This window comes from Lutzomyia longipalpis, chromosome 4 (assembly GCF_024334085.1).
Source record: "Lutzomyia longipalpis isolate SR_M1_2022 chromosome 4, ASM2433408v1".
Classification (NCBI taxonomy): domain Eukaryota; kingdom Metazoa; phylum Arthropoda; class Insecta; order Diptera; family Psychodidae; genus Lutzomyia; species Lutzomyia longipalpis.
This window is the reverse complement of record NC_074710.1, coordinates 13,301,800-13,568,242: the sequence shown is the minus strand read 5'-3', so window position 1 is coordinate 13,568,242 and position 266,443 is coordinate 13,301,800. Positions and strand designations below refer to the sequence as shown.

General features: G+C 35.8%; 34 protein-coding genes across 55 annotated transcripts; 20 read left to right on the top strand and 14 right to left on the bottom strand.

Moving 5' to 3' along the window:
* Positions 1-1,175: 1,175 nt before the first annotated feature.
* LOC129796508 (putative oligosaccharyltransferase complex subunit CG9662) lies at positions 1,176-1,821 on the bottom strand. Its single transcript, XM_055838514.1, has 2 exons — positions 1,680-1,821; positions 1,176-1,614 (listed from the first exon to the last, which is right to left on the bottom strand). Exons 1-2 carry the CDS (start codon positions 1,819-1,821, stop codon positions 1,304-1,306), a joined length of 453 nt encoding a protein of 150 aa, XP_055694489.1. The 3' UTR covers positions 1,176-1,303.
* Positions 1,822-1,963: 142 nt separating this feature from the next.
* On the top strand, positions 1,964-3,901 carry LOC129796485 (caspase-8). The gene is made up of 2 exons (XM_055838469.1): positions 1,964-2,355; positions 2,421-3,901. Exons 1-2 carry the CDS (start codon positions 2,233-2,235, stop codon positions 3,798-3,800), a joined length of 1,503 nt encoding a protein of 500 aa, XP_055694444.1. The 5' UTR covers positions 1,964-2,232; the 3' UTR covers positions 3,801-3,901.
* On the bottom strand, positions 3,817-4,466 carry LOC129796509 (UPF0547 protein C16orf87 homolog). Its single transcript, XM_055838515.1, has 2 exons — positions 4,042-4,466; positions 3,817-3,967 (listed from the first exon to the last, which is right to left on the bottom strand). Exons 1-2 carry the CDS (start codon positions 4,380-4,382, stop codon positions 3,883-3,885), a joined length of 426 nt encoding a protein of 141 aa, XP_055694490.1. The 5' UTR covers positions 4,383-4,466; the 3' UTR covers positions 3,817-3,882.
* A 136-nt stretch (positions 4,467-4,602) lies between these two features.
* LOC129796504 (B9 domain-containing protein 1) lies at positions 4,603-5,286 on the top strand. Its single transcript, XM_055838508.1, has 2 exons — positions 4,603-4,884; positions 4,953-5,286. Exons 1-2 carry the CDS (start codon positions 4,638-4,640, stop codon positions 5,279-5,281), a joined length of 576 nt encoding a protein of 191 aa, XP_055694483.1. The 5' UTR covers positions 4,603-4,637; the 3' UTR covers positions 5,282-5,286.
* A 170-nt stretch (positions 5,287-5,456) lies between these two features.
* LOC129794528 (uncharacterized) lies at positions 5,457-6,830 on the top strand. Its single transcript, XM_055835280.1, has 2 exons — positions 5,457-5,544; positions 6,039-6,830. Exons 1-2 carry the CDS (start codon positions 5,503-5,505, stop codon positions 6,828-6,830), a joined length of 834 nt encoding a protein of 277 aa, XP_055691255.1. The 5' UTR covers positions 5,457-5,502.
* Positions 6,831-7,982: 1,152 nt separating this feature from the next.
* On the top strand, positions 7,983-11,569 carry LOC129796506 (uncharacterized). The gene is made up of 2 exons (XM_055838511.1): positions 7,983-8,110; positions 8,176-11,569. The coding sequence occupies exons 1-2, from the start codon at positions 8,078-8,080 to the stop codon at positions 8,674-8,676; spliced, it is 534 nt and encodes a 177-aa protein (XP_055694486.1). The 5' UTR covers positions 7,983-8,077; the 3' UTR covers positions 8,677-11,569.
* Positions 11,570-11,847: 278 nt separating this feature from the next.
* On the bottom strand, positions 11,848-16,329 carry LOC129796486 (phosphatidylinositol 3-kinase regulatory subunit gamma). Its single transcript, XM_055838470.1, has 3 exons — positions 15,987-16,329; positions 14,305-15,364; positions 11,848-12,410 (listed from the first exon to the last, which is right to left on the bottom strand). Exons 2-3 carry the CDS (start codon positions 15,291-15,293, stop codon positions 11,933-11,935), a joined length of 1,467 nt encoding a protein of 488 aa, XP_055694445.1. The 5' UTR covers positions 15,294-15,364; positions 15,987-16,329; the 3' UTR covers positions 11,848-11,932.
* LOC129796470 (histone-lysine N-methyltransferase, H3 lysine-79 specific) lies at positions 16,180-22,918 on the top strand. Its single transcript, XM_055838427.1, has 5 exons — positions 16,180-16,391; positions 16,496-17,520; positions 17,705-19,614; positions 21,211-22,055; positions 22,124-22,918. The coding sequence occupies exons 1-5, from the start codon at positions 16,370-16,372 to the stop codon at positions 22,726-22,728; spliced, it is 4,407 nt and encodes a 1,468-aa protein (XP_055694402.1). The 5' UTR covers positions 16,180-16,369; the 3' UTR covers positions 22,729-22,918.
* A 1,352-nt stretch (positions 22,919-24,270) lies between these two features.
* LOC129794526 (protein D3-like) lies at positions 24,271-24,879 on the top strand. The gene has a single exon (XM_055835279.1). It carries the CDS (start codon positions 24,271-24,273, stop codon positions 24,877-24,879), a length of 609 nt encoding a protein of 202 aa, XP_055691254.1.
* Positions 24,880-27,220: 2,341 nt separating this feature from the next.
* Positions 27,221-39,349, bottom strand: LOC129796473 (protein charlatan). 4 transcript variants are annotated; one of them, XM_055838435.1, is made up of 6 exons: positions 39,168-39,349; positions 30,894-31,140; positions 29,643-30,814; positions 29,245-29,388; positions 28,769-28,981; positions 27,221-28,338 (listed from the first exon to the last, which is right to left on the bottom strand). In XM_055838435.1, the coding sequence occupies exons 2-6, from the start codon at positions 31,080-31,082 to the stop codon at positions 27,462-27,464; spliced, it is 2,595 nt and encodes an 864-aa protein (XP_055694410.1). In that variant the 5' UTR covers positions 31,083-31,140; positions 39,168-39,349; the 3' UTR covers positions 27,221-27,461. The 4 variants fall into 4 exon arrangements, with proteins under 4 accessions (XP_055694410.1, XP_055694411.1, XP_055694409.1 ...); XM_055838436.1 differs by lacking the exon at positions 39,168-39,349 and adding an exon at positions 38,399-38,955; XM_055838434.1 differs by lacking the exon at positions 39,168-39,349 and adding an exon at positions 36,014-36,252.
* Positions 32,089-32,862, top strand: LOC129796505 (calcium and integrin-binding protein 1-like). Its single transcript, XM_055838509.1, has 2 exons — positions 32,089-32,317; positions 32,386-32,862. Exons 1-2 carry the CDS (start codon positions 32,129-32,131, stop codon positions 32,752-32,754), a joined length of 558 nt encoding a protein of 185 aa, XP_055694484.1. The 5' UTR covers positions 32,089-32,128; the 3' UTR covers positions 32,755-32,862.
* Positions 39,350-39,538: 189 nt separating the features above from the next.
* Positions 39,539-47,210, bottom strand: LOC129796471 (transcription factor SPT20 homolog). 3 transcript variants are annotated; one of them, XM_055838429.1, is made up of 6 exons: positions 46,967-47,210; positions 46,393-46,708; positions 43,353-44,645; positions 41,856-43,284; positions 41,252-41,566; positions 39,539-39,993 (listed from the first exon to the last, which is right to left on the bottom strand). In XM_055838429.1, exons 2-6 carry the CDS (start codon positions 46,693-46,695, stop codon positions 39,794-39,796), a joined length of 3,540 nt encoding a protein of 1,179 aa, XP_055694404.1. In that variant the 5' UTR covers positions 46,696-46,708; positions 46,967-47,210; the 3' UTR covers positions 39,539-39,793. The 3 variants fall into 3 exon arrangements, with proteins under 3 accessions (XP_055694404.1, XP_055694405.1, XP_055694406.1); XM_055838430.1 differs by having other exon boundaries at positions 41,252-41,506; XM_055838431.1 differs by lacking the exon at positions 41,252-41,566.
* A 1,795-nt stretch (positions 47,211-49,005) lies between these two features.
* LOC129796497 (galactosylgalactosylxylosylprotein 3-beta-glucuronosyltransferase I) lies at positions 49,006-50,522 on the top strand. The gene is made up of 2 exons (XM_055838487.1): positions 49,006-49,312; positions 49,560-50,522. Exons 1-2 carry the CDS (start codon positions 49,104-49,106, stop codon positions 50,278-50,280), a joined length of 930 nt encoding a protein of 309 aa, XP_055694462.1. The 5' UTR covers positions 49,006-49,103; the 3' UTR covers positions 50,281-50,522.
* Positions 50,523-53,795: 3,273 nt separating this feature from the next.
* Positions 53,796-54,500, bottom strand: LOC129794525 (anionic trypsin-2-like). The gene has a single exon (XM_055835278.1). It carries the CDS (start codon positions 54,498-54,500, stop codon positions 53,796-53,798), a length of 705 nt encoding a protein of 234 aa, XP_055691253.1.
* A 2,242-nt stretch (positions 54,501-56,742) lies between these two features.
* On the bottom strand, positions 56,743-59,448 carry LOC129796491 (phosphatidylserine synthase). Its single transcript, XM_055838480.1, has 3 exons — positions 58,839-59,448; positions 58,453-58,711; positions 56,743-58,037 (listed from the first exon to the last, which is right to left on the bottom strand). Exons 1-3 carry the CDS (start codon positions 58,982-58,984, stop codon positions 57,153-57,155), a joined length of 1,290 nt encoding a protein of 429 aa, XP_055694455.1. The 5' UTR covers positions 58,985-59,448; the 3' UTR covers positions 56,743-57,152.
* LOC129796498 (transcription termination factor 3, mitochondrial) lies at positions 59,442-60,693 on the top strand. The gene is made up of 2 exons (XM_055838488.1): positions 59,442-60,242; positions 60,307-60,693. The coding sequence occupies exons 1-2, from the start codon at positions 59,531-59,533 to the stop codon at positions 60,582-60,584; spliced, it is 990 nt and encodes a 329-aa protein (XP_055694463.1). The 5' UTR covers positions 59,442-59,530; the 3' UTR covers positions 60,585-60,693.
* On the bottom strand, positions 60,624-62,547 carry LOC129796502 (trypsin-1-like). The gene is made up of 2 exons (XM_055838506.1): positions 61,341-62,547; positions 60,624-61,274 (listed from the first exon to the last, which is right to left on the bottom strand). The coding sequence occupies exons 1-2, from the start codon at positions 61,508-61,510 to the stop codon at positions 60,731-60,733; spliced, it is 714 nt and encodes a 237-aa protein (XP_055694481.1). The 5' UTR covers positions 61,511-62,547; the 3' UTR covers positions 60,624-60,730.
* Positions 61,876-63,782, top strand: LOC129796501 (vitellin-degrading protease-like). Its single transcript, XM_055838505.1, has 2 exons — positions 61,876-63,007; positions 63,112-63,782. The coding sequence occupies exons 1-2, from the start codon at positions 62,838-62,840 to the stop codon at positions 63,662-63,664; spliced, it is 723 nt and encodes a 240-aa protein (XP_055694480.1). The 5' UTR covers positions 61,876-62,837; the 3' UTR covers positions 63,665-63,782.
* A 1,826-nt stretch (positions 63,783-65,608) lies between these two features.
* Positions 65,609-113,853, bottom strand: LOC129796488 (prolactin-releasing peptide receptor-like). 2 transcript variants are annotated; one of them, XM_055838473.1, is made up of 5 exons: positions 113,312-113,337; positions 98,770-98,804; positions 87,836-88,653; positions 86,674-87,482; positions 65,609-66,029 (listed from the first exon to the last, which is right to left on the bottom strand). In XM_055838473.1, the coding sequence occupies exons 3-4, from the start codon at positions 88,476-88,478 to the stop codon at positions 86,689-86,691; spliced, it is 1,437 nt and encodes a 478-aa protein (XP_055694448.1). In that variant the 5' UTR covers positions 88,479-88,653; positions 98,770-98,804; positions 113,312-113,337; the 3' UTR covers positions 65,609-66,029; positions 86,674-86,688. The 2 variants fall into 2 exon arrangements, with proteins under 2 accessions (XP_055694448.1, XP_055694447.1); XM_055838472.1 differs by lacking the exon at positions 98,770-98,804 and having other exon boundaries at positions 113,312-113,853.
* Positions 113,854-122,658: 8,805 nt separating this feature from the next.
* Positions 122,659-124,376, top strand: LOC129796515 (acyl-CoA-binding protein-like). The gene is made up of 3 exons (XM_055838522.1): positions 122,659-122,700; positions 123,022-123,136; positions 123,241-124,376. Exons 1-3 carry the CDS (start codon positions 122,686-122,688, stop codon positions 123,372-123,374), a joined length of 264 nt encoding a protein of 87 aa, XP_055694497.1. The 5' UTR covers positions 122,659-122,685; the 3' UTR covers positions 123,375-124,376.
* Positions 124,377-131,530: 7,154 nt separating this feature from the next.
* Positions 131,531-161,205, top strand: LOC129796489 (prolactin-releasing peptide receptor-like). 5 transcript variants are annotated; one of them, XR_008751224.1, is made up of 5 exons: positions 131,531-131,732; positions 139,000-139,706; positions 140,866-142,089; positions 160,424-160,541; positions 160,993-161,205. XR_008751224.1 is itself a non-coding variant. In XM_055838474.1 (4 exons), the coding sequence occupies exons 2-3, from the start codon at positions 139,482-139,484 to the stop codon at positions 142,060-142,062; spliced, it is 1,422 nt and encodes a 473-aa protein (XP_055694449.1). In that variant the 5' UTR covers positions 131,531-131,732; positions 139,000-139,481; the 3' UTR covers positions 142,063-142,089; positions 160,424-161,205. The 5 variants fall into 5 exon arrangements, 4 of the variants coding, with proteins under 4 accessions (XP_055694449.1, XP_055694452.1, XP_055694453.1 ...); XM_055838474.1 differs by having other exon boundaries at positions 160,424-161,205; XM_055838477.1 differs by having other exon boundaries at positions 131,531-131,751; positions 160,424-161,205.
* Positions 161,206-174,902: 13,697 nt separating this feature from the next.
* Positions 174,903-182,203, top strand: LOC129796484 (uncharacterized). 2 transcript variants are annotated; one of them, XM_055838466.1, is made up of 5 exons: positions 174,903-175,430; positions 179,089-179,288; positions 180,301-181,337; positions 181,407-181,556; positions 181,625-182,203. In XM_055838466.1, the coding sequence occupies exons 2-5, from the start codon at positions 179,140-179,142 to the stop codon at positions 181,888-181,890; spliced, it is 1,602 nt and encodes a 533-aa protein (XP_055694441.1). In that variant the 5' UTR covers positions 174,903-175,430; positions 179,089-179,139; the 3' UTR covers positions 181,891-182,203. The 2 variants fall into 2 exon arrangements, with proteins under 2 accessions (XP_055694441.1, XP_055694443.1); XM_055838468.1 differs by having other exon boundaries at positions 174,905-175,430; positions 179,092-179,288.
* Positions 182,204-182,380: 177 nt separating this feature from the next.
* On the top strand, positions 182,381-185,428 carry LOC129796474 (A disintegrin and metalloproteinase with thrombospondin motifs adt-1-like). Its single transcript, XM_055838438.1, has 2 exons — positions 182,381-182,598; positions 182,659-185,428. The coding sequence occupies exons 1-2, from the start codon at positions 182,453-182,455 to the stop codon at positions 184,886-184,888; spliced, it is 2,376 nt and encodes a 791-aa protein (XP_055694413.1). The 5' UTR covers positions 182,381-182,452; the 3' UTR covers positions 184,889-185,428.
* A 643-nt stretch (positions 185,429-186,071) lies between these two features.
* LOC129796475 (sorting nexin-14-like) lies at positions 186,072-188,988 on the bottom strand. 2 transcript variants are annotated; one of them, XM_055838440.1, is made up of 5 exons: positions 188,738-188,988; positions 188,547-188,667; positions 187,230-188,459; positions 186,724-187,027; positions 186,072-186,592 (listed from the first exon to the last, which is right to left on the bottom strand). In XM_055838440.1, exons 1-5 carry the CDS (start codon positions 188,845-188,847, stop codon positions 186,210-186,212), a joined length of 2,148 nt encoding a protein of 715 aa, XP_055694415.1. In that variant the 5' UTR covers positions 188,848-188,988; the 3' UTR covers positions 186,072-186,209. The 2 variants fall into 2 exon arrangements, with proteins under 2 accessions (XP_055694415.1, XP_055694416.1); XM_055838441.1 differs by having other exon boundaries at positions 186,072-186,637; positions 188,738-188,966.
* A 135-nt stretch (positions 188,989-189,123) lies between these two features.
* On the bottom strand, positions 189,124-193,109 carry LOC129796481 (equilibrative nucleoside transporter 4). The gene is made up of 4 exons (XM_055838454.1): positions 192,718-193,109; positions 192,322-192,553; positions 192,105-192,259; positions 189,124-191,478 (listed from the first exon to the last, which is right to left on the bottom strand). The coding sequence occupies exons 2-4, from the start codon at positions 192,522-192,524 to the stop codon at positions 189,983-189,985; spliced, it is 1,854 nt and encodes a 617-aa protein (XP_055694429.1). The 5' UTR covers positions 192,525-192,553; positions 192,718-193,109; the 3' UTR covers positions 189,124-189,982.
* Positions 193,110-194,856: 1,747 nt separating this feature from the next.
* Positions 194,857-198,434, top strand: LOC129796496 (WW domain-binding protein 2). The gene is made up of 5 exons (XM_055838486.1): positions 194,857-195,157; positions 195,438-195,612; positions 196,894-197,641; positions 197,701-197,789; positions 198,005-198,434. Exons 1-5 carry the CDS (start codon positions 195,102-195,104, stop codon positions 198,047-198,049), a joined length of 1,113 nt encoding a protein of 370 aa, XP_055694461.1. The 5' UTR covers positions 194,857-195,101; the 3' UTR covers positions 198,050-198,434.
* Positions 198,435-199,546: 1,112 nt separating this feature from the next.
* Positions 199,547-202,242, top strand: LOC129796493 (BSD domain-containing protein 1-A-like). Its single transcript, XM_055838482.1, has 5 exons — positions 199,547-199,737; positions 199,947-200,010; positions 200,095-200,199; positions 200,709-200,766; positions 200,857-202,242. The coding sequence occupies exons 1-5, from the start codon at positions 199,721-199,723 to the stop codon at positions 201,849-201,851; spliced, it is 1,239 nt and encodes a 412-aa protein (XP_055694457.1). The 5' UTR covers positions 199,547-199,720; the 3' UTR covers positions 201,852-202,242.
* An 882-nt stretch (positions 202,243-203,124) lies between these two features.
* LOC129796483 (vesicular inhibitory amino acid transporter) lies at positions 203,125-209,029 on the top strand. Of its 7 annotated transcripts, none has more exons than XM_055838463.1 (4): positions 203,152-203,180; positions 203,640-204,378; positions 206,185-206,576; positions 206,665-209,029. In XM_055838463.1, the coding sequence occupies exons 2-4, from the start codon at positions 204,174-204,176 to the stop codon at positions 207,745-207,747; spliced, it is 1,680 nt and encodes a 559-aa protein (XP_055694438.1). In that variant the 5' UTR covers positions 203,152-203,180; positions 203,640-204,173; the 3' UTR covers positions 207,748-209,029. The 7 variants fall into 7 exon arrangements, with proteins under 7 accessions (XP_055694436.1, XP_055694438.1, XP_055694437.1 ...); XM_055838462.1 differs by having other exon boundaries at positions 203,155-203,314; XM_055838460.1 differs by having other exon boundaries at positions 203,172-203,572; positions 203,801-204,378.
* A 422-nt stretch (positions 209,030-209,451) lies between these two features.
* Positions 209,452-244,939, top strand: LOC129796468 (focal adhesion kinase 1). 4 transcript variants are annotated; one of them, XR_008751223.1, is made up of 17 exons: positions 227,649-230,317; positions 231,491-231,738; positions 232,114-232,655; positions 233,389-234,027; positions 234,107-234,188; positions 234,311-234,568; positions 234,654-234,932; positions 235,015-235,147; positions 235,643-235,775; positions 235,838-236,184; positions 236,493-236,623; positions 236,694-238,411; positions 238,701-238,805; positions 239,030-239,490; positions 239,570-239,680; positions 239,827-240,544; positions 242,837-244,939. XR_008751223.1 is itself a non-coding variant. In XM_055838425.1 (16 exons), exons 2-16 carry the CDS (start codon positions 231,687-231,689, stop codon positions 240,413-240,415), a joined length of 5,580 nt encoding a protein of 1,859 aa, XP_055694400.1. In that variant the 5' UTR covers positions 209,452-209,576; positions 231,491-231,686; the 3' UTR covers positions 240,416-241,026. The 4 variants fall into 4 exon arrangements, 3 of the variants coding, with proteins under 3 accessions (XP_055694400.1, XP_055694399.1, XP_055694398.1); XM_055838425.1 differs by lacking the exons at positions 227,649-230,317; positions 242,837-244,939 and adding an exon at positions 209,452-209,576 and having other exon boundaries at positions 239,827-241,026; XM_055838424.1 differs by lacking the exons at positions 227,649-230,317; positions 242,837-244,939 and adding an exon at positions 218,864-219,080 and having other exon boundaries at positions 239,827-241,026.
* Positions 244,940-245,586: 647 nt separating this feature from the next.
* On the top strand, positions 245,587-248,757 carry LOC129796479 (leucine-rich repeat-containing protein 15-like). The gene is made up of 2 exons (XM_055838451.1): positions 245,587-245,672; positions 245,959-248,757. The coding sequence occupies exons 1-2, from the start codon at positions 245,629-245,631 to the stop codon at positions 247,907-247,909; spliced, it is 1,995 nt and encodes a 664-aa protein (XP_055694426.1). The 5' UTR covers positions 245,587-245,628; the 3' UTR covers positions 247,910-248,757.
* Positions 248,758-248,932: 175 nt separating this feature from the next.
* On the bottom strand, positions 248,933-250,612 carry LOC129796487 (splicing factor ESS-2 homolog). Its single transcript, XM_055838471.1, has 2 exons — positions 250,410-250,612; positions 248,933-250,330 (listed from the first exon to the last, which is right to left on the bottom strand). Exons 1-2 carry the CDS (start codon positions 250,545-250,547, stop codon positions 249,005-249,007), a joined length of 1,464 nt encoding a protein of 487 aa, XP_055694446.1. The 5' UTR covers positions 250,548-250,612; the 3' UTR covers positions 248,933-249,004.
* A 1,011-nt stretch (positions 250,613-251,623) lies between these two features.
* On the bottom strand, positions 251,624-252,534 carry LOC129796467 (uncharacterized). The gene is made up of 2 exons (XM_055838422.1): positions 252,376-252,534; positions 251,624-252,241 (listed from the first exon to the last, which is right to left on the bottom strand). Exons 1-2 carry the CDS (start codon positions 252,440-252,442, stop codon positions 251,760-251,762), a joined length of 549 nt encoding a protein of 182 aa, XP_055694397.1. The 5' UTR covers positions 252,443-252,534; the 3' UTR covers positions 251,624-251,759.
* Positions 252,535-254,287: 1,753 nt separating this feature from the next.
* Positions 254,288-259,947, bottom strand: LOC129794524 (xanthine dehydrogenase/oxidase-like). Its single transcript, XM_055835277.1, has 6 exons — positions 259,248-259,947; positions 258,674-259,113; positions 258,311-258,601; positions 257,461-257,733; positions 256,030-257,391; positions 254,288-255,087 (listed from the first exon to the last, which is right to left on the bottom strand). The coding sequence occupies exons 1-6, from the start codon at positions 259,945-259,947 to the stop codon at positions 254,428-254,430; spliced, it is 3,726 nt and encodes a 1,241-aa protein (XP_055691252.1). The 3' UTR covers positions 254,288-254,427.
* Positions 259,948-261,215: 1,268 nt separating this feature from the next.
* Positions 261,216-262,423, top strand: LOC129796466 (uncharacterized). Its single transcript, XM_055838421.1, has 3 exons — positions 261,216-261,364; positions 261,434-261,694; positions 262,002-262,423. The coding sequence occupies exons 1-3, from the start codon at positions 261,314-261,316 to the stop codon at positions 262,347-262,349; spliced, it is 660 nt and encodes a 219-aa protein (XP_055694396.1). The 5' UTR covers positions 261,216-261,313; the 3' UTR covers positions 262,350-262,423.
* Positions 262,424-266,443: the final 4,020 nt, after the last annotated feature.

Below are 266,443 nucleotides of genomic sequence, written 5' to 3'. Positions count from 1 at the left end.
GTTTGAAGTTTTCTATAGAAATGTGGGTGTAAAATTTCATTTTTTCGTATTTTCAAAATCCAAGATGGCCGCCGTCCGCCATTTTGAACTACCGTCAACCACTTGCCTTCCACCTAGAAGTCTGAAATTTTATTATGTTGTAGAGCTCTGTGAGACATTTTCATCGATAATTCATACTTCAAAATCCGACAGGCGGTTTACCAAATATGGCGGCCTAAAGCAAAAAGTGTTTTTTCAATATAACTCGAGAACCGCTTGACCGATTTTGACCATCTTGGTATCAAATGAAAGGTATTGAAAAGCCCTACAACTGTCTAGAACATTCCAAGTTCCAAAAATTGCTGCAAGAGGCGCTAAAATCAAAAACAAAAATTGCCTAACTTTAAGGGGCAATATCTCCGAACATCTGTTATAGATTTCCTTTAAATTTTGATATGTTGTAGCCTGACTCAATATCTTTCACCAGCCCGAAAATGAAGAAAATCTATGTCGCCGTTTAGAAGATATAGCCATTTGAAAAATTCTTGAATTTGAAAAGTTCTAAGAGCCATATCTCCTGTTCTGCTTATCCGATTTTGCTCATCTTAGTATCAAATTAAAGGTTTTGCAATACACTACAACTTTCTAGAACATCAGAAACCTCTAGAACCATTCCTTGAGTACAAAAAGTGCAAAAAATCGTTTTAGTAAAACATAAAACCTACATTTTGTGTTCTGGAGGTGACCTTGAAAAGTATCATGTTATATGCCAAATTTTAGCTTGTTTCAAGACCTTTCCAAAACTAGTCAAAAAATTTCTATAAGTGTTATAGAACCAGAGATATGACCATTTTTATGCATCAAATTACTGAATTTCACAAAAACAAATCAACTTTGCCTACTTATTCGCCCACTAATCGCATTACAACGCATAAACAAACTTCTACAAGTTGTGGGACACCAACTCTTATAACTGGACGCGTTATGATTGACTTTAGGTATCTATTTTCCCCATACTAATCAACTCTGTTCCTTATTCAAACTTTGCTCTTCAATGTGCTCGTTTTACTGCGAGAAAATTATTTTTATCTCGCAGATCTGATGAAAGCTATAAAAGCTCTTCTGGGGTCTTAGGGTGATAAGAAGTGTTATTGATAAGGATCTCTTACGAATGATAAAACTGAAGATTGTCCCACTCTGAGTTAATTCTAAGATCTACACTCACGTTTTATTGGACTTTTTAATAATTTTGACAATTTTTTTATATCAAACTTTTTGTCCTTCCTGATTGTGATAAAGTAGTTGGAGCGAGAGAGTCTCTTGTTTAGGGCTGAAGGTATCCAGGGAGTTTCATCCTCATAAAAATCCACGTCGTGAAAAACGATACGAGGATAAAGATGAATCCCATGGCCGTTAGAAGAATTCTATTCAGTTTTTGCTTCCCAGGTGTGTGCGTTTGGTCCATTATAATGAATCCTAGACCACCTATTGTGAAGAGGAAGCTACTTGCCAATCCCTCCATGATGTACTGCCCATTTACGCGATAGGCCATAAATGCCACCGGTCGGGTGTGCCCGTGTTCATCTGTTGTTGATCCCACACTCGGTGGCTCCACAATAACATCGTAGATTATTCCTTTAAAAAATTAAATGTATTTTTTGTTAATTAATTTTTAAAATATTGGGCAATAGGAATCTCACCTCCGGTAACCAAAAAGTACGAGAGGAGAACAAATGAGAAAACTGTGATGCTGCTGGGTTGCTGAAACCACGATGGTCGCTTGAGGCGCAAATTGGGAGTCTCTAGAACGAGAAAAGGAATCCTGTAGAGATTTTCCAGCATCGCAGGGATTCTTCTTGATCGTATTTGTAGGAAAACAACAGGATACGAGCCGGTGTGTTTTGGTGACGTGACGGGAAAACAAACACGGTTGGCAGCCCTGTACAAGTACCCTCGAAAAGGGAATCCATTTCACAGCTATTGCAAGTTATTCAGGGAACTTAAAAGAATTTTATGAAATAATTAAGATAGATTAAAAATTACAAAGAGAAATTCATTGGAAAATGTTACAGATAGTGTTATCAGGTAATATGAAACAGGAAGATATAAATGTTGTGATTTTTTGGGCAGGTGGTATTCAAAAGAAGCTCCTGAACGGTATAAACGCTATGCCTTTCCTATGATTCATATTTGTGAAGTATCTCGGGATTTTCAAATAAGAATAACTTTGTGATTTTGTGTGATATCGGAAGTATGTCAGTGTCCAAGGAATTAACCAGTGATGCCTTACCAAAGGCATCAGCTAATCTATCAATGGCTAAGATCTCCCTGGAAGATTTGGAGTTGCTGGAGAAAGATTTACTTTTCTACGAGAAGGTGCGTCACAGAGGCTTCCCGGAAGTGATTAGAATATAAAGAAATCATTTAATTGTTTTCTGCAGGTATCCGTTTGCTTCTTGCTGCTTCGTGGGCAAAGGGATCTCAATTTTCTTCTTGAAAAATTAATAACAGCCTTCAAAATTAATCGAATAGGAAGATTGGAGGATACAAAGATTATCACTCCATGGGCACGGAGTGATCCAGATTACAAATGGCGGGAGCATCTTGTGGAAGCACTAGCCATTGTCAAGAGCAATAAAGTGCTGAAGAAGTTGGGATTTGAGTTGAGTGATCTTCAAGAGACTTACCATCCACATATTGACGAGTTTTCGGTGCATGTTCATCCCATCCTCAAAATTCTGTACAGGATGTGTGAGAAAATGCCACGAAATGGAAGACAGAGGTTGATTCAACACATCCGAAATGATTGCCAAGACTTCATCAATGTAGGAGTGGATGCAGAAGATTTCTTGGAGATTTACTTCCTTAGTTGGATTCAATTGAAGATCATCTCAATTGGTGATAAGAGTGGCCTTGGAGCGCAAATTGATAAAGTTTTGGAATTTCTGAAAGTCAATGAAATGGATGAATTTTATGATAAACTCACGAAGTTTACTGCAACATCCCTTGATGCAACAGTTCAGGAGGGTAGTAGTCCTGTGCGACCGAAACAACCACCAAAGAGCAATGCAATGAAGAAGATTAACGAGGAGAATTACTTCCAAATGAATCCTGACGCTATGGGATACGTTGTCATTGTGAATGAGAAGAATTTCCATAGAGATCCTCTAAGGATTGTTGAGACATCCTTCCTTCAGCGTGATCTTGAGACACGACATGGCACAGAGAAGGATGTTGAAAGTCTCCGTGAGACATTTTCAGCTCTTGGATTCAGTGTGATTGTCAAGGATGATTTGACGAGTGATGAGATTTTAACAACATTGACAGAATACGTTGAGAAGACGGCCTCCAGATCCCTCTCATCCCTCATCATTGTGATGCTCTCTCATGGATTTGAGGGCAGTATCTATGGGTCCAATAGCATCCCTGTGGAAATTCGTAGAATCAAGGAAGCTCTGTACTGTGAGAAGTTGAAGGACATTCCGAAGATTCTCATTATTCAGGCGTGTCAGAACAATGATGCCTTCCTCAATGGAAAACTCACCATTGATGCTGCTCCCTCGGTTGATGCTGCAGCAAACCTCCTCGTGGCCTTCTCAACAGTTGAAGGATTCACTTCCATTCGTCACACAACTGAGGGTACATGGTTCATCCAGATTCTCTGTGCTAAAATCCGTCAATTGTACAAAAAGGAGCACTTTGGGGATATTCTTACGAAAGTAACATGCGAAGTAGCTGCCCAAATTGGTGATGGTGGACAGAAAATGATGCCAAAGTACGAATCAACACTGTTGAAGAACCTCTACTTCTTTCCACAGTGAAGGATTATGTGATTGATTGCCTTTTACTATCATTTTATTTGATAAGAAATGTTTATATATCTTCTCTTTTTAATTAAAATCACTATGGATTCCACACGACAGACCCGAGTTTTTGATTTATTTCCGCCAAAATGATCGATGCGACTTTCTGCTTCTCCTCTGATAGCCTACAAAGAATGATTAGAATTGATTATTTAATATTTTTTTTAACACAAAAAGAACTAATCAAAAGGATCCATACTCTGCAATTTTGCTGCCTCCAGTCTCTTCCTGAATTTTCTTTGTCCTCCCTCGGGGACCTCTGAGACGTGTCCCTGCCCTTGTGGACTTTCCATTTGACTCAATTGGATACTTTGCACTATTTTTCCTTTTATTCCGCTTCCGTTTATTCTCAAATTTGGACGGATCATAGAATTGGGGTTTCTCCCTCCGGACGCGCCCCGTTCGCCTCTTTGCCCCATCAACTTCGACCTTTTGGGAATTCTTTCGTGCTCGTGCATTGAAAAATGAATGTCCACATTTGCAACTTTTGCACGCAACAGCTACTTGGGATTTACACGCAGGGCAGGCTTTTTTGATCATGTTACTCTTGTGTTTCTGGGGATTTAGGGAATTTTATTATTCTCCGTCTTCCTTTTTGCACTAAAATATAAATACGACTGAAGTTTGTTGCAAAAGAAAAAAATCGGGGGGGGAAATCGCTTATTTCTCGCGTTGATTTTCTGCAGAAAGTCGATAAGTTGGTTACGATGGCAACCTTCCCGCGCAAACAAATCACGCGGGCTAGCAACCCGGAAGTAAATAAATCAAACACAGCGTTTTGGGTGGATTTTTCTAATGGATTTTGAAAAACATTTCCATCTGAGTATTTTTGGGCAATTGGAGAGTCTTTTTCTGCCTTTGGGATGCGATAGTAGGGCTGTGTATTGTCGCTATGAAATTCTAGCTGGTCCAGATTGGGAACTTGTTTCCGGTACCAAGACTGGCATAACACAGACATGTTCAGCATCAAGGCAGCGCTTCCAGGAGATTTCTCTCAATATGCCACTGGAATTTACGTACAAATCCACAAATCCCTTTGGTTGTGAGTTGAATAAAAAAAATCCTTGAATTATTGAGAGGAAATCCTTGATAATATTCTCTTCGTTCCAGGGCCACAGATTGTCGTGAGTTTGTGGGGAAGTAATTTGTGGGGCACAGAGGTGTGTCGTGGCTATGCTAGGCTACACATTCCCCTGCCAGAGAGGGATAAACGCCGAAGAATTGAAGCTCCCATCATTTCACCAAAACCCATGGATTTGTGGTCAAAGATCATTGGATGGTTCTCAGATTGGGTACCAGAATTGAGAGACCCATCCGTGCTAGCGCATGGAAATCGCACAAAGGGTATCCATACGGAATCCTATGGCCACCTCCGGGCATCCTTTGATATTCTAACACGAGGCAGTGAAGCCCTTCACTTGGAATGGCATTCCCATTGATCATACAAAAAAATCAACCAGCATATCGTCCACCGAATTCCTCAAACTCCATCCTCTTCTTATCATGCGTGTTGTCACCTTGCTTTGATTGCGTGGCCGTCAATCACTATCACCAATCTTGTTGGCTGCCTGATTTCCTTCCCGCACAATGACAAATTGCCACTGCAAATGGTCAGGAAGTACCTTCGCTCTCCCAGTTAGTTTTGCTCTGTGGCTGAGAAATGGCTGAAGTACTGCCCATTATACTTATCTTCCTGTTCTCAGTAAGTTTACTTTACTTTAACTGCATCCTCATTGGACTCATTATTTCTCGCTGTTAATAAAATAAAATTTTAAAAAATATATTTTTATGCATTATATTTAGTTTTGTGAGTCTTGTGATATTTCTTGTTCTTCTTGTTTTACAACGGATAAATAATGATGTTTCGAATCAATGTGATTACTTCTTCAGGATCTGAGATAACAAGGATTATTTTTTACTCATAAAATACATGTTTTGAAAGATTTCCGTTATCATCTTAAGACTTCAAAAAAAAAAATTCTTATGGAAAAACTTCCAAAAATTTCTTTGCAAATTGATTAAATTCCTTGCAAAAATTGCTTATCAAGACTCATTTTTTTTCTGCTCAAATATCCGTCATTTGAGATTGATTAATGCATCCCATCCATCATGCTACAAACCTCTATACCTCTATCTATCTATCCACATTTTAGAACCTTCTGTAAATGCATTTTAATAATAACCATGTCCTTGAAGGTGACTCTCGTGAGGAATTGGCACATGGGTGAGATTACCACATTTGAGACAAATTCCTGCGAAGAACGCCAAACGGAAGGTATCATCTGCTACAGTTGCAGCGTTGTTGGGGTTTGCGTGCTGATTGACCAGCAATGGCATACAATTCCCATTGAGGAGTGCGACACAGCAGGCGGGTACTTTTGCAATGTCGTTGCTGGAACGTGCTCAAATGCCTCCGGACCGTGCAATCCAGTGGGACATGAGAGGAACTTTGTCTGCACAGCAGCTGGGATCTTCCCTGATCCGTACGACTGCCAAATGTATCACATGTGCTACCGCAGTGGCAACAGCTTTGGTGCCATCAATGTGGAATGTGGTGGCAATAGTGCATTCTCCGTGATTACAGGTGATTGCTCCATCACCATTGACAATCACGTGTGCAGGGAGCATCAGTATAGGTGCGAGAATGTTGGTGATCGTGGTGCCTGGCCAGGAAATTCCAATATTTTCTACATTTGCAAGGCCGAAGTACTCGAAGATGGGCGACGTGTCCTCTATCCAGGACTCTATCGGTGTGGCCCATCGGAGCACTTTGTAAACAACGAATGCCGCCTGGGCAGCCCCGAAGGTCATCCCACACTACCGCCTAGCAACACCTGTGTCACCTCGGGGATCTTTATCGATCCCACAGATTGCACGTCGTACCTTCTGTGTGATCATGATCTAAATCTCCATGTGATTCATTGCCCCGAGGATTCATTCTTCAATCCTGAAATTCTTGCATGTGAACGAGGGAATTGCACCAACTAATGGGATTAGTGTGAAGGAAATTCACAATTAACATTTAATTCTATTCGTTTTTTTTTTAATTTGTAAAAAATATGATTCTGGTTGTGTCTGTAATAATAAAAAAAAAAAGATTTATTAATAATTTTGATTATGTTTCAATTAATTTATAGTTTTGCATAAATTTTAATGCCTTATTTATTGGTTCTATGAGTGGGGTGCGACTATGTAATACAGGGTGACCAAGAAATTAGGGCATGATTTTAACCGTGAATAACTTTTGATTGGATTGAGATTTCTGAAAATTTCTGTCACCAAAAGATGCGTAAACTTTTTGAGTTTATGCATCTTTTGGCGGCAAAAGCTTTCAGATATCTCAATCCAATCAAAAGTTATTCACGGTTAAAATCATGCCCTAATTTCTTGGCCACCCTGTATTATTGAGCAAATCCGCGTTTATTTAAAATGAAAAGTAGATAGGTACATATTCCAATCGAATCAAAAGTTATTAGCTGTTAAAATCATGACCTAATTTCCTGGACCACCTTTTATTTTCCAAAATTTTAATCCTTTCGCGTTTTCTTGGGTCATTCGTAAAACCAAACATGAAATATTTAATTTCCAAGAAATATATGAAATTCAGAAAGAAAAGGTCAAAGAAGTTTTGCCTGAAAAATGTCCTCTGAGAGCATTCATAGAATAAATATCGTGATAAAAGTGCGCATGTTTCAATGTTTTTATGTTTCACGTTGGACGCGAAAGGGTTAATTACATATTTTAATAATTTAAAAAAAACTGAATTAGCATAAAAGGATCCAAGGAAAGCGTTAAACGAATGTTTCATGCGGTCGCGAAAGGGTTAACTTACTAAATTAACTTTTTTTCTCTTGCATTTTTTGATTTTTTTATGGACCAATCCTTTTAGAACCCAGTAGATATATTTTTTGCGAATTTAAAAATAAAAATTCCAGACTTCTACTGAATTATTTTCTCTAGTTTTCTTTTTCTTTAAAATATTCTTTTAGAATAATTTTTCTAAAGAAAATATTGAGAGGAAATGAAATTTTATTGCGCGACTGTTTTTTTTCTTGGCTTGTAGGCGGTATTATCACTTACCTATTTATTATCAACTTGTAATCATCTTCTAATCAAGTCGGATGCCCAATAAATGACTGTGTGATAGCACCTTTCAATGGGGTACTAAAGGCATAGCCATTCTTGGCAGTTTTTCTGCAAATTTTGAGTGAGTTTGACGAAATTTTACAGAAAAAATGAATAAAATTTTCATTTTTATTGCTTTCCTGGTGAGTTTTCTACTTCTTCTCTTCATGGTTTATCTTCAAAGCGCTGATACATTGGATTCTTTTAGGGAATCCTCTCTGGAGAAGTGCTGGGACAGAGCAATTTTGCTTCTCTGCAGTCACGCGTTACATCAATTGCTCGGAATTTTGAGAGTGAAATCGAACGAATCCACCAGGATGTTGCGGGATTCACTGTGAGGTCCATCAATGAGGTTCTGGGGCAGGCCTATGATGCCGAGATGGTGTCCCCGGATGAGGTGATGATCTCCGCATGCAACCTCAACGTTGTCAACCTCCTACGGGGCGATATGAGGACCATTGATGACGCCATCATTGGACTAACTGTACGCACTGCAGAACTCAAAACCATCATCTTCCGTGCTGTTGACGGGAAATCCCTCCTTAATGCTCCCGAGGGGATCCGTGAGGAAGTCAATACGGCCATCGATGAAGCCCAAAATGAGTTGCAAGAGGAAATTTTGAGTGTTATTCGCCAGATCGCCACCTTCAAGGTTGACACCTACAACCTGATAAAGACTCATCGCAAATGTATCGCCAATGCCGTGTGATTGTGCATTGTGAAAATAACACAAAAAAGAACAAAATATAATAGAAAGAAAAAACTCCTTGCTTATCTTGCACGACGTTTTTCTCTTTTCTTGTATTATTTTCTTTTTTTTTTTTTACAAATTTCATCCATTATTACAAATATGTCCAAGAGTAACAATTTGTTTTTTTTTTGGGTGTGTTCTTATCATTTTTTTCCTTTTTGTAATTGTAATATCTCTATTCATTACTCAATAAAAAGTATATATATATATAATAATAATTATATAAAATAATTATTTTGATTACACAACATGCTTCATCTTCTCTTCTCACTTTTTCTCTCAGAGGACACGATAATTTTTTTTTGTTTTTCATTTTTTTAATTCATTGTAATTTATAGTTTTGTTGTTGTTGTTTTTTATACTTAATAAAGGTACACATTTCTATCATTTTATTATTATATAATTAATTTTCCATCAAAGCTCTCTCTCTATTCCCTTTTTTTCTCTCTCTTCAATGCTTTTTTCCAGCAGTTTGAATATTATAATTTTAAAACCAACATTATCACACCTAAAAAACTTATCAATCTGTCCATTGAATAACGAAGAATATTTTATAATTTAGTTAATGATTTTTCCTGATTATTTTTTTCTTATTAATTTTCACTTTTCAAATTAATCTTTTCAGCTTTCCTTTTTTTATTTTTTAGACTATTTAATGAGTATGAAAGTGTAATAAATTCGGTTAAAAAAAAATGTTTCGAAAGGATATTTCCTTCAATAAATAACAACAAAAATGATTTTAATTAAAAACAAATTCTACTCATTTAAGCCCTTTTAAAATGTTTACCAAAAACCGAATGTACGTAAAGAAAATCTCTTTAATTTTTTATTTATTTTAATTTACTAAAAAAACTTTTTTTGGGACATTCCTGTTCGCTTTTTACCTAACATTCTTATTTTTTCTAGTTCTGCCTTGTACTGTATAAGGTGTCTTTCAGTAATAGGCTTTACAGGCTTCTATTGAAGTATAAAGGACGTAAAAATGAAAAAACAACTTTTTTTCTCATTTGAAGTTCAAATAAATCTTCTAGGTGTGATAATGTCAGCAAGAAAACTTTGTGTGTCATTTTTTTTCCTTTTTTTAATATAAAAAAAAAACTTTTTTTTAAATTTATAAACATTTTTTCATGGATTTTTGCGAGTGAATTTGATAGAATATCTTTTTTCTTGAATAAATCAAATAAAACCAATATTAAGCGACGCAAGGCCTATCCATTCTTATGACATTGTTATTGTACTCCTTGCGAAGAAGTAATAAGTTACTTTCGAATTATTACCACACATGAGGGCCTTTTTACGGATAGAAGTGTATCAATTGGCGGATTGAAAGATTCGGATTGATTGTATTCGAACCGGTGATCTTTTGCATTCAAGCTTGAATGCTCTATCGATTGCACTCCTGCCTGACCCTCTTTTGAAACAATAAATAAAAGAAAAAACACAGTGGTGACGTCATTTTCAGCGATTTTAAACAAAATTCTTTATCGGCTTTTCTCAGAGCATTCTACAGTAGAAACTATAAAGTTTTTTTTTGACGATTTTTTATTCTTTTATTTTATGTGTGTCTTGATGGTTTTATTGAATAAAGAGTTTTCCCATACTAAAACGAATAAACTCCTTTGTTGTACAAAAATTGCGTAATTAAAGAAAGCTATAAAATTGATTATTTTTGTCAAATTATTCTTTTGGTCCCCTTGAATTGGATTTTGAGTGATTGGAGGATAATTTTTGTTTACAAACTATTATTTAATCAAGACACAAATAATTGAGAAAAAATTAAATTATAGAAAGTCTTTTGTGATTCTGAAAATCAAGGTGGAAGAAAAGTTTTTTTTAAACAATTCCCGAAGATGTTCTGAATTACTAAAAGCCACCATCATTGTGATTCCATTCTTAAATTGTTCAAATATAAGATTTGTATTTTAGATAAAAAAAATGAATAAAATTTCAATAAATAATTTATCGTTTCAAATCCATTCTCTCGCAAAAATAACCACCAAACTAGTGAAAATCTGTTTAAAAGTTACAAATTTAAAAGAAATAAAAAAGTTTTAAGAAAAAAAGAACGTTAATTAATTGACAAAAAACAAGACACATTTTTGTTGATCTTTGTAGTTATTAATCTCTCGTGATCACTGAAAAAATATCTAAAATGGCACGAAAATCTCTGCTCTATACTTTTTTCTTCCTTTTTTTTTTAAAAAACAATTCGTCCACAATTACTATATGTTTTCTTCATTTAGTTTTTGTTTTATATACCACAAAGATGGCAACAGAGAGTGCTCAAGCAATTTATCTTTTATAAATGATTTTGGTTTTCTCTTGATTTTTTATCATTTCTTTTTGAAATACACATATTTTCGCGAAATTTTTTATACCATAGTTAATATTTTTTTTTTTTGTTAACACACAACGTTATATTTTCCACATTTTATCTTACAAATATCATCTAAAATCCTAATATCATCTATTAATAGTTTTCCATTTTAATTGTTTAGGTTTTTTTTCCTTTTTGTTGTAATTTTTTACGGTCATCTACTATTTTGAAAATGTATATTTTATTTTTTTTTCGTTCCTATCGATTTATAAATGTTTTTTTTTTTCTTTATGTCCTATTTCACTATTTTCGCATGATTGACGGGATGGAGTTGACTGTGTGACGTGCTTTTTTTATTAGATTGTTATTCATTTTACTTTTTTTTTTCTCTTTAAAGGAATTGTAAATAAAAAAAAGAAGATCCTTTTAACAACTCAACTATACGAATAGTTTTTTTTTCTTTTCATCTCATATATAAATCATCTCTCTCTCTCTCTTTCTTTCTCTCTATAATTAAATTGTATAAAAAAGAAATCACATTATTCTTATATTTAATATATACTCAAATTATTTGTGGGAAGATTCTCTTTGATAGAAAGAAAAAAAAACACAAATTTTCTTCTTATTTTCTCCTCTTTTACTCTTTCTTTTCTTTAAAGAACGTTCACTTTTTTTTGTTTTCAAATTGCCTTTTTTTTACCATCCTTTCTTCTTGCGATTTATCTTCATCATTCACAATGTGGGAGAAAGGAAGAAATAAATTGAAGAAAAATACGCGACAGCATGGAAAAACAAGAAGGTGAAAAGAAAAATGTTTTTCTTATATATTGTATTTTTTTCAGCGGAGGAGGAGACACATACACACACGCACAGAGACACAAAAAAACAGTGAAATCACTAACACTCTCCACCACTGGCTTGTCGTTGATCATCTTTAATTGCTGCCGTCGTTGTTGGCACAATAACATTGGGCCCATAGACTGGGTACTTGAGTGTCGTCAGGAGGGAGTCATTGTGCTCCTCGAGTGAATTGTGAGCATAGTGAAGGACAAGAGCCTTCAATGTGCTGTAAACATTGTATGGCTCTGCAAATCCATACCCCCGGTCCGTTTGGTAGATGATACAGTGATTTGGGATGCCATTGTTGGAAATTGACAACGCATAGTGCCCAGCACTGCGCGGCCGTATGAGGAACGTACCCGTCTGCGTGCCCGTGAGAAGTTGCTCAGCATCCAAACGACTGCAATTGGGCAAGAACCACGTTGATTCGTCATAATGGGTCATTTGGATATTATTCAAATTTGCCCACGATCGTATGCCATCCTCCATTATCTGATTAATATGCTCATGCGTTAGACCATGCTGAAGGAGCCATCTGGAAAGAAGTAAATAAAACTCATTAGGTACCTATAATGTGACATTTCGCTCACAATGTGTCGTTCCTTCATCAGGCAATTGAAATTGTGGTGAAAATTGTCCAAGAACTTCATAATTAAATATACAAAGATATAAAAATTTATGGTTATAGTTTCTTATTAAGCAGAGTATGAATAAAACAATTTTATAAAAATACCTAGATTTTCTACAATCCTAGATTGTTTTCTAAAAGTTTCTATGTTATCAATAATATTCACTGCATAATGCTAAACTCAGCCCTAATGGAAGACTTATTTTTAGGGCACCCTTCCCACTTAAATCTCTTGTACTGCTACATAATATCCTTTAGTCAAGTAAAGAGTTAATTCTTTTGCTTGGTTTACTGCTATAAAATTCCGATAAACAATGAGTGAAATTCACTAGTCAGACAATATTAGGATTTCTTGACTCTTCTTAAGATTAAAAAAAAATAAATTCTCAGACATGTCTTAAGTTTTCTTAAGAAAAACTTTTTTTTTGTTATGAGAGCCTTATTTGCAACTTTAGAAAAACCTAAGATTTCTTAAATTTTCTTAAGCGAAACGTAAAATTTCGTCACTAATTTTGTGATATAAAACTTTTTTATGGAGTTTTGAGGCAGATACGACGAAAGTAGCGAAAAGTGACGATTTCTTAATGTTTTCTTTGACAAAAGTTACGAGTTCTTACAGATTTTTTCATTTTTTTTATTAATTTTCTTAAGGTCTCTTAATTTTTCTTAAGCGAAACGTAAAATAAGTTTTCTGTAGCAAAAGTTAAGAGTTCTTAAGATTTTTTAGGATCTCTAAAGATTTTTAAAATTTTTTTTTAAGGTTTCTTAAGCAATACGTAAGATTTCTTAAGTCGAAACGACAGCAAAATATAAAACGTATTTAGCCAAAAAAATGACCGAAAATTCGTCTACCTAATTTTTTCGATTTCTTAAGTTTTTTTAACCAAAAGTTAGGATTTCTTAAGTCATTTTTCGCAGATTTTTACAAATTCCGATACCCAAAGATAATCAGGAAAAACCTTCGAAAAATTGCATTTACCCCGATTCAGCCTGACTTAGGAAGTCTTCTTAAGTCTTAAGTTTTCTTTCACTTGATAAAACTTAAGAAATTCATAAGAAAACAAAAATTTCAAGACTGACTAAGGAATTTCACCCAACAATACCCAAAAAAAAAGATAAAACATCTTACGTGGTTATACATAAGCTCTAGTTGAATTGATGGTTATTTTTTGAACTTTAAATTACAATTTTATCTTACGATTTAAAGATATTTCTAAAGTCTTTTTACTACCTATCTTTTAATTTGAATATTCTATTATTTGTGTACATACATGAAACATGAAAAAATGCGTGCAAAAATTCTATCAGAACTACCTTTCCTCCATTGTAATTGTAACTTATAGTGTTTATCTTAAGATATTGAATAATATCCCTTTGAAAAGTTATTAAACAAAAAATAATCTATTTTTTGAATTTTTAAACAGTTTCCTTTAACAAAAAATCAGCAATTGAACCCAATATGTCCGGTAAGTGATTAGTCTTACAGACTATTTTTTTTTAAATTATAATTTATATTTATTTTCTCTTTATTTTTACCCATTTGGATCAGACGTGTGGGCCTTTTCTCATGACGTTAATACGCATGAAGGGGAAAAAGTTCAAAGCACGTGTAATTATCACAGACTTTACACGCGTAATTAGATAAAATTGGACAAATTAGCAAGTTCAATTTTTTTTTCGGAGGTTGCCTAAATAAATCGTGTGGTGTTTAAATGAATATAATTAATTAATAAATCAGGGGCAGCGGTGATGTTAATGAAGTTTAAAAAAAAATAAGGAAATTATGTAAGAGAATCCTTACCCATGGAGTTTCTCCTTCTGTCGCGACAAATTGAGCACCTCCGGCTTGAGGTAGTTGATATCGCGTTCGAATGCTTGGAATTCCTTGTTCTGCATCGCAATATCATTCTCGAGTTTCTCCTTGCTCTCATTGAGGGCACCAAGTCGCTGATTGAGAATGTCATAGTTTTCATTGAGACTCTTTATCTCATGCGGCTGCGCTTGGGTTTTCAGCTTTTCCTGCAACTTTATCTGATCCTCAAACATGGATATCGCCTCGTGGAATGCCTCAAGTGCTTGTCGCTTAAAATCTATCTCAATCTCCATCCGTTGGTACGAATCGTGCATATCATTGTATTTTTGTGACTTTTTCAGATACTTATCGTGCACCTCGAGAAATTGTTCCACCAATTTATTCACATCACTCTCATTTGCCACCCCCGTGGTGTCCTCCTCTTGATTATACCGCGATATTGGGTACTGCAACTTTATATCCAGCACATTGTTGTACTGCTTGAGAGACTCTTTGCGAAAGTAATTGACCAACTCCACCACAGATGAGAATGTATAGGGTTCCGTGAAGCCATATTTGCCATTACGGTGCCCAATTTTAATCAACTTATCACTACCATCTTTTCGTATGGTGAGCGTATACTCGCCCTTTTGACTCGATGCATCACGAATGAGGAACGACCCATCCGGCATATCCTTGAGGCGCTCCTTCACCTCATCACGCGTTATCTTCCCCCAGTACCATTCGGCATTCTGTAGGGCAACTGTGGCACCCGTGAAATCCCCACTGGGACCCTTTTCGCCCTTTTGCGGCACAGCTGGCGGCTCTGCGGGTACTGTCACGCCGTAGTAGTCATCGGTGGTGGTGGTGGGTGGTGGTGCGGGTGGTGGCACAGGAGCCGGAGGTACCGCTGTTAGGGTGGATCTGGAACCGAGCCGTGGTGGTAGGGCTGGTCTATCACAGCTCGTATTGTCCTTAAAAGGGTGCGATGGGTCCATACTTTTCACACCTTCGCCTACGGGACGACACTCTTACCGTCTCGAGTTCTTCCACGTCTGCCTCAGTGGATCTATAGTAAGAACAAAAAAAATAAAACATTAAGAAAAAAATAAATCCAAAATTTGATGCAAAATATCAACAAAAAACTCATTGATTTTGAGTTTGTTTCAGCGATTAGTATAAAAGTAGGAAATGAGCGTTCCCCCAACCCCGCAGAACGTCCCAAAGACCTCCCGATGTGGGCAGGAGTGACTAGGAATACCCCCTGTGGCCCCATCGCCCCATTTAGCAGGAAATAAATGAAGATTTTCAAGGATGGTCAAAAAAATTCTGCGATAAAGTGCTTTGTCCTTGAAGCAAAATTTTCTCTCTCAAATCGAGGTTTCCATTCGTGACTTCTTCTTTGTCTTTGCTCGGGTGAGTGCGAAAAAAAAGCCCAACCGCACCAAATGCCGGCACTATGGGGGCAATATACACCCCCGGGTCTCAGTGGAAAAGTCGCCAGGGGCATTTTTCGGGATATCCCCCATGGGTGGGAGGACGTTTGAGTGCAGGAAAAAGGGAAGAAATGGAAAGTTTTCTTGACAAATTGCTCTCAGCAAAACCGGTTAAGTCGGCTGCCATTGACGTTGTCGTCAAGTGAATTTTCACGCACTTTTCCCCCATTTAGATGGTTTTTCACACCAAATTACCATTTCCATCATGTTCTACAGCTCCTCCACGTCATTTTTGCACACTTTTCAGCACTTTTTCACAAGGATTTCAGCAGGAAAATTGCAAACATCCACTTTTTTCTCATCGAGCTACTTCGACTTTTGCCAACATCGGTCTACCTTCGTGAATGCGTCGGTCGTGCCGAATTTAGGCCATGTTTCACTTCATCTACCATCCGCATGGGGGCGATTGTGTTTCGTCTTTCTGCAAAAAGAAAAGAGACCAAAATAAAATTTTTCCTGCAAACACGAAGCCATTGAGAAGTAAAAATGAGCTTCTTTTTGCATAAAAGAGCCATGGAGTAGGAAATAAAAGTGCACGTTGGTGTTTATTGGGCTGCACACGGTACTTGTGGACGGAAATGCAGGACGTTAAGATGAAAGGTGAGGCAGGAAATGATGGGAAAATTGACAGCATTGTTTGTTTGTGTTTGGCACGATGGGATGCGTCCAATGAAGATTTTTTTACCTTTTATTGAATTTTTAAGGTGCAATAGGTGGACAGGAGTCACGAAAGATGCTGGCAGTGGGTGAAAAGAGTCTCGTGTTGCATTCACCAGCCGGTGGGGACCCCCTCGTGTACACGTGGCCCCTGCAAACGGGCACGGGATCGGATAAACATGATTCGGGCATTGACATTATCGAAACAATTCGATGGGTCTTTGAGGATCTTTCACAGTCACAGCTGGCGCATGAGAAGATAAAGTTTACAGAGGTGAAGACAACGTGTTATGATTCAATGACGAAACTCTGTGAGACGTACAATGAGACAATTGGCATGATAATTGGGCGTGAAAGGGAAATGGGAACATTTGAGCAGCGTCTGGGGAAGAATACAACCAAGGGGTTGTTGAAGCACATCCTCCAGCAGGTGTACAATGCCTCCGTGGATGATCCGGATAAGCTCAATCAGTACGAACCCTTCTCACCCGAGGTGTACGGGGAGACGTCATATGATCTCGTGTGCCAGATGATTGATCAAATTGACATTTCACCGGATGATGTGTTCATTGACTTGGGCTCCGGTGTGGGGCAAGTTGTACTCCAAATGGCCGCAGCGACACACACAAAAATCTGCTTGGGCATTGAACGTGCTGAATTCCCAACACGCTATGCCGAGAGTATGGATCACAACTTCAAATTGTGGATGAAGTGGTTTGGTAAGCGCTACGGGGAGTACAAACTCATCAAGGGGGACTTCCTAGCCGATGAGCATCGGGAAATGATCAATTCGGCCACAGTGGTGTTTGTCAATAACTTCGCTTTCGGGCCAAATGTCGATCATCAGCTTAAGGAGAGATTTGCCGATCTCAAAGATGGGGCACGTATTGTGTCATCCAAGAGCTTCTGCCCCATTAATTTTCGCATTACAGATCGCAATCTCTCCGACATTGGCACAATTATGCACGTAACAGAGATGTCGCCACTCCGTGGTAGTGTCTCCTGGACAGGAAAACCCGTCTCCTACTACCTGCACGTCATTGATCGTACAAAACTCGAGAAATACTTCCAGGTAAGTGTTTAAAAACCTCTAAAATGTTTATTTCTTTCACAATTTGTCATTAAATACATAAACTTTTCCTTCTTTGGATTAAATTGCTTAAAATCCCTTAAGATGAAATCAGCTTAAAAAAAGCAAAAATATGGTGATGATTTCAAGATAATATAGAATTTTTTTAATATTGCTGAACCCCCAGCGATTGAAGAATCAAAAGGCCACCGATGGGGACTATGGTTTCCCTACGGGTACAGCTGGGACACGTACAAGTGCCCGGGAGAAGGGGAAACGGAATTCATCGAAAGTCGTGTACGATTCATCATCGGATACAGACACTGAGGTAACGGGACCGACAACCCGTCGTGCATGGAGTGATTGGTGCAGCAATAAGGACAAGAGTAGCCAATCGGAGGAGGATAGTTACAATTCCAGCTCACGCGGACCACTGAAGAATACAAAGGTGCAGCAAACGAAGAAGAACAAGAAGATTGTGCGGAAGAAGAATGCCGGAAGTGGGGCATTGGATACGCAGGCAAAGAAGCGTGGACGTATCCGGAAGGGGAAGCAGAGGAAGAGCTTGAAAATTGTCGGATTGGATTTGTTGCACAGCAAAACACTGCTTAGTACATCGGCTGAGATGATGGGGAAGAAATTGCCACCAGCACCGGGATGTGTTGATCAGCAGTTGACGTCATTGACGGGAAATATGGAGCACACTGAGTTGGAGATCCCAACGGCACCGGGTGAGACACCGTATGCCCTGCAAATACTGCTGGATATGTTCCGGAATCAGTACATGCAGGCATTGGAGCAGATGCGTACACCGGCGTACAAGGAGAATATCACGGCGCAAATTGAGAGAGAACGTGAGAGGAATAAGAAGCTCCTGAATCGGGCAAATCAGCTGGAGAAGCAGATTCGGGTGTTAATTGATGACAGTGTGGCACTGCTGAAGGCACGTATGAAGGAATTGGGCATTAATACATCCAGCCAGAATGATTTGCTGTCGAAGGCCAAAGAGATCGTTGGGCGTCACAAGGAGCTCCAGGCAACGGCAACGCGGCTGCAAAATCAAGTGGGGAGCATTGAGATGGAACAGAAGATGCTGGTGCTGGGACGACTGAGGAAATTGGCGGAGAATTACTACAAAACCGACCAGATTAAGGATAGTGATCTCACGCGTGAGCTTAGCTATGATCTCGTCCTCAAGGAGATTGACAATACCTTTGCACAGCGCAAGAGGATCTACAGTCAAATGTCAGCAATGGAGGGTGAAATAAGGCGCCTGGAGAAGTCACTGAGGCATAGCAAGGAAATGATTCCAAATCAACCGCCAGTGTCGTCATCGTATGTGCCAAATGCCGATGTGGCGCAAATGTCTGCCAAATCCCACAGCCGCTCCCGTTCGAATAGGATGCGTATGCATGAGTGGCCAGATGTACCGGATGTGGGGAAGATTGATGAGAAGAATCCGGAAATTCTTGCACAGAAAATTCTCGCTACAGGCCGAAAGATCGAAGCAGGGAAGCTGGCAACGACGTCGTCGTCATCAAAGGCGCCCAAGCAGAAGGAGAAGCAGAAGAAGGTGAGTGTGGACAGTGAACTAATGCCGGCACCTGTTTATGCGACAAAACAACCTCCCGTGAGTCATGCTACACCACCACCACCACTACCGAAAGCAACTGCCATTCCCACGCTCAAAATGCACGAAAGCCCAAAAGTTGTGAACTTCGAGGATCGCCTCAAGAGTATCATAACGTCCGTACTGAATGAGGATCAGGAGTTGCGACGTTCGCAAATGGCACAACAGCAGCGTGATGTGAAGGTGCCATCATCATCAGCTCCACCCACCGCCACCATTATGCATCATCAGGAGCCACCGGAAATCCCACCGCCTGTTTCTCAGCACGAACATGTCCCAGTTGCGGATCTCATTCAGGAATCTGGGAAATTTACAGCACTCCAGGGGGCACAGATGAAGAAGACAGCAGCTGAATCATTCTCCACTGCCTATCAGGTGTATCTGAGTCAGCAGCAGCAGCATCAACAGCAACATCAGCAACAACATTCGCAGCTGCAGCAGCATGAGGTGGCCATGGAGATGCAAGGGTGAGTTGTAAAATAATTTTTCTTCTTTCGAATTTTCCTGGATAAGATTTTTTACAAATTCTAGCTTTGTGTGACTTTGTAGATTCTATTGTTATCCTAGATTCACACGAGATCGTGAAAATTAGGATATCTTGCAAAAAGGATGAGATTTTTCCGCAATTACATAACCTCTAAACTTTTTTGGCAGATTTTTTTGTCCGGGAGTTTTTTTTTGGTAAATTCCAGGAGTGAAATTGTGGAAAATGTGAATTTTTTTTAAAATATTTCTACAATGAAATCTTATTTGGCACTATTGTAGCTCCCGGAATATACAAAAAAATAGACATGATCCTTTCCAAGACAAAGGGGAACCCGGGGTAAAATGGTGAATTTTTGAGAGATAATTTTTCCTGAGTTCCGTGGAAATATTTGAGATTTCCCATGAGAACTATCTTATAGGAAATTTTCCGGGCTACAACTTTGTCTCAGACGATTTTTCTCTATTTCAATGGGAAAATGCTTTTTCAGACCATTTTCCAAACCCTTCCAAATTTGCCTGTTCCAAAAATCCTGGGGTAAAGTGGTTAATTGCGTTTTTTGTTCGCTAGTCTTAATTTAATGAAATTATTTTAGCAAGACACTAAAATATCTATTGAGAAAGAGAGATTTGCGTACGAATTTAAACCTTTTGTTAATAAAAGAAATACAAAAAATAAAAATAACGTTAAATTTAAGAAATTGTCTTTTTTATTTTTTTAGTTTATAAAAATTGATAATAGTCAGTGATCACACAAATCTAAATTGTACCTATGTAATAGTTATACTAATAAAGAAAAAAATATTTTTTTCAAAAATTTAAAAAGTTATCTTGAAAAAAACACAAAATTCACCATTTTGCCCCAGGGGGTATTTTTTACTATGAGGGTTCTACGGGAAAATTCGGATTTTTTTTTTTGGAAAATTCAGATTAGATTCGTGTTTAGCAATACAGTCGTGCTCTCGTGGTAGGACCGTCGTCAAAATGACTTCTCCGCGGTAAAACGGCTTCAGAATGAGGAATTTTGCCTTCGCAGTGGGACAATTAGTATCCTACCTTTCCAATAGTACTAATTGTCCCACTTCGAAGGCAAAATACTTCATTCTGAAGCCGTTTTACCGCGGAGAAGGCATTTTGACGACGGTCCTACCACGAGAGCACGACTGTACTTACTCTATCTAAAAATGCATTTGGATCAAAAATATTGCAGAGAATTTCGTCAAAACTGAATTTGTAGTTGAGAGGTCAGAGTAACTTTAAGGTTTGAAAAATTTGTTTTTCAAATAAGAGCCAAAATATTATGAATAATATTATGAAACTTTCTAGACTTAGGCAGGGGTATGAAGTTCAACTACTGACAAAATTAGACAGATTATCATTTTACCCCACTTACCCCTACATTAGAGGTCAAAATAGGTTTTTCCGGGAGTTGAATATCTCAAGAACGACAAGTCTGAAAATTTATACAAAAATAGTTCTGAGATTTAGGAAATGAATCCTCTTTGACTATCTAAAAACATTTAGAAGATTACAGAGGGATCTAGGGAATCTAATGGGGTTCTTTTGTGTTTTTCCGGTAGACGCTTCGATGAGCGCATGACACCCGAAGGATACTGCCAGCAAATGGATCCATCAAAGATGCGAAGTAATGCATTTTCACCGGGAATGCGATTACCGCCACAGCAGCACCGGGGACTTGTTTATCCACCATCAGCCATGCAGCCGGACTACACGCAAGTTTCACCGGCAAAAATTGCCCTGAGGCGACATCTCAATCAAGAGCGTACAGCCCAGCAATCACCGGTTAACCTGCATCGGGCCACAAAGACAATTGGGGATCTTGTGAATGGGGAAATTGAGAGGACACTTGAGATTTCCAATCAGTGCATCATTAATGCTGCTGTGAATATGAGTGGAATTTCGGAGCAGGAGCTAATGAAGGAGCGACAGTCACAGCCGAAGAAGGATTTCTCCTTTGGTGGGGGTACATCTGGGGCCGCTGCTGGGGGGCATCGTGAGCGTAAGCTAACCTACACTGCCGAATCGACGCAACCTCCTGAGCCACCACCAGCAGCTGGACATGCACCCCTTGAGGGTCTAGCGGCATCCCTGCAGGCGCGTGTAATTGCTTCGTTGCAGATTAAACAGGAGACAGAACAGCACCCACAGGCACCAGCGAGGGAGCTGCATGAGGTGCAACCGATGGATTTGCAGCCGATTCAGATAAAACAGGAGGATGTGAAGCAAGATTCCCCGTTGATCTTCTACCAAGGTTCCGGTGGGATGGTGTCCAGGAGTGTTGTAGACGTAGCACCACCCTATATTAATTGTGATCGTCAATCGGCATCGCTTGATTCCACAATTAGCCCCGATACAAACTACGGCGTCATGGATGAGAAGCAAAAGGGACGAAGGCAGGATGATGGTGAGTCCTTTGGGGATAATTTAACACTTTTGCTCATCTTATGAATGAATTTTCTTGTTTGTTTGTAGAATTTCTAGATGATGAGAGCCATTGGCAGGATAGGGTGCGATGTGGATTTGATAAATTGGTGGCATTTGCATCAATTGAATTGGATAAAACACGACGATCCATTGAGGAGGCATCCCTGCCATCAAGCAAGGATGGTTCACCGCACTATGGGACAGATGCAAAGACCCCACATCATGCTGCTAATTTGGCCACAATCAAAACATCATCAACTTCGTCACTTTCCGTGACAACCACCGAATCCGTAGCCACAACGTGTGACATCTCACCCAATTTCACGGAAGAAATGCTCCCGCATACACCAAGCCCAAGTCTAACACCACCACCGCAGGCAACAAGAACCCCATCGACGTCACTGCAGCAGCAGCAACAGCAGCAGCTCAATATTCCGCTAAAGTATCAGCGGCAATCACGCACGGAGAAGCACTACAAGAAGAAATTCCGCGAAAGGAAATGGGAATATGGCATTGAGGGTGACTGCCAGGATGACGCAGCGAGCTCATCGAAGCTACATAAAGCATCGAAATTTCGTCCAAAGGGAAAAGATTGGCATTGGGCTGCCGATGGGACTCCCGGAACGGCTCCTGGAAGTCATCCAGACACTTAAGAATTGCATCATAAAATATATTGAGAAGAAAGTTTAAATAATTCATGTCGTGATTGAGTTTAAATCAATTTTTAATAAGAAAAATAGTTGCGAAATTAGTCTCTGTGGCCGTACATTCATTAATCACCCTACTTATGTGTAACACTGCCGAAATGTAGCGAAAAACAATATAATAAAATTTTAACTTGAATTTTTTTTTGTTTTTGTGAATCGTGGGGTATAATGTTAAAAGATAAGAGAATTTGAACGCACCCTGTTAGAGAATTTCGTCATGGAAAAGCAAAGAATTCGATTTGTAAATGAAAATTTAATAGAATAACTTAAAATTTTGAACAATTTTCAAAAAAAAAAAGAACTTAAGCTGACTGATCAATTAGGTCGCGGAAATCGACTTTCAATGCTGCAAACTGCTCCTTTACTTCCGTCAGCTGCCGCTTCAACTTCTCCTTTTCTCGCTGGAGGAGGCAACTCTCCTCTTGAAGACGAGCATTGCTCTCCAGCAACTTATGGTTGGCGTTCACCATAGATATGTACTAAAATTGAAACAAATAATTCGGGGTGAAAAAGAAAAAAATCAAATTAAAAATTGATACCTCATCTAGCACAGCTTTATTGATCTTCTCCATCTTCTTGAGGTGTTGGTTTAATTCTTTGTTCAACTTCTTTGAGTCCATCCTTCCTCTTTTTTTTCCTCAAAATTTTCTTCCTCACAATTTTCAACTTCCTTTCCTCAGTGAATTGCTTTTATTTTATTTTTTCAAAATCAACAGTTACTTAGATTTTCAATTAAGATTTTCAAAAAAAAAACGAATATTTGTAAATTGCTTATCCAAATACAATAAAAATATTAAAAATCTTCTAAAATTCATATTCTGAGAGTTTATTAAGCTGAACTGACTAAATATTTGAGCTCTGAAAGAAGAGTTTGAGTTTGCTGAAGACCAATCTGTGTGAAGCAACTTGCAGGGATTCCTTCTCATGAGATTCATTCGACCCATTCGACCTATTTAGTGCAGCAATTAAATGAAAAATGATGTAAAAGAAGTCCTCGACGGTGAAGATGTTGATTCAAAATGACTCAACTGACCTTTTAGATGCCTTTAACATTTTCTCAAACTCTATTTCTTTGATTTTTTAATTTTTTTTGCTGAAAGAAAGATTTTCTGATACATTTTCCACAAAAAAAAACGTTTTTTTATTACATTCTTCCTCTTTATTTTCCTTTTATAGTGAAATTATAACATTTACACATTTTTTCATCTTTCCATTTTCTTTTTTTTTAATTGAATTATTACTCTATCAAATAATCGTTCTTTTTTTTACTGTGGCCATAGAGGAAATAAATTGGTAAACTGAAATATTTTTTCGCAGAAGAAAATCATCATCTTTTGTGAATCATTCGCAATCGTCGGAAAGGTATTCCTTTGCTTTTTTGTGGGCGAAAAACCCGCCTATCTACGCGTGCAAAGTGCCCTATCAGTATTACGAGTATTGGTATAAAAGCCCCATCGGGAGGTATGGATGGGGATAGTTTGTGGGAAAATGAAGAATCTTTCGGTTGTGCTTTTGTTCGCTTTTGTTGCCTTTGGAGGGGCTTTCTTGGGTCCTGACATTCCGGGTGTTTTTCGTGCAGCACGAATTGTACCCAATGTCATTCCCGTAGCACCCACGCGACAACTTGAGGTCATCTACGGGACCTTCAATCGCGTCTCACTGGGCGAGGAACTCAGCCCTGCTGCTGTGCGCAATTCCCCGAATGTAGTGAAGTGCATCCTGTGTGGCATTCGCCTCACTGGCTTCTACACCCTCGTCCTCATTGATCCCGATGCTCCACGTCCTGACAACCCCTTTGAGGCGAACTTCCTGCATCACATGGTTGTCAATGTGCCAGGACATCGCTTTGGGTTTGGGCTCCACATGGGTGAGACGGTGGCTGAGTACGTGGGTACGCAACAATCTCAGAGCACAGCCTTTCATCGCTACATCTTCCTACTCTACCAACAACCCACTGGACGGAGGCTCTTCAATGAGCCACGCATTAATGCCACTGAGACGGCACTACGACGCAACTTTGCCCTCGACACTTTTGTCTCCAAGTATGGCCTCCAGCTCGTTGCTGGGAACTTCTTCCAAGCCAATCCTGCTGCCTAAATAACTCATGCTTATTTCCCACAACACAATAAAGCTCAATTGCAATTAATTTTCTTCCTTCAATCATTAAATTTTATATCTTCGAAAAAATGAATTTTGCCAATATTAAATTATTACTTCGTTGTGCTCCTCTTGTTTGCCACCCACTATCATCGTTGCGAATCATACCAACAGGAATGTGCTTGCTTTCTACAACATTTTTATGTCTGTTTGATAAGATTTACTTCTCAGACATTTAATATCTTGTCAGTAAAGGAGTTTATTCACTCTGGTTTGCGATATAAAGTCAATTAAGGAAAGACAACAAATTCAAAGGATTTTGTCCTTCCTAATAAAAAAGCTGAAAAAAAGTTTCAATAAAAGGATAATAGAAGAAATAGTACAAGATTAAAAAAAACTTCCTTATTTGGTTAATTTGCAATTTTTGTTTACAAAAATTCCTCTTGAAACTAACCGTGAGAAACATCTGTGCAAATGTTTCATGCATTATGACGTAATTCTTTGCATTTTTAGGCAAATCTTTGGCGGTTTTTTCCAGCTGGACGATTTCTAAACCTTTTTTTTTTAATTTTCTACAACATGACGTGATTTTTAACCCTTTCGCATCTATGTAAAACATAGAAACATTAAAACATACGCTGTTTTGTATCACGCTATTTATTCTGTGGATGCTTTCAAAGTACAATTCTCAGTCAGAACTTCTTTTTTTTGTCTCTTTTGCGTGAATTTAATGCATTTTTAACTTGAAGAAATTCTTAAATTCATAAAAAAAGGTTTGGTAAATAAAATGTTTCATATTTAGGTCTGTGTATGACCGAAAGAACGCGAAAGGGTTAAAAGAGGATTGAAATCAATGAGGTCGATTCTGATAAAAAAAACATTCTATTCTCGTTTAATAAAATAAAAACAAAGATTGTTTCAGAAAACAGTTAAAAATATCTTTAACCCTTTCAGGTCCACGAATAAATTAGCGAACTAATTGAACTAAAAATAATTTATATGGGTTCCTTTGAGCTCAAAAGACATTTTTGGCAAAAAATCCCAAATAAAAAATTTTCGGTTTTTCGTCCTTCTTGATCCTGTGAGTCCTTGGGGATGTCCTTTTGTGGTCATAAAATGATCAGAGATTGTAAAGACATAGTCTTGTACTAATTTGGACTTAATATTCATAAAATAACTATACAAAATGAAACATTTTCAAAATCGAGCCTTTGGGTCAGCGTATGACCCTATGGACCTTAAAGGGTTAAAGGGACCTGAAAAAGTAATTTTGGTTCAAAAAGTCGATTAAAGAAATAAAATATCAAAATCTTTCAAGATTTTTCCCAAAATACCAAAAATCTTATAACTGACGTAAACAAAAGAAAAGATTTCTATCAGAATCTACCCTAATAAATATCATACTGAACTAATTTTGATTAAAAATTGTGGAAAGCATTTTCAAAAAGCAAAGAAAATTTAGAAAATGCTTATGTCTATAAATCATCAACTTCGACAATGATTAGACTAAAATCAGACAAAAAGTTTAGAAAAGAAAAATTTTGAAATTTTTAAGCACATTCCCGTATTGATTGCACAGGACGTATGTATGTAAATAAAATTCCCGAAATTTTTCATTAAGAAATAAATTCAATTAGAGCAAAAAAAAGAAAGTATTCGCATTTAAGGAAAGATTATACATTCACATTACATTGAGTTTTTTTTCCATCATTTCAAAATGCATTTTTGGGCCCTAAATATCCCCAAAAAATCTACCACAGTGATGTCTTATTAATTTGTTTTCAAAGAAAAAACGCTGTGTGTTTAAAAACTAAGTTTATATCATTATTTTTTTATGCTTGAAAGTGAGGATTTTTTTGCATTTTCTATTTACACTAAAAATGTCTTTTTTAGCAATGTCTTCTTATCATCCATCACACTTCTATGACAACTTTTTTTCTTCCTCTTTTCACTACAGAACATGGCTTTTTTTCTTACAAATTAATTATGTATATAATAATATATATTAAATTTATTTCCTACTGGTGAGTGTTGTGTGTGTCAAAGATTTCCTTTAATCATTGGATTTTTTTTCGTGATTTTCTGACTTTTGTTTTAAATAAGGGATGGTCACGTTATTTTGGAAACTCGGGGACTTTCAAGAGCGATTTTCAAGCCAATTTTTAAACCAAAATTTTGAAATCTGCTTGCACTCTTGTTAAATGGCCAAATACTGATAAGAATTCAGTATTTTTGATTTAGAAAATAAATTTTTGTGCTCAAAAAATTTATTTGAAATTCTCACATTTTGGCCATTTTGTTCCTGTAGAGTTTCCAAAATAACGTGACCATCCCTTAATTTATCTTTTTTTCTTGTTTTAATACTTTTTTTTCTTTATTTATAATTATATATCCTTTATAATATATTGATTTTTTATATATATTTTTATATAGTTACTATAAATCCTTTTTCTGGCAAAAAAATCATTCTTTCACATTTTCTTCTTCTGTTTAGAAGAACTTTAGCAACACACACAATTTATTTAAAATTAATCTCTTCTGTTTTTTTTTTCTGGTAAAATTGAAATTATTTAATTTCCACTTTAGGACTTAACACATTCGGCTCTCTCTGAGGCGGTACGTATAAGTCCTGTCTCTGTGGGTGTCAATGATGCTTCTGGGATGCGCTTTGTGCGCTTTAGAAGCTTAAATGTACGTCTTTTGTGGACAATTTGCTGATGAAGGAGAAGTTTGTAGCGCTTTGTGTAGGATTCATGGCAGGTGGGGCAGGCAAAGCGACGTTCACTGTGTCGCCACAGGGTGTGCAGGATGAGTGAGGCCTTCGAATGGAATGGCATCACGACAAACTTGTGGCGATAGATGCAAATTTGGCAGGTTTGACGACGCGACACTAAACGCGTGAGGTGCTTATCGCGTATCCTTGCCACATTCGTTGTATCTATCATTGTTTGCGGTATCTTCCGTGGCTTTTGCTGCTTCCTGTGCCTCTTCTCACACGCTGCCTCTTCGCGTTGTTGCACCTCCTTCTGCCGGCGCTCCTTCATGGCAGTCATGTATGCCGTATACATCCCCATAATCTCCTTCATCCACATTTTATCATCCCATTTGTCGCATTTATGAGGAAAACCATGATTTGTATTTTCCTTGTCATGGCATGAACTCCGTCGTCGGTTCTTTTTTGCTATCGCGGGAGGCGAATTACTCATTGCTCCTGAAAAGTCACCAATACCATATTTTGCTGTTACATCACGGGATTCCTCATTCCCGTCCCCATGTGACTCTTCACGTTTCATCTGCTGCTGCTGCTGCTGCTGCTGCTGCTGCACCATTATTTGCTCCATCAAACTACCAATGATGGCCAATGATGGTGGAACAATCAATTTATCTCCGCCCCCCGCATTATGAAAATCCTGGGCGACTGAAGCGGTATTTCGACTCAGAGCCGCCATCCGGAGTTGGCTGAACAGAAAGAAAATTGTAAAATGAAACTTTTATCATTCAATTTCCTCCTGGTTGAAGCTTCCTGAGAGAGCTTTTCTATTTTTATGAAGGAAAAATTACTCTGAAAGGATAAGTAATTTATGGAGAAGAGGAGGAAATGGAAGAAATGTTCTATTTGGTTTTATATACTTTGTTTTACTTTTTCTTTAGACAAAAAAAAAATTTTAAAAATTTTATTTTTAGCTATCCAATACACATTATTATTTTTAGTCGTTTTAATAGCCGAGAGATTCTAATTGTCATACCTCTTGCTGATACTTTTATCAATACAAGTGGCGCAGGTTCGATTCTCGTAGATTTTTAATTAAATTTCTTTTTTTTTCTTTCTATTTTTCTCTATAAAATCATTCTCAAGAAAAGAATAAATGTAAAAGAAAAAAAAGCTCACCGGGTATAATCTTCTGGATCACTTCCGTCGGCTTCCATGTACTGAAAGAGGCGCTCAGCGCCCTTCTTCTGATTCGTCGAATTGCTCGAACTTCTATTTGTGCTCCTCCACTGCTGTATGCCCAAATCTCCCAAATTCTGATTATTGTTGGAGCTGTAACTCGAACCCGTTGCCCCGGCGCAATTGTCCACATTTGAGTTGTGCGTCAAGGAGCTACGGGATGAGGGTCTTTTTTTAATAAAACTCAAACTTTTTCCTTATCCCACAAAACTCTTTAAAAGTCAGAGTATGAGAAAATGTTTGTTAAATTAAAATTTATAATGTACGTAAATAAAAACTCTCTCTACTCTGACATAAAAAAAATGCAAAAAAGGATAAAATATTACAAAACAAAAAAAAACCGAAAATGTGGAATCAACGTAAAAACAAAGGAAGCTGAAGACAAAACGAACACAGGGGCATACAAAAGTTCTCACCAAAATGCATGACCAGATGCTGTGGAATTTGTATTATTTGTTAATTGAGACGCTGTATTTTGTACGAAAGAGTTGCTAATCGATCTTAAAACTGTACAAGACGCACTTCCGCCTCCGGACCGCGCAGGTCTCGAGTCATGGGGACTAAAGAGGTCAACATCAGGCATACCATATTGGGTTAATTAGTCACAAATATCTTTCTTTTGTTTCATAAGGAAAATCTTTTGTTTTTTCTCATAAAATTTAAATTTTAGATAAGTTTTCCTTCCTTGATGATTAAAATGGAACTCAAAGCTAAAAAAATCTCTTTTCTCAGCTTTTTTTTGGCAATTTAAAAATCCAAATTGTGCCATTTTAACCACAAGAGAAGAATAAGAATAAAACTCAAAGTAACTTACTGAACTTCAGTCTGATGTGTCATAAATTGGGCTTGATCGTCTGCGAGGAAATTGCACTTGTTGCAGGCCTTTTTGTTGTGCACCTTGAACACATGCGTGGCTAGGCGCTCAGACCTGGCTGCCTTGTAGTCGCACATGATGCAAACGAAGGGTTTAGTGTGTGTATTGAGGTGCCTCTTGAGTCCCCAATTGTCCGCACCCGTCCACGGGCAGTAGCAGCAGACATACCTCTTGTCACCTTGCTTCTTCTTCACCCCTTGTGCAGCATTACTGCTCACTTTTTCCGTCTTCATCGTCATCTTCTTCTCCGGCACCTGACTCTCGGCAATGTGCATCTTCTCCGCGGGTGCATCTGCATCACCCGATGGATTTTGCGACAACATCTCCTGGGGATTTTGTCCATTAGTTGCAGCCTCAGTGGCACTAGATGCTGTTCGTGCACCAAGAAATTCACTTATATGCTGCTGTTGCTGACTCAGTGCACTCCCACCGCTGGCACCAGTTGCACTGATATATGTGGATTTTGTGGTAGTCGCATTTGAGCTACCCGATTGACTTTTTCGTGTCTTATTGATGTCATAATTGAGCTCCCTGTGCATTCGCAGGAAGTGCTTCTTCACATGATCCGCCCTGTTGAATTGCTTAAGGCATGCATAGCAATGGAAGGGCTTCTCATCTTTGTGGATATTCTCATGGCGCGTAAAGAGATCCCGCCGATCTGTGGAATAGGGGCACGATTGGCAATTGTAGCGCTTTGTCCCTGAGCCACTAGATGAACTACCACCACGCACTGATGTTGCATTTTGACCCTTCTGCCCGCTGCCACTACCCCCAGCAGCTCCATCATTTGCCCCATCGTGATTCTTGTGCTTCGACGATGATTTCTGCGTGCAATTGTATGCGGCATTCTTATTGGCATTCCACGGGAGGCACTCCTCCGCATTTCCTGGCCACCTCTCGTCATTCACCATGAATGAATTATTCCCATTGCGGGATGCCGATGAGGATGATGATTGGAAGTTGTGCGATATGGCACCCGGTGGGGGGAAACCATTCTGCATGAGGGCTGCCAATCCAAAAGCCGTTGTAATGTGATCCTCCGTCTTGAATGTATTATTTGTCTCCGATGCATTATTTTCGTATTCAATTGTTGTGAGAGTGCGATCTGCCATCTGAAAGAATCCACGAGATTTTGTGAAAATTCAATTTTTTACAATTTTCTCTTATTTTTCAAAGAAAAAATAAACTCACCAATGTTGTAAAAGATCTCTCCCCTTCCGGCAATGTGGGTCCTGTTGTGGCTACATGAGCCATAGGAGTACCAAGTGTATGAAGGCCATGTCCTGTTTCTTCTCCATACAACTTCCTTGTGATCTCCTTGAACATATCTTCATACGCTTCGACACCCGTCGTCTGGGTTGTGGGTATTAGCGTCGCCATTTGCACCACCCGCTGCCACTCCGTCTACTTCTAAGTGCCAACAATCCTCAGTGGTGTTCTGCAAAAATTAAACAGAAAAACAATCTATTGAGATACAATATTTACGGCAACTACCCTCAGTAACCTGATCCCTCAATCTCCACCTCTTAAAAGTAAAAAGAAGAAAGTTGTTTGTATTTTTGTGATTTTCTTAAAAGCAAAAAATATACAAAATTTTTGAAATTTTGTTGCTTTTTAATTTTGTTCTTTATCCTATCGACGCTGTTGGTGACCATCTTGAAAAAATTAGACATAGTAAATATTTAGTCTATTCAAAGCAACCTTGCACCTAAGCTCCACATTCCTACAAAACCTTACAAAAAAAACTTGAAATTGAAGTTATTTAAAAGAAATATTAAAGCTATTTGATTGGCTGAAAAGTTCATGTGAAGCATTCTCATTAGTTGGTGTACCTTCTTCAGTAGTGCAAATGTTGAGTAAAAGCAAACAAGGTAAAGGATAATTTAATTGAGCTTGCAGTAAAATTATGGAATTTAATTTTATTATTCTTTTTATTTTTCATTATTATATCAACTTAAACAACAAATTCTTTGCTTAAATTGCGTATTTTTTTTTATAAAGACTTAAAACAAATATTTGTTAAATCTGAAAGGATATTTTTGCAGCAAAATTAATTCTTAAAAATTAATCTGTATGAAATAAAACAAAAAAAATTATCAAGAACATTTAAAATAATTTTTTTTGTTAAAATAATTTATAAGCGGAAGTAAATTTTTTTTTTCTATTTATTCAGTTGATTTACTTTTGGATAAACACTACCCATAAATCCAAACACTGCCATTTAAATCAATCAGAGCACTTTCAATTATCTCTCCACTATCAATTCATTAAGTATCGCGAGGTTTGTTATCTAATCACCCACCGCGCAACCACTCAATTGCCAATATACTGATAATTTCCCAACGGACGGAAGGAAGAAGACAGACTTTCTCATTCTTTTCAGTCTTTGTGCATCAGGCAAGTAAGGAGGGTGATCAGCCGAAGAAATGGGTGGTAGTGCGAGTATCTTAACAAAGGAACAATTGGAGGAGTACGCAGAACTGACCTATTTAACCAAATACGAAATTCACTACATTTTTACAAGATTCCTCAAACTCGGACCAACGCAAATTGCAACGGATTTTCATTTCCGTTTCAACTCTCACTACGTCATGGAAGAATTTCCGCAGCTTAAGGTACCTATGAGGAATAGCAGGAGAAAAGTGCAAACCTTGAATGTATTTTTTGTTTAATCTTGGTGCAGTTTAATCCATTTCGAAAGGAAATCTTTCGGATTTTCTCCTCCCAAAAAGACGGACATTTCTCATTTGAGGACTTCCTGGACTTGTGCTCTGTTATGTCCGAAAATTGTCCACTTGAAGTGAAAGCCGCCTGGGCCTTTAGGATACTCGACTTCAATGGAGACAATGAAATCTCCCGGGATGACATTATCGTTCTCCTGGATCGTCTTACAGGCACTTCAAGACTAACTGAGGATGATAAAAATCAAATCTCTGACATTCTCCTGCACGAAATGGATCTCCAACACACGGGAAGTATGAGTCAATTGGAATTTCTACATGCCATGACAAAAATGCCCGAATTTGCGACTTCTTTCTCCTTTCGTCCATAGCCAAAGGGAGAAGAAAGACAGCTCATTGAGAATTTTATTTTATTTTACTTTATTTTATTGTGCAATTGATGATTCAAGTGGCAATATATTGAGAATTTTTCTATCTTATCACCCAGAGGTTGTCTTTAACAATTTTCCCGTGAAATAAGGTTGTTTGACAAGACGTTGCAATTTTGTCAGAAGATCGGGGCTAATGAAGTCAGACGTACAATACATGAAAAGTTCAATTATCATCAGGGACATCAGGAGCTACTTGGAAGATAGAAAAAATCCTTATAGAACTCGTTATTCCTTAATATTCCTTATTATATATGATTAAAAACAATATTATGTCGTCATTTTTTTTTTAGCATTTTTCGGGCAAAGGAGTTTATTCTTCGGTAATATAAAAACTTCATCATTCATGGAATAATTTTAACCCGCAGTTTTAGAGAAACAAAAAATGAATAGGTAATTAAAGAAAATCTCCGTTTTCCACTGAGATTAGGTATGTACATAGAAAAAAAAATCCAATAAAGATTTAAAAAAATGTCGCCCCAATTTGACATACATTTCCTTAACCCCGTAAGGATCATAAGGAATCTAGCAGGTGGAAAGACGTGAAAGAAATTTTTGTGACTTTCTTTAAGCTCAAATATGACGATTTTGGCCAAAAATCCGATTTTTTTTAATTCTTGGCTTTTCGTCCTTCTTGATCCTGTGAGTCCTTGGAGATATCCTTTTGTGTTTTCAAAATGTCCAAAGAACATAAAGACATAATCATGCATAGGTTTTGTCTCAAAAATAAAAATTAACAGGCTAAAATTAGGCATTTTTTAAAAACGAGATGGGACCTAAACGTACGGTCCTTAAGTAGTTAAACCTAAAACTAATTTGGTAAATATCCTTTATAGAGAACAAACCCTAATGTTATCTTCAAAGCATTAAAATACTTCAAATTGTAGTTCTGAATTGTTTTATTTCACCCTTTCTATCTCTTATTAATTCTTCTTAAAATTTTACACTGAACTACCTCTCCAGCAGTCCAACGCGAGAAATAAGTAAGACTTTAAGTCGTCGGCATATTAACCGACTGTTTAACCCCGCTCTTCACCCTCGTAACACCCGAAAAAAAATTCTCACCCTCTGCCTGCCCCCTTGTTCCGAAGAAACTGCGTGGAGTTGCTACACAGCGAAACGAATGTGTGGGAAACAAAGAGGTCGGAGGAAGAGAATGTGGGCGAATAGAGTGCTCGAGGGCAGAATGGCGCAACTTCGTATAGCACCCTCCATGCTTTTTGTCTCACCATATTGGCAGTGAGTTCGGGCCTGCCTAAGCCTCCCACACATGTGTGTTAACTTTTCGTCGGGTTGAAGGCAAAAAAAAAAAGACGCTAGCTGGCTAATTCGCTCTCTTGCTCCGTTGGTGCCTCTCTCACAGCGTTGGCGATTTTTGTGAGACGAGGAATCTCTCGTCCGTAATATGAGCCCGCCACCTCGCCCATCTTTCTCCCTTTTTTTCTGCTTTCCATGCCGCTGCGCTATATTCTTCCACCCAAAAGGGGTTCCTCACTCAAAATACCCTCAAATTCTGCGCCTCAAGTCTCTATAGTTGTGCTAATAAATAAAAACCTGACCTATAAGGCAGTGTCCTTTCTTGCGTCCTATTCAATTTTTATCCTTTATTTTTTTTGTGAAAGAATCTCATATTTGAGATAAAAATTTTTCACCTTTAACGCCTTGAACACTTTAAGGATCAAAAGGAGTCCCAGTGTGTCGCATGTGACATAAACAATTTTAGGGGACAAATAAGATATTTTTAATTAAAATCCGATTGATCTGAAATTTCAAGGATTTCTTGGTCGCTGAATAAGGTTCATTATCAGGATTCTCTGCTCTTTTCTGATTGATATGAAAAGTGTCTTGGACAGTAGAAGACAGCGATAGACGAAAGGTTAAATAAAGATTTATTTATTTATTTAATAATGATTAAATAACATAATAGGTAGCTTCGTTCCTTTGGTTGTCTGACCCGATGGGCATCATATGGGAGCTATGAGCAATTCCCCCAGTAACCTCTGACTCTAGGCCTCACAACTAAACTGTTCTGGTGCACGGTTGACCTAAGAGTATGTACTAAATTTTTAACTCACAACTCTACTCTCTCACCTCTCTAGCCTATCGGCTTTGCAACTCTCTTTTCTCTCTCTCTCCTGATCGTATGTACCTTATGTATTTTAATTAATTTAATACATGTTCTAGATCCTATTTATCCCATTCACTTGATAGAATTTACCATAATGAAATATTTTTAATTTTTATCAAATTCTACGTATTTTTAACATTTTTTCATCTTTCCCTGAAGTTGTAACTTTTTGACTCTCTTTGTACCACCCCCTGTTTGTACCTTCAACCCTGTTATTCTACCCTTACACCCCCTTTCCCCCCTCCCCTTCTAAGCCCAAGACCACCCGCATTATTCTAAGTAGGTGTAAGAAGCATCTCAAAGCGACCTCCCGGGTTGTAGTGAGAAACCCCTTCTTCCACCTTCTTTTTCTCTCCCACGGCCACCTCCTTGGCAACCCATCTCGCACACACCATCCCACTCACCCAGCACACCTCGCCTCTCTGTATGTGGTGGAGACAAGGCGGGCAGTGTGCGTTTCCTCGGAATGGATCGCTCACTCACAGTGTGTTTGGGAACAAAGGGAGGGTGCCTGACTGGTGCGATCGAGGGCCCGGATGGGTGTCTCTCGCCTTCTCGCTCCCGCACCCGTTTGTGGTGGAAATTATAAAGTGTGGGGTGTTGAATGCCTCGGCGTGGGTTTTTGTGTCTGGCTGTTTTGGGACGAAAAAGAGGGCGAAAAGAGAAACTCCAAGAATTTTTGGGTGTTTGATCATCGAGACTCCTTTTTTTCTTCTTCTTCTGCCCTCGCCTCTCCTCCCCTGTTTCTCCCATCCCATACGACCCACACCCAGTGAGGCAAAAAAGAATTTTTAGAAATAAAAAACCTTCGCTGCTTCCACCATCATGCGTATGTGTGGTGGTTGCATTCCGAGGCAGCAGGAAATAGGGGTGGAATTTTTCCACCAACGGATTTTCCATTCAAAGAAAAAAAAATATTATGTATGTGTAAGAATTTATGGCAAGTTGCGGGAGAAATGTGGGTGGACTTGTGAGAAGCTTGGAAATGGAGAAGAGACACCGCCACAGCTCGAGGAGGCCGGAGAGCAACCCACCGCCACCACCAAACCACCCACGCCAAAACTGGTTTCTCACCTTGTTCCACGGTCAAATGGGTCTGGTTGCCCAATTTTGCGCTGTCGCTCACCCAATTGCCCACCAAATCACTCACAATGGACCACCTGTACGCACTGCCACACAATCCACACAGCAAAGTGGTTGGAAAAGTCACAAAAACACCCGGGAAAAGTGATAATGCGGCGGAAAGCGATGCAACAGCAGGAAAACACAACCACATTCGCGCACGGTCACCAAAATACTGCGAGCGCGAGCGAGAGAGTGTGGATTTGAGATACTGCTGGATTCTCAAGTGATTCCCAAATGATTCCATGCTGATTCTCTCTGATTCTTAGACTTTTGCGGAATCAACCGCCATTTACGGGGATGTTTGAAATAGCTTTGCACTTTTTCTTTTAAATTAATTATTAAACTTACTAAACTTAATCTGAATACTTAATCCCCTTAATCCCAATAAATGTGTGCAAATTTCATTTTTGGCCGTAAAGTGGATGTTTACGGTGCTTACGTAATGTAATTTATAAAAACATGCATTTCAAAGAGATTTTTGTACAGATTTTTGCTAAAGCTCAATTGATATTTGATGCACGAAGTGTTTAGCAACCGAAGTATATGTTAAAAATGTAAAAATATTTTATGTGTGCACAAAAAGTACAAGTATAATGTTGAAAAGGTTGAAAACATAATTAAAATGAAATGTTTCATTATGGGGTGTGGGAAATCACTCTTAGACTCTTTTTCTTCAAAAAATATGTTATTAATGTTACTAATCGTCCTAATCGTATATGTACAGTACAGTGCTTGTAACTTGTTTAAGCTCCCTCTACCTTTATACAGTTTATACAGAATTTTTTCACGATCGGCCCAGGTGGTTTCGGAGACAAATGAATTTAGGAAATTTAGAAAAAATAGGAAATTTAGAAAAAAAAAAGAAATTTTCATTCAACTGCTTTAAAAATCAAAATAATTTGAACTTTCCGTTACGATTTGCGAGGGTTTTGCCTGCTTGGAATCACACATACAGTCTGCAGACACGCGGGCATAGGAAAACTGTGGGCGCTAAATTTTCATATATTTTTCCACCCACTTGTCTACCCACTGTGTGGTGGGTGGTAAGCCAGCCACGTTGCCGTGGGTATTTCTAACCAATTCTTTGGTCACTACAATATTGCTCCAATTTGTTGTAAATTGTTGAGTTATTTATGAAAATATAGTGCTAAAAATGTAGGTACCACCACTAGTTTAATTTTTTTATAATTTTAAGAACAATGATAAATTGTTCATTTAAGAAAAATTTGTAAAAGGTTAAAAGAGCTGGGCAAAAAGTTTTTACATGTTCTTATTCGAAACAAAAACTGGAAGACTTACTTCAGGAAACATGCAGAAATTATATTTTACTATCATTAAAACATTTTAATAAAAAAAATCGGAATTAATAAATAATACATAAAAGATCCCACAAGCTTCGTAAATTTATAACCTGATTTATAATAAATACAAAACATAATGTCCTAAAACTGGCGGCTTAAGCGTTAATTCTTTGGATTTATGTCTGATTTAATTGTTTAACCCAGGTTTGTACACTCAGGATTTTTTTTTTACTTTTGAGAACTTAAAATAGAAAAGGTTTTCATTGTCGCGAAATTTTAACAGACTTTGAAAGTAGGATTTTGGGAAAATTTTAAAGTTTCTGGGAATGAGTCATATTCTGCAGCAAAGAAATCCTTGAAATCGTTGGAATTTCAGAACAATTTTTTGAAATTTTAAAGATTTTTTGGTCGCAGAATAGGATCCAATGGGCCTTATTCAGCGACCAAGAAATCCTTGAAATTCGCTTTAAATCTTGAAATTTCAGTATAAAATTCAAAGATTTCAAGGTTTTCTTGGTCGCTGAATTAGGCCCAATATCTGAGAGTTAAATACTTTAGCGTAAAATGATGTATTTACGTATGTTTTTGCTCCCTTTTTGGCAATTTGAAAAAAAAATCTCATTTCTGAAATATCTTTTCAAAATTTACTAATTCAGGATTTTATTTAATTAAATAGATTATTAAGGAATAAAAGTTATCATTTTTTCTTCTTTATGTAGAGAGCGTTTAATCCATATGCCCTTTTGTGTCCTCCATGGTTATACAGAAAGATATAGAAATGATTGTACACTAAACGCATGGAAATTATTTATAAATCAGATTTAGTCGATTTAGTTAATTCGATTTTGATTAAAATTGATTTACAAAGACTTTTTAAATAAAATTTTTCCATTTTTTTGACAGGATGGCAATTTCTTCTTGTGAATACATCATAAATTATATTCTGTTAAAAAATAAATTAAAGTTTTCTTTTTATGAGAATTTGAAACATCAAGCATAAAAAATGCAAAAACCTTCAGAATTTTGAACTAACCATTTTGAGGTCAAACGAAACACTTTTTAACACAATATTTTCCATTTTTTTATTCCTAAAATTCTATGTTGGGTAATATTCCTTTTTTTTCAAATTAAAGCCCAGCCCTTAGAACGTCCTTGATTCACAGTTAATCATTGAAAATTCTCATTTTTCCATAGTTTGCTTCCTTCAAAACTAGCACATTGTGCAATTCAAAAGTCTTCACATAATTTATGGAGACGATATCAATCAATTTTCCGAGCGCACCATTTTAACTTTATAGATTTTACGTGCATTTTTCCATTCAAATTTTATACTTTACACGAATATGAATTTTCCATGTGAAAATTCCTTTTTATGCTTTTTTCATTGGAAAATCATAACTTTTCACATTTTCTCAACACTTTTCTTCACTGAAAAACTCAACTCAAAGGTCACCGATACAGCTGGAAAAGGCATGAAAATTGAATTTTTCTTCTTTTTTTTAATGGAAAATTCGGGAAATTTTTTTGAAAGAAAAAAAATCACATTTTCCTAATGATGGACGAAGGATAAATCCCACAGAAATGAAAAGCAAATATACTGAAGAAAAATGCGTGGGAAAATTTTAAGAGAAGTAAAAGAGAAGAGATTTGATAGAGGAAAAAAGATGTGTTGGAAAATTCATTTCTCTTCCGCCACGCAGAAAAAAATGGCCGTGGGTGTTGGGGTGCTCTCATAGTCAAGGAACAGGGGGTGACTTTGCCATCCCCTTTATGCTGTTGTTCTTCATTTTTCCCGTACTCACCATGCGACGTCCCGGCATAGTTGTGCAGCTGCATAGAACACAGGGGCACACGAGAAGAATTTTGGGTACACTTTGGGCATCCACAGATACCCCCAGGATGACCACCAGACGTTTCACGGGCTAACCACTCGCGGAGTGCACGATATCAAAACATTCGCCATTGTGGCGATGGGTGCCGTTTTCGATTTTCTTTGGGTATGAGTGATTCTGTGTGTTTGTGGCTCCGGCGCACGGGAAAGTGCGCAGTTGACGAGGTAGAAAATTTTCCGGTTTTATCGATTTTCCAAGAGGATGAGGCACCCGCGCTGACTCGCAACCCACCCCCTGCGCCACCGATGCAACTCACCCGTTGCAATTCAAAGGCCGGCGAGTCAACATTGAAAATTTCTCTTTATTTTCTCTTTCTCTCTCTCTCCCATCTCTCATTTTTCTCGCATACTCTCACACATACACACACACGCAGTTGCGGGTGGTACGACGGTGGCACCCTGTATGTGCGCACCACCTACGCATCCACCAGCTCAGGCATCCCCTCTTCCATCGCATCGTGTCCCCCACGTCGAGCGGCATCACTCCAGCAGCACAATCCTCATCTGACACGTGAAATGAGTTGCATCAGCTGAATATTATAAATTTGGGTAAATCTCCTCGAACGTTGGCTGCCCAGCTGCCTGGTCGTCGCTCTTTGGGACACCCTGCGCCACGGGGGACACCACCATCTGCTGCTGGTTCCCACCACCGGCATCGAATGCCGCAACCGTTGGCTGTTTGTGGAATTTAAGCTGCAAATTTTGTGCCGGCAGCACCAGTTGACCAGCATTGATGCCTAAAGAATTTAAATAAAGAAAAATCACAAACAGGAAAACAATTAATTAATTAGCTTCTAATTATTTAATTTTTTTTTTCATTTTTAAGGCTTCCTCTTCCATTAAAAAAATTTATATATTAAACAGAATTTTAATTTATAATTTCTAAAACGGATTAAACAGGAAAAAATGATTTTTAATGTGAAAATGAATATACAAAAACAAAACATTTATGAGTTAATATTAGTGTTAATTTTTAACCTTACAAACATCAATATTTAAAGGGGAATGGAATTCAATGAGATCTTTTTAAAATTTTTTTTGTACTAAAATGATAAAAGAAAATGTTTAAAGAATATATATTTTTTTAATTCTTTAATGTTGTATGAAGATTTGTCTCTTTTTTTTGCATTTTTGCAATTTTCTACAATACGTGCTATATTTAGTACAAATTCTAAAATAATTACATATCATTAAAAAGAAATTTAAAAAAAAATACAATTCTCGAGTAAAGAATTCCTTTTTATAAGGGTTCGAGGTTCCGACAAAATTCTTTTACCAAAGATCCTACAATAAAGGTCTATAAGATAATTTTTACAACGTTATCTATTTAAATGAAAACATATTTCTATTTTCTTTTAAGTTTTCCACAATAAGTACTAAAATTTAGAGCAAATATAAGAACAGATTAAATAATCTATTTTAAAGCAATACTATCATAAAAATTTAACCACATTTTAGAGAAAAAATTAATTTTACCTTCGTTCTATTAAAAAAGAAAGTTATTTTAGAACAGTATTGTACTAAAAATAAATAATTTTCTGAACTTTTTGAATATTTTATTGCAAGAAAAAAAAAATTAAAATAGAATTGAAATATCGATTTGCTAAATAAGGTTGTTCTGAATTTTTATCAATTATTAATTTTTATCATACATAAAGTATTCTTTATTCTTATAGTTTCCAGTTATTTTTAATCATGAAAGATTTCTGGTTTCTTTCTTTTTATATATAATGAATTCTGTTTAACTTTTAGTACAATATTTAGTACTAATTTCTTAAAATGTATTTGTTCTAAATCCAGTAAAAGTTCTAAATTTTATAATTTTATTATGTTTCTTTTGATGAAATTCAAATTTTTCCTTTAATTTATTTTAATATCGTTGGATTTCTGTACTATGCAAGATAGGTTTTAAGGGTTTTAAGTTGAAAATCGTCTCATTCAACCCCATACTCCCCTATAAACCCATTTAAAAAGAAGGAAAAAATGTTTACTTACTGGCTTGCTGGATGGCATTCGCATGTAGAGCATTAGAAGTTGTTGCAATTTTCTTCACGGAATTGAGTACCTGCTGCTTCTGCTGCGCTACTGTTGCTTGTTGCTCTGAGATAATGATTGGCTTCTGTTTGACTGTTGCCGTACCCGCCGGCGCCAGGGATAGTGGTACGCCGCTCTGCATGAGTGTACTAAATAGCTGAATTGATGGTGCGGCGGCATTCGTGACAGTCTGGCCGCTCGTACTTGCCGTTGCGGCTAAATTGGAACGCAGATTGGGGTGATTGATGCCCTTGAGGCCGGTGGTGACAACATGAGCTACACAATGTGACCCCACGAGGGATGATGATGATGACATTGACACCATAAATGAGGGAGAGACACATACACAGTAAGACCTTTTTTATGCTTTTTTTTTGAGTTTGTTTTTTTGCACAACATAATGAGGACAAAATACAAAATGTGGGATGGTGTGATGCTATTTTTGTGAACACAACTATTATGTGGAATTAATGTACATTGGACATGTGCAGGAGGAAGCATGCTAAAGAGATTTTCTTCTCATCTCTCTAAAGAAAAAAAGAGGGTAGTTTGTGTATTTACTCACCCACAGGTAGAGATAGCATGGAAGCCCCAGAATCGGTGGCGGAGTTTGTAAGGACGACCGTCTGTGTCCCAGATCCGGGAATACTGCTTAGTGTCCCAGAGTGCACCGTATTAACAAGGAGTCCCGTGGCTTGACTCGTGGATGTGGCAAAGGTTGTGCCAGCACCACCAATTGGCAGGGAGAGTGATTGTGCCAGCCCTGGGATTTGAATTTGGACATTCTGAAAGGTCCCCGGGATTGTGGCCATGGCATTCTGGAGGCTGGACAAACTTATCCCCTGCAAATTGAGCGTCGTAGTCGTCTGCTGTGGCAATGTGGATGGACTACTAACAAGCGGGGATGCCGTTGGTGGTGACTGGAGGCTCTGATGGAGATTCCGGGCAGTGAGTTGTATGTCCCCCGTTACAAATTGTTTCGGTTGTGCAAATGCCACAGTCGCGGGGATTTCCTGTGGTGTCGCCGGGGTTGTCAGGAGTCCCGTTAATTCCGTCACCGGAAAACTTAGTTTTGAGATTTTTTGCGGCCCATGATTCGGCTGTGGCTTCAGGCTGATTTTATTACATGAATTACTCGCAATTAGTAGCTGCTGCTGTGCCGGACGCTTGAGTGTTGCCCCACCGGCAATAGCTACAGCCGTTGGGGTTCTCTTCAAATCCAACTCTGACGTTGTAACCGTCAATGGTGGGGAGACAAGTTGACTAACAAGCGTCGATGGAATTGGATGCGCCTGGAGTTTAATGTGTTGCTGATGTAGTGAATTAATATCCTTCTCCACCTTCACGGGGGCCACCTTTGTGCCCGGCTGTTTGTGCTTCTCAGCACCATCAGGGGCCCCCGTTAGCTCCTTGTACGCCGGCGGTGATAGAAAACTATTCACATTTGAGATATTCATTGCGGCGGGAGCTGAATTGAGGAGATTTATTATTGTGGAGTTATTTGATGATTTACTCGGGCTCTGCCCGTACAATTCACCCCCAACTGTACCCTGTGACGCCTCTGATGAACTTATGAGATTCGTCACAATTGCATTAATTGTGGGATTTGCAAGGGTGGGCTTTGCTGCAATTGGCACCACCTGGTGTGTGCGCCCCTGCAGTGAAACCCCCATTTCACTGGGCAGAATATTCTGTCGTATTGGCAGGAAGTTCGAAACACCACCAGGTTGCTGGAATACCATTATTGAGCCAGATGGAGCTGCCGTTGGTAGTTGTTGTTGCGACACCTGTTGGGGTGTCATTACTGGTGCTGCTGGCAATTGTTGCGGTACCGGTGCTGGTTGCTCAGTTGCATTCCCACTTCCACCATCATTTGCATACGTTGCCGGTGGGAATTGTGTGATTGTCTGTTGTGGCTGCTGCTGCTGCTGCAGTTGTTGCTGTAGTTGCTGCTGCTGCTGCTGCTGCGGCTGCCGGTGGTTTATTGGAGTTTCCTTTAAATATTTAAATAATTTAAATTGAAGAAAAGGCACAAATAGTCAAAAATTCTAAAGAAATTTACCTGAACTCCCGCCGTGCATGTGACCCTTGGCGGTTGTCCGGGAACAAGATGCGTAATTTTGACACGCAACCTTCCTTCCTCTGTGATGATTTCCGAAAATTGTTGGATATATTTATTGGCATTGGCACGCGTACCAAGGGTGAATTGGCACGCTTCCCCATTGCGCACATCTTCACGGTAGTCCTTATCCACATACAACTCCCCCAAGTACTCATTATTGGCTGGACGTTGGAAGATTGAGAGCTTTATGTAGTACACTCGGCCACGTTGATTTGTCTCCATGTGATCCGTCTCCAGGATGTACTGCTCAATGAGTTGCGGCATGCAATCCTTGGTCTCCTTGGGGCGTTCGTAGGCGCGTGCGAATTTGTGCACATTGACCTCCGCCGGCGGTGTGAGTGGTGGAAAGCCGAGGTAGGGTGAGGGTACAGGTGGCTGTTGGACAGCACTACTCATCCCATCGGCTGTCTTCTTCTGCTGCTGATGCAACCGGAATGCCATGGAGTTGGTGAAGGAGCTTGAGCTGAGAGCATTGGCGGACGTTGTCGTACTTGGTGTAACTTTCATATGTCGCGACCTCTGCCGGAAGCGCGACATGTAGTCATAGAGATCCAACCCATAGTGATGGGTAAACTGATCGGTTTTCCGTTTACGATTAATCGATACCTGCGTGAACTTTTTCGTCTTGCGCCTAATATCCTTCGTATTGAACATTCGCCGTTGGTGCTGGCTATTGATCACATGTATCCCAATGGCGGGATTCGGATCGAGACACAGTGGTTCAGCTGTTGCCAACACAAGTTGACTCTCAAGTGCCAGCTTCTCCTCATGCGTCCACTGCCCCACACTTGTGAGGCTATTCACGTCAGCAATGAGGGTTTGATTGGTGGGCCGCAGGAGCACATGATATGTATCACATGTGTAGATGGGAAAGGATTGCCGGTAGTCGCGCACCTCGACGATCACACATCCAGAGTAGAAGAGATTAGGACACTTGGTTTGAAAGAGGTCGACAAGCACGAGGGGCAGTGTCTCATTGTCGATACACTCGAGGAGATCCTCCTCCTCATAAGGCCACCGTATTGTTTCCTGAATCTTTTCCTTGGGCGCTGCCAGGGCTTTCCGCGTCTGCGGATTGCAGTCCATCATGTGATTGGCCACATCGATCACCTCCACGTCCCCCTTGAATGCCAGCGAGTACCCCTTATTGCCCGGATAGAGATTCAATATCAACGTATTGAGGTTCTCCTTCGCGACTAGCTTGTCCAGCAAAAAGGATGTCTTCGCTCCGAGCTGTGTAAGCAAATGCAATTTACCCCAATATTACTACATGCTACAATAAAATCCTTTTTTTTTTAAATTAATTTCATACAATTCTGCGCAAAAAAAAACAAAGCTTTGCTAATTGATCATTTTAAACGAATTTTCTTGAATAAGATTGTTGTTTTTGAATTTCTGGTCAGAAATGATTTTTTTTAGATTCTACAGTTATTCTACTTAGTTTCTCATAAAATCATGGGTAATAGGATGTTTTGGAAAAAAAGGACGTTTTTTCCGCAATTATATAATCTCTTTACATTTACGTTACGTTAAATGGGGCTAGGAGACTTTCATCTCCTGTGCACTGCGGCCCATGTGGGCCTATTGTGCATCCCCTTGGTTAGTGTTGGATATTGAGGCGTTTAATAAATTTGACGACCTCAATTGGAGTAATGCTTTTTGGGAGAGGCAATTTGCAGGTGCCTGTGCCCAAATGCAGCCTCCTAGAGTGGACCAAGGCGTCACACTGGCAGAGTAGATGTTCGGCAGTTTCCACCTCGGAATTGCAGAATCTGCAGACGTCAGTGTCGGACCTGCCGAATTTTTTAAGCATGTAGTTCATAGGGCCGTGGCCCGTTGCGAACCATGCGTAGGTTCTAAGCAGCGGTTTGCTCAGATTTATAATTTCAGGGTGTTTTGGTAGGCACGTTCCGAAGAACTTTTTAGCCTGTTTCATCCCCTTAGTAGAATTCCAGTGGTTTGTTTTAAGAACGAATTTCGTCTGGGAATTTTTATAACAAATTCCTGGAGCGAAATTGTGGAAAAAGGTTAAAAGGTTATTCTGCTTCATCTCAAATCTCAGAAAATGCTTAATATTCTTTCCAGGTTATCCACCAATAGGGAAAAATAGGTATTTTCCAGGAGTTGAAAATTTCTAGAACCCGGCTCAAAAAAAAAAGTTTCATAATCACTTTTTGTGCATAAAAATTAACAAGGAAGAAACGAAAAAATATTAACGGTTCTAGGACCAGGTTTGAATGTGTTATTAAATAGGTAGTCATTTTTAACTATTCTTTAAACTGTTTCTGGTCTGACCTTAGATAATTTTACTTGAAAAGGAATTATTTTAAAGCGATTTTAAATTTACCTTCTTGTTTAAATCAAGTAGTTTTGTCATTAAATTCTTGTAGTTTTTATTTTTTTTTAATTTTAAGACATTTTAATGTTAAATCATTTTTAAATATTAGACAGAGAATTTAGGCGTTTTCTTTATTATTAATCCACGTGGCTGTTAACTATGTTTATGTTTTTTTTCGGTTTACAACCAAAAACATTCAAATCTAAAAAAATATTTGTTTTTTTTTTGTTAAGAGTAATTTAGGATCTGCTATTATTTGTCACACAATTGTATGCCGATATGAATAATTGTGGCTCAATTGAAACTTCAAATTTAAATTAGGAGAATTTAATGATTTCTACTAGATTTTGTTTTTAGGAAGAACTAATTCATGAAGCATTTTTAGAGATTCTTTACAGAATAAATCTTAAGAAGGAAAAAAACAAGAATCTGTTATGCAAATTATGACATAGAAATAATAATTTTGTTGATGTGACGCATGGCAGCAACATATTTTCAACAACATAATTTCCCATTAAATCTTCTCTGGGAAATCCCACGAATTTTTCTTTTAAATTTTCGCATTTCCCAATCCCTTGGCTTTCATAGAATTGGGAGATAGGGAGAGAAAGAAGAAAAAAAATGAATGAATGGTTAACTCACGTTGGTGTGCTGAAAGTCCACATCCTCTGCTGATAGTTCCATATAGAGCTCCCTCAGTTTGTCGAAAATGTGAAAATTGGAATTCTTATTGCCTGTATCAGTCCTCTGTTTTCTCTCTGGGGATTCATTCTTCAGCACTTTCTTCGACTTTTTCATCTTCTTCCGCGCCGGGCTACCGTGGAGCCTCTCCTGCCCGGACGGGGTGTCCGGCGACAGCTCCATGAGTGTGGTGACTCCGTTGAAGTTCACCGATACCGCGTCGGGGTATTTGAAGTTCTCGTGAGCAAGATTCTTCGACTCCATCCGTGGGTGGTGTCTACAACAAGGGCACGGGGGCACAGTCAGCGGAAGGTCACCAAATGGACCAAAATAGCGTTTGGGAGTTTTTTTTTCTTATTATTTGGAAAGAAAGTAGATCACGGAGATTTGTCAAAAGACACTCCGTAGGGAGTCCCTTTTTCACCACTTTCCTGCCCACCGCTGCCACGCCGCACCCCCCTAGCTACACACCACTGAACCCCAGGTGCCCCAAGGCCCCAAAGTGGTGGCAAGATGAGGCAGAAAAGGGACCTACCAAAAATTGTTTTAGTGCTCCGATGTTGACATTTCACACGGGAAAACTTTCTCTTCTCCAAATGTTCGTTGATGGGAAAATTGTTTGGCCTACAACAAAAACTGTCTCACTCACATTCACGGCAATTGACTACATTTAAAACCACCTTTTTTGTGTAATAATTTGGGAAATAAAATGAGAAAAATCGCAAGGGGATGTGTTTCAATTTCTCTCACAATTTTGTGACAACTTTGACAGTTTACACTGATAAAAATCATTTGAGAAGTTTAAAATTTTTCATTTGCATTTCTTGCATTTCCATACAATTAAGCCATATGGGAATTTGTTTTTTGATCCAAGAAAATATCAAGGAAATTTATAATAAAGCACAGCGTGATAAAAGTTTTTAGTAAATAGCATATATGTGCAAGAATTCATTGGTAAATGGTGGTAAAAGTTTTAGTAATATTGGTAACATTTTTGTAAAGATTGACGCGATTGACGTGACAACATACACTGTCAGTTTGATTTCTCGGCAATTTTATTCTTTGTGGTGCCACCTGGTTTTTTTTATACAGTGCTGACTTGATTGTATTGTTTTCCAGTAACGAGCTATATCAGTGAATAAAATAATTGATTTCTTAAAAATCAAGAAAAACAAACGGTCCTTGTTTCAAGAATTTCTTCTGAAACTTCAATGACGGGTCGTATTCTAGGATAGAGACACTTTTCAAAATCAAGATCAAGCCATGACTGTTGGTATTCTACCTTACGGCAAATTATTCAGGAAAGTAATCAAGATACTTGTCAGTTTCGTGATTTCAATGGCGCGCCATGGATGTTTTTTTATTTCTCGAGATAGTTAAGAAGTGTGAGTGCATAATTAAGGTAAATGAGCAGCAATCAGATGCCCTATGAGGATATGGAGATTTTGTTTGAGGATGAAAGTATAGTAAAAAGTGATTTATTGAGAAAATCGTGTATAACTGTAACATAACTTTAACCTTTAAAGGAGAAGCATTTCAATCGAAGAGAAGCGAGAGAAAATGATTCAAAAGGGGCGACGGGGAATGAATGTACGGAAAAATCAGCGAGTGTTTTGTTGATTTTGTGACAACTGGAGACAATTTTGGAAAAATCTTTGATTGCTATTCACCCGGGTACAAATCTGCGTGGAAGCATCTCACAGTTTTACTGAATAATAAAGGCCCTCCAAAAAGTCCAGAGATGAATGGAGCAAAGTAATTTTTATAAAAGAATAATTCGACGCTCCCGAAGATTATGAACCATACTCCTGTATAAAAGATAGGAATATGGTTCAAAAACTTCGGGCACGTCGAATTAATTAATTTTAAATTGATTAATTTTTTTTGTAATACATATTTCATAGAATTTCAAGGATTGGATTTATCAGATCAAACATGAACTAGACTGCAAGGATTTCTTGGACGCTGGTGTTGTTACTATTCTGAATCATTCTGATGTCTTGATTTTTTTTCTAGATTTTAAGGAACTCCTTATTGGGTACCCCAGGATTTGGCAAAGAAGATTTCAGCGTGTTGCGACACAGATCTAGGAATGTACGAAAGAAGAAATTAATAATGACACAGAAGTCCTTAGAGCTGGATAGTAGCGACAATGAATACATCCTAATGACCATTTTTTATATGATACTGAAAGAAACGTAACAAGTTTTCGTTAGATAAACCAACTAAAACGGTTAGTCCAGGTCTAGTCAGTAGACCTAGTTTTGCCAAATTAGTGAAAACTCGTGTTGTGAAGTCAGATTGAAGATTTATTAAGCTCCAAGCGGATTGCCCTGATGAAGAGGACATTCCCAGGCTTGTATGTCCTATGAATCGAAATCCATGTTGGCCTTGCAAGTATTCCAATAATTAACAGCAGCGTCTTGATTCAATGCTTGCATGTGAATGCGAAAATGCAAACCATATCTTTCATTCTAAAAATGCCGCAAGTGTAAAAGATTTAATTTTTTCAATATGCGTGCCACAGCGCCTCTGACGGCAAAATCAGTTTGCGGCTTCTTTGACACCTGTCACATTTTTTTTTGTTTATCCGCCAACTGTTTGTGTTTCGTGGATGGGAGTTTTCAACTAAATTTTTGTTCGTGATTTATTATGTGACTGCCCAAAGTAAAATGCTGGATTTTCGTCGAAAATACATCTTTACGTTGCTAGCCATAGCAACAGCTTTCTTCCTCCTTTATTCTTTCCTTAAAAATACCCTTAAATGTGATCCCGTGATTGCCACCTCTTCAGCTGAAGTATTTAGTTCAAGTGGCGGTAAAGTTATCTATGCTATAACACCGACCTATTACCGGCCTGTCCAGAAGGCTGAGCTCACCAGGTATGAAGTCATTCCCGGAAATCACAGTTAAAAATAGGGATAATTTAGATTATATAGGAAGTTTCGCGATATCTTTTGGTTTATTGGTGTCGTCAAACACAGAGTGTTACATTGCGAATGCAACATGCAACCACCATTAAGAATTTTCCTCTTTTCTCACGTCTTTTAACTCTTTTCTTAACCACATAACAACGAATATAGTAAAAAAAAGAATTATTATCTGAATTAATATTTTTGGTACTTTCAGAATTGCTCAAACGCTTATGCTTGTGCCATTTGTCCATTGGATCCTTATTGAGGATGCCGCTGAAACGTCAACACTTGTCCGTAATGTCCTCAATCGCACAGGATTGACTTCAAGGAGTACCCAATTGAATGCCAAAACCCCATCGAATTTCAAATTGGGTCGCAATGATCCAAACTGGAGTAAGCCACGTGGTGTAGAGCAACGAAATACTGCTCTTGCGTGGCTCCGGCAGCACTACCGGGATCATCCACGGCAACCAGGTGTTGTCTTCTTCATGGACGACGATAACATCTACAGCATTGAGCTATTTCATGAAATGCAAAAGATCTCCGATAGCCGTGTTGGGGTTTGGCCGGTTGGGCTTGTTGGTGGTCTAATGGTTGAGAAGCCCATCGTAGATGAAACTGGTACCCATGTGGTGGGCTTCAACAGTCTATGGCGCCCTGAAAGACAATTCCCCATTGATATGGCGGGCTTTGGAATTAGTTTGGATCTCATCTTGGACAATCCTGATGCTGCATTCAGCTATGACGTGGAACGGGGGTACCAGGAAACAGCAATCCTACGGCATGTAACAACAGTGGATAAACTACAGCCACTTGCCAATAAATGCCGCGACGTACTGGTGTGGCATACCCGCACAGAAGCCACAAAGCTCGATGGTGAGAAATATCTCAAGAAATCCGGTGCAAAACCATCAGATTTTGGAATGGAAGTGTGATCAATCGTGACATATTTTCTTCTATTCAACACTGCTGTGAGATTTCTTGAAAAAATAATCCTTATTGCCAGTCTACCCAGTTTCTTTTATAATGCAAAGGTGACAAAGAATGTGAAGTATTCTTGCAACCAAACTGATCTATTAGGAAAATCAAAGTTAACTGAAGTATTTAAAATTAGATTTACTATATGATTAATGTTGTATTGTAGATTACAAATAAAAAAAGGAATCAATGAAAAAAACATAAGTTTTTTTTATTACAAACATCTTGCCTATTTAGCATTTTCTTTCCTTCAACCTAAACCAAACCTTTTCTAAAATATAACATGGATGGAACAGTATAAAGCGAAAGAACGGCAAGTAAAACTTACGGGCTGTGATTCTTTCTTTGTCAGTGAAATGTGAAATTGACGGAAAATTGAGGATGGGCAAATTTTGAGGAAGGCTTTGTCGCGCACCGAATCACAGCCAACGCGCAGATAATTTGTGAGAAGCCTTAATAGTGGGCGTTGGCTGTGATTCGGTACGCGAGAAAGCCTTCCTCAAAATTTGCCCATCCTCAATTTTCCGTCAATTTCACATTTCACTGACAAAGAAAGAATCACAGCCCGTAAGTTTTACTTACCGTTCTTTCGCTTTATACTGTTCCATCCATGTTATATTTATTATTTATCTTTGCAGTTTATATATATTTTTCTTTGCATTTTTATATGTATATATATAATGTATATATCTATGCATTTATATATATATTATTTTATTTTATATGTGTATATAAAACGCCCCGCTTCGCGGGGCGTTGGACTTATGCAACTCAAGATATGACATGTAAACTTTAAAACGCGATATCTCCGGAACGGCTACATAGATTTTCTTCATTTTTGGCATGGTGATAGATACTATAGTCAACTATAATATATCAAAATATGAAGCAATTCTATAAAGCGGTGCTCGAGATATTCATCGAAAACACATTGAAAATTTTGTTTTCGATTTTAGCGCCACTTGCGGTCATTTTTTGAACTTGCGATGTTCCGAGCAGTTGTAGGGCTCGTTAATATCTTTCATTTGAGCCCGAGTTGATCAAAATCGGTCAAGCCGTTCTCGAGTTATGGCCGATTTTCGATGAAAAATTGTGGCGGCCATATTGGCTAAACGGCTTGGCCGATTTTCGAAAATGAGGTATCGTTGGAAAGGTATTGATAGCCCCTACAACATATCAAAATTTCAGATTTTTAGCTATTACAGGGGCTGAGATATAGCGAAAACAAAATTTTGAGGTTATTCAAAATGGCAGACGAAGGGGTGGGGGGGTGGATTTGACTTCATAATCGTATGTCTTCCACCCGATATATGAACTTTGCCGTTGACCGCAAGTCTCTATCTATTACCGTTCTCTTGCAATATAGCTTTATATTCCGGCCGGACGGACGGACGGACGGACGGACGGCCGGCCGGCCGGAAAGATTTTTGGCGCATACGTTTTTTGGAATGTGGGGACTCTCATTCGTGCTCATCCCGAGTTTGAGCCCGATCTGACGACTTTGCATTTTTGAGTGTACACAGAAGCTTTTCTTTTAAGAAAGAATCACAGCTAACTTCTTTTAAGAAAGAATCACAGCTAAAACGCATTTTCGTTGTTTCTTCCCACTTGAACTTTGTGCAATTGTTTCACGCTGTCACTGTCAAACAATACACAATATAACAAGGTGCAAGTGAGAAAAAACAAGGAAACGCGTTTATTAGAAAAACGTATGGTTTGGTCGTTATTGTCGTTTTATTTAAATTTTGAACTTTTAGATGACATTTCGATGGCTGTATTCCTCCTTCATAGGTACAGAAATAAAAAACACTTCAGTCAACCCAACCCCAATAAAAATTTTATTTAATCTTTAGTTAGTTGATCGAAAATCCTCTGTCTGGACTTACATAGGTGTGGTAATGCAAATTTATTTATGCTTCATTAATAAGATTTTCGAGAAACTTTCTAATGGTATTTGAGCATATTTCCAGTCCATATTGCTCACAGCACTCGTTAATAATTCCGCAGCAATCTGCTCCTTCTTTGAATATTAGCAAATTACAAATATCTTGTAAGAATATGGCACAAATATCAGTAGCTCCGCACTGTGCTGCTGCCATTTTGTAGCAATTTGCGATGACAAGAATTAGGATGATTGAGATAATTGCCTTCATTGTTGGTTCTTTCTTCACTGATACTTTGAACTGCATTACAAGCTCTTTTTAACACTTTTTTTCCATTACACATTTGCAAATATGATTGGTTGAAAAATTCTGCAATCGTGACTCCTTAAAGTATTATCTTCTCCCATTGTTCGGAAGCAATATAGACTTCCACGTTACAATCCATTAACTTTATAGCTCAGGAAAAAAAAACGATTTTCTTTTACAAACTCCAACAATATAGGAAAAAAGCGAAGAGTTATCAGAGCATTTTAAAATGCCTCTTGGAGATAACAAAAAAAAATACAATGATTAAGAACAAAAATCCATTTTGACACAAAATGGCAACCGTGGATCCGACAGATTATCCATGGAAATTCAGGAAGTTACAAGGACAATAAAAGAAAGTTTTCCAACCATTTTTTTTATACTTTATTAAATCAAGATCTTGTGCCAATACAAAGAAGCAATAACATTCTTAAAGGTCATTTAGAGAATTTTTGTTTTATGTTATTTCAGCTTATTAGGGCAATGGCAAATTTCCCAAACCAATTTCCGAGAGGATGACCATAGCTAGAGCTTGAAGTGCAGACTGGCAGCGACATGTATCCAAACTCTGGAGGCAGCATGTCCTGCTGGCTATGAGGCATGCTACTTCACTAATATCACTGCTTGAGAGAGCCGGGCACAGGATATCGAATATAACTTTAGTAGGACAATTGCTATCAGCCCCATCGCCTGTTACTTCCCCTTCCGCAGTTACAAAAGCCACCAATGCGATGAGAAGAATCAAAATGATGAGCTTCATATTTCTTTTAATTCCTGGAATCCTTTTTCTCGACCCTTTACAAATTTTTCTGAATCTTCTGTATGTTTTGATCACCACACCGACCAACACTGATGGTGTGATCAACTACATAGGTTGTTTTTATTGACATTCCCACGTTGATTAAATTTTGCAACTATCACCTAGTTTAATTTTATCAAACTTATTGTTCAGTACAAAAAAGACGTCAAACTTCATTAATTTTTATGTTGTATTGTGTTTTTTAGAGCGACAATATATTCCAGAAACGCCATTTTGAGAATTATGCAGACAATGCAACGAATTAAATGTTGTAGCAGTTAAAACCGAGTAAATGGAACGAAAGTCGGTAAGTTCCCTAAAATTCATGCTCAAGGTGAATAAACAACGAAGTTAATTTTCTGGTCATTTCGAGTTAAATCTCAATTAGTTTATCATGAAGAAAGGGTTCGTTGGGCTCATAAAAAATCAATCAAATGATCTTTAAATTTTTATTGATTTATTCTCAAAACTTACAAAATATTCATTACCAATTCTCAATTACTTGATAGAGCCAATCTCTGAATGTGGCAAGTCTCACGTGAACATTGATGAAGTTACTAATGCGTCGAGCGTGCAAGCCTACAGGTCGATTAGCTTCCATTAAGATTCCACCAAAGGTAAAGGCTGGTGGTAGATGATGTGAAGTCCTGATGGTACAAATTTCTTCTTGGTGCATTGGTGATCCAACTGTAGGTGCTTCAACTTCACACGCCATGTTTACCATTGATATTGTGTGAAAATTAATGTATCTCGTTGCGAGCCATCCAACGACATTGGTTGAGATACCTCCGGGAACGTCAACAACGGGGATGGGAACAGATTGGACACGATCATTGAAAGCAATCGTGTCGCGTGTTTGAATGAGTCCAATGTTGTTGCTTAGAGTCAAAGGATTGTAGGTCGGATGTGTAACAATTGCAGAAATGAAAATATTTGTCGAAGGAATTGGTTGTTCGGCGTCATGATGCCCAACAGTTATCATTGTGTTAGTTAGCAAACGACCAACGATGCAATTAGCCAGGGCCGTGACCCATCGTTCATTGAGGATTATTCCATTGCACAAGAATGCCATGGTACCAGTTGATGCTCTCACAATGGCCAAAAAGGGAAGATTCGATGTGCAGATGGACAATTCAGACCGTTCTGACAAGGACTTCTCATCTGATTGTACTGGATTGTTTGCCGTCATGGCTAATTTGAATGAAAAAATTTAATTTTTTTTTACAATTCAAATTACAACGATCTCAATCTTACTTACAGAAGGACAAAACTCCAGAAATTAAAAAGAGAAGGATGACACTTTGACGAAGCATTGTTGCAGCTAAAAGTAAGCTTGGAGACTGTTTCAACGCACGTACAACGCATCATCTTTTATACCAAATTTTTGACCTATATTTATAACATGAACGTTATCAAATTGAGAAAATATCTTTAAATCTAATAAAACAAATCATTCATTTTTGGCATAACTTTGCAAAGAACTTCTTAAACTTCATGTCTTGATAGTATCGTAATCATATCAATGCAAGAGGTCTGAAGCTGGCTTATAAAGGAAATGATTGGCGTTATCATTAATGGTAAATTTTACGTTAATCTCAACAAGAAAGTACAAGAAGAATCTTTTCATCTTGAGATTACTCATCCAATACCAGTATACTTAAGTAGCCATTTAAAGTTCGAGGTGCAATAAATAAAGAATTTAATTATCTTGCTGATTTTGAAGTACATACCTACATAACTTAATCAATTGACTTAAACCAAGATTAATTCGAATTTATTACAGGTTTGTTATCTATTTCAATGATTTCAACTGTTTCAATAATTTCTTGGAATGCGCAGATTAATTCGAGGATTTTTGGTGACGTTTTTGATAAACAAAATACAATTTGAAAAATTGCATCGTCTGGTTTTCAATGTTGTAACGATGTCCTCTTTATTCAGCTCTTTTCGACCAGCTTTTTATATACATACACTTACATGCCGGTGTGCTTTTTTTGTAAGGGCGCCAGATCTCAAAGGATCGCACACCGGGGTTTTTTGAGAGGAAAAGATCGCACAATTTGGGGAGGTTTTAAATTAAAAAAGAAAGTACAGAAGCCAACTTGGACCGACTGACCTCTGCCGCCGACAGGATATTATCATCCCCCCCGTAGCCAACACAGTCTACAAGACTCCGGCGAGGCGTACCGCTCCACAGATGATCTTGCGCGCCTATCGTACATCAAAATCACAAATTGAATTTGTAGATAATAAAATATATAGAATAGTGTGTAAAAATCAAATGTGTATTGAGAATAAAGAATAAAATTTAACTTAAACCTCACTTTAATTAATAAAAATGAAAATTATAAATTTGGACTTTAATTAATTTACTTTACACTGTTTATTTAATTTTAAAAAAGAAAAAATGATTTTATATAATTTTAATTGGAAGAAATTGACTTTACTTTAATTTTACACTTCAATATTCAATTTAAAAGAAAAAGGGATTTTAATTAACGCGGAGATGTTGAGATGTTGATGTTGCAGCTAGGAGAGCTTATTCCAGAAGACAGATGATTACTCACACAAGAATTGGCGATAGCCTCAAACCCCCACCACCGATCTTTCGATCTCTCTGCATTCGTCGTGAGAGAATTTTGGATATTTCTACTATCGCCTAAATATATACACCAGCCTAGCGCATGTACATGAAGATATGAATGTAACAATGTATGCAACGAAAAGTAATAGTTATACTTAGCGCCCTTTGCGATCATTTTCTGAACTTCTAATGATCTAAAAAATTGTAGAACTTTCTACATGATGTCTATTTGATTCAAATAGATGGATTTTCGATTCAAAATTGAGACATCCATATTGGCTAAAACCGGTTTAACTGATTTATAAGTATGAACTATCGTTGTAAAGTTAGCAAAGTTAGTGAAATACTCTACTATATATAAAAAAAAACTAAGAGCTGAGACTATTTAGGTGATACACAGAATTACAGCTAGTAGGACGCAATGAAACATTCGCATAAATGTTTCATACATTGAAACAGATAAAAAGCACGTGACGTCAATGTTTGCATTTCTTGAAAAAAATTTTCTTGACTTTTCCCAACTGATCTCAGTGGAAAATGGTAAGAATATTTTGCATCTTAGGAGCTTTAACGACTGAAGAAGATGATGCAGTGAGTGATGTTCGGAACAGCGGTCGAATAAAAAATCAGCGATGTCTTGTCACTAGTTGCAACGTTTCGGCAATTTTATTGTCATCATCAGGCTTTTAGCAGTATGACAAAGCTTCGTTAATGAAAAAACAATAATTGTACACCATTTGCGCCAAAACCACAACAATTAAAACATAAAGAGCAAAATCACAGTCTCTCACGATTTCTTATCACCTTTAAAACTTTTAAAATCGTTGAATTTCTAATTAAAAGATTATTTTTCTCCGTTTCCATTATACATTTATTTTTTAATATTCATTACAGCGTTTTGAGTAAAATATTTATTCTCACAGTGATTGGTATCACTCCCTCTTAACCAATTCCTATAAACTATATATAGTTAAAGTTGCCTTGAGAGAAGGAAGCGACAACTTTTTCTTTTGTCTTTTCGTAATGAATAAAATGGCGAAAATTCGGTGGTTGGCTAAAAGAGAGAGGAGAAATGCCATTTAACTTTATTTCTCTACCTACAATATAACTTTTTTTTTGCTACAATCGATGCGCGGGTATTTTGACTAAAGCGGATATGACTTGAATTCCTATGAGCGTGTCTCAGTGCTGTGTTGCGGTGTCTTTGGTTCATTTGGCCCCCATTTAAGCTGTATAGGAACAGAGCAGGGGGTCAATTTAGTCATCCTTCCGTAGTGAGGAGTTTTCGGTTTCGTGGATGCGCTTTCGCTGTCGTGATGTTTTGGTCTTTACGGGGGTAGCATCCGTGTCATGTTGGAAGTATTTATGCCACAGCATGTACCCATAGACAAAGACAACGGATACAAAGAGTTGTATGAGGAGCCAAGCAATTATATTTGTCGCTTGAGTACGCTCAAACAATTCCTTGCCATTCTTTATGCAGAGAATCGCTTCGGACACCATTATACCCCCATAAACCCAGCATTGTGTCCCCACGCGCTTGCACTGCGTATCCGTTATGTAGACATAGTATTGCCGTACTGAGGGTGCTGTGAACAGGCCAATAAGGATGAGACGTACAATGACTACGGGATGCGATGGTGGCATCTCAAAGATATGCTTGAGGAAGAATGTATTGAGTTCTGTGACCTGCCAGAAGATCACAAGCTGGCACACAGCCAAGAAGCGCATGTATGTACTCTTTGGATCGAGCCATCGTACAGCAGTCCAGCTTTCCGGAGTAAATTGCAACACAGCTCGTTTTATCTTACCCGTTGTGCTCGAAATGTGCTTTATGCTAATCCATCGATACTCACGCATTTCCAGCATTTTGCACAACTTCAAGCCACACCAAATACCTACACCATTGCATACGACTACATCGAGAATGAGAGCATCCCACCAGCATTCCACAAAATTGGGCAGGAGGTGTGCAAAGGCAATCTCCGTAATTTCCCACATTATTGAGATGGCCCACAGGATTCCCATGTGCCGAATGAGAATAGCCTTGAACATCCAACCGAGAAAATGAGCCAATGCAAAAACATCCACATGTGACCAAATGCGTTCAGCGGTGATGTCTGAGCAGTTAACTCCGTATTCCTGCAAAGGATGCATTACAATATTGTCTTTATCAAAGTTACAAACATAAGTGGAGAAAGACACTGAAGTAGGCTAAAGGAGCGAAAGAATAAAGGAAGATAATCGCTAAAAGTTTTACAAAATTAATTATTCGCGATTTATTTTTCCACGCAATGTTTGTTTACCTTTTCAATAAGGTTCAATGACTTTTTTTTTGCAATGACTAATGCATCATTCACACGTCCCAGACCTAGACCTGTAGCTTATCAAATCTTTCTCACGTGTTTGATGAGTACGAATATTTGATAAAGAATCAAAACAAATTGTGAGATAAAAAAAGAAATCCATTCAGATCTTTGTGCATGGAAAATGTCTTGTGAAGTTTAGAAGGATTTTCAGGACATTCAGGGATAATAAAAAAAAAACTGAAACTTACCTTGTCCATGTTAATGTGGAAATTCTTGAGCCCCGGATCTAGCCAGTAGAAGATGCCCATGATAGTCTTGTAGTTTTGGAACATAAGAAACTGCAGTCCGAGAAAGTAGAGTACCGACAGACCGAAGATAATCCTCCAGACAGCAGGATGTGGCCGGGTGAAGGGTCCATTGGGGAATGCAATTACGGAGACGGTGAGAAAGAAGAATATGACACATATAATCCCGGCCCAGATGTTCTCTTCGATGTTCGTCTCATTGCTGTTCCACCACGATTACATAATCCGGGAATGATAAAACAAATTAAATTAAGAGCACAGATTAGTTAGAGAGCCAAAGTTGAGGTTATGAAAACCCCCGGGGGAGCCCGGAAATCTACAAAACTCACCGTACAAATGCAAAATACATGGCACAGACAATGGAGACAGCAAGAAGGGTTATTGTGTGGGGTTTGTAGAAGAATTCCAGAGAGATATCGTCGACAGGACGCTCATTGACTGTCAGGAAGGCATCCGCATTCTCCTTCCGTCTCATTTTGATGTAATTTCACAACCTCTCAGCACACAGACACACAACAAACATTTGTCCCAAAGATCCAGCAGTTTCCTTGTTATGCAGAATCACTCCACCCGGCGGGCTGGGGCCAAGAAAATCCTGGGAAATTGCTTGTGGACTACAGAGAACTCCCGCTTTTGTGAAAAACTTGCACACAAATTCGCAGAGTTGGACTTTGGTCGACTATCGCGTGGTGGCGTTGACTATGCCATATAACCCATCTCTTTCACTCCTTTGTTAATTTATATTGCGCTGTCTCTTGCAAGACGAAGTCCTTTAGCGAAATTCACCGAATTTAGTCTAAATTTTCCCAAAATCTACTTCGCTCCTCCGAAGGTGGAATAGAATCCCATTCGTTGATATTTCGCTTTATGGTCACTTTTCACTTCGGGCACTTTCTGACCCTCGTTCTGACCACTTTTCCCGAACTTTGTCCACATTTACCATCCCTAACCTAATTGTTTTGTTTACAAACCTATAAAGTCTTCAAAACAGTCTTCATTTTTGCTGGAATTTCGTGAGAAAATGCGATTTAAAGTGATTCCTATTGCATTGTCACGCTGCACGGGGATATTTTTTCGTGGAATGTGCACAGAAATTGCACTGCCAAGACCGCAAAGTGACAATTCCCCTCTGAGAATCCCAGAGAGCTATGATGACATCGAGATTCCTCCCAATTTTCCACCCACGTTCAATTTTGCCAGCTACATCAATAAATCCCATAGCCTGCAGCAGCTTGTAAAGCTCGGTGTGGATCTGTATAGCATTGAAAGGCGAAAGGGGCTGCCACAGTATGTCTTAAGATTGGATTTTGAACGAGATATGAAGCCGGTCATTCAGTTCCTACACGATCAGGGACTCCCGCCAGACCGCCTGGGGTATTTCATCACAAAGAACCCACTGATATTCAAGGAGCACTGCGATGATATGCTCGTGAGGGTGAACTATTTGGAATCCAAGAGATTTACCAGGGAGCAGATTGTGAGGATTTTGGATAAGAATCCCTTTTGGTTGATGTTTTCCACGCAGAGAATCGATCGACGATTGGGATTCTTCCAGAAGACTTTCTCACTTTCCGGTAGTGAAGTAAGACATGTCACCTGTGCAGCCCCAAAGTTGATTACCTACGCCATGGAGCACGTGAGAAAGAGCACATTTTCAATACGGGAAGAAATGGGCTTTGAGGCGATGGAAATGAAGACACTCCTGCTGAAATTACCCAAAATTTGGATGATGAGTGAGTTTTTCTTCAACTTTTTGTCTGGAGGTTTTTTGCTCAATAAGATGATTTTATTTTTCAGATCACGACAGCTTGATGGGGCGCTTTCAGTACGTTCACAAGGATATGGAAATCTCACATGAGCAACTCTGTCAGGATCCACATATTCTCCTTTCGAGGGAACATCGCATTAGGCAACGACATGAATTCCTGAAATTCATCGGAAAGGCTCAGTATGATCCCAAAAAGGATCTCTACGTGTCCCTGAAGAATTTAGTCGTGGGAACAGATGAGGAGTTTGTCTTCAATATTGCAAAATCTTCTATGCCTACCTACAATGCTTTCCTGAGGACACTGTAGCCGGCCGTAAATGTAGAAATATATGCAAAAAAAAACATATTATGCTGAAGAATTTATTTATGTTGCAAGCTATTGCATAAACATTGAGAAAGATATATTTTTTTCAAAAGATTTACGAAGTTTAACTGCTTCGTTCTTTAGTGCTTCTATTTGCCAATGAAATCACGGATGGTGGAGATTTTTCTGTAAGCACAACCCTCACCGTAGCCACCAAATTCATATGTACTGATCCCAACGATCTGCCCATTCCAGACAAGTGGAGCACCAGATTCTCCTTGGCAGATATTGTTGGGATAATCAGCATTTGGGTCAATAGCACTGGCACAGATGAAATCATTGGACCACCGATCACCATGAAGCTCCTTGCACTTGGCATCATCGATCACTTTAATGTTGTAGTATTCTAAATCAGCCCAGTAGTAGCTAGTAGGAGGAGGATTTGTTGATCTACGGATTGTCGTGACAACTGCTCCCGCAGGAATTGTTACATCATCCTTTGCTACTTTAGCTGCTTTAAAGCCTTTGCCTCCGTCAATATTTCTATCGAGAGTGATGATTGTTTGCTCCTTGCTCATGTCCATGTAATCACGATCAGGATGGTGGACAATGCGATTGATGTAGTACATATCGCCGGAGTCATTGATTGGGGTATCAGTTGGACGAACTCTCACTTCCATACTTGAATAGCCACTGTTGGAAGAAAAAGAAAATTATTTTTCTAAAACAGCAACAAGAAAAAACTTCACCATAACTTACACTCCACATGAAGCGGGGATAAGTACTGTATTCTTGGAAAGAACTGTTCCAATGCAATTAATAGACATGGAACTTCCCACGGATATTTTATGGGGAAGCCTTTCTTCCTTGGCCAGGGATGATCCCGCCAGAGCCACGGCGAAGAGGACGATGACACGTAGAGACAACATTTCGATGCTGTGATCTTCTCTGTGTAGATCGTTGAAGTGTGCTTCCTTCAGGCCATCCAGATCTTCTTATATGCACTCCCAAAGAGCTAAATGGTTAATCATCACCCCTTCCTCCTTGCGGGTTTCATCAAATTTTTACGAATTGCGTATTTGCCGAATATTTTGCAGATGCTTCTAAGTTTACCAATTTGTATTGCGAAGCTTCATTAAAAATTTCCTGGAAGCTACTGTTTGGTCAAATGGCAAAGCGGGAGATTTGGAAATTCTTTACAAGCTTAAGAGGAAAAATATCACGTGTTTTTTTATTGGCACGTGCAATAGATTATCATATAAGCAGGAAAATGAATTAATTTGTGATGTTCATCAATGCATGAAAGTCAGATTCAGCAGATTTATTACAATATATTTAAGGTATTTTTTTTGCACATTTTGCAAACTCTTCCTGTTTTAGGAATAAGTTGAGATTGATTATCCAATTAAATTGTTCCTCTTACTTGAAATGCATTATATTATGCTTCACTAAGGGAGTTAAATAAAGGAAGGAGTTTTAGTCAATTTAATTCCATAATTGGCTGATATATCGAATAAATCTGAGCAAAACAGTCGTTTACTCATAAACAATTTTGTAGGAATAATGTACATACTTTCTGTGTAGAAAATAAAGCGTACAGCAAAGCAACAAATTCCCAATCATTCCACGCCCACAACATCAGGCATCATAATTTAGGAAGAATTTTCCTCGCGATCATGTGATTAAAATTCAATCTAATGATCAAGATTACTTCATAATATATCTTCGTACCTTTAATTATTCAACGATGTTCTAATAAGGAGAATGCAAAGAAGTCATAAATGGTTTTGTTAGCATAACACATGAGGAAGAAAAAAATGTTTAGAGAACAATGAGTGGAAAAATTCGTTTTTTTTTCTTTAAAGGCAAATAACACGATTAAGTGTTATTTGATCGAAATGATACAAATAATTCTTTCAATTATTTGTCAAATTGTGGAAAGAATTTCAAAATCTCTCGCTTCACCATCTGCCTAAATAGAGACTCCCCCAAAAATACCGAATATTCAAAGCGAGGCGATGATGCGAGGGAGTGTCTGCAGATGATCAAATATCCTCTGTGCGGGGGGTGACGATATTTGCGTGCGCATGATGAGGAATTGGTGACGAAGGAGTGATGAATGTTAGATGTGATGGTGACGCAGTAAATGGAAGATTTTGAAGGGTATAAGAAGATCTGGAGTAACCTGGTAAAAGCACACTTCAGTGATCCTTTCCGTGGAATCAACACACAGAGAAGATCTTTCGCAGCATCAAAATGATGTCTCTACGCTTTGTGGCCCTCGTTGTCGTGGCTCTAGCTGGATCCACTCTGGCTAAGGAGAAGACTTCGGCTCTTCCCATCAAGGTGACTCTCGGTCAGGGCAGCTACTGCAGTGGAACAACCATTTCCAGCACTCAAATTCTCATTCCAGCAACATGTGTAATGTGAGTATTACCTTTAAAATATTTTTTTAGAGATCATTTCCAGGATGACTTGCAACCTGACTCAGAGCTTGTCTCTCATATACTAAAATTAATTCATATTTCAGGTCTGGAATGGGCATGGATGTGAAGGTACGCCCTGAGGGGATTCCCATTAATGATTCCGGTGAAATGTACCGCATCAATCGCATCGTATACCATCCCGATCGTAACTACATGGATATGAGCAAGGAGTACGCCATTGTGACGGTGGACAGGAAAATTGACGGAGGCAAGGACTTCAAGGCTGCCAAATTGGCTAAAGATGATGTGACCATCCCAGAGGGAGAGACTGTCACCACTGTTCGTGTTTCAACTGAAATGCCCACAATCTCCTACTACTGGCAGGCTCTTGTGTATCAAGACTTGACTGTGGTCAATGATGCCAAGTGCAAGGAGCGCTTCCCTGATATGTGGTCTGATTCCTTCATCTGCGTCGGCCCTGCTAACCCAGATACCAGTGACCCCAATAATCAGTGCCAAGGAAATCAAGGTGCTCCTCTTGCGTGGAATGGGAAGATCGTTGCCGTGGCTAGTTGCGAGCTTTCCTGCTATGGTGATCTCTGCGCCTACAGGAAAATCTCTTCTTTTCAATCCTTTATTGATCAGAACAAGAACTAGAAGGGATATCTAGAAGAGCTAAATGGAACCTTATAATGGCTGACCCTGGCAATATATTTTTCTTCAAAAACCTATTTCATTTGTAATTTTGAATTCAATAAATTCTTTAGCAGCAAAATGAATATTTTTTGTCTTGATCTTAAAACTTTGCTCAGATGTTCTGAATTGTCTCAATGTTCCTTTTTATTGTTTTTGACCAATAATTAAACGAATAATATGCTCAAACCGATCAAACTTAGAATTTTTTGCACGAGATTAATATTTTAACTTGATTAAATCTAATTGTGGTTTTGAATTTATGTTTCAATAAAAAATACATACACGATAAAGCCATTATTACAAGTTAGTAATAAAAAATCCACAAAATAAAGTTGTCAAATCTGGATGAAATGTTTTCATTCATGTTATTAACTCTATCAACAATGTATCATGTATAGCTTCGGGTTGTCTTCCTAGGATTTTTTAAGCTCTTTGTCCTTTCGTGGCACAACCTACACAATCAATTGTGTTTGATTGGATGTGAATAGGAAAATTATGCTGTCATGTTGAACATAAATGACTTCAGGGGCAAAACTATGATATTGCACTGCACTTAGGGCATATATGAGTAATTGTTAGATGTATTTATGCATTAGATGTCTATCTACAGAAACAATTCAATTCGGAAAGATAATATTTTGTTGTCTAAAAATAAATGTTTTTCTTCCTATCTTCTGTATTTTAAAAAGACACAGAGACTAAATGAAATTATTTGTTACAACCTGACTCATTTTGCCCCACACTCTCCTAAAAAAATAATCTAAAAAAATTTCTTATATCTGCATCCTTGGGAGTGTTTGTTTTCGCTAGATATGAGAAGTTGCAGGAGATCACTAATATGCCACAATAATATTCGATTCTTTTGGGATATGTATAAAGAGAATTTCATCCGTAAATGTCTCTCTTTATGTTGCAAATCCTCCGTAAAGCTGAACAATATGGAATATTCTATGGATGACGAGGCGTCATGTGGAAATAATGCTTCCTATTTGCCCCCATTTAATTCTTTTACAATATGTTACCATACTCTTTTTTGCAGATTCATACGACAAATTTTATTTCATATTTCTCTCTTACAGCTTCATTTAATTCTTGTTTTTTTTGTTCCAAACTATTACATTTAATAGGTTGGTAGGTATCTATAAAAAACCTCTCTTATATTTAAACAAAGTTAAAATTAATTTAAAAATAAGCATTAAAAGATATTTTTTTTCTTTAATAAAAAAAGAAATATTTACAGAAATTCAACATTTTTTTTAAATATATTATTCTCCCTACAATATTTAGCTAATAATTTTGAGTATATTGTTCATTTTACTAGGAGTGATAGCGAGTGGAGAGGATATTGAAAATAAACGAATTTCGATAGAGGAAACTTTTTTAATGCATTTTCCCCCGGGGCTCATTCTGAAATTCCCAATTATTTGCAATATCCTCTCGAAAATTTACTTTACATTTCCTTTATTTACATTAGTCAGTTCAATAGAATTCTCATATAGTATTTTTGCAGATTTTTTCTGCACAATCTGCATTTGAATATATTTTTTGTGATCGAAGCGGAACAACATTTTTTGCAAAATTTGAAAAGGTATTGTAAAAATAAAAACTTCTTGATAAAATAAAGTTGTGCTGTGCATAATGTTTCTTTTAATGTATACACTTTGCTGCTTAAAAGTTTAGTTAAATTAAACTTGTGGTTTGTAGCACCTTATAGATAGAAAAATTGTCATTACATAATGGCATCACATGAAAGTCCCAAATATTGATTCAAAGTGATAATTGCAGAAAAGACGTACAGTCAGGTATTGGTTAACGTCGCATGGGATATACTCTTTCCGCTCATTATTATTAATGGGTGAGAAGAGTACATCCCATGTGACGTTAACCAATACCTGACTGTAATGCCGAGCACTAACTGTAAAGCGTTTTTTTTTCTTTAAAAATTTGGGTATTTTTTTTACGTAAAAAAATAAATTAAAAACTTTCTCAGAAATATCATCACTTCCGATTCTTTTTTCTAATAAATCTAATTGACAAAATCATTTCTCTGTCATTTTTGGGAAGTGAAGAATTTCATTTTGGGAGTATTTTTTCTTCTGCAAAGTGAATCCTCCAGTGTTTTTCATGTTACACTTAAGCACGCTATATTAATGACTTTCGTTGATATCTCCATCGAGGAGTGTTCATTATATACATACATAAATCTATAAATATATAGATATGATGAGGTGTATTGAGTTTTCTGTGAAAATTTCAATCTGCTGGGATTTCCTTATATCCACCCCATCAGCTTTTTTGGGTCCTCATGCCGCAAATGTATAGATACCTGAAATTGAGAAGATGCGGGTGAGTGAAAAAATAACCTTAATTGAATTGTAAAAAGGGAATAAATTTTCCAATGAAAATAACAAAAAGAGAACAAATGATGTGGCACATAAAAAAATGCTGGTGGTAACGAAAAATGTAAGAAAATATGCTCTCACATCAAAAAACAATGATCCACGTCCCACAAAAAATTACTGTTTCCAATGCCCTGGAGCATTATGAATATTTTTGTTAGATAATTTGCATATCTATTCATCCTTCCTTCGTATCACTGTCCGATTTTGACACCATTGCAGAGGATTTTCCATTATTTTTTTTTGTTTTTTCTCTTCTGTTGAGTTTTATCTCGGATCTCATTCAAAATTTCCATTCATAAAATTTTTTTAATGAGAAACATTGGATGTCATTCAGCTTTAGATGACTTTTCCGATATTTTCTCAAAGGTATAGCTTTTCGACGCTTTGTCTTTTAGGCAGGCAAAAAAAAATTATGTACACTCAAATGTATTATTGCAACTTAAGAATAATTTATTTGGACGAAATTTTTACCTAATGTGCATTTAATTTTATCAATTTTTTTAACCAAAATCTCTAACTTTTTTCAAAATAAAAATTCCTAATGCCATTTTTATGCATTCAAACTCAACATAAAAATTTTTCCGACTTTCAATAAATAAATTCGGGTTAATGGCCTTAAAGTGGACGGTATAAACTTTGTAAATGATAAGTGAAGTACCCCAAATCTTCTGAAAGCTCCAAAAGGATCCCACAAAAAAAAACTATTCTAGAGAAAATTTTCACTTTGGTATATTGCTATGCTATCAAAAACAAAATCTTTCCATATAGGATATGTAAAATATTCTTCTGGAACTATTCCAACTCTTCCAACAAAAATTGTTACATGTGAGTATGTAGTATTTCAGCAAAATTCGCTTTCCGGAAAGATAAAAGAGTTGTGTTCTTCCGTCAAGATGCTACAAAAATATTTAATCCCACCTTATGCAATCTCCATTGATTTTTCTCAACATTCACCGTGAAAAACATCCTGTTCAGTCCATGGGAAGAAGTTACGTTAATATAAGAGAAGGAAATCAAGACGGAATCGTCCACATCTCATGAGATTTGTGTCAGTTTTTCTTCTTCAGAATGTGTTAGCTACTTTCAAAGTGAATCGTGTGCTCAATCAAAGCTTTCTCTATACCATTCAGAAGCAAGGAAAAGGAAGATAAGTAAAAAGGGAGCTACTCAAAAGTCAGTATCAATCCCAAGAGCAACATATTCTCATGTGTTGTGTCTTATTTTCTCTAACTCACGCGCATATCTTATCTCTCCATGAATTCCCAACAACATAATATGGCTGGATGAAAGAAAAAGTCGAAAAGGTAAAGAGTAATAGAGAGAGAAATAAAATTGAGATAGGAAAATTGTAAGAGGAGCGTCTTTGAGGAACTTTTGAAGTGACAAAAGTATTTTATTGTTGATAAAAAAAAATGTCTCAAATTTTCTAAATTCTTGACAGTTGTGTAATTTTAAACTGGGTGTATAACAGAATTAATTAAGAAAACAAGAGAATTAAAAATTAATGTACATATATCCCAGAAAGATATTTTAACAATGAGGAGGCAAATAATCTGCTCAGACATGAGCAAATAAAAATGTACTGGTAAGCTGACCAAGCTTACGAGAGCTGTGTTTCTTTCAGTGTACCAATTTTGTGAGAGCAAACTAGAGCGTAAATTAATTTAAATACGCGCAAAGTCGGGAAAAGTTGAAAAGTCATCCCCCAAGAAATCTTTAAAACGCCATATCTCGGGAACGGCTCCATAGATTTTCAAGTTTGAGCTATCGTTGGAAAGGTCTTAACCTCAACTATAATATATTAAAATATGAAGTAAATCGATAATGGCATTTTCGAAAAATTCGAGTTCAAAATTTTCGAAAAATTTGATTTTGACTTTAGCGCCTCTCGCGGTCATTTTTCGAAGTTGCAATGTTCTAGATATTTGTAGGGCTTCACGAAACCTTTCATTTGCACTTAAGTTGATCAAAATCGGACTTGTAGAACCCGAGATATGACATGCCAACTTTGGAAGGCTATATCTCGAGAACGGAGACATAGATTTTCTTCATTTTTGGCATGGAGCTAGATAATATGGTCAGCTATAACATATCAAAAAATGAAGCAAATCGATAATGGCGTTTTCGAGATATTAATCGAAAACTTATCGAAATTTTTGTTTTTGATTTTTGGCCCCCTAGCGGTCACTTTTAAAACTTCTGATGTTCTAGAGAGTTGTAGGGTTTGTTGAGATCTTTCATTTGACCCCGGGTTGATCAAAATCGGTCAAGCCGTTTTCGAGTTATGGTCGATTTTCGATGAAAAATTGTGGCGGCCATATTGACTAAACGGCTTGACCGATTTTCGAAAATGAGGTATCGTTGGAAAGGTCTTGATAGCCCCTACAACATATCAAAATTTCAGATTTTTAGCTATTACAGGGCCTGAGATATAGCCAAAACAAAATTTTCAGGTTATTCAAAATGGCGGACGGGGGGGTGGGGGGTAAAATTTGACATCATAATCGGATGTCTTCCAGTCGATATTTAAACTTTGCCGTTTACCGCAAGTCTCTATCTATTACCGTTCTCTTGCAATTTAGGGTTATACTACGGACGGACGGCCGGCCGGCCGGCCGGCCGGAAAAAAATTTTTTTGGCGCATACGTTTTTTGGAATGTGGGGACCCTAATTCGTGCTCATACCAAGTTTGAGCCCGATCTGACGACTTTCGATTTTGCTCGGTACACAAAAGCTGTGTCTGAAAGAAACACAGCTAAAAACACAATTTTACCATGAAAATTTGTGAGAAAATTGCGAAATACCTTCCGTACGAGTGAAACAGTATCAGTGACATGCAAGTGAGAGTATCTCACTGAAATTGCACCTGCATCCGTCTCATGCAGATTTCTCATTCGTCCGCAAAGCTGGGAAAGAAGTTCCTAAGATATCTTTAGTAGGGCTCCGAAAAATCGAACTTTTCGATGCTTCGAAGTGTTGAGAAAAAATCGAAGCACTGCAAAAGAACTGCTTCGTTTTTAAAATGCTTCGATTTATTCGAATAATCGAAGCATTTTAAAAACGAAGCAGTTCTTTTGCAGTGCTTCGAATACGCTTCGATGCTTCGAATCACCGAAGCTTCGATGTTCAGACCGAAAGTCCGAGCCCTAATCTTTAGAAGGCCATAACTCGGGAACGGCTCCATAGATTTTCGATTTTGAGCTATCGTTGGAAAGGTCTTAACCTCAACTATAACATATTAAAATGTGAAGTAAGTCGATAATAGCGTTTTCGAAAAATTCGAGTTCGAAATTTTCGAAAATTTTGATTTTGACTTTAGCGCCTCTCGCGGTCATTTCTCGAAGTTGCAATGTTCTAGACATTTGTAGGGTTTCACGAAACCTTTCATTTACGCTTGAGTTGATCAAAATCGGACTTGTAGAACCCGAGATATGACATGCTAACTTTGGAAGGCTATATCTCGAGAACGGCGACATAGATTTTCTTCATTTTTGGCATGAAGCTAGATAATATAGTCAGCTACAACATATCAAAAAATGAAGCAAATCGATAATGGCGTTTTCGAGATATTCATCGAAAACTCATCGAAAATTTTGTTTTCGATTTTTGGCCCCCTAGCGGTCATTTTTGAAACTTCGTATGTTCTAGAGAGTTGTAGGGTTTGTTGAGAGCTTTCATTTGAGCCCAGGTTGATCAAAATCGGTCAAGCCGTTTTCGAGTTATGGTCGATTTTCGATGAAAAATTATGGCGGCCATATTGACTAAACGGCTTGACCGATTTTCGAAAATGAGGTATCGTTGGAAAGGTCTTGATGGCCTCTACAACATATAAAAATTTCAGATTTTTAGCTGTTACAGGGGCTGAGATATAGGCAAAACAAAATTTTGAGGTTATTCAAAATGGCGGACGGGGGGGTGGGGGGGTGGATTTGACTTCATAATCGGATTTCTTCAGGTCGATATTTAAACTTTGCCGTTTACCGCAAGTCTCTATCTATCACCGTTCTCTAGCAATTTAAGTTTATGATCCGGCCGGACGGCCGGACGGACGGACGGCCGGACGGCCGGCCGGAAAAAAAATTTTTTGGCGCATACGTTTTTTGGAATGTGGGGACCCTAATTCGTGCTCATCCCAAGTTTGAGCCCGATCTGACGACTTTCGATTTTGCTCGGTACACAAAAGCTGTGTCTGAAAGAAACACAGCTAAAATCTCTTTGTGCTCAGTGTGCGTAGTTATTTTATACAGATTGCGAATCACGGGAAAGATCTTTTCTCTTTATTTTCACGAATATTTTACTGTGACGTTTCGAAAGCTTGGATTCTCCTCTTCCTCAGGTAAAAATAAATAATTATGTAAAAAAATTCATCAAGATACTACCTATTTTCGTCGTTCCATTCTTCAAAACGTAAAAGCAAGCAAAAGTCTGTATGTTGAGTAATTTTTTGAAGTTGTTCTCGCACCATATTTTTGCCTGGTGGAGAAAAATATCCATGTTCTCGAAACGTCACAATAAAAAGACTCTGCAATGATAAAATAATGTGATTCGCATTCTTTGAAGTTATACGAAAACTTAATCTTTTCGTCCTTCAAATCAAATCCTCAATAGGCATTAAAGTTTTCTGAAAAACCTAAATCAATACGATTTCTATTCCCGTAGCCATTTTTCACACGATTTTTCATAATATTTATTCTAAACTATAGAATGTTTCTCAAAGTATTGTATTTCAAATCTCTATAAAACATTTTTCATGTTTTTCATTTTTCCGTGATAATTTACTCATAGATTGTTGTAGGTTGAATTTGAATGTAAATAAAAAGGTAAAAAATAAGAGGGAAAAGTATCGTATATCTCAAATTCTTTTTGTGTAGAGAAACAGAGAAGAATCCACGAGTTGGTTGGAGTTAATGGTGGAAAATGGATGGAAATGAAGGAAATTTTTAATATTACATTCCTCGTGAAAGACGTGAATTTTCTCCTTCCACATCCGAAAATTTTTTTCTCATATTAAAAATCGACGAAATCAATCTTTCTGTATGCGGGGTATTCAATATTTCAAAGTCATCGCATTGATACGTATGCCTCTGTGTGGCTTCATTTTCTTTGAATTTATATTCATACAATCGTCTTTGACATCAAGTATCAAAAATTATTTTTTCTTTAACTGTTTTTATAAATACTTTGAGCTTAAAAGACCCTCGATGACATTCAACATAGTTTTGCATGCTAAAAGTATTTTTTTACGCAGGGAAACTTGTAAATAAATTTGGGAGCAAAAATGTAGACGAATTCCCTTTCTCATATAGGAAGTTTTTAACAAAATTTAGGAAGTTAGGAAGTTTTATTTTATTTGCCTGGTGCTTCTTTTGTTTTTAAAAGGAAAATGGGAAAAGGTATACTAACTTTTCACTTGGTATTTGACTAATTTTTTTTTTTTTTGAGCACTTTATTCACAATCTGTATTTAACATATTAACTACAATACAATAAGCGAAATTTTGTGGCATAAGAACAAAAAGGGGGGCATGGGGAGAACAAATTCAGCAATTTGCCTCCATAAAAAACATTTTCAAAAGAAAAGATCTGTGTGGGTGGAGACCCTAGGTTTTTTGCGAGAACTCGAGCATTCGTCTTCGCTTTAGCCGTTTAATAGGCCGATGATGGAGCAAGCGCACAGCAAGTTGATTAGTATGTTCCTCCAATCTAGATTTGTGATGCTCAACAATTCTATCGATTTCCTGTTGCACAGTGGGAATGTCGAGATCCTGCCTGATGATATCATTAGGCACGTACCAGGGGGCATTTAGAATGCCCCTAAGAGTCTTGTTCTGAAATCTCTCGATGATCTCCACATTTGACCGAGAGGCTGCACCCCAGAATTGACAACCATACTGCCAAATGGGTCGGAGCATAGATTTGTATAGGAGAAGCTTGTTGTCCACCGAAAGCAAAGAATTTCGCCCCATCAGCCAATTCATCTTCCGCAGCTTCTGTCCAAGTTGTACTCTTTTAGCCATTATATGTTTTGCCCAAGTCAGACCTCGATCGAGGTGCATTCCGAGGTATCGTACGCAATCAGCAGAGGGGATTTGTTGGTTGTTAATGAACACCGGAGGACAGGTGTTAAAATTAAATCCACTTTTCACTGAGCAGCGCGGACCTCCGCGTGTCCGTCTGCTCTGAAATCTGATAACGATCTAACAAGTTTTTTCCTTGACACTTTGTCATAAATTCCAGTCTATTTTTTCCATTGACATTTTGGAACTTTCCAATGACCACCTCTGGAATTCTTCGAGCCTTCATATGGCGCCAAATTTGAATTTATTGAGACAATTTGCAATTATTTAACAACAGGCATCTTTTCTGAGGGCAAAGCAGATATGAGTAGATTTGGTCTCATTGACTCTAATCTTCCACGCTGAGAGCCAACTCTGAATTTGTACTAATGACCGCTGGAGTTTTGTATTGGCTAAAACTGGGCTAACATCAGTAGACAGCACAGCTGTATCGTCTGCGTACGTATGTAGCTATGGTGACACCACCTGTGTTTGGCATATCTGCGGTGAATAAGCTATAGAGCACAGGTCCAAGGATGCTTCCTTGAGGTACTCCCGAGAGTACAGGGCGCAACCCCGTGATTGCCACCTGCTGTCTCACATAGAATTGACGCTCCTGAAGATACGACATCAAGATGAGGCTGATCTGGCATGGAAACGCTCTCTTAATTTTGAACATAAGACCTGGATGCCAGACCTTATCAAAGGCCTGGCTAACGTCCAAGAAAACGGCGACACAAAACTTCCTGCCCTCCAGAGCATCACTTATAGGCTCCACAATCCTATGGATCTGCTCCGACGTTGAATGCCCCCTCCTGAACCCGAATTGATGATCCGGGATGAGACTCTGGGACTCAAGATATGGCGACATCCGCAGCAGCAGCAGCTTCTCAAACACCTTTGAAACCACCGGGAGGAGGCTTATCGGACGGTATGAGGAGTACTCTTCCGGCTTCTTGCCCGGCTTTGGGCACATTATTACCTCTGCCACCTTCCACTGCAGAGGAACATATTGCACTCTGATAACAGCGTTGAAAATCAACCGGAGCATCGAGATCCCAGCCAGCGGCAATTTCTTTAGGACATCGGCAGTAATAAGGTCGTAACCCGGAGCCTTTCTCGATTTCATACCCCGGATCACCTTCTTGATCTCGCCATTGGTAAAATTCCGCATGGGAAGATCCATTTGAAAAGGAGTGTCCAAATATTCCTCCACTACCCGTTCGTGCTCACGGGAGACAGGAGACGTCCATGGCGAGAAAACAGAAGAAAGATGATCTAGAAACACCGAAGCCTTTTCCTCATTACACCTTGCCCAGGAGCCATCCGGACCCCTAATCGGGGGAATCCTTACCTGAGGGCGTTTTATATAACGAGTAGCCCTCCATAGGTTTCGATCATCCGTCTGACTCGGAGACAGACGAGATAAGTACGATTGGATTCTTTCATTTTCGACTCGTCGAAGCAACTTCTTCAGCTCCGCACTGGCTCTGTTGAAGGCTGCCTTGTCCGCCGGACAGCGAGTCACTGACCAAACCCTTCTCAACCTGCGCCTCTCAGCAATCTTCTGCCGAACGCTGTGATGTAAATACTGCCTGACCGTCGTCTCCAAGCTTCCAGGGGTTGCACCCCATGCGGCCTGTTGTATAATTTCCGTAAAATTCTTTGTGGCATTCTCAATCTCCAGCCCGCACTTTAGGGATACATTCAGCCGTACGCCATCACTCACTGAAGCCTGGAAGAGCTCCCAGTCCGTTCGTCTACTATAGAGAGACGGTTGTTTGCTTTTAGGGGCAATCTTAGAGCACAGTGCGAGCACAACCGGCGTATGATCAGAGGACAAGTCGAAGGACGACGTCACTTTACACAGCTTCGGGTCAATACCTTTTGAGATGAACAAGTCAATGAGGTCAGGGATTTTTGCCGGGTCCGTTGGCCAGTAAGTAGGTTCGCCAGTTGAATGATAGTTCATGTTCAACGATTTCATTGACTTTAGAAGTTCAACTCCTTTTGTGGTCGTCAGTCGCGAACCCCAGGTTGAGTGCTTTGCATTCAGATCGCCCCCAACGATGAATTTATTGCCCAGAGTACTGAAGAATTGAGTATAATCAGCCTCCTTGTTATTGAATCTCGGTGGACAGTAGATTGATGAGATCCGCAAACTTCCCACGAAGTCGTGAAGTTCCAATGTTGTTGCTTGTATATTCTCAGTGGAGAATCCATTTAGCTCCACATGCCGGATGCTATCCTTGATCAGTATACCAGTGCCCCCATGACCCCTGCCACTGGGGTGATTCGTGTGATAAAATTGATATTTAGGGATACGTATAAAAGATTTTTCAGTAAAATGCGTTTCGCTTATTAACAATATGTCGACACAGTGCTCCGTCAAAAAGGCCTTCACCTCCTGAGCATGACTGCTCAGGCCGTTTGAGTTCCAGGATACTACCTTAAGCAACTCAACCATTATGAAATTACTTAAGTTTAGTGACCACAATTGTTATGAGCCTCATTACATCTGCCATTTGATTCATTAGTCCTTTCATCATGTTTTTCAGTTCCGCGAAGTCACTTGATCCGTGATCGGTACCCTGATCCTGAGAGCGTCCCTCAGAGGCAGCGCTCGCATAAGACACTGGTTGCTCCCGAACTCCGTTCAAATGAGGGAAATTTTGATCTAAATTTTCCAAATTCTCCGTGCCGGTTGTTCTTCGCTCTCTAAGCGTATTCAAATTAGAATAAAGTTTCCTATGTAATTCTCGGTAGACTGCGCATCCTTTGTAATTAGCTGGATGATTTTCTTTACAATTTACACATCTAACATGTTCGTCCTTTACCTTGCGAGGACAGTCTTTGGACAAATGCGAATCCAAGCACTTTACGCACCTAGGGGCCTTAGTGCAAAATGCTTTTGTATGCTGAAAGCTCTGACATCTCGAACATTGTACAATTTCTTTTTTACGACGTGGAGGTTCAAACGAGACGACACAATTTAACAATAATTTGATTCCATAGATCTCTTTGTTATTAGACTTCGGTTCAAGATCAACATAAAATATGGGCAGTGGCCGTTTTGTCGCATGGTGTTTAATATTCCAAAGGTTGGTTACTTTGTGCCCCAGGTCCAATAATGCAGATTTTAATTCATCCTCGTCAGTTGACTGGTGCATATTTTTTAACACCACACGGAAGCTTCTCTCAGATTTAAACTTATATGAATGCAACTCCGTACCTTTTTCTTTTAGAGCTTTTAAGATTGTTCGGTAAGTGTCAGCGGAATCAGCTTGAATTTTAACTTGATCATCCCTCAATGCTTTGACTGTGTGCTTATTGGGTGCCAAATCCTTAAGCAAATTGATCAATGGGGGAATGCGCCCAACTTTATGCACGAAAATTGGTGGCGGCTTGGGTTCGCGTCTTGGCTCACTTGACCCATTCGGTTGCGTCTGCTGCTCACTGTTGACAGGTTCACTCTCATTGGACTCTCCGGAAGTTGTAGCCTCCTCTTGCCGAGTAAAGGAAGAGAATTTGTTTTGGGTTGGAATTCCCAACCAGTAGTGTAGTTTGGTTTGCTTCAAAGGAGGTCGTCCTTTACAATTTTCGGGGCTCACCCTACCCCGTTTTGTAGTTTTGCGTGTGCTGAGAGTCCATTCATTGTTATCGTTGTTATGATTTTCATCATCTGTCAGGTCCATGAATGACGTGTCCAAAGAAGACATTCCAAACAAAAAGTTTTAGCAGCGAAACTTCGACCCAGAAGGCCACGGTAAGTGGATCCTCCAATGAAGGTAAGACCGTGGACCCCTGAGCCTGGAATAATTTGCCGAAATATGGCTCAAACACAAGAAATGTGTGAGAAATCGCTCTAAATTTGAGAGTGCTCAAATCAATGTTATTCTTTACTTGCCTGTCACAGGGTGAATCGTATTTGACTAATGATGTTAGTTTCGATAATCAGAAAAGAATAGTAATAAAATTATTCCTCTAAGAACCAGTAGACCGTAGAATGACTCAATTTTCTTGTATTTAAATTAATTTAATTATTTTCTCTAGAAATGCATTAAATTAACGTAGATGGTCAAAAATAAAATTGCAATATATACAGATACTAAAAATTTTTTGTTAATTAATTATAATTTTACATAAAATTATTTATTTGCAGCATAAAATGATTTTTGTCTATACACGGGGTGGTTTCATGGAAATTCCTCACTAAAAATAAATGTACTGGTAAGCTGACCAAGCTTACGAAAGCTGTGTTTCTTTCAGTGTACCAATTTTGTGAGAGCAAACTAGAACGCAAATTAATTTAAATACGCGCAAAGTCGGGAAAAGTTGAAAAGTCATACCCTAAAAAATCTTTGAAACGCCATATCTCGGGAACGGCTCCATAGATTTTCGAGTTTGAACTATCGTTGGAAAGGTCTTAACCTCAACTATAACATATTAAAATATGAAGTAAATCGATAATGGAATTTTCGAAATATTCGAGTTCGAAATTTTCGAAAACTTTGTTTTTGATTTTAGCGCCTCTCGCGGTCATTTCTCGAAGTTGCAATGTTCTACACATTTGTAAGGTTTCACGAAACCTTTCATTTGCGCTTGAGTTGATCGAAATCGGACTTGTAGAACCCGAGATATGACATGCTAACTTTGGAAGGCTATATCTCGAGAACGGCGACATAGATTTTCTTCATTTTTGGCATGGAGCTAGATAATATAGTCAGCTATAACATATCAAAAAATGAAGCAAATCGATAATGGCGTTTTCGAGATATTCATCGAAAACTCATCGAAAATTTTGTTTTTGATTTTTGGCCCCCTAGCGGTCACTTTTGAAACTTTTGATGTTCTAGAGAGTTGTAGGGTTTGTTGAGATCTTTAATTTGAGCCCGGGTTGATCAAAATCGGTCAAGCCGTTTTCGAGTTATGGTCGATTTTCGATGAAAAATTGTGGCGGCCATATTGACTAAAAGGCTTGACCGATTTTCGAAAATGAGGTATCGTTGGAAAGCTCTTGATGGCCCCTACAACATATCAAAATTTCAGCCCTCTAGCTATAATAGCGGCTGAGATATAGCGAAAACAAAATTTTGAGGTTATCCAAAATGGCGGACGGGGGGGTGGGGGGTAAAATTTGACATCATAATCGGATGTCTTCCAGTCGATATTTAAACTTTGCCGTTTACCGCAAGTCTCTATCTATTACCGTTCTCTTGCAATTTAGGGTTATACTACGGACGGACGGCCGGCCGGCCGGCCGGCCGGAAAAAAATTTTTTTGGCGCATACGTTTTTTGGAATGTGGGGACCCTAATTCGTGCTCATACCAAGTTTGAGCCCGATCTGACGACTTTCGATTTTGCTCGGTACACAAAAGCTGTGTCTGAAAGAAACACAGCTAAAATGACATATCCAATTGTCAATTTGAGTGGCGGATTTTGTGGGAAAAGGAAGGTGAAAAATATGGCTAAATTTATTTCAAAACTACATTAGGGACTGATTGAATGGGATTTCCTGACGTGGCGGAAGTTATGGTTTGAATGTGAATGAAATTCACTTCAATGCAACCCAAAATGCAAATGCAATTCACATAGAGATGCTATATATGGTATTGCTAAATGGATTCACGGACAATTTGTGTGGGAGAAAGCTATGGATGCATCCCTTTTAGCTTTCTCAATTGTGCAATTTGCTTCTATTCCAAAATACCCATTACTTTGTTGCAAAACCAAATAATGTCTGTGCAGTCGGATGTTGTATGTTTGCAGAGAAGTTATCTCAATACAACTTTAGCTTTTCACTTTAGCAACAAACCAGCAGCGGGAAGATCTACCAATGAGAAATCAACCGAAATATCTACATAAATTAAAAAAAAAATTATTAATTAATTTTATACTAAGATTGGAACCCAGATGATCATGAAAAGCCAATTGAACGAAATAACAATTAAAACTATAACAAATAAGAAACATGAAAGCTTCTCAAGTTAATTAACTTTAGAGAATCTCTTTATCTCTATAGCACGTTATATTAAAATCTTAAGTAAAATTTTCCTCTGAGAAAATTCTTGGACATTAATTGTTTAACCTTTGTACCATGTACAAGTTAGAAAACACCCCAAGGGGGCAAAAAGCTTTATTCTTTTTATTAACCTTCGAAGAAATTTAATGAGAATCCCCCGCACACCCCTTTCTCCGCCCCCTTTCAACAAAGCAATTCCTGATAATGAACTTTATTATTCACACTTAATTTCTCTGTGGGGCACGTATTAATTATAATGAATTTCCAGATTGGATTAATACGACGTACTTATGCACAAAATGGATGATTAAACCAAAATTGTTCCCATTCCCTTCATTAGGAAACCTTTATGATTGTATTTTCATAATTAAATAAAAATATGTTTTAGTTTAGCTACATGTAGGTACTACATAATTATATAAAAACATGAGAAACAATTTTGGTTAAATTAATGTCCCAAAGTGGTAGAAAAAGTTATACTTTATGAAAAAATGTAAAGTATGATGCGTTTCTCATTAACCTTTACGAATTTTCGCTGAAACTTTATAAATTGGAGTTTTTTTTTGAAAATTGTGACGGTTATATAATTGATTTTTTTAATGAAACTTTATTCGTTTCCTCGATATAACTTCGGCATATTGTCTTACCCTCTTTTTATGTCCTGATATAAATATTACAAAGAGAAAGAAAACTAATTTCTTTAAAAAAAATCACAATATGTTTTGCTTTTATTTTTGGCTACTTTCAAGACACTAAACCTTACCTATATAATCACTAAAATTATCACAGTATGTAATAACCTTTATTAGACAATAAATATCTGACGAAATTACATATACTGTATAAATATAGATATATTCAATTATATGTAGTTCTCAAAATTTTCTCCGAGTGTATCCAATAAAAGTGAAAGGTCTAACATCAAGTGGTTCCCCTCTGTGGGGCATACTTGTGGCATTCTTTGGTCAGAAGGTCAATAGAAAGGAAAATGGGTTATTTTGCTAAGAAATTTATCAATTCCTTTTACCCTGACTTTGGCATAAGACATGTTGTTTGTGCGAAGGGTTTGTTGTTCTTGATGTGATTCCCATCGAAACTCCGAGATAAATTGAGTTTGAATACACAATTAATCAATTCTATACACTAATCTTATATACCTATATATCAATTCTACATACCAAAAACAAGACTCTGAATATTCATTGAAATTTTCTCACAAGAATTTCTGGGAGGTTTTCCGTTGAAGCATCCAAAACACTTGACAATTAAATTCTTAAACGCTTTATTTGGAATGAAATAAAGATAAGAAGTAGGTATCACGAACATCTTGAGGGGTTGTCTCTCATTTTACCAAATGTCTGATCATCAGCTCTTTATTTGGCACCCCTTAACTGACCAATAAGGTCTTTTAGTAGACCACTAAAAGCTATATAGTGAGCCTCATGAACTTTATTGCTCCTCAGAAAGCTTATCATTCTCCTTTTAGGAAGTAAAATCCTCAAGTGTCGTCCTTATCATTAAGTTGGACACACGCGTTTCCCTTCGTAGGCGTATAATCTCTGCCGCATCATCAAATACCTAATCCCACCGTCACCAAGTCCAACCAATCTGGGATATTTTTTACTATAAAACAGAAGCGTCCAGTATTTCCAGAATGAAACGTTGGTGGTGGAATTTTATTGCATGAAAATAAAACATGAGCACGTGAAAATTTTCCATGAGCTTAACGTGAAACTATTTCCATCAGGGTGGACACATAATGCGTTCTCTCATTAGCCAGTGCTTTGCTCAATTAATTTTAAAAGAGACTTTTTCTCGGTATGTGGGAATTATTCAGCAATTTATCCGGAGTTTTGAATTTCTAGCACGTTGCTGGTGAGGCTTTTTGTATGCATTTCTTCAATGGGGGAATTTTATATGCATCATTGTCTCATAATCCTCTTTGCATCCCCGAGCTCGATATATAACAATAAGATGTATAAGAATCTCTGAAGATGCGTTTTGCGTTTCCTATAGATGAAAGTTAAACAATGTGAATGTTTGCAAAGAGAATTCATTTTATTTTCTTCTGCTTTTTCATGTGACTATAAGGAAAGGTTTAGAGAAGACGCGGAATCGCTGAAGAGAAGCAAAATTCTTCAAGGACGCTATCCATGGTGAATAGTCAACGAAGACCCCATGTGTAGGAGGAGGGTTAATATAGGGGAAGATCCTCCAATTTAGTATACGCCACCACACCAAATGAACTCTCTATGCAAAATTTATCTCAACACGAAACGTTTGTTGTCAATCCCTCACGAGAATCCGCCGTCGTACCCAGCAATCCCCATTTTCCTCGTTTTATCCATCCCCCCAAAATTTTTCATGTAAAATGCGTATGTGTGTGAAATGAGATTCGAGGAGTTTTTTTCCCTGGTTGGTTTAGGAGCCAAACCCCAACAACTTTTATGAGCTGAGAGACGAAAGCATCCCTTCTTTTTTTTTCATTTCAACCCCCTCCCACTACATTTGTGGGGGGTTTATTTACACTTCCGTGCGCCATAGCAATATGGGGTTGTCGAACGATGGCTAAATTTAAAATTTACTCCCAAAAGCAAATATGTCGGCAATTTCAATCAAGAGGGTAATTATATCATAAATCGATATACGCTCGCTCATGGGATATAGTCCTAAAAAATCAATCGTAACAATATGATTTACGGTGTAGCTCAGGAGAAATTCTTTCTGCTGCTTGAATGCAAGAAAAATACTTAAGTGCATCCTTAAACCTAAAACTAATGGTGTAAAAAATTAAATTAAATGTTTTGCTAAATAATTTAAAAGTCAAAAATTGAAGGCTTAACTTTAATTTAGAATTTATCTCTTTTAGGGTGAAATTCACTACTTATATACTTGTGTTTAGTCTATTTTTTAATCAAACTTAAGGTTCTTGTTTTTAAGGTTTTACGGTTAGGACAGTGTGGATTGGAAACTTATGTCTAGCCGGTCTAGCCTGATAGACCTAGTTTGAAAACCTTTACTTATCTTTACTTAAATAAAATGAGCCTGGTTCAAGAAATTGTTTTAAAATTTAAACAATGTAAAACAATTAATTAACTAATTATTCATTTCTGCTTGTTCTCTGCTGTTTGTGGGTGTAATTTGCTTTGCTTAGAGTAATTGCAATAATTTAGTTTAGTCCATAAAGGTAAGGTCTCTAATTTATTTTCTTTGCGTGGTTTTTCTGAGAGATTTCTTTTATCCTCATCTTTTGCTTCTTGCAGCTTTTTCATTTGAAAAAAAAGGGGAGGATTTAACGAGCTTGGACCTCTTTATAATATTTTATTTATTCTGTATAGGCTGTATTGTATATGATGAAAGGGTTGTTTCCTATTACAGTGCTCTGATTTAGTGGACCAGTTACCTAAAAATGTACATAAAATCAGCAAGGAATCCCTATAACTAAATTGCTAAAGCAGATTATTAATGATTTGTCTAAAATGTGATTTAATTATGTAATCTGATTGCTTCATTACTTTTGTTGTGTTAGTCCAATTGGAGTTAATTGTTCCTTATTCCCTTCTTGATGGCAGAGGTTTCATAAAATCACCACTAATTAATTTTCCAGGTTTTCCGTATAAAATTGTAGTACATACATACATATATACATTATATAAACGGTGCAAAGACCACAGAGACCATATTCCTTTTATGCTGTCATTTTCTTGATTTTCTTTGTACATTAACCACGAACATTTGTATGGGAATTAAATTAGTGAGAGGCAAAACAAAGGGGTTCAAGACAACAATGGTGGGTAGTAACGAGACCATACGATTTTGAAAATTTGCCTTTTTCATATCAAGATTTTCCATGAAAATTAAATTTCTCTGCTGTCTTTTCCACTCTGTCACATTTTCATTTTAACCCAACTGATATTGTTGTCAAAAATATTTCATGCCTGGTAAAGTTTTTTTTTTGATTTTCTTTTTCACAGAATGGATAAAAAAAAGTTATTTCCCAGTTGATTTTCCACGCAAAAAAAAGTTGAATTTCACAGAATAATGTTAATTTTGGGTGAGGGTAACACGCAAGAAAAAAAACGACAGTACAAATTGAAAAAGAAATTCAATATAGAATGGGAAATTTCTATGATTTCTCACATTAAAACGAATTGTGACATTATTGAATTTTATAAATGGAAAATTTGGAATTTTTATATGAACATTTTATTTGATTTTCTTCATCACTTTTCCTTCCAATATCTATGAATTTTTTTTTTGAATCTCAAAAGGAAGAGCATTTCTGGGTATAAGATGTAGGCAAGGTATTAAAGGTTTTCAGTAGATATATATTTAATAAATTTTTCTCATGCTAGCATTTGACGGTTCTTCTTTTAATGTTGTTTTTTTATAATATTATTATGAAGCATATTTTGCTTTAAAGCCTGAACTTCTTGAACCTTTAAACGCAGTTTGGGCAACGAAAATCCCATCCTGGCTACACACTCGTGGCGTACTATATAAAATTCTGAAGTAATTCCGTGTTTTTTGTTCGTAGAATATTTCCAATTCGTTAGCATTCTTTTCTGCATGAGGAATCATATCTTTATGATATACCTAGAAGTTTTCCATGGAAACAAAAATATGTAAAGGCTTTTAGGGGAAAACGAGAAAAATCTCGGAAAGTATTTCAAGTTCTGTTATTCTGACTCACTTTTCGCATCTCATAAAGAAAATTGGACAAAGTTATTGTCTTTATATTTAAGTGAATTTTGATATTCTTGTTATTTTGCTGCTTTGAGCACTTTGAGCTCCATTATATGGTATGCATTGGGTATTATTGATACTTATCTGTACCTACAATTTTGTAACAATTTATTGTGAAAAAAAAAAGAAATTGAAAACGCAAAATGTCTATAAAAAAACATAATAAAATTCTAATTTATTAATATTTTTTTAATGTTTTCTTTTTCTTAAAGTCTCATCAAGTTATTTTCACGAGAATTCAAGAAATATTTTGTTCTTTTTTTCATACCATTACACATTTACTTATTATGCTCACGTTGAAAAATCTCTCATCACGTTCGGTTTATTGAAAAATATACTTTACTTGCAGTGCAATATACTGATGCACATTTAGCATAAATAGCTTGATACAACGTTCATTTAGTTATGAACAAAATAAGAAATATAGAAAACATTCTACTTTAAGTCTTTTTCCACGTAACGGTGAACTAGTATACATATATGTGTATAAAGTAGTGCTAGAATTTCATCATGCTTCTCTGCATTGTAAAAACCTATTTATTGAGGGTTTGGTTTGGAACTAATTCTCGGAATTTTCGTATGAATTGCGAGTTATTGAAACTATTTCAAATGAGTTTTTGGGAAATTCCTCAATCTGTTTCTCTACCGTTGTCCCTAATCAAAATTAATCATTTAATCTAAATCCTTCTAAAATTTTTCATAACCATTCATACAGAATTCTAATAAAATTCTCATGAAACTATAACATGAAAATGATTTTGTAATTAATATAACTTTTTGGAATTCTTTTCTAACTAAATGCAAGTTTAATTCATGATGGTATTCTAATAAAAATAACTTTCTTTTTTCTTCCATTTTGTATAAAAAAAAAACATATTAAATTCTTTTCTCTTCTGTGATTTGTTTATTATTTACTCCTACACGCATCTCTCGGGAGATTTGTAATGAATATTGAAAAGTATAATTTGCGCCGTATTATCGCATGTTTGGAACACAAAGTGGAAATAAAAAGAAATTTCTCGGGGCAATAAAAATGTTCTCGGTTGATTAATCTTTGCTGGCGAATGGGAAGAAAAACGTAACGCGGCATAAGAGAAGATAAAAGCTATGCCCATTTATTTCATGAATAAATTTCACTTTCTTTTCCTATTGAATCCCTGGTGGTGGTATGAGGGGATGAGGCTACGAAAGGTTGTAGAGGAGAAGGAAGAAAAAAGTTCTCTCTGTGATGAATAATACCTAATTTAGTGTCCCATTCATCCGCACACTTCATGGAATGTTCCTCTCACAGGGATTTCGTACAAGAAGATGGAAAATTCTTTTTTTTTTTGGTTAATACCAAAGAATTGGGATAACATTGATCTGCTTGGAATGTGACACAAGGAATGCTTTTCTATCTACTTTTATTAGTTTTCTTTGACTCAGAAGTCTTTCCTTTTTAGAATTTTCAATTTTCCCTTCAAAACTGTAAAGAGCATGATGGCCAAGTTAAGGGTTCGTCATGGCATTTTGTTTTTACATTCATGGTCATTCAGCTAAGAGAAAAAGTCATCTCCTATTAAAGAAATTCTCAAGCTTTTTTTTTCATGAGAAAATAAATGATTTTGCAAAAAAGTAAATTTCCGGCTGTGTCGCAGTTATGCAAATAAATGCAAAATAATCACGAACTTTCAGGGAAATGTTGCTGACGAGAAAAAGTTTACAATAAGCTTAATTCTTTGCCGACGAAGTTTTCTCGCTGGACAAAAACTGAGAGCGCATAAATTAAAATTATTCCACGCGGTTTGATGTTAAATCAAATTGAGATTCAAGAGAACAAGTATCCAATGGAGATACAAATGGGGTACCATAAGAAAGGGATAAGTGGAAGGGTTTTTCCCTTTTGTTTATCCATTCTCCTGAAGTGACAAGTTTCACATTATAATCCCATGAATTTTCCCATAATTTCTCACAAAGCTATAAAACAGGGGCGTAGCCTGAAAATTTTTCTAGTGGGTGTTTTTTAACGAACGCTAAACATGAAAAATGTAGGGGCCCTCATTCGTGATCATCTCAAGTTTGAGCCCGATTTAATGACTTTGCATTTTGGAGTGTACACACAAGCTGTGAAGAAGAAGAAAGAATCACAGATAAAAGATTTAAAAGTCAAGGATAGAAAGTTATAAAAACTAAACCGTTTTTTTAATGTTTGACGTTCTTTTTTTTCTAACGGTGATATTTCTATTTCAATTTTTGACATTTCTTGTTTAATGTTGGATACTTCTTGAAATAAAGAATTTTAGCCGGAAATAATCTTTTTAATGCCCAAAATGAAACCTAAACGCTTGAATTTTCTAGACTGTTAGGAAATTAAGACACATAATCAATTTTTCCAGCTACGCCACTGACTAAAAGAGCAGATAGAGGGATAAGGTGTGTCCTTTTTTGCCGAATGAGGAGAAAATTCACTCTCATGAATATTCAGTTTACTTAATATTGTGCTATCGAATCACACCCACATCAAATCTCCAAACCTTTACCCATTGTTGAGAGAAAGTGTGATTTAATTATGCATTTCACATGGATTAATCAATAATCAATATCCCCCAGAGCCAAAAAAAAAAACAATCTGCTGTGTTGGACAGTCACTATGAGCCCCAAAAATCTTCTAGTTTTTGTACAAAACATTGATTTTATGTTCGTCAAAAAAAAATTCTCATCCTTTTGTGGATCTCTCTTTAGTAATTTATTAATTTCATCGTTGGAATATTATAAAAGAAAATATATTGCACGTATTTTCTTTCACCTCATCCCCATGGCCAAGGAAAAATTATTATTTATAGAAGTCTCTTCCCCTTTTTTCCATCCACTTCCAACATTTTAGTCAAAATTATGCTTGAAACAACGTACAAAGGGGGATCATTAATTTTTAAATTAATGAACTTCAAATTTGCATCGTTAATCCTACACCATTTAATTTTAGATGAAGAGAGAGAGAGAGAGAGTGTATACGAATATAATATAATTAATACAATTTCAATATTGAAAATGCGCAAAATACACATTTTAGACTAATTTTGAAATGCAAATTAAGTGCAAGACGCTCCGGAGAGCCTGAGGATAATTCAAATTATCTCTTTGTCTTTTCAAATATTGCAAGTTTTAAATATTTGTTTCAAAGAGAATTATAAAATATTTAATAAGAAAAATTAGTACTTTAAGACATTATGTATGTGGTATATATATGTGTACATATGTACATAAAAAAATTTCTTCTTTCCGGTATTAACTTAAGAATACTCCCGTTCATGTTATTAAGATGTTTTCATATTTTGCCAAAGCTTGTAAAAGCTCTTAGATATTTAAAATAGTTCTGTAAATATTTCAACAAAGCTCTCTTCCTAAGATTAAATAAACTTTAATTGCATCTTTTCAAATTTACAAATATCCTTCAGAGATATGTATTTGTATATATTTTTTTTACGGAGACTTTCTGAGGATTTTCTTTTCAAAAGATATTCCTGGAAATGTCTCAAGTTGTCTTAGTAATTTAATTCCGCGGATTAAACACGTGATTTCTCAAATGAAAATAAAAGATACCTCCTCAGTCTTTTAACATTGTACAAAGTCAAGGCAGTTAAGTCGGTGTGTTGATTATATGGGGAAAGGAAGATGAATATCTTAGGGATTTGAGGGTATTTATATAGCATTTTGATTCAAAGGCAGAAGCATAAAAGGAAATTTTTTAAATCTAAAGGTTCTTACCATTGTTGGCATTTCTTAGAAGAGACTCGTTGGTTGTCGTGCTACTAATGGTGGCAAAGTGGGAGAGTCAAATTGAGTTTCTAGGACACCAGAAGGAAGGACAACGGTGCCCGTGACAGTTGCTGGAGGTGCCACCTCGGACAGGAGTATGGTGTCTACGCTATTGAAGAGCTTCATAGGTAAACGATCGTCATCGTGTCCTGTTGGGCCACGTGGGATGATTTCCGTGACACCACTTGAACGGACATAGCTTGATGGTAGAAGGGATTCCTGTACGGTCTCATTGTTGCCGTTGCACGTCCTTTCAGAGCGCCATTTTGTACCACTCGGCAGAATCCCATTGCGTCGTTGAACAGGATGGAAGCACGGAAGAACTAGCTTGAACTCCTTGCGGAAGTTCTCATTGAGCCATGCATACAGGAATGGATTGTAGCACGTTGAGGACATTGCGACACAATGTGAAATAAAAAAAATTACATTGTAGAACCGCCACTCCTCCGTACGTGCGTAGAAATCATTGAATATATTGACAACATTCAGGGGTAGCCAGGAAATTCCGAAGACAGCAACCATGGAGATTAGCATCCGGTTTGTTCGCTTCTTCCGGTCACGATCTGCTGCTTCGCGACGTGATGTCTTCGAGCCTGGTTTTGTGCGTGCACGATCGTTCAGTTTAACGGACACGCAGGTGTAGCAAATGGAGATAATGAGAAAGGGAAGAACAAATTGGAGAGTTGAATTGAAGGATCCAAAAATTTTTCTATACTGCTCCGATGGCCAATCTTCCTCGCAGTAGTTTTGCCATACTCCTATAAAATAAAAAAAAGAAACATTTTTCAGGAAAAAAAAATTGTTTTGGTAATTAGTTTTTAAATTCTGTTTACATTACTTTCTTAGCTTATTTTTGCAATATATTTTTATGTAACTTGTTTATCGTACAAATCAATATGAAATTGATGAAAAAAAAATACTTCAATTTAATTCTAAATTTAATTAGAGCTGTCGATGTTGATGTGTGTATGTATGTATGTATGTATATTAAATATCTATTGAAACGAGTCAGCAAAGCGACATCATCAACAAGCTCCTTAACTGAATTCCTTCATCCATCGTCACGTAAAGTGAATTTGAGTTTATGTGCGGTGTATCACCCTTCACTCACCTGTGTGATTCATTGCGAACACCTTCATGTAGAGCCCGTATGGGAGGGTGGCAAGAAGGGAGAATCCCCAGATGCTTACGATGATGTAGATGCACGTGGCGAGTCGCATCCGTGGGTGGAATGGGTAGATGATGACGAAGAATCGATCAATTGCAATAGATGTGAGCGTCAGTGTGGAAATGTAGACGCTACAGCCCTGGGCGTAGGGTACCAAATGGCAGAGAATTGTACCAAAGACCCAGCCACGGGTGAATGTGTACATTGGGGTGAAGGGCACGGCCAGGAAGCAAAGGAGGATGTCAGATAGGGCGAGATTTGTGATGAATAGATTCGTCACTGTTTGCATGGCGCGATTTCTGAACACCACAAAGCACACGAGGACATTGCCCACCACACCGAGGACGAAGATCATAAAGTAGAGAATACAGAACGTTGTTTGAACCATTTCGTTGTGAATGAGATCATATCGTGATCCATTTGTGTAAATTACATCGCTGCCGAGGATTGCATCACCATAGCTTAGCTCCAGATCCATAATAGCTGCATCCTGCTGTGGTATCCCGTGGATACTGTGACTACTATTTACTACGGAATTCGCTACAGAGCTCATCGCTAACCACTTTGGGTCACCTGGCGATGCCATTTATCTCTTCAGAAATTAAATATTTCCTCTAAAAACTTCACTCCTTTCACTAAAGAAATTCACTTCATTTTTATACTCAAACAATAACACCACTTAGGATGTCTTCTGGGAAATCCATTCACTTTTACTAACATCCTTTGCACATTTAATTTTCATTCCAATCTCCCACAGATATCTGCAAAGACAGAAAATGAAGAGAGAACATCAATTTGGAAAACTCGTGCAAATCAAATGAATGCATTTGAGTTCTGTGAGAATGTATAATTTGCAGCTAAATGTTCACATTAGATTCTCTATGAGAAAATTTTCCATTTCCCCGTTTATTCATGTGGAAGTACATGCCCCTATTTTCGAGCAATTCAGCACAAAATATTTTACAAGAATATGCTATGATAATATAGCACACCATATGTACTAAAATTCGAATAATTGACCTGAATAATAATTTTAATCAGATTGATTGAAATGAGTTTTTCATGTGATTAGTTTTCATAAAAGCGTTTAATCTATAAATTAAATATTTATCACTTTAGGCTATTTTTTGTAAAATTTGTGATAAAATTAATTTAATGATGGCCTTAAAACTAACTCATTAACAAAAGATTATTTTTCTCGGGAGATTTTAAAAAAAAATCCTAATATTTGTCTCAGATTTTTTTTAAATTACAAAATAGTATGAGAATTTTTAAATTACAAAATAGTACGAGAAAAATTAATAGGTTTGTTCTAATTAAATTAAATTAAATCATCATAAATTGCAAGCTTTGAGAGTTTGACGTCCCCAACTCTTTGGAGACTCTTTTCCCTTATTGAAGCTATAAATTTTCTACAAAAGAAAGTAGTAAGCAATACGAGAAAACGTTGCAACATCCCATTCATTAATTTTAGACATTTTCTTTGTGCTTTTGAGAAAATTTCCACGTGACATTGATTAATTTCCTTACAAGTCTCATGTCAAAGTATCACAAGAATGAATCAATTAGAGTAAAGATTAAACTTTCAAACATATTGGAGAGGACTTTTAACTCACTTCTACTGAAGTTTAGACAACACTGTATGATAAACTTTGTGAAATTATAAACTTTCTGGGGTAAATAAAATATGCGAAATATTTTGTGAAAATTCCTTTATATTTTTGTTATTATATATATTTCAATTCCTGAAATTGCTTGCAGAAGTTAAGCTGAGGATGACTCGAAAAAAGAATAGAAAATAGAGAGAGCCACTGCACGGGAGTTTAAATGGCATCCTGATGGGATTATTGATCTCCACAACGTGCCACAAACTGCTTATTTGTCTTTCAACTCTGCTGCCAGGAAAAAGGAGAAAATGAAAGTCAGGTAATTTGCTGTAAAATTACCCAAGAGAGGAGAAGATTTCAGATTGGAAGAGAAAATGAATCTGCTGTACCACGTTTACACACTGATACCACCCCCTTAAGCTTCCCCGTCGCATACCCTATTGTTTACCACCCTCCTCCCCGAGAGCACCATCGTTGTGGCTGGTAAAAGAAAAGCGAGTCATCCACCAGGAGTTTCCCATTGAGCCACACACAATTAATGTTCAACACTGATCCTTTTTAAATCCAACATAGAGATTAAGTTTCTCTTTCTTTTTTGTGTAAACCTTCCCGTATTGTCTCATTTACAACTTTGTCTTTGCAATTTTCTTCATTTTCCTATTCTTTTCCTTCTTGATTTTATTGCCAATTGATTTTGATATAAATTAAATTTTCAAACAGCTTGCAATATTCGTGAGAATTGTGACCTTTTATTTTGAGAGAATCGCAGTCAAAGCACTGTTGCATTTATGATGATGTGATCAAAAATGAATAAACTCCTTATAAATTCTTTACTGGACTGCCAAAAGGATTTTTTTTTAGAAAATTATTACGGAAACATTGATAGAAAATCTTTTTTGTACACTTTCTTCATTGCTCACGTCTTCTTCTTCGTATATTAAGTAGGTACTTATGTAAGTTCCTAAATAGTTTTGAGACCCCTGAGGCTTCTACTTGTTTTACGAAAGTGTACGAAAGTTACTAATTTGTCTCTACACAAAATTATGGATCAAGTTATGTATGAAATGGGCGGAGGAGATGTTCTTGAAATTCATTACGTACAACCTCTTAACGAGGTAAAGCTCTTTGAGAATTGTATAATTAGTCTTTAGAAGACAAATATTACATTGTAGTACTATGAGAATCCACGGTACACACCTTTATTCAATGAAATCATATACTAGGTGGCGCATAAGTTAATGCATGATTTTGCATGTAAAGCAGCCTTGAATCATGCATTAACTTATGCGCCATTCTATATAAACGTCGCAAAAGAAGCGCAATAAAGAGCCAACAAAATCATTATTTGAATATTATATACTTAATTTAAATATTTATTTAGTAATAAAATCTTCAGTTAGGGTGGTAAAGGCTATTTTAAGTACTTACCCTCTAATAAATAGATAATTTTAAATGTTAAAATATATCAATTTCTTCCAAAATGGAGAATGTCTAATTGAATCCAAGCAAAGCGTAAAATTGTCAAAAGTTTATTGCACAATTTTGCCAAGTTTTGGTAATTGCTCTAAAGAAATATGTATGTATGTATGTACATAACTTTTATAAGTAGAATTGACACCACAAGGCAAGTGCAATTTAATAATAATAATAATAATAATACTTTATTTTCATTCCTACTTCAATTACATTTTTCATTACACAAATTCTATTTGTATTAATTACAATGTAGATTTTATTCAGGAATGAAAGTTATTCAGCAAGATATTAAAAATTCTAAGAAATTCATTTGACTTCGGAAAAGTGAAATATTGTAGCAGTTGAAGCAAAAGATTTTCCAAGATTTCCACAAAGTCGATTTTCTCAGAAAATGTTACGAATCTATAAAGAAAAAAAGATTTTTGAATTCCCCATGAGAAATCTTTTCCATGAATTTATGAAAACAACGCAGATTTTTCCGAATTGAGGTGGGTAATAGTATTTATTTCTATCGATGCATTTGCAAAGTTATTACTATCCACTAGATCGCTTCGAGGGGAGAACTTTATAAAAAAAATCTACATTTGAACAAAATTATTTTCCAACAAATAAAATGGGGTGTCTGAACGATGGAAAATTAATGGATTATTGCGTACACGGAATTCGGGTGCAACACAAACTGTGGGTAATATAATAGATTTATGTGGTACAAAGTACTGAGCTTTATGAAAATTTTGTTTCAAATACTTCCAATTGTTGTGATTTTCAACATAGTTTCATAATAAACCTCCGAAATTCACAGATAAAGTTTTATAACATGGCATCAGATTAAATTGAAATTAACATTCTCACTTTGCCCTGCTTTTCAAACGGAAGTGTAGGTATGTATGTATTTCATGTGAAATTGTTGTGAAATTAAGTTGACATGAAATTAGCACCTGTTTGATATATTAGGTATATGAAATAAAAATATTTTAACAAAAGAAATAAACCAAATAATTAGCAGTGGAAAAAAAAGTAATGAAAATACGCGCAATATTGACATGAAAGAATCCGTAAAACCATTTATTATTTCAATTTTATAATTAATTGGAACATAAAAAGGGTTTTTTGAACAAAAAATAACCTTTCATATACTATTACTGATTCCACTCTACTGATAAATGAAGTGAGTCAAACAGGATAACAAATTAACAAAAACAATATAATGTTACAAATTGCTTTTATGTAGATATATATAACAGATTTTAAATTGAAACAGGAGCTAGCAAAAACTATATTTTTTTATGAGGATGAATTTATTTCTATTTTTTAAATAGAGAATGATTCGGAATACTCTACAGAATCATATGCATATGTACATAATTAAAAAGAATTTATCAATTAGATTTTTTTGAAGGACTATTCGTGAATTTTCTTTTTATTTCCTAACTGCAAACTGAAAGAATAAAAATATATACTTATATGAACACTCAGACCGTTTATACTATTTAAAAAAAAACTTTATATAAATAAAATCGATTGTGTATTGATACATTTTATTCTATATGTATACATAGTATATCTTGTGTGTTGGGGAAGTTGTTTTCCAATTTGGCTTTTCCTTTTGTGCATGTTAATTAATCCAGGGGTATTATCTGCAGTAATCCAAATAGATCCTATCAACCTCCACCAGATACTCTTCTTCCTCTGCTCAGTTTGATATTTACGATTCACCATTGAATTGGAAGATAGGAGAGACATCTTTGACGCCAATTAATTAAGTCGCATCAAATATGTGTGCCTAAATTGGTCAATATCGAGCACAGGAGGTGCGCAGACATTGGGGGGTTGAGCAAATGAAACCACCTGTGGTCAGGAGAATTTCATTTCCATCCCTTCATGGCAATTATTAATATTATTCTTTCTCGCATGATTCTATACGTGCTGAATGGGAAGTGTCAACGCATTAGAAATTACCCCAAAAGCAATCTTCAAAATGTTTTACTTCAAGTTGATTTTCACAGGAAGACTCCCATCTTATTTATCGTTGTACTGCCAATTAATTAACTTTCCCCGTGTAATTGGAAACAACGTGGTGCGCGTTTTATTTTCTCGCCTCGGTGGCATTAAATTTTCCCATCAAACAAATTGATGGGTGGTCTCTGTTGAGTGTTCTCCTACAAGAGTCACCACAGCAACATTTCATCCTCCTCACTGTATGCTATTGTATGAAGGCACACCCAACATATTTATACAATTGTTCACGAATTTTCACGCGCCTTTGAATTTTGCAGAAATGTGCAAACTATTGGCATTTGGACCAAGCATTTCATGGGAAAACATTCCAAATTGGAATTTTTCTATTGCCTTTTTCAAATTCTGATTTTACATTGATTAAAAGCTGGATTTTTGGGACAAATTTCGTGTATTTAGTCAAGTGGAAAACTTCCTGAAGCATGAAAAAGCTGGAAATTCATTTGGTATTCCGAATAATGAAAATATTTGTAAAATTCCTTTTCTTTCGTAGAATAATTCCTAATTTTTTGCAGTTGTTGCCAGTTGCCATGCAAATGATCAATAATGTACTCATAACTTTCTGAAGCTTTCAACTCTTACTCGGTTATCCCTATTAGACTCTTATCAGATTTGGCGAAAATAAATCTTTTTTTTTTTAATTTATAAACTTTTAACGATTTTGATAGAAGTATTAACGACTGTGAGGTGTATATGTAGGAAAAGAATCGGTTGCAGTCTGTTCTCAGGTGTTTTTTATTACATAAGTAGCCGATTTTGTGTTTTAGATAAAAAGGTTATTTTATACACTTCTTATAAAATTATTTCCATCAGAGGTATGTCCTTTATTGAGTCAACCATTCAATTTGCCATGAATCCAAATTTAATATAGAATCCATCCAATATTTCCAAATGTTTTGTCCTCAAATATTAATAAAATTCTCTTTTACTTTGCGGAAAACAATTCATGTAAACGCGCGTGTGAGGTATTCAATTTGAAGGATATATTGCCTATATAACACCTCAGCACCATTGTGTGTCAATACTTAGAACCCACGCATTGGGTATACCATATCCTAAAAATATGCTCAGGATGATGTACTGTTGACAGTGAGATTTGGATAAAGACCATTTACTCAACGCTTGGGAATGTGCTTTATTTGCAATGCGAGAAAATTGCATGAATATTGACAACAAATACCAAAATAAAACGGTCGCAATTACGTAAATCGATACCCATTTTGTGTCACAATATGTAGTTTCAGATGGGAAAATAAACATTGGAAGAAATGCAGAGGATATATTTCACGCGTGGACATCAAAATGCATTTTCTCGGCGTTGCGAAAAGCATTATGAAAGAATTGAGAATTCCATTTCAGGGGTGAGAAGCAAGACAAAGAAGATTTCATAAAAATGTTTTTGCTATTTTTTTCAATTTCTGTGGGTTTTTCCTTGCTATTCTCTTATTTATTTATATTTTTTGGTTTCTTTAAATTCGTTATTCACTTTAAAATTAAGTGCAAAATTTGATTTTTTTAGCTTAAACTTTTAACAGAAAAACACTTGAATCCCTAAAATTCAAAAAAAATTTTATGGGTTTTTCGGAAAAGCGTTTTTCATTGAAAAAAAAAAAACTTTAAATGTGCGGTTTTTGGATGGTTGTGGAGTTTGCACGGAAAGTAAACCTTATTTAGTTGTTCTCAATTTTATTTTAACATGCGACGTTTCTTCTTCAAAGCATTAAAAATATACGGGAAAAAACGGGTCAATTTTGATTTTAAACTGGGACACAATAATCACTTCTTTCTGTTCTCTCATCAAGATAAGAGTTGACATATTAATTAATGCAGTTAATTTTAGTTTTCACATGTTTTTCAACAAAATGTTTTTCGTGAAAGGTTTTGCGTGTTATAGAATTTGAAAAGCTCTAAATGCAACAAACTTTTAATTCCCTAAACTAACATTTCTCACTTGTCAATAAAAGGGTTTGAAAATGGAAAGTCGTTAAGCATTAAAGCTGAATCATCTCTTGCATTTTTATTTCCTCTGTTAAAGTTCTTCTTATTGTATTGCTTTTATTCCGCGGGAAATCCTCATCTTTTCTTTTCTTTTTCTTTAAAAAAAAGTCCCCTTTAAGCCATAAAGTGGGGGATTTGAGAAGAAAGAAAATTATGCCACAATTGAGAACATTTTATATTTACAAAGTTAATTCGTAAAATGTCGTTGTACTGTAAAAGATATGAAATTATGCTCAATCAAATTCCTAATGTTGGGTCTATACGATGGTACCGAAAAGAAGCGTGTCAAAAGTGAGCAAAAAAGATTTTGTGGTTTGAGGAATTATTGTGCTGTCTTACATTTATAATAAATGGAAGGAACATGAAAAACCACTCAAGAAGATGAGACAAGATTTCAATATTCTTTCTTTTTTGTGCTTTTCGAAGGGAAAAAATCACGTAACAGCATTGAATGGGTGGGGGTGGTAAAACCAGGAAGAAAAATGTGTCATTATCCGAGATAGTGATGAATTTCTGTCATCTCCCAAGCCGCAGGATTGGCACTACATTGGGATCTTCTACACACAAACACACATGTGGTCACCATGGAAAAGTCATCTTATGTTGTTCCAAGGAGCCAAAAATGTCTTAAATCTATATATTATGGGGTTAGTATTGATTTTGGCACTAAAATTCCCGTGCAGACCCAGAAGAATATTCTCACACCCCATTCATAAATCATCCATTGCCATTAAATTAATGTCTTCGCATCGATGGACTGATAATTCAATTGATCACTTTACGATGTGAGAATTTATGCTGTTCCACAACTTCTTTTTCATTGAAACATTCGTTTCTATAAAGCTCGCACCAAAGTGAATTAAAAATCTATCTTCCGAGGTCAATATTGGAGTTTCTTTTTATATAGAAGTAGAACCCAGAAAACCACTTAGTAAACTTTTGGGGTGAAAGTTTGGAAACTTCAAAAGATATTTTGGATGCACTCAATTCTCTTATGAATTTTATAATTATTAAAAGAAAATTGTAGAAGAAAATGTTCTTGAAATGCTAAGAGATTATTTTTTTTTCTATTTTCAATAGAATTAAATTTTATGAATAAATGTAGTTGTATATACCCTCTAAAAAAATGAGAAATCTCATCATGTTTTTGCTTAGTGGTCAGAAGAGAGAATAAATTGAATTATGAAAGAAATTAGAAATGGATTTTTTTCTACAAATTCTTTGTCAGTTCAAAACCACGTTAGTTTATTATCCTTATGTCCTTATATTATATGTACTTTAAAATTTGCGTTAATTGTTCTTCCTTCCCTGTTCTCTGCTTAATTAAAAAAAATAATTAATTGAGTTATCTTGATATACTTACAGGTGTTATAACCCAGATTTTCAGTTTACACTAAATTTCCTCCATACTATATATTTCATTAGTAGTTGGTAAGTATTATGAATAGCTACCTATATATGTATATATGCACAATTAGATACTTTGTTGCACATCTTGAGTTTAAATCCAATTAATTTCCTCTTCATTGCTTGTTCAGTGGAAGTTACTGTGGATTTTCGAACCATGTTGTGGGTGTGGATTTCACCACATTGTACGTACGTTTATATAAAGTTCATCCTACTCTGGGAGGGTTCATCCTTCCTCTACTGGGAAGATTCTGTGTTTCTTTGGGTAAGGAATTTCAACTGCCGACGAAAAACCCGGAAAGAAATCTTAATATATAAAGCTGAAATGTTTGTCTGTCTGTGGCACATGAACTCCTCCGAAACGGCTGGGCCGATCTTGATGAAATTTGGTAGGGGGGTAGAGGGGGTCAATACGAGTTGCAAGCGCTATATGGGATTCCGCCCCTCCCCCCTTTATAGCGCCCCCACTGAAAAATTGATTTTTTCCCATTTTCTACCTGCTAAAGGGTCAAATAACGGGATTTTTTTATTTTAAAAATTTTTCGGGGTACCGTATTATTCATCCCCCCACTAATATACGCCCCCCTTTTTTATAATTTAAAATGAAGTTTGCTCACACGTGATTGGGGGCTCGGGTTGACTAGTTTATTTATATAAACGTCGGAAAAACCACATTGTTCATCCTACTCATTGTCCAGATGGTATAGAGTGACGACCCTGAGGTTTGAGGAAAACGCGCTACACCGGAGGATCAACAAGCTCAAATAGTACATTAATGGATGATGAAATGTGAAAGAGCAATATTGATATTGATGTGGTGTCCCCCTATTGATTTCATACATATTTGCTTATTTTGCACCATTCAAGCCATTCAATGAGCATCTCATATTGCGTACACAACAGTCCACGAATGGGCAATGATGATGCTCTCGTGAGGTTGTTAACGTGAGTACCTCATATATAGCGCGGAACATATAATAAAAATATGTATATTGCAAACCAACCCCCCACACATAATTCACATTTAATAGCGTGAAAAATGCAATGAGTGTGGAAGTAAATAACCCCAAATCGACCCCATGAAGATGCTCAATATTTTATTTATGGGCACGTTTTATTTGTGACAAATCTTCCTTTTCAATTTTTATTCGTTTGCGAGGTTATTTACGTGGCGCGCAGTTTCCCTGGAATGGTACTGTCAGCACAAAATTCTATTGCTTTTTGTTATACCAAAAACTCATCCCTCGTACTCATGTGTATAGGTCGCCCATCCTTGTATTAGCAATTCTAGGAATACTAGGTCAAATATCAAATTTATCCATGTCGCACTAGAGAGTGAGAAAATAAACACTAATTCTCTTAATTTACGGAGGACAATGTCAATAGATAGGGCGCAACAGCTCTGTGAGAATTCTTATCAAATTAAACAACTTTTGGAGTATAGCCATTGTGCTCTCTACTCCCAGATAAATCTGTGTATATAATATTCTCATCACCATCCACTTCAATTATTCATGAACAGACTAAAATTCTTGCTAAATATCTCCATAGGTACCTACTGTTCTACCACAGCGTATTAGAGAATTTTGCAAAATAATGAGAAATCAATTTGGGATTTTCCAAAATATATCTCTCTCCCATCTCAGCCCTAAAATTAAATTAACCCCCATTAATTAATATTATTGAACTTGGGTTAAATTTCAATTTACCCTCAAAATATTTGTTACATTCTCACCGTGCCATTCCACTGTTATATACATATGAGATTTATACCTTTTTATTTCCCCATAAATCAAATAATTTTGGCTTTTGTGTTTACAAAATACGTGGAATACATTGGAGGAGATTTAATGTGAATCCCCCTGAGGCGTTCATCTTGGATTCAGGTTTTCCCTTTTCACATGTAATATCGTGGAAAATACACCAGCTTGTTTGGACGAGGAAATATTCCAAGGAATTTCCTACACCATTGAAAATGGCAAAGAGAAAATTTGGGAGAAATACCTCATCAAACACGTTTTGGGAAATTCATCACGCCACACTTCTTCCAAAAACAAACCTTCAAGGCATTGAGAGATGTTGGAACAATAGTTCCAATAGTTCTATATATGATCATTCTTTTCCACTATATATTTTCTCTTTTATATGTATGAGAATCATCATTGTGTTGATTTTTCTTTCATTCTTTACCTTTAATCATTTCAAAATCTTCCCAAATTTAAAAACAAAAAAAATATTAACAAAAATGCCTTTAACCTCATAAACAGAAAATTTTCAGTTCAATAATTCTTTTACTTTTTATCTATCCTTTAAAGGAAGAGTTTAGTTAGTTTAGTGGTGTGTAAGTAGCTGGCACAGCATACTTCTACTTACGATATTTCGAGAGTATAATTCCTCCTTCATCAGATCTATAAGGTTTGAATAGCATTAATTTTTAATTTATGACGTTTATTCTTTAGCGACAGATCTATTGCGGATAACCTGGCGTTTTTTTTTAATTTTCAAAAGCATCATATTAGCTGTGTTTCTTTCAGACACAGCTTTTGTGTACCGAGCAAAATCGAAAGTCGTCAGATCGGGCTCAAACTTGGGATGAGCACGAATTAGGGTCCCCACATTCCAAAAAACGTATGCGCCAAAAAAAAAATTTTCCGGCCGTCCGGCCGGCCGTCCTTCCGTAGTTCAACACGAAATTGCGAGAGAACGGTAATAGATAGAGACTTGCGGTAAACGGCAAAGTTTAAAAGTCGACTGGAAGACGTCCGATTATGATGTCAAATCCACCCCCCACCCCCGCGTCCGCCATTTTTAATAACCTCAAAATTTTGTTTTCGCTATATCTCAGCCGCTATTATAGCTAGAGGGCTGAAATTTTGATATGTTATAGGGGCCATCAAGAGCTTTCCAACGATACCTCATTTTTGAAAATCGGTCAAGCCGTTTAGTCAATATGGCCGCCACAATTTTTCATCGAAAATCGACCATAACTCGAAAATGGCTTGACCGATTTTGATCAACCTGGGGTCAAATGAAAGGTCTCAACAAACCCTACAACTCTCTAGAACATCCGAAGTTTCAAAAGTGACCGCTAGGGGGCCAAAAATCGAAAACAAAATTTTCGATTAGTTTTCGATGAATATCTCGAAAACGGCGACATAAATTTTTTTTTCATTTTTTGATATGTTGTAGCTGACCATATTATCTAGCTTCATGCCAAAAATGAAGAAAATCTATGGATCCGTTCTCGAGATATAGCCTTCCAAAGTTGGCATGTCATATCTCGGGTTCTACAAGTCCGATCTTGATCAACTCAAGCGCAAATGAAAGGTTTCGTGAAACCCTACAAATGTCTAGAACATTGCAACTTCGAGAAATGACCGCAAGAGGCGCTAAAGTCAAAAACAAAGTTTTCGAAAATTTCGAACTCGAATTTTTCGAAAATGGCGACATAAATTTTTTTCATTTTTCGATATGTTATAGCTGACTTCAAGACCTTTCAAACAAAAAAAAATTTATGAAAATCTATGGATCCGTTCTCGAGATATGGCCTTCCAAACATTTCTTAGGGTATGACTTTTCAACTTTTCCCGACTTTGCGCGTATTTAAATTAATTCGCGTTCTAGTTTGCTCTCACAAAATTGGTACACTGAAAGAAACACAGCTCCCGTAAGCTTGGTCAGCTTACCAGTACATTTTTTCATTGACATTTTATGTTTTAACTTACATAAAATATGTATATATTCAGGTTTCCTCAAATACTTTTTATTTAATTTTCATTTTTTTTGTCTTCTAAAGTCAAACCTGAACTGCTTGAACGTTGAAAGTTAAACCCCTAAATATCTTTGATATCTAAAACCGTTCTTAATTTCCCAATTTTAAAAATCTTATGCAAGAATTGCTCTTAATTTATCCGCTAATGCGTTGTGTGGATTATATGTCTGTCTCTGGCAGATTTTCTTATTTACAACAACAGACAATTTTTTTATTTTCATTAAATTTGGGAGAAAATTGGTGATTGGAAAATTCGGGAAACAAAATTAATTCGTTGAAAACCATTTAGAAAACTTTGTAAAACTGCAAATTCTTACGTCGAATAATTTAATTGTGTGAAGAGTCAAATTGATTGGAGAATGATGTGCGAAAATTGAGATCAGTACTTTGCAAATCATTGTGCATTACATTTCAATGAAAGTTTCCTTCCTACAGCGTGGTGTATATACCCTTTATAAAACTTCTTGACATTTTCATAAGAACGCGTGCGAAATTGAAAACCAAAATTCTTCACACAGGAACACCTTCAATATAAAATGGTTTGAGGTGTGCAGAAACTTTTCTCTCTCATGCCCTTCACTTATAAGCTAACTCTTCATGGCCGTGTGATGTTGAAATTCTTGGCACATTTAAATATAGGGTGGAAATTGACAAAAAGGGGTTATCTTGATAAATGCTTTGCAAAGGAAAAGCTGGCAGATTAAGACGACGAACAAAGTTTCGTCGGAAAACTTCCTCCTTTTGTATATAGAATCAAATTGCCCCTTTTGTTGCAGAAACTTCGCAGAATATCCCCTTCAGAATGAGGAGGATTCGGGGATTGTCCTTTAGGAAAATTAGAAAATTATAAAAGTCAATTAAATTTGCTTTAGCTCAACGATCAACTGTTTCCTCTTTCAAATTTTTTCCCCCAACGAGTTGAACATTCTGAATAATTACCTATATAACAAAAAATTTACAAAGATTATTTATCATTGCTTGAATGAAACTTGGGTAGAAAAATCAATAAAAGCTTATGCAAGATCGCAAAGAAAAGTGCATATTAATGTTTCATAAGTTTGATAAGAGATTAAATAGTACGTAATTAATTAGAAATATATGTATGTAGCAATTACCACTCAACTGCTTGTAATGCAAGAGAAATATTATTTCCTTAAATGCTTTATAAGTGCAGGTAACGTAATTATTGGCCCAGATTTATAGCCCTTATAACCACCCATACAAAGCTCATTAATATTTCAAATGAAAAGTGCTTTTCCATGCTTAATCGCTTATATCGCGAGAGAGCTTGACGAGTGAAAATTGAACTACAATCAATGACCATTTTGACCGCTTCTCGTGACGAATTATAGTTAGAAATCAGTGTGTATTGCCACTATCGAGCTCACAAAGCTCTATAATATTTAAAATGTTCGACAATGATGGGGAAATAATGATGGGTAAAATGGGGTTGTGTCATGGGGTTGAGTGAATGAGAAAATTCGATCACAAGTTTATACATAATATATGTATGTGGGTACCCTTTCACAAACGATTAAGGATGAAGCGAAGAAGTGAATTTTTGATGCCATTGAGACGATAAATTGACATTTTCCGCCTTTGGTGTTTCGTTGTCTTGTAAATGTAGAAAGTGAGGAATATTCTTGTGGAAAGCAACAGCAGAAAAAAAGAGAGCAAGACAAAGGTTCATTTAAGAAGGTGGGTATATAGTAATTAGAATGTTCGTCGTGGCTCCAGAAAGTCGCCAAGAGTGTTGTCTTTTTTACTGACAGACTCTGAATAATTTGCACAAGATGTCCCCTTTTTTGTGTCATTAAATACATTTAACTTTCATCATATTGACGGGTAATAATCTAAAGCAATATTCATTTCTTTGTGAACAAAGTAACTCACCCTCTTCACTCATTGTCGGGAATTTAGTCGATTTAACTTCAATTATTCACTACTGCCACACAATATTCCTCTCCAATCACCAGAAAGAAAAGTTTTCCCATCAAATCCATCAGAACATTATGCCGAAGGGAATCATAATAACAATAATTTATGGCATTAAACGCATTAAATCAAAAGAGGATTTACATTTTGGTGAATGTTTCACTTAAAATGCATTCCTGATTAGTATAAATTATAATAAAGTTAAAAAGTTTTCCCACGGATGGTCACCGTAGTGGGGAGAACTGGAAGAATCCAACACATTTTATCGGAGCTTTTATATAGTTTCTGAAAGTTCTATAACAATGTGCACACAGTGCATGACAATGTGGTTTGGACCATTATGGAAAATGCATTTGCAATATATACACACATCCTATAACATATTTTAAGCAAATTTGCATAACTGACATTCAGTAGAGGTTTACATTTTGATCTAGATTTTCGCGGTTTAAAAATTATCAAAATTTTATACATAATTTCCACACAGAAAATAAATCTGTCATGCATTTAAATAAATTTATTTCTGTTGGATTTATCAGCAAAAACTTAAAATTGTCCATTTTGGGTAAAATTTCACGGATTTCAAGTCAGCTATAGCAGAAAAGCCCATAAGCTTCAGTATTATATTCCAAAATGTCCCTTTAAGCACCTTATGGACGTTCATGTATTAGTTTCATAAGCGATTATCTTTCTGTTTTCAACATTAAGCTGGATCATTTTCACTCATGCTTTTGAAGTTCAGAATATTTTCGAGTTGTAAGAGTAATATTCCTTTTATTTGATCTTTTTTTTAATAATAATTTTTCATACGAAATCCTTGAAATTAATACACTTTTCACTTAAACCGATAAAGCTTAATAGAGCTTTTAAAGCTTGAATCAATCAAACAAAATGTAAATCCACAACGAGTTGAAGATTGAAAGTCAAGTCAATTTATTAAAGCATCCCCTCCAATCCATCAATATTATTTCCCTTCCGTTTTGTTCAAAATTTACACAAAATTGATAAAGTGATTGCCCGTAAAATGTTTGAAGACTCTGTCGATATTGCTTTAAGATTATCATACGTTGAAAGTATAAAGACCCCTATACGTGGGAAGAATAATGTTGCAAGATCAACAAAACAACGTACTAAATATTTATTTACTTTTCTCAACCACCCGCGTGCTGAAAAACACAGCTAATACCCACCCCCGCGCACAAAAGCCCAACCACCGATTTTCTCTTGACTCGTTCAATTTTCCACGTAATCCACAAATTGAAAATTCAATAGATGGAAAATGTGTACCATATTTTGTTGCTTATGACCGAACGTTTGGGCGTTAGGGTAATTTTCATCATGATTTTCCATGGATATACCTCTTGTGACTTCAAACGTAAGCTTGATGTGGCAAATCAATAAATTCCCAAGGGGTCTTGTGGAACTTGCCATTATAAGCTTCTGTGGTGAGATGATAACTAATTACATGGGTGATAGTGCATTAATTCCATGATGCCTGCTACTTATAGTCTGCAATCAACTGAAGATTAAAACTAAACCCCATCTTCTTGACTTTGATGTATCGTCACTTATTCGTCATCCTCAATTTGCGCGTTACTCCCAATAAATCCGCTGTAGGATTATCTATTCGCAACGTAAATACACGAGTAAACATCTATGATGGATTTCCTGTGACTTTCCATTCACATTACATGACGGGGAAGCCTATTCATATTGATCTACACGTGATTTTCGCGCCAAAATATAACACCGATAAAAAAAAGGAAATACTATTTGGTATATCGTAAAGATGGTAAACTCCATGATCCAGAGTTTTCTTTAGTCGTCAAATAGAAATTATTTTCAGGCTAAAGATTACATAAAAAATGTTAAAAAGGGGATCCTTGTACGTCACAAAGTATACTGCAAACGTTAGGATAAATACGTTAAATTTTAGAAAGAAAGGAGTTTATTCAGGCTAGTATGAAAGATGATCCTCTATCGCAGAACAATTTTAACCCATCTCATCTTGTAGGGGAACATAAAAAATAGAAGAATCGCGAGAGAAACTCCCCAATATCCACTGGGATCACATAGAAAAGTGCAGTGAAAGTACAGTCCGGGAAAACATAACCTCAATTTTGGAACAACATTGAAATGAATAGGAGGACCTTTATTGTGTTCGACCAGCGTAGCATCGGGACCGCTTGACCTTTTTTATAACCTTCCCAAGCTTTCCTGCCTACCCGGATGAAGTTTTGAATGATTTTTGCTTCATTTCTGACTTCCCGTCATTGAGTTTTTTTTTGAAGTGCTTTCTCTCGGATATGGGTTCAACAGCAGGGTGTTTCCTGGACTTGGGTGGACGTTTTGAATCTACGGGGGAAAAAAGATCCCGATCTGATTCCACTCTAACTTCCTCTTTAAAATATTCAGCATCTTCTTCATGGACATGTTAATTGTGGGAAACATATTCCGCAGCATCTGTGCCATAAGCTTCAGATGCTTCCCTTGGCCGGAAAAGCTGTTGAGCACCACAAGGGGAGCTGATTCGTAGGCTTTGTCATTACATTCATCATCATGTTTGGCCGCCTTTGGGTTGAAATTACATCCATAAGGATGAATCTACAAAAATAAGAGAGAAATCGAATTCTGGGGCCTTGCGGGAAGCTTTCCGGAAACACACATTGAACGTTAAAGTAGGCCCTCGGGGAGCTTTGCTACTTTGTATACACAAAACTGTTGATTTCAGTTCCAAGAGAAAGCACTCCAAAAAGAGAAAAAACTCAACGACGAGAAGTCCGGGAAGTCAGAAATGAAGCAAAAATCATTCAAAACTTCATCCGGGTAGGCAGGAAAGGTTGGGAAGGATATAAAAAAGGTCAAGCGGTCCCGATGCTACGCTGGTCGAACACAATAAAGGTCCTCCTATTCATTTCAATGTTGTTCCAAAATTGAGGTTATGTTTTCCCGGACTATACTTTCACTGCACTTTTCTATGTGATCCCAGTGGATATTGGGGAGTTTCTCTCGCGATTCTTCTATTTTTTATGTTTCCCTACAAGATGATATGGGTTAAAATTGTTCTGCGATAGAGGATCATCTTTCATACTAGCCTGAATAAACTCCTTTAAGGCTCCAACAGATGGACGAGAAATTTCTCGTGCGGTGCGGCGCGGCGAGGTTTTCGGCCAATCAGAAGCGAGAGATGGCACACACATTCTCACCGCACCGTACGAGAACGTTTTTCGGCCAATCCGAAGCGACGAAGGGCCACGAAATCCTCGCCGCACCGTACCGCACGAGAAATTTCTCGTCCATCTGTTGGAGCCTTTAAAAGGTTAAAAAAATATCAACAGGTAACGGAAACATCTTAGCGTTAGAAACGAAATGCCATAAACATTACAAAAGAAATGTTAAACGTTAAAAAAGCATCAAACGTAATATTATGAATATGAGATAAGGGGGTGGGTAGAAATTTTTGTTTTTTTTTCTTTTATTAAACGGCAAAAGAACGAATTTAAAAATTTTATAAACAAAATTTTACATCTCTTAAGTTGTTTGAAAAAAAAAAGAAAAGATTTTTATCAAAATCTACCTCAAGAATAAAATCTTTAATGAAATATATTGCAGTTTAGCGCAGGAAATTGAGGAAATTGCATTGAAGTTCTTTATTTTCGTTTTCTTTTGATTCTCTTCTTACTCAGAAACTTAAAAAAAAATTAAAAATAACAGAATAGGAGGAAAATATTGCAGTTACTTGAAAAGAATAAAGAGTAAATATAATTCTGAGAAAAAGCTAATTTAAATAGACAGACGTGTCACGTTCTTCAACGTTTTCTCCTTCACTTCGTAAAATTACGATGTTGGAAAATTGTTTACTGTATGTACTCCTTTTGGTTTACAAACAAGCAGGGATTATTCCACCCTCTTCCCCCGCCCACTTGAAAGCTTAAAAAACAAACAACAAAAAAAGCACCGGAGGTATATGAGAAAAGAAATGGATGATGTAACTTGTGACACCTTACATACCCAAAATGTAATTTAAATTATTTACGCGAATTTACTTTCGATCGGAGCAAAATATTGCCTTTTACCAAAAAGAGCGGGTGAATGAATGCCTTGTTTATTTTATATATAACAACTTGAACTTCCGCTGTGAGATGAGATTTTATTTGGCTTTTGCGTACGCGTTGCAAAGTTTCGCATACACCATCACATGTACATATGTATGTATATATGTATATATAAAATCCTCAACTTCTAGTTGGGATACGCGAGGGTACCATACCAATTAATCTTATCTTCATCGTGTTTGGCCACAAAATGAGGTGTGTGGAATAGATAATGAAGTTATCATTATTATCATCTAAATTTAGTGGAGATGTCAGAATGGAAGGTTTATTGCTTCGTTAGATAATAAAATTACTTTGCATGACAATTTTTTCCATAGTATGTACGTACATTTATCAAGGAAAATTACAATTGAAATATATGTACATATATTTAAAAAAAAAAGATCGGATTATACTTTCGTGCACAGTCGTTGACAGCAAATTTATTTATTTTCAAGGCTGTAGTTTTTTTTTTAAATTTACTTTTGTAACTTTTGAAGCATCTTATAAAAGAACATTAATCACAATAAATAGTAACTAAGCTAAAAAGGGGAGCACATTCAAGAGTCTGAACTACCTAAAAGTTCAGTTTAGACAAATCAGGTTCATAGATTAAAATAAATAATTTTTGAGTGAGCTAGAAATAAAAAAGTGGATTTCCAAACGTTGAAAAATGACAACTTTAGATTAAACGAAAAACGTTAGAAAGTAATCGTGGTAGTCTTTGAAAAGAAATGTCAAACGTTAAAAAAATTACATCAAGAGTTATAAAGTTTACAGAATTATTCTAAAGCTCATAATAATTTGAATACAACAACCGTTTTATGGTTCGTTCTTCTTTATTCAACTTATGTAAACCTTTTTTATTAAAAAAAAATATTTTGGTAAAATGTCCCCTTTAATTGATTAATAGCAACACTGCTGCACAATTAAATGGACCATGCGGCTAAAAATTATGATTTTCTAAATTAACAGAGTACTAGAGAATCACATAAATCAACTTTTTTGGGTGAAAATAATGTAAGACTTTTCAATAGAATCCTCATGCTCTTTTTTTTTCAAAACATTAGTCATTCAATCAAATGGAAGAAATTTGAAAAAATAACCCTATATTTTGAGCATAACGTTCTTCTGCGACATCTTCTTTCACGGTAAGTATCTAAAAGCGATATTGATTTGTAAGAAGTGAAGAAGATGTGTGATTTTGGTGTGGTAATTGTGACGTATTGTACCATTAAATGACTGACAAAGTAGGTGGATTCTCTCATCGATTTTCCGTCACTCTGCATCATACTTTTCTTTCTCAAAAGTCGACACATTGGTGGCTCTTTACACACTTCGCTTGGCTCTTGTAGTGCCTTCCCTTCGGGGAGGAAATTAAATATCCTGCAAAATGATGATATTTATTGGTGCCTTAGGGGGATTTTGGGGCCTTCGAACAACTTTTTCGCGCAGTTTGCCAATTTTTTGTCCATTACACTCGCTAAACTTTTCTAATACAATGGGGATGAGCAAGATTGAAAAATTTAATTTTCTCCTTTAAGGAACATTGCTGTAAAGTTTACAAGAAAATTCTATTATGGAACCGATGTTAGGTAATTTTGATCAATATCTCAGAATTTCTTTTTAACCTATATGAGCCTGTTCAGAGCTTTTTAGCTGTGATTCTTTCGAAGAAAAGAATAGCACAGCTTCTGTGTACCACCTAAAATGCAATGTTGTCCGATCGGGCTCAAACTTGGTATGAGCACGAATTAGGGTCCCCACATTCCAAAAAACGTATGCTCCAAAAAATTTTTCCGTCCGTCCGTCCGTCCGTCCGTCCGGCCGTCCGTCCGGCCGTAGTATAAAGCTTAATAACAAGAGAACGGTAATAGATAGAGACTTGCGGTCAACGGCAAAGTTTAAATGTTGGGTGGAAGACATCCAATTATGAGGTCAAATCAACCCCCCCACCCTTCCGTCCGCCATTTTGGAACACCCCTAAATTTTGTTTTCACTATATCTCAGCGCCTGTAATAGCTAAAAATCTGAAATTTTGATATGTTGTAGGGGCCATCAAGACCTTTCCAACGATACCTCATTTTCGAAAATCGGTCAAGCCGTTTAGTCAATATGGCCGCCACAAATTTTCATCGAAAATCGACCATAACTCGAGAACGGCTTGACCGATTTTGATCAACTTAAGCTCAAATGAAAGCTCTCAGCAAGCCCTACAACTTTCTAAAACATTCAAAGTTTCAAAAGTGACCGCTAGGGAGCCAAAAATCAAAAACAAAATTTTCGATTAGTTTTCGATGAATATCTCGAAAACTGTACGATAGATAGTATGTTATAGTTGACTATATTATCTAGCTCCATGCCAAAAATGAAGAAAATCTATGTCGCCGTTCTCGAGATATAGCCTTCCAAAGTTGGCATGTCATATCTCGGGTTCTACAAGTCCGATTTTAATCAACTCAAGCGCAAATGAAAGGTTTCGTGAAGCCCTACAAATATCTAGAACATTGCAATTTTGAGAAATGACCGCAAGAGGCGCTAAAGTCAATATTTTGCATATCCAAAATTTTTAAGTCTAAATATCTCAAAAACTGTACTATGCATTTCGTTAAAATTTCAGTATGTTATAGCTGAGGTCAATACCTTTCCAACAACAGGTTATTTAAGAAAATCTATGAAGCCGTTCAGGAGATATAATGGTTTTAATTTTTTATTTAATTAATACACAAATTCTTAGGCGCCCCGCGAAGCGGGGCGCCTTATATATAAGGTATATGAATATAAATGCAGAGTAAAATATAACGGTAAAATATAAATATATGTATATAGTTGCTTGTTTAATTAGTACGGTAACTATGTGGCGCCCCGCGAAGCGGGGCGCCTTATATATAAGGTATATAAGGTATATAAATATAAATGTAAATGCAAAGTAAAATATAACGGTAAAATATAAATATATATAGCTACATGATACAGATTAAGGAGAAAAGGGAATGTACATGGTAAGTTTCACTTACGGGCTGTGATTCTTCCTTCAGAGGCCAAGTTAAATATATGTAAATGCAAAGTCTAATAGATAGCTGTAGAGTATGGATTAATCAGAAAAGGGAATGTACTGGTAAGTTTCACTTACGGGCTGTGATTCTTCCTTCAGTGATCAGTCTAAGTGTGATATTTGATATAAGTTTGGTGGTGCAAACTCTGGGGAAGGATGACTCGCGCCATGAATCACAGCCAATGCGCGAGTTAGCCTTCCCCCAGAGTTTGCACCACCAAACTTATATCAAATATCACACTTAGACTGATCACTGAAGGAAGAATCACAGCCCGTAAGTGAAACTTACCAGTACATTCCCTTTTCTGATTAATCCATACTCTACAGCTATCTATTAGACTTTGCATTTACATATATTTAACTTGGCCTCTGAAGGAAGAATCACAGCCCGTAAGTGAAACTTACCATGTACATTCCCTTTTCTCCTTAATCTGTATCATGTAGCTATATATATTTATATTTTACCGTTATATTTTACTTTGCATTTACATTTATATTTATATACCTTATTTTCTAAAGCCCCTTTGGAATTCCTCTCTCTCCCTCGGTATTGAATGGAAATTCAAAGATGTGTTCAGAGTGGACAGAGAGGATTTTCAAAATAATGATTAGATCTTAAAGATAATAACCACAATCAAAGCTTTGCCTGCAGTTTATGCAAAATATCATCAAGAAGCTTCAAAGTCAACTACAATTTCCCCACAATCCACTTAAGGAATCAATCATTGCCAATATTTACACACAATCAGCTTAAAGGATAGACTTAATCCTTCAAAATAATTATAGTAAAACAATATTATGTTACTAACATCTGGCTATGGGAGACTATTTTCATCATACATGTTCCAGCTATTATGTTTAGCGTGGAGCTTATTCCATCCTAAAACACACCACCATCCAGTTGCTTCACCATTTGGAATGAAAAACAACAAAATGCTTTGCCGAGGGCGTGTGGGACGCCCATTCATATACGATTTTGACGCCAACAAATTATTCGTTTATATAATCCATCTTTTTCGGCATTGTTCACACGATGGAATTTTTTGTCTGGCCGTGAAGAGGAGAAAAAAAATTATTTACAATTTGTGCTTTTGATGTCCAAAGAAGAAATAGGAGAAGAAGAGAAAAATGTTTCATTTTCCCAATAAATTCGCACACATACCAAATTGTTATGGAGGGAATGGTCTGGGGGAAGCAGCAAAAATGCGAGATATTTCGGTCAGATTAAAAAAAAGTTTGACTTTGGCTGAAATATTTATAATTTTTTTCTTTCGTATTGGCAACAAGAGTTTCTTCATCTGTTGCACACGCACACACGCATACAGTCATACCACACCCCCACATTTAGCCCCCATCGGAAAAGCCACACGTAGAACTGTGATTATTAATTAAACATGAAGAAGCAAATTGTGTGTTTATTATTTTGCCAAACATTTTGTCTGGCACTGCGTACGGAGTCTTGTTGATTCTATACTTTACCCACTTGCCACCTGGCTATGAATTCCCTTCAGTGTTACACGTGAAAATTTGCATATTTGAGCAGTGAAAATCCGCGGAATTTATATTTGCACGCCCCATGGGGTACTTTTCTTTCTATATATGCTCACACAGAGTATTCCAAAGAGAGAGCTTTTTTGCTATGTGGATTTCCTTCTGTATGGGAACTTTACAAAAACAGTCAATCTAATGTACATTTTTTTCACTCCCTCTCTCCTTCTTTTACCTTCATGTTAAATCCTTTCACGGTTTATTTGCTTTTATGCATCAAAAACAATTTTTCGTCCGCATTCAGGGAAGCGTGGAAAGTGCCACTCAGACGGTTACACATCACCCACCCGTCTGACAAATTCCCGCAGCATTGTGAATTTTCACGGACCACCAGGTTAGTCGTATATGTATGTATCCATGTCTGGTAAACGCTAAAAGGGACGTTATATCCTTTTTTTTTTCTTTTCACAATCCCACTGAATTTGAGGATTGCATGCAAGAGGGAGGTACCTATTTTGTTATTGAGCACCTGCAAATTCAGTCCTTTTCTGCTACAAATACCCTTCTAATGCGCTCAAGATCATTCCATAATTCCACCTTTCTCCCTTTCAGGATTTACCTTCAATTTCAATAATGCAGAAAAGTCAAGAATCTCATAAAATTTGAAGTACCTTCGCTCTCTTATTTTAGCAAAGCTCTCTCAATCAACAATGTACGTCAATGATGATTATATTTTATTTTCAGTTAATAAGCGACCTACATATTTTAGAATAGCTTATCATCGCAATAAACCCTAATTTCTCTACTAATTTAAATAGGTAGCAAAAATAAGCAATTTATGGTGCATCATTATTCAGAAATATAACAACGTCATGGCCTTATTTTTTGGTTTACAAAGTTTACAATGTTCAGAATAGATAGATAGGAAAATTACTGTGATAAATTAAAATAGTAGGGGAGACCGGGGCTAATAAAGTCACTTAAGGCTTTGGAAAAGGCCTAAAATATCATATTTCATAGCTAGATAGAATAAAATGATCTGAGAAAGAGTTGTAGGGCAGTAAATTTCCTAATGAAATGAGCTATACATTTCACTTTATCTGTTTGGAAAATATGATATTTTGAGCTTTCTCTAAACCCTTAAGTGACTTTTTTAACCCCGGTCTCCCCTATAATAAACCTTTCCAAGAAAAAATGCTTAAACATTTAAGAATTAAAAATTTTTATCTTGATAGATGCGTGAGTTTCCCCAATATCAAAGAAAACAGTGATGTTTCGCAGTATTTGATGCTTAAGTTTATATTTTCCCGAAAAGTTGATAATTGCAATTTTTTATATTCTCAGAAAAGGAAGAAATTGTTAGGTTTCAAAAAAGCTTTAAAAAAGATTTTACCCGTTTCTGAATGAAGAATTCGAAGAAACAATTGGGACACACAATCTTGTAAAGAATCAAAAAGAATAAGAAATCATCAAGGAAACTTCCAAAGGATCAGTGGATAGATTCTGATATGAATCACAGTGTTTCTCTACATTTTTGAGCGTGTCGAAATCTCCCGAAACATGAACGAAAACTGCCGAGTCGAACAATGCGCTCACATAGATTCACAAGATCCAAGAAAAATAACGGAAAAAGACAATGTTTTAGATCAGAATCACTAGGCCTATCCATAGCTGGGCATGGCAATGATTTACCCAAAAATGTAATTATTGACGTCACTGTTGTATTTTTTCCAAAATAAATGCATGAAGAATTTTGAGTTTTAACGCCACGAAGTACAGTTAGATCTTTTGAGCGTTTATTGAAGCCATCTGTACCTGGTGCAATGGTCAAGAATTGATCTAATCATACCCTAATTTTTTAGGTAGGTTCAGTCGTAAAAAAATACATCTTACGTTATTTATTACATTTTAAGACGATTTTTTCCACTTTTTCCCGCCGGATTCTAGTGGAAAAAGGAAATCTCTGATGTTCTAAGATACTTGTTTGAAGCTCTACAAGATTACGCGTAGGTATCCTACTTGTTTTGTTTAATGAAAATGAAGGGTTATCCCATATACTGGAATGAGTAAATGTTTTTCCATTTTTTTGTGCTAATAAAGCTAAATCTTGAACTGAAGCACATTATACTACGAAGCATTACTGTCCTCTAAATACGTAGGGGTACATTTTTTCTTGAAGCTCATGAATTTTAAAATAAACACAAACACATCTAGATAAATCATAAAACAGTCATAAAAGCTAACGACTTTTCTTATGGCATATTTAGAAGTCGCATAGGAAATCATGTAAGACCTCTATATAGGGAAACATTTATCAAATTCCTGAGGCTAAAAGAGAATCTATATGGTCAATGCTTTACTTTATGTAGGTACCTATACAAAAGAGCTTTTCTGTAAATTGTCTTAAAATATATAAATCATAATAATTTTCCCATTTTATTACATTTTAAAGCACACTCTTAAGTAATTTAGAGTAAATTTTTAAAGGAGACATCTGGCCTTAATCACATTTTGAGACAATTTTCAACACTGCAACATTATATCTTTTGCTAGGTGGCACACATTACTTACATTCCACAAGGAGAAGTGGTCGCGTTTTAGGAGTTTCCAGGTGTTTATGAACCTTCTTATAGTGGCAATTTGAGTGTATGTTGGAGAAAAGGAAAATCCAGTAGCGAGAAATTCTTCTCAAAAAAGCCACTCTCGCAAAGAATGTCTGTTTTCTATCACATGCGGCGAAAAATTCACCCACACTCTCTTAAATTCATCTGTCGCACGTTGTAAGAGATATTAAAATGAAAATTGTAAAAATAGATAAAATCAACACTCTGTGGAATTTCACTGCGAAAATTGGGCTAAACGTGTCGTGTTTGTGAAGGTTAATGATTTTGAATCGCAAATAAAAATCAACTTCGCAAAATCGAATCAAAATTGCACCTTTTTTTTTCTTACAGTGTGGAGTAAGGGATGTGGAAAATATCGCACTTCTATTTTTAGATGATTTTCTTATGGTGTAGGAAATGTTCTTGTTTACTGATATGAAGGAGAATTTGAATGTCTCAATAGAGCTTCTGGTGCCACGCGTGTGCTTCAGACACAGTCTGACCGAACACTGAAAAGGTATCCTGCATACAAAATTGTTAGCCGCCACGACGCTTGGCGAGACAGCAGACGTCCCACCCACCCTACTTTGTGAGAGATTTCCTCTCAAACACAGTTTTGTGCTTGAGAGCATTTTAGGAGCTTTGGAATCAAAACACCGCACCGGCTCATAGCTAAAACCACACAGCATTATGAATTTAATCGTAAGATCCGGTTCATTTATTCGGGAATTTTCCTTTCAGGAAAATTACTAAATTACTTTTCAATCACTTTATGATAATAGGAAATACATAACTCTGATTAAATATTATGTCTAATTTCTCATTTAAGAGATTTGTTGCGGAAATCTCACACGAAAGCTCCAACAGCTTTCCTCTCAACGGGGGAGAAAGAAAATTCCATACGGGGGGAAAGCTGCATTTGCGCAGAAAATTATTAGAAAGGGACAATATGATGGTATATGAATGATTCGTATGATTGGTTTAGAACTTCCCCAACTTTCTCCTCATGTCATGGTGTGATAAGCTACTGAGAGAATGTAAATTGCTAAATATCAGAGGCAACAAGTTGCTCTGCAATCAACGTAATCTCGCAAAAATGGGTTAAAAGACAACACTTTTGCACACGATACGCGAAAACCTCGGCGAGCAGACATGGAAATGGAGAAAAAAAAACTTATTTGAATGGATACTCTCACAGCTCATTGAAAAAGAAAGATTAATTCTTTAAATAAAACCGCAAATACACTAAACATACATAGTTTGGAGGATTTTTTTTTGGTAAATCGATAAAAGAACATAAATTACAAGTAAGATGTTAAAGATTTTTTGAGCCTCTAGATGTGGGGAAAAATTTGCCAATACACTACTGTTTGAATTTGTGATGACTTGACATTATATAAAGCTACACAAGAGTCTGTAAAAAAGTCCAATAAATGAAATTAGTTACTTTTCTTTATTGAAAATTAATTTTAAAAAAAACATTGAAATAGAAATTTGAGAATTTTAAAGAATTTAAGAAAAGAAAATTTCTTATGTCCCTATAAAATGTAATACAAACTTGTTTTACAACAGACATTACAAAAAAAATCGTACAAGAGTTTGAGATTTAGAGGGAATTTATGGGAAAAATTTGAGAAGTAAATTTGTCTCACTGAAGACGTTTTTCTACTCCTCTCTCCCTTGACTACACCGTTCTCTCTTGTTTTCTCTCTTGGTAAAATGTGGAGAAAAAAAGCTCCATTAAGGAAACTTTCCCCTTTTTCCCATCTTCAAGATGTGTAATAAATCACAATGGAGACGCCTGGTGTGTCTCAACGCAATGCGTTGGAAAGTTTCGTCGACCCCTTTTACCTGTGTGCATGAATCCATCATAAATCACAAAGTAACTGTGATGAAACTGAAAAGTTTATTTCAATAAAAAGCAGCACCTTTATCCTACTTTGAACGTTAATCATGCTTAATGTTACGTTATGCATCAGTAGGTAATTCGAGGAAGCTCTTTTTGGGCACAAGGGGAAGTTCGCACTTACCAAAAAATTAAATCAAGAAAAATTTAGATGAGGGTTTAAAAAAAATGTTTTTTAGGATGCGTTTGAAGGAGTTTTTCGTTTAAGTGTGACAAAAAATAGGATAAAAGTCTTAATTGGGGAAAAAATAAAAATAAGAAGAAATCACCAAAAACTTCCAATTTTCCACTAATAAGGTTAGATGGAAAACAACCGGCACATATTCGTTTTAAAAAAGTAAGATGTGACGTCACTGTTGTTTTTTTTGTCTCTTTTATTAGGATTAATTATAACAATGAATCATATTTTAGGACAAATAAAAAATACATTTCAAGTTCGAATAAAAAACTATTAAAATTTCTTTTCAGATATTTTAATTTAAATGAGAAAAAAACTCCCTCAAAGAACAAAGAAGGGATTGAAGTAAAAAAAATCATTTTTCAATCTCCTACGCAGTCCCTAAGGTTTAGAATTTTAAGGCTCACGCACAGAATAATTAATATTTATTAAAATAATCCGGGATTTATAAATGAAGAGAAATTATGGGTGAATGATAAAACAAGCCTCGCTCTTAGACCACCAACATGGGGTGAAAAAGAAAGCAAAGAGTTAACTTACCCAAAAAAGCTTTTCGGAAGGGATATGTTAAAAGAAATTTTAATTGTTTTAAACTAAAAATTTATGCATAAATATATGTATTAAATAAATTTTGGTGGAGAAACTTTTCAATTTTTTATATGTTAGGAATTGTAGTTTAGAAATTCTTTTTTTTTTAATTTGCTACCTTAATCTTCTTCGTGCGTACAAACATTTCTATGTAAACTTTCTGCAGAACAAATTTAATTCTGAAGCACTTCAATAAAATAAATAATTTTTTCAACGAAAAAGAATCTTTTTTTTATCACCATCGGAAGTGTCATAACATTTGCGTGCTATGAATATCTATTTTACTTTGATGGTACTCAAATTGAATTTTTTTTTGGCAAAAGTTCCCAAAAAGCTTCTCATCATATTGAGATTATATACCTTCATCCATGTGTTGGATACACCTCTCATGACTTCTTATATATATAGCTTTAGGTAGATGATAGCGTGGTCTAGCGAGGAACTTTCTTCCCTCCAAGACACGTGAATTTTTATGACTTTCTGATTCATCTTGTCGCGTAAATGGCAAGAAGTATGGAATAAAAATTGAACTTTGCGTCTTCCACCCTCCCTTAATTTTCCCCCATTTCAGCCCTAAACTACATATTTGAAGTGTTTTGACGTACTAAAAGCAATAAGAATGACGTAGTGTCTCCTTGAATTTATACTTTCTTATGAGGGCTCTTTTTTACCGAAAAAAGGGAAAGTACTTAAATTTGTGACGAAGATGATAAATGTCATACAGGTGGAATCATTTTGCACTTTTTCCCTTCAATAAAATGCTAACGATGCGGGAATACTTTATATAAGAAATTTAATGTATCATCCACTTAGTGTCTCTCATGGTGTTCTTTCACCCTGAAAACTTTTCCCATTTTCCTTCCACAAGCTGTGAGGGAAGGAATATTGGTCTCTCGTACAAATTACCCGCAAATAGAAAATAAAAAAATATATATACATAAACAAAAGTAAAGTAAAATATATATAAATGCATAGATATATACATTATATATACATATAAAAATGCAAAGATAAATATATATAAACTGCAAAGATAAAAAAATTAAATATAGCATGGATGGAACAGTATAAAGCGAAAGAACGGTAAGTAAAACTTACGGGCTGTGATTCTTTCTTTGTCTGTGAAATGTGAAGTTGGTTGAAAATTGAGGATGGGCAAATTTTGAGGAGAGACTTACTCGTGAGCCGAATCACAGCCAACGCCCTCCACGATTCAGACTTTCTTCAAAATTTCAGCGCGTTGGCTGTGATTCGGCTCGCGAGTAAGTCTCTCCTCAAAATTTGCCCATCCTCAATTTTCAACCAACTTCACATTTCACAGACAAAGAAAGAATCACAGCCCGTAAGTTTTACTTACCGTTCTTTCGCTTTTTTTGAAATGTGGGGACCCTAATTCATGCTCATCCCAAGTTTGAGCCCGATCTGACGACTTTGCATTTTAGAGTGTACACAGAAGCTGTGCTTCTTTTAAGAAAGAATCACAGCTAACTTCTTTTAAGAAAGAATCACAGCTAAAATGTAATGAAAATTAAAATTATTTTGAAATAAATTCACAATTTCTGACACACGAAGGGAGATTGCAGTGTTAAAGAGACATTTTGTTCGGAGATTTAATCGCAAAACAATCTTTCCTTCGTCATTGGGGGAATGAGAAAAAATCTCGTAAGACAGAAAAGGGAAGCCAATGACATGAAATTTATAGGAGGAAACATATGTTAACCGAAATATACCTTCTTACGACATTCCTAGCCTGAAGCTGCCAAGGTAAAGAAGGAAGAAGTGAAAGGTGGGATTTGTACCTTCTGTCTCCTGATGAATTATTTACGCATCATAGTGCTATGCGAGGGTGTCAGGATTCTCGTCGTGTAAAATTTCACTTTCACTCAATACTCTTTCATACTTACAGCTGAGAGATTTCTATTCAGCAACATGAAAGTTACTTTTCACCTCAAACAGGCGGTATATTTGGTTTACATTTTGAGGTTGTCACTGTGAGAAATTGATTGGCGTTGTGATTTGTACATAAATATTCCATGTAAATATGTATGTCTGTTTACTACATCATCCTACATATGAGCCATATTCTCCATTTTCCCATTCATCAAGTTCTTTTTCACGTTAAAGCATCAGAATAAAGCAGTTTATTCGTTTCTGTTTGGGAAAACTCTGAGAAAACATTCGAAACATGCATAGGTATATAGTCATGTAGTTTTTCCAATAAAAAAGCCAAAAGGAACACAAAGTCAGTTACATATGTCGAAAGAAATTATAATATCTTGTCAAGCCTAAAAGTGAAATTTATTTCATAAACATGAAACACATAGCAATAAATTAATTTAATCTAATCTAATCTGTCATGCAAAATATCAAAAATGACTAATAAATCTTCAAAGAGACTTCCTGGGACTCAGCTAGTGAAAGCCAGCAAAAAACTTTGTTCAAAAATACAAACAATGACGTCATCATTATATTTTTTGTCAGTTTGTGAATAAAATGGGAATGAAAGGAAAATATTTCTATAGTATAAAATGAAGTTCATTGTGAGTCCTTCATCCTCTCTATATGGTTTAAGTGTTGAATTGCTGTTGACCACAATCGACTTAGAGGTGAGCCATCAATCGTTTTCCCAAACAAATTGAATTCCTTTCACAAGCATATGGAGTATTATAGGAACCCCTCAAGGATTCTCTGTGTGCAATATTGTTCTCTTTGATTAGAACCATTTGAAAAGGATTGAAGGACTCCCAATAGTTTTGTGTCACTGATTGTCGTATATTGAGTACCCCTCAATTTGGGGATTTTCTGTATTGTCTCCCATTTGGAGATATGATTCATTTTGGTGGCACTTGATCGAAAGAGGATGAGAGGAAAATGTTCAAAGGATTGGAATATCCTGAATTTACGAAATTCTGAATTCTGAAAAAAAAAAAAAACAAATTTTAAGGATCAAAAGAAATTTCTTGTTGTTGCACTTGAAGGTATACAACAGTGAAAGGCATTGATGGTTTGAGAAGAACTTGACAGTGATTGATTGTGCCGACACTGCAAAAGCTCACCTCAAGAAAAGGAAGTTACCTTTTCCATCAAGTATACATTGCGTGTCTCAAACTTTTCTCCTCCTGCGTGGATTTAATTTATCGTCTTTAAGCCGCCCTTCTATTAACCTTCTCAAAGGAGCACGGAAGATAAATTTTCCAGCTGTTTTCCACACACCACACACTTTCATTTCAGCAGGGGGTACAATTGTGGTGGGATTCCATTGATGGATTAGGCCAGCAAATTTAGGAATATTTGTTGCCTTTTTTTGTACCATATTTACCCACATAGCACATTTTTTATTCAAACCTCCTTCTACGGTCGTACTTGTTGCTTTTACCCGTTCATATAAAAAAGAACATTTGTCGGAGTGAGAAATGAAAATATTATGAATTTATATTGTATGGATTTTTTAGCTGAGATTTTTCATCACAAATGTTGACAATGACAGTTTTGCTGGTGACAGGAAAATTTTATGTGAAAATGAAACTAATTCATAGAAATCATAATTATTGAGCCAGGAAAATTTTTGCAAAAAAAGAAAATTTAAAATGTATTTGATTCAAAATTTTATTTTTTTTGGAAAATGCGAAGAAATCGTCAAATGGAAATGAACTAAGCATCACTTCTCTGTCAGGCTTTGTTAATTCTCAATGACACAATTCATACTTCTACTTGGAAACTTTCTACCACGATTTTTTATTTAAAGTATATATGTATGTAGTACGTACACAATCACGTGGAAATGCACGAATTCTTCCACTGAATAATACTTTTTCAGGTGTAGGTACTACATTAGTGCTTCCTTGAATATGTAAATTGGAATATTGATTTGTGAAAAGAACCCCAAAGGTACAAGAAAATTGCATATCAATCCCACTACCTTTTCATACCCTTTAATTTTTTTCTGTGTGAAAAATCATTGATGGAATTTCAATATCATCAATGTGAAAGATTTTCAATTTACGACGGATCCATACAGATAGATAAAGCAATATAGTTTTTCTTTCAGCGCACCACAAAAATAGAACCACTGTAAATATTTATCCCTCACTCATCGATACCAAGTCTATGCATGGTGGTGAATATTTATTGCTTCAGTGATTAAGATGAGATACAATCTCATAAAATGAAAGTGGAATCAATTAGAGTTAGTGCTTGTTAGTTCGTCAACAATTTTTTTTAAAGAAATTCGTTTATATGGGAAGAGGGTGGACTATATACATACATACATAATGTATGTATATATGTACTGCATTATAAAATGATAGGTTCAAAAATAAATTTGATTCTCTCATCTGGAAAATTCAATAAATTTTCCAATTCAATGGAAAACTCTATTATTTGGCTCTCTGTTATTAAATCATCACATCAAAACTATGATTTGACATTCACCCTTCAGTGGGTATTTAATATTAAATTAAAGTTGTTTAATTGTAACATTTAACTGTAGATTTGACTTGGTGATGGAACCTTCGTCTCTAATTTGATTTCATTCAATGCAAAATATTCCATATTCCACTGTCTGTGCTTTCACAGGAAAACCTCTTACACGAGCTTTATAAGTACCTTGATTCACCACACATGTGTGTTTTATACTTATATTGTAAACATATACCTACATACAAATTTTGCACAATTCAATAGCAAATTGCACAAAATATTTAAATTAATTGAATTTCCCTTTCCCATTTCAGAATGTGCTCCAATGAGCATGGAATGCATTCACTATGAGTCTTGATTGCATTAAATTCAAACAAGCATCAAATGGTGCATAAGATTTCATCTGCTCCATCGAACTAACCACCCCTCTCTATTTATTTTCCCTATTTGAATTTTCCTCAAGTGCACGTCAATTGCAGTAAAATTTCATTGCTCTTACATAAAGTGAATAAGATTTGATAGTCCCCCAAATCCAATTGTGGGCTAACGTCTTCAATATAGTTTAGTTGCAATCCTCCTTCTCGCACTGTAAAAGCTGAACACTAAACATTTCCATTTTCTGAATGTTAAGTCATTTTGCCATTTGAATTAAATTCATATAAAAACATCAAGGTTAATTAAGGGTGAATCAATAAGAGTATAAAATTCTAATGCATTCTTTTTGTTACTTTTTGTGCCTTTTTCCCAAGACTTTCATTATACCATCTCTTCTTTATTTTAAGGTTCATAGAATAACAATTTATTCAAATGCAAATTGAATAATTTATATGTATTTAATGTGTCATCGACATTAAATACATTTGTCTAATAAAATAGAATGGAGAATTTCTTAGGAAGCAAAAGTACTCCGCTATATGCTTGATTTTGAAAAGAAAAAAAAAAGATTTTTAATCCTTTTTCATAAATTCAAAATACAATTGAAACGTCGCTGATAACGTAAAAAATTATGCGTACCTACTTTAGCTTTGATTTTTTTCCAAAGAAGTGCCCAATTTCTGTGTATTTTCCGTATATACTGACTTCGTATACATAAGACAAATTTTAATAGTGTTACGATTTTACCGGGTACTGCCCATTCCCCGAACGTAATGACACCCTGGCGGACCACGACTGGGGCTGAATAGGGGCAGGTCAAGAGGACTCAATGTTGATTCCCAATGAAAGAGAGGGAATTCCTCTTGTAGGCATTTATTTGCTCAATAACAGTCCCATAGGGGGTTCGTGGCTCTTCGGCCATCTTCGCTGACCCTGCGTTGGTTTCTTCCTTCGTGTCTCACTCGGAGATGGCTGCTGCTTCTCCCTGGCGCTCCCGCTCGTCTTCGGGTCCCGCTCGGGGACGGCCTCGTGTCCCTGGCGCTCCTCTTCGGGGGCGGCTCGCTCGGCAATGATGGCGAGCTGAGCCCGTCTTCCTCGGTTGACTTCGGGTCCCACTCGGGGATGGCAGTTTCTCTTCTCCCTCAGCAAGATAAGGGCTTTTGCTCGGCCTCCGCTCGGCTCCGGCTCGGCTCCGCCCGCCATGGGCTTTCGCTCGGCCTCCGCTCGGCTCCGGCTCGGCTCCGCCCATCACCGCGCCGTGGCAAGTGGCGCCTCTCTTCGGTGTGACTCTGGCCACGCAGTCGGGGAGCTATATCCGGCGGGTATTCGGAAGTTACGGGCTTAGGGATTTCTCCTGCCGCATGCCTCCTTTCCCACCAGCTCCGAGAGGGTATTCGGAGGTTACGGACTTAGGGATTTCTCCTGCCGCGTGCCTCCTTTCCCACCAGCTCGGGCGAGCTGGTAGCCCAGAGTGATTTGCTGCTGCTCGATGCCCTTCTTTTATAGCTGCTGGTGGAGCGATCTCTTCACGACTGCTTCCGATGGCCATTCGTTCCCGTCGATTAGTTATGGGGATGACCGCCGAGAATCTCGGCAGAGAAACTCGGCCCCCATGTGCCGCGCGACATTTGAATTTATCGCGATTCGTAACAATAGCATAAATTTCAAAAATTGTTTTAAAAGAATTTAAAAGATCAGAAGAAAAAAATTCCTCAAATCATGAGATGATAACAAAATGATTTTTTAAAAAAGTCTATTGATTTACTCTACATTCCTTTTAAACTTTAGCGAGAATTGGCAAAGAAAAGTGTTTAAAAGCAAATGATAATAAATAAATTTAGTCAGTTTATTTTGGCTTATCGTGAAAGTAGTTAGAATGTCGCTAGAAAAGGTAGAATGTGTTTTTTTTTCATGATACAGTTGTGCTCGCAATATTACAACATTTATATTTATTTTATTATTCAATGAGTTTATTAATTAATTCATAGAATATTTTTTTTTATCAAAATTTGTGCCTTTATGCCTTATTTAAACTATATCTTATATGTAACGTCTAAAGAATGCCCCAATATTAAGCGAGATTTGCCCCGGATTTTCTTTGTCTTTTTTGAAAATTAAAACTTTTACTTTTAAGTACCTAGTAATAGTAATAGTACGAAACATTATTGTAGGAAGTGAAATAAGACAACAATACTCTCTTATTTCCGTATAGAAATTCTTCGTAGCTGCTGACCGTGTGCGGGAGTTCACCAAGAAAATGTCCAAAGAAGATTGGTTACTCATTTATGGTCTCTATAAGCAAGCTTCTGAAGGAGACATCACTCGGGGTAAGTTTTTTTTTCATCTACTTTACTGAAAATTTCTTGGAAAAAGTTGAGATTATGCAAAATTATGTGATTTAATAATGCCTTTAATTTTGTTCATTAATTAGGTGCACCAAGTATGGGTGACTACCAAGGTCGAGCACATTTTATAGCTTGGAATGATCTCAAAGGGATGGATCAAACACTTGCCATGAAGAAATACGTGGAATGTGTTGAACAAATAAGCGAGAAATACATGTGATTTTATACATACCTACATATTATAAACTTGATGAAAATTCTATTGAAGAACAAAAGTTGAGCTTTTTCCATCATGGATATTGTGCAATAGTTCATTTCCATGCCACTTTGTTAGCTCATGCATAAAATGGTTGGTTAAAAGTACAGGAAATTACTACATATGTATATGGGGGAGTGTAATATGTCACCTGAATGTTTTACGGTTCGTTCTCTAATGACAAATATGCATCTCCACCACCTCTAGGCAATATTGAGTGCTTTTTGTTAATTCTGCAGCAATTCTCACTCCTGCACAAATATATTGCTTCACATACAAAAGTCCCTGCGCAGCATGTTTGCAAACTATATAACACTAATTCATTCGAATTGCAAGCGAAAAATAAAGCTAAACGTGAAAATGCAAGCTAAACTCGCTAAGGGGGAAAAGTTGTCATAAAATGCAGTTAATGTTTGCAAAAAAATTCTCATTTTCACATGAGATTTAATGCTGAGCAATATTACCCGCGAGAGAGTATGTTAAACTTTATAATTTACACAACATACACCATTAAATTGTAACTTGATAAAATAAAACATTTTTGGTGCTATCCCCCCATGGGAGCGATATAACCGCGCGACACCACTTTTATTATAATCATAATAATTCCAGTGAAAATTGTCAATCTTGTTTCATTTGTTGCAATAAAGCGGAAAAACTCTGCATTCCATATTGCCTTGCTGTTTGTTGCTGTATTTGTGGAAGTTAACCACTTTTTGTTTATTTTTTATATCTCCCCCGCATTTGATAATGGAAATGACTCTTGGAAAATGATGAAAAATTCCACACTACTGTATGTGGAAATGGGAAGTGAAGTAAAATGTTTTAGAGAAATATTATCAGTCGTTTTTTAGTATATACATATGTACATATGTACTGTACATACATAGATACATACTGCATGGAGAGCGAGGGTGAGAGATTGCGCACCCGTGTACAGGGATGTTCAGAATAAATGCTAAATGCTGCTCATGTGAGTTATATTACATACATATGCTATTTGTTATTTTTAGAAAAAGTTTGATGTTTTTGATATTCTAAAAATTTTATGATTTTATAAAAGTAAAATGGATAAAAGTTCGAATTACTAACAGTCTAAAATCATAGAAATTGGCAGAAAGCAACAGAAGTTAAAGTCAGTTGGATACTTCTGTTAAGAAATGTTCAATTTTGATTTATCCAGAATTTTTAAGTGTAGTGTAGGTGCCATACAAAATTTCATTGAGTACCAGACTAAATGATTGAGAAGAAATAAATACCATCACAATGCAAGAAAAATTTCGTACTCGCACTGTGCAACAGAAGATGAAAATTGATAAATTTGATAGGATTTTGTTTTAGTAATTTCGCTTCATATGTTGCAAAATTGATTCGTTTGCTTCCTAATTGGAAATTGCAATAGACCCATTTTAATTGGTTTCCAATTCAGTGAAATACAATAAATTTTCTCTCAATTTCCATAAAAGTTTATCTCACGTGTCACTGAAAATTAATACTGGTATTTTGTGAACCAAATAAAATTATTGAATTTGAAAAAAAAAATGTAAAAAATGAAACAGATATTGTGAGTAATTAAATAAATTTATTATATTTCTACGCGATAAAATAAATTCATTGAAATTATTTTATTCAATTAATTTCTCAATTAATAAATTTAGTAATTATAAAAGTTTTCAGGATAATGACGCATTAATTGAATTTTTGACATGAAAAAATTAATTAACTTTTAAGACAAATTAACATTTGATTTGATGTATGATATTTCATAAATAATTAATTTACTACAGTGATCATAAATAAATCGATTAGTGACCTATGTCGCACTTATATGTAGGAGGCATTAGCACCGCAGGTAAGTCGTACACTAAAATTACATTTTTTTTTGCATCAAAGTGCCTTTTTGTAGAATATTAATCTGTTGTGAACAACAAACAAGAACACCACCCCTCACAAAACCCATTTCATTCAAATACTTTCAGGTAAATTGACATTTTTTTTCGCGTTTATAGTGGAAAATATTTCACACTGAAAGGGGTAAACGATGAAAACACCTGTGCTGTGGCGGGAGGAATGTGATAAAATTGTGGGAAAATTGGAAATTACAAACAGATGACGAGAAAACCTCAACAAAGCCCCAATTTCATCATTGCCTCACCATACAATGCACATTTTAACACGCTGTGAAAATTTGTATAAAAACACGCAGAAAATTGAGAAAATGTTATAAATAAAAATCATTTTTTTCTGCGAATTTTTGCACAATTTTTTACAGGAAAATAATTTTCCATTACTTCTACGAAAAATAATATTTTTCCATGTGTTTTTTCCCTAATGCTTATTGCTATTTTTTACTCTTTTAATAATGATTCCTTTCAACGAGCCCCATGAGGGGTTCTATTTATAAAATTTTATTATATTTTGCTCCCAAAATGCAAAACACGCGTCATTTTGTGAAAATGTTTTTATTTTGTTAACACATAAAATTCTCCTGACTCTCCTGATTCTCCGTCTCCGCTAAATTTTTCATCGTCGAAGGACAAATTACAGGCAACTTTCACTTCACTAAATTATATAATGTTGATTTTTTGTTTGGGATTTTTTTCTGACTTAATTGTAAAAGTTTATTCAGAGTATAAAAGGGAGTTCTTTCATTTAAATAGGTAGGTAAACCTTTCTATGCAAACACGTGGAACAAGAAATAAAAATGTACGGGTAAGCTGACCAAGCTTACGAGAGCTGTGTTTCTTTCAGTGTACCAATTTTGTGAGAGCAAACTAGAACGCGAATTTGTTTAAATACATGCAAAATCGGGAAAAGTTGAAAAGTCATCCCCCAAGAAATCTTTAAAATGCCATATCTCGGGAATGGCTCCATAGATTTTCGAGTTTGAGCTATCGTTGGAAAGGTCTTAACCTCAACTATAATATATTAAAATATGAAGTAAATCGATAATGGCATTTTCGAAATATTCGAGTTCGAAATTTTCGAAAATTTTGATTTTGACTTTAGCGCCTCTCGCGGACATTTCTCGAACTTGCAATGTTCTAGACATTTGTAGGGCTTCACGAAACCTTTCATTTGCACTTGAGTTGATCAAAATCGGACTTGTAGAACCCGAGATATGACATGCCAACTTTGGAAGGCTATATCTCGAGAACGGAGACATAGATTTTCTTCATTTTTGGCATGGAGCTAGATAATATGGTCAGCTATAACATATCAAAAAATGAAGCAAATCGATAACGGAGTTTTCGAGATATTCATCGAAAACTAATCGAAAATTTTGTTTTTGATTTTTGGCCCTCTAGCGGTCGCTTTTGAAACTTCTGATGTTCTAGAGAGTTGTAGGATTTGTTGAGATCTTTCATTTGACCCCGGGTTGATCAAAATCGGTCAAGCCGTTTTCGAGTTATGGTCGATTTTCGATGAAAAATTGTGGCGGCCATATTGACTAAACGGCTTGACCGATTTTCGAAAATGAGGTATCGTTGGAAAGGTATTGATGTCCCCTACAACATATAAAAATTTCAGATTTTTAGCTATTACAGGGGCTGAGATATAGGCAAAACAAAATTTTGAGGTTATTCAAAATGGCGGACGGAGGGGTGGGGGGTAAAATTTGACATCATAATCGGATGTCTTCCAGTCGATATTTAAACTTTGCCGTTTACCGCAAGTCTCTATCTATCACCGTTCTCTCGCAATTTAGTGTTATACTACGGACGGACGGACGGCCGGAAAAAAAAATTTTTTGGCGCATACGTTTTTTGGAATGTGGGGACCCTAATTCGTGCTCATCCCAAGTTTGAGCCCGATCTGACGACTTTCGATTTTGCTCGGTACACAAAAGCTGTGTCTGAAAGAATCACAGCTAAAAAGAGCGATGCCACCAAAAACTTTATCGGCTCAATGAATATCAATGATTTGTTTGTTGCGGCCTATTGGGGGAAAATAATGCAAATGTAAAATCAAATGCAAATTCACGTTTGACACTGAAAATAAAATGAAATTGCATGCAAATGTGTATGAGGAGAGATTTATGGGTTTTCGGGGTTGGAACATAACACATATCAAAGGGTCAGCTGGTTGATTTTTGGCGGATGCTGAGTTTTTCGTGCGACATAGAGTTCTTTCATATTGCTTTAGGGATGGTACAAAATTATACACACCATAAGAGGAACCCAAAAGGCCAGGCAATATAGGCAAATTTTAATTCCTCCAGGGGGATGTGAAAGGGGAGATAATATAGAAATGTAATTCAATCTCCACACCCTCTGTTGTATGCTTTGGGGTCCATTGGGACGAGAAAAGGGTTTTCACAAGTGGGAGTTATATTCACACTATTGGCATCCGACAAAATTACGACACAGGCAGTCCTCGACTTGAAAAAAGAGTCCTTGAAAAAGGAATAAACCTATTTAATAAATCTATTAAGTACTTCTTCTGGTGTAATGTCAAAGTCGAAATTTATGAACAGCAATTAGTGCCAGAGCTTTCGACACCACAGTGAATCTTCTTCAGTGGCAGCAAGAATATTTCGCTGCTTGCAACAGCAAAAACAACAATAACACATAGCCATTTGTCCCATTAGTGGGGATGACTTCTTACACACACTTTGGCTTGATTTTTTAATGATTGACCTGACGTCAACTCGCAGAGGCATTTTTGTTGCATTGTGACTTTATAAAAATATTTTGGCGCTACATCCCATATAGGAACAGGGCCGGCCACCCTATATGATGTTGTTGTTCTCCTTGCGGAGAAGTAGTGGGCGGCCTTGCTAGATACTACCACGTGTGGGCCATTTTACGGATAGGAGTGTATCAATCTCCTGATCCAACCGGTCAACGTGATCTAATTGCACGTTGGCGGGTGGGGCGCGTTGCCGGGTTCTGTATTCGAACCGGCGACCTTTGGATGCGCACTCAAGCGCTCTATCCACTGCACCCCAGGCCCTTTGTGTTATGGAATATTCCTTGCAGAATATTTAAGATATTGTTTGCAACAGCATATGTATATCGTATAATGTTCAATCGAATAAATATTTTTCCCAGAAATCTTTTAATGGTTCCTGTCTGGGCGAAAAAAAATTTATTGAGATTTTTTTATGTAAATTAATTTATTTTCAAATGTAAAATCGAAATCCTTTTTCGTTCTGAGAAATTATCATAAAAAAATTTCAGTTTGAAAATTCATGTGAATTTGAACCATTTGAACCAATTAATTTTTCTTTTTTATCTATATTTTTATGCCATCATTCAATTGCATATAAATTATACTTAAAAGTGATTTACTATTGTATAGAACTAAATGTGAATATGTATATATAAAAAAACATATTCATGATGTATTTGCATTTTAATTTGTAGCATGAATCATAAAAAATCTGCAATTTATTTTTCAATTTATAAAGCAACAAATATATAGTACATAAATGGAAATTAAAGATTCAGTTTATTTTATAAAGCGCACAATCATACGCAGAGTATTGAAATATCATATAGTTCGGGGACTTCTAAATGTTTATCATTTTATTATGTGCGACAAAATAAAAACCACTACGCTTTCCAGTTGACACAGTAAATTTGTTTAATCATACTCTACACATAGCATTGGCAAAATGTTGATAACTCGCATGCAAAACCCCTCTGGTTAATTGATAATGCATTTCCGCAATGAAAATCATAAACAAAGAAGTGGATTATAAATGCAAAATATTTCATATAGAGCAGAAGTGATTCATAATCAAGATGTTCCAATTAAAAACATAAATATTATTTTAAAGATAACTCAATAAAAGGGTGGTATTCTAGGATAGAGACACCTTTCAAGATCAAGATAAAAATCAAAATAAAGACCAAGACTGTCGGTATTCTACTTTACGACGAATTATCCAGGAAAGTAAAATCAAAATTTGCGTTATCCTACTTGTCAGTTTCTTGTTTTCAGCTTCGCGCCAAGAAAACTTTAGCGATATCTCTTTCTAACGCATTAATTTTTTATATTGCGCTTTCTCGTTCGCTCTCGGATGACAATTGAACGAAAAAACACTTTATGGGAATTTCTTCCTTATGACCATTACATGCAGGAGCCTTGATTGTATAATCTCGGCTATTATTCCCAGGCATTATTGCTCCGGGAATGGAATGTAGGTATATTGTCAGAGAGTTGCTTTCTGCCTCCAGATTTTAATAATTTGGTGGTAACTAGGGGGGGGGGGGTATGCTACTGCAAAATTTTGAATTTTTCTTAGGAATCGTGGTCACTTCTTCTTGCTATTGATGGAGTGACCTCCGGATTAAGGATCTCATCCCAGGATTGTCATATCCTGGACAATCCTGGGATTCTGGGGCAATTTTTAAATTTTTTTCCAGGGTTAGTGGTCACTTCTCATTGGTAATGATAAAGTGATCTCCGGATTGGGCATCTCATCCCCGGATTGTCACATCCTGGACAATCCTGGGATGCTGGTGCAAAAATGTTTGTTTTTCGCCGGAATTGTGGTCACTTCTCATTGGTAATGATAAAGTGACCTCCGGACTAAGGATTTCATCTCAGAACTATCAAGCCCTGGACAATTAGGGAATGCTGGTGCAAAATTGTGGTTTTTTCGCCAGAGTAGTGGTCACTCCAACATTACTAATAGGAAGTGACCATAAATCCGTCGAAAAACCCACAATTTTGCACCAGCATCCCCTAATTGTCCAGGACTTGACAATCCTGGGATGAGAGCCTCAATCTGGAGGTCACTCCATCATTACCAATCAGGAGTGACCACAATTCCGTCGAAAAACCCACAATTTTGCACCAGCATCCCAGGATTGTCCAGGATGTGACAATCCTGTGATGAGATCCCCAATCTGGAGGTAACTTTATCATTACAAAGGAGAAGTGACCATAATTCCGGCAAAAAACAAACATTTTTGCACCAGCATCCCAGGATTGTCCAGGATGTGACAATCCGGGGATGAGATCCCCAATCCGGAGGTCACTCCACCATTACAAAGGAGAAGTGACCACAATTCCAGTGAAAAACAAAAAATTTTGCACCAACATCACGTATTTGTCCAAGATTTGACAATCCTGGTACAACCCGGAGGTCACTCTATCATTAGCAAGATGGAGTGAACACAATTCCGGCAAAAACCCGTCATTTTGCATCTGCATCCCATATTTGTACAAGAGTTTTCATATCTCCCATACTGAATTTACTTTGCCTTTACCTCATTTCAAAACCAATTTTTCAAAGGACCCCAAAACCGTCTTGGAATTTCACATAAATCCAAGACAATTTACGTTATAATAAGACCGTAAATCTCTATCGTAGAATACAAAATCTTGGAATATTTTTATCCAAGTCTCTTTTGACAAGTCATTTTGTAAATCTTTATTTTGATTTTGATGCGTATCTCAGAATACTAAAAGTCTTGGAAGTTGTATGGAGAAACAAGATTTTTAGGTTATGGTTCGACCGTAAATCTCTATCTTAGAATACCAAATCTTGAAATATTTTGAATTTCCAAGATTATCCTGAAAATTTCTTGGAATTTTAAAGTAGAATACCAAATCTTGGTTTTTTTCTTTATTTTGATCTTTATATTTATCTTAGAATACCGCCAAAAAATTAAAAAATTGAATATCGTAATAGTCGTAGTGAAATTCTAAGCTTCAGATAAGCTTTTAATTAACATTTTATTTTATTATAAAAAATACATAAATATTTTAAACCACCTTGAAATCAAAAGTTCAGTCTTTGATCCCGCATAAAGAAAACAATTAGTAAAAAATTACATTTGTTTTGTGTATTAGACAAAGAATATGTATGGTAAGAATAATAAATAAGACAAAATGAAAATGATTTTTTTTTACGAATAATGTACATAATTGATTGGTCTATTTTGTACAAAGGGGGGGGGGGAGAGTTCATAATAAACCGGCGAGTGTATTATGTACTTGAGCTACACGTGCTTCTGCGAGAGTGTCGTTCTCCCGGAAAATGAAGGCAAAAAAAGTGAGGAAACTGTGAGAGAAGAGAGTGCCTCTGTGCTCCGATGTGGACGCTTCTGTTGGAATGCGCTCGACGCCACGAGATAGATATTGTGGATGGAATCAGACGCTACGGAGTTAAAGCCATCAGTCGATTCTTGGTTGGCATTCGAGGCACATCGCTTTTCCGGTTTATACACAATTTTATCAGTGTGTGGCCTAATAGTGTTGGAGTGATAAGTTATTTTCCCCATCCTCGCATTGATTCTCCGTCACTACACCCCATTTTGCTGCTCAATTATGTGGAGGACACATTAGACAAATTCAAAAAAAAAAGTACGAAACTTTGTGGTTGGTGTGTGTCAAATATTTTGAAGGTTTTACAATAAACCATCAATGTGTGATTTTTTAATTAAAATCCTGCCATTGACATGCGAAAAAAAATTCCTATAAACTTCTTTGTATTTACGCAGTGTGGAATTAAATTGCAATTTGCCGCCTCTTTGCAAAAATCCCTTCCACGTCGTTGTAGCTTGAATTATTACAATGAAAAGCCAATTTCCACACGCAACACGGCTCCACACAAGAGGTTAAAGGCAGCACAAAAAAAAATCTGCCAAATAAATAAATTAGGTCGTTCAATGGGCTAAAAAAAGTGGTGTGGTGGTACGTAAAAAAATCTTTTTTCGGGAGGAGTTGTTCGTTTTGCAATCATGTTACTGTTTACTGCCACATATATATATTTTCCACCCACCCACCCTATCCAGAACAAAAAAAAACTCTTATCGTAGGGTTGGGCGAAATTCTTGACAAGTTGACAATTTTTCCCTGGGAAATTGTGGGAAATATTTTCCCATAAGGTTTCACGGAGAGACTCTGAGGTAGGATGATAAATAATGCAGAAGCTATATAAATCATGAGAGAAATACTTTAATAATTTATCTCTCAACTAGGACTTGAAGACACTTAAGAGGGACTTAATTGAATTTTCTTTACCTGAAATATTAATTCACAACAGTAAATTACAACCGGTCAAGTTCATATGAAATTGCACTCAACTTCTCTTGAACTGATTATCCCTTCCCGCAAATAAATTTTTAATTGTTTTTATGACTTCCAAGGATAAAAAATTAGTAGAAATATCGTGAATGTTATCCAAAACTTCAAGCATTTGCTAATAATAGACTGAACATGAAATTGAGGAATTGATCTGTTTCTTATTTATATATTTTTCTTTGATGTTCTATCTACTATAGAAATGGAGATATAGTCAGATATAATGGGAAATCTATTGCTTTTATAAAATTGCAAAGAAGAATTTTTATTTCATATTAATTAAAATTTATCATTTAACTTTTCGCAAGCATTTGGGTTGATACTGATAAAAATCTTTGTTTTATAATAACTTAAAAGGTGTTATATAAGATTTTGACAGTTGATATTCAAATTAATCTATTTTCGTTCTTTTAAAGAAAATCAAAGAATTTGTTGTTCACGAATAAGGCTAGAATGGCCAGAAAGATCTTTAAAGAACTCTGGAAGAGTAATTTGTATTCAAAAACACGATGTAAGTTCAAAATCTCTTAAGATTTTTCCCATGAACACCAAATATTTTTTAATTTATGAATTGTAAGAAAAGAATAGATTTTTAACAAAATTGACCCAATTATTCCTAGACGAAGCTTTTGAACTGAATTTTTGTGGTAAAATACCTTTTTCTTTAGGAAATGTTTTTTTTCTGAGTTTCTCTTTCAAAATCTTGGGTGTTAACGCAAAGCTTTAATTCCTAACGTTTCGAATAGGAATAAAAGAAAGTTAAAATGCATCAAACAGAAGCTCAAAACGGCTGAAAAGCTTAAAAGTTTGTGTAAAAGCTTTACGTAATGCAAATTGTGGGTGGGATTTTATGTCTTAACTTGAACGTGAACGTGATGTACAAATGATGGAAAGACCTTGAAAATGATTTAAATCTGTTTAAGCTCACAGTGTAGAGTCATAATATCTGGAAGGTATAAAGCTCGTTAAACAACACTAATTTCAATTTCATACTATAACTAAATGTACAAATAAATTTTATTTAGTAGCAAATTTTCAAAATTCCCAACACCCACACATTGAGCTTATTATTTTGTTCTCAATCCATATCGAATTTCCACTAAACTGCACAAATATAGATCAAATCATGAGGGTCGAAAGTGAACTTTTGGTACAGCAGGTACAATACCACCCTCTCCCCCAAATCAATTGTAAATTTTTAATCGTATTAACATGATTAAAATTTGCACGAGTATGCTGGTGTATATCGAAGTGAAATGTGTGCTTGTGGTTTATTTGTCAAACATCTATTAAATTGCTTGATTTACCCAAATTGGCACCATTTGTGCAAATAATCATTTTTGGATTAATCTTCAATTTTATTGGAATGTATATTTCGAATTACACGAAGATTTCCATCTCAAGAGGAACCTAAATGGAATGTTCTAAACTTGAGATTTACTTTTAGAAAATTCTTTCAAAATAATTCATCGTTTGATGTTAAAAAGAAATCACAGCTATACATGATTCATCTAATTAGGAATGGATAGAAATAGATGATGACATATACAAGATATCCCAGACAGAGAGGAAATTATTTACATTCCAGCAGAAGAATTTTTCAAAAATAGAACTCATTTAGAATTTTTTACATAAAATAAAAATATCACAGAGTAAAATCTTTCGAAGATGTTTATCCATTTCATTACAGGCACAATTAAATTTCACAATCGGGAAAACAATCTATTACCTACAATTTTCCACAATTTATGATTTTTAAAATCAATTACTCATTTTCAAAATAGTTAAAACAGCTCGAAGTTTGTAACGAATAAAAAAACTAAAACTTTTCTTCGCAAAATATTTACTGACTTTATTTTTTTGAACATCTTGTTCCTGCCCCGGCGATTCTACTCTGTACATTATCACATCCCTCTTAAACTATTTACCACAGATCCCGAAAAAACACGTCTGTTTCCATCTACATATTGGCTATTTGCATGAAAAACTTCTACCAGATTTAGAGTATTTTATCTCAAGTATACTATACGCATTTTTGGTGGATGTGAAGAAAAGAATTCTCCTCAAGAATAAATTTCATTTATTACATCGTCAGTTGGACGAATTTTTCATCCAAACACCAACGACCTTCATGCGTGGTGTGAACGAATTTATGGCTTCCTCTCGTGGTTTAACAATAAAAGAGAATATTGTGATTTTTTTTCTTCACAGTTTGACCGCAGCATGTCAAAGAATGCCAAAAATATCAATTTTTTGCAATATTTTACATCCCACATGCGGGATGTGCTGAAAAATATATAATTTACACAAAATCCAATGCGAGATGTATCGCAGTAAGACATTTTGACTGTTTTTTTTCTGGAATTTCCCCTCGACATGAAATATGCAAAGAAATGATTCAGCTTATGAGACATTTTCCTTTTTGTTGGATTTGTTTATGAATAATGCGGGTAAATTTTACTTTGGTGATTAAATTTTGAGGAGTTTTGAAATGGAAAATGTGTACATAAACTTGTAAGATAGGGGTGAACATTACAAAAGTTTAAAGTGTGACAATATAAATAAAGCTTTTATCACAAATTTCGGGGGGAAATTTTTCAATCAGATTTTTATGCAAATTGCAAAGCACAAATCAAACAATCAGGATAGTTTTCCACGATTTCCACGTTTGCAAACAACTTTAAAGTTTTATTGAATATTTAAGTTTTATTGTTCTTTGCCCTTATAAAAGCTCACAGATGCTTTCAAAGATTGGAATAAATAAGTTTTTTTTTCTATACAATTTTATGATAACTCCAGCGGAGTTTAATGAAAAGACAACAAATTGAAAAGCTTTAGAAGATGTTATAAAGAAGGTCAAGAGATGATCAAGTGCAAAATAAGTAGAAAAAAGCTCTTGAGATTGAATTCTCCCTCAAGCTCACTAGCTATAGATCAAAATAATCATGGTATTTAAACTAAAAAAGTTATACTTGATTGGGTTTGATTTTTTGTGAACTTTTAAGACATTTTTAATTAATTTTCTCATTAAAATTATTTATCCCAGTTGTGGGTTTTTATTTATTTAAAAAAAATTTTTAATCAATTTCTTTGCTAGTTTAATTTATTTCAATATGCTCGTTATTGAAGTAAATCAGCTATTTTGAAGGATTTAAAGATTTTCTATGGAAAATTTCTAGCTTATCTTATAATGTTTTCCGAAAGCTCACTGACAAGTTCAAAAAAATCTGGATTTTAATTATTTACATAAAGTTGGATTTTATACAAACAAACATTTTTAAAATATTAGTTGGTGTTCCACTTCGTGGCCAACACCAAGTATTGTAATCGTCGGAAAATCTGACCACCTCAGATCGGGCTCAAACTTAGTATGAGCACGTTTTAGACATCCCACATTACGAAAATGGTGGTGGAAAATTTTTGATCCGGCCGGCCTGCCGGCCTGCCGTCCGGGACTCTAAACTTTGCTTTATAGCTCGAGAATGATAAGAGATAGAGACTTCCGGTTTGAAGTTTTATATAGAAATGTGGGTGTAAAATTTCATTTTTTCACATTTTCGAAATCCAAGATGGCCGCCGTCCGCCATTTTGAACTACTGTCAACCACTTCCCTTATAGTTAGAGGTCTGAAATTTTAGTATGTTGTAGAGCTCAGTGAGACGTTTTCATCGATAATTCATACTTGAAAATCGGTCAAGCGGTTTAGCAAATATGGCGTCCTAAAGCAAAAAGTGTTTTTTCGATATATCTCGAGAACGGCTTGACCGATTTTGACCATCTTGGTATCAAATTAAAGGTTTTGTGAAACCCTACAACTATCTAGAACATTTCGAGTTTCAAAAACATCCTCAAGAGGCGCTAAAATCAAAAACAAAAATTGCCTAATTTTAAGGGGCAATATCTCCGAATCCCCATTATCGATTTCTTTTAAATTTTGATATGTTGTAGCCTGACTCAATATCTTTGACCAGTCCGAAAATGAAGAAAATCTATGTCGCCGTTTAGAAAATATAGCCATTTGAAAAATTCTTGAATTTGAAAAGTTCTAAGAACCATATCTCTTGAACGGCTTGTCCGATTTCGCTCAACTTGGTATCAAATTAAAGGTTTTGCAATTCTCTACAACTTTCTAGAACATTAGAAACATCTAGAACCATTTCTTGAGGACGAAAAATGCGAAAAACTGTTTTAGTAAAACAAAAAGCCGCCATTTTGTGTTCTAGAGGTGACCTTGAAAAGTATCAAAATTTATCCCATATTCTAGCTTATTTTAAGACCTTTCCATAACTAGTCAAGAAGTTTCTGTATGTGTTATAGAACCAGAGATATGACCATTTTTATCCATCAAATTGTCGAATTTTACAAAAAAAAAAAATCAAATTTGTCTGCTAAATCGCATTACAACGCATAAACAAACTTCTACACGTTGTGGGACACCAACTCTTATAACTGGACGCGTTATGATTGACTTTAAAATTCTTTTATTTAAATAATTTCCACGTGTATTTCTATAACCAAAAACTTATTTTCCCGTGGGATTTTCTACTGAAACTTTACCTTTTACTCGCTTTGCCTGTAAGTTTTTTGCAATTCAAATTGATACAAACAAACAAACAATTCAGGGAATTTCCTTTATGGAAAAGGGAAAGAAAAAGCTCGCCCCTTTGTTGAAAAAAAAGTTAAAAGAAGCCTTCAAGTATATACCTTGGTCAATTCCGCATAAGGTGAAAACAGGGGAAAATATTTTCTTTTTTGTTGGAAAACTCAACAAGGGCAATCGTTGAGAATGGAGGGTATCTTTTGATAAAATACTTTTCCCATCAGTCAAGTCAAGTGGTAAAAGGTCGAGTTTTCTCTGGGTGGAATAGGAATTGCGAAAAATTAATGTCAGTCATTTTCATCGCGCGACATACCCTAAATCCTTCCCATCACGAGAAAAATTACACACAAGACTGCTCAATGAGATTTTCCAACTTCTTCATTCTCTTTTCTTTCACCGAAAAGCTATCAAATTCTTCATTTATTCGTGTGTAGTTTGTACCGTCTATACGTCTTGTCACACTGTCTGGAATATATGCCTTATGTAAAGGAAAATCTCTGGTGGGCATGAAAGAAAGAGGTCAAATATTAATTATTTTCTCTCTTCTTTTGCCATCTTCTGATGGTGGTGGTTGCTGGTAAAAGAAAATCACTAAGAGATTATCGACATAATTGGCGATTCGACGTCAGAAGCAGAAATATTGAGTCTCGGCACTGATCAGTACGAGGGAGGGACACTAAATACACAATTTAATTGCCATATATATACAACTGAAAACAATCACTTAATTGGTGAGCTTAAGACATTTTTTTCTGCTTCTTTCTTCCCCCGTGTCAGCAACAGGGAGGGGAGCGTATTCCACGACGAGAGCAGCTGCTACTCTAGCAAGTGGAAAATCTCTATAGATACATAATCTATTGCAGATCATTTTGAGATTTATATTGAAGGAATTTAGCAGTGAGTGGCGTAAAAAAATAACGAGTAAGAGCTTAATGATCTAATAAAAAATCAGATAGATTATTTTCTTTTAGTTCAATGCTCCCCGTCTCTCTGGCTCTATGTAGAGCAAAAGAGCCTAATTAGTGGGCAATGCCACAACTTGCGGGGAGGAAAATTTATTGAGAAATCAGAGAGAAATTTTCCATTTTGATATTTGAACGTCGCTCTATAAATTACATTTAATGATGTTCCCCCAATAAACATCCATATCGTCATTACTTTGGTGCGCACTCCGAACCTTATCATTAGCATAATCCGATAGAATTTATATTATCGTGCCTTTTGGTTCTTATCACGCCCACTTTTTGCTTCAATATACATGTACATAATATTATATAGGTATGTACTTCTAATTGTGCGCAACGAGAGTGAGTTTCAGTGTTGCAAAATCCTCACCCAGCTTATAATTAAATGCCATCCATCACAAAATTTCTTATTCAGCCAAGGAAAAGAAGAAATCGAGAAGAGACTTATTAGGAGTCAAAATTCATCGGAAAAATCCAACATAATTGGAAACACCAAATATCGCACAGTCAATGGGAATTAATACTGTATGCTGTCTTTCTAAAAAAAAATTGGACATTCTTAATGACTCTTGGTAGTCACATAGCAGTGAAAATTGCGTGTAATTAACCAGGCGCCTCCATTTCGGCATTAATTAAAATGAGTCAACACTTCAAACTAAAACATGGGTTTGTGGGAAAGTTCGAGTATATTCTCCCAAAGTTCGAAATTATTTTTAAAAGCTCAGAAAGTACAATGCTTTGGAGGCTTTGAAAGTCTTTTTTATTAGAAATTATGGCTTTAGATTTTAAAAAGAAAAGCTCCTAAAGTATAAAGTTTTCTCAAATCTACCTCTATTCTTTTCTTTGAAGATTCAAAAAGAAAATTTAAATACCAGGATTTTTAATTAGAAAGGAAAATTCAAGAAAAACATTAAATTGTTTTACAACGATTTTTCCAGCAAACCAAATGGCACCTAACTCTATCCCCCCACTTTCATTTCAGATGAAAAATCATCACGATGATGGTATCTTCAGTGATATAAATAATAACGAGAATAGGGTGACATGGTGATAAATCCCCGCAATGTGACAGACACCGTGACAGTGTTGAGGGGTTGAATAATTCCAAAAAGTTAATGTGCGTCGTAGAATATGTTAATAAAATGGCAGTTGGTGAAACCTACTGGTCATTGGGGTGTGTGTAAATCTCTGTGAAAGTGGGATTGTTTGACGATGACCTAAATAAACGGACCCGATTGTACAAAGTTGAGCCGCAAAGACGCCACCCAACTACACACGGTATTGCAAAATAGATACATACTATATAGATTTAATACCCAAGGCAGGAAGCATTGCAGGAGGTAACAATCCTGATAATTTCCCATCGACTTGGTGCAGACTTGACGCCATTTGGGGTTTGGGGTGTATTGCGAGTGGTTTTACCGTATCCAGTGTACCATATATAGACAAACTCATCCAGCCACAATGGACTTACTGGACGCAACGCAATCGTTAAATGATACCCACAACAGCACGTGGGTGGGTGACGTCCTGCTGACGCCAACAAGTGGTTCCATCGCGGACAACACCACTGAACCCTTCTCACTAAATGCCACGCAGACCGACATCATCAACAACGAACTCGTCCAGGCCACCTTCTGTCTCCTCTATACCATCATTTTCATCCTGGGTGTCGTTGGGAATATTCTGGTATGTCCTTCTTTGCTATATTAATCTAATTCTCAATGAATTTTTATTATTTTCTTTGCTTTATTTATTATTTAATTTAATTTAATTTTATGCAAATTAATGATAAGATAGAAGGGAAAATGATTATTAAAGTCAAAAAGATATAACAAAGGCAGCGTAAAAGGGTTAAAGGTTAATTTTCTATTTTGAAAATGCGCTTGTGTTTGTTTATCCCGATAGCCCTCTAATACTTTTTTTTGATGAGATATATGAGGCATAAGCCCCTCAATATTTTTATTTTATTTACATATAGCAAACTTAATCTACATCCTTTTTCAACATAAAATTTAACAGAGCGTGAAATTTTATTCTCTCTACCAGTAATTAACATTTTTGTGAGTTCTCTGCAATAAATCTGTGCATTAATTGCTCAGATTTCTCTGAGTAAACAATCTCGTTAGACATTAGATTTTCTTCAGAAATCTTCAAATTAACACTAACAAATAAAATAGAACCGTTAGTCCGTTGGAAAGTTTTTTAATGTAGCCGGATAATTGTGGTGGAGGAAAAATATAAAAGCTCACTACTATGCAATTTTTCCCATATTTTCTTTTTTTCTCTCTCTACCAGGCAGTTAGGGTTTTCCATTTCCTCTTCAAAAGAGAAAACATTAACTGAGGCATATTTTTTCCATTCAACATAGAATTTTATATGTAAAAAAAGGGAAACATCTTTAAGTATTCAGATTCATTCATTTGATAGCGTTTAAGAAATTCATAACACTGGATTCAAAGAAAATCCGTTTTTGTGCTAAATGGAAATAAAATGTGATTTCTGTAGAAATAAATTAAACATTTTTTTTTCTTAATTTTTAATTTTCTTGGCAAGTTTCAAGTGAAAATTTTTTGACAATAAAGAAACGAGAGAAAAAAATCCTTTTTTTTTTCACCAGGTGCAGTGAACCACTTTCTTTTCATCTCTTATACTTTAATTATCTCGCACAAGAATGTCTTATTGTTCCTAGAAATTTTGTACCATCTTGCATTACTCAAGTTTCATGGAAAGCTTCTTAGTTGGCATTATTATGCAAGCAGATGCCCTCATTCACATTTAATCAATTGCCGTGCAGTGCTGGCAATGCTAAACTAAAGACATTGTGGTTTTCTTGATGTTCTTCCAGGTGTGCTATGTGGTTTTCCGCAACAAAGCTATGCAGACAGTCACAAACTTCTTCATCACGAATCTTGCACTATCGGACATTTTGCTATGCGTCTTAGCCGTACCATTTACGCCACTATATACCTTTCTGAGGCGGTGGGTGTTTGGTGTTGCCCTGTGCCATCTGGTTCCCTTTGCACAGGGATGTAGTGTCTACATCTCCACACTCACCCTCACTGCTGTGGCGATAGATCGCTTCTTCGTTATCATGTACCCCTTTCAGCCACGCATGAAGTTGTCCGTTTGCATTTGGATCATCGTGACGATTTGGTTGTTTTCCATCCTTGGCACAATGCCCTATGGGATCTTTATGCGAATCTCCATGGGGAAGGATGATCACAACGAGGATGTGTCACTGTGTGAGGAACATTGGCCATCTGAGCAGTGGCGGAAGGTTTATGGTGCTCTTACGTCTCTCCTCCAATTTGCATTCCCACTCGTGATCATCACCTTCTGCTACGTTTGCGTATCGATAAAGTTGAATGATCGTGCCAAATCGAAACCCGGCAGTAAGACATCAAAGCGCGAGGAGGCAGATCGTGATCGGAAGAAGCGTACCAATCGTATGCTAATCTCAATGGTTGCAGTATTTGCCATCTCATGGCTTCCCCTAAATCTCGTCAATATCTACAATGACTTCTACTCCATGGAGGAGGAGTGGCAATTTACAACGTTCCTGTTTTTCATTGCACACAGCATCGCAATGTCGTCCACGTGCTACAACCCCTTCCTCTATGCATGGCTCAATGAGAACTTCCGCAAGGAGTTCAAGCAACTCATGCCGTGCTTCTTTGGTCCCAATGCCACCCTTGGGGGTGCCATTGCCACAGCAAGTGTAGTCGAGGGTAGGAACCGTGGTAAATGGAGACCCGATCCAATGCGAAATTCCCAATGCAATGGTGCTAATAGTGAAGCTATGCAGGAAACCCTCCTGCCACAGAGGACTACGACACGTGATGCAAGTAGTTGCGTCAATCTGTCAACATCAGGCACAGTTGTCTCGTCGTCGACCACCACAACGGCAGCCTCGTCGTCCACATCATCATCACCACCACCGTATTCGGCCGTGAGGCACCACGATAAGACTTTTCTCCTTCCCAGCGGAGTTCTGGAGACGCACTTTGAAGAGAACCCCATGACAAACAATAACAACGCATGAGCTGCATACCTTCTAAACACTCAGCCGGTAAGTTCAAAGGCATTCACTATATATATTTGTATTGTCTGATTTGTCCTCTATTTTGTATGAAAGTTCATGGTTGTCCAGTCACGTGCAGGGGAGCTTTTGTATGAAGAGTTAAAAGCTTTAACATTTACCGTCTTAAGAGGATTTTTCACATTTTTTTACACCACCCTCAAAGAGTTTCCCGACAGATGAAAATAAATGATAGTGAACCGATTTTAATGAGTAGATGGTTTTAAGTAAAATCAAGTATTTTCTTTTTGAATAGAAACAATTTCCCGGGTACACAGAGTGGATATTTGGTATCCATTTTTTTGCTTTTTGATTTGGTCATTTTTTGCTTGATTTTGGCTACACCCTTTTACATTAGAATTTTCATTTACTGTACCAAGGTGCTCTCTCTACTCTATCTTGAGCAGATTAACATTTCCCAACAAACACCTTGCAACTTTAACTTTGGAAACTCTGAAGCAACGTTGCAAGAGAGTTTACTTCTTAGTTGCTAAAGTTGCGAATATGGTTGCATGGAAAACGATGCAGTATACTTTATCGCGATGTTGCCAAAGTTGCAAGATTTTTTTTATTATTTCAATAACTTGAAAAATTTAAGTGTTTTTGCATTCTAAAGTCTTTTCTACAACTTCTCAAAGAATAATTTACCTAAAAACACACTAAAATCTCAATTTTAAGCAAAATAATTAACTTTGAAAAAATCACTTAGAAAATAGTTGCAGGAAAATATAAATCAACGTTGCGCTAGTTGCAAAAAAATATCGAAAAAGAACAAATTTTCCTTGAAATTGAAGTTTTTTTGGACTCTAAATGAGTTTTATGCATTATTTATCCCTAAAATAATTATTTTTTATTGATAATTTATCAAAAATTGTTAATTTTATTAAATATAATTTATTTAGTTGCTTAAACGTTGCATCAGGGTATGCCGGCGCAACCCAAGCACGTTTTGTGCCTATGTTGCGCCTTTCACCGCAAGGGGCGCGTCTATCGCGAGAAATAACCCAAAACAAACAGAGAGTGGAATAGAAAAAAATGAGTCTGTCTCTTTCATTTATGTTTACAAACAGCAAAACTAGCGCCGCCCTGGTGGGTTGCTACCGAATCATTTTACAACGTTGTTGCAAAGGTTGCTGCATCGTTGCCTCAGAGTTGCAAAAAATGTCTAACATGGCCGACGGCATAAAAAAGTTGATTTTTATTTCATTATTCCGAGCAATTGGGAGCCCAAAATGATGTGGGAAGGCTTTCTTAGGGATAGTTGGGTGCATTACTTGTGTTTAAATAATTAATTAAAAAAATTAAATTTTTGACCCCTAAAAAAAATAATTTTCGGTAAAAAAAATTAAGAAAATTGAGATGGGAGCATCATTTAAGTTCCTTTGAGGCGATTTCATGACGGTAGAACCGCATGGCATATTTTTTTTCATTTGGAAAAAATCTAAAAACTCTATTATTAAATAATATAAATTATCCATTAGAGTTTGTCATTTATTATGATGGGAATATGGACGCCATATGATTATTATGGGCGTGTACCATATTTCCCTCCATTTATGACAGCGGAATGTTTTGAAATATTTTTTGAAACATTTTTGTTTCAAAAAATTTTAGTTACGAGACGGTATACGGGAAAGGATATTTCAGAGTTTTGCAACGTTGAGATTACTAGTTGCGGCAACGCAGATATCTATTGACCATCTACTTCGAGGCAACGCAGATATATACCGTTAGACATGGTTGCATTGTAGTAAATGTAACTCCGCGCAACGTTTAGGCAACTATCAATGGTTTGTTGGGTTGACATTGGACTGAATTGTGAAAAAGAGGGTTATTCGGGTTATTCGTATCCCTAAATTTTCCCACAATTTCCATCTTGACCATCATTCTTTATTTTTTGATTTTGTTGATATAATCAAAAATGCTTCCTAAAGGAAAATATAAAATGGTTTTAGTGTGTAAAAAAGAGAAAATCCTTTCCATAAATATCACTTGAGAGACATTTTGTGTGATTGTTCACTTTATCGTCCATGTCGAGGGTTGACGCATCGCAGGGATGGGTGGAAGGGGTATGGTTGCGGTGATTTTGGGATATGTAAATACTCCATACAGCGGGAGAGACAAATGGCCCCCATTCGACGGATCATTTGATAGGGAAACCGAAGGAAAGTGAAAGGGAAAATTTGTTCGACGAGGTTGGTTTGTTGTTTTTTTCTTCTCTCTTCTCCTGGCCTTGTGTGAGGAGGGGTTGGTTAGATTCGAAATGTGTTAACGAGCTCCTCGCACCATGGAGATTCACTGTGGTGTTATATGTAAAAAATAAACTATATACATATATGTGTAGCTTTAGTAGATTGACGTCAGTTAATGGCACAAGTCTGTATATATGCGGAGAGAAGCTTCAAAATGATGCTTGGCAAATTGCAAACTGTTGCTCAGAATATGTATACGATTTTCTCGGTATATTGGGAAAATCCGTGATGTGCGGGGTTCCTCCTGAGCCATTTGATAAAGGAGGAGAAGCATGCAGAATTCTTTTGTTAAAGGGCGGATATAGATGCTCTTATGTGAACAGCATGGAAAATCACAAACACATTTTTGTGGTTTCATGCCAATATGTCTTCGTAAATTACATAAAAAGTCACATATAGGGTGCTCTGAAAGTATCTATTTTCTGCACTTTAATATCATTCTCTTACTTTCATTTTCATGCGATTTTTAATTCTTTTCTGAAAATTAAAGGCTCCTTCTTGTTTTTAAATTTTATCTTATAGAAGAAAATAATTTAAAACATTAAATTTTATTTACAAAATTGTATTCATTGAAACAACATTTGAGCCTTAAAGGGTTATATTTATTGTTTCCTCTCAAACCGATATTTTAGTTACATATAAAGAATTATTAAAATAATAATTATTATTAAAAACTCTCAATTTGATTAGTTTATCTAGTATCACAGATTTATTATTCTTATAAAATACTTTTGGAACATCCTTTTAACTTATACTTGAGACCCCTTTTATGGCAAATAGAATTTTCTGGACGTTATATAGAGAAAATCCCGGTGAAGCCACATGAGAAGTTCGGGAGAATTAAATTTACGAAAATTGCCTTCATAAGACAACCTCGAATTGATTTTTCTGAGAGAAAGAAAATGATATTTTACCGACAGGAAATTCTCGTTTTCTTTCCTGTTGTCCTTCCCATGTTTGAGAGCGGAAGTGACAAAAAATCATTATATGAAGTGAATGAAATGGGATTATTGTGTCAAAAAGTGCGAGGAAAAAAGAGGGAAAAGTGTAGTAGAAAAAAAGCACGGGACAGGTTATACAATGTCTAGTCTATAGAAGAAATGGAAGTAAATAACGTCAAAATATCTAGAGAGACACACTCCACTGGATAAATTGGGGGTGCAAAAGAAGAAAGGAAGAGAATGTCTTAAATTTTGTGATATGTTTTAAGTTTGATGTGCGAAAAAAAGAAATTTCTTCCATCTAATACTAAAAGATTTCAAGCTATTTTTCACTGAAAAAATTCCCTAAGGAGCTTTTCCCGGGAAGTCAGTATGTGAGCTTGTCATCTTCTTGCGAGAACCTCAAATGATATATCTCCCCTACTAAAGTATCTTTTCCTATGAAATTATGGGTGTGGTGCATATATCCTGTGGGAGTTACTTAAAATTCTCTGATTTAATACCTCGCGAGATTGTCTCAGGCAACGACATACCATGCGGTAAAGCAAATTTGCTACATGGCATAATGAGTGCAGAAGTTAAAATATTCACAACACAATCATTTCTCTGTTGTACCTGAAGAGAAAATTTCTTCAGCATCTCTTCATTTTGTGCTACTGAGCACGTTGTCATTAGCATAGAGGCGGGGTGGCTTTTGAAGATGCCCCCAGCAAATATTTACACAATTTCCTTACCAAACCGTGGGAATTACATTATACAAAAAGACATTCCATCAAATTAATTAAAATATGACGAATGTTAAAGTAAATAAATATAACCTTGTTCTGTATATGATTTTATGCAATAATAACGATTCTCGCTTGAATATTCATTTATTTATTTTAAACGATTTAAAGGATCTCTCATTTGTGTACAAAGAAGACTATATTCAGGCATTTTATGGCCTTTTAAATATTTTAAATCTTTCGCGACATCGATGTTTTCTGGCAGAGTTTTTTTTTTTAATTCATCATGTATTAAGAGAGAAAAAGCACAATTATGACGTCACTGTCTGCATTTTTGGAGAAATCTTTACAGATTCTTCTCAGGTAATTTCAATGTGAAATAAGGAATCTTCTTGACGATTTTTTATTTGTTTTTGATTCTATAAAAGTTAATGTGGGTCAAAATTGTTTTATTGATCTATAGGACAATGCCCATATATACCTGAATAGCCTTCTTTTTATCAATTTGAGTTTTACGTTAAATTTCACAGCAAAGAAAAGATTTATTCTTTGATTTACACCCTTTTTGAACTTAAAACTCTCTAACTAATGCATGTAAGTGAATCTTCCGTTACCTAAAGCTTTAAGAGCTTTTATGTAGTTTCGCGTGTCACCGGTACATTCATCAACACTTCCCACAGCAAAACTATTATACTTTTCTCACGGTGAGAAGTGAAAAGCTTCAGCACACGAGCTTACGATTTTGTATGGTAAATTACATTGAAGGTACTCTTGGTAGGTTTTTTAAAATGAATGTAATGCCGAAAGCATACGGGGAATGAATGAAGAGTGGCGTGAAATTGCGCAAAAAAAACATCTCTGAAAACAAGTGTTATTGCCTTGTAGCAAGTTTACCCATTTATTTTCATCCACCTACAACCCCAGAATGGGGCGGTGGGAACGTGTAAAATGTGAAATAGGAGTAGAAAAAATGGGATGGGACGTCACATTCTTATAACTAAAATTACGCACTGTTATTTATCGTGGTTTGCCATCCATTAAAGGTGTGTGACAAGAGTAATTGTTCCTCCACCCCCACATGGAGGTGGATATATATTGCAGGTAAAGAGAAAAGAGAAAGAGAGAAAAAAGCACCACTAAATTGGCGATGAAGCAGAAAAGATACGCGATGTAGTTTAATTAATAGCCTCTAGGTTGCATCAAGTCGCCGCTATAGGAGGATGTAGTTGGTATACTTTTCTCAAGGATTGAAATTACACAAATTGCTTCAATAAAAGTTGCATATAACTTCCGTTAAGTGCATTTTGTTCCCCATAAATAATGTCATGCAAACCTCTACCTACACCCATGTAGAGGGAACATTGGAGAAAAAGTAAAATATATAGGGATGTTTGGGGTGAAAAATAAAAGTTCTCTTTATTAAAGACACATAGAAAGGGGGACTCTTAAAAAAAGGTAAAAACACGTCGTCAACAAATAAAATTCATTCATCCACCTTTCTCATTCCAAAAGATTGTTACAGGTGATTCCGCACTGAATTAAATTACGGCAAACAAGATAAAACTTTTCATTCTTACCTTTTTTTATTCAGGGTTTCTGGTGGAAACTTTTACGGGACAAAAGAGGGTGAAAATGTCACAAAGTTGTGCAGAACATTTTGCGAAAAAGTATGTATAATTATTTTGGAGTTTATTTCTGGGAATTATTGACAAACTTATACCCACACCACATTGAAATCCTTGGTGAATTTTTATGTATTACATGCTTCATTATTTTACGTACCTACTTGTAAAATAGTCAACAAGGGGTGTTTATCTGGCGAATCTTTGGATATTTTAGGCGAATCTTCGCGAATCTTGACGAATCTTAGCGAATCATCCGAATCATGGCGAATAATCCGAATCTTTACGAATATTGGCGAATATTGGAAAATATTTACAAATATTTGCTAATTTTGATTAACATTCTTCATAATTAGTTAATGTCGGAATAACTGACTACCTCAGACCGCGTTCAAACTTCATATAAGTTATGTTTTAGGTGTTTTATGTGTTTTAGTCACTCCACATTACGAAAAAGTTGGAATGACATTTTTGTTCCACCCGGCGTACCGATGGTGATGGTTTAAACTTTGCTTTATAGCTCGAGAACGGTAAAAGATAGAGACTTCGGGTTTGAAGTTTTCTATGGAAATGTGGGTGTAAAATTTCATTTTTTCGCATTTTCAATATCCAAGATGGCCGCCGTCCGCCATTTTGAAATATCGTTAACCACTTCCCTTATTGCTAGAGGTCTGAAATTTTAGTATGTTGTAGAGCTCATTGAGACGTTTTCATCGATAATTTACACTTGACAATCGGTCAAGCGGTTTAGCAAATATGGCGGCCCAAAGCAAAAAGTGATTTTTCGATATATCTCGAGAACGGCTTGACCGATTTTGACGATCTTGGTATCAAATGAAAGGTTTCAAGAAGCCCTACAACTCTCTAAAACATTTTAAGTTCCAAAAATGGCCGCAAGAGGCGCTAAAATTAAAAACAAAAATTGCCTAACATTAAGGGGCAATATCCCCGAATCCCCATTAGGCAAATCTTTTAAATTTTGATATGTTGTAGCCTGACTCAATATCTTTTACCATGCAAAAAAATGATAAAAATCTATGTCACCGTTTAGAAGATTTCGCCATTTAAAAAATTCTTGTAAGTATTCTAAAAGTTCTGAATGAAGGCTATATCTCGAGTGCTTTCAAGTACAGTTTGGCCCCAAAGTTAGAAAATCGAATTTTCCGACGATTTGAGAATCTTTTACTAAAAAAAAAGTTGTTCTAAACTTTAAATCAAGTTCAAAAAACTCAAACAAACACGTTTAGATACTTTAGGTACGTCTATAATACGCGAAATACTTAAAAGCTATAGTTTTTTGCTTAAAAACTGTTATTTGTGCACTAAAAATATAGGCGAGTCTACCGAATCTTAGCGAATCAACCGAATATTGGCGAATCAAGCGAATCTTGGCGAATAATCCGAATCTTGGCGAATAATCCGAATCTTTCGCGAATCATCCGAATCTTTGGCGAATAATCCGAAGATCCGAAGATTTTCATTCAGATAAACACCCCTTGATAGTCAAAAAAATGAACCCCATAATAAAACTAAGATAACTAAGGTAAGATATTAAAGGGAGTTGATTCAGTCAAAGAACTTTTATACCAAAAATCTTAAAACATGTCGAATTGTAAAGAAATTTTTTTTTGACATCCTCAAGATCTTACTTGTAAAATAAATGATAATTAACTTTAATTCAATCTTCTCTTGCAAATAAGAGCTTCCTGAAAATCATCTTGTTCTCTGCAGATATTATTTTCGTAAAAATATTTTTCTAAGTACGTGAAAATATGCTCTTAAAACTTTTTAAGTGCTGCCTGTGCTGATATTAATAGAACGAATATGTGCATTTTACACAATATATTTGTTATCACATGAAAATATCAGGAAAATTTTCATCCCCAGTTTGGCCAAAAACAAAATGTGTTTTGAATGTGAAAATTTACTGTTGAAATTCCATTCACTAAAACCCAAAAGTCAATTGATAAACTTTCCCAATTGCATGAGGGGGTGGAAATGTTTGTTTCCAATTGAAAGTTATGAGAGAAAACTTTCTCGCACATTTTGCCACTTTTCACTACTATTTTGGACACAGCTACATATGTATAACTTAAGCAATTATAAATAAAACAGATAATCTCCCACCATTTCATTGCAGATATGTACATTTTCTTGTAAAGCATGGCAAAATGATAATGTAATGGATATATTATATTATTAATCACTAATCAAGAGCAGACCCATTGTATCACACTCTTACCTAAAATGTTTATGTTCATCGTGACTGAAGGAGCTTTCGAGGGTTGAAGGGGAGAGGGGTGTGGGGTGCGACCAAAGTGACGAAGGGTGCCTAAAGGCAAAGGAAGAGCGATGGTGATGGAGGGTGGAAAAGTGGAAATGTGCTAATCTAAGTGGATGTCGTTATTCCAATAGATTCTCTCTCGTTTTCCTACCACTCCACAAATGAACAAATGACGACGATGGCATTCCCACAGAGCCATTCCGTTCATCTCCCCTACGTGTCTTTGCACACATATTTTTCGGAGCTTCCCTCACACATGGGAGTCTTATTTGGGATTGAGCAAACGGGAGGTTATCGTACAGCCATGGTTACATGTATATATATAGTAAACTCCTGTAGGAGGAAATTTTTCGATACTTCTTGTGAAGTGGACGATTTGTTTGCCTTTCCTGAACTCAAATTCCGGCGAATTGATTTTTTTTCTACATCATTTGCTTACTCAGTCAACAAATTCCTGCATGGAAAACCATGTGTAAGAGAAAGAGAGGGTGAGAGAGAGAGAGGAAAAGAATCTTTGACCAATCGTCCACAGAGAGTAGCTCAATGGGACATGGATACCCGTCACGTAGCATTCAGCTCGTACATTATTCCTTTATTTCACTTTCTGTCACATCCAGGAATCATCAAAATGAACATAAATGGTTGTTGTAATGCAACATGCATTGCATATATTATAATGTAGCATTATGATGTTGAAACGAAATCCAATTTAATTGAAAATCAACCATCTAATAATGACGTTGATGAACGCCTATGAGTTGTGTAGGTATATATTAGCGTGGAACCCCTAATGAGAGCTATCAAGGCACCCAATAACGCAGAACATAAATTATGTGGCTTGCCCAACGTTATTTCAGATTAAATACCATAAGAAATAAAAATATATTTTTTCTTTAAAATTTTTAAATTGATTTTAAGTGAATTTCCTAATTAATAATGATGAAAAAGTCACTAAAGAAACTAATAATTGGACCATTTTCTTACTCTCACATTGTATAGATGTATCAGTAGAAAATTAAGTTTTATCCTCACATGCATTTCAATTAAATTAGGAAAATCCTTATTGCAAAGTTTACTTTCTTCATTTCTCTTATACTCTTAATTGTATTTCAAAGTAAGACCAATAAGTGTAGGTGAGACATAGTCAAATAGTTTTTCTGCAAAAGTGTTTCAATTAAATCAAGAAGTAAATCTTCCCTTAAGAGTACTTCCATCCGTCTTTCGAAAAACTTCATTATGGAAACTTTGTAAAATGATGCAAAAGTAACGCAGAACTTTTATTAAATGTGTACAGAAAGTTCAAGGAAGATAAATTTGCATGCTTCTTTTATTAATTACACTCTCAAGAAATGAATCTTTCAATAGTTCTCGATATCTCTATAATTCAAAGGAGAAATTTGCAATTTATCTTTTTGATTTAACTGGAGGGCAGGCAAAGAAATTTATGGTATATAAGCGGTCAATGGAAAAGCAATATCAAAATATCAATAATGGCGTGAAGTGAAAGGAATTGGATTTCTCAGAAAGGGATTTTCTTCACCATTCTCATGAAAGAAGGGCAATTGGAAGAAATAAAAATAAATTTGAGCAACGTTTTGTGAGAAGGTTAACATCCCCACCATTAAGGTGAGAAAATCCGTAAAGCATTTTCCCTTTTTTCATACACAACGAAATTTTCATTGCTATATAGGAGAAAATGTCCACACAATTGGGGGTTTTATATTTCTTGCGCTTTCACCTTTTCACCCTCACTTAATCCAATCATCCATTTGTCCCATCCACTTCATGCTTGCGGATAGAAATCATGCTGAATTTGTTCCATCTGGGCAAAAGGTTGAATTGCACAGATCACACCCTAATTCCACGGGCAAATCCGGTTTCATCTATCTCACGGATTTTCCCTCTGACTTTCCCACACATAAATATATTTTTCCTCTTTTGCCAATTCAACTGATTTATCGTTAAGTGGAAAAAGCTTTTTTTCCAAATGTGATTCATTACAAATGATAGGAAAAATTTTTCATGGTATATGAGGATATAAAGTATTTCTAAGTAATTACTTTTAGTTGGTGTTTTTAGCAAATTTGATCGTTTTTGAAGATTGAGTAACTCATGAAAATTTACACAAATACTCTTTAAACTCTCTCTCTCTTTGAGGAAAATAAATAATTTAGAAGAGAAAATATTCAAAGGTCATAAGCCATGTTCTTAGAATTGTCTGAAGTTGTGCAATAGCTTCGAAAATGTGAGTTTTACTATAAATCCTAACTATTTTAACTACATGGTAACATTAAACTAATCTTTTACAAATAAATTAGATTCCATACGGATATCTTCTATGCAAACTTCTCTTATTTTTTTATCCATTGTTGCTGAGCAGTTACAAAGAAATCGCATTTATTAATAGCTTCAATTTTAATTTTTGATTTAGTCAAAGAAAAAAAACGAAGCTTTCCATCTCATTATTCAAGCATTTCCATATTTTATCTCTTTACAAACATAATTTATAATAAAAGAAAGCTCTTGTACATTGGATTTTTTTTGGACAGACGTACAAACCAATGTAAAAGCAAACAGCTTTATTATCTTCATCCTCGAATGATTTTAATAGAAATCATGAAATATTCACAAATGTGCATTTTTGCGCAGGAAAAGAAGCAAATGGGTGAAAATACTTCTAAATGTGTTTGCATATCTGATGGGAAAAATGCACAAATGCCAGAACTGCATTCGTGGAAATTTTATGTGAATTTCTAACTTCATTCTTTGGGGGTATGTGGCAAAAGGAAAATGTATACACAGGAATAGTCAAAGAAGAGACTTTTCTTTGTGCACGAATTCTACAGTAGAATCTGCATGTAGGGATGATATTTTCAGTATTTGTCATTATATATTATTTTCTTTCTTATTTTCCCTCTTTTTTGTTATGTATGAAAATGACATAGCAGTGTGGTGAAAAATTTATTCTCACAACACAATAAACTTTATTGTGTTGTACATTTTTTTTCTGCGGGTGCAAGCAAAAGCACATTCACTTTTGTGAGTAACAATTTGTTGATATCGCAACCCCCGCAGTGGGATTGAATTTTTTTTTCTTTCACCCATCCTTACATTTTCACCACCATAAAATATAGAATAGAATTACAGAACATAAAGGCAACCAGCAAAGATGTTGGTGTACGAAAGAATGACCTCATTTTGTGCGCTCTTACTGAATTGGCGAAAAGGAAGAAGTGGAAAAAAAGCGACTGTTGAGAAAAGCAGAAGAATCACTTTTCTCCTTGTCGACATTGATGGTGGGAAGATTGTTTCCCACACTAATTTAATCCCCTTCTTGTGGTACAAATTGCACAACAAGTGCGTGAAGCAATTTGAACCACTTTCATTACAATGTAGTCCCTATATTATGCCCTCAGAGAACAGACGAATCCTGTTCATTGCGCCCCTTTCCTTCGATAATTCTAGGGTAGGGTAGACAAATGTAATTATGCTTCCTGTAGAGACAATGTTAATTTTGATATTGCTAAAGGATTATCCTTCATTGTATTGCCTGGAGAAAAGTTTGAGGTTACAGAGCATAGATCCTTAAAATTATATATCTAACTAGAAAATCCCTTTATAAAAATTGTTTCAAGTGTTTTCTTATTAATTTCCTAAAAGCTCGTTTTTTTAATAAAAGTTTTGACATTTCTAAATAAATTATTAATTTCTTTCATTTCTTTACAAAATCGCTTCCTTTTAAATAAGTTTTCAAAACTTGATATCCAAGAAAAAATATCCATTGACGTGAAATATGGTGTAATTTATTCAACTACTCTTGAGGATAATGATTAAAGTTTGTGAACAAGTTTGCAATTAATTGTTTGAATAAAAAAAAAACCTGAAATAAAAAAAATTATGTTGCATTGAAATATCCAGGGGGTGATGATTGATGTAACATTTATCAGGGGGTATTCAGGGAGAGATTTCCTTCAACCACAATCTAATGGCAGCATAGTTAGTAGAAGTATTATTCCTTTGAAAGAGCCATTATTCTACGTCTTTCATGCTGGGATTTTTTTGCATGAAGAATTAAATATTTTTACAAAGAAATATCCATGTTTTTGTATCAATGAATACTGACTTTTAGTGTGGCAAAAAATCATTTAACATTTATTATATTCACAAAAATATTGCACAACATATAAAAATACGTCCCTAAAAGCTACGATGCAGTGATAGAAGAACTTGATTTAAAGTAAATGACAAATATTTATTAAAGCACAGCATACAACCCTCTTGATGTACAACATTCATCATAGCAACTTCCTTTGCATTTTGACATTTCATATAAGAAATTAATAACATCACTTTTTCCTCAAAGTGCTTCATACTGTTTTGTAAGATAAATATACAGAAGATGGATGTACAGTACATTGGGATGTATTTGCTCTCTCAAGGAGATGTTCTCTATAATTGTCTTTTATGGAAAAGCTTAAGATTTGGTCGTAAAAATTCATATTAAAATTTGCATGTGAAATTGTAACATAACCTCAAAGGATATATTGATTTTGACAGAAGTGTCAATTGTGGTAGAGAGAATTTTTTTTTTAAATTAACTGTAATAAAATGTTTATATACAAAAGATGAGGGCGCTGATTGTTAATTTTTTTTAGCAATTTAGGGATGGCCCCATTATTATAGGAAAGACAAGAAGTAAAGCATAAAAACGAACCTTGATATTCTTCATGGATCCTCATCAAAAATTGATGGTGTTTGATCGATTTCACTGGCAATGCACAAAATGTCCTTTATATAGCAAAATAACTCTGGTTGTATAAACCGTCCCCCTGCCCATCACCCGATCGAATAGGCTAAAAGATTAAATAAATACGTGGCTGAAAGAGCCAATAAATTTAACAACCAAATAGTTTTGAAAAGTAGGTATTCCCTTCTTGGGGTGCCTTCTCGCACCATCCCATTTTTGTAACCTTTTTCCCTCCATCCTTGGGCGATGGGGTGGAGCTGGCATGCTAAAACAGCCCCTCGAGGGTTCCAGGACACAATTTTACTGTGTATTCACCGCACGAGTCATTTCGATTATACGACTTCATATCGGTTGAAATTGAGTTACATTGTATGCGATATCGAGGAGAAAATCAATGTGGCTCTCCTTTTTGGGTGCCACAATCATGTGGCAGATTGTAAATTTTCTACCATCTCCATTGCGTTGTAGCGAAAGAAAAGAGGACCATCTTGTTGAGTCTTTCAATCTGCCTTTTTTTCAAGCTCTCTTTCTCTGTGCTTCTGGAGATTTGCCAGATGTGAGATATTTCACGGCAAAACGCCTCTGGAGTGCGTGAAGAGCTTTAAATTTTCACTCTTAGCATACAAAAAAAAAAATGTTTAGAATTTTTTTTGTTCACAAAATCCATGCAGAAAGTTGTAGATAAATGTACATATGTGGTATGGGATGGTGTCTGAATTCATTGGGGGATAATATAAAATGAATGTGCCACATGAGTGGCGCCGGTGGGTGGATCTCAATGTGAACACCCACTTTGTTCCACCATCCTCAACTTTCTTAATTAGTCAACAGGCCGGCAGTGACATCTCATATTTACGCTGTTACTCTATCCAGTAAGCAAACAAGCGGAATAATATACCATCAAACTCCCCCCCACCCTCCCCTGTACCCCTCACCGTGTGGGATGCCTTTTTTTCTCGCCTTTTTCACCGCCCACACTCGTGGACTGGTGTTAATCATGATCTATTTTAGTCAATATCCTATCAAACTCTCCCCCTCCTCAATGGCCATGCTTCCTGGGTGAGAAAAGTTATCACCACCGCAGCGGGAAGCTCTCATAGCTTCCCTCTCTGTCTCTCCATCTCCCTGACTTCTTGACCTTGCTCTGACACATGGCTCTTATTCTTCTATATGGTCTGTCTAGAGGAGAAAAACTTTTTCACACAGAAAAATACCCTGATGTGTAACAAAGTCAATCAATGATGGTGGAGATTGACACGCAAATACCTCGTCTTGTTGCTAAGGGATGAAAATATAAATTAAATACATAACACTGAGTGAGGATTACATCCAGCTACGCGGTACATATTATATAGTTGAACTATCCTACACAGTTTTAGGAGGAACCAATGTTTAATCGAGATATTACATATTGCAGATAGAAAATAAACATTAGTAGATTGATGTTTAAAGTTAATAAAAGCTAAACGACATAAAAATATGTCAAACTTTAGATAAGTAACATTGTACGTTAGAAAAAAAAAATACCTATTAAAAAAAATAATTATAACATTGACGGATCAAAAAGAAATGTCAAATGGATAAAAAATATGTACGTTAGAAAGGAAAGTCAAATGTCAGAGAAAGAACATAAAACGTTAGAAAAAAAATAACCAAATGTTGGAAAATGAACGTCGAGTGTTAAAAAAGAAATGTCAAACTTCATCAACTTTATAAACGGATCATCAAACGTTAGAAAACAAACTTCAAACATTAAAAAGTGAACACGAGCCGTTCATTGCCAAAGTAAATTCCAAACACCTATAATTCTAATGCAATAGCCATTAATACGATTTTTATTAACTACAAACTTTAAAAATCTGTAAATCATTTTTTCTATTGATTGACTGATGTAAAACTATTCCTTTGAATCAAAGCTCTGTAAACTAAACCTAAAGAAATAATATTTTGCAGACTTGAAAAAGCTTTTTCAGTAATGGAGATATATTACGGAAATTAATAAAAGTTTTTCCTTTAGAAGAATAAAATTCTTTATGCATTGTGAATAACTTTTCCAGCCATAGTTTCCACATTAGCGCTCCAGATACTTTAAGAAAAAGGAAACACATTCCAAAAGGCAATGGCATGATCTCAAAATGTCAACATGAGAACTCAACGACTTCCTCTTTTTTTACAATTCTTCTTGGGGGGATGTTTTAAAACTGAAATGACCGAGAATGGGGAGTCAAGTATACTAGACAATAATAAAATTGAAAAGGAGTGGGTTGGTCAATTGCTGGTATGATGTCTTTTTTGAATGGCTGTTTGGGTGTCATTGCACTTATGTACATAGACACAGCATGGGGCGACACAAATCCGGATGGTGCCAGCAGCAAAACCAACTCCAATTCTTCATCCTCAGCGCCAATGCCTTTTTGGCTCACTCTCTATATGACATTGTCCCAGAATTGCGCTACAATGAAGAGCTTCTACATAGCTTTTGGTGTGGTTTGTCATTTGATATGGTGAAGGAACATCAAATACCCATCGTTATACATCCTCGCCCTTTTTCCCCATCATCCCCCCGTCGGCAATGACATGATTTATCAATGCTATGGTGAGAGACATTAAATTATAATTTATTGCTCAATAATACACCATTGCCCAACAACTCAATGCAGTTTCAAAAGAAGTATTAAATAAACTCTCTAAAACTCAAAAGATCCACCAGACGCAAGCAAACCGCCCACCACCCCCTCATATGATGAGTACTTTGGCTTACGGGGGAGAGACTTAAATAAATGCACCCTCTAAAACCATGCAGTCACTCCATTATTATCCCATATCGCGGTAATATCTCGTAAATTTTTCAAATTGTCATAATTTTAGCTCAAATGGCAATTTAACTGCCAAAATGAGAAATTACTGCAAAAATAATTTTTCACCCCCACAAAACTCCTTTTCACCAAGATTGATAAATTATGTTTCAACCAATATTCAAAGGCAATTTCCATTTCATGGGCAAGCTCCGATTATGTTGTGTGCGTCGAATAAAATCCCTGGGGGACAAATTGAAAGATTCTTCATTCTGTGTAGAATTTTATATGCCATACACACGCACAAAAGAATGGAATTTAATTTGTGTTGGAAAGAAAAAAACGCAAGCCTCTGAAACATGGTTGAGTAGGGGGGTGGAGGGCTAACTTTCAACAAGGCGAAATTCTTCATTAAATTAATAAATGGGCCCGTATGAAAAAGGCATTTGGGGTCGCAGGAGGAGAATTTGCTCCGACATGAGGAACCCTCAAAACTTCTTGTTTCATTCATAACTTTGATAATTCCATCAATGGGAGTTGTAGGAACTTTCGATGTGGGCACAAAAATCTTATCAAATTGTCAAATTTGCTCCACCCACGCACATTTCACAAGAATTGCTTTAGCTGTCACATTTCTTGTCAAATGCAATTTAAATCGAAACGTCCAATGTTCGGTAGCGTGAATAAAGTCAATCCACATGCATATTATGCAGTTTATTGACAGAAAACTCTGATTCCCCCTTTCTGCGATATATGAAAATAAAACTAGGTATTGATTTATTTATCAGTTCTTGCAATCTCATACTTTATTTTTTTTTGCTCCTCACTATACTATGTTGAGTGAAACTGATTCACACTATCAATACACTTCTTCGTGCACTTTTATCTCCCTCCCAGAACTTCCCAATAGAGATATATTATTGTTTACATATGAGCATGCTTGAGCCATGAAATATGTATGTAGTATGTAAAGTATACTCATGCAAAAAAATCAATAGGACTACGTGGGTGCTACCTAATCAATGTTCTTATTCACAATTTATCTGCTATTCTTCTTTAATAAGTTGTGTTTGTTTTAGGAATTTTGAAAGGATGAATGAAATTGAGATGGAATAGAATGATTCTCTTTGCAAGAACTCATGAAGGCTTGAGTAGGATTTCATAACTCATCCTTCACGCATGAATAAGATTTATTCCCGTCAGAGTTTATTCATAAAGTATATTGATTAAATTATATCCAAATTAATAGAATTTTTGTTAGAAATTTCTATGAAAAGGAAATTCAGCAGTGAATGAGAACGAATTAAGAATTTGCGATGACTCCTGTTTTACAAAAGACAAACACCACGTCTTTTCTCCGTTACGTCTTCTTTATTTCTACCACGATTATTTCATTATATATTTTATTTGATTAAAAGGAGGGTCGGCATAAAATTTGGGTTGAAGTCCATTGAATCGACTTCAACCCGGTTTTATGCTGACCCTTAAATATTCTTCCTTCACAAATTTTTAAAGCACTACCTAAAAAGGAATACATAAAAGAATTTTATACAAAGAGCAAAAATTATTTTCATTATTTTCAATTAATATTTTATTTTCCTTTATTCATGACTCAATTGGGAGGTTCCTCATATTCATAGAAAATCGACATATATCCCCCTACCTACGGTTAATTTTTGAATCTCCAACATCTGCATGAGATTGGTGAGCAAAATCTTCTCCTTGTATCGCGCATTCTCCCTCTTGTATCGCTCATTCTCCTTCTTTAACTCAATAAGAGCTTTCTTGAGATTTTCACTCTTGAAAAAAAAGTAAAAAAAAAAAAGTGTTCAAACATTTAAAAATATATTAAGAAAATATTACAAAACTTACTTCATCCAGTACCTCCTTCATTTTCTTGGTTACTTCTTGTATCAGCATATGGCTGATTAGCCGCCGCGTATTTCCATCCTCAACAACAACAACAACTTCTTGGATAATCTCAAACATTTCCTCCAAGTTCAATGCTGTATTTTCTTCTTTATCTTCTTCTTTTATATATCTTTTCTATTTTCTGCGATTAAAATTTTTTAAAACTATGAAGCTCTGAATAATGAAAATTTCCAAATGATTAAAAAGAGAGACGTCTTAACTCTAGATGTTATGGTGTAAACTCTCTAGGGTAGCCAGAAGTACCCTAATGATTCCAAAACCGTGCTTCTTTTCCACCTTCTCATTTAATAAATCAGTTAACATTACGTTGAAACTCATAAAAAATATTTAATTAATTAATAAACATTATTCAAGAGACTTTGTTATAAATTAAATGCTAAAGCATAAATGCAGTAAGGATACATACACACCATTTTTTGGAATTAAATGGCATGGAATTAAGAAGTGACCGCTATAGAAAATTTATTTTAAACCACAGTCAATTCATTAGAGCAAAATGGGGAAAAATAATTTACCCAACTCTCACAGAATCATTCGTTAGGATTTTGCGTTCTGGAACAGTGGTTCAGCACTTTAAATATCATATAGTGGGAAAATAGAATGAGAATTGTTATAATTTATAATAAAAGGTTTATTAATGTGTAGTTATTTTTCAATATTAAGGTCTTTAAGAACTATTTTTTTTTAGCTTTTTTTTCTATTTCGTGAAGAGTCCCGCGAGAGTATCCAAACATTTGGGTTAGGAGCATAATATATAGCATGTAACATTATGTACATTTATTGAAGATGTTCCCTCAAACTTTCATCCGCTTCTACTTCCGGTAGAACAGACACAACATACAGCACATATGAGATCACAGATATAATCTTCCTGCTTCCTGTTGAACTTGAAGACTCACTTTCCTAGAGAGTTTTCCGAGTTTTCCTTTATCTCTTGATTGTCAAACCATATTTACTTGTAAATACCTATTTTCTTTCCCTTAGCTTTAGCTTAATTTTCTAAGAAGTTCTTTAAATCTCTTTCCAGATTATCAAAGGGAAGCATTGGAACGAATTTACATGGCTTTTTATGGGGGAACAAATTAAAAAAGAAACGCATTTTGAAGTTTCCCCCATCTTCAATGAACAACAAAATATCAAATAGTGTGAGTATAATATAACCCATAAATGCATAGGTAAATAAACAAAGATTTTGTTGTAAAAACATGCCATATTTTGTATTAGAATATTAGAAGAAAAAATTGTAAATAAATAAAGGAAAAATCAATAAGAAATTGTTGTGAAAAGGACACTGTTCGAGAGCCCCAAATAGAAAACTTTAAGTTGATTTTCTCCATCGAGTAAAAAAAAATATATAAATTGTAATTTAAAGAAACTAAATTTAATATTAAATTAGGTATAATATTATATTTTTTATATATTTCTAATAATTTTAAAAGCTACCTTGAGGGAGAAAATCAATTAAAAGTAATGTCCTTTTCACCACGACTTTCTGGCATTATATAGGTAAAATATCCGTTTTATGAAAATGCATTGTACGTACAGTCTGCGAGAAGTAAAGACTTTATGTTGAATTTTTTGTTTATTTTTTTTTAGAAAAATAAATAATTTGCACGAAGAAAATGAGAGAAAAATACTTCAAATTATAAAAATTATATAGTTGTTAAGCATATTAGAAACAACATATTCCTCTTAAAAGGATTTATCAAAGAATAAAAAGAATATGAAATATATGTATATGAGAAGTAGATATTCAAGATGTGTGATAAAAAGATAAACAATAAAAAAGAATAATTGTTTAATGAAAAATGTTTCAATAGAAAATTCAAATCAACTTCTGAAAAATCCACAAAGATGACAGAATTCTCAAAAGCTTTCTGATAAATTCTTCGTTGAAGTAAAATTTTAAATTTATCCAAAATAAAATATTGTCTAATTGCACACAAAGATTGTCTAATTTAGACTCAAATAACTTATTGGGACTCAAAAATATCTTGCTTGGACGAAATTTTTGTCCAATGTACACTTACTTTTTTTACCTAATGTCGACGTAGTTTTTTAATCTTGACAACAAAATACCTTTAATACAGCCGCAAGTTTACATTAAGAGACGCAATAATGTATTTTTGAGTCACATATTATAGCATTTAGGTCCAAATTAGACATTTTTGCGTCTAGACTAGTTTCATCATCTTGGTTGTAGATAAAGTTATGTTTCTTGTCTTAAAACATAAGTTAAATTAAATTTTTTTTAAAGTAAGATTGTTTTTGAAGACATACTATATCAGATGTTTTTATAGGATTTTCAACTTAAAATGCTTATGTTTGTATGATTTTCATTTGCATAATTTTGCACCAACAACCTACACCCCACGCAACAGCTAGCTTAAGCATACCTACATATACATATGGACACATTAGGGCACATTTTAACAGACGAACTCCCATAGCGGCAATACTATAGAATATTTCGTGTGACAAATTTCGTGCAAATAATCTCACAATCTTATGCCTCTTCGGGCAAAATTTATGCTTAACAAATATCACGTATAGAGCTCCTGATTAATTCTATTCTCCCAGCAGTCTGTGGGAATGACTTTGATGCGTATACACATGTCTTTGGGGGTATTCAAGGCTCTGTAGGCGATGGTTGTGCGGGCATGGAAGGAGAGGGGTATGAAATCTCAGGATGGTTCAAGTCTGCTGTGTGAAGAACCATACACACTGAGGCTCAATCCCCCTCACATCAGTGGCACCCTCGACGTATCCTTTTGGCATTTGGGGTAATTGTTCCCACATGTGCTATGAACAGGTGGCTGGTGAAGATACCATCACATACCCACCCCCACTCCACCTGGTTTTGGACATTGCTCCAATTGACGGCTCATTTCTCACCCCACTCATAGATTCTCAGGGATGATATAGAAGGAATTTTCTTAATTACTCCATCATGGACCTTTATACATCAAATTACATATCACATGTTGCTTATAGGCTGTGATGGGTTAATTGTTGACCATCTCAATTTGCACCTCTTGTGAATTTTTCCTCTGGTACAGTCTGCAGCAAATGTGAGATTGGGTGAATTTTCCCCTATATAGGATTTTTTAAATGAGATTACACCATGCTGATGAGCCAGAAATTACTTGGATTTTTTTTATTTAAATATTTTCGTCAATTTTACTTTGTTAGGGGAATCATATAGGGATGACGGCAGATTTATTAATTAATATAAGATTAAGAAAGTTGAATTAGCGTGCAAGGTGACAAGAGAAGATTTCACCTTTGTGCGACAATTACAGCATATTTCGTGGGAGTGGGGGGTGGTTGTGCGCAAATAGAGAGTGAATAGTCATGGTAAAAAAGAAATTCTTAATTACATGGACCACATTGTGTGCAAACGTTAAACTATAATACGGAGCCCTTGACACGATGGGGCTGGTTTTTTTGCGCCTCAACCCTCATTCCTTTATTAATTACACCCCAGGATTCATCCATTCTTGCATGAGTGTGGGTGGCACACAGTGGGAGGTGTTCTGCTTCAATCATCATTAAAGGAAAATGATATCATTAGCTTTTGTCATTGCTGGAGTGGGTAAATGTAGTACTTTACTTGGTTCGTGCCCGCTACAAGGAGGTGCTAAAGATGCCACAAGGAGGGAAGAAAAAAATAAACGTCGCTATAAAATACTTAACTTGCAAATACGAGCCAAGGTGTTTTTTTTCTCTGTGCAGCGCACAATGTTTATTAGCATGTAAAATAGATTTTCCTTTAGAGAGTCTTAGAGTCTTTGAGGGTAAATTTTTGGGAGTAAATTCACCTCATTTTCTTGCCAATTAATCTCCCAAAAATCTTTTGATATGACAAATTTTCCGGCCATCTCTCCTTCTTTTTTCCCGTGTACATCGCCATGGGTTATTCATTATATCGTGGCCCTTTGTTGCTTTTTTCCATCAACTTTTTTTTGTATTCCCTCGATGGGACACTTCTTTTTGTATGTACTCCACCGAAAGATCAAAGCACGTTGATAGGAGAATAAAAATTGAATTCTGCGTAATTTTGAAGCTATATGACGTGGAAGGGGAGAGATAAAAAAGCTTCCAAAAGCTCACAAAAATGAGGATGGTCTACGAGAAGGTAGAAAAAAGGGCTAGCTGATGGGATTTCCTGACTAAAAAGTCTCACGGAAAATTGACATTCAAGTTGGATTAGTTAAAAATTGGTCAATTCTGCGACACTCTGATGAATCAATATTTTAGGCGTTCATCGTGCTATGTGAAAGCAACCACCAAAAATTAAATGCTGAATAATTCACGATGACTGTGGAAATTTTGTATCCACTCGAAAAGGTGGCAAATGGACACGGATGAGCGCTCATCGTCATGGGATTTTCCTCGAAGCAAAAAATTGTTCTTTTGGAAGATCTCCGCACGCATGAGTTGATAATTTCTTTATATCTCTGTCAACACAATTTTCTCCGTGAACTCATTGAATGATGATGAAAGACTATGCGGAAAGGCACAAGAAAAAAATCCTAATGGCATTAGATCTTCGGCACGTACCATCATCTTGGTCATTTGAGATGCCTCCATGAGGAAAATCAAGAGAGACTCCACACAAGGAATATCGATTGAAGCAATGATGGAGGATGTTTGTGGCAGGAAAACAAGAAAATTATAGTCTCATGCAGACTTTATCAATGATACGGGCTTTTGCACGGAACGTGAGTTATTATTTTTCAAGTTTTTTCCAAAGAATTTAACGTGCTTTTATTAAACTTTAGTTAAATACAAATTTATTTAAACAATAAAAGAAATGTTATGAAAATTCCTCCTGTAAGAACCATCCGTTTTTATGCTCAAAACCATTTAATATGCTTTACACAAAGAAGTATGTAAATACACATAAAAAAATAAATTTTCTCTGTAAAAATCTCGGGTATTTCAGTTCAAAAGAAAAATGTTATACCGAAAATTCTTTTAATTTTTTTCAGACTTTGCGAAAGTACAAAAAGGGAAGAAAAATCAATTTCTCTTGCATTTTTCATGCAAGATAATTAAACTAAAATTTTTTACAAGCTCCCTATGGAATATTTTGTAAAATTCTTTCCCAGTGAATTTGCGTGAGCTTTTTTATTTTAACCCTTTTCATATGCTTTATTTGATTAAGCTTTAATGATTTCGTATTGCAATTATTTAAAGAATTTTTTCATAAAACAAATTAAAAGAAAATATTTTGCATGCATTTGGCTGAACATCCTATAAACATCCAACAGATAAAAATTCCGAAAGGTTCCTTTCTTATAGATATTGCAAATAATTTCAATTGGGAACAACGTCAGATGGTCAGATTTGTGTACCCTAAAATCTATTCTTATGATCTATGAATATTTCACGTACCTATACCCCCTGTAAATTTAATATTGTGAAAACGGGCGTAGAAGAAAATGACAAAAGGGATATTCTTTTGCATATTAAAGTACCTCTAAAGGCACCACATGCTATACCTACACCTTTACCTTATTGTTTAAGTATGAAAGACAACAGAGAAAGTGAAATGAAAAAAAAAGTAAGATGAATATGATGGACGGAGAATTCTTGTGCGATATGCGAGATAAAACTTACGCAGTGCTTTTAAAATGGCGCGAAGAAAATGGCCAGAAGTGCCTCAATGGGATTTTTCTTTCTTTTTGTGCGATTCTTTGGTGTTTTCTTTTTTTCACGCAGTACCAGGAGTCGATGTGGAATATTTTATATCTTTTAGCTGTGATTCTTTCTTCAAAGAAGCACAGCTTCTGTGTACACTCAAAAATGCAAAGTCGTCAGATCGGGCTCAAACTTGGGATGAGCACGAATTAGGGTCTCTACATTCCAAAAAACGTATGCGCCAAAAATTTGTCCGGCCGTCCGTCCGGCCGTCCGGCCGGAGTATAACGCTAAATTGCGAGAGAACGGTGATAGATAGAGACTTGCGGTCAACGGCAAAGTTCATATATCGGGTGGAAGACATCCGATTATGACGTCAGATCCGACCCCCCACCCCCCCGTCCGCCATTTTGGAACACCCCTAAATTTTGTTTTCGCTATATCACAGCCTCTATTATAGCTAGAGGTCTGAAATTTTGATATGTTGTAGGGGCCATCAAGACCTTTCCAACGATACCACATTTTCGAAAATCGGCCAAGCCGTTTAGCCAATATGGCCGCCACAATTTTTCATCGAAAATCGACTATAACTCGAAAACGGCTTGACCGATTTTGATCAACTCGGGCTCAAATGAAAGATATTAACGAGCCCTACAACTGCTCGGAACATTGCATGTTCAAAAAATGACCGCAAGTGGCGCTAAAATCGAAAACAAAATTTTCGATGAGTTTTCGATGAATATCTCGAGCACCGCTTTATAGAATTGCTTCATATTTTGGTATGTTATAGTTGACTATAATATCTTTCATCATGCCAAAAATGAAGAAAATCTATGTAGCCGTTCCGGAGATATCGCGTTTTAAAGTTAACATGTCATATCTTGAGTTGTTCAAGTCTAGCGCCCCGCGAAGCGGGGCGTTTTATATATACACATATAAAAGTATAGTAAAATATATATAAATGCATAGATATATACATTATATATACATATAAAAATGCAAAGATAAAGATATATAAACTGCAAATATAAAAATTAAATATAGCATGGATGGAACAGTATAAAGCGAAAGAACGGTAAGTAAAACTTACGGGCTGTGATTCTTTCTTTGTCAGTGAAATGTGAAATTGACGGAAAATTGAGGATGGGCAAATTTTGAGGAAGGCTTTCTCGCGTACCGAATCACAGCCAACGCCCACGATTAAGGCTTCTCACAAATTATCTGCGCGTTGGCTGTGATTCGGTGCGCGAGAAAGCCTTCCTCAAAATTTGCCCATCCTCAATTTTCCGTCAATTTCACATTTCACTGACAAAGAAAGAATCACAGCCCGTAAGTTTTACTTACCGTTCTTTCGCTTTATACTGTTCCATCCATGCTATATTTAATTTTTATATTTGCAGTTTATATTTTTTTCGTCTACCTTCCGACACTTGAGGCGCTTCACAGTGTGTACACCACCTCCATCTACTTCTTATTCAACATAATTCATAAAAAGCAACTAAATCCCCAACTCGTACTCATGGGGACGGAGATGGTTTATACCCGGAAAAAAATTGACTGGGGTATTGAAAATTCAAGCCATGGGATAAAAAGGTGGAAAGCCTCCGATGAAGATCCCTTTTGCCACTCCCCCAGCAACGGTATGCGAATTATTGATATGGTGAGCTTTTTTCTCTTCTGGGAGCCTCCGCACATTGCAATTCAAAGATACTCCAGCACGATTCCTCTTTGACCCTTCTTGAGTAATTTCGCAACACAGATATACATAATTCTCTCTACATACAAATCGATACAAGCACCCCAGAGGCTAAACAAATCCACCCAAGCTGTCCAGCATTTCTCGCAATCTGCCACGACTCGTCAGAAAAACTTCACCAAACTCTTGGCGGGTTTTTCTTATACATCTGGGGGGAAAAACATTCAATGCAGAAGTTGGATGGCATGATTAAAATTTTAAATCAAAACACGAGCACGCCTCTCTAAATCGTCCTTAAACTGCCAAAAGCATGTTTTTGCATTGATTTAAATTTAATCTCACACCATCTCTCATTGCTACGCAAAGCCATTATGCTGTGCAAGTTCTCTTTGTGAGGATTCACCGCATGTAACTTTATTTTACGTTCTTCCTTAATTTTTCGAGAATTTAATATTTTAATTAATCTTCAATTAAACTTCATTTCTCTATTTTCAAATTTCCACACACAAACACGAAAGAAAACCTTGAAACTTGTGGACTTTGCACTCTTGTTACACAACTTATAAGCTAAGACCGAACTATATCCAAAAAGGATTTCCAGAGAGTGAGAGAACGGTTTCCCCAGTGTGGGGGAGGGATTTACAAGAAGAGATAAAAAAAGAAGAATGACGAAAATGTAAAGTGAGGAATAAGGATGTTCTCTTAGAAAACTTCCTGCTCTTCATGTTGGTCTCGCACCATAAAATTGTAAAAGAGGATCATCTACATGGATACGATTCATCCACTTTTATTCTTACTTTCTTTCCCTCCCTTTAGTGCTATGTATGTTGGATTTGTCCATTCTTTTTTATCCCCTTGAGAGAATTTTTTAAATATTAATCCTTTGTAAAATCGACTTTATATTAGGAAGAAAGCAAACGCTTTGCCCTACGGCATGCAACTACATATAGTCATAACTTTAGCCATGGAAGAGTAAGTGGAATATGTAGTCAAAAATTTGAACTTGTTCAAAGTTATAAGCTTAGTTCATCTGTCTTTCTAACTTCTTTTCTTTTAGACTATTTTTATTCTCTCGTGTCAAGAAATTGTCGTTTTAGATCTTTCCAAAACCACAGTATAACCTATTTTGTTATGTTTGGATTCAAAACTAATGTCTTCTAAGAATTTTCCTTGATTACAATACATTCTAATTGACATTTTATTCACTAATAACAATTGAAACAATTGAAATGATACATAAGGAAAATTTTTTCTAATTATGCTGTTTATAGAAAAAAAAATTATTATTAAACAACTATTTTCTAATGAGATATTCAGAATAAAACATTAAAAAAAAATAAACTATACATGAATAATTTATTTTTCTTAGAATTCCCAGAGAATAATTTCTAACAATTCGTCTTTAATTTAATTTAATTTTAATACAACACGAGAAAGCTTTCAAATTAGATGAAATAAATCTAATTAAAAAAGAAATGAGAGATTGAAAATTCTAAAGGTAAATTGGAAGTTTATTTTTCCTGGAATAATACTATTGCAGTGGTGTTTCTGTGATACTGCAGAACTTCAGTCCCATGAGGATTACCGATGTTAATGATTCTGTATAACCTTCATTTTCACCTGATTTTCACATGAATGAAAATTTTTGCATTTCCACATTAAAAGTTCTTTGATTTGTCATTAAAATTTCATCAAAGCCATTCACGTTTCTCTTTTTGTTTTGCAGGAAAAGGTAATACGATTTTCATTGTTCTTTACATCGAAATAAACGTCGTGATTTTCTATTGATTGTGAATTTTGTAATCATGAACAGTCACGTGGGGAAATACCTTAATCCATGGACAATTTAGCACGATAACCATAAAAGGAAAACGAAGAAATCGTGACAAATGTTTCAAAATATCGCATTGGGGATGCATTGCACACATCAAAAGGGGTTAAAGGGAGTTCGCAAAGAAACATTTTGTTGGTATTGTTTATTATTTTGAGAAAGTGTTTCGGAACAAATAAAACACAAAGCAAATACGGTAGAAAACACTTTAATTTCCCCACGAACCCAAAAGAATAGCCAACGTTCAAAGTAAGTATCAACGTGGTGCGAAAAATTTAGCTTTTTTACGAGGTATGTATTTGCCACATTTTATGATCGCAACATTGAAATGCAGAGCCAGGAGAGAGTTTTTTCGTTATTCGTTTATTTTATTTTCATGTTTCTCTTATTTTTGCTTCTCTCGCGTACCTCATGCAGAGTCCACCGCTCCCCTATCTGCCAATATATAATGTCAATTGGGAATTTCTTGCATCAACACTCACGGTATGATTAAATGAGCCCTTCCCTCTCTCCCCCTATACAGCACCTAGAAGGCAATTTGCACCTCCTTGGCGGAAGGCCCATATTCCCATTTTATGGTACACAGCAAATCAGCTTAAATATAAAATTTATTTGGTTTTATTTCTTTTTGGAGTCTCTTCGTCTCTTTTTTTTTGGTACGAACATATAAATTCCCTCATGGAAGTGTCTCCAGGGTGTGGTGTTGTAAACAATAAAATTGATGGAAATGATGAGTACAATCACAGGGGAGGAAGAGAAGAGTTTTCAAACTCATTCCATAAATTTTTACCGGAATAGTGCGTTGTTTTCCCTGAGGAAGAAGTTTTGCGCAATTTTCCATTTTATACGTTTTCCCAAATGACGCAATCCAAGGGGGATAAATTACGTTCTCTACGCTATATGCATGCACTGAAAGGGCTCTTTCATTGGAATTTCTCTGTGAACTTTTGCTTGTTCAGGAGTGGATAAATTCAATTATGGAAATCGTATAAATCGTTTAACTGAACTTTTGCAACCATAAATTGTATTTAAAATTATTCAATTTCTAAACAAACTGGAAAATTAGAAATGATCCACAAAAAGATTCAATAAAAGTTTCAAATTTTAATCTGTGACCAATATAGGAAAAAGTTCGAAAATAGCTACAATATTGAAAAAAAATAAAGAAAAGTTGAACGGAATTTTACTTAGGACAAATAAGAAAATCCATCTGTGGCAATTAAGGTAGATCCCTTAAATAATTAGGATTGATGGTTAGTGATGGATAAGAAATTAACTAAACTAATGAAGACGGCTGGATAATTTACAATTTTATTGCAAACCAACCGAGTATAAAATGGCTCTAAAATAAGAAAAAAAACATAATTTGTTGCTTCAACATTCACAATCGAAGAGAAGAAATTATATTTCAGCATTTGGATCTCGTTGAAAATGTAAAAATAAGATTTATGAAAGGCAAGATGAAAGCGCTCCCTTTCATTTCCTTCGATATATATTTTATTTAATTCCTACCATAATGCATTATGTTGGCTTTCCCGGAAAGCAATAAACGAAGTTTTCTTTCATCGAAAATTTTCATCTTTTTCACCGAATCAATGGCGCTGAATTGAAGATGATTGAAATTTTTCTATATAGCCCGATGGGAAAATGAATCGTTGAGGAAGTATTCATCACTCTACAGATGCCAACAACGAAAAAAAAAATGTACAAGAATATTTCAAGGTAAGTGGAGATTTTAAATTAATAAAACTCTCTGAAAAATTCCTTTTTAATTTTTTCATGGTTAATGAAAAACTTGTTATTTTATATCTGATTCTCTGAATCTACTGTATTTTTTTTTACATTTCTCAGTGCTTTTCTTTTTTTTTCTTGATGAATAAAATTGAGCTTAATAGCACTCATGGTTGTACAATACATACCCCATGGTTAGCCAGGGTGTATGGAAAAAGAAAGGAAAATGAAAAATAAATGCAAAATTCCTGGGAGAATTAATGAAAATTGCTTCCACAGTAAAAGGAAATTTTGTAATTTTAAAATTCCCCAATGGAAAATGCAAGAGAAAATTGCAATTTGTGTAAGTTGGAACATTTTAGAAGTGACCTTGTCCATCTTTGATGACATTTCTTGGACACTGAGAGCATCAGGGATAATATTGGTGGAATTCCAAAATTTCATTTTCCCACAACATCCACTCCCTTTCTGAGCCACCACATAATAATTGCTGAAGCGTGAAATTGCAAAATTGTATACATATTTTATCATATATGTACTACATATGTATATATAAATATTGGAAGTTTGTATATTTGCTTATATAGCAAATGGAAAAGTTCAATTTAATTTTCTTAATAAATTTTATGAGAAATTCGATGATATGTTGTCATCCGTGTAATTGGGAAGATAATTTTTAAATTATTGTCTATTCAAATTTACTTTGCACCCAAAAATCGAGTTAACTAATCAACTTTCTGTGTTTATAGTTTAACAACCAATTCTTCTTATTAGTTCAACAACAGCTTTTAACTATTATTTAATTGGTTTGAACTAATGCTTCACCATGATTTTATCAAACATGAATAAAGTCTTGGTGCAAAAATAAATCGATTTCTTATTGTAATGCAGAGGCGTTTTAAAGTTCAAAAAATATTTGCTCCCTTTCAGTGTGACTGCGAATGAGCGCCTTAAGTTCCTATACGAAAGCTCAAGGCGTTAACATTCTTCAAGAGCTCTCACCGCATGCACCTCTCTAGTACACCATGGAGGAGAGGAATACAATGTCCCATCTTAAGGGGTGTTGAGAATGTATAGAGAAGAGCTTTCGTGAACTTGTGTTTTACCCCCTTTTAAGCTTCTGTGAGAAAAGCTGTATGAGGGACAATAAGAGATTCAGTGCACTTGCAACCCCAAGAACTTTTACATTACATACCATCCTCATGCATGACAAATGGCAAAATCCAGCTCACGGAAATACCAAGAAATTTACTATGCACCAAGTGAAGAGTCTGGTGGAAAATTTCTACGTGATAGTTCTTCGTTTGACTTTTTTCGCATACAAAGTTTTCTATTTCCGTTTATTGTTTGCCAACAAGTGTTCAATCGAATTCTGATGAGTTTATTCATTGAATTTTCTCCTGATTGAGTTTGTGACGAAGAATCAGGGCTTCACAATCAACCGTTTTTATGGTTTAAATCAGCCAAAGGCTAAGAGGAGAAGAATGGTGCTAATAAATTAGGAAAAACTCAAAAAATATCTTTTCCTGAGTGATAGAGTAAAGTGGTATGACGATAATAAATACTTTGTAGCGAAGGAAATTTCCTATAAGAATTATCTAATACCCCTTTGCTCTAACTTTCTTCCATATCTCTTTGGGAAATATAGGCTTTAAACCTTTGTCTGACCTTCTAAGTCCAAGTCTCGTCATCAAAGTAATCAAAGAAGATTTAATACAATTTTGCTTCAAAAGATGATCGCAAAAGGAACTCATTCTTTTTAAAGTTCTCTAAACATCGCCTTTGAAATACGTAAGAGAATCATTAAACATTTTTACTAAAATCTAAATAGATTTTCTATTTGTTTGGAAATATATAATCCCTCGGAAAAGAGAAAAATAGTTTCTTTATCTTTCTTTCTCTTTACTCAACTATCACAATTTGAAATATTGTAATTTAAAAGTTCATAAAATCATTAGATAAATAAATATATTTTGACACGATATTTTTTCATAATTATAGGAATACATTTTTTCTTTTAACTCCTCTTGTATGAATTATTTAAATAACTGAGAATTTTATTTAAAACTAGAACACGCAAAGCAAAAGAATAACAGCTGAAAAAGCTTTAAATTATGTCATTCAATTTAAGAATTAATCCAAAGAGATTTTATTCATCCATTCGTACTAGGCTTCGTTTTCGTACCTACGAATACGCATTTCACTGCATTTCAATACCTATAATAATTAGCACCACATATCACACACTAAATCCTGTCAGTGAATTGCAAATGAAATGTGATGCAAAAAATTTCCCACAAGCGACAAATTTTTTGAATATTGAAAATTCAAAGAGACAAACCAAGTCTTTTTTTTGTCCATTGAATTATCCCTCTTCACGTCGCTCATCGACACATTGGAATTTTTACTCATACGTCACATAGCGAAAATTTCGACTTATTCAAAAAATTTTGAATGAAAATTCCCTTCCTGTGGTGCGCATTTCAACGAAGAGGAATGCATGGATGGGGATGAAGCGAAATAATAAAGAAGAAAAAATCAGTTGGTCCAAAAAGCATTAAATTTGCGGTTTATATAAATTCTCCGACTGAGATCCTAATTTGTCTGCGTTTGGGTGATTAATTACCTCAAAGTGGCTCAATGAGGGTGAAAAAATTCATTTGATTTGCCATAAATTAATTTAGCAGACACTTTCATTATTTCTTTGCCATTTTCTTTACTTCCCTTGAGCCGTGGAAAATTCTTGCCATATTTCTTAATTAATTTCTCACAACACAAACCCCTTTCCTCGTCATTTGAAGGATTTTTATCCTCTTCTCCCGCATCTCGCATTTCCCACGTGGAATTCGGGAGAAAATTCCATTTTGAGGTTTTTTTTTCTTTGCTTTTAGGATGGGTTGAACAGCAGCGGCAACAGTCTGACTCCTTTGGAATGTTTATGAGAAAAGTCGTTTCGCAGAAAAAAAAATGCCAATCGTAAATTCAATCGTATCGCATGACGATTCTTCGCACCCTCATTTATGCTCTCCTTGCTGAGCTTTCAGTGGTGGAAGGAATTGTGGGGGGTGCGTGACAAATTCCGGATGTATCGCTTTCAGCCCCGTCTCAATTTCAACCCCCTACGGCAGCCACAGTCGACAAGGCAAAACCACATATACGCAACTTATAATTTATCGTTATCCCTCTCTACGTTTATATACAGATATAGATTTACTCGCATTTTGTGCATTCCTCAATGTATTTCCACCCCCTAGGGGTGTTCTTACGATATGTTCTTGAAGGATTTGGAAATCTGAGTATGACTGTGGTGAATAATTTTTCAGAAATAAATCACATTGAAATTTGAGAAAGTATAACTTTGAGTTTGTAACTCACAAAGCTCACAAATAACAATTCGTATTAAGGGAAGAACAAGAAGGGTTGTGAACAAGATATACCTTAAAAGTGTTATAACATATAACCAATAAAATGATGATAATCCAAAGAAAAAAATTAGAACATTTTTGTTAATTGTAAGAAATATTTATGTTTTTTTAACGTAATTTCTCAGTTGTCTACGGCTACACAATCATTCGTTATTTTTTTCGTGAAATTTTTAACATAATTTTGACTACTAAACAGCTAGATTAAAAGGTTCTATAATTCTACTAAGGAATATTTTCATTTTCTGTCCCATTTCCTCTTCAATTCTTTTTTATGTTACGTGATTAGGACACCAGATTAACTAGTATTTTTAGAATTTAGTAATCATTTATCTTATAGTCTTCACAACTGTTAAATGTGTCAGATAAATTAACTGCATTTTTTTCAATACAAATATTTATGTACTTAAAATGTTAATCAACATAGCACCTTGTATGTCCGGCTGGGTTTGAGTGTTATCTCAGCGCCATCTCTTTATGCTACATCATAGACAACTTATTGGTTTATGTCATGGATAGAATCATAATCATCTAACACATTTTCCCGCCGAATTAGTTGGTGTTCCAGTTCAAGGTTAACACCAAGCATTGTAATCGTCGAAAATCCGACATCTTTAGATTGAACTCTAACTTCGTTTAAGCATGCTTTAGATATCCCACATAGTTCGAGAACAGTAAGAGATAGACTTCTGGTTGGAAATTTTTTTTGTATAGAAATGTGGGTGTAAAATTAAATTTTTTCGAATTTTTAAAATCCAATGTGGCCGCCGTCTATCATTTTGTAATATGTCAACCAATTCCCTTATAGCTAGGGGTTTGAAATTTTAGTATGTTGCAGAGCTCAGTGAGACATTTTCATCAATAACTCATACTTGAAAATCAGTCAAGCCGTTTTGTAAATATGGCCACCTAAGCAAAAAAAGAGTTTTTTTCGATATAACTCGAGAAAGGCTTGACCGATTTTGATCACCTTTGGACACAAATATCCATTAAATTAATGAATTTCACAAAAAAGATCAACTTTGCGTCTTCTAATTCTGCTCATAAATTAATTTACAACGCATAAACAAAGTACCTACTATACGTAGTGAAATACCAAGTTTTATAATTGGACGCGTTATGATTGAATTTATCACTGTGTGCGCGCATGCTAGCACGTTGTGAATAAATATCCGCCGTTTCAGTTGTGAATGAGATTCTGAAGCTCATGGATGGTATCTACACGCCTAGCTAAGCGAGGAATTGTGTGCGAAATATAAAATTCCAAGTGTAGCGGTGTGAACCATCTGGAGCTAAAAAGTGTCTTTTTGGTGAATTTCCATTGATGATAAAATATAAAATTTTGGTGGAAAAATGCGGGCTAAGAACGCAAGTAATTAATGCGACGTTATGCAAGTGACTCACATTCCCAATTGATTTGTTAGATTGTGCATCGCTGTGTGCGCGCATTGTGTTGATTTATTTTGTGTAGACACAAAGAAATTTGTTTCTTTGGCAAAAACATCTATGTACTATAGAGGGGTGAAAAAAATAAACTTCCCCTTTATAAGAAATTTATTCTCAAACAGAATAGTTTCTGTGCTTAAAAAACTATAAATTGAATGAGAAAATGTGTTTTGCTAGTGTATGAGCTTTAAAGTTTTCTGACAGAGTGTGGTTCACCTTGAAAGGTGCTTTTTTTTAGTTTAAATATCGCGGCACATGAAAAGTAAGCTTTTTTTAACCCATAAACCTTTTTATAAATTATTAATTCATTTACAGCAAAATGTTAAAGCATTAATTTCATACATAGACAATATTTTTAATTTTCCTTTCAAACTTTTCACCTTTCTCTCTCTTTTGAGCGCCAATTGATTGAGTGAAACGTGACCTAATTTCGCATGCACAAAAGACAGTAATAAATTAACAATTTTCCCCACTCTCCATTACGTATGTTTGTATGTAGCAAATTGCATTAGTGGCATTTCTATGAATTCTTCATGACCCTTTCACGACTGAAATCTTTAACACATCGCGAAGAAACCGCACAGAAAGTCACTGAACTGTAAAAGTTAAAGTTCATGGTTCGTCTAGCATTTTTTTCGTCAACGAAACTCTATAATTTCTCAATCGTGATTGTGAAAAACATTAAGTCAGGAAATAATATATACTCCACACACATTGCTTTTCCAGATGGGCTTTCCCAACAATGAATACATTTTTTTCTGCCACTTGCAACATACTTTTGTCAGGCTCATAATCATTCCCCACAATGTATCAATTTCGCGCTTTTGCCTGCCAAGCTGAAAAATGCTGGGTAATTCGAGATAAGAGGTCTGCGTGCAAGAGAATCATCAAAAATAAATTGTTTTAAAAAATTGCGCGTTTAACGGTCAAGGGAGGATCTATAGCTTATCATTTTACTTTTGAATCAATTTTTTTTATTAAATTATACAAAAATTATATTAAATACCTCAATATCTTAATATAATATCTAAATTATATCTCTGTAGAATACATTATACATTCACGTGTAAATAGCTGTATAGAGTAAATAGCATTGAATTTGTAAAAATATGTATCTTCTAACAAAATTAATTAAATGCCTTGAAAATGAAGTGTTTTTCTTGCTGTTCTTGTTTCTTGATAACGTAAAATTAATTAAAATGCAATATAAATGATTTTAAAATTTTTTTGTCTTAAAAAATTTTTTTTTCACTTTCTTTTGACTTTATTCTTTGATACAATTAAAAGAATAATTAAAAGAAAATCCAAAATCGGATTATATAGAATAATTTAATATTCGATTTTAAAACTTCTTTCAGTGATTTTTGGAATTTGCAGTAGGTACTACACATTGTTAGTTTTATCAAAACCTTCACTTTGAATTCCATTTGATGAAAATCGGTCAAGCCGTTTTCGAATTGTATAGGATATATGTATGTATACGAAACACTTTAAACTTTAAGTACAGAACGAACATTTAGCCTCGTGGTTTGAGTAACCACAGAAAAAGTTTGACTGGATTCTACAACCTAAACCGAATATAAAGAAATTCGAGTATGAGATACTTCCACAAAGAAGCAAAAACTTGCTCATAATTATTACTTTTTGCTTAAATAATTTTATAGACACATAAACTTGTCTATAAAAATGAATGAACTCTTTATATTTTCACTGAAAGCTTAATTGAAATTGTGATTCTATCAAAATAATTCTTATTAAAAGATCAATTTCTTAATTTAATCTCTCGAAGATATTAAATAAATTAAAAATGGAGATAATGCATTTTGTTAAAAGTGCTGAAATACGTTAAAACAGAATACAAAACTATTTTACGTAACATTTTTTTTCTCCCTCAGTGTATCCAAGATAAAACAAGACATCTAATTGAATTTGTTATTACAAATTAAATTAAGAAAACAAAAACAAGCTGCTTACAAAACCTCCCCATTCTACTCTACAATTTCTTTGTACTTACATTATGACCACGTTTTCCTTTGTATGCCCGCTGAAAGTTTTGATAATTAACAATGGGCCTTAGTGAGAGTCGCTAGCAAAAAAAAAATGAAAAATGTTAATCAGTTTGCGAGTGATAAGAAGAAATCCCTCGCGCATGCAGTTGGTCAAGTAGCTAGGCTATCAGTGATTTCCCAAAAGAAAACTAAAGGAATAATCTTTAGGGTCAAAGTATCATCATTTAAGGGCAAATCAAAACGGAAATATCAATTCTTATGCTCGGACATGTGCTCTATATTAGCTCTAGGCGCTTTTACTTCATTCTCTCTGAGCCCAAAATGCCTAAATTGAGAAGCACGTTCCTGCCACGTGCACCACACAAAAAAAAAAGTGTTTTAAATTTATCTCTGGGTGCGTTGCTTGAGAGCCGCAGTGAAAATAGTTTCCTTCTCATTCTCGGCATTTTGCGCGGTTTTAACTTGTTGCGATAAGATGGGTATATAGGTACAATATCTTATCGTTCATTGTTACCCAACACTTGTGAAAGGTATATGTACTTTCTCCCACTCTCAGGAAGACATGGAAATATTATTGAGAAAATTTTCCTTCCAGAGAGGAAATAAAATGAAAATTAATTGAAAAACAATCAATGTTAGTTTGTCATCTAATTGCTGGAAAACAGCAAAAATTTGCATGGCAATTGACTCTGCGTGCATTTGCAGTTAACTTGAGAGATTTTTCCTTCTGTACCCATAATTGGTTTGACTTTGACGCAAGGAATATCAGGGCACACACAAGACAATACTCAAGACGAGTGAGACGAGTCTATTAAAGGCACTCAGAAGTGGTCATCTACTCAATTGGCAAGAGCTAGCTTTATAAACTCAAGTAGAGTCCATTCCATTTTCTTCAAAAGAATCTTTTAAACCATTTTTGTGTGTGACGATTTATTTAATTAAAAAGATTTTCTTTGGGAAAATACACGCATAGTTTGTGAATTTGTGAAATTAATTTAATTCACAATTTTTTCATTCTCGCTTCACTGAGAATATGCTAATTTCATTTATACCGATTGTATTTCATTAAAACATGTATTCTTAGTCGCGTACATTAGTCAATTTTCTCGTCAAAATCTATCCGACAGCATTATTAACTACTGTGCTAAATTTCAACAACAATCCAACACACAGAATTGTAGAATTTCTACATTGAAAATGGGTTTTCATTTAAAAATTTTTTATACTTGATTTGTTTTTGAACGAAAAAGAAGTTGATTCATTAATAGAATTTAATTTAATAGATAGTGCAATACTCTAACTTTCTATCCAGTGAATGTTATCCTGCTCATCTTCTCATAGAGTTAGTTCCACCCCTAAATTCGCAGATTAACAGTAATAATTTAATCGTGAAGTTGAGGGTCCAGGTTATTGGGAAAGTTGCCCACCAGGTCAAGATGCCGCAAAAAAAATCAATTCTAGATGAAATGATTTCCTTACATCAATTAAATAAATTAAATTAGGTACCTACATACATTAAATACCAACTTCTTACATTTTTAGAGCAATATGTAGGTACAAATTACCTCGAATAAAGAGCCCTCTCTAAGCTAAATAATAAACAGCATACATACATACACATATACCTACATATGCTCTCTTTAGCTGATGCTTTTGGAATGCAAACCATAAGCTCGGGTGTACAAACGATCTCTTGAGAAAAAAGAAAGATAAATAGAAACGTGTATGAGAGAAACCAATAAAACGTAATATAAAATGAAATATATAAACACAAATATATACAATTATTCGGTAAGATGTGTTGAAATTGGCACTATGAACTCATGTCGCATGTTGGGGGACCCCGTCTAAAAATAAAATATATATTCGTCGTTATATATCAACCAAAAAAAAATCTTCTTTCACTTTCAGCAGACGAAATTCCTTTACACGATGGTTCCGTGAAATTTATAAAGAAGTAAAATGTATCGAGGCACGGGAATAAAACATCAAGTTGAGATGCTTGGAAGTGCTGTGATGGTTCAAGATTCAACTCCTGCCACGGAGGATTGCATGGCGGAGAATGTGGCTCTTGTGCCGCGCAAAAATGACTTCCTGGCGGTATCAATTGAGTAAGTGTGAGAAAAAGCTTGCATTTTACGTGAAATAAAAAAATGTCTCTTGTGTGCGCAACATTAGAGAGAAAACGCAATGTGAGATTGTTGGGGAAGGTCAAGAGTTGCTAGGTGATGAAAAATAAAAAGAATTCAATTTTTTTCGCAATGAGTTGAAAAAGAATATCAAACGAGCATTCATTCGCAATGATTCTTGACGGTTCTTGATAAGAATCATTGCAAAAATATTATGAGAGAATAATGGCTTTATGAGCGTCTTATCAGGTCACTTGAATACACAGGCTTTTATTCAATCTATTCGCTCGTATTCGTGGGAGTTATGTACACACCAATGAGTGGAGTTTAGAGTAAATAAGTAAATATTCTTGTCTATCTCTAATAAATTGTAAAAAAAATGATTCTTTGTTTAGAACATTTTACTAATTTTTACCAGTTAAATTAAACATTGATATGTGGATTAACCAGGGAAGAGCTATACTTAAAGCAATGAATTAAGATAATTGAGAATTAAAAATAAAGAAACTAAACAAGAAATTCAAAGGGATCAGGCACGTAGTCAGGAAGGGTGTTTGTGTGACTAAACATCCCTACTATAAGTCTAGAAAATTTAAGCTTTTCTTTAGAAGTTGAAATAAATAATTTTCATGTTAAGAATTTACATTGAAAATTTTACAAATGGAATTTTCAAACATTTTTAAATCATTATAAATGGTAGAGAAAAATTGCAAACATATTAGAAAAGAAACGTTAGTACATTAGAAAAAAAATGTCAAACTTTGGAGGAAAAAGCATCAACTGTCAAATTTTAGAAAAGAAACGTAAAACGTTAAGAAATAATGGTCAAACATTGAGAATTAAAAAAAGTGAAATTTTTCAAATTGTTTTTTAAACTTTAATAAAATAACAAAGTTAAATTTTATTTTTTATTTATAATTTGATAAAACATAGATATAAATTTAAATTTTCTAATAATTAAAATTCTCTTATTATTTTTTTTATTTTCCAACAGTTCACAGAACAATCGAATGCGAGTCGCCCTTGGTGTCCTTATGAAGCTCCTCGTACCCATTCTCAATGGTGTCGTAAAGGGCTGGCATGGGATCCGGGGAATTCGAATTCTACGCTCCCTGCGAAATTTACGCTCCAGCCGGGGTTTGCTTACGAATCTCCTCGCATACACGGCCAATTCTGTCTCCATGAGTCTCTCATCCGTGCAGGTGGTCCACAAGATCGATCCTCTGCTGAAGATGATGAAATTGAAACGTGGATCTGCTCTTCCGGGACGCATTCCTGCCCTCCTTATGGAGGAACCTGAAAAATGCGTGACGCTGAATGTTCTGGCTGAGCCACCAGCGGGTACACAAATTCGCGCGGATGTCATCTTCATCCATGGGCTGCACGGATCATTGGTGAATACGTGGAAGCAGGGTATGTGGGATGTCAATGGACGACGACAGCGCATCCAGCAGAATGTTGAGCGTCCACCACGACCACCTATTAGGCCTCCCAAACGTCCCCGGCACTCCCATCAGATTCCTCCGCCACCACATGTGGCAAAACGGGCACGTCACTACTCCAATCCACTGCTGAATGATGAGGAATTTGAGAACCTCATCCGGAGGGTGTGCTTCGAGGCACAACAAAATCTTGCTCATTGCTTCAATGATGAGAGTGTCTGGGAAGAAAAGCAATTGAGGCTTCCTACTTTTAGAACACGCTACTCTGAGGATGATCTACGCGAGTGCCCAGGAACACCTCCACATGCTGCACCTGAAGATCCCTCCGGGGAGCCATACAGTAAATGTTGGCCACGCGATTGGCTGCCCGTTAGCTGTCCAGGTGTTCGGGTGATTGCTCTAAATTACACAACGGATCCCTACTTATGGCGTCCAGTGTGGGTAAAGAAGCGCAATAGGACATCTCTTGTGGAACGTTCCAGGGAGATGACTGAACTCCTCATACAGCACCGTGTTGGTGTTGGGCACCCCATTGTATGGGTGGGACATTCCAAGGGAGGCATCTTCATCAAGCAGATCATTGTCGATGGTGAGTTCGATAGATTTTTTCTTTATCTTCCAGCTAGAAAATTCTTCATAATTTCCGTTTCTTTTGCAGCATGGGAGAGTGGGCGCGCTGAGAGGGCTCCACTTTGGCAATCAAGTCGAGGGATTCTCTTCTATTCCGTACCTCACCGAGGAAGTTCCTTGGCTGACTTCAACTTACCCCTTCTGAGGCAATCAGTGGAACTCACAGAAATTCAAAAGAGTAAGAATAGTTAGAAACCTGCCCAACTTCCCAGAGTTTCCTAATTCGTGGGATTTTTCTTTTCTTAGATTGCCAGAGCATCTTGGAGCTTCACAGACGCTTCTTGGCCCTCTACTATGGCGGACAGCTTAAGATTCGCGTCTACAGCTTCATCGAAACCGCCCTAACACTCATGTCTGTGCTGTACCTGCGCATTGTGGGTGTGGATTCAGCAGATCCTGGTATCGGGGAGGTCTGTGGCGTCCATTTGGATCACCGAGAAATCTGCAAACCACGCAACCGCAATTGCATTCTGTACACCGAACTCACCAAAATGATTAACAAAGTCAGTTAAAAAGAAAAGTATTCTCCCTTTTAAAAATTTTCTTTTTTTAGATTTTAAGAGAGTATCAATGTGATTTATCTTTAAAAAAGAGTTAATAAGTTAGATAGGTAGTTCAATCAATTTCTCTTACCAATCTTTAATTACTATTAGTACCTACCAATTTTACTAAAAATTCTACGACTCAGCCGAAATTCAAAAGAATATTTTTGATAATTTGGATAAAATCTTAAATATTAAAAAGAAAATCAAATGTTAGTAAATAGGCAAGCCATAAGTCGCTTAAGAATTGATAAAAAATGGAAATAAATATTTTAAAATGGAAGCAGTTCTTTTTATAAACTTGGTGGGTACAAGTTCACCTGCGCTAATGCACTTCCAGGTGCAAAAATGCATAACAAAACTAATAAAAGAACCGATTGGGATGTGACCCAAATATTCTCTGAGTAAGGGTTGTCCGGGCTGTCACTCACACTTTGCTATCTCTGGAGCTATGAATGCAATTCCCGGGGAAGTCCGTTACTACCCGCATACTCTCAATTCTCTAGCTTCCTATAAAACTCCCAGCCGGACGATGGAAGTCTTCAGAACGTTTAGTTCGGGAGTTGAGCCACATTCAACAATGCAGCCAAATCCTGTGCTGTGGATTTTTTTGAGCATCGCTGGAGCTTTTCCTTCCCGGGAGAATCTTCATCACTTCATGAATTCCAATGAATTGGGGTGAGTTCTACATTATTTTTAAGGAAATTCTTCATTGAAGCTTTTAATTTTTTTCTCCAGATACTATTTTGAAACTGATTCCCCGAATTCTGTGCCTGACTACGAGATCCTCCCTCTGGTGATTGCCGAAAGGAGTGCTTTCGGGGACGCTGGCCAGAGGAATCTTCATGTGAATTTTTCTGCCTTCAATCAACCCATTTCTCTGCAACTTTTGCCCAATCGTCAGCTGGTTTCACCTCAAATGCGTGCTGTTGAGATTGATCAGGATGGGATTGCTGTGGAAATTCCTCCTGATGATCGGGAGTGTCACTTTCTATCTTCTGGAGACATTCTCGCAGCTGTCAGTATCTGTGATGCTGATGAGGAAGAAGCCATGAATGGGATAGTTATCCTGGGTGAGGATGCCCTAGAGATTCGACCATTAAATACCCGTCTTCGTCAACTCCTGACCGTTCAGGAAGCTCTAGTGGATACACCTACTCCACACCATGGAATTCCTCACCTTATTCGTCGTTCTGCTCATCTTCCTGCTCCCCTGAATGAAGATTATTCTATGAGAAATGATCTGGAGCTTCTAGATGACGACAAAACGTCTTCCTGGACCTCTAAATTGGGTTTCCGTGATATGAAGAGCACCATAGAGCTGGGCGTATTTTTCGATGAGGCTGCTTATCGAATCTTTGGCCCATTCTTCCGGCATGACATGCAGAAATTGAGAAATATGATCCTGGCCTATCTAAATGGCGTCCAGGCGCTCTATCATCATCCCACCCTCAGTGAAGAAGTCGAAATTGTCGTTGTCTACATGGAGATAATGCGTCAACAACCACGGGATATGCCACACTATGATGGTGAACGAAATGCCCTCCTCGACAGTTTCTGTGCCTATCAGAAACGCCTGAATTCAGCTTCAGACACCGATCCTGAGCACTGGGACATGGCAGTGTACATCTCAGGGTTGGATTTCTTCGCATGGGAGCATGGGAAGCGCAATGGGGTAACAATGGGGCTAGCCACAGTGGGTGGTGTCTGCATACCCGACTACAATTGCGTCGTGGCTGAATTTGGAACGACAAATTCCTTTGGGAAACCCTACCCATCCACGGGATTTACATCAGTCTTCATCCTAGCCCATGAGATTGGTCACAATTTAGGGATGCATCACGATGGAACTGGGAATCCTTGCCCAAAAGATGGGTACGTCATGTCACCATCTCGAGGAGTTGATGGTGAAACAACTTGGTCAACGTGCAGTGCTGATGTTGTTCGATCCCTCAGGCGTTTTGCCACCTGTTTAACAGATAAACCTGACTCAGTGGCCACAGATCGGGATGCATGGATTTTTGGAGGAGTCCCCGGACGCACATGGACAGCACGGAAGCAATGTCAACTCCTGCTACTCGATCAGGATGCTCTAGCCACGGAATCTTCCGGTATGTGTCGCAATCTTCACTGTCGTACTCCACATAGGAGTGGATTTTACTTTGCTGGACCTGCCCTGGAGGGAACAGAGTGTGAACGTGGGAAATCCTGCCAAGGTGGGGAGTGTCTTCAGGCAAAGAATACCCCAGCACGTCCACAGAAACCCATCAGGGAGGGTGGATGGAGTGAGTGGAAGAAGGAAAAATGCGCTTCGGGATGTATCGATAGATCTCGTGGGTATCAAGCCAGGAAGCGACAGTGTACAAATCCTCGACCCCTCAACACCGATCGTGGCTGCGAAGGTCATTCATACGCCGTTGATCTCTGCTCTGATGATCATCTCTGTCGTCGTCGACGGACAATTGAAGATTTCGCCACGGCCAAGTGCAAGGAGTTCAGTCGAAAACTTCCGGAATTGGACAAGAAAGCTCCCGGAATGCAGGCTCCCCATGAACCTGGTCGTCTTTGGATGGGCTGTGCGATCTTCTGCAAACGCACTGATACTGGAGCCTACTACACCCCACGCCTTGAGCTCAATGATCTGGCAATTGATCCATACTTCCCCGATGGAACGTGGTGTCATCGTGAAGGCGGAGAAGATTTCTTCTGCCGTCAGCATCACTGCCTTCCGGAGAGTTTTCATCTCCAAAAGGGAGATCCGTGGCTCTTTGGTGAAGATTTTCTCCTCCCTGGCAATGCTGCGCCAAATTCCCGCGAAATCAATGAGAATCTTCTTCTCTATCATTCCCTAAATGCCAATGGGCATCCTCAGGTGAAGCATCTTAATCCCCAAGATATTCCCGATTGGACAGATGATTCCAATTGGATGGATAATGATTATTTAGATCTCAATTTAATTGCTCCGTAAAAAATTCAAAGTATGGAGCGATGATTGTCTTAAATTTTATTTATTGTTTTATTTTATTTTATTTTTAATTATTTGTAGAACAACTTTTTGGATTAGAATAGAAGAAAAATTAAGAAATTGGATTTTCCAAAATAAAAAATTTTGGAAAAATCAAAAAGGAATTGAAAGTGAAAATAAATAATATTTTGAGAATATTAGAGAATAATTTTGAGAGTTCAAACGAATATTAGGAGCATTTGACGAATATTTTTAAGTTAAAACGAATATTTAAATTTTTTGTCGATTATTTTGAGAGCTGAAACGAATATTTAAAGAGTTTAGCCAGTTCAGGGAATATTTTGAAAGTTTTTGAAATACTTTGGATATAACCGACGAATATTTAAAGATTAATTGTGAATGTTGCGCTTGGGCTCCCAGGAAGTGCCGTAGAAAAAGAAAAATCGTGAGAGAAAAACAAAAATTTTCCCAAGCTTTCGGCAAAAACTGTCTGCCTTCATCAGGGGGTCTGGAGGAGAAATTTATTGAACAAAATAGAAAAAACTTAGCTACAATTAATGAAAAAAATTACAAAAAATAATAATTTAAAGAATTTAGAGAATAATTTAAAGAATTTAACAAATATTTGTTGGTACTGTAGCACCCGACTCACTATCCAGCGAATATTAACCTAGCTCATAGAGTGAGTACCCTTAGATTGGCGGTAACTGTAACGGCTGCCCTTCCCTCGGCAACGGCTTCTGCCCCCAGGTTACAAACCCTCAAATAGGTGAGAGAGAGTACGAGAATCCTCAAGAGAATATAGGAGAGCACTGAGAGAGTAATTATATGAGAGTAGTAAAGAGGGATGATGAGAGTAGAGTTAGTAGGAGCTCAGCCTTGGTCGAGGGTGGCTGCGCAGTGAAAGTGCTCTGTAGATTTAGTTGAGGACTACGAGGGTGGAGGTTACTGGGGGAGATGACCAAAGCCCCTGTGGCGCCCTCCTATTCAGGGCGCCACAGTACGGTAAATATTTTAAATTTTCAGACGAATAATACAACAGTTTAGTACCTTCAAAATGTTCTAAATAACAGCTCCTGTTACTCTTTCTCTTAAATCCAGCGCAAGTAAAGTTTTTTTTTATATATTTTTTTAAAAATTTTCTTTGCTGCAAAACTACCTGAAAATGAATTTTAAAAGAGAAAAGTTTCATTGAGTCCCTTTCTTTAATAAATTTCACCTAATATTATTTTTTTTTTGACAAAAAACGAACTGTACAAATGATTTTATTTTTTATGATTTTTTTTTTATAAAATAAATAACAACCAAAGCTAAACAAATTGTCCTATTCACGTGCAGAATGATCCATTTCGGGGAACATTTCCGCGAGAATTGTGTCAAAGAGACAGTAGATGAGGTGCTTATTGAGTGCAGGGGACTGCAGGGTGTCCACAACACTACCCAGTTGCCGTGCTACGCGTACAATTCGCATTCTAGCCAAGTCACGGCGCTGCTGGAGCTCCATTTCACCCACTTGGGTGTGCTTCTCATCGAAAATTTGCTCTTCCAGCAGGGTGAGGAGGAATGCAAGACGTGGCTCGTGCAAACCCACCTGGAGCAGTTTGGCCAAGCCACGGCAAATTAGGGAATCCACCGTGGTGCGTGAGAGACGTATTAGGGCCAGAATGAATTTAACTATCACAGTTGGTACAACAAGAATTCGAGTCACTAAAAAACCGGCCACAAAAATTTCAGATTTTTCAACACAAACTCCTTTTGGGTTTATTGGAAAAATAAAAATTTTCCTAATAGAATTCTAAAGTATTTCTTTGAAAAAAAAACGGATTTTCGGTACTCACAAATGTACACGAGACACTGCGATGGTCCCTTGATGGTGTAAGGCAGCGCCAGGGAAGAATTGTGCAGTAGATGGGCATTTTTGTGTACGGCAAATAAATCCCCGTAGATGAGATTCCGTCCCGGAGGATTGGGACGTTGCTGCCGTTCATTCTCTTCCCGCAACTCAATCACATCCTCCCCCACATCCGTGGTCTGTTCAATGGACTGCATGAAGCTCACCATGAAATTGTCCAAATTCTGTCCGCGTTCCTTTCGCAATTTCTGCGTCATGGAACTGTAGATGGTAGGATTTGGTGCAGCAGCCTGAAAAAAAATTAATTTTCTTCTTTAAAAAAATTGCAAAAAATGTAAAATAACTAAAATCCCTTAAGGAAAACTCTAAAGATGACCAGAAAATCCCCCAAAAGGACTTAAAAGCTTCAAAGAATTTTTATTCGACTAAACAACGTATTCGATTAATTATTAGCCCCCTGGAATACAACAGAAGATTTTTTTTTTAACTCACCTGTGTTTCACTAAACGCATCCCATACGGTGGGAATTTCCGTAGCCTCTAGCGGAGCCCCATCCACTGCTCCCCGAATGACCCCCTTGAGTTTGGATAGTCTGGAAACCGTGGAGTTTCCATGATCGTGGCCATGACTCATCTCAAGGGCATGAACGTCCTTGTCGCCGTAGACAAGCCGGAAGTACTCTGGTGTCCGCCGGAAGGCTCTTCGCCAGTGCCCCTGAAGGCTCGCCTTCACAGCTTCGTGTGCCTCCGTGAGGGTTTTTGCACTACACCCCCCAAATTCCTTCTGCATCTGCGTCTGATAGGTGGTGAGCAACTTCTCCGATTGTTGCTGCAGTGCTGAAACTTTTTCCGGATCCGTCGTAACACGCGGATCCAGCAATTCCCTGTTGAGATTGTCAACGTCCAGGTGAAAACGCAATACATCCACGGCCCCCTCGCGCTTGAGGAATTGCATGAAGGAGTAGAGCTTTGTTTGATCACCCAGAAGGTCATCGCACGATGACCACGTCGTAGGGGGTGGTGATGGGGTATCACGTCGTCGTGCAAAAGCTTCGAGGAATGTAACACGTTGGCTATCGCGGAAGTTGATGGGGCTGTGTCGTGGATTTGTGGCCACAATGATGAGGAGATTGATGAGATTGGGATCGGAAATGGCATCCAGGAGTGGCAGGAAGACCCAACACGTTAGCAGCTCACGCAGAAGCGTCCCGAGAACTTTGCTATCCAGCTGATCTGTGTTAATGAGGCGTGGCATGAGGCATCGTGCCACACCACGGAGGTATTCGAGTTCAGCACGCCGATTGAGGGTGGCTGGATGTACGGTGAGTTCCTGGTGTACAAATGTTGCCGACAGCTTGTCCACAGGCACGCCATCAGCTAGCATTTTAGCCACCGTTTCGTGGTGGGCGAATGCACACGGTAGGAGTTTGTCTGTGATGAGGACAGGTGCGTCAATTTGGCGGATTTTCAGGATAAGCCGACACGTTGCCTCGCGGAGGTTCTCCTTCAGCAACTGCACGAAATTCTCATTGCGTGACACGAGGGAGAACCAACTCTCAACGAAGCTTGTGAGGATACGCGTGTAGAAGCGATCCACAGCCTTATCAAGCTGTTCATCCACACTCCATCCCCGCCAGGGTTCCCGTGGGCGCCACTGGTGTGCTCTATGACGTTCACATCGTCGTCCACCGCACAGTTCACACTCAGGAGTCTCTTTGGTGACCTACAACAGCACTAGTGGTCAGTATTTGCATCCACACCCAACCAGGAATAAATAACAAATTCAAACAAACAAATTTAGACAACTCACATAATTCCGGAAGCCAAGGAATTCGATATATTTGGCAACGGAGGCTCTATTGCTTAGTAATACTGCTCCGGCGATGGCGCCACAGATGTAGAGGACAATAATAAAGAGGCCCAAGGTGAGACTGGAAGAGGTCATGCGGTGTTAATTGAATTTGTTGTGGCAATTTTTGGGGCAATAGTGCGGAAAAGTACCTGACTGTGACGCAGACGGCCGTAAAGAGAACCACCCCGATGCTCACGAGGCACGTGACGCTGTCTAGCCAGAAGTTTACCACCAGGCGGGTCAAGTAGAGAATGGACATAGTGCTAAATCATCTGAAATGCCGCTAAAAAGGGAACTTCTTTGGGGGAAAACAACACAATTTTGCACTTTATTTTGAACTTCACGGTGACATTCTCTTCATGTTTTGACCACGTTTCATATTTCTTCACGGGTTTTTGTTGAAACATTTCTTACCTGAAACATGTAAGTCTCGTTGCGTTGTGTTTCAAATATAACCACCACTCCATTCTTGAGACGCGAAGATCATATTTTCTTATCAAAGAATCTCAACAGAAAAACAATAAAAACAAGAGGGTGAGTTCCCAAAATAATTCCATTATATTTAAATGATCAATTTCAGGGAGTATTGTAGCTACATTTGAAAGATAATTGATAGGTTCCACTTTTATAACCGACAGGATATTTTTTTTAGTCCAAAATGCATTGAATGCGTTCTCTCTAAATCTTTCTTTCACCTCTTAAACACTATCATACGTGTTGTATATAAATAATTTCATTACAATATGTTTAGCAAAATGCTCTTTACAGAGTATTTTTATGACTATAGTAATTTTTAGGGGGTGTCAATGGTTCAATTAGCCGGTGTGGTACATAAAGCAATATGGCGTCCACCATGATCAGACTGATAAGGTAAGCATCTTTCAATCAGATTGTATCGATTTTTGAGATTGCTTCTTTTACGGCTTTGTGATTCATTTTATACATATTGCTCTTTAAGAATAAAATATAAAGATTTTAGATTTTTTTTTGTTCCTAAAGCTTTTTAGAAGTTTCATTAGTTGCATAAGGTATTGTCATAGGAGGTAATTTTAGAGAACTTATGAGGCTCTTTTGGTTCTTAATTTAGTTAATTTATGATCATTTTATTTTGTTAACACGCAAAATAACTCACAATTTGGAAGAAGTCGCTTTTACACCTAAAAGAGAGAAAAAAAATCTTAAAAGATATGATTTGAATTTGTAGGTTAGATCACATTATTGTTTACCGCCATTACGATCATTAACGTACGCTCTGTACACACTTTTACTAACTGAACCATCAACGTGGATTAGGATAAAGTGGAGTATGTGTTTGAAGAAAGACCGCTTAGCTATACACCGTTAAGGTGTTTAGTTGAGCAGCTGAAAAAGGGGATAGGGCGCGGAAAAGGAACTCAATTGGTAATATCACTGAGTTCATATGATGTATTATTGAGAAGCTGCGTAGAGTTGTAAAATGCTGTAGAAGCAATTGAGAAGATGTGTGGCATTTCATCGGCAACAGCATCCCCAGCAGCAGTTGTGATAAAGTTGGACGCCACCGTGGTAAGGAGTTTCTGTGTTGTATTGAGCACAACTGTTGTTGTTGTCAGTAGTGTGCTCGTTGAAATGGTCGTAGTGGCCATTGTTGTGGTATTTATCACAGGCGACGACGGAATGTAGGGATAGACGGGACATGGATTGGGCAATTGTGGCCCTAAGATTGAGTCAAACATGTAGCCAAGGAGGGAACCCGCTGTGAGTCCCACTTGGTATGAGAGTGTCATCATGTTGCCACTTACTTCCTTAAGTGTTGCCGGTACTTTGGCAGGTGCCAGAATCATGGGGAGACTTCCAGCAAGCCCATTGGACAGGCCAAGGGCGGCTGTAAAGAAGAAAGCCGGTGTCTCTCCACTCACAACAGGTCGTTCACGTGGTGTGCAGCAGAGTAGTAAAAGTGGCACTAGGAGTGTCCTCAGACCCGACATGAGTGTTAGTTGTCGTCGAGACCAGGAATATGGGATAGCAGCAAGTATTTTTCCCAAAACGTCAGCTGTATTGAAGGTGAACATCAAGAGAACAGGCATCCATGATCCCAGGGCACATGATACAATCTCCGATTCAATCCCTGGATAGAGGGAGAGTGTGACACAGTAGGCCAGAGCGATGCACACCATGTATGGGTAGATGGCATGTGCAACTCGCCAGCGTGCTTCGAGACCAGTACGAAAATCCCCAAGACGACCTCGACTGCATGATCCTGGTGTGAGAACATGTTCCACTTTGAAGGCAACACTGGGTTCAGTTGTTACCGTAGGTGGAGCTGGTGAGCCACCATCTGATAGTGCAGCATCGAGGCTACTTTCCCCCGCGGTGGGATTGGAGAGTTCGTAGACGGGATTGCTGAAGCTAAGTGCTGATGCCGGTTGTGTTGGTGAGCTGGGATCGAGTGTTAGTACACCATACTTTGTGGCTTCACCATCAATTGAATCCGATTGTCGTGCCTCGTATGGTTGCAGGACAATTTTGGCGCACGCCTTAATGTGGTAGCGTACAAAGGGTGAGTGCACGGTAACAGTGTGCAGGACATAACTTATCCCAATGTAGACACTCGATGTGAGAAAGAATATCATTGTTGATAGGCGATTATTCTCAATTAGAAGCTTCGTCATTACGCGATTTGATGAGACGAGAAATCCCGCCAAACTCTCACCCGCCATTACGGCTTGTGTGTACTGCTTCGGTAGCATACTGGCGAATCCGTAGAAGCTTGACTGTTGCACCGTGCAGCCAATTGCAACGAGTGATACTGCTGCTAAATTCACCGAATAGGCTGTTGTAGCGGCAAACATATGCCACGCCACTTCACACAATGCCACAAAAACGAGGGTTGTGAATGAAATAGCATATCCTGCAAATTAAATTGAAACAAAATTAATATGTAACCTTTCGCTGACAATACCCTGCCCACATCCCTTCAATGCTAAATACAAGGATAATTTGTTTATTTAGATTTTGTGGTTCCCAAATCTATTCTGCGGCGTGTAATGGAAAATTATTTTGGATAATATAATGATAGTTTGCAAAATAATTGAAAATTTATGGAATATTAAACTGTTTTGACTTAATTTATAGAATTTATTGTCGTTCTGTTTTGATAAAAAAAAACATAATTTTAAAATAAAATTCTTAATCAAGCAAAATTATCAATCTATCGTGATTTTCCAGGATACATATGGGATAAAGGTTGTAAAATCTTGATGATTTTTAGTAGAAGGTTTCTATGCAAATTAAAACAAGGAAAACAAAGCCATGCAACGCCGTACATATACGCATGAATAAGGAATGTGATTGAAATTATGTTTTATACATCATATATGGCGCCTGTGAGGTTTCTGTATATGCCAAGTTATTGGATGATGGCCAGAAAATTTATAAGTACAATGGCAAGGATTTTGTGTAAACTTGCAGTGTAAATTGAAAATTGTTTGTCAAGTCACACAACATATAAAAGAAAATTCAAAGTGAAAAACTCACCAAATTGCACGCGAATTTTGAAAGGGACCAACGAGAGAAAAACATTATTGAGTAGAACTGTGGCAAAAGCAACAAGAATATATGTCATGCTCATGTCCAGAGCTACAGATCTTCCTGGGAATCTCGCTTGCCAGTAGTCAGCTGCAATGATAAAGCTGCAAAAGAAATACGCAGAGATGTAACAAAGGGATTTATTAATTAAATTAATTTGTCTTACCTGTTGTACGGCAGAACAAATCCAATGCCAGCCGTGAGAAGAGCCAGATAGACGATATGTTTCCTATCCTTGGGCGGTCCTGTGTCAGTATCTGGACTCTCAGATGGTTCATAGTGACGTCGTGAACCCCCAAGAGGTTCATATGTATTCCTAAAATCTGCCGTAGACTCTGCATCATCATTATGTGCATTCTCCCTCTCCATGATTCAGCTTTGTGTGATGGTGGAAAAATCTGCACATGGGGGTGTATTATTTAATTTATTTTTCATGCACAACACTTTTTTTCCCTCAACACACTACCCCTCCTTCCCCTCATTGGAGAATCTTTGCAAAATGCAAAAAATAAAATAAATTGCGACTCAAACCAACAACAGTGATACTACGGAGGAGACCTACCCTTATTTCTAGCCAGGCACCCCGCACCGTTGCAACTCTCGTGGACAATTTTTAAGCTGCTACACACCTCCACCAGACTACACAACCAACATAAATTCTTCACATTGCATTTTATGGATACTTCCTCATCACTTGTGTTTTGTTGCGCGACACAGAAAACACCCACCGGCAGCCAAGGGCGGCAACGATGGATGCACAATCCGGGTTGTATGGATGAGATTCCGGTGCGATAATCACAGAATGAATCCCCCAGAAGATTTGTGTAGCAATAAACAAACGAAATATTTATTTATAGACACACACTCGACGCATTCTTCCCTTCAACTAACATTCATCCTCTCACTGACTTTTCCGGGTTTGTGGAAAATTCTCTCACAAGAACTTTTGGTAATACTTCCTGCGCGGACGCGCTTTCATCGATTTCATGTCAGGGATGGAGAGCATGAGAGAGAGCTTTTGTTGTCATCCCCTATGCGCTCTGACTACGTCATCACACACAGAGAGATCCCCCATCGTCTGAGGCAGACACACTGGGTGCCACACTGCTGAATTACCCATGGAGAGGCACCCCTCAGAAGATACCCAAGAAGGGTGCCGGGAGAGCGAGAGAGCGTGAGTGTGATGCTTGTGAATGGGTCTACTAAATAAAGGGATGCAAAAGCTACGAATTTGCAGCAGGAATCCCCACGCACGGGAGGAGGGTTGTTTCAGTGAGACAACCACACATTCAATGAATTATCTGGATGTGATATTGAAAGTTACCAAAATTCTGGAAAGACTTAAAGAAAAAAATATAAAAAATTATATGTATATAAAAAATATATAGGTAGGTAGTTAAGAAATATTAGGTATATATATAGGTACATTATGCACTTATATAGCAAAATGTGGAATGAGAAATGAAGAAAGAATTAATTGAAAACCCCACTGAGATGCATTCTCAGTGGAAATCACTTAAAATCTACATAATTCAACATTTATGTATAGAATAGGGAACTAAGGAACAAAAGACAGAAGAAGCGCAATTATTTCTACGTAAGAAGCATTATACAGAATTGCAAATAAGGGAATCTCTTGGATAATCTGGATTAATTTACATTTTTCAAGGTATTGAAGGGATATCAAATATACCTACTTTTATTTTAATATCTATTTTAATATTTGAATAAAAATGTACCTACCTAAGTAATCAGGATGTTGATATCGATCAGGAAATTAGCTAGAAAAGAGGATTGTGTTTATATAGTAATTCAGAAAGTTCGGATTCTTTTGCATTATCAGGACATCAAAGAAAAATATTTTCAAGCTAAAATATATTTTAAGAAGGGACGATTTTGAAATGTTTTTAAGTTTGAAATATTTTTAGAAGAAATGTCAAAAGTTAGAAGAGTAACGTCAAACGTCATAAAATAAATTTCGAAGTGTTAGAAATGTAATGTCAAACGTTTGAAAAGATATGCCAAAACATTAAGGAAGTAATGTGAAACGAATGAAAATGACAAAACGTTAGGTAATTAATGTGATACGCTTCAAATGAAATATGACAAAATGTCAAAAAAGTAACGTCAAATGCCTTTCGATTCAAACGTTAGAAATGTACATAAAAATGCCTATTTAAATATAATAGAGAATACGACTTTTAGCAATTCATTGTTATTGTAAAATAAGAATATATTAATAAGATTTTCTTGAAATGTAATATTAAAATTCTTTCAATTCCCCTGGATTTATATTTTGTGTTTTCTCTTAATTAATAAATTTTTGATTAAGTAAGGGAGTCCCATGTAGAGAATAATAATAATAAACGTGGTAATAATAAACGGAATGAAAATTAAAAAAAAAATACTATCCAAACTATGTACAGTACATAATTTAAAGAAAAAGCGGAATCTTCAGGTGAGACAAGGCGTATTCTTAGAATCCTAATGTAGGTACCTCCATAATGTTGATACAAGTTAATGATTAAGTAGGATTGTTGCTAATTAATTAATTACTGCTTGAATAAATTGCTTTAGATTAATTACAAGTACAAATTAGTTTGCAAAACAGCTCAAAAAATCCCTAATATTCATTGAAAATCATACAAAGAAATCCTAAGAATAAAATCAGTTTGCTTTTGAAAAAGACGATGCTGTTCGTGCCGGAATGATTTCTGAGCTTTCATGTGGGAAACATAAATGAAATTTTGTGCTTTATGTTTGTGAACTTTGTGAGTGTCTGACAGTGCAACAGTACGAGTGAGAGTGATTGGATCACGTTCCTCTGGGGTCCGCATTGCTGTTTCACAATCCTCAGGCATAGTGTGTGACTAATTGTCGTTGATTTTGTGGCATTCCGTGAAGCTCCCCAGCTGAGAAAAGGGAATTAAATTCACACAAGGAATCATGTCCGTGAATACAGCTCACGCCAACAACGGCGTACTCATTCACGCTGGAGAATGGTGAGTTGTGGGATTTTTTTCTGAAGGAGCCTCTCTCTCCATACCCAACAAGATGACGATAAAAATTGCGCAGCTCCATTGTGTCACAGATGGACATATAAAAAAAAGTGAAATTGCACAACTTTTCGGAATGCATCACCCGTGAATTGCTACAACATCAACGTGGTTGCATGATTTTTGTCCATCTGCCTCCAATATACATACTTTCGCTGCTGAACAGCCTTGGAGAGAAAGTAAAAAGAATAATCGAGAATCTCACTTTTTTTCTATTTTTTTACAGCATTCTCCTGTTCAGCGATAATGTCTCAATGGAATTCTCTGGGCAGAGTGGTCCCTTGTTCAAGGGTACTAAGGTGGGACGATGCTACCTCACAACACATAGGATGATCTTCAATAACAACAAATCTTCTGATCCCATGCAATCCTTCAGTTTCCCCTTCGTCTCCATTAATGATGTGAGTAATTCAACTACATATATGAGATTATTTGCAACCTTTGAAAGCGTAACAGTGTCGGCAATCAATTGATTTTATACTTTCCTTGAAATTATTCCTCTAATTTATTCTACGTCATCCGTGTAGTTAATGTTTAATACATATCTAATCTACAAAGGAGCTTTGAACTTTTTATTCTTTCTAAAAAGCGCAAAAATATACAACAAAATTAATCAAGAATTAGCCTTTAAGCTGTAAATGAATTTTTATGCAAGAAATATTCATTAATCTTTAAAAATAAGAAATTAATTAATTCTCTCTACACTACAAGTAATTCAAAGTACAATATAGAAAGTTCTGGTTGGTTCTAGTCAACCAATTAAATATTCTCATAGTACTGTGAGTGATGTGGTGATGTGATTCTCAGAGATCCATGCGAAATGTTTGTGGTTAAAGAAAACAAAGATAAGAATATTTATTCAGATGAAGTATTTTTTTTATTTACACTTTTGCTCAATTTTGCTTCTCTTTTATGATAGATAACAGAATTTTTGATATTCTATGCATTTCTTAAATTGAAAAACAAACGGAAAAGAATTAATATAGTGAGAGTTTTGGCTGCTAAATTCTAAAATATGATCAAAACGTGAAATCCAAAATAAATTTCTTCTATTTTTTAAACTTGTTATTGACTATACATTTCGAACATGATATATGATTTTCTTCAGGTCATCAAAATAATTGATTGATAGATTGATGCGATTCTCTCTCTCTCAAATTGACGATTTTTATTTCTTTTTTCACATATTAGAAAAACACAAGACAATTAAAAATTTTTTTCCAATAATCTTATTTGTTGTCTTACTTTATAATTTAAAGACTTGTTTTTTCTTTTTTTATCTTAATTAAAACTATTTACCGTGTTATTCAGTTTTTTTAGTATGATTTTTTTTATCATTTGTGAACTTAATGAGAAGATATTTTATAGAAATAATTAGTTTTTTGAATAGTGCTTGTTTAATGACATCTTCATTGGGCAGGATAAAACATTTTACATTAAAATTGACCATTAAAATTTCAATTTTCACGGCTATCTTACAATTTTAAAAGATCTCCAAATAAATTAAAAAACTTAATTTCTTACTTTCTTCTTTTTTCAAGCATTTACAGAATCAAATTTTATTTCTTTTCAAAATTCTCAAATCAATTTTATTGCTGACGTATTTATGTAGATTTTATGCTAAAATTCCCAATATTATGCATCAGTGAGTTAATAAATAAAATTTCTTTCTTTCGGTAAAGGTTGAGGTGGAGCAACCAGTTTTTGGGGCAAATTACATCAAGGGCAAGGTGCGTGCCCAGGAGAATGGCAATTTTGTGGGTGAAGCAAAGTTCAAGTTGCTCTTCAAGGCGGGTGGTGCCATTGATTTTGCTCAGGCTATGCTGAGAGCCGTCCAGATGGCACGGCGTCACTACCACCATGATGCTCCACCACCGTATGAGGCCCCAACAGGTGATTGGTACGCTGCACCACCACCGGCGTATACACCCAATCCTACAGGCTACTACGGATGGGTGCCACAGTCGGCGGCTTTTCCGAATCAGCCGCCACAGGATTCTGTCTTCATGACACCGAATCCGCCTCCGTATCCGGGTATTGCTCCACCCACAAATGGAGGCGCTGGCGGTTTCGGTTATCCGCCACAGCAGCAACACAATGGATACCCAGGAGCTCCCATGGGGACACCTGGAGGTTATCCAGGCGGTACACCTGGTTATCCTGGGGCACCACCAAATGCAGGTTACCCTGGCCAGGCGCCACAAGGAAACTACCCAGGTGGTGGTGGTGGATACCAGCCACAAGGAATGGGATGGCAAACGGGACCAGGATATCAACAACCCTCAGCACCCGGTGGAGGTTATCCTGCAGCTCCTGGTGGAGGCTACCCATCAGCACCTGGTGGAGGCTACCCATCAGCACCTGGTGGTGGATACCCATCAGCTCCAGGAGCAATGGGCTTTTCAACTCCACAGCAGCAGCCGCCACAGAGTAGTTTTTGGTGAATGTGCAAATGAAGACCTAATCCCAACATGAATGTTGTTTTGCAGATTCAAAGGAAGCCGAAGCCGCCCAAAGCGCCTACTATGATCCCAATCAACCACAGACCGCTTACGTACCGCCTCCGCCAGCCTACTATGTAAGTCTTGCATTTTCTGCCCTGGATTTAATTTTGTTTTTCTTGTGTGACCATTTACTTTGATGTTTCGTTTTTCTCTGGATTTTCATCAGCACATCAAATAATTAAAATTTTTCACATAGTCTTATGAATTGATGAAGATTCAGTTTAATAATTGAAAGACGTAGGGAGAGCTTTAAACAGGATCACCACTAAAAATTACCTTTGTCTTGCAGGAGCAGCCTCCTAGCTACAATTCCATCGCAAAGAAGCATCAGTAGATTCAAATCAACTGGCTTTTGGCGCCTTTGCAACGATAATAAAAAAAAATTCCACACTGAAGGCTGAGAAATTGCCTGTTGAGTAAAATTTTTGTCATAAACACCTCATATTATTATTTTTTTTCTATTTTTAATATATAAATCAAATATCTCTAAAATAAATTACATTGTCTCATGCGGTTACCGAAGTGAGATAAAAGTTCCTCTATATGGGAAAAAATTGACACCTTACTAATGTGGAATTAGCACCATATGAGAAGATCTTTACAAAATCTTTGTATATATTATGTATAGTTGCAAGAAAATGTTATAAAAGTATTATAAATAAAAATATGCTGTAAATGTTTTATTATTGAAAATAAATGTTCAGCAGAAGCAAATAATATATCTACAATCTTGTCAAATTATTATTTTTTGGGATTAAGAGGATTAAGAATCATAAATCCTTAAGGAAATAATTTATTAAAAAGACAAGAAAGATTTTAAATTCCCGCGTTGGAATTAATTCAATCACACCAGATGGAGGTAAAGTAAGTTTTGTGAGCATAGAGTGCATAAAGAACGACAACAAATGGGAACTTTGTGCTGGCTCTGTTATACACAGCTGTTGAGTAATTCCATCACACCCAAGAAACCAAACCATTACACTAATAGAAAAGGTTTTACAAAATCATTTTAAAATTATATAAAAAGTTTTATAAACTTTTTTATTTTTTTTTTGTATACTAAAACAAGGATGATGGTTTTCAATTCACATGAGGAAACGTAAAGCCTGATCTCATCATATAATCATTAGTTACTTTTCGTAGAAATAATATTGGGCTTTCAACGTGAGGGCATTTTATGGGTAGAAGTCAATCAACTTAATTCTTTTTGAAAACTCTATTAGAATTTTTTTGTCTTATTTTAGCTAAATGAAAAACGACATATTAGATTTTATGGTTAATTTTAAAAGATAATAACTAAAATGGCAAAATTACTAAAATATTTTTTTCAAAAGAATCTTAATTGATATTCTGATTAACGTATTATTTTATTTAATTTGTAATTCTTGTGCTAAAGATGGTAACAACAAGTAAAGGTATGACCATGGACAATGAATGGGTTTCTTAAAAATTAAATTTTCGGTCTGAAGCTCGGTTAAATAGATTTTATTAAAAGCCGACGTTTCGGACTATTTAAGTTCTTCTTCAGGGCCTGGTAAACTCCTCTATGAAATTTTTTCTTCAATACAAAACCTAAAATTAATGGTGGAAATATATTTTTATTTTCTTTAATAAATATTTTTTTAATTGTAAGACTTTCGTTGATCATTAAAAAAATAATATTCTTTAAATGTGTTCAGTTGAATATCAAATTAATTAATTAAATAAATAATTATGACTCTTGAAAGAAAAAAAAAACAGAAAAAAGAAAATTAAAATTTTTCAGCGAAACCTACAAAACTCACGAAACCATTAAAAATTAAATTCTTTAGATTCTTTAACACTGTATTAACTATAAATTTGAGTACTTGATTGGTTGTGAATGGAACTTTAGTCAAGTAATATTTTCTTGGTGGGTTCCTTTCTTTTCCACAAAAACGATGCGAATTATTTTTAATTTTGGGAAATAATCTCAATTCTAAAAGTATTATCTCATCACTGATACCCCAACTATTCACCTGAGAAGATGGAAATGGCCGAAAGGTGAGTCCTTTGAGGAGAAAATTGCGCATAAAATTTTTCCTTCCAAAATGTCAACGTTATCACAATTTTCTTTTTTCTCTGTTTATTGTTTTTTTGTTGTTGTATATGTGTGCTGTTTTCCCCCCACAAAATGAACTATTTTACTCCCAACTAAATTGGTAATTGTGTTTCATTTAATAAATAAAAGAAAATATATAAATGTATTTTAGAAGTGAAGAAAGCTCATCCGGAAGCAGTTGGTGGGGCTCATTTATTGACACAGCCAAATCAAAGGTAAATGTCACCATCTTTGTTCTAACATCTGTGTTCATCATTTACAGAAAAAATCTTTTTTTTTTGTTATTTTGTTACATAAAGAGCGCATCAGTTCTTGAAGCTGTTAAGAAGGATCTGGATGAGCTATCAACAGCTGTTCGTACTGAAGCATCAAATGCTGGAGCTGCAATCGCTGGAACATTGAAGGTAAATGAATTACACCAGCCATCATTGAGTGTTGCTTTCTCACGTTTTCACATACAAATGTGAAAATTCTATTGAATAGACTTGCGGGTTGGTACATAACTTAACTCAAAGAAATTCAAAGAAAAATGTATTTTTCCATTTTTTTGCACTTGTATTACTGGTTGGAATATTATTAGATTAGGAGCTTTATACAATCCTATCCGTAAAAACGCCCGTAGGTTTATTAAGAACCTGATAGTCCTCTGTTAATTCTAAAAAAAAAGAACTAGGATTTCCAGTACTATGAAGTAGCCCAATCATTCAAATATAGAATTTAGATTAAGAATAAGTCAGTTATTTAACGAAATATAAAAGTAAGATTAAAAAAAAATAGCATAAAAATAATTAATCAATTAAATAAATACCAACCTAATAATAAAATAAAATCAATAAAATACCATGATAGATAAATCGCGAAATGTGAAAGGAACTAAAGCATTTCTAATGACCTTTATAAAAAAAAATTTCAGCTGGATGAACCTGACTCAACGGCCAACACTGTTAAGAAAAGCCTTAGCTCCTTTTTAGGTAAATTTTCTCTAAATATTTTTTTTCTTAATTTTTATGTATTAACTAACACAAAATACTTTTTCTTCTTTTCCCTTTACACCAATATAGGGCAAGTGACAGAGGCTCTAATACCCAATATTGAAGATGAAGACACTGAAGCCGTGCTAATCACAAACAATGGCACAATCACACTGACGGGATTCCAGAAGCATTTAGCTGAATTGCAAGGCAAAGATGAGACGTATTTGACAGAGCCGAGTGATGACTTGGCAGAGAAGTACCAACGATGGCTCCAAGTTGTGGAGCAAGATCAATTTACAGAACAGCGATTGGCAAAACATTTAACCGGAAGTCAAATTCTAAATGAAAAATATCTTTCCTTAGTGCCTGACAGTGTTCCACATATGGAATTTTGGAAGCGATACCTCTTCCGGAGAGCCCTCCTTGAGGATGCTCTTGCGAATGCCGAAAAGGCTGAACGACGGTCAAAGCAGGAGCAGAATACAACGGATACCGTATCGCCGGGTGTCACTGTGATCCAGACGGAACAACCCAAAAAATCCACAGATGATAAAATGCCATCAAAAGAAATTGTCACACCTGATGAAAGTGAACCATCCAGCGAGGAACAAGGATCGAGTATTGCTCTCAAGGATGAAATAAAATGGGAAAGTGAGGACTTTGAATGTGATGTGGAACTGTCTGAAGAAGAACAAGCTCGCCTGCTGGCGGAGTATGAGGCTGAAATTCAGGAACGTGAAAAAAGGAAATCTCTGGCAAATGACCCTAAAGGAAAATCTCCGAAGAATGAGAATAAATCAAAAGCTCCCGCATCAAAGGTTACACCGGCTTCAACGAAAGGACAAAAGGCAGCACCACAACAAAAAGCCACCTCCCAAAAGGCAACGACCACACCAAAGGGTGCGGGAAATAAGAAAACTGGTACACCTGAAGGGAAAAAGCAGCAACCGAAAACTGCCACGGATACAACTGCAAAATCCGATGAAAAGCTCAATGTGGAGAAGAACCATTTCCCAAAGGAAGATGCTTCCTCCAATTCAGACGAAAGCTGGGAAAAGGAATTTGATTTGGAGGAGCAGTAGAGACAAATTCTTCCTATAAAATATTGTATTTTTTTATTAGAATAATTTCTTCACGAGATCTTTTTCAAATTGGTTTTTATCCATTTTATTCTTCTCTATTAATCCCCAAAAAATCAATGCAACTGCAAAATCTTCAATATATTATTTCTTTATTGTATCATGTGGCTAAAAGCGATGATGGTTACGGAATGTTGCGATAAAGAAATATAAAAAAAAACAAATTTTTAAAACTTATAGTATCCCTAAAACAAGTATATATAATTGTAACTATGAATGAAAATTTTTATAGAAGTCCTAGGTTTAGAACTAACACCTATGTTATAATTGATCACACTCTAAGTGTGAAATAATAAATTAAATAAAGAAAATAAATCAATTTTGCAATGATTAAGTTGATGACTATTTTTTTTCTTAAAGGAGTTTATTCGCTTTTATATGGGTTGAAAGCTTCATTCAAGAAAACAATAAAAAAACAGCAATAGAAGTTTCCCATTTTGCCGTTCTTATTTTAGCAGTGAAAATGCGGCAAAAACATTACCAAGTAATTGTTTTTTGTTTGTTTCTTTGCAAAGAGTAATGAAACATTTGTGGTGATGTTTCTTCAAAGATTTTTGACTAGGTGTTATTGTTTTTTATGACTTTTTTTCCCACAACATTGTTTTTTATGACTTAAAGATGGTAAAGGAAATAACCACCGTATTATGCTTTTTATGTCCATTTTCTGTATTTCGTCAGTGTCTAAGTTTTTCTAAAATTCACAAAATATTTTTAAGGTTTCGCATGTTTGTTTTCTGTGATTGTTTCTCAATTTTCTTTATTCGATAACACAATATTATCAATATTTTTTTGTTTCGCGAAATTATTTTTTAATTTTTCAAACTCTAAATATTTTTTGTGATTTATCATTTTAAAAGTACCTATCGCTTGTTCATTGGAACGTTTTGGGATCTCTTACATTATCCAAAACAATTCTGTGAAAATCTATGGTTTCTTTATTCTTATATTAAAACAGTTTTTTAAAAAAATAAATTTTTGGAGAATTATCTTTCACTTTAATTTCTTTGCAGTCAAAATAATGTTAGGATAAACAATTTGACCTCCAAATGTGACATGATTGAGAACATAAAGGGGTGTATGAGAAACAAAATTAATTTGTATCACAGGTTGGGGATTCTGGATGGATTGGTCCTATATGTATCAGCAAGTGTGGCGTGTTCCTTTTGCGCACAATCGCAAAAGAATTCTCATGCGTGAAAGCTTTCACAATGAAAGTGGAAAATTCATCCAAAAAGCTCTTCACATCGTCCTAAGGGAGCTTTTCTCAGTCGTGTGTGTGAATTTAGTTTTGCAGCAGCACCTTTTCCTTTTTCCAAATATTTAATTTCTAAATCATCAAGAATATTACGAAGAACTAAAGTTTTGGGGGTTCTTGTGACTAGTTAAAGCAAATAAATTGGACTTTGGTGAATAAATTGGAGAAAATAGCAAAAATTAAAGCACGCACAGTTTCTTTTTTTGGACCATTTTGACCCACTTTTATGTGATTATCGCGAAATTGGATGCTTCTCTTTGAAAAATTATTGGAAAAGAAATTGAGTGGTAAAATTGGATTTTTTCAGAATTTCCTTACTGAGTTGTATTGAAAGCCACAAGAACCCAATAAATTGAAACTCAATTTGCATCGTATACGAGAAAAATGTCTTCTTCACGTAAAATCAATAGTGAGAAGTGAAAATTTTCTTATATTTCAATTGAATTTTCTTTTTGGTGGTGTTTCATCATTTTTAGCCACTTCCGGGGCATCATTATTGATTTTTTTGAAAGTGTTTAAAATTTGTTAAGCATAATTTTATCATCTAATTGTTGCTAGAAAAAAATTAAGTTAAATTAAAGGGAAAAAAAGGAAGTAAAACAGAATTCTTGCACACATTGCTTTCGGTGGTGCTTAGGTTGGTGAAAAATACGTGAAAGTGAGACGTGAAAATTGAGCAAAAATGTTAATAGTTTGAGTAGAACATCTAGAGCACATCTCTGTGTTACATAAGCTCCAGCTTCATATCTCACGGAGGGTGAAAAGGTATTTCGCAAATTTATGGCGAGCACCCCTCCATGTGAAAAAATGTGATAATTGTGTTTTAACGTAAAAAAAATCACGAAAGTCTTCCATTTTCGACTACTTCGCGACAACAACCTCCTCGTGGATAGAAAGAATTTTTAGGCCAAACCCTGTAGGTATTTGCTTGCGCTTGAGAAAATCGTGAGAGCAAAGGCTTTTTTGTCTGGCATTGAAAACGGCAACTAGGCAAAAAAAAATCAATAGAGATGTCGTTCCTTAATCAATTGCGCTCCGTACCACTTCCGCCATTGAAAAATGTCCTTAATGTGGCAATGCAAACGGCACGCCAGCAAGTCCCGGATCCCACAAAGAGAGCTGATTACCATGAACCAGGACAAATGGGACCCCATGGGGGTGCTCCACCACCAATTCCAGCAAGACCGCAAAGTGTTCGCTTTGCCGACAGCGAAGGTAAAGAATTCTTACATTTTAACGTGTAAATTACAAGCAGAACATACAAGAGGGTCTGCAGCTATATGTATAATTTTAGTATGTACATAGGTAGCTGTTGCATTTACTTATTTCCATGCACATTCTTCCTATCGGTATGTTCCACTACACAATTTACTTATTACAGAATTACTCTTAAATCGAAAGTTTAAAAATTCTAAATCTCAGAACAACATTACAAAAATACTTTAAGGGTTCTTAAAGGAAAAATTATAAGTTTTTAAGATTTTATTTTGACCCAAATCTTATTTCTAAGAATAAAATTCTTAATAAAGATAAAAAATATTAAAGTTCTTTAAAAAAATTATACCGATTTTTAAGTTTTTATTTTATCATTTGAATATTAATGTAAAATTAATATTTAAGAAAAAAAGAAAGACAAGATTTAAGGTTTCCTTTAAGGATAAATCAAAGAACCTTTATTAAAAATTTATTTTTAAGAGAAAAAATTTTAAAAAGGAAAAGGTCCTAAAGGATCTTTTAAGAAAAAATTGAACTGCTTTTAAAATGAAAATTTTAAATACATTTACTTTAACTTTAAAAGTATGTATATACAATTTTTCAGACAATAAAAAAACAAACTATTTTAAAGATAAATATGTAGTGCCGTTTTTTTAATGGTTTTTTACTGACAAAAAAATTAATTAAAAAAGAATGCTTCAAAAAAGAAATGAAATAATCTGAAGTTTATTCAGAGAAAATTCAAAATCTTTTCAGAAGATTCCTTTTTGAATTTACAAACCAAAAGATTTTTGATAGGATAAAATGAAAGATTTTATTTTCAAATATTCGTGAAAAAATCAAAGATTCTTTTATAAATTATCCGATACACTAGTTTGTATATGGATCTGAAAAAATTATTATCATTATTATTTTTTAACAAATTTTTCAAGAATGTATTCCATTTCAAATAAAAATCTTTCAATTCTTAAATTGTAAGAAAGTAAAAGATTTTTTAAACCACAATAAAGATCATAAATTAAGTTTTTATTTAACCTGCTGGCCGCCAAGACCTTGGAGCTTCCTTAGAGCGCCAAGGTGGGGTCGTTGAACGACCCCAAGAAGGAAGTCGATTTTCTCATAAACCATACAACCGGGAACTGTCGGGTCACTACTTTTAGACTCCTTATATAGTCCTCTTGCCCCTTGCATCACAAATTCGCCACCCGGAAACACGCAGAAGAAGATATTAGGGAAAAACATTTTTCACTCATTTTTCACACTTTCTTCGTGAGAAATTTGCCACGAAGTTGACCGCAACAGCTATTTTTTTCACTACTTCTCCACATTCCCCTCACTTTCCGCACCGTGATAAATGGCAATATTTCTCGAATATTCTTTATTGTTTTGCACATTTATATGCTTCTAATTATGTTTTATGTTGTTTATGTTACTTATTTGGGATAATTCTGACACTGAGATGGTAAAGTGAGAAAGTAAACACAACCCTTCAACCCCCTTCAACCATATGATTTATGATGTGACTAACTTCATTCTAAGAAATTTTCCGCAGCATGGCCGTTACACCAATTTTTGAATTCCCTTCTTCTACATTTTCCTTAATAACTTTTCTTGTGGTGGACGGATTGAGCTGAAATTTTTACACAACCTCCTCAGATAACCAAAGAACTTATTTCCAAAAGATGGGAATGGTATCTTTTATATTTATTAAGTTATAGCACGAAATATAGGGCTGGGGTCGTTCAACGACCCCGCTTGGCGGCCTAGAGGTTAAAATAAAATTAAGATTTTTTTTTGAATTTGCAGGAGGTGGAGAAACTCATGAATTGAATCCATTTGGTAATCCACGTGATTTCGTCCAGAATGGGGGTGGTGGTGAAGGCGGCGGTGGTGGTGGCTACAACCCATTTACACAGACAGCTGATACATCATTCACCGGAGACTACGAGGGTGGTTATCAGCAAGATGGTGGCTTTGGGCGACAAGGAAGTGTGGGTGGATCATCGGAGAGTTCCTTCGCATGCGAAGGTGAAGGAAGATCTGATGTGAAGATTAATGAATTCCAGGCTGCCTGGAATGTTACAAATGCAATTCAGGGCATGTTTATTGTCTCACTACCCTTTGCCGTCCTCCGTGGTGGCTATTGGGCTATTATAGCAATGATAGGTATTGCACACATTTGCTGCTACACTGGAAAGGTAAGAAATCTCACTTTTTTTCTCAAGTTTTTGTTGAAGATTGACGATGAAGGGATTGATTGATTTTTTTTTTAATTTCAATTTTCAGATCCTCGTGCAATGCCTGTATGAACCGGATCCGCAGACAGGTGAACCTGTACGTGTGCGCGATAGCTATGTTGGGATCGCTAAGGTTTGCTTTGGACCAAAATATGGTGCAAGGGCTGTAAATGTGGCGCAAATAATTGAATTGCTAATGACATGCATTTTGTACGTTGTTGTCTGTGGTGACCTAATGGCCGGGTCATTTCCCGAGGGTGCTCTTGATTCTCGCTCATGGATGATGCTCGTGGGGATTTTCTTGTTGCCACTTGGCTTCCTCAGATCCCTCCATATGGTATCAGTACTTAGTTTTTGGTGCACAATGTCCCATCTTGTGATCAATGCCGTCATCTTAGGCTATTGCCTCCTCGAAATATCCGAATGGGGTTGGAGCAAGGTCAAATGGAGTATTGACATGGAGAATTTTCCTATTTCCCTTGGGGTCATTGTCTTCTCATATACATCGCAGATTTTTTTGCCCACCCTTGAGGGCAATATGATTGATAGGTCAAAATTCAATTGGATGCTCGATTGGTCACATATTGCAGCAGCAGCCTTCAAATCCATCTTTGGCTATATTTGTTTTCTCACATTTCAGAATGATACTCAACAGGTAATCACGAATAATCTCCATTCAGCTGGATTCAAGGGAATGGTGAATTTCTTTCTTGTCCTCAAGGCGATCCTTAGCTACCCATTGCCATACTATGCTGCATGTGAACTACTCGAGCGGAACTTTTTCCGGGGAAAGCCCAAGACACCCTTTCCCACCATTTGGGCCCTCGATGGTGAACTCAAAGTTTGGGGATTGGCATTCCGCGTTGGTGTAGTCATGATTACCATCCTTATGGCAATTTTCATTCCACATTTCCAAATTCTCATGGGTTTCATTGGCAGCTTCACCGGGACCATGTTGAGCTTCATTTGGCCATGCTACTTCCACCTTAAACTCAAGGGTCACCTGATGGACCAACGTGACATCGCATACGATTACTTTATCATCTTCCTTGGTTGCCTCTTTACTGTTATTGGCATTTATGATTCCGGAAATGCCCTCATTGAAGCATTCGAAATTGGTCTACCCTTCTAAAAAAAAATCCTCCACTGGGCGAGAATCTACCTAATCTCACCGAAACCATATCAATTTCGTAAAATACATAAATATTATAAATATAGTACATGTATTTACAACATCCTTATCCATGTCTTCCAACTATAAAATTATACATATTGTTGATTTATTTTTAATTAAAAAACAAATTGAAATTGTTGCTTTAGATTTTATTTTATTGTGTGCTTAACTATATAAAACAAAAATTTAAAAGGTTGTACCAAGATAAAAGCACAAAGGGGTCTTTACAAATTAATACAATCCATTTAAAAAAGAATGATACTTCTTCATTTAATTTCCTCTAAAATCTAAGGAAATAATACTTAAAATGAGACAATAAGAAATGTGCATCTAACTTGGTGCACCCTGTAAAAGTATAATAAAGAGGAGAAAGGAGCTTTTTCTTATATATATTTAGTAAATGTAGAATGATATTAAAAGAGAATAATAAATTAATCAATGATGACAATAAAAGTTACTACATATAGTAAGAAAATAATAAATTACAAAAAAAAATTAAACTGCAAAGTAATCAAAGTCTTCCAAAACCGTGCAAAAATGTTCAATTATATAAAAAAGAATCAAGAATAAAATGAGTTAAACGAAATGAAAATTATATGTAACTATTGTTATAAAAAAAAACAGATTAAAATTAAATAATTGTATAAATAATGATGCTGATTGAATTATTATAAAAAAAGGTTTTCTTCATGTATTAAAGATAAATTGTTAATGAAAGAAATGGATAAAAAGTAGTTAGTAAATATTGTTTATAAACAATAGTAAATATTTCATCATAATATTGACTTTTTATGAGTTTCAAAAAATGCGCAAATGAGATAAACGATGGGCAGTAAAATGTAAAATTTATTAAATCAAATAGTTAAAATCGTTCACTTGTTGTTATATTTGACATCCAATATAATAAAGAAATCTACGTTCTAAGCTTGAGTTTTGTATTTATTTAAGTGAAATTATTAATATAACTTTTCGTGATATTTGAGAAAAAGTAAAATTGAGATTGAGGCAAAAGTAAAGTCTTCCAAATGTAGAAATTAAAAATTGATTCACATGAAATGTAACAGAAACAAACAAAAAATTACATAATAAATGTAAAAAATGGTAATTTTTAAATTGTATTTCATACGCTCTAATGCAATGTGAAATACTATTTTGAAAGGACAATACTACAAGTAATATTAAACATATATAAATGAATGTCTAAAAGGATATAAATAAAATTATAGAAGTGCCAAAAATTGTTTTCTTTTTTAAATCTCTAACCCATTTGTGTCCAATAGATCATACGCCGATCTAAACGTTAAACGTTTATGCTTCATCTAATTTAAATCAATTATATATATTTTTTTAAGTTGAAAGAAACAAAGATGTCGTTTTGACTATTAACCTCTAGGAGTATATATAATTTGACCATAAAGACAATGATTTATAGAGGCGATTCTAATAAAAATTTTAGGATATTGTTCTGATTGGCTGTGTGAAAATCGTTGAAAATTTGATGAAATCCGTTAAAATTATGAGAAAAAGCTGGAATTCGTTTTCCCTCCATTCGCGCTTTTAAAAATAAAACTGTTCTCAAAACTCTCGTATGAACCATATTTACGTCAAAGACCGGATCAATTTGACACTGGAAAATCTTTCTTCCATTTCTGGCCATTCCAATTGTGATTTTTGACGTTCTATTTTGTGTGTTATGCGGAAAAAGTGAATGCAAAATTGTGAAAATTCACCCACAAATTCAAGGGATTAACATCCAATTTTACCTTTATTCAAATCTATAATATTCGGTGAGTAAACTTACAATTAAATCATAGCCATATATTCCATAATTTAACGTTAGGAAGCATGTGAAATATCCTCATAGGTAGTGGAATTATTGGAAGTGGTTGAAAAAAAGTCTTCAATGAAAAATGTTTTTTACTTTTAATATTTGTCAAGAAAACACAAATATGTATGAGGTGTGAATACTTGCATTACGTAAATTTCAATAAAATGATTGCGGTGTTTCTGTAAATAAAAGTCTGCCTATAAATAAATTGGCGGCACATTGGTGGAAACGTCATCGCCCACGCAAAAACTCAATCTTAGTTGGTGCTAAACACCTCCCTAAAATGAAAACAAGGAACCCTTTTGGACCTTTTTCTTGGTAACTAAAGGGTTAATTTTTTTTAACTATTATGAATGTACATAGATAATTTTGAGCTCTTTTATGCAAAAATTGATTTTAATTTATGGCTAGATTCCGACTATTATTGCATAATCTATGCTCTTTTTACTGTTATGTCAAAGAGGGATGAGAAAATGCGTACGCCGCCTGTTCAAAAAGGAAATGACTTTCTCTAGCAGTTTCCGCTTTTTCACGATGAGCACTTGGCACAGAAGTTTTGGGCGCGACTCTAGTATCTATTCTTTACATAGGATTGCCTGCCAATTTTTTAGTCCTTCCCCAAACCACTAAATGCTCACGGCTAGAAAAGTTCTAAACGTTTTGTTTAGAAAAAGCACAACCCAAATAATTTATTTCTTTTTTGTTAAATTAACTCTTTTTCCAGCAAAAGATTAGAACAAAGTTTCTTATACTTACAAAGGAAGGCGAATCTGTTAAAAATCTTTTATTTTCTTTCTTACAAACTTAAAAGTTACTGTAAGATATAAATTGATGTTGTTAAATCGTTCTGAGACAAACAACTGTTAAAGAAAACATTCAGAAAAATAATTTTTATTGAAAAACAAAATTAAAGAAAAAAAAACAAACTGTCAAAGTTTAAAAAGATTTTTTGATAGAAATGAAAAGATTTTAAACAGAATCGATTCCATAGTTTATGAACATTTTTTTTTTCTCAAAGTTATTCCTTTTTTGAAGAAGACAATTCATTTTGTTAAAACTGGAATATACTATCTTTTATCAAACAGAAAATCATGCTTCCAATAAACAAGCATATGTGTCCCTTATCAAGACAATTATTTCAAAACTCTTTATCGTATTGTCAAGTAAAAGTTATGTAGAACAATTTGTTCATTCCCATGATTTTATATCATCATTGATTAAAATAAATTTTAATCTTTAACAAGTCAGTTGGTTGATTTTTTTTCATTTTATGCTGTAAGTTTAAAGGAGTTTATTCATTTTTATAAGAGAATATACGCAAGTTCCGATTATTTTTTTTAAATTTTCTCATTGAAAATCGGGTAAACTCATTTCTTAATTTTTTCATAAGAAGTTGAAGTCATAAAATATAATTTTTTGATATTACTTTGAAGCTAATTCATGAATAAAACATTTAGTACTTGATGGTATGTGCGGTTTATTCCTTTATGTTGCTCTTAATGGACCAAACTACATAATGGCTATATTTGAATTGAAGTTAAATGATGATTCATGGTGAATTGTTGCAAAATATTAGCAAATTGTTCTGTTTCACTTGCAGCTTACCCATAAAGGTCTTATATTAAAATTGTTGCAGTGATCTAAAAATTTACTCCATAAAATTAGGAATGAATTGCAGCCAGGCAAGACTTTGTAAGGAGTTGAGTATACCTCAATAAAGTACTTTTGAATAATCATAAGTCTGCACAGTGAGTTTTTCTCTTTGGTAAATTACATACACACCGCCTTTACCATTGCACAATAAGAAAGCACCAGTAGCGCATTCCAATATACCGTGAACAATAAAGCACGGAAGGAATCTTTTAAGAAATTCTAATCAGTTCCAGAAATTCTATCAGACAAATAAATACATGTGCTGACGTTATGCTATGTATTAAGCTATTGAAAGAAGTGAAATTGTTATGCCACCTCAAAGCATTTTCTAAATTGCCGTGGGAACTCCACTTGTGGCTTTGCATTTTAATAATAAATAATCTAGACGAAGATACTAAACAAAAAAAAGAAAGAAATTAACTTCGAAAGAAGGAAGTCATAGGATAAAATACATAATTATTTTTATTATATTATATATTTATCTTTATCAGATACTCCATTGTTCACAAAATAGTAGGTATATATTGAATAATTACATTTAAAATTCTCTAGAGAAGGTATATTACATACTTTGCTTCACAACACATGTCTGCGATTTATTCATGAACCTGCATTATCTAGTATGAGAACAAGTGTGTATACGGAAGTTCAGCGACCGAATAATGTGACAAAGGAAATTATTTTTTATTATAAATTTAAATAAATACACATTAGAGAATTTATTCGTCATAATATTAGTGTAGGTCATGATACTTTCAACACTCTCAAATGACTAATTTTATCAATTTTATGTCTTGTTTATGCTACTTATTTTGTACAAATAAAAGATAGATTAACCCTGTAAACGTAGAATATATTACATAGGTATGTATGCGCAAGCTTTATGATGGATTTAACCCTTTTTGCAACCATGATTCATTCATTGTTTTGAAACTTAATTAATTTAATAACATTCTACGAAAATTTAACGTATTTATTATTTGGAAAACCATTTTATAAATTAATAAAAGAAAACGGAAAAATATTGACGCGAAAGGGTTAAATATGAATAAATCTTGAACAAGTCTCATGACAAATCATTGGCATGAAAAAGTCAATCATAACGCGTCCAGTTATAAGAGTTGGTGTCCCACAACGTGTAAAAGTTTGTTTATGCGTTGTAATACTATTTGTGAGCAGTATTAGTAGGCAAAGTTGAGTTTTTTTTGTGAAATTCAGCAATTTTATGCATAAAAATGGTCATATCTCTGGTTCTATAACACCTAGAGAAATTTCTTGAGTAGTTATGGAAAGGTCTTGAAATAAGCTATAATCTAGGATATATTATGATACTTTTCAAGGTCACCTCCAGAACACAAAATGGCAAATTTTTGTTTTACTAAAACAGTTTTTCGCATTTTTCGTTCTCAAGAAATGGTTCTAGATGTTTCTAATGTTCTAGAAAGTTGGAGAAAATTGCAAAACCTTTAATTTGATACCGAGTTGAGCAAAATCGGACAAGCGGTTCAAGAGATATGGCTCTTAGAACTTTTCAAATTCAAGAATTTTTCAAATGGCGATATCTTCTAAACGGCGACATAGATTTTCTTCATTTTCGGACTGGTGATAGATATTGAGTCAGGTCACAACATATCAAAATTTAAAGGAAATCTATAACAGATGTTCGAAGATATTACCCCTTAAAGTTAGGCAATTTTTGTTTTTGATTTTAGCGCCTCTTGCGGTCATTTTTGAAACTTGAAATGTTTCAGACAGTTGTAGGGCTTCTTGAAACCTTTCATTTGATACCAAGATGATCAAAATCGGTTAAGCCGTTTTCGAGTTATATTGAAAAAACACTTTTTGCTTTAGGCCGCCATATTTGCTAAACCGCTTGATCGATTTTCATGTATGAATTATTGTTGAAAACGTCTCACGGAGCTCTACAACATGCTAAAATTTTAGACCTCTAGCTATAAGGGAAGTGGATGACGGTATTTCAAAATGGCGGATGGCGGCCATCTTGGATTTTGAAAATGCGAAAAAATGAAATTTTACACCCACATTTCTATAGAAAACTTCAAACCCGAAGTCTCTATCTGTCACCGTTCTCGAGCTATAAGGCAAAGTTTGGCGCACCGGCAGGCCGGCCGGCCGGATCAAAAATTTTCCACCACTATTTTCGTAATGTGGGATGTCTAAAACGTGCTCATACCAAGTTTGAGCCCGATCTGAGGTGGTCGGTTTTTCCGACGATTACAATACTTGGTGTTGGCCACGAAGTGGAACACCAACTAATAAAAGAAAGAATAGTAAAAATATCTCTTAAGAATAATATTTTTCTATGTCCTTTGGTCATTTAACAAGCTCACATAAGTGTTAAGCATAAATAAACGGCTTATCGCATTATTACTGACCATAATTATGTTGCATTACAACTTGAAACAGTGAACACGGATTGCGCTTTTCAACCACCTTTTGTACAGAGAGATCTTTTCAATTTAATTTGGATTCAATATAAAACAACCAACCGCATGCGATTTAACCATCGTATAAATGGAAGTTACTAAATAACATACCAATTATCCTATCATGTTTCAAGATTGTTGTATACAGAAACACCATTTAATGGTGATATTTCTGAACTTGAGAGATACTTCGCACACACTGCTCATCAATTTTCTCCCTTTAAGAGATTCATCGAATATGTAGTTACTAGAAAATTACATGATTACACGATAGTTTTCACGATAAGATGTATCTATACGTAGGAGAAAATTTGAGACAAGTTTAAAAATAAATTGTGCATTTTCATGAACACGACTAAAATAATAAACTTTACAATGCCTATAAAATAAGTCTTTACTATCGGTGTTAAGATGTGGAGTATAGTCAATTAAAATCGTCTGTAATAACATATAATTCTTGTTAAATGCGTGGGAGGTTAACTAAAAATTGTTCGGGGAAGGTAATACGGGTAATTCCACTTTATGTCTTATCTATACTTGATACTAAACATGGTAAAAATCATATTCTAAATATGTGGTTCAATCCCATTACTCTTAGACTATTTTTCTAAGAAATTTTACAGACCTTAAATCCAGATTATAGGGATTTAATGATTTAATTTTTTTTCGCAATAGAGAAAATTCTCAATAACATTAGAGAAAGGAATTCCAATATTCAATTGAATTTATAGTAAAAAAAATTATAGTTAAGGTAAACGGGGTAAACGCTGTGAGCTGAAAATATGTTTGCTTTTGTCCTGTGGAATATCATTGTTTTCAAAGGATATATCGTCCTCTATCACAATGAAAATTTTTTCCATTGTCTACACTAATAAATATCTGCGAGTCGTTCTAATAACTTCAAATGTGAAAATATTGGATCAAAATACCATCTACTATTTTCATAGAAAGGTATTTTCTAATAATTTCTCCTACACCTTCCACCCTTTTTGAAATTAATTTGAGATGGAAATAATTAAAATTGGATATCAAAACTATCTAAACTTCTTAAGTCAATAAATGTGAAAAAGCACGTATGTTACGATTTATTTCAACAATCTTAAGCCTAATTTATTATTATTGCTTTAAGCCTTTAAAGTTTTCTCAATGATTATGTATACCTATACTTGTATATTGCGAGTAAAACATTACGATAAAATATAATTCGGCATGTAACTGAAGGAGCTTTTGAATTACATATAAATAAACACATATGTATGCCGGGAAAGCATTGTATTGTATGTATATGTTGTCATTTTATAAATTGCACATTTTATGTGATAGGTATACATAGAAGAGAGCAAGAGCCCCTTCATGAAGCCAAAGCTTTTAGTACATTATGTATTATGTATACATAAAAGTGTATGGAACGAAGATAACGACGACGAGTGAATGAGATGGCGACACAAAGCCAAAAGAGAATTCTCCCGAGTGCCCCGCGCGTGAAGTTTCAATTGTCGAGGAGAACAGTCTCACTCGAGCGTTTGCTCAAAATGCATCGTATGTGGAGTCAGTGAAATTTTATATAGATAGATAGCATTAGTTATATATGAGTGAAGTTGTATTTTAAAACCGGCTTATTATAAATTATCTATTTTGTGCTCGTATAAGTTAATTTGATGACTAATACCCGGCATTTTAGTACGTGCAACAGACTGGAAACTATTTTTCCAAAAGGATCCCTTTAATGTTTGTTTCAAAGAGAAAAGAAGTGTCTATTTTGGGAAAATAAGTGATTGATTAGAGTTTTTTGTGAATTTCTTTTTATATGTGTTTTATGTATACTTCCAAAATGCACCAAAGTGTAAAAAAGATCTTGAATTACAAAATATATATTTACGGTCTATTTGATTATTGTGCACACGGATTGTAATTCGAGTGAAAATGTATTTAGATGAGATTTAGCGAATTTTGATGCACAAAAATGTATAAATTAATGAAAAGTGCGATGATTTAAAAAAATTAATCAAAGGCGAACTTGCAATGTTTAATTAATTACTCACACAGCAAAAGACTGAATAATTGATAGAAAATGCAATTTTAGTAAATTTTTCTTTTTAAAACCAACAATTAAGGAACAAATAAAACTGAAATATCAACCCCTTTAGTAAATTCCTTCAGCCATATGGCTTTAAAAAAATTATATTTTCATAATTACTTAATTTCGTGTATATGCTAATATACAACTTCCGTGCTTTATTCCCATAATTGTCACTTCATTGTAAATTCAATTGCATGCCTCTGTGTATGATCCTTAATTTTCCCCTTCGTTTCTGTCACACATTTGCTTGCTCTTTCAACGTCTCATCAATGTATTTGGTCACTGAGGATGGTAATAGGAGCTTTAATTAAAATTTCTGTTGAATACCATTCATGCGTAGAGCGTCATACTTTCATTTATGAGGGAGTAAAAAGAAAGCAAAACCCACATATGAGTTGCAAGTAAAAGAATGCTGAAATAATCTAACAACAATTTACTTCTATTCATTGCAATTGCTATTTTATTCTGATTATTGAATATTTCATTGAATGTTTTGTGTTCATTATAATGGAAAAATAATTAATGTTTTGGACAATAGATGATGAAGAGTGGGGAAGTCAAATAAAAGAGAAAAAAAAGACAGCAACTCTCAATATGTTGAAAATATATAAAAAAGAAAAAATATCAATTGAGGATTTAATCAATTTTTCTGTAAAAGATTTCCCTTTTATAAAATGAATATTTCTTCTTATAATTTTTATAAAATATAATAGGGGAGAGTAGGAGTCATATGGTAATGTATAAGATTATTGAATCACAACAGAATAATATTTTTAGTTAAAAAATAATTATTTTATCTATTATAATAAAAATCAATCCCACACAAAATATTAAATTTGTCCTTTGAGAGAATTTAATGTAATTTCCGTATATTTTTGTGTAAGAGAATCACATGAAAACTTTTATCTCTAAATGCGTCCTTATGTTAGTTTTCTTGTCGCTCCTACATTTCTCTGACTGAATTGTTATTTTTATTATTTTATCAAAATATTTAAGAACACTCAATTATTTTTGAAGGGGTTTTTTCAGTTGATTAGATTAGGAATAAATTTATAAGTTTGAATCATTTTTAATGGATTAACAAAATAAGTTTTCCCAAAATTTTTTAAATTTCTATCCTATTGTTTATAATATAGTTTAATTTTTACCCTTGTCTTGTCTACATAAAAATTATCTATAAACATTCAGTTTGTTTTATTTATAGCAGTTGCGTATGCTGAAAAAAAATCACTTAATATAAGATGAAACAACTGGATGTTAGTACATAGGGGACACATTTTCTCCATGATGCCATCTTACACCCATTTCAATTATTTCTTTTTACTCATAAACAGAGAAAGAGAAACTTATACTCGCGCCATGTGGAATTCCTTCGGGTGGGGTGAAATTTATGTGGGACTGTTTTCCAAAAATATGTTCCATAACAGAAGGAGGAAGAGAAGAAAAAAGAAGTAGCTCAATAACAATGTTTTGGGAGACAAAAATACAAGGAGGGGGTTTTTTGGTGTGTGAAGGTGATGAAATTTATAGACTTTGCGTCATTTGAAAATTTTCTTACTCTCGGAAATTCTCATGATGATGCGAATGACATAAAGACTTCAAAAATATTACTTTTTTTCATTTTGTATGCGTAATTGCACTAATAGATGCGCTAAGATGCATTAAAAATTATCTTATACGCAAAAGATAAATTTAATTTAAAAATTATTAAGAGAAGACTTTTCTTGTTCTTTTAACAAGCTAAAGAAAGAACATTTATTGCACTAAAAGGAATAATTCTGCATTAATCAAGAACAAAGTCGTCTCATGTGTTGGAAAATGTATTAAGGAATGTATAACATCCATCTGGGATGAATATCTCGCAGAGCACATATTATGCAAAAAATGTGTACAAGATGCGTAATATAAAGTCTTGAAATAATGCGAAATATTCTCGTGAGTTCAATGAATTTGCATGGACTACAATTTCACATCTTTCGACGTATAATACCTATTTGTCGCAATAGATAAGGGTGATATTGGTAAATAAAATTGCAGTTCATTGACATTTAATCGAACAATGAAGTTTTATTAGTATTTAATTGAAAGTCAGCATAAAAATATTGATTTTTTTCTTTTTCTTTTCATAATGCATTAGTCATTTTGGTCTTGCAGTGTACATAAAATTGATTATTTTTGTCATATGCGTTTGTGGCGAAATGAATTTTAAAATGTTGTTGATAAAAGAAGAAAGCATGTGGTTTGTGTGGTGCTATAAGGCGATGAAAAACAAGTTGTTGGTATTTACGAAGGAGGACTTGTGCCACAGGAAATCAATGTAGATTCTAACTTCCTCTCCCTCTTTCTCTTCTACTTTATGTACCTACCTACAAAAAAAAACTCAAGAAAAACTTACAGTGTGCAATAGTTAAAGAATGATAAAGCAATAAATTTATTCAAAGCGCAGTGTTTACAATATTCATTATTTAAAATTTATGACATCTTTTTGTGAATGTTTTTCATCACACTTATATATCGTGTCTTCATTCTTGTATGAAAAAAGGCGAAGAGCAAAAAAAATGTGAAGAGGAAAAATGAAATTCAGCTAAAGCTTCTATATATATTTCATTCATTAGCTGGCTTCAAATTCATTCATATACAGCTTTTTTTCAAATAAAATATTCGTTCGATTTCTTCTGCTGCTATAAATTTAATGTGATGAAAAAATTTATATGCGATGGAAAACTGGCTAATATACACGCCACTTTAGTTATATGTTCAACTTCAGAGAGACGACAAAATTGTGAAATGCAGAAAATATATGTAATGTGGAGAACTTTTCATAGTCGTCAAAACGTCTGCTGAAGAAGTAATTTTTTTTCTTAAACTGACTCGAACGACAACGTTGTAATGTTGTTTTTTGCTTTTATATTTTATTGAAGTAAAGCTTGTTAGGAAAAAAAGTTCTGTGTACTAGGCTGTCTGTCTTATAACTGTCTTAGCTCGAAAATCTGAAATCAAAATTTATATCTTTAATTGTGTGAGTAATTAAGATCACTAATTTCACATTTTATTGACGAAATGAAGTATAAATTTTCCCGGAAAATGTTGGATTATGTGAAGTGAAATTAATAAAACTGTGGTGAAAATATTGTGGAGTGAAATAAATTTATTTTTCACGTCATTGTTGCAATATCCACATAGTACTGACCTGTGAACCATCTGAATAAATTATCATGATGGTGGAAAAAGCAGAGGGATTTATGTATCGAAAACCATATCAATATTTTCAATATCTCGAAACGTAAGTGAAAAACATTCTATATATTTTTCCAATAATTTTGTATTTTTACCTCGCACGATTCTCTCTCTGCTTCGAGGGCGAGTTTGCAAACATGTTAGAGCTTTGGTGTAACGTTGCAATCGATTCATTGAATATATTACAACAGGAGGGTTATTTCCACCCTCCGAATGTGCAGAGTAAATGCAATTTTCCCATAGAAAGAAAGTATGAGGGGCTTGGTCAATCATTTAATTCTTCTTTGGGTTTGTAAACAGAACATTTACAGAGAAAGGGAGGTTAGGGGTGTGATGTACGCACCCTTTTCTCTTATTCTGTCCATATTGCAGATGAAACATCCGCAAGGGCAACACTTGTGAAATTGGGTGTGGTAACTTCTTAAAGCACAATGTCTATGATAAATAAAATCCCTGCTTTACAGGGATTATGCAAATTGAACAATGTTGTTCTCATTTTCACATCTTTTCCTGTTTAAGTAATTTCTTTTATTTGATTTTTTGAAATTATAACAGAAATAAACATTTCCAGCGACGTTTTGATCACATTTAAAAATTATTTTAAAACTCTTTGCAGAATTTTTGTTAAAAATATAAATTTTCATTGCAAAATCAAACTAAAAGAGCTCAAGTTTCTTCATGTAATTTTCCTCAATGAATGAACAATATTAAATAGAAATTAAAATTGTTTTTCTAAATAAACTTATCTTTTGAATTGTTCAAAGTCAATGTGAATACCTCCATTTCTTAGTATGTATTCCTTTTATTTTCATTTGAAGACTATAATATAAGATTCCTTTATTATAAAAATGTTTGAGGAAAAGCAAAGATAAATAGCTGCATATTATGTACTTTATAATGTCTGAAATCATTAAAGAAAACAATGGGCAACATTCATGGCAATTTCTTTAGAGACATGATTGAAATAATTAGCATTGAACATGATTCTTTATTTATGGTCTTTTTTTTGTTTTCATTCAAATCTATGACCTTTTTGAAAAATTATATTACCTTAATTAAAAAATTGAAAATTGAATCTAAAAAAAATCTTGAAAGAATTTAAGTCTTTAAGAGCATGATGGTCGTATGTCAAATAAGTATCATCACCATGCAACGTGCTAACCGTAACACCACGCTGCGTTTTACATAATATGTAAGCATGTATAAATTTACTAAACATATTTAAAATCTCTATCGCATCTGCCTGAATTATATGCGTTCATGCTTACAAGAGAAGTCTACCTCTTCTTTACACAAAGGAGGAAGATCAAGCGAAGGCGGTAGCAAAGCGATATAAAATAAAAATTGATCCTAACGTCAAATATTTATACAATATTATCAAAATCTTTTCCATCGTGCACGCAGCGTTTATCCATAAATATGTCAAAATGTTAATGAGTGGAGTTCGGAAGAGATGTCTTTAAATACATACAAATAATAACTTTTGGCTGACTAAATTCAATAATGTGGCAGAAAAGGGATCTCAACTGTGTGGAGAAAAAAAGTGTTTATAAACAACGTGGTGCCTTTGAGTGCTCCCATCTCTTTTCCTTCCTTTTTTATCAAAGTTGTTGCATATGGAATGTACCATCAACACTGAATACATGGTAAAGGAGAAAAAGAATACGTTTTTATGCAAATGGAGTAAAATTGTATTTTTTTTTTCGAAATTAATTCATGCAATTTTCTTATATGCAATTTTTTTATTAACATGTGCAGAAGGTGTGAAAAAAGGGGATTCAATGCATGAAACATTTACTGTAATTGTTGAAAAATTTATATTCTAAAATTCTTGGAAATATTCTTATACATACTTACAAACCTTAGCTGATATCTTTACCCTTCTTTGAATGCACACGATTATTATTTTAAAATATTTAAATTTGCTTTAATTCAATCTATAAAACTTATACGGAAAATTTTTTGACAAATGAATAGCTTTGAATCAAATTCATAAATATACATATCTATCGTGGATATATGTACATATTGACAAAGGTATATGAAATAAGTACATACATAGAGTTGTAAACTCACCTGGAGATCATTTATCATTTATCGATTCCATAAAATGTTCTACCGCCTTTCAATACTTAAGACAACCTTTTTTCCAGTTCCCCCAAGTTGATCATGTTTATTGGAAAGTCAATCATAACGCGTCCAGTTATAAGAGTTGGTGTCCCATAACGTGTAGAAGTTTGTTTATAAGATAAGATAAGATAAGATGACTTTATTTATGCCCCAGTCATAATTACAACATAAAGGGACTATATACATAAGTAATACAATAAAAAACAGAATGCTAACTAACAGAGATCTACGAGTAAGGAAATGAACTTCAAGTCATGTTATTCTATACAAATTCAGTGCTTGACAGTTTTTCTTTCAGTTTAGACAGGGAGATATTTGGATTCTTAACTATGAACTCATTGAATAATTTAAGAGATGAAAACATAAGTGCTTTAACGCCAAACTTAGTGGTACGCGGCTTGTTAGTTACAATTGGATGAGCATTTCGGGTATTTTGGATATTAACTTTCGTGTTTAAAACTAAATTGGAATGCAAGAGACCGTTTTTAACTTTATAAATGTGGATGATTTTCTGGGCATTGACAGAATTTAAGAATTTAACTATTTTCCTATCATGATATATCTCAGCACTATGGCAACGACTATCCAGTCTCAAGATGACTCGCAGGAATTTATTTTGGGCCACCTGGATCCTTCTCAATTCCTCTCCAGACGCAGAGCTCCAAATCAGGGCCGCGTAGTTCATGAGCGACTCAAATAGTCCATAGTAGACCAGCATTCGCACATCCATCTTTGTCTCAATCGACGCCGACCTTCGCATCGCACCAGTCAGAGCCGACAGTTTCTGAACCAAAGAGCCGATGTGAGAGGTAAAACTCAGAGAGTCGTCCAAAGTGACCCCAAGGTATCTGAACTCAGGGACAAGTTCAAGCTCAGTCGCCCCCAACACCAGTCTCAGATCAGGCCCAGTCGCACCGAAAACCATATACTTGGTCTTGGATGCGTTGACAGTCACCTTACTTCTGCTAGCCCACGACTCAATTTCCCCCAAATCATGTGAGGCATCCTCGTGCAGCTGCGCAACACTCTTCCCACGGTACACGAGGCAAAGATCATCCGCGTACATGTACAACGATCCGCGCAGTCCAATTTCTTCCACATCATTTATGAAGAGAACGAAAAGGATAGGCCCAAGCCTACTCCCTTGGGGGACGCCCGCATTACACAGGGCCACATCCGAGTAGACCTCACCATGCGCCACCATTTGCCGTCTCTCAGAAACGTAGCTCCCGAGCCAAGCACTCGATTTGCCTACAAAGCCGTACCTAGCCAATTTGTGAAGCAGCACACGGTGGTCCACCGCGTCAAATGCTTTCTTCAGGTCTATAAAAACAGTCAAGGCAGTTTCTCCCACATCACGTGCCTCCTGGATTTGGCTAACGACATCAAACAGGGCTGAGGTAGTGGATGATCGCGGTCTAAAGCCATACTGGCTGTTAGAGAGAATCTTATGTCTTTCCAAGAAATTCATCATCTGAGAGACCGCAGCGGCTTCAAATATTTTGGCCAGTGTCGGCAACACGCTGATGGGGCGGTAATTCGTTAGGTCCTTTTTGTCGCCTGACTTAAAAACAGGGGTAATCTTGGCAAGCTTAAGGGGTTTCGGGAATACTCCAGCCTTGAAGCTCATGTTGATCATGTAGGCCACAGGTGCTGCAAGATAATCTGAGCATAATTTAAAGTGCTTTGAACCAAAACCATCCGGCCCCACAGAAGCTTTATTTTTCAGATCTTTTATTATAATTTTTACATGGTGACTCGTAATTTCTTTAAATTCAAACACACTATCACACTTCAGACTAGGGTCCATCGCGCACGCTTTGAAGGAGGATATAAGCTGCATGCCCACTTGAGAAAAATGTACATTTATTTTATTCAAACTCTCTTTCAACTCATTTTTGCTAGATGTTTCAAATAGAGAATTGCTCGCAACCTTTCGATTTTTTTCACCATACACAAGTTCATTAATTGTTTGCCAAGATCTTTTTATGTTGCCTTTATTCACTGAGAATTTATTCATAAAGTATGAGTTTTTGCACTCTTTTTTAGCTAGTTCGTATTTATTCAGCCAGTATTTAAATTCACTTTTTAACAGAACATTGGTTTTATCTTTAAGATATTTTTTGTACCACAAGTTTTTCCGAATTAATAATTCTTTTAGCTCTTTATTCATCCACACTTGATCCATACGTTTTTTGCTCAGAACTTTAGATTTTGTATTTTTCCCCAATATAGCACTAAACTTCTCATTGAAATCCATCACCACGGAGTCAGGATCTAGGCCACCAGGCATAATACCACCAGACAATTGTTCATTCACTGCCTTAAAGTCCGTAACGCGGATAACTTTTGTGTGCCCGGAATCCCCAATTCTCACTGAATGTCTCGCGGCAAATATCTCACCAACCATGACCACATGGTCAGAAATATCAGCATCTATATAGTTTATATTGAATTTGGCATCTAGCATATTCGTATACATATGGTCAAGGAGGGAACCAGAACCAACCCTCGTAACAGTGTGCGTTGTAATGCGATTTGTGAGCAGTATTAGTAGGCAAAGTTGATTTTTTTTTTGTAAAATTCAGTAATTTGATGCATAAAAATGGTCATATCTCAAGTTCTATAAAACATACAGAAATTTCTTGACTAGTTATGGAAAGGTATTGAAATAAGCTGTAATTTGATATATATCTCAATGATTTTCAAGGTCACCTGTAGAACACAAAATGGCGGATTTTTGTTTTACCAAAACAGTTTTTTGCATTTTTTATCCTGAAGGAATAGTACTAGAGGTTTCTGATGTTCTAGAAAGTTGTAGGGAATTGTAAAACCTTTAATTTGATACCAAGATGAGCAAAATCGGACAAGCAGTTCAGGAGATATGGCTCTTAGAACTTTTCAAATTCAAGAATTTTTCAAATGGCTATATCTTCTAAACGGCGACATAGATTTTCTTCATTTTCGGACTGGTGAAAGATATTGAGTCAGGCTACAACATATCAAAATTTAAAAGATTTGCCTAATGGGGATTCGGAGATATTGCCCCTTAAAGTTAGGCAATTTTTGTTTTTGTTTTTAGCGCCTCTTGCGGACGTTTTTGGAACTTGGAATGTTCTAGACAGTTGTAGGGCTTCGCAATACCTTTCATTTGATACCAAGATGATCAAAATCGATCAAGCCGTTCTCGAGTTATATCGAAAAAACACTTTTTGCTTTAGGCCGCCATATTTGCTAAACCGCTTGACCGATTTTCAAGTATGAATTATCGATGAAAATGTCTCATTGAGCTCTACAACATACTGAAATTTCAGATCTCTAGCTATAAGAAAAGTGGTTGACGGTATTTCAAAATGGCGGATGACGGCCATCTTGGATTTTGAAAATGCGAAATAATGAAATTTTACACCACCATTTTCGTAATGTGGGATGTCTAAAACGTGCTCATACCAAGTTTGAGCCCGATCTGAGGTGGTCGGTTTTTCCGACGATTACAATACATACTTGGTGTTGGCCACGAAGTGGAACACCAACTAATTTTGATAGAAACTTTTCAATATAATTCGGCTCTATTTCAAACAAATATATTTTTATTGCTTATGCTTTACTACTTACGTTGCTCTTTACAATTTGAAGTGAATAGATCGAATAGTTTCATGCCAAAAAAAAATAGTTTCAGTGTGCCGAAAACATAATGTACGAAATTGATTGTTCTTATGCATATAGAATGTATATGTTTAGCTATATATATTTCAATAAATTGTATAGGGGAGACCGGGGTAAAAATAGTCAATTTGCATAAATCCTTATCTGCAGGATTCCCCAAGGGCAAGAAAATTTCCTCGATAGGTCATTCTTATAGGAAATTTCCTGGCCTACAACTTTGTCTCAGTCCACTTTTCTCTATCTCCACGGGAAATATGAGTTTTCGAGCTTTTCCCAAACCCTTCCGCTTCTGACTATTTTTAAACGCGGCGGGTAAATATAGTCACCAGTTGGCTAAATAAAGTCGGTCGAATTTTCCGACATTTCCAATGATTTTCCACCTGAGAGATTGATAGTAGTTGATAGCTAAACTTCTCACCTTTTGATCCGCGACAAGGAATTTCACTTTTATACGCACTAAAACAGAGAATTTTGCGATTTTCTCAAACACGCCATTTTGCAACAAATGAATAGAAAATATGCCAAAAATTTCGATCTCCCATATGATTTACATGGGATGACTAGATCTGCCCCAAGGGGTATGTTTTGATTCAAAAAATTGTAGAGAAAAATCATTAAAAGTTATTGAAAAATACACCGTGGCAACGTTTTCTGCACTAACCCAGATAGTGGGAAAAATTATCAGATTGGAAAATTGCTGAAGGAAAACTTCGGAAAACGCGTTTTTCTCAATACGCAAAAGTTTGGGAAATGGGCCAAAAAACTATTTTTATTTTTAACTCCTAAAGTACTGATCGGATAACCTCCAAATTACTGTCAAAAATTATAGGTTGGTAAGGCTTTGCACCCTAATTTTTTCCGATTTTTCCGATTTATATTTTGGGAGAAATTGGCATTTGAAAATTCCAAAATGACTATTTTTACCCCGGTCTCCCCTAAATAGAAGAATTTATGAGCACCCATCAAGTGGTTACGAGCTTCAACTGAATGAGTATAGAACATTTGACCGAATGAATTTTGAAAGGAATCAATCGACAAACACACTTGTTAAGCATGTCAATCGAACAATATCTAATCGTGATGATCTTGAAAAGGAATTACAAATCACCTCACAAATATTTGCACTTTGTATGGAAAATAGACAGTATGTTTTGTAGAGATTTGCATAAATGATATTATAATTTTTTTTTTCAACAATTCATAATTTATTACTCCAGTTTTTCTTTGTAATACATATTTCTTACTTAGAATTTGCAATGTTTTTCCCATATATAGCAAGGAAAACATTGAAAGATTCTCAAACGTGATAGGGGAACAGGGAAGAAATTTGTGTATACAACCGAGAGATTAAGAAGACATTGTTATTGGCGTGAAAAAAGATTGTATGCAAAGAAGGGAAGTATCACGATAAATGACAAGAGAGATACGTGTGGTCATTGCTCATAGTGCAATCACATAAGAAAATATGTAAATTTAATTGCTCAACGTGCTTTGGGTCTCACATGAGAAATTTATAACCGAGTGATGCTGATGAACGCCGTTGAGATCATTTGCGTATGAAATCAGCATCACCCACGTGTTGAACTATTAAGAAAGATCGCAATATATATGCGACAATCTGGAGGAATGGTGGTAACATAGTATATAAAATATGGTAGGGACAAAAAGTGTCTTTTTAGAGCATAAAATTTTTGCTGATCAGGCCAATAACACTGTAGTGGGAAAAAACTAATTTTACACAAATTATTATACTGTAAAGTGAACGTCTTCAACTAAAAATGTTCTTCAATGTTACAAATTTTGAAAAAGTTCTTTGAGCAAAAAAAGCATAAGTTTTAGAAAACATGGAGTTCTACATTATCTCTCTGAATTAACAAGAAATATTTAAAATGTTTAAGAATCAAATTCTAATCATTATTCGATAACTCCAATTTGATTGCCTAAAAACTACTTTTCTTCTTGTTTTTTTCTTATTTTGTAAAAAAAACAATAATAAAAAAAATAAATCTCTGCTCTAATATTTCTAATATTGTGAAATATATTTTTGCAATTTTCAATATACCTGTCTCGAAATCAATGGCGTGAGTAAGAAAGAGCAAAAGAACTTGAATGTGTGGGATGACCTGTCTTGTGAATTGTGGAGAAAATTGTTGTTTTAATTACAACACGAAGGCAAAAAGAGATAGGTTTTTTTTAGCGTTATGTTGATGAGAATTACTAGTCTCACTGGTATATTATACATTTAAAGGTAAAATAAATTAATTAGTAAGGTAGGGCAGGTAAAAGTTTATTTTTCTGAAAAAAAAAAAAAAGTCTTTCAAGTTTTTAGTTATTTTTAGGATATCACTGCCATCACTGTTCTGTTTGAACCTGGATTGGTTCTAGTATTTCTAATTAGTAGCCTAACCGTTTAGAGGTACCTATCCTTAAAGCAGAAGGCTCAAAATTTTGAAGACAACGCACAATTACCTTTTCTTATGCAAATAAGTTGAATTGATAAGAATAATTTGAGATAAAGTTTGTTTCAATATTTTTATGTATAATGCACAAAGAAGGACATTAGAATCCCAGAACCCCGTTCTTAGATACACACCTGTACCCTTGCACTATTCCTATTCACCCCAACAAACAGTACATATTTATATGCAACGTACATGTACATAAAGATAACTAATATTAATTTACTTGTACATAATGTCTGGCGGTGTTTTCTGAATTATGGAGCGTCCCCACCGTGCTTATTTTTTTCTGCCATGATCCACAGAGCATGGTAAGAGCTCTATTATGTGCCACTGATGCAATTGTTGAACTGTTCTGCCTCGGGGGCCTCAGCAACGTTCAGCCAGTTCACAATTGGCCGTTGTCCCGTCAACTGCTTCCTCCTCCGTTGCAAATTTATACGCGCGCACACCAAAAGTGTGTCTTTAGCGATCGATTAGTCACATTGTATATGTGGTTTATAATACCATTTGGTCATCAATTTCTCACTCGATCTCTCTTCGGGCATGGCGAGAAAATCGTGAAGGTGTGGAGATTGTTTGGTATTAACAATGTGGAGATAATAGTGCACGGTTTTGGCATTTTCCGACACAATTCCACATCAAATTCCCTTCTGTTTTTTTTGCGTGTATTACATTTTACAAAAATATTCCATTGTGATTGGTGGATGTGTTGCATCAATTTTCTCTCTCAGTGATTTATTCACGAACAAAATAATTTATAGATCACAAAAAAAATTCTCTAATTCATTGATGAAAATAAATCTTAAAGTGTTTTAAAGGAAAAGTTTAAACAGATTATTGTCTGTTAAATTTATTTACAATAGATAAAATAAATTGTGATCTTTTTTGTGAAATAATTAGAGCTTTGAAAGGAAGCAAAAGAATAATAATTATAAATATTATAAAAGATTGTGAAGAATTCTTTTATAAAATAAGTACAGAGATAAAATACGTTATACACACAGAGATAATTAAGTGAAAATTGAGTTTGTGCATTTGTGCAGCAGCATTAGAATTTGCAGCATGAAAGAAAATTTATGATCCTCCTCATGTGAAAGTCTCAACAATTTGGATAATTTCCGCATTAATGTGGTTATACCTTTTGAATAAAATTGTGAGCATAATTAGGAAATTCATTGAGTGCACGAATTGGTGGTGTGCGGAGGTAAAAGATGAATTTACACAGAGATGAAGAAAAAAATCTCACCCACAGACAATCTGCGAGCAAGGTGGCAGAAAAGCGTGAAGATAGTCAGAAAAAAAATGATGTCATCCATGTTCCATTGATGGGAACATTGGCAACGACATCATCAAGGGGCATGGCAGATGAGAGTCCAACAAATGTGATTGATTTAAATAAGAATAGGATACGCTACAGACGACGATGTCCAAAAATTCTACAGCGTCCTTTTAGCTTGCCAAGTGCAATTGGTAATTTCCTCAAACGCCCATTTGGTGGGGCAACAACCAGTCACGATGATGGTGATGTGAAAGAGGCGGATGCGCCCACGTCGTCACAGAAGGAAATCACCATGGATATTGCTCTCATTAAGAAGCTGGAAGATGAAATTTACAAGAGAACCGAGACGCGTGAGGTGCACAATCATGCAGAAACTTGCAGACCATGCCGAAGGAAACAAACACAAGCACCAGGAGATCGAGATATTACCTTCTTAGATGATACGAGTACCTTTAGGAGCCCCTATCAACCACTTTTTCTCATTGACAATAAAAAATTAGCACCAATTCTCATGAAGACAGACACATGCCGCCGTCCAGCGGTAGTGAAAGAGCCACAATCCATTATAATTGTGGATAATTCAAAATTCTACCCAGTTCTCATGAAATATGAATTTCTGCAGAATGAAGAGAAATCCAGTGAAAGTGGTGTATTTATAGCTGATGGCCCATTGGGTTTCCCATCTGGAGGAGACGGTCTCTTTAAAAATAGATGCGACAGTTCACAGGAAAATCCACTGAGAACTATAAGTGGTACAGACACAAAATCATCGCCCAACGAGTTGTGTTGTGGTACAAAGTGTCCATCAACTCATCATCCATGTGCTCCTTCCACGAATTGTGGGGAAAATGGAGCTACTGCATTGCATGCAGTACAATGTCAGAATAGGAGGTATAATTTCATGGAAGCTGAAGATGCGTCCCCAAAGGACCGAGTATCAAAATTACGGAGATTTCTCCTGCAGAGGCGTAGTTTAAATTTATCACTGAAGAAGACTAAATGTCTGGCAAACAATGGAGAACGCAAGAGTATCATCAAGCCCATAAGAGACAGTCCGCATCAAGCGCATCAGGCGCATCAGTGTGCGGCAAGGAGTATGTTTAGTGATGCAAATATTGAGCTAAACACACTCAATGTCATCAGCAAACTACATAAAAGTTTGCACATATTCCACGGATTGCACGAGGGGGAGATGAATTCAAAACAAAGAGGTGATAAATTTAAATTGTCGACACTGAAGCGAATACTGGGTATCTACATGGATTTCTTTTATCCACAACAATGCAATATGCGTACAACGGAGTACTTTCAATATGGTTCATCAGAATTATGCCATTTGTCGTCGCGCTCAAAGAGTCTCGACGACATACACCATTTAGACGTGCTAAATAAATTGTCAGCCACATCATCAACGCCATCAATTGACCCTATAAATCTCAATGATGGAATTAGCAAATCACCACGCGGATGGTGGAGTCAAGGAAATTTGGAGGAAATTGAGAAAATACATCACAATGTTGCTTTAGTGATACACCACCACAGAGTACCCGAAAGATTTTCCATCATTGCGGAAAATGCTGAAAAACCAATCAATAAGGAAAATCAGTTGATCTGCGATTCCGGGAGAAATCAGCAGCAAAAAGGTGGAGTTAAATTGCGAGCACGATCATCATTTCGACGTCTCAAGAGACACAGCGTGGGTAGTGCTTCAGATGTTGTGGTCAACACATGGGTCTATCGTAGAAGGTGTTTCATCTCATTTACAATTTTTTTCTCATACCAAAACATCTATTATCATAATTTAATACACATTATTTGATTCATTCGACAATTTATTTGCCATCATATTTTTTAATAACTTTTTTGAGCATGAAATTCTCATAAACAATCACTTCTCTCTGGCTGATTATTGCCGGTTATTAAGATGTTTTTTATGGGTCTCTCATGCCTCTCGCGTAGTTTAGCCAGAGAGTCTTTGAATTTTTGTGTAGGCAGAAAAAGCAGTTGTATCGTGAAATTCTTTGTCGCGAGATAACACTGAGGGTCTGTCTGTGTCTACTTATTATATTGTCTTCATAAAAAGTTCCTTTTGTGAATGTTGTTCGTTACATTTCAGATTTTTTCATGATTTTATGTTTAAATAATTTTAAATGAATCGTCGGAATTGAAAACACAAAACTATGTACATTTTTAATACATTAAGCATAGGTATAATACTCAGTAATTGATTCACGTGTAGCAAATAATTAATATACGGTCTAAAAAGTTCGCCTAGCTGATCTATAGTAGTTTTGCTGTAATTTGAACAAAGTAGAAAAAAATTTGAAAATAATAAAAATTAGGAAACTTAACCAGGAAAGCTAGAAAAAAGTTCTGAATAACGTGAAAATCAGAACACTACTTTTACGGTGCTTGGAAAACTAACAAAGGGTTCCAAAAAATTGAAAACTAGGAAACTAGGCTTCCGGAACTAGATAAGCTAGAAAAAGTTCTCAAAATCATAAAAATTAAGAAACTTGCTCTAGAACCAGAAAAAAAGTTTTAAAGCTTTTTCTTTTATTTGTGAAAAGGAAAAACTCGATGGGTTAAGAAATTTTCACCTTCAATGTGAATTTTAAGCCGTCCAATCTTTAATTCTTATATCCATTTGTACGCTCCACATCGACTTAAACTTTTAATCTCCACACAAGAATTAACTTAAGGAGGAAAAAAATATCATCCAACAAAATTCCTTCTGTAGAATATTCAAAAAATTTCTTACAAAACATTCTGTATATACGTTTTGTCTTAGAATGTTGCAATTTGAAGGCGAAAAATCAATTTTGTCGTGACTTCTCGGTTAATTTTGCTAACTCAATAATTAATGGACTTGTTGGATTTCATGGGTAATTTGTTGGTATATTTTCTATTTACTTACAGCTATGACGGTGGCTGGAATGGTGGGATAGGTGAGCCCCCAAATCGGGGGCGAGGCCCTCAATCACCAATTAGGCATTCGTACAGCAATAAAAGTGAATCGAGCGTCTGCCACAGGACATCTAGTGCTGGTGCGGCAGATTTGAAAAAGTACCAAAGTGGCAACAACGTGGTGGTAGTTGCGGGAAAATATAGGAAAATGGGGGATTCTGGTGCGCCACGTTCACCCCACTTTAGTCCTGCAAGGAATGGTAAATACAGACACATTTTGTGAAATTACATGCTGAATTGTTACATTTCCCATTCAACATTTCCCCCCGAAACATGTCATCCCTTCAATGGGCCTTCATGGCACAGCTTTATCGGCACATTAACATTTGAAACTCGTCAAATATTTCTCTGTAAATTGTGAATTTATTCAATGTTATTTAAATTCCCTAAGTTTTGAGAAACTTTTATATTTTTAAAAACTAAAGAAAGTCTTCGAAATCAACAACATTTCATTCACACCACTCTGTTTATACAATATAAAAATAAAATACTTTTCAATTGATTTTCCAATATATTGAAAATAGATTTATGTAATTTTTGTTTATTCAATGTTGTTCACCTCTTTGTATATATAGCACAACCCCAGTCAGATGTTCAGACTCTTCATGTTCACCTGCCAAATCATGGCTTTCGCATGATACGTTTCGATGAGGCGTCCGATGTGCGAGAGATCATCAACATGATTGTGGGGTCGATGACGCCAAGTCAGACAGCCCGGCCGCAGTGCTATGCACTCCGTTTGCGCCACATGCTGACCAAAGAGGTACTCTGGATGCCACCAGATACATCGATGACTGAAGTAATGGCACACATTTCCAATCCCTCGTGCGCAAATCCCGATTGTCCCAATGTCGATCGGAGTACAATGGCGAAGAAGCAGCAAAAGACCAATAATATCACGGGGCATGCAAATAGTGTGTGGAAAGCCGAACTGAGGGTACGATATATTCCAAAGAATTTGAAGGAACTCTATGAGCAAGATCGCACCACGTGCCACTTTTACTTTGATCAAGTTAAACAGGATTACATACAGTCAAATATTCCAAATATTGATCAGGACATTGCGGTGCAATTGTGCTGTCTAGGTTTAAGGCATTACTTCAAAGACACTAATCAGGTAAGTTTTTCATCTCTTTTTTATTGAAAAATTTGAAATTAAAAAAAAAAAAAAAGTAATATCAAGAAGTAAAAATTTTGCCTTTACTCTTCTTAATTTTAAATTAGCGTTAGTTTTTTCCTTAAAAAGTATCTACAATTCACCGTAGATCTTTCATCGTAATATAATAAAGGATTATCGATCAAATCGATTTGGAATATCTATTTTTTCTCGACTTTTCCTATTTGATCCCAAATGGATTTAAACTGAGTTTCTCTCAATTTTTCTTGTCTTGGATATTTAATTTGTATTTTCTACAATATTTTATTACTCTGTTATGCATTTTCTAGTAATGAAATCATGACACCAACAAAGGTGAATAGACTCCTTTCCTTGCCCAAATTAGGAAGTACAAAAAAGTTTTAAATTGCGAATTAGCCGAATTAGTATTCAAATCATCTACATGCGATCGATGTGAATGAACTGGATGTAGCCATACCATTAAAGACAATAATAACTCAACTTGTATGCTAATAGCGATTAAAGACAATTTAATTAGTTCATCTTGGTCCATAATAAAATTATAATTTCTCTACAATTGCTCACTAAAGCGATTCGTTTGATCTTTTCTTTTTACTTGGAGTATTTTTTGCAATATGTAGCGTTTGCATGATACATAAACATATACAGAATGCTCTATGTATGTTTAATTCATGTGCAGCATTAAACTAACAGGAGAATTGTGTGATTGTAGGTAACAGATAAGAAACATCATGTCGATTACATTGAGAAGGAGAAGGGATTTGGAAATTTTATACCAAAATCTGTGATAGATACGATAAAGCAGAAGAATTTGAAGAAATTAATTCAGAGTGGCTACAAGAAGGTCCACAATTACACGGAAATGGAGTATATGATGAAATTCTTTGATCTTCTGCGGACTCAGTATAACTTTGAGCAAGAACAATTTATCGTAACACTGGGTTCGGGTTGGAATATACCCATTGACCTTATAATTGGGCCCCACGTTGGAATCTCCTATTTAGCCCATTCACAGGCAAAACTCACAAAAGTTGCGGACTTTGAAGACATTGAGAGAATAACAACGAGTGTCCTAATGTCGGGATCATCATCAGGGAGGGATATGAATACCAGTCAAAGTGGTGGAAGTAATTCCGATGCATCAGTTTGTTCACAAAAATTCCCCAATAATGGCACGGGAAGTGTAACAAATAGTCCTGTACCGAATAAGAAAATATCCTCATCGGGTTCAGGCGAGAAGAAAGCCTCCATATCCAATTCGTCGTGTAGTTGTGCTGACATTAAGACTCAACTCAAGATTAAAGTCACGGAAAATATTGATGATCTTGCAATTACATGCAATGGGATTAAGGTAAGATTTATTTTATAATTTTTAGAAGGAATTTATTTAATGAAATTCCTAATTTATTCCTTCTTTAACTGATTTTCAGACTGCTGAAAGTATTGCAGACTTGGTAGATGGATACTGCAAGCTTTTTACGGATTCTGATGTATCCTTGTGGGATCGTTCAGGTAAGGTTACGCTTGAAATTGATAAAAATGTGTAGAAATATCTCTTCCAAGATTCCTTTTTTTCTTTAGCTTTAATTTAAGATAAGAAATATCCTAATTTTAATTATTTTTTCCCTTCAAAGTTCACGCAAAAGGCACTCCGTCGAGCAGTGCGACGAATTCATTGGAGAAAAATAGAAAATTGGAGACGGATCATCAATCACCGGTGACGACAACACAGGTGGCCATTGAGAATGATGCGCAGAATGATTCTCCAGAGATGCCAAATATTCCCGCAAAGATGATAAATTCAGCTGAAGGTGGAAATTTGCCAACATTGAGTGAGGATTACGCGGAAATTGGTCTTGGTGAAGAGGAGGGAGACTACTCAACTCCTGCTGGTGAGAATTTTCACATAAAATTCCTCCGCAAACAGAAAGAAACATTTAATTGAAAACTAATATATTTTTCCCCATACATCGACAGCTCGAAATTATGAGTTGGATCGGAGTCAAATAGTTCTCAATGAAATCATTGGTGTGGGGCAATTTGGAGATGTTCACATTGGGACGTGCAAAATAAAGCCCACGCGACCAACGTCGAAGGGCAAACTAAAAGCAACAACCAAAGATGAATCACAAAATGAGGCGACCTCGAGTGATGCGGAAAAGGGGTTTGAAAAGATGGGACTTATTCATGTTGCTGTTAAAACATGCAAAGCCGATGCTGACTTGAAGACTGCAGAAAAATTCCTCGAGGAAGCATGTGAGGATTTCTTTCTTTTACAAATAAAAATGAAAAATAATTTGCAATGATTTGTTTATTGATTTAATAATTTATGTTGCAGATATTATGCAAAAATTTGAACACCCCCACATAATCCGACTCATTGGGATATGCAGTAATCCACCAATTTGGATTGTGATGGAATTAGCGAGACTTGGGGAGCTTAGAGCTTATTTGAAGAAACATTCAAACAAGTATGTTGTTGGATTATTTCTTTGTACTCCTCCGCTTTTCCTTATCCTTGTTTTCCTTGAAATTTGTCCTCCCTGTTTGTCTGTTTTTCACCACATTGCCATTGTTGGGATTTTTCTCAAAAGACTTATTTTTCTCCTCAATTTTCACAATTTTCCTTTCATCAATTGTTGCATCTGTTGCATTGACAATTTTCTCATATTCATCATTTAATTTTGAAGCCTTTGCAGAGGATTTTTCCTCAAAATCCTTCCTCTTCACCTCAGCCAATGACAAAGGAAGAGGTTTGTCCGCAAAACCAAATGGTCCATGTAGCAATTTAATGAATCTCACCCGTCCAGCTGTCTCCAATACAACACCAGGCTTTCTTTTCCTGCACTTTAAATAATTCTGCGGTGGATTCTGTTGCCATTTCATCCCTGATCCATCCTTAACAATTTCAATGACAGAAAATGGATATTTTTTAGAATTTGCCATTTTTTCTTCTTTTTCTATAGGCTGAAACTTGGCAGTCTTCTTCTCTACTGCTATCAACTTTCAACAGCACTCAGTTACTTAGAATCGAAGAAATTTGTCCATCGAGATATTGCCGCGAGGAATGTTCTTGTCAGCTCACCCACTTGTATCAAGGTAAAGAATTTATTTGGGTGGAAAAAAATAAGAAAATGAAATAATATTTTTTTTTATTTCAGTTGGCCGACTTTGGTCTCTCTCGGTGGGTTGAGGATCAATCCTACTATCATTCGAGCAAAGGGATGCTGCCCATTAAGTGGATGGCACCGGAATCAATAAACTTCAGGCGCTTCACGACGGCTAGTGATGTGTGGATGTTTGGTGTTTGCACATGGGAAATTCTCATGTTGGGCGTTAAACCATTCCAAGGGATTAAGAATAGTGATGTAATTGGGAAGCTTGAGAATCGCGAACGACTGCCATTGCCCAACAATTGTCCCCCACGGCTCTACTCTCTCATGTCACAGTGTTGGGCCTATGAGCCCAGCAAGAGGCCTGACTTTAAGACTATCAAAGAAACTCTCTAGTAAGTAATTATTGTTTGTTTAGTGTCCTTCTTCAAAGAAATGAAATTATTTAGAATTTAACATTTTTTTTTATTAATTTCAAGAGTGTAAATTACATTCTTAAACGTACTTTAACCTCTCGTCTCTGCACCACTTCACCTTTCATGTTCTTACTCAAAAAAAAAAATGAGCTTTAGAGTTGCATTTTATTAAAATAAATATCTTTATCTAAAATTTTGCAATGCTTCCGCATAATTGAGCAAGGCTCAATCTTTATCAGTCTTCGTTCATTTTTATGAACATTTTCTTTTTCAATTCACATTTCCAGTGAAATTCTCATGGAAGAACGTTTGAGTGATTGTGAGACAATGAGGCGGGAGAATAGGAGAGTAGCCGCTATGTCTTGGGGTGCTGGTGATGACAATCCACCCCCAAAACCAGCACGAGCTCCCCTCGTTGGTAAGAATTTTAACAGAATAATGAAATTATCAAATAAAAAATGTTTAAAAATAACGATTTCTTGCACTAGATGCTGGAAGTTTGGGTACGGAGGCACCCCAAATGGCACCACAGACGTACATAATAGCTCAGAATCCAGCCGTCCTGGCGCATTTGATGCGTGAGAATGAGGCACGGAGCCTCAATCCATCAGCTTACACAACACCAGCTTCGGTATTTAATACATTAGCTGTAGATTTTGATACGGAGCATGTTGATGAGGCAAGTGTTGAGCCGTGTGATGTGACATTGAAGACAATCAAATTGCCGGCGAGTGATTTGTTGAAATTGGATCCAATGGTGGGTGAGCGTGTGTCAAGTGGGGCATGTATGGTGAAATCAGGGCGTTCCGATGATGCAGATTTGGTCAATTCACAAGGTATTGAGGGTCTCTGTAATTCCGCCACGTCCTCCAATAGCAATACCCTGGAACGGTATGATCTACCACAGGATGCTATTAGTGACAATTCCATTCCACATCCCCCTGAGTATCCAATCCCGTGTGAAATTATCAATGCTCTCACCCAGCAAACACATTCAATTGATCCCATGTACAAGGCACTGCAGAAACCTCCGGATGGGCAACAGGTGGCTGATAAGCCACCACTACAGCCGGTAATTCAGTACATTTCTAGTCAGCAGCAACCACCACAGGTTGTACACTATCCAAATCACGGAACTCCCACGCATACAGCATCCTACATCCAACCGGCCAATTACTACGGCGAGCATCAGCAGTACCTTGTGCAGAGCTTCCCACAGGGTGGAAGTCCCGCTGCTGGGACATTCGTCTATCCAGTTCTTAGTCCACAGATGATGGCCATGCCACCGGGACACTATCCCCAAGCATATGCTGTACACTACGGTGCACCCGATGGGGTGGAAAGTGGTGAAAAATGTCGGAGTTTCGAGAGGAATCCTCCATATCCAGGTCGTGTGAGCTCCCTCGAACGTACCGTGCCGAATGTAGCGGCTAAACCATCGCGTTCAACATCACTAACACGCCAGCTGAGCGGCAGTCAGGATGCTTTTGCAGCTGCTCGATCAGGAAGTCTCGAGCGGAGTGGTCTTCCACCCCAGGGCTACGGTAGTCGCAACAATAGCCTCGAGAGAAGTCAAAATGACACCCTTCGCACAACTGGCGGGAGTCTCGAGAGGAATCAATCAGCCGGGGCATACGATGCTGCCAAAGGGAGGAATTTACGTGGTGGAAGTTTGGAGAGGAATCAACAAGTTCTCACAGGGCCACGTGGGGGGAGCCTCGAAAGGAATCCCGGCTATGGGACACCGTACAAGAGCCCAAAACAACCCGATCCGGAACCATTCCAAGAGGAGATTTACGATTTTGGTGGGGCAAATGTGAAGAGCTGTGCTGCAATTGCACTGAAGAAGAGTATAGCTAAAGGTCTCATTCCGGCAGAGTATCAGTACAAGATAAATTCAACAATATCCCCAGCTCCACCGCCATATCCTGGATCACAGCAGCAGCAACAGCCGCAGCAGAAATTCCAATATCCACCACAAGGAATACAGCAGCGTATGTGGAATCATCAAATACCTCCCATGAGTCCCATTCAGCAGCAGCAGCAGCAGTTTCTTCATCAAGGTTCTCCGGTAATGCCCAATTTGCATCAACAGCAGCAAATGCAGCAACAACATCAATTTCAACAACAACACCAACTTCCACAACAACAGCACCAACTGCAACAGCAACAGCTGCAATTGCATCAGCAAAATTTGAATTCTCAGGTGTGCAGAAATTGTTGTTCCACTGCTGTTGTAGTTTTCTGATCATTTTTTGATTTATTTTTCTCTCTTCAGTTTTATTCTCTTGGTTTGTTAGAATTGTTCTTCATTTTTGGATTTATTTAGTTGTGTTAAAAATGTTTTGTTTTCTCAGCATGTCTGAAAGCATGATTCGTTTTTTGATTGATTTTTTTTCGTTATTTGAATGTTTTGAATGATTGTTTCGTGTTTTTTTTCTCATTGAACGGCTAGTTTAGACTTAGGTATTAAATATAAAATCTTCTTGCAATAGATTCAACTTCCGGATGTATCAGGACATTTTGAAGCTAAACTGAGGCGACAGCAGATGGAAAGTGAGGTTGATTCAAAATGGCTACACCAGGAAGAAACAAATCTGGTGAGTTTGTAAAATAATTTTAAAAGGAATTCTGAGTTTTTTGTTTCCTTTGGCTTCCAAGCTCTTGAAGTCCTTTCAATTATCTTCAAACTCCTCAAATATTACCCAGTAAAGTTAGGTTAGGATGATAATCGTTAAAGAAAAATCTAAAATGGCGTCGAAGAGTGATGCTATTTAAAAAAAAAGGAGCATTTTGCATAAAAGATGTTTCATTTAAATTACAGAAGAAACGCTTGAGTTTAATAACAACGGGATCCGCTGATGGTGATACAAATGGTGGTGCTGGTGCTTTCTCAGGTGCTAATCGCTTCTCACCGCAAACTTCCGTCTCATCTGGCCCTCAGAGTCTTCCTGTTGAAACAACAAGTGGTCTCGGGGATTCTCGTCCACATACGCCAGGCTCCAATTCCGGTACTCTCCGCGCAACGGCATCATCATCGTCGTCGTCGCTTGATAAATCCGGTGCAGCAGATGTGCGGAAGACTCTTGCCCTCGATCGAACCAATGATGCCGTCTACAGTGCTACAACGGGCGTCGTTAAGGCAATAATGGCGCTGAGTCAGGGCGTTGAACGATCCGTTGCGGCTGAATATTTGGACTTGGTGAAGAATATTGGGATTGAGTTGAGGGTGCTCCTGGGATCGGTTGATCAAGTTTCAACACAATTTCCCGCACAAGCTCACAGGTTTGTTGACTTTTCGTTAATTCTAATTGAAAGATTTGAAAAAAAGGAAGAATTTGCAAATAAAATGATTTGTTTTTAGGGAAGTGGAAATGGCCCACAAAGTTCTGTCGAAGGATATGTTTGAGCTAGTTTCCTCCATGCGATTAGCTCAGCAGTATAGCGACACAACGTTGGACGTTGAATACAAAAAGTGAGTGAAGAATTAGAAAAAATAAATAAAAATCAATTTTGAAAGAAAACTATAAAACAATTATTTTGAAATCTATAATTCTATAAATCAGTATAAAGAAAAGAATTGAAACAATTTAAGAATATTCAACTTGTTTTTTTTTACAGGAGTATGCTTGCTGCTGCCCATGTCCTGGCGATGGATGCAAAAAATCTGCTGGATGTTGTGGATTCAATTCGTGTTCGATACCAAATGTGGTTCACAGACAAGAACCAAATTTCACCCAAAAATCCGTCCAATTCAACTAGTCTCTCTTCACCTGTATCAATTGGTGGTGGTGCAACAGCAACAGCTGTCACAGAGGAGACGTACCAGAATGCAGCATCTGTTATGGAGCAACAGAATATGTATTCGAATCAACAGACGGGCATTTATGACAATGAATGCGTTATAAATCATCAATTGAAGCATTTGGAGTTGGGACGGGAGGCGGCAGCATGTGGGACACCGTCAAAGCCAGCAATTGCAGCCAAACCACCCAATCTCACGTCAAAACTCAAATCAAATCTCCTCATGAAGGGTCTAAGTTCCCAAGGAGGTGGTACGGAATGCATTAGTTCCACTGATGAACCTTTAAAAATTATCGAAGATCCAAGTGATTTATACAGCAATGCAGGCATTGCATCTTCTAGCACGAAACTTCCCGACAATACTCCACACGTCCAAGAAAATTCACACAATCAAGTTAATCACTAAACTTAAACTAAAAAAAAACAAAAGAGTTCCAGTGAAAAATAATTCAGTCTACAACTTCTATAGCGGACCTGAGAGTTCAGTAGTTTGAGCAGTTATCTCAATGAGCTACTCCTAACTTCCAAATCTATGGTAGGTACCTACATAAAAATATATATTATTGTTTTTCTAAACCAAAAGCATTAGAATGAATTAAAAAAAAAATAACAAAATGGACGATGATTAAAGTTCCTTCTAAAAAAATTTCTTAAGAAGTTTAAGAAAGAAACTCCTAATGGAACAAAGTATCAAAAAAAAGTCCCATAAATTACTCAAAATCGTCCCAAAATAGCCATTTTCAGTATTTTGTGACTATTTAGTCGAACTTTCTAATGCTTTTACAATTTTTTATCAAAGCTAATAGATTTTAAATATAATGAAAGACACTGTTTTGTGAAAATCTTTTCCTTAAATTCCAAACGCTCGTAGTAGATTGAAATAGAAGGCAAGAATGAAAGACTTTTTAAATATTACCCACACATGCTGAAAATTACTTCAATATTGTATTACGGAATTTAGTGGTTTTTTTTTTAACACTTTCGCGTCCAAATGAAATAAAGAAACATTGAAACATGCGCTCCTTTTATCGCAATATTAATTCTATGGATGCTATTAGAAAACATTTCTTAATCAGAACGTCTTCTTTGTCCTAATTTACGTAAATTTAACGCATTTCTAAGGTTACACGTTTGGGTCTACGTATGTAAAATACTTTATAAAATTACTTTATTTAAAAATCTACTTTATAAAATTTCATTATTTTTTGATTTTCTTTTTACTTTTAATCAAAAGCGATTCCATTTAAAATAAATATTAAATAAAAATATAGCATGGATGGAACAGTATAAAGCGAAAGAACGGTAAGTAAAACTTACAGGCTGTGATTCTTTCTTTGTCAGTGAAATGTGAAGATGGCCAAAAATTGAGGATGAGCAAATTTTGAGGAGAGACTTACTCGCGAGCCGAATCACAGCCAACGCGCAGAAATTTTGAAGAAAGTCTTAATCGTGGTGGGCGTTGGCTGTGATTCGGCTCACGAGTAAGTCTCTCCTCAAAATTTGCTCATCCTCAATTTTTGGCCATCTTCACATTTCACTGACAAAGAAAGAATCACAGCCTGTAAGTTTTACTTACCGTTCTTTCGCTTTATACTGTTCCATCCATGCTATATTTTTATTTAATATTTATCTTTGCATTTTTATATGTATATATAATGTGTATATCTATGCATTTATATATATTTTACTTTACTTTTATATATGTATATATAAAACGCCCCGCTTCGCGGGGCGTTGGTCTTATGCAACTCAAGATATGACATGTTAACTTTAAAACGCTATATCTCCGGAACGGCTACATAGATTTTCTTCATTTTTGGCATGATGAAAGATATTATAGCCAACTATAACATATCAAAATATGAAGTAATTCTATAAAGCGGTGCTCGAGATATTCATCGAAAACTCATCGAAAATTTTGTTTTCGATTTTAGCGCCACTTGCGGTCATTTTTTGAACTTGAAATATTCCGAGCAGTTGTAGGGCTCGTTAATATCTTTCATTTGAGCCCGAGTTGATCAAAATCGGCCAAGCCGTTCTCGAGTTATGGCCGATTTTCGATGAAAAATTGTGACGGCCATATTGGCTAAACGGCTTGGCCGATTTTCGAAAATGAGGTATCGTTTGAAAGGTCTTGATGGCCCCTACAACATATAAAAATTTCAGATTTTTAGCTATTACAGGGGCTGAGATATAGCGAAAACAAAATTTGACAGTTATTCAAAATGGCGGACGCGGGGGTGGGGGGTTGGATTTAACCTCATAATCGGATGTCTTCCACCCGATATATGAACTTTGCCGTTGACCGCAAGTCTCTATCTATTACCGTTCTCTTGTAATTTAGCAAAAGGTTCCGGACGGACGGACGGCCGGCCGGCCGGCCGACCGGCCGGAACAATTTTTGGCGCCAACGTTTTTTGGAATGTAGGGACCATAATTCGTGCTCATCCCAAGTTTGAGCCCGATCTGACGACTTTGCATTTTTGAGTGTACACAGAAGCTGTGCTTCTTTGAAGAAAGAATCACAGCTAAAAATATATATAAACATTAACTTTTTCGAGATCATTGAGTCATATGTTGCTTCAGACATGAAACATTACATTTTGCTGAATTTTAGGTGTAACTAAAATTGTGTCATAATGTGTTGAATTTACAAGATACCAAGGAAGACGTTTTGTGTGAAAAATGTCTTTTGAAAGAAGCCACTGAACAAACATCGTGATACAAAGATCGAATGTTTCAATGTTTCTGTGTTTCATGCGATGACAAAAATCCTTTCGCATCATCGTGAAATATTCAAATATTGAAATATTCGATATTTTTATAGCGATATTTATTGTTTGGGTGCTCTCAATGGACATTTCCAGGTCAAATTATGACCCCATGAATATGAAAGGGTTAATTGCAATCCTTCCTAAAAATGTTTTCTGAACAAAAAAAAACCGATTGTATACGAATTTTAAAAGTCTAATGATTTGATTTGAATGAAATATGGATGTCCCTTTTTCTCAAGTTAATCTACATAGCTTTATTTAAAGTCTAAACTATATATTTTCCTTCTCATTGTGCTAATTTAATCACTATGAGCGTCTACAATGCAAGAATTATTTGTTTTATGAGAAGTTAGTATGAAAAATACGCAAAGGAGCCTCTTCAATGGTTTTCAAAAGATGTTTCAAAAGTCGTAGATGAAACATTAACGCAAACGTTTCATTCATTCAAAGGGACAAAAAACATAACTGTAACGTCATTTATTTTTATTTTTGAGTGTTTCCAGTGGATACCAGTGGAAAATGTTAATTGCTTTTTAACGATTTCTGATTTTTTTTATCCTCAACAAAATTAATAATGTCCCCTCGCATGACGAATTATCTCATATACAAAAATGAGTAGACTCCTTTCATTAACAGAGAAATCATCCAGAAATCATTGACTTATTAAACCTTGAAGAGGTACCTTTTTAGAATGAAAAATTAAATAAAATATCAACTAATTCAAATAAAAAAATTGCTGTAGTTGGACATAATGTTTATTGTAATTTGTATATTATTAAAGTCTATTAGCATAAATTATAATACCTACACATATAACTACTGCATACATATATTGTAATAACGCCTCTTAAGCATCAATGTGGTTAGAATAAGAATGTTGTTATATGTGAATTTAACACATCATTTTGAGCAAATAGAAAAAATATTTAAACAAAAAAATCTACTCTATCCCATAGAGAATTTCCTCCAAAAGCATTTCATTCGTCTTAGTATTTATTATATTTTTAATTTGAATGTGTTTTTTAAAGGATAATACAATTTATCTTACTAGTCACCGTGAATGGAGAAAAACTAAATAAAACATTCTCGAATTCAATACGATATTTTTTTTAATTTAAAACATTCAAATTCAAAACAAAAAAAATATCTGGTATGAAAATATTTAAAGAAAGGGAAACTAAATCAAAAGAAAATAATGTTGGAAAATAAAAGAAAGTTTAAAATTAATTTCAAACTGATTTAATGTGAAAGAATGCTTGCGCTTATGATTTTTTTTTATAAATAAAAAATAAACATAAAGTGACATTAGAATAAAGAAAAATATTAAAACGACATAATATAGTGAGAATTATTAAAAAAAAAAAAAAAGAATAGTCAGCTCAAAGTGTTTTTGAAGAAATTGAGCCTCACTTATGTAAGCAAAACGTAAAAAAAAAATAAAAACAATAAAAGTTGGAAAATTTCCTCAAATTCTTACATTTTTAGAATTCAAAATATGTAACTAATTCTACTCTGATGAGAAAAATTGCTCTTAAAGTCAGCTTATAAAAGAAAATTCATTGCAAAGTGTGTAAATTTATATTAAGTAGATGCACCCGTTTATTGCATACTTGAACATTTAATGAGTAAAAAGAAAGAAAGAAAGATATCTTAATCATAAAAGAAAGTAACTTTAATAATTTTTTGCATTTTTGTAAGTGTGTAATAGCAATTTTTGATACCGCTACTTGATGAAAAAATAATAAAAAAAACACAATACGAACAGAAGAAACGATGAAACAATAAGTAAATAGTAAGGAAAATTGCATTAAAAAATCCTTTCCATGAAACGTAATAAAGAAAAAAAAGAATCCTTTGTCAGAGAACAATAAATTGCGATACATATAGTTGTAATAATGGAGATTATAATTTTCACTTGTGAACATTTTTCTAATGTAAAATTGCATTATATATTTTTAATTTTATTTAAATTTTGCTAAACTTGTGTAAGATTTTGTAAAAAAAAATTAAGTGAAAAAGGAGAAAAAATAATGAAAAAAAAATGTAGAAATCATTTTGATCAAGAAAGTATCCTGTATCATTGCATTAACTGAGTTTCAATATTGTAGAATTTATTTATCGATAAAGAACAAGTAAAAATCATATTACAAAAAAAATTGTTGTTTTTGTGAGTTTTATTTTTGTTAAAGACTTGCGCGATTTTAAGGCGTCAATAAATTATTTGCATCTGAGTTGATCGACTTACGTGTGATACCTAAGTCTCTGATACTGAGAAAAAAACCTTTGGCTAAAAATCCTAAAATGCGGTTAAACCAGGAGAGACTGAAGCGGTGTAATCAGGGGAGCTTCAGAACTTTTTGCGTGATATTTTAAGAATTTAGTTTGCCTATTGACTGGATTTTTTAAAATAGAATTTGGAAAGATTAGATAAGTACAACAATAAATTCTTAAATGATCATTTTTCTTTTTAAATTTTTCATCAACAATTTATTATTTGAACTACATAACTAACCCAAAAAATATCATTCCACTTTCAAGTTTCAGTTGTAGTCCTCAAAGGGTTAACACATTTGCAGCATCTTGTTAAGAAAAATGTCTAAAAACAATCGCGACATGAGCTTTTCTTTGTATTTTTTTATACATAAATTGTGCACAATATTATGTATCTTCATAGGGTACATAAAGAGAGACATGCAGAACTTTTTATCGTCAACACTGTGTGATAAAAGAATTCTTGATAAATGAAGGATTTTTCCTGCATCAGCATTAGACGGAGGCTTTGTGTATTCATTCAGTCTTCAGCTGAAAGTCCAGTGAACAAGAAGAAAGAAAAAAATAAATTTGAATGAAAGAAAGTTGTGAAAAAATGATTATTTTAAAGCATTTAGGGTGAGTTTACTCAACTCAGATAATCTGACTTCCAGAATTGTGTAGAAATTTTCAATTCTTAATCAAAGTTCTTGAAATTTTCTACAAGAAATTTAGAAAGATTTTTTCTTTAACTTATCAATTCAATTTTTGTGAAAAAAGGAACGTTTTGTGCCTATTTTTACATTCAAAGTTAACAAAGATAATTTTTTTTATGTGATACAATGAACAGATTTGGGTTAAATGAAAATTATTTATTTTCTTTTTCTTCATATTGATAATTTATTAATTATTTTTTTGTCTCTAGAGTTTTGGTTCCATTGATTATCTCTGTGGGATTCAATTTGCAATGTGCAGCAGCAAGTAAAATTGAGTGCAATAGTGATCATGAAGAGTGGTTGAGGCCTGCATGCGTTATCGCGGGATTTACATTTGAGGCTGGACATTTGTATGAGGTTGATGATATGGAAAAAATGAAACGTCTTGAGATTTCCAATTCAAATACAACGCACTTGCCAATGGAGATGCTGAATAATTTTATAAATCTAATTAAATTCAAAGTAACAACTTCCACGCTTGAACAAGTAGATGATGGACTCAAGTTGATGAATCTTTGGCACTTGAATTTAACCGGAAATCGCATTGAAAGAATCAGCGTGAATGCCTTTGCAGGATGTCCAAATTTAAGTGAAATTATCCTGAAAATGAACGTGTTGGCATCTGTGCCAGGGGGAATTTTCGCTGCACAACCAGGCTTGATGCACGTTGATTTATCCAGCAATAAACTCACAAATCTCCCTGGAGAGATCTTCAGTCAAAACCCAATTATTGGAATCATTAAACTCCAATCGAATTCCCTCGAAGAACTTTCAATGGATGTCTTTGGGAATTTAACACGACTCAAGGAACTCGATGTGAGCAACAACTATCTCCATAAATTCCTTCCTTCGGAACGTTTTATCAACATGCACGGTGAATCGTCCATTTTGGATATGAGCAACAATCTCCTGGCTTCGTTGGATTTAAGAAATATTAGAGCTTCCAATATTATTGTCAATAGCAACTACCTCAGGCAGGTGTCCATCGGTGAGGGATGTCGGGAGCTTTTTGCAAAGAATAACGAACTTGCGGATATTGCAATTGGTGCCTCAACGGCAACACTCGAAATGCTCCAGATGAATCATAATAAATTGGGAGACAATCTCATGAGTATCTGTGAGTGTCAGAATCTCAAATCAGTCTTCCTGGCACACAACAACATCAGCAACATTGGATTTTGCTTCAGCAGAGCTGGGCAACTCAAAGAGATTAATTTAAGTCGCAACAATCTGTCTCACCTCGACTACGGATACTTCTCAACGGACTTCCTGGAGACGCTCGATCTCTCTTACAATGCCTTCGAGGTGATTGATGAGAATGTTTTGTCACTCTTCCGGAGTTTGGAGTATTTGTACCTCGATGGAAATCATCTTAGTGATTTCCCTGAAGATTTGGACAAAATACTGCCGCATCTTCGGCTCATTGGTCTCTCCCATAATCGGTTTCAATGCAAAAAACTCCTCATGCTCTACCGTCGATGGCAGACCACAAACAGGATTGCCTTCAACGTTGATGAACCAATGCCAACCAATATGACGAATATTCGTGGAAATATTTGCTACAAGGAGAAAATTGAGCAAATTCCTGAAGAGAACATTGAGGAGGAGCCATCATTGAATCACCTCAATGGCTCCAATGTGGCCTTCTGGAAGGAGTTGCAGGCTTTACGGAAGAAATTAGAAAATTCCAACGCAATCGTTGAGAAAAAAGAAAACATTTCAGAACTACCAGAGAAGAGTCATCTCATTATGCAGGCAACAACTGAAATTACCTCAGGATTGGATTTTTCAACAGATGCTCCAGAAGTGATCAATGAAACCACCAAAAATGCAACAGACGCAAAAGAAGTAGAAGACAACTTTACAGCAACAGGCAATACAACAATTCTGGATGGAATTTTTAAATCTCTGTCAAGCATAGAGGGTAAACTGAGGGAATTGGGATCTCTTCTATCGGGGAGAAATTCCACAACTTCACCATTTCAATCCAACGATGATAGAGCCAATGTGCGCACATTTGCCACAATTTCCACAATTCTAGCGGTTATTGTCCTAATTCTTGGAGCTGCAATTCTCTGGTACAACTACCATTCCTATTTCTACTACAAAAAACTGAGAGATCACAATGCTGAGGCACTGAGAACTTTTCAAACTTTGTAGAATATTCGACAAAAAATCTTATTTTCGTTCTTCAAGAGATTTATTCTCATTTTACTGGAAAATTTTGAAAATTCTTTTTCTATATAGCCTCAGACGAAGGATATCTATCAAACTTTATCGTCAAAAATATTTATTCTTTAAAAAAAACGTAAAATATTAATCGATCAAAACATTAAGAATGTTTTTTTTAGAGATTTTCACATAAAACCTTCTGAGCAAAACTTTAACCCTTTCATGTTCTTTGAATCATAAGTTGACTCAAACATGAAAAATTTTATACTTTTTTTTCTGAAGAATATCTTAAATTTTCTTTAAAAAATCCTGAGATATCTTGAAATATTATAAGAAGTCTTCAGATTTGTTTGGGCTGGCCGCGAATAAGGTCGCTTCCAATCCACTGCAGCTAAAGTAAGCTTATTGTGGACTGTGGAGATAAGAAGTCTTATAAAAAACTTAAAATTTCTTAGGATTTTTCTTTATTTCCTTAGGATTCCTTCAGTTTTCTTAAGCAAAACTAGAGATTATTTTAAATCAGGATTAGGATACATCGGGCTAAATACATTTTTCGGCGATTTTTGTGAATTTCAATGCCCTCTAAGACGACCAGGAAAAACACCGAAAATATGCATTTTGTCTAATTCAACCTTAGAAAATTTAAAAAACTTTAGTGAATTTCACCAATGAATGTTTCTATGATTCATGAGAATTCGAAAGGGTTGTCGTGAATGGGCTAAATTAAAAAGGTTTATTAGAGCTTAGGTGTGATAACACCCTAAGACAGAGCCTACATCAAATGAATGATTTTTTGTACCCAGTTATAGGTAAATAAAAATATTTATAACGGTTAATTTCAGAATTTTTACTAATCATAAAAAAAATTCATTTAACTAATACTAAAAAAAACTGAGATTCGGATAAAAAAAATTGTTCAAAGATGCTGTCACACCACAACCAAAAATGATTCAAATCCTTCAAATTCAATTTTATTGGATAGATTGGTTGGTATAAGTAAAAGACTAATAATTTTCTTTAAAACCTGGTTTTTTTATATTAAATTTCTACATTCTCTTTATACAAAGATATTTCATTTCTATTTCAAAAGAAATCCGCCGCTTTGGTCCTCTTCTTAATATTTGTGGGAATATTCAGCAGATCATCAGTGAGAATTTGCTCTTCGGGTGATTTGGAAGATGATTGGGAGGCTTTTGGTGATGGACGAGGGGTCTTTTTTCTAATTAGCGGCGATGGAGTGGCCTTGTGATGCGATATTCTGGGCGTCGGAGTTCCCTTTCTCGCTGGAGATGGTGTAAGGCCAAAGCGTGAGGATGCGAGACGTTTTGCAGCTGGGGACATACTAGCCAAGCGTTCCATTGCTGATCGTCCATATGGTGAGGCGATGTTCCGACGTGCCGCCTCAATGGCACGCGCCTTCTGCCCACGGAGACGTTCGCCAGCTCGTTCAGCCAATTCCAGGGCAATTGCCTCGCGACGGGGTGTTTCGGCAATACGAAAGGCGGGAGTGTTTGTGAGATGAAGCGGTGTATCACCACCGTCTAGACGAAAGGGGGTCCCCTCAATCTCTCCCCAAGTCATGAGGGGACTCTCATTGACACCCGGATGTGGAGAAGGGGTCCGGACGAAGCTAAAACCCCGAACTTGCGGTGTGGCTTCCTTGGAAAGGATATTCCCATCCACATCTACCTTCCCATCGAGTACGTGTTGCTGATTTTTAGCCATTTGAGTGATTGCTTCACGACTCTGTTGATCATTGAAAGGATTTTCACTGAGTCGCGTATTCCCATGCACAACTTCCTGCTTCTTCTGCGCCATCTCAATTTGCTCCTCCCTACTGAGCTCAACCCCATCCGGAACGTACATAATGTAGTTTTTATTCTTATACGTCCACATATCCACCTTCTTCACCCCTTCCTCCTGCGCATTGAATTGATCCTCAATTGGGGGGAGAGCTAACCTCTTGGCCATTTCCAGCGCCTGCACTTTCTCCTGCGTGTACAGCACCTCAAACTTCTGTCGCAACTTCTGATCGGCCTTCTCAATGATCTCGTGAAAACTCTGATTATCCTCACTTGTATATGTGTCCAGGAATGAGTCCAAACTATGTCCTTCTGTGATCTTCTCATCATTTTCACTGTTCATCCGTTCCCGGATTGAGCCACTTGGTCCGGGAGTTGATAGACGACTACTATTCACCTGTGGTGTGCTATCTGGACGATTGATAGGTGTCTCAAAGGTGGCTGGACTCTCGGATCCTGTTTGATTGGGTCTCCTGCCACTGTATTTCTCATACAATTCCCTCAACTTGGCTGTATCATTCTTCTCCAGGGCATCCAGGTACTGATTTTGTGCTTTTAGCTTTTCCAAGTCCGGGAAAAAGTCCCTTTGTATTATTTTGCCCAATTCCTGCAACAAAATTCATATTATTTTGTATGAAAATTCAATGAAAATAATCAAATCATTAAAAAATTCTTGCAAAACTAACCTCAACATATCGTTCTTCTGTGAGAATTTTGGCTTTCTCAACCTTCTCTTTAGGCACTTTAGGAACTTTAAAGGGTACAACACTCTTCTTTAACTCTTTCACTGCAATCAGTGCCTTTTGTCCTGGTTTTTCGTCCATTTTTCTCAATTTTTCACAGAACAACTTTCATCAAAACAATCACTTTTATTTATTTACATTTTTAGTTCATTTTTACTTTTTGTAGATGTCGCTGTTGTTGGGAACAAGAATATTCAAAAAAATTAGCGTAACGACTTTTAACGCTTAACCCATTTATGGCATTTATGGCTACTCATAGCCCTCATAGCTCTTTTTCAATTTTCTTGTGTGTTTTCAGCAAATTTTTCGTGGAAATTTTGATTTTTTATGCGCTCAAAAGACGATGCTGTGTAATTGGAAACGGAAAATTCAGAAAATCTTTTTCATTTTAAGTAATTTCTGCGATGAATCCTCAGAAAGAAAATGGCGTATCCTTTTTCCCCCAAGGACGCTCCAAGAGCGATGTAAATAGAAAAAAAACTGCAATTGCGGCTTTTCCATAGGACGCTGTCCTAATTTTTCATACAGCCACGGAAATATGTAAAAAAAACTCTTTTCCTTCTCTAATTTTCATATTTTCCGTTCATCATCAAAGGAAAGAATGTTTCGTCCAAGAAAGTACGCTTATATCCTAAGTCTTTCAACCCTTTCAAGCCCGCAGAGGACCCAGATAAACTTGAAAGCTTTGGGAAGTATGAGTGTTTGACAAATCACTTTCTCTGACAACAACGGGATATTCAGAAAATTCTATCGTAACGAAAATGTAATAAATACAATAAATATAATGATGACCAAGCCAATTAATAAGAAATTAGAACAAAACTTGCCGATGGGCTTCATGAAAAGTGAATCTTCTGCACGAATCCATGATGTGGCAAGTTTGCACATTTATTTATGATATTATGCACTCCTCAATGCCTCTGATGTGAGATGATTGGACAAGGTTAATGTTCTTCTATTGCTCAATATATAATTCAAACACTATTTATTTACAATTTGTGTTACAAATTATTTCTTCTCACGAATTGTCTGAGGAGAAAAAATGGCGCGCATAATGATGCAAAAAAGGCAGACATTTTGTTTTTTTTTTAGAATTCACTTAAGAATTGAGAGCACAAAAAACAAGGGGAGATCGTGTGGACAGAAATGAAAGTGAATTCTCTAAAAATTCAACACTTTTATTTGCACTGTAAATATTTCCATTGAAATCACTTTATGTACACGCGTGGTGATGAAAGAACTAAAATATTCTGATGATGCTGAAGGTGAGTCTATGTCGTGTTTTTTTAGCTATTAATTTGCATTTGATGCGTCTGTTTCATCTGCGGCATCATTTGGTTCATCATCAACGTCAGTAACGTCATCATCGAGAATTCTAATTGAATCTTCGGGGAGATCAATCACAGGTGGTCCTTGACTCGCTGACTCTGGTGGATTCTGCGGCGTGAGATTTCTCGGTTCCTCCTCTTGGACTGTGTTGGTTTGATCGGGATATGTTAGGGGATTTTGTGGTTTTGGGTAGCTATACCCATCAACTTGAACTTGATTGATGTTGGTGTCGTCAAAAGGAATTTCTGGTTTATCGTAGTGGTATCCATTGAAGGTCTCCACTTCATTGGCTGTATCCAAGAGGCGATTTCGCAAAACTGGGAATGGTGGTAAATCCTTCACATCAATCACCTCAGGTTCTGGTCCATTGCCAAGTGATGTATCATCATCCAAGGGCTGACTAGATGTTTCCGTTGGTGCTGCTTCATTCTCATCGGCACATAAAACTGCAAAAATGATTTTTTTTAAACTAATTTATCCACAAATTGAGAGCCTTCAGAAAATAATAATTTTTTGATGATTTTCTTTTAATTTTTCTTCACACAAAAAAAGTAACTTTGAACCAAGAAAAAAAACCAACCTCCGAAATTTTGTATGAGGCAGCACAAAAGAAATAATACAAGAAGTTTTCCACTCGATTGCCACATTGTTGCAATGCTGAAGTATTTTTTTTAACAAACGCACAATAAATTAGCAGTAAGAAGTCCGAAGGCGACCAAATGATGTACCAAAGATCACTGAGAGTTCTCCCCAGATGATGGTGGACTTTTATAGTTTCTCCCGCGTGTGCCACGAAAAACTCTTCATCACACACTGACCATTCACCACGAAATTACCATTGAGTACTTCTCGATGGGCTTCACTTCTCTCCCACATGTGCTGTCCGTTTGTTAATGTTACAAAAGCATCGTTGGATGTACTCTAAGGCAACACTCATGGCAGCAAATCATGAAGGTTTAACCATTGTTTAAACATCCGAATAAGAATCATTAGTGGGGTTTTTTTGGACAGCCAGTTGCTGCTGATGAATGAGAGTCTTTCCGGATCATTGAACTTGATGATGTTTGCTTCCACAATTAACACAAGATTCTTCTCGTACTTCCTAAAATTTATCAGCGGAAGACAAGGAAATTGATTGGGCCTTCATCTAAAAACCGAAAGGGTTCCACGTAAATTATGTACATTAAAGAGCTTAGCAAATATTTATTTATTTATTAGTATTGGTACATGGAATAGAAGATCGTTATGCTAAAAAATTAAAAAGAAATCAAAAGATTTTCGACGGTAATTTATTTTTTGAATGGGTTTTATGCAATATTTTACTTAAATAACATTAAAAAAACAGCTTCTTGATCGATTCTGATCATCCTGGATGTTTTAAAATTAGCATGAATGTAGCTACAAAAAAATTAAATAAAAAAATTATTCTCTAATTTACTTTTAATATTTTAAATCTAATCTCCACCTTACATATTCAATTTCTGAAAAATCAATTGGAATTGCTTATAATTTAGCTGAATTTCAAGATTATTGGTTAAGAATTGTCTTTTCTACTGGAAACTAGGTAATTTTGAAGGCATATTAAATGAAAATTTAAAAAGAATTGAAATTATGATTAAAATTCATAAAGAAAATATTATCAGAATTCAAGGAAGAAATATCTTATCTTGCTTTATATCTCAATTGTTTTTACGGTTTTTACCCATCCTTTTGTAAATTCTCATGCTTGCTAATTTTCACTTTTTAACAATGTTAGACAATTGCTAGGCAAATTTCTTCTAATGTAATTTGTGTATGGAATTAATAAATGATACCTAATTGAACTGATTAATTAGATTTTTCCTTATAAGATTAACAGTAAAAGGCAGAAAAGTTAAAAAAAAAAAGAAAACTCTCTAGAATATGAGAAACTTCCTGAAAAAAAAATTACAATTTAAACAGATTTAATGCCCAAAATTCACAACTGAATGAACCATTTAAGACGAAAAAAAATTTGCATAAATGAATATTTCTTCAGTTTTTGCTCATTGCGTGTATAATTTATTGAATTTCAAAGTGTGAAAAATATACTATGCATGATCATAAGTGGAGGAAAAACAGAGGTTTGAGTGTAGTTTATCGTTCTTTTCTTACACATCTTCTGCAATATTGATTTGTTCCGAAAGATTATTTTTGATATATTATGTTGCATTGAATTTTAAATCAAAACCAAAGAGGTGCATATTTTGCAATAAGACAATAAAGAATAAAGACTTTGGGAGCAACATAAATTTTTCCATAATGCATATTTAACACTTTGTATGTAATTTTGACAAGAAGATGCAGATTTGCATTTTTTTCATGCTCATTCTCTGCTTACTTTCTCTCTCACACTCAAATACTTTTGGTGTGATTTTATGGCGCAATTAACGGATGTTTTGCAAAGGTAAATATTCATTTTGCTTGAAATTACATCATACACTTTATTTCTTTACATTTCGTAGACTCTATGCTTGTATATTTACCCATTCTCAATGTCCTCGCGTAAGCTCAAAGCACTGTAATTAATTTTTTTTATATTGATTAATGCGTCTTGGCTTTGGGACTGGCTTTAACATAAAATAGAAACTTAGAATTTTTTTTTAAATTCCCATTAAAGTTTAAAGTGATGTATTTTGGTTCCAGTAGCCTGTTGGATATGATCTGGGGTCAATGGGTAGTTGAGATCATACCAACTATCACAGAGACCAGCATCGTGTCGTGCTGAATCAAGAGCATGGCGTATTGCATGGCATACCGACGTAGCTAGACAAATTGCAGGTTCTCCCACACCCTTTGACCCCATAACACTACTCAAATTCCTATCCATTGTATCCAGAAGGGTAATACGAAAATCCACGGGAATATCCTTTGCCCCAGGTGGACTATAGGTCCACGTGTTGCGTGTTGTCAGCTCTCCCGTGATGTGATCATGAATTATTTTCTCATGTAGCCAATATCCCATTCCCATTACGAAAGCTCCCTCTATTTGTCCAATATCAATGTGAGGATTAATACTCTTCCCAAGATCCTCTGCAATATCCACACGTTGCACCGTAACTTCCCCTGTTAGAACATCCATCTCCACTTCGGCACAAGCAGCTGCCCAAACGTGGTAAATGGGATCATCGTGGGGCTGATGAAAATCCATTGCTGCCAGAGGAATGGAACGTTTGTAGCATTCATGGGTGATCTCACGCCACGGGACGTCACCCATATTCTTTCTTACTGGCTCCATTCGTGCTAAGATTGTTTCGCAAGCCTTTTGAGTAGCCTACAAGTCATAAAATTTAAATATGAGAATTTTATTAAAAAAAAAGTCATTAAGAACAAAAATGTTTGATCAAATATGGAGCAAAAATTGGATCATTTGTGATAAAAAGCGTTGTCCTAAATAATGGGTGAAATTCACTAGTTAGACAGATTTAAAAACTCTTAAGAGTTTTTAAGTTTTCTTTAAAAAAAATTAAAAATTCCAAAGTTTTCTTAAGAGAAACTAAAGATTTTTTAAAGATTTCTTACTAGTCTAGCTAGTGAATTTCACCCATAGTTTTAATCAATTGATCAATCTTCATTTTTGTAATTTGGATCCAATAATTGCTCAATGTTCACTCTACTTTCTCTCAATTATTTCACAGTCACAGATTTTATGTTCAGTACTGTATTTTGGTCATTGATCAACAATTTATTAATTATTGTTTATCTGATTGATCTACGATTGAACAATTATTGTCCATCTAATTAATCTATACGTACATATTTCCATTGTTATCTATCACTCTCATTAATCAATAATTGACTGCATCTTTGCAGATCTTTATGGGCTCAATATTGGCTCAATGATTGATCAATTTTTAGTCAAATTTGGTTTACTGACAATATCTACCCATGATTGATTCAATAATTTTTAAGCTTTTATTGAATCAATCAGATTGATCAATGATTTATTAATAATTGACAAATCAATTGAGAAAGTCAATCGTTTGATTAATTATTGGTCAAATGCTGATCAATCTCAGGTCAATTCTGATTACTCGATAATATATCATCTATGCCAACCTCCATTGACTCAATATTGATACTATCATTATTGAGTCAACTATATCTCAATCAATAATTGATCATGGACTGACGAATTATTTTTCTTAAATTTTTTTTTAATCAATTATTTAGACAAATTATGCTCATTTACTAATCTATGATAGTCAATACTTACGTAGCCAACAGCTCCATTAGTTTGACTTGCAACAGTCCCTAAGCCTCCATTTGTAATTAATGCATTTGTCGGTCCAACTCTAATGAGACTGAGCGGAATTTTCAGGGTTTTCGCTGCAATCTGAGCAATTTTAGTATTCATTCCCTGACCCAATTCTACACCACTACAGACTATCATCACTGTGCCATCGGAGTTGTTGACAAAGACACTGGAACTATTGATAGCCAAATATTTGATTTCAAACTGAAGTGGTACAATGGTTATACCCTGTTTCTTCCACCTATTCATATGGTTGAATGAATCAATTTCCATTTTGCGCTTCCTATAGTTTACGGATTCTGCAAAATCTACAAGAATTTTCCTCAGAGGTACATCATGGGGAATATTTTCTAGGCGTACATCGAGTGGATCCCTCTTGACAGTCCTTGCAATTCGTTCCATGATATTTTCCGTCATTGCAACACCTTCCAGTGAACCCGGTGCTCTGCACCACGTATTAGCTGGTGTATCTGTTTTCATGTAGAGCCCACGAATTGTCCAGTATTTGTTGTCATAGCAATTTCGAATAGCTGGAACAGTATGCAAATCCAATGGGGCACCAATGGAAGTACCATAGTCAAGTGCAATTTCATGAATAAGCTTCTGGATCTCACCAAGCTCATTTACCTCAACGCTGTAATCCGTGAGAGCTGGCAATCTCTTACCAAGAGCAATCATGCATGTCTCGAGGGAGAATACAAATCGTACCGGACGCCGCTGTAGGTGGCAAGCTAGGGCACATGATGCTGCTACATATGCTGCATTTGTTAACTTACCACCAAAAGCACCACCCACGCGTTTTAGGGTCATTGTTATAGAATTTTCCGGTATATTAACAACTTGAGCTATTATTATTTTTACAAAATTCACCCAATGCGTTGAGCAGTGCACATCAATACCATCCTCAGTTGGAACGCATATTGTTGTTTGCGGCTCCAATGGGAAGTGGTATTGTGAACCAATTTCAAATTGCCCCACTATGGTGTGAGCTGTATCCAATCCACTCTCACTTGCTTCCACGGCATTTCTGATTTCTCGTCCTATGCGATTTGGATTATTCTTTGAATCCTCCAATGCATCCTTAATGGAAATTATTGGACGCTTTCCAGTATCTCGTCGGTATGTTACAACAACTTGCTTTGCAGCTGCTTGTGCAATATCCAATGTAGCAGCAATAATCATCCCAATCGGCTGACCATGGTATACAATTCTGCCACTACTAAATAATTCCAGACTCTCTTCCTCATATAGCATAGGATTGGCGCAATTATTTATTCCAGGAATATCATTGGCTCCGTAAAATGCAACAACTCCAGGCATGTTCTGAGAAAATTTTTGCATTTTCAGTTAGATTTGAAATTTTTATGGAGAATAGAAAAATTAAATTCATACCAATGCATTAGTTGTATTTATGTTAACAATAGTTGCTGATGCTTCTGTTGCACATACCAAAGCACCCCAAACTTCATTTGGCATATACGGCATATCATTGATGTACTTTGCATCACCAGTACACTGAGCAAGGGCTTCGAGCTTGGGGACAGGTACCTGATCCATAGTCGGTGCAAGATGTTGCTCTCCAGATGACAGGATTCTTTCAATATCTAGAGCAGCACTGCGAACTTCCGGTCTTACTTTATCGTCAGGACACATTTTTAGGACAGCCTGAAACGATGATTATTATACAATCATTCAATCTTTAATCATTCAATTGTTCCTCAAGGGAGGTTAAAGGGTTAATGTTTGATCAAACGTTGTTCAATAATTGAAATTTTTTTAAAGAGTTGTTACGTTGTGGCTCAGATTGTTCCCATATATTGGGCAATAATTGCTCAAAATTACAATAGTATCGACCAATCTTTATGTTTATGTTTGGTATCCTTTAGTATTTGAAATTATAGTTCAATATTGGGACAATTTGATTGTCCAAACAGTAATTATCGGACAATATTTGGTCAATTGTGTGTTATTCCAGTTAAAGTTAGAGATAAGAAATATTGATCAGAAAATTAGTTTTCTTCAGAAATTCTAAGAGTATTTAGAAAATCATTTTAATATATTTCTGATTCAATGGATAATTCACCTGACTTTAAAAATAATTTTCTGATTAAAAGATTTTTCTCTTATTTTTAGAAATTGAAATATATTTTAATTTATATGTTTAATAAAAGTCTATTCAGACATGAGACTTAGTCATGTTTCTTAACTTAATTCAATGCCTAAAAATCCTAACACATCCTACCTTAAAGAAGAGTCCAATAGCCAACATTTTCCTGTAGTTTGGCGATGGATCCGGAAGTACCCAATCAAGGAGAAATTCCTTTTCAAGACTCATACAAGCTGCTTGAATGTCGCAATCATTGAATAAATCTCTATCCACTAAAAGCTTTTCAGTTGCCGTTGCATGGATGAAATGTGGATTTATACCACCAAAACACAGTCTTGCACTAGCAATAGCCGATTGATTTGCGTTGAATTTGAAAAGGAAAGCACAATTGAGAAGAGCAAGAACATTTTGTGATCTCTGCATTGCCTGAAAAAAAAATCATACGGTCAAAAATGCAGAAAATATTACTTTTTTTTTTTGGCCAAAAATTAGGCTTACCTTGTAGCTGAAGAACTTATGAATGGTATTTGGTAGCGAAGGAAGGGTAATTTTTACAATAATACGACTATTCATATTAATTTTGAGATAATCAGCAACACCAACGATTTTAATGCTTCCAACTGATGAAAGAATAGTGAGAGTAGCTCCAATGGCTTCCAGAAGTATGAAGATGTCCGAAATAAATTCATTGTGACGATGTTTTATACTTAAATTCCCCGCAATTGTGCCCACATTTCGTACAGCAGGATGAGCTATCTTTTCCATATGATTGGCCATTTGGCGACAATAGAAGAAATCACTGCGGACTTCTGCTGTCTTTCGCAGAATCTCAATTACTTCACTCAATGGAACATTTGCACCAATCTGCAGTACAGTGTCTAGTGTAAATGTTCTAAGTGCCCTTACGCCCGAAATATCAATGTAAACTTCTGGGTAATCTAAAAAAAAAAATTTATTTGAAGTTTGGAGAAGAAAAATTCTAAATAGAACAATTTCGTAGAATTATTTAAAATGTCTGCGTAGTTGACTACCACAGTCTTCCCTACAGCTAAAATTAATTAACACCACTCACCATTGTCATAAGGATACATCCCTTTTGCCGTATTTCCACACACCATTATGTACGAGCGATCTTCAACTGCCTGTAGAATGCGCAGAATATCCGGTATAGTGTACACTTTGTGCCACTCCCCATCATCTGGGAGGCTTAGATGAATTTCCTGGTGACACGTTTCAAAGCAAATACGTCGTCCAATAGCACAGGATTTGGGGAGATCTTCAATGTCGCCAACGGCTCGTGGTGCATCCGTTGCAAATGATTTGAATGCATCCAAAATTGGACGGTAGCCTGTGCATCGGCAGATATTCCCCCCGAAGGAATCTTCAACCTCCTTCATCGTCACGCGGCGATTCTTTGCCTCCAGCAGCCCATACATTGTCATAATGAATCCAGGTGTGCAGTAGCCACATTGACTACCAAATGATGCAGCAAGACGTCGTTGTAGGGCATGTGGAGCACTTTTACCCACCTTGAGACCCTCAAGTGTAACAATGTGCAATCCGTGGCATGAGTAGATGGGAAAGAGGCAGGAATTGACTGACCATGAAGATAATTGTCTTGTCACTGGGTGAAGTCCATGGAGAGTAACAATACAACAACCGCAACCACCTTCTCGACACATAAATTTTGTTGCCGTTAAATTCGCATAGAGACGAATGAATGTGTTAAGCGTTGTGTCCAGAGGTACATTTTCCACACATGCTACATACATACGTAGGAATTTGTATAAAACCACAATTAGATTTTTTTCACAGCTAATTATTTAATCTAATTTTTTTTTACAAAAATTTAGCTAATTTTTAAAATTGAAAGAGAATCTAAAAAATTAAAATTTTTCTCGTGAAATTTTCTCCCAATTCAATGAATTTACAGCAAAAAGAATTCGAGAGATCATGAACAATTTTTTTACCTCTATAAGGAGCTCCATTAATTGTAAAATATATCTCAGATTTACTTGAAGGAAAAGAAAAAAACCAAATTAATTAACTATAACTAAAAAAAACACTTTTTTTTTGGTATTTTAGAACTGTGCTTAGAACGTAATTTTTACTTTTCTTTGAAATAATCATTTGAAACTCTTTTACTTATATCACTTCCCATTTTTTTTCTAGCACTTAGAAATCACTCCTATAACTTCACTAAATCTTGAGAAAAAAAATTGATCTTCACTCTTTGGTATCCGATTGAGAACTGACATTCTGGACAAATATTTCCGAAACTTTTCAGCTTCTAATAAAATATTTTATTGATGGTACGAGACATAATATCTCATTTTGTAATAAATTCTACTCCAGTAATTTTCTTTAATACATAAATGGTTTAAGAATAAAATAAACGGGACAATTCAATGTACATTTTTCTGATTCTATATTTTGTACAAAATTTATCAATTTTTTTTAAATACCAAAAGATACATACATAGACAAAAACGTTGAGAAAAGAAGCTTAAAAAGCTCTTTTATAAAAATCTAATAAAACTGATTTATTTGGATTTTTTCCTAATTTATCTTTGTGAAATACGTTAATATTATCCTAAAAATTCTTACGAGATTGATCTGGAGCAAATTTTCTGCTCTGATAATTTATGTATTACCTTTTAAAGATTTTACAATGATTCTTAAAAAGAATGACTGATAAAACTATTTACAGAAACCCAGTAACTTACAGTTAAGGTTAGAAAAATAAATTCTCTTACATAAGATTAAGAATTTTGTCGTACAGTGTAAAATATGGGATGAAACGCTTCAATTGCTAAAAGAAATATTTTTTAAATGCCAACGAAATTCATTATTTTGTCCTCTCAATATTGTGGAATGTTGTTGGGCAAATGTGCAGACAAAAACATTCTCTTTGAAATGTGTTTTAGAATATTACAAAGAACAAGGCGTACAACTTGTAAAAATATCAACACATCGACCCTGACTCCATCTTGTTCAACACCACCACTCTCATCAACATTCCTTGAGATTTTTGGGATTTAAAAGTGTTAAGATTCTTAGAGGCATGTCATTTGATCGTTTGCATCTTGCAGTGGAAATTCTTCTGTAAAATTTGTCGATTGAGAAAAAAGAACCGAAATGCGGGTGAAAATTCTATTAAGTTCTGTGTTAGTTCTTCTTGTGATTGATGTGAGTTTTCTTAGTTTTTGTTTATTTGGAAATGTAAAATAAAACATATATATTTTTTGCCTTTTGCAGAGCGCATTAGGATGCTTGTGCCTGAGGAATCGTGGTATGTGCAATTGCCTTCCACGTGCAAGATTGTGGCGTCCAAGACCACGAAATATTGTGGCTGTGATTCAACCTCTACCACAGGATCAGCTAGTTAATCCAAATATTTGTCGGTGTGGACGACCACTTCTGCGTCCAATAAATCCCATTCTTCCACCAGACTTTTCGGATTCATTGCAGGACTTCAATCAGCCTGCTTTTGGGGCACGTTGCCTTTGCACAAAACAAGTACGACTTCCTAATTTTAGAAATCTCTTCAATCCAAGCCGGAGCATTTGTGGTTGTGGTCTGACAACGTGTACTTGTCTAGCTCCATTTCGCGGGGGCATTCAATGAACCCTTGTAGTACCATTCGTGCCAAATGTCCTTAAGTACCTTAAAATGTGCCCAGCAAAAAAAATCATGTGAAATTGCCCAAAGAAAAATGTAAAAAATTGTTAAAATAAAAGGACTGTTGCAAACCACAACCATTAGTGCTTTCTTGATGAACTGTAAAGCTTTCATCTAACTTCCCCCATTCTCTTACACACAACAGCCCGAAGACATTGATTGCCTCCCATCCAATGATTTGCCAACCACCATCCCATGGAGTCCACAAATTCTCCCAAATAGACCCATGCTCCACCCACGATTGGCACCTGAAATCCTCCCACCTGCTGACCTACTACCCGGTACACCTTTCTGGACTGTCAATGAAGAAGGAAATCTTCAACTCACCCCAGGAAATATCGCACCATACGATACCCTTCCACCACTTAATGATCTTCCTGAAGATGATTGTGAAGAGGAAAAAATTGAGCAAGATGAGAATGTGTTTCAATACCTCAATCAACTCTTCAAATCAGGTGCTGAAAATATATTTGGACAACTGAATTATCAGTAAATAATAACAACAAAAAATATTATTCTTGCAATTTCCAAAATAAAGGCCACATAAAAGCAAATTCATTGCATAAAGTTGCTTAGTAATTAAATTCTTTAAAATATGCTTTGCAGTTAATTCTCTGGCACACAAACCCATCTCCCTCCAACTGGCGGCGAATTTTAATTGTCACCTCAATTGCAACGAATGAGAAATATTTAGCAGCGTTGTTTTCTTGTAAATAAATATGTTTTTTTTTTCATTTTCACAAGAATTATTTTGCTTTAAAAAAAATTGTTTAAAATGAAATATTATGCTTTAGGTATGACTTCTGTTGAATTTAAAATTAGCAGCTCTTGATAGTTTATGTAATTCTAATGTTTATCATTTGTTGATCTTTTTTGAACGTTTGACATTTATTTTAATGATTTACGCATTGTTTGACGTTTATTCTTTCTCTAAACACAAATTTTCACTTAATAAAACGTTACCAACGAGCCTCACAGGCTCCTCTTCGCCATTTATTTTAACGTTTAGACGTTATTTTTAACTCTAGACGGTTATATTCAAAAGTTTTCAAATGTATGTCGTTACTTTTTCTAAAGTGTGACGTTTTATCTATACTTTCGGCTTTTATTCTAACGCATGAAGTTTTTTTTTTTCAAACGGTAAACGTTTATTTTTCAGCGATAACCATTCTTTCTCTAACGTGTGCTGCTTTTTTTAAAATCACAATTGACATTTGTTCCAACGTTGGAAATTCTATTTTCTATCGTTAGTCATTTATTAGGACAAGGGTAACATTTTTTTTTGTCCATTTTTGAAGCGAATATTAATGATTTCCACAGATATTAAAAATTACTATACTTTAGAACAAGCTTATCTCATATTCTAGTGAAATATACTCTAAAGAAGAACTAAATAAAAAAAACAACACTTTAAAAGGATTATCAAGGAGCACATTGTGAAGGAGAAAAAATATTGCAAGCCTAGTAATATTCTTAAATTAATCAAAGATCAATCTTTTGAAGAACTAAAACAAGCTTACGCAAAATTAATGGATTTTAATGCAAATGAGAACATACTTTTAGCATGTTTTTGCAACATAGAATAGTTTTGCAAAAAAGAGCTTTTACTTATCCAACAAAATGCTTACAATACGGAAGTAAATTTTCATGTTACGCTGCACAAGAAAATGTCACAAATGCAAAATAATCTTTTCTACACGAAAAAAATTCACTGGCTATATAAAAATGGAAGAACCCAGAGGTGTGCTCAACAGTGTTGATAGGTGCAGTGTGGTTTAAAGGACAGTGAAATGAGATATTTAGTATTTTGTATTCTCTCCATTGGATGGTGTAGATTAAATAGTGCAGAGTATGTTGGGAGGATTTATCGTCGAAATGTGCAATTTGATGAGAAAATTCCTGATTCCTGGTTCAATGTGGATGAAGAGCTTGATGATGGATCTCACGCAGATGTGGATACACCCAATCACTTTACACTAAATCTTCGCATGGAATTCCCCAAAGAATTTACAAAGAAGCAACCTGAGGAGAAAATGTAAGATCTCAAGGAAATATTTTGCATCATTTTCTTAAGAAAAGTACAAGAAAATTTATTGTTTTTCAGTGCTCCAATTGTGAAGAATCCAATGTGGATTGATAAGTTAGCCATCATCAAGCCACCACCAATGTGCCCAACATTTGACCAAAAGGACGACGTTAACAAGGAAATTGAGGATTACGATGAAATCCCAATGAATTATCGAATTCCCTTCTCAGATCGTGATCTGTACCAAGTCACAAAGTTGCGTCAACGTCGCTCAACCCAACAACCGAACAAGAAAGCCACGCGACAGTTGGAGAAGAAGTCCAAATTCAAGGCATGGTTGGAGAATAAGATGGATAAGAAACTCGGGGAGAAGTTCGCAGAAAAATTCAGCAAGCTCAAGAAAACCACTCCAAGTCGCCAGGCACGATCAGTGGACAATGATAATGTAGAATCGGAAGTTCCAGTAGAGACTACTGAGCAGAAGGATAATCGCATTAACAGACAATCAAAATGCGTAGCTTGTGGTGGTCTTAGTGATTCTTGCCCACACTGTCAGCACATCTTTGTTGGGTCACTCCACCCACCACGTTCACAATTTATTGAATTTATCGATGGGCAACCTATGCCCTACATGCCACATCACACAAGCCCCATGAGTGCTACTCCACGCTATGTTTATGATCAGCTTGGGCACAAATACCTGGAAAACGATGGACATTTGCGAATCCTCCCACCTGTAGGCTTGTATGAAGGCCCAATGGTAGGAGTTCCCTACAGAGCCTACAGTCCAGATTATGCTCAAATGCTCTTTGAAACACTCCAGCGTCATCCACATTTCCAGACATCCCATCGCCTTGAGGATGGTTATCTCACGGATAGCCCCATTAAGCAGACACAGGATGTCATTGAGTTCATCAAAGCCCTCACAGAGTCCAAGAATAAGGAGAAGAATTTCGAAAAGAGGCACATTAAAGAGTACAATTCAAACAAGGATATAATTGATGAAGCGATCGTCGATGAGGATGCCTTGAGTAATATTTTCTTGGAGCAAGATCGTGAATTTGAAAAATATCTCGAACAAATTGGCTATTCAGGCCAAGTGGAAATGTTTGATTTGCAAATGGACAAGAGTCCAGCATCACAAAGTATTTTCTACAGCAATCCAAAGAAGTCCAACAATTTCCAGGGGCAGTCTAAAGTGAAAATTAACCGCCCCTCGAAACCTTTCGTAAATATCTTTAAGGAAACTGACAATGTTGAATATGAAACATAAAATTGATTGATTTTAAGAATTAAATTATAATGTTATTGTTTCATATTAATTAAATAAATGAATTAAATTTATATTCGTCTCTTTCAATATATTTTTTTTAGAACTTTTTCAAGTTTCAAAAAATGTATTCAATGCTAAGAAGAACAGATCATATAGGTAAACAATTTATTTGAATATTAATTTTTTTTTACAGATTCCCTTTTTGCTTTTTTAGGACAGTCTGGAGCAAATTAAGTCAAATAAGTCTATTTCTGTCCAATTTCTGTAGAATAAAAAAAAACGTAAAGTAAATATAGGTAACGGTTAAATATATAGCTGCATGTTACAGATTAAGGAGAAAAGGGAAAAAATTATCCTATATAGATAACTTCCTGCCCTAACCCTTTTGTCTAAAATCACTTTTCTCCCTTTTCTCTATCTCTCGGGAAATATATTATTTAAACCATTTAAAGCTTTTCCTAAAGAAATTATTTTTCCTAATTTGTTAATAAATTACTTTTGTGTGACTTTGTTTTCCCCATTCGCCCCTATCAATTAAATCTCTTTAGTATCACAGTAGAAAATTCCATATTATCATTAAATTTTACACCTAAGTCAATCACCTCTTGTTTATTTTTCCAGACTAATTTCGCGGAAGCCCCTAAAATCGTAAAATTCACCTAATTTCCACAGTTTATAAGTTTATAAAAAATTACTGCTCTATTAAATTTTTTCACTACAATATACCGTCATATGGGGTAATATGTTGGGTTTTTTTTTCAAAAAAATTCACATATTTAATTACAAATCTGTCTTTTAAGGTAAAAATTAATGTTTTTGTACCTTTATTTCTTGCCAAAAAATACTGAAAAATGCTATTAAAATTCAGGGAAATTTAAACAATCTACTACATAGCACTATATGACGATATTTTCATTATCATCAGCCCAACGGCCCCGCCCAACTCTTCCATAATTCATGGGATGTTCATTCAACGATCATTCCTCATGGGAATTTTAAGATAATTCTGGGAAGATTAATGTTGTGTCATTAAACACGTGATGAGTGGATATAAGCACTTGTGCTATATGGTTCCTTTAATTATGCAAAATAGTAGAAAAGAAATGCTGAAGACTGAGTGGAGAAGGCTTTGCTATGTGCTCACAAATTATGAGAAATTTTATCTTAAATTGAATATGTATGTTGGGAATGGAATAGAAGGGCGAGTTTCCCCCATTTATACGCATCTTTTTTGTTAAATGAAGGTTAGAATGATTTGTGTGCAATATAATGGGCTGTAAACTACTAG

Coding starts and splice junctions, on each gene's coding strand:
- LOC129796504 (XM_055838508.1), top strand. CDS start 4,638: ATGGATTTTGAAAAACATTTCCATCTGAGTATTTTTGGGCAATTGGAG. Junction 4,885..4,952: donor ATCCACAAATCCCTTTGGTT/GTGAGTTGAATA, acceptor TCTTCGTTCCAG/GGCCACAGATTGTCGTGAGT.
- LOC129796496 (XM_055838486.1), top strand. CDS start 195,102: ATGTCCGTGAATACAGCTCACGCCAACAACGGCGTACTCATTCACGCT. Junction 195,158..195,437: donor CTCATTCACGCTGGAGAATG/GTGAGTTGTGGG, acceptor ATTTTTTTACAG/CATTCTCCTGTTCAGCGATA. Junction 195,613..196,893: donor CCTTCGTCTCCATTAATGAT/GTGAGTAATTCA, acceptor CTTTCGGTAAAG/GTTGAGGTGGAGCAACCAGT.
- LOC129796481 (XM_055838454.1), bottom strand. CDS start 192,524: ATGGAGAGGGAGAATGCACATAATGATGATGCAGAGTCTACGGCAGAT. Junction 192,260..192,321: donor TTTGTTCTGCCGTACAACAG/GTAAGACAAATT, acceptor TTTCTTTTGCAG/CTTTATCATTGCAGCTGACT. Junction 191,479..192,104: donor CAAAATTCGCGTGCAATTTG/GTGAGTTTTTCA, acceptor TTTAATTTGCAG/GATATGCTATTTCATTCACA.
- LOC129796466 (XM_055838421.1), top strand. CDS start 261,314: ATGCGGGTGAAAATTCTATTAAGTTCTGTGTTAGTTCTTCTTGTGATT. Junction 261,365..261,433: donor TAGTTCTTCTTGTGATTGAT/GTGAGTTTTCTT, acceptor TGCCTTTTGCAG/AGCGCATTAGGATGCTTGTG. Junction 261,695..262,001: donor GTTGCCTTTGCACAAAACAA/GTACGACTTCCT, acceptor TACACACAACAG/CCCGAAGACATTGATTGCCT.
- LOC129796475 (XM_055838440.1), bottom strand. CDS start 188,847: ATGTCCATTCTCTACTTGACCCGCCTGGTGGTAAACTTCTGGCTAGAC. Junction 188,460..188,546: donor TCCTTGGCTTCCGGAATTAT/GTGAGTTGTCTA, acceptor GTGCTGTTGTAG/GTCACCAAAGAGACTCCTGA. Junction 186,593..186,723: donor GCAGTGTCTCGTGTACATTT/GTGAGTACCGAA, acceptor CCGGTTTTTTAG/TGACTCGAATTCTTGTTGTA.
- LOC129796508 (XM_055838514.1), bottom strand. CDS start 1,821: ATGCTGGAAAATCTCTACAGGATTCCTTTTCTCGTTCTAGAGACTCCC. Junction 1,615..1,679: donor GTACTTTTTGGTTACCGGAG/GTGAGATTCCTA, acceptor AATTTTTTAAAG/GAATAATCTACGATGTTATT.
- LOC129794526 (XM_055835279.1), top strand. CDS start 24,271: ATGAAGAATCTTTCGGTTGTGCTTTTGTTCGCTTTTGTTGCCTTTGGA.
- LOC129796471 (XM_055838429.1), bottom strand. CDS start 46,695: ATGGAGTCGAAGAATCTTGCTCACGAGAACTTCAAATACCCCGACGCG. Junction 43,285..43,352: donor CATGCACGGCGGGAGTTCAG/GTAAATTTCTTT, acceptor AAATATTTAAAG/GAAACTCCAATAAACCACCG. Junction 41,567..41,855: donor CATGCTATCTCTACCTGTGG/GTGAGTAAATAC, acceptor CACATTGTGTAG/CTCATGTTGTCACCACCGGC.
- LOC129796505 (XM_055838509.1), top strand. CDS start 32,129: ATGGGTGGTAGTGCGAGTATCTTAACAAAGGAACAATTGGAGGAGTAC. Junction 32,318..32,385: donor AAGAATTTCCGCAGCTTAAG/GTACCTATGAGG, acceptor ATCTTGGTGCAG/TTTAATCCATTTCGAAAGGA.
- LOC129796470 (XM_055838427.1), top strand. CDS start 16,370: ATGCAGGACGTTAAGATGAAAG. Junction 17,521..17,704: donor AACTCGAGAAATACTTCCAG/GTAAGTGTTTAA, acceptor CTGAACCCCCAG/CGATTGAAGAATCAAAAGGC. Junction 19,615..21,210: donor GTGGCCATGGAGATGCAAGG/GTGAGTTGTAAA, acceptor TTTTTCCGGTAG/ACGCTTCGATGAGCGCATGA.
- LOC129796487 (XM_055838471.1), bottom strand. CDS start 250,547: ATGGACGAAAAACCAGGACAAAAGGCACTGATTGCAGTGAAAGAGTTA. Junction 250,331..250,409: donor CAGAAGAACGATATGTTGAG/GTTAGTTTTGCA, acceptor ATTTTGTTGCAG/GAATTGGGCAAAATAATACA.
- LOC129794524 (XM_055835277.1), bottom strand. CDS start 259,947: ATGTATGTAGCATGTGTGGAAAATGTACCTCTGGACACAACGCTTAAC. Junction 257,734..258,310: donor CTATTGGACTCTTCTTTAAG/GTAGGATGTGTT, acceptor TCATCGTTTCAG/GCTGTCCTAAAAATGTGTCC. Junction 257,392..257,460: donor TAAATACAACTAATGCATTG/GTATGAATTTAA, acceptor AAATTTTCTCAG/AACATGCCTGGAGTTGTTGC.
- LOC129796486 (XM_055838470.1), bottom strand. CDS start 15,293: ATGGACCCATCGCACCCTTTTAAGGACAATACGAGCTGTGATAGACCA. Junction 12,411..14,304: donor CAGAAGGAGAAACTCCATGG/GTAAGGATTCTC, acceptor ACTTCTTTCCAG/ATGGCTCCTTCAGCATGGTC.
- LOC129796484 (XM_055838466.1), top strand. CDS start 179,140: ATGTATCGAGGCACGGGAATAAAACATCAAGTTGAGATGCTTGGAAGT. Junction 179,289..180,300: donor TTCCTGGCGGTATCAATTGA/GTAAGTGTGAGA, acceptor ATTTTCCAACAG/TTCACAGAACAATCGAATGC. Junction 181,338..181,406: donor CAAGCAGATCATTGTCGATG/GTGAGTTCGATA, acceptor TTTCTTTTGCAG/CATGGGAGAGTGGGCGCGCT.
- LOC129796509 (XM_055838515.1), bottom strand. CDS start 4,382: ATGATCAAAAAAGCCTGCCCTGCGTGTAAATCCCAAGTAGCTGTTGCG. Junction 3,968..4,041: donor GGAGGCAGCAAAATTGCAGA/GTATGGATCCTT, acceptor CATTCTTTGTAG/GCTATCAGAGGAGAAGCAGA.
- LOC129796497 (XM_055838487.1), top strand. CDS start 49,104: ATGCTGGATTTTCGTCGAAAATACATCTTTACGTTGCTAGCCATAGCA. Junction 49,313..49,559: donor CAGAAGGCTGAGCTCACCAG/GTATGAAGTCAT, acceptor TGGTACTTTCAG/AATTGCTCAAACGCTTATGC.
- LOC129796493 (XM_055838482.1), top strand. Junction 200,011..200,094: donor TTGACACAGCCAAATCAAAG/GTAAATGTCACC, acceptor TGTTACATAAAG/AGCGCATCAGTTCTTGAAGC. Junction 200,767..200,856: donor AAGCCTTAGCTCCTTTTTAG/GTAAATTTTCTC, acceptor ACACCAATATAG/GGCAAGTGACAGAGGCTCTA.
- LOC129796488 (XM_055838472.1), bottom strand. CDS start 88,478: ATGGCATCGCCAGGTGACCCAAAGTGGTTAGCGATGAGCTCTGTAGCG. Junction 87,483..87,835: donor GTTCGCAATGAATCACACAG/GTGAGTGAAGGG, acceptor TTTATTTTATAG/GAGTATGGCAAAACTACTGC.
- LOC129796483 (XM_055838461.1), top strand. CDS start 204,174: ATGTCGTTCCTTAATCAATTGCGCTCCGTACCACTTCCGCCATTGAAA. Junction 204,379..206,184: donor TCGCTTTGCCGACAGCGAAG/GTAAAGAATTCT, acceptor TTGAATTTGCAG/GAGGTGGAGAAACTCATGAA. Junction 206,577..206,664: donor TTTGCTGCTACACTGGAAAG/GTAAGAAATCTC, acceptor TTCAATTTTCAG/ATCCTCGTGCAATGCCTGTA.
- LOC129796468 (XM_055838423.1), top strand. CDS start 228,504: ATGAATTTACACAGAGATGAAGAAAAAAATCTCACCCACAGACAATCT. Junction 234,569..234,653: donor AGACTACTCAACTCCTGCTG/GTGAGAATTTTC, acceptor ATACATCGACAG/CTCGAAATTATGAGTTGGAT. Junction 238,806..239,029: donor ACCAGGAAGAAACAAATCTG/GTGAGTTTGTAA, acceptor TTTAAATTACAG/AAGAAACGCTTGAGTTTAAT.
- LOC129796491 (XM_055838480.1), bottom strand. CDS start 58,984: ATGAGACGGAAGGAGAATGCGGATGCCTTCCTGACAGTCAATGAGCGT. Junction 58,712..58,838: donor ATGTATTTTGCATTTGTACG/GTGAGTTTTGTA, acceptor GTGGTGGAACAG/CAATGAGACGAACATCGAAG. Junction 58,038..58,452: donor TCCACATTAACATGGACAAG/GTAAGTTTCAGT, acceptor CATCCTTTGCAG/GAATACGGAGTTAACTGCTC.
- LOC129794525 (XM_055835278.1), bottom strand. CDS start 54,500: ATGACGGCAAACAATCCAGTACAATCAGATGAGAAGTCCTTGTCAGAA.
- LOC129796467 (XM_055838422.1), bottom strand. CDS start 252,442: ATGTGGCAATCGAGTGGAAAACTTCTTGTATTATTTCTTTTGTGCTGC. Junction 252,242..252,375: donor CCTCATACAAAATTTCGGAG/GTTGGTTTTTTT, acceptor TCATTTTTGCAG/TTTTATGTGCCGATGAGAAT.
- LOC129796479 (XM_055838451.1), top strand. CDS start 245,629: ATGAAAGAAAGTTGTGAAAAAATGATTATTTTAAAGCATTTAGG. Junction 245,673..245,958: donor ATTATTTTAAAGCATTTAGG/GTGAGTTTACTC, acceptor TTTTGTCTCTAG/AGTTTTGGTTCCATTGATTA.
- LOC129796474 (XM_055838438.1), top strand. CDS start 182,453: ATGGAAGTCTTCAGAACGTTTAGTTCGGGAGTTGAGCCACATTCAACA. Junction 182,599..182,658: donor ATGAATTCCAATGAATTGGG/GTGAGTTCTACA, acceptor TTTTTTCTCCAG/ATACTATTTTGAAACTGATT.
- LOC129796506 (XM_055838511.1), top strand. CDS start 8,078: ATGAATAAAATTTTCATTTTTATTGCTTTCCTG. Junction 8,111..8,175: donor TCATTTTTATTGCTTTCCTG/GTGAGTTTTCTA, acceptor GGATTCTTTTAG/GGAATCCTCTCTGGAGAAGT.
- LOC129796473 (XM_055838435.1), bottom strand. CDS start 31,082: ATGGCGACGCTAATACCCACAACCCAGACGACGGGTGTCGAAGCGTAT. Junction 29,389..29,642: donor ACACATCAGACTGAAGTTCA/GTAAGTTACTTT, acceptor TGACCTCTTTAG/TCCCCATGACTCGAGACCTG. Junction 28,982..29,244: donor GCATCTGGTCATGCATTTTG/GTGAGAACTTTT, acceptor CTCATCCCGTAG/CTCCTTGACGCACAACTCAA.
- LOC129796501 (XM_055838505.1), top strand. CDS start 62,838: ATGATGTCTCTACGCTTTGTGGCCCTCGTTGTCGTGGCTCTAGCTGGA. Junction 63,008..63,111: donor ATTCCAGCAACATGTGTAAT/GTGAGTATTACC, acceptor TTCATATTTCAG/GTCTGGAATGGGCATGGATG.
- LOC129794528 (XM_055835280.1), top strand. CDS start 5,503: ATGGCTGAAGTACTGCCCATTATACTTATCTTCCTGTTCTCA. Junction 5,545..6,038: donor TACTTATCTTCCTGTTCTCA/GTAAGTTTACTT, acceptor ATGTCCTTGAAG/GTGACTCTCGTGAGGAATTG.
- LOC129796489 (XM_055838474.1), top strand. CDS start 139,482: ATGGACTTACTGGACGCAACGCAATCGTTAAATGATACCCACAACAGC. Junction 139,707..140,865: donor GTGTCGTTGGGAATATTCTG/GTATGTCCTTCT, acceptor ATGTTCTTCCAG/GTGTGCTATGTGGTTTTCCG.
- LOC129796498 (XM_055838488.1), top strand. CDS start 59,531: ATGCGATTTAAAGTGATTCCTATTGCATTGTCACGCTGCACGGGGATA. Junction 60,243..60,306: donor ACCCAAAATTTGGATGATGA/GTGAGTTTTTCT, acceptor TTTATTTTTCAG/ATCACGACAGCTTGATGGGG.
- LOC129796485 (XM_055838469.1), top strand. CDS start 2,233: ATGTCAGTGTCCAAGGAATTAACCAGTGATGCCTTACCAAAGGCATCA. Junction 2,356..2,420: donor ATTTACTTTTCTACGAGAAG/GTGCGTCACAGA, acceptor TGTTTTCTGCAG/GTATCCGTTTGCTTCTTGCT.
- LOC129796515 (XM_055838522.1), top strand. Junction 123,137..123,240: donor TGAAGGAGACATCACTCGGG/GTAAGTTTTTTT, acceptor TTCATTAATTAG/GTGCACCAAGTATGGGTGAC.
- LOC129796502 (XM_055838506.1), bottom strand. CDS start 61,510: ATGTTGTCTCTACGTGTCATCGTCCTCTTCGCCGTGGCTCTGGCGGGA. Junction 61,275..61,340: donor ATCCCCGCTTCATGTGGAGT/GTAAGTTATGGT, acceptor TTCTTCCAACAG/TGGCTATTCAAGTATGGAAG.